Source organism: Cetorhinus maximus, chromosome 5 (assembly GCF_964194155.1).
Source record: "Cetorhinus maximus chromosome 5, sCetMax3.hap1.1, whole genome shotgun sequence".
NCBI classification, from domain to species: domain Eukaryota; kingdom Metazoa; phylum Chordata; class Chondrichthyes; order Lamniformes; family Cetorhinidae; genus Cetorhinus; species Cetorhinus maximus.
The window spans coordinates 34,302,835-34,591,192 of record NC_135883.1 but is presented as its reverse complement, the minus strand read 5'-3'; the positions used below and the strand labels follow the sequence as shown (position 1 = coordinate 34,591,192).

The following is a 288,358-nucleotide window of genomic DNA, read 5'->3' as shown; positions in this document are numbered from 1 at the left end:
CATTAACAGTGCAATTGCCTCCGATTTTCTGTGGCCAGTCCCAGTGGATGGGCGAATCGGCCAGGCGGACTTTGCATTTCTCATCAAACCTCATCCAAGGGCGGGATGAAGTCTCCGTTAGGAAATAAAATAAAAGTAAATATCTGTAGACAGCATTTTTATTAGGTATATTTTCAGGTGCTTTATTGTGATGCATGGACATTTTTGGGCAGCTTTTTAAATCTCTATTTAATCATTTGAAGGTCTGCAGCTCCCTGAGGCAGCTGTCTGCCTTCGGGGAGCTCTCTCGCAGAGCTCTCCTGCGCCCGCGGTGACATCATTGCCTGCCCTCTTCCCACCCTCACCCTGGCAGCGCTGAGCTTTTTAGCGTGTGTTTCACGCTGACTGGCTGTTTATTGGCCAGCCAGCGTGAAATTGTGGTCAGGAGCTAATCACGGTCACTGGTCCCTTTCCCGACTGGTCCCGGGCAGGCCGATCACGCCCACCTGCCAAGGATAAAATTCAGGTCCTGCAGACATTGTTAGATTGGCTCCCTGACATGTTCCCACTTCCGAATTACCTTTCCAGAGGCAGGGTCAATGCAACGGTTGACCTGCTGGCAACAGTGGATCACCAATTAGGCCACTTTATAGACCACTGCAGGAAAAATGCTGCTGCCATCAGAATCTACCTGATATCGATGTCCCCCCTGCTGAGATCGGTGAAGCTGGTACCTAAAGGTGGCCTCCTGGAGACAGGCCGGGGGTCCCCCCCAGACCTGTAAATCCCCCCATTCTGGAGCTACTGGAATGAGAAGGCCACAGCCATGGCTACAAACAATCCTCGGGAGGAACTCATCTTTTCTTGAACCTCTTTCTCCACTTTTTCCTTCTCAGATAGCTCAAAACCAACTCTCTTTTGTTTCAGGGCAGATAATGCCTGCACTCTCTTGAGGCACCCTTGCTGTCCTCTACATGCTTCAGAAGCATCCACCTCCCCCATTGGGGCTTCCCGCTGCCCACAGCTTTGGGCACTCTGATTGAACGTCCAGCCTCCAGAACCCACCCACCATGCTTAATTGAAAGGCAAACATGGAGGTGATCTCTTAATTGATCTCCTCACATAAGATCGCAACATCTCGCAGACAGTCATCATTGGGGTTGGGATCCTCTTCTGGACCCGACGACAGAAACATTTCAGAGTTGGTAAGATTCTACCCAATGAGAGCCAGGCAGCAACAAGGGTTTTGATTGAGCAAGCCATTGAAACCATAGTTTCATGTCTGGTCCATTCAGGAGTCCTTCAGTGTAGCTGAGAGTGAGCACCCAGATTCCTGATTATTTGCTGTATGCTCCACAATCTTGCTAGACAAAAGGAGTTGCTATAGAGCTGCCTGAGAAGGAAAAATTGGAGAAAGAGGGTCAAAAAAGGAGGAGAAAATGGAGGATGCACAGATATTTTCCTGAACCATTCTTCCCCTCCTGAGATTCTATCTGACCCAGTCCTGATCCCCACCGTATTAGTGCCATATCAAACGACTTCACGTGCATCCTTTCACATCACTAAAATAATGAACAACAATCGTGCTGTTAGGAAAAAAGTTCCCAGATTTTGACCAGCCACAGTGAAGGAAGAGTGATATAATTCCAGGGCAGGATGGTGTGTGACTTGGAGAGAAACTCGCAGTGATAGTTTCTCCATGCTTCCCCTACCCTTCCTCCAGGTGGTAGAGGTACAGCTGTCGAGAAAGATTACAACAGTGCAACCCCCAAATGCGTGAGGTGAGAATATTTATAAAGTCAAAGGAATGTTGAAATCAGAGGCCTTGCAGTTTCAGGTCCTGCCTTAAGATCATGGGCCTCCTGCCCATACAGAAAGTTCAACGCTGAACCTGTCCTAAATTCTACAGTCAGCAAATTTAATAATTGCTGGATGGTACAAAAACACATATGTCTTGTCAACAACTACCCCAGAAGGTTTGTGAGGAGGTCAGAATGGGACTGAGAAGTCTAATGAAAGCACAAATCTGATCTTAAAACTGCCTTGTCCTTAAAGCAGTACCTGCATGCTATTACGACCAGGCGAGGAGCAATAATCTGGCTCCCCTCTTTTCCAACCTCCCCAGTTGGTCACAACAAAGGTTTGTTTAAAATTCTTTCCCCATGGATACCTCTTCCCCATCCAAATGTTTTATACTTTAACCAGACTTTCTTGAGTCAAAGAAAGAGTATGCTTATTAGTTACTAAAACCTGAGGGAAAATAATAAAGATGCCACACACACACACATGAAGTGAGAAGTTAAGAATCCAAATAAAAGTTTTTTAAAAATGTCCAAATCAGTCCTTGGCTTGTCCCTGAGGTATAGCTGGTGGTACATTGCAGGCGTTAAATTGGGTGATTTCAGTGGAACTGGTTTCAGTGGATTTTCAGTCTGTTGGAGACTTGTTGGTTTGCCCCAGAGGGAGAGTTGGCTTGGTTATCTCTGCATGGTTAACTGAGGAGGCTGTCCTGTTTCTTTCTGCTTGCTGCCTGCAAGACAGCGGTGGTGCAGCAGGTGGTGAGGGAACCAACAAGAGGGAAAAACATACTTGACCTCATCCTCACCAATCTGCCTGCCACAGATGCATTTGTCCATGACAGCATCGGTAGGAGTGACCACCGCACAGTCATTGTGGAGACGAAGTCCCGCCTTCACATTGAGGATACCCTCCATCGTGTTGTGTGGCATTACCACCATGCTAAATGGGATGGATTTCGATCAGATCCAGAAACTCAAGACTGGGCATCCATGAGGCATTGTGGGCCATCAGCAGCAGCAGAATTGTACTCGAATACAACCTGTTACCTCATGGCCAAGCATATCCCCCACTTTACCATTACCATCAAGCCAGGGGATCAACCCCAGTTCAATGGTGAGTGAGGGAGGGCATGTCAGGAGCAGCACCAGGCACACCTAAAAAAAAATGTGGTGTCAACCTGGTGAAGTTATAATACAGCACTACTTCTGTGCCAAACAGCATAAGCAGCAAGTGATAGACAGAGCTAGGTGATCCCAAAACCAACGGATCAGATCTAAGCTCTGCAGTCCTGCCACATCCAGTCATGAATGGTGGTGGACAATTAAACAACTCACTGGAGGAGGAGGCTCCACAAATATCCCCATCCTCAATGATGGAGGAGTCCAGCACAGCAGTGCAAAAGATAAGGCTGAAGCATTTGCAACAATCTTCGGCCAGAAGTGTCGAATGGATAATCCATCTTAGCCTCCTCCGGAGATCCTCAGCATCACAGATACCAGTGTTCAGCCAATTCGATTCACTCCACGTGATATCAAGAAGCAGCTGAAGGCACTGAATACTGCAAAGGCTATGGGCTCTGACAATATTCCGGCAATAGTTCTGAAGGCTTGTGCTCCAGAACTTGCCACGCCCCTAACCAAGCTGTTCCAGTATAGCTACAGCACTGGCATCTACCTGGCTATGTGTAAAATTGCCCAAGTATGTCCTGTACACAAAAAGCAGGACAAATCCAAGCTGGCCATTTTACAGCCCCTTCAGTCTATTCTCGGTCATCAGTAAAGTAATGGAAGGGGTCATCAACAGTGCTATCAAGGCAGCACTTGCTTAGCAATAACCTGCTCACAGATGCCCAGTTTGGATTCCATCAGTGCCACTCAGCTCCTGATCTCATTACAACCTTGGTTCAAATATGGGCAAAAGAGCTGAACACCCAAGGTGAGGTGAGAGTGACTGCCCTTGACATCAAGGCAGCATTTGACCGAGTGTGGCATCAATGAGCCCTAACAAAACTGGAGTCAATGGGAATCAGGGGGAAAACTCTCCACTGGTTGGGGTCATACCTAGCAGAAAGGAAGATGGTTGTAGTTGTTGGAGGTCAGTCATCTCAGCTCCAGGACATCACTGCAGGAGTTCCTCAGGGTAGTGTCCTAAGCCCGACCATCTTCAGCTGCTTCATCAGTGACCTTCCTTCCATCATAAAGTTAGAACTGGGGATGTTCACTGATGACTGTACCATGTTCAGCACAATTCATTACTCCTCTGATACTGAAGCAGTCCATGTCCGAATGCAGCAAGACCTGTACAATACCCAGGCTTGGACTGACAAATGGCAAGTAACATTCACCCCACACAAGTGTCAGGCAAAGACTATCTCCAACAAGAGAGAATCCAACCATCGCCCCTTGATGTTCAATGGCATTGCCATCACTGAATCCTCCACTATCAATATCCTGGGGATTATCATTGACCAGAAACTGAACTGGATTAGCCATATACATACTGTGGCTACAAGAGCAGGTCAGAGGCTAGGAATTGTGCGATGAGTAACTCATCTCCTGACTCCCCAAAGCCTGTCCACCATTTACAAGGCACAAGTTAGGAGTGTTGTGGAATTCTCCCTACTTGCCTGGATGAGTGCAGCTCCCACAACACTCAAGAAGCTGGACACCATCCAGGACAAAGCAGCCCTCTTGATTGGCACCCCATCCACAAACATTCACTCCCTCCACCATCCACGCACAGTAGCAGCAGTGTGTACCACCTACAAGATGCACTGCAGGAACTCACCAAGGTTCCTTAGACAGCACCTTCCAAACTCACAACCACTACCATCTAGAAGGACAAGGGCAGCAGATAGATGGAAACACCATCACCTGGAAGTTCCCTTCCAAGTCACTCACCATCCTGAATTGGAAATATATCGTCGTTCCTTCACTGTCGCTGGGTCAAAATCCTGGAACTACCCCCCCATCAGCACTGTGGGTGTACTTATGCCACATGGACTGCAACGGTACAAGAAGGCAGCTCACAACCACCTTCTCAAGGGCAAGTAAGGATGGGCAATAAATGCTGGCCCAGCCAGCGAAGCCCACATTCCATGAATGAATTAAAAAAAAGACAGCTTGCCTCCAGCAAAAGAGAGAGAAGAGAAAGAGGGAAGCCTTTCTTGGGTCTTCGTTCTTCTGTCTCCCCACTTGCTAATCTTCAGCCAGCTTTAACCTATTTTCTCTGTATTTTCCCGGGAAAAGGAAATAGGCATGTCTTGCAACTACAGTCCATTTTGCTTTCATTTCAGAACTTATTTAAAAACACATTCTGACACTTAAATCAACAGGAGATGGGTTTTTCTTGATTTCTAATGAGATATATAGGAAATAACTGGGCAGAATTTTGCCCTTGGTGGGCGTGCAGGCCCCACCGGCTCAGCGGCAGGCAGACAGCCGACCCCCGCCACTGAAATGGGGCCCGCCGCCATTTTAAGTGGGTGGGCCAATTAAGGCCCGCCCAGCGGCATCCCCGATGGGAAGCGCTCTGCGCTTCCTGTGTGGGGGGTGGAAGGAATCCCCAGCTGTCAAAGTGCGCTCTTTCACGCATGCGCGCGAAAGAGCGCACTGCTCCCTGAGACTAAGTGCTGTCTCAGGGAGATTACTGACAGTCCAGAAAACTTTAAAAATAGAAAAATTAAAAAATTATTAACAGGTCCCCCTCATGTGACAATGTCACACAAGATGGGACATGTTAATAAATATCACATAAAATATATTACAGTTTTTAAAAGCGGACATGAAACCTCATCCTGCCAGTGGATGAGGTTTCATGGATTATCAGAAGCCCGCTGGGGCTCCTGGCCTGCCCGCCAGCCTTAAGGTCTTTAATTATCTTAATGACTCTGCCAATGGCCTCAATTGGCCATTGACAGGTCGACGGGCGGACAGCTGATTTCACTGTCCGCCCACCTTCCTAAAAATTTAAAGGGACCGGGGTGACGTCGGGGGTCAAGGAAGCTGTCATCTATTTTTTGAGACAATGCCACAATTTGAAAACATGGTTTAAAAGGAACCAGCAAGAAAGTCTGAAACTTCTCAAAGAGCAACGTATATATGATTCTGACTGAAATTAGGGCCTGAATTTTACCCTTGGCGAGCGGGCACTATCGGCGGGCCCGCAACAGGTCGAGAAATGGGCCGCCACCCGCGATCGGCCCTGACCGCGATTTCACCCAGTGTGAAACGTGTCCTCCTAATGGTGGGGAGGGGGGCGGGCGGGGACAGAGGCCTAAGGGCCGTCGGGTCCAATTGCAACCCAGCGGCTGGTTTAAAAATGGCACAGGCAGCTCCTTGAAGGCAGGCAGGGGATAACATTATTTCTACATTGTGAACATTGAAGTTATGGCCTCAAGTGTGGCTGGAGATGCCAGGCGGGAGGGCAGGCTTGGTGGGCACGCGGCCCCCCCCCCGATTCTCGGATGAATGCCTCGCGGTCCTCCTCGAGGAAGTGGCTGCCAGGAGGGACACCCGCATCCCCAGAGATGGAAGGAGGAGGCCACAGCACCTGACAAAAAGAGCTTGGGAGGAGGTGGCAGCCCAGGTCAGCAGCCACGACGTTGTGTGGTGCACATTGGGTGCTGTGTCGCAAAAGGTTTAATGACCTGCTGTGCTTGGGAAGGGTGAGTACCGTGTTGGCACGGATCAGTGTGGAGAAGTGTTAAGGTCTGGCCATCCCCCCCGTGGAGCTCAGGGCTGTTAGAGTCTGTGTGCCAACTGTCAATGACGCCGGAGTTGGCCAAGGTGGTGAGCCCTGGCTGCTTGGACTGAGTGCTTTGTGGCTCGAGGGCCACGACCCAGGTGTGCCCTGCAGGGTGTTTCTCAGCTGGGGTTGGCCAGGCTGCAATGGCGCTGCAGGTAGAGAGTGGACTAATCAATGCTCCTCTGTCCTTTCAGGAGAAGACTGACCATAACAACGTTGAAAGGTCGCGGACAAGTGGAGGTCTCCCAAAACCTCTAATCCTTACAAGATTTGAGCAGGACACCTTGGAGTTGGAGAGGCGCCATGCACCTTGATCAACTGGTCGCAGAGAGGCTGGGGTGTCAGACGAAGGTAAGAGTGCAGTGCACGAGGTGAGAGTTTTGGATGGAGCAAACATGCTTGTGTAGTCTGATCATTAATGGGAGCCTCAAAACTGGAATCCCCATTGCTCATTGAAAGATGATGGCTCCATGAAACAGATCTCCGTTGTCTCACCAGGGTGCCCGGCATGCACAGTGACAGTGTGATGACTTAAACTAATGATGTATGATTGTTCTCCCTTAGAGTCGCCAGCACGCACTCAATCGCAGGACCCCAGAGAGCCATCCCCAACGCCAGAGGACCACCAGGCTTCACAAGCACCTGCATCACACCCACTCTCTGAACCAGGCACCAGCGCAAATACCAGCACCTCGGTGGGCATTAAATCCTCGGCTAGCGTGTTACAGCACTGCGGTGGGGGCACTTCACACTCGCTTGAGGAGCAGGCGGAGGCAGAGAGTGCCCAGGTAGCTGACAGTCAGAGGACTGCTGGCGACCAGGATAACGCTGAGTCAAAGGCAGATGATAACAGGGAGGTGATGGCGTAGTGGTATTGTCACTGGACTAGTGACCCAGGGTAATGCTCTGGGAACCGGGTTCGAATCCTGCCAAGGCAGATGATGGAATTTGAATTCAATCAAAATCTGGAATTAAAAGTCTGATGTCGATTGTTGTAAAAACCATTGGGAAGGAAATCTGCCATCCTTACCTGGTATGTGACTCCAGACCCATAGCCATGTGATTGACTCTTAAATGCCCTCTAAACAAGGGCAATAAATGCTGGCATAGTCAGTGATGCTCACATCCCATGATTGAATTTAAAAAAAATGAGCCTCTTGAGTTATCCATTAGGCGGCAGATGCTGGATGTCCAGTGGGACGTGTGGGAGGATCTGGTGGAGATCCACAAGGGTTGTACGTGGTCTGTGTTGCGGATGAGTCCATGCTGAGCATGAGCACTGCGTGGACCCTCATCTATCTCCCACACTGGCACTGACCACCTGAGGTTAGTGCCGGTATGAGGGTTTGCATGTCCGAGCACAACCCCAGGAACCCCTGATTCTGTCCATGGAGCACACTGCCTCCTCCATTGAGAGAGTGGCGACTCTCATGGGGAGGCAGCTCCAGGGATTGCACTCGGACCTGCAAGCCCTCACACAGGCACTGGCCTCAGGTGGTCAGTGCCAGTGTGGGAGATGGCTGAGGCACCCAGTATCCCAGCTAGGTGTTCGTCAATGGTGAGCAGGGACTGGCATGGGGTGTCCAGAAGACCTCAGAAGTCCAGCACGAGCTGCTTGTTGTCTCTGTGGACTCCTCTCAGGGCACTCTGGATGACAGCAGCAGCTCCTCTGCTCCTCTGCCAGTGACCATGGCATCTGATGAGGCTGCGATGACTAGAGAGATGCCAACCGGGGCACTTGGCTGCTCCCTCCTAGGTGGGGCCAGCGCAGGCTCCACTGGCCAGAGGACGACCAATAAGGTCATCATGGCCAACAAGACACCAGGGTCAGTAGGCTGTCTCCAATGCCGCTGCCAGAGAGGTGGGGGGAGGGGAGGGGGTGTGGGTGGGCATCAAGATGTAGCATTCGTAAGCGTAAGTTCAAGGCACCAGGAGCACAAGGTCACAGGTGATCTTCTGTTGTGTAATGCTTTGTTTATGTTTTCTGGTCTGGGAATTAAGACCAGAGAAGGTGATGTTAATTTTTTTAGGTTGTCACAATTAGAAAAAAATTGTTTTTGTCCTAATGGCCTGAGTGCGCTTCACCTTTGTATTTTTTTGGTGCAGGGTCTGCCAGTATGTAATGCTAAACGTGAGTGGCCTTAAACTTCATTGCACAGGTACTGAGTTGACTTTGTGTTTCAGACATCCAGGATGGAGGCAGCAGCCCTGGCATGAGGTGGAAGCGGATCTTTGGCAGCTTAGCTGAAGGAGCATTTGATCAAGGCTTCCCTGGTGTCCCTGCCTCCCTGAAGGTGACAGAGGTCTGCCTCCACGCCCTCAGCGTTCCTCTCACCGTGCTCCTCATCTGACTCAATACTGGATTCATCCTCTGTGGCCTGTGCAGCTGTGTCAAGATTCTCTTCTTCCAGTGGGTCCCCCTTTGCCAGTGCCAGATTGTGGAGAGCGCAGCATGCAACCACTATCAGTGACACCCACTCTGGGAGGTATTGTAGTGCTCCCCCTGAACAGTACAGATGTCGGAAGTGCATCTTGAGAAGACCTATGGTCCTCTCTCTCACCTCCCTTTTGGAGGCATGACTCCTATTATAGCGCTGCTCTGCTTCTGTTCTTGGGTGGCGTCACAAGCCACCTTTTCAATAGGTAGCCCTTGTCAACCAGCAGCCACTCATCCAGTCGGGCTGGAGCACTGAAGAGCCTCAGCACCTGGGAGTGTCTAAGGATATAAGCATCATGGGAGCTGCCAGGGTACCTTGCACAGACTTGCAGAATCTGCATCCTGTGGTCATACACTATCTGCGCGTTCATGGAGTGGCATCCTTTCCTGTTGACGAAGGCACCCGGCTGACCCACTAGCGCCTTGATGGCCACATGTGTGCAATCGATGGCACCCTGGATGTGGGGAACCCAGCAATCACTGCAAAGCCTCTGGCTCGCTCAGCCTGGCTGGCCTCATCCATACAAAATGAATAAATGTCATTACCCACCTGAACAGAGCTTCTGTTACCAACTTGACGTAACTGTGGACAGCTGATTGGGACACTCCACACAGATTCCCCACTGAACCCTGGAAAGAACCAGAGGCATAAAAGTTCAGGACCACTGTGACCTTCAGAGCCACTGACATGGGGTGTCCACCCACATAGTTGGAGCTGATCTCAGGCCCAATCATCTGACAGATGGAGGTCACGGTCTCCCTGGAGAGGTGGAGCCTCCTTTGGCATTGCACCTCGGATATATTGAGGTAGCTGTATCACCGCCTGTAAACCCTGGCAGCAGGATAGTGGCATCTTATGCAGCCCCTTCTGCCTTGGACTACCTGCTGGCCCTGCGCCCTTGTGCCTGCGCCTCTCCTCCCACAGGTCCCTCTGCTGGAAGCTGCATAGGGACACCTGGCCTCCTCTCCCTTCTGCCCCTTTCTTCCTCCTCAGAGGAGATTTCTCCAGCAGAGGTCACAATCCCCATTACCAGGGTAACAGAAGGCTGTCTGATACCTGGAAGGGCCCACACGGTCAAAATCCTCCAGGGGCCTTGGAGACACCAATGTGTCCTGGAATGAAGCCTGGAAATGCTAAAAATGAAGCTCAGAACTGAGATGAAACTGTCAGGTTCAAATAAGCAACCAGCGGCAAACTATCTCCTAAACTCCTCACTGCTCACACTGACAATGCTGTTGATCCTTTTTACCCTGCCCTTGGATGAGGTTTGGCAAAGTGTGGGCTGCCCGCCTGCCCGCTTTGCCCATGCGACAAGAGCAAAATCACACGTGCAACATAAAATTGACTTCAATTGGGTCTTTAATAGCCTTAAGTGGCCTCTTATTTGATGGCGGGCGCAGCTCTGACTCCTGTGCGTGCCTGCCGACCTGAAGATTGCGCACGTTCAGGATGAAGCCGGGCTCGCTCGATCTCTTCTCGTGCTATTTTATGCCCGATTGGGTTGGGCGCCCCTGCCTACGAGGCATAAAATTCTGGCCTAGGTATGAGGGGGATGGAACAGCGGAAGTGGGGTGTCAAAAGATCTGTCAATACAGTGACCATGATCATGTGGAGGGAAACAGCACAAGTATAAGCTGGAATTCCCTAACCCTCAGGAGTCCTCTCCAAAGCAGAATGAGGCTCAATGACCTCAAGGCTGGCAAACTTAAGTGCTGCCATTAATGCATTGCACATTCATTTGTGACAACAAATCCATATTTTTATTAAAAGTGCATTCACGAAGCTAAGGCTATCACCTTGTTTACTGAATGATCTGTAGAAAGGCCTGCACAAGGCAGACTGCAATTAAATGGATAAAGCTTTCTGCACAGCCATGCATACATGCCCATTGATCCTCATTACTTCAGTGAGAATTCCATAACAGGAGTGAAGGGAATTTTCAAATGGTTGTCAAATTCAACATTCTGTAATGGACAATTTTTTTTTTTGTCATGCAGGAATTGATTGCACACAATTCTGTAGGGGGTGCCCCCTTTCTCCCTCAGAGACCCTCCCCACACTCAAGTTCATGACACCAGATTCATAAGTGTATGTCTTGAGCAGAATGACCGGCGAGACAAGTTTCTTCCAATAATTCACAATCGCTTTACTGACTTACCCACAGCCCTCAGAGAAGGGCTGCATTCAGCAATCACCAAAAACAATTACAATTACAATTACCTGGAACCCTATCCCATCAGAGACTAAACCCTCGTCTTGTTCCTAACTTAATACATAAATCTTTATATCCTAATTGAATATTTACCAGCACCCCTCGGTTGGTCTTTCAATGGTGTTGTAGGTCCCTCGGTGGAGTTGACCAGACTTTACCGACTTCCTTGACTGCCTGCAGAAAACACTGGTGTCCTACAATTCTGTCCCCAATTATACCATTTCTGCTGCCGACCAGGCCAACTCATTTCAATGTCCAGTAGTTAACACTCCTAGATTATTCTATGCATTGTCCAGACAAATATAATCAACTCATACTGGTTGAAACAATAATCTTTCCATGGAAATTATATCCCAGATGAATATGATCAGCTCTCACATTGTTTAAACAATTCTCCTGCTGTTTTGGAGCAATACAGTAACGGCACCTGGTTCCAAGGTCAATGAAGGTTTGAATGACCCTATTCCACTTTCTGAGAGGAACCAATCGTAGTTGCCATGCCAGATTCCAACACCATTGTTTGTGATGCAGGCCTTAGTTGCATTACAATTCCTTGATTGTATTATATTCATGGCATGTTTCTTGTGCCATTGTGTCAGGTAATCAGACTCTTAATTGTATTAGTCAGTGGCATTTCCCTTGTACCACTGTACCATGAAAGCAAACAGTCAATGCCCAGACCCTTTTGATGAGCCCCTGACTTTTACTAAATGTCTGAATTAACCTCTTTCTGCACAGTCCTGTGCTGTTGGCTGTAGCTTGGTTTCTATATTGTGTGGTACAAAACATGAAGCCAAAAGATGCCTGTGGGTTTGGGTTTTATACTCCATGAATTTCCCAGTTGGAGGGAATTCCGATCCTATAATTCCCAAAGAGGGTTGTCTTATGAGGAAAAAACAGTAGGTGTCTGAACACAAAGAAAATCCAAGAACTCCACCAACTAATGCTGCAGTTGTACAGGTGAGAAAGGGCCTACACACACTGATGGTTTGAGCTGATAAGTGTACAGGTCAATGGTCAGAAAGTGTTTCCCTTTTCTCACCCTGACATGAAGGCATACAGGAAGGAAAGAGCGGACAGCTGGAAATTCATTGTAATTCTGATTCAGTGTTTCATCCTAGAGACTAAAAGAAAAAGAAAAGCTACATCAGGACAGAAGTAACCAATACCAGAACATCAGCATCTGGCGCTGCCAGCAGAAATTGGACCACTCCATGAATAACTTCCTCCTTTAACCAAGGTTTTCCACCCACGGTGGTTGACAGGGCCCTCAACCGTCTCCGGCCCATCTCCCGCGCATCCGCCCTCACACCTTTCTCTCCCTCCCAGAACCATGATAGGGTCCCCCTTGTCCTCACTTATCACCCCACCAGCCCCCGCATTCAAAGGATCATCCATCACCATTTCCGCCAACTCCAGCATGATGCCACTACCAAACACATCTTCCCTTCACCCCCCAGGCAGCATTCCGCAGGGATCGTTCCCTCCGGAACACCCTGGTCCACTCCTCCATCACCCCCTACACCTCAACCCCGTCCCATGGCACCTTCCCGTGCAACCGCAGAAGGTGCAACATCTGCCCCTTTACTTCCCCTCTCCTCACCGTCCAAGGGCCCAAACATTCCTTTCAAGTGAAGTAGGATTTCACTTGCACTTCCCTCAATTTAGTCTATTGTATTCACTGCTCCCAATGTGGTCTCCTCTACATTGGAGAGACCAAACGCAGACTGGGTGACTGCTTTGCAGAACACCTTCAGTCTGTCTGCAAGCATGACCCAGACCTCCCTGTCGCTTGCCATTTCAACACACCACTCTGCTCTCATGCCCACATGTCTGTCCTTGGCCTGCTGCAATGTTCCAGTGAAGCTCAACGCAAACTGGAGGAACAACACCTCATCTTCCGACTAGGCACTTTACAGCCTTCCGGACTGAATATTGAGTTCAACAACTTTAGATCATGAACTCTCTCCCCCATCCCCACCCCCTTTCTGATCCCCCTTTTTTCCAATAATTTATATAGATTTTTCTTTTCCCACCTATTTCCATTATTTTTAAATGTATTTCCATCCATTGTTTTATCTCTACCTTTTAGCCTATTTTGATCCCTTCCCCCCACCCCACTCCCACTAGGGCTATCTGTACCTTGCTCGTCCTGCTTTCTACCCTTAATGTCACCGATTAGCACATTCCTTAGATAATATCACCACCGTCAACACCCCTTTGTCCTTTTGTCTATGACATCTTTTGGCAATCTCCACCCATCACTGTTCCTCTTTCCAGCTCTACTTGTCCCCCCACCCCACGCCCCCCCTCCCCCCCAACACCCCCCCCTTAAACCAGCTTATATTTCACCTCTCTCCTACTTTTCCTTAGTTCTGTTGAAGAGTCATACGGACTCGAAACGTTAACTGCGTTCCTCTCTGCTGATGCTGTTAGACCTGCTGAGTTTTTCCAGGTATTTTTATTTTCGTTTTTAATAACTTCTTCCCCTTGCTCTCATCAACCCAGATAGTACTACAGATAGGATGATTCATAGCTCACAATGAAGCCAGAGGATGAGGTACTGAAAGTAAATGGAGATGTTGTAACCTGGGCAGAAGCTCAGCAGATGTTAAACCCCAGATTTTGTATATACCGACAATGATGACAGGGGTTCTATCATAAAAGACAAATGCTCACAAAGCATTCCGGATCACAGCTTATGGTGTAAGGACATGTTTTCTTGTGTCACCTCTCACACACAATAGCACCAAAGCCACAGCAACTAGCATATTTAAATATATATTAAACCCTGCAAGCAACTGAGCAAAGAAGTCAGCCAAACAATAAGGCTGGAAATGTCAACCGCTTTGCAAACCGTGTTTTATTTATGCCATTTAACTTTAGGGAGTGAGATAATGTTTTATCTCTCGCTTCCCAGCCACTGCCACTATTAGAATTATAGGCCAGCTCTATTCCCGCATTCGTCATATTTGCTATAAAGTGCACAGCCCCGGAGGGATGTTCAGCACATTCAACTTCTGGGAGGGAAAAAAAAGATGAATGCTATAAGTTAAAGTTCAGGTAAGGTTGCAAAATACAAATGGGTAAGAATAAAACATAGATTTGCTGTATTTGGTCCAATGCCAACTACCCACCTGCCCTGCACCAATATTTACTGTTGGCTCTCCAAGCCATCCTCTCAACCATATATTGTAAATCACGTTAACCTTTGAATAGTGATTCGTCAAATGTGCAGGCTTTTCTGAATGTTTGAGGGATCAGAATGCAGATATTTCCCAAGTACTGAGACAACTCCCACACTATTTAACAGCTAAAGCTGTTTCTGTCCAGCTTTTCTCATCAATGTGGCGGCCTATACTCAATATTTTCCAGTGCAATAATCTTTTTGAAAAAGAATAAAAACTTTGGAAAGGAATGTCATCTCTATAAATAACTGGGAACATTTTCAGAAAAAGGAGACAGATGCAGGAAAGACAGGTTGCATCTAAACCAATTAGGAGCCAGGAGAGTTGCAAAGTACATTGAGGGAGCCAATAAGAATCATTTAGACTAGATAGATGGGAGGGAATTAACAGGGTTGAGAATGACTCTGAGATAGATTATGGGGGAGAAGGCAGTCAAAGATTGGGCATGGTTACAGAGACTGAAAGGAATACACGAAGCGGAGATCAGGGAATGGGGAATTTGAAAGGAGATATATCTATAATTGTTATGACCAGGTGAGAAGGGGTCAAATGGCTCCCCTCTTTTCTCACTCTGTTTTTGATTGTAACAGGGTTTTTAAAATTTAAAATGATGTACTGGCCAATTCTGTAAATATTTCCGTGCTGTGATCATAAAAGAAACTATTGGACAGGCTTTCTTGTGTTTAACAAAGAATGAGGTTAGTTCGATTGTACTTGTACCAATCGGGGCAAAATAATGGGCCTTAACTTGCGAGCTCCTCAGTGTCGGATTGAGGGGGTATCTCATAGATACACTGGGGAATTCCCTTGGGAAGTTCACAGGTGAGGTTTGCACGTCAATTGCTCAAAAGTGCAAACAATCACCAAAATTGTGATTTAAATCGCAAACTTCAGATGGCTCCAACTGGGATAAGTCAATGGTTACTCAGAAAAAGTTAGAAGAATTAAAACCACTTCTAACTTCTGAGTAACTATTGTACAGACCCAGACTAACCCCCACGAGACACTCCCACAATCCCGACCCCCCCCCCCCCCAACCCCCAGGTGACTCCCCCACCCTCTAAGTAGCTGCCGCTCCCCCCATGGGACTCAATCCGAGGCCTGATACCCCCTCCCTCGAGGCTCGACTACCCCTACCTAAAGGCCCGACACCCTCACCCCTCCACTCACCCGCAGGCCCCGACCCCACCCTGGACCCTCCCCATGCTGACAGCCTCTGCCCTCACCGCCGAAATTAAAAAGAAATTAAATCTTGAAGATGGAAGTGACAGGAATAGTCAGGGAGTGTTCGGGAATGAAAGAGTGGACAAATATGGAGGTGTTTTTGTCCTTTAGGGACACATGGGAAAAAAAACAAATTTGATCTTGTGACACGAGAAACAACGCAGAATTAACTACTCTGGATAGTCATTTCTAATTTGAAAAAACCCAAGCTATCATTAGATGTGTGCTACAGCCCCTCAGGCTGGTATAAAAGAGCAGAGGATTGCGGGAAAGGACTGAAGATACATAAACAGAACAGCGGGTGCAGAGAGCAGGGCATCACGGGACTCAAAAGCGGGCAATAAATCACACAAAAAAAATCAAGGAGTGATGTCACAGGAACAGCAGGTAGGTGATTAGTTGTTGAGCATTGCAGCTTTATTTTTTGCTCTTTAATCTAGGGAAGTGTGTTAAACTCAGAATCAGTAGTCTGTAAGTTACTATTACTTCATTAAATTAGTAAACCAGGTAAACTTTTCAATATACGTCTTTAATAAGTCTTAAACTATTTCTGTTAAAGTTTACTTAAGACAATAAATGGAGGCATCGCAGGACATTTCAGACCCATGTACAGGAAGGTTCATCAGCTGGAATATCTCAAGCTTAGGTATTTAGAACTTGAGCAACAGCTGACATCACTGCAGTGCATCCATGAGACTGCGAGTTTTGTGTATAGCATGTGGTCACCCCTCAGTGTAAGTGTGTGCAGGCAGGGAGGGAATGGGTGATGGCCAAGCAGTCAAGGAGGATCAGACAAGTAGTGCAGGAGTTCCCTGAGTGCATCTCGCTCTCTAACCAGTATTCAGCTTTGAATACTAGTCAGAGTGACGGTTCATCTCAGGAGTCAGTCAGGCCCAAGTCCACTTCACCATGCCTGGCTCAGATTGACTGTAGAGGGTTTGCAGATGGATTGAGAAAGAAATAGTGAAAGGGAATCCTATAGTTAGGGAATCAAAAAAGTGTTTCTGTGGACATAAACATGAAGGATGGTATGTTGCCTCCCTGGTGCCAGGGTCAAGGGTGTCACTGAGCAACTGCACAGCACTATGTGTGGGGAGGTTGAAAAGCCAGAGCCTGTGGTCCATATCAGTACCAGTGACATAGGTAAAAAGAGGGATGAAGTCCTGCAGGGGGTTTTATGGAGATAGAAAGGAGACTGACAAGTAGGATCTCAAAGGTAGTAATCTATGGATTACTCCTGATGCCACACACTGGTGAGTATAGACATAAAGGATAGAACAGATGAAATTGTGACTGGAGAGATGGCACAGGAGGAAGACCTTTAGATCCTGGGATCTAAAGATGAGGAGAAATTTCTTCTCAAGGGGTAGTCAATCTGTGGAATTCTTTACCGCAGAGGGCTGTGGAGGCAGGGTCATTAAGTATATTCAAGGCTGAGATAGACAGATTTTTAATCAGTAAGGGAATCAAAGGTTATGAGGAAAAGGCAGAAAAGTGGAGTTGAGGATTATCAGGTCAACCATGATCTCATTGAATGGAGCGATGGGCCGAATGGCTTATTTCTGCTCCTGTCTTATGGTCTTATGACATTGGGACTGATTCTTGGAAAATGGGACCTGTGTAGACCAGACAGGTTGCACCTGAACAGGCTGGGACCAATGTCCTCGTGGGGCAGTTTACTAGTAGATTTGGCTGTTTAACAGATGGATATTCATTTTCCGAATCAGGCAGCAGAAGACATTCTGTGAATCACAACTGTTTTATTGTTAAATTATAGTTCAGAAGAAATACCAATTTCCACTCTTCCCTTTTAGACCCTCTCCCTGTCCCAGAAGCAAACCAACTATTGGGGGAAAGCCCAACTCTTAGGTACAGGTTTCAATGAGCACCACCTGCTCTCGATTCACTCTGAAGCTTGTCCTGGTTTAGTCTTAAAGGGACCTGCATTTCTAACATTGTCATTGGGGAGGGTTTACACTAACTTGCCAGGGGGATGGGAACCAAAAGCATTAGGAAGAGTAAACAAAATGCACAAAAAATTGACAGCAACAGAAAGCATTAGAGTAAGAAATAGAAAGGTGTTAGATGGGGTAAAACCAAGAGGAGATACAGTAAGATTTAATTCAGGTTTACAGTGCATGTATGTAAATGTGTGATACATGGTAATAAGGCTGGTGAGCTGCAGCACAAATAGCCACGTGGGAACATGATGTTGTGGCAGACATAGACCTGGCTCAAAAAAGGGCAGGACTCAGTATTAATTATCCCTGGATACAAGGAGTTCAGGGAGGAAGGGAGGGGGTGGTGGCGGGGGGTGGTGCCTGTATTGATTAAGGAGAATATTACAGTGTTGGAGAGAGAGGGTGTCCTGGAACAGTCAAGGACAGAATCTATTTGAATAGAGTTAAGAAATAATAGAGGTACCATTGCACTACTGGGTGTGCTCTATAGACCAGCAACTAGTGGGAAAGGCAATGCCAGCATGTATTAGCACTGCATGGGCTGACAGAGGGCCTTTTTGAAGCTAAAAATGCCACTCCAGCAAATGCTATCAAACATGGGACAACCAATTTAATCTCCTCTATCAGCACCTTGCAATGGGTCTATCAGAATCCAGATGCTTTTCCATGGCTTGCAGGAGGACAACTCCTCTAAGCTGCTGAGATGCTGGAATCCTGCAATACCAGAGATTTTCAGCAATGCCCATCTCCCCCAGTTAATCCCCCACTATGGTGGACTCACTGGTACAGGACCCCAGTAAAAACAATAGAATTAGGCTGACCCCAGAAAATTCACCAGGGTGAGAATTCCTTCGCGTCTTGTCACTCTGATAGCAACATAACCACTGAAGAGGAAAATCCAAGCCAGTACATCCAGATTTTCCTTTATATCTACTTTGCTTCAGGTGAATCATACTGTATTAGATTTTAGGCAGAATAATTATTCATACCCAATCATTCTGATATCCACTAGGAAAAAATTCTTAAATTACTAAGCAGAAAACATAACTGTATGGGTAACTACTATAAAATTTGATGGATATATTTCACTAGAATTTTACAATTACCTTTTGGTAAAAAGCCCTATAAATTGGTTTGGCTTTAAAACTGTACAGTTTTGAGGTGATTTATATGCCGTTGTTTACAGTATTATTACTGTGCTTTTTCTAATCACTGCTTAGTAATTCTCAGATGCTACAAATATTACAATTCATGTTATATTGTTAAATATGTTGCCCTTCACAATTTGTGCATGTTCTGAGGTACATTTAACATTACAGTTTGCCTTTAGTGTTCCCACCAGCTAGAAAACAATGTTCACATTCCTGGGCCTGGCTGGAAGCTTAACTGTCCAGGGAACATAGTAACAGAAGTAGGCCATTCAGCCCAGGCAGGGTCAATGAATATCTTTAAGGCAGGTGTAAATATATTCTTGACTAACAAGAGAGTCAAAGGCTATCGGGGTAGGCAAAATGTGGAGTTGAGGCCACAATCAGATCAGACATGATCTCATTGAATGTCAGAACAGGCTCGAGGGGCTGAGTGGCCTACTCCAGCTCCTAATTCGTATGTTCATATGTCCTAACATTGAATTAGATAATTGCTGATCTGTACCTCAGCTCTATTTTCTCACCTTAGCTCCATATGCCTCAATATCCTTGCCTAACAAAAATCTATCAATGTAAGTCTTGAAAATTCAATTGACGCAGCATCTAAAGCCTTTTGCGGGGGTGAGTTCAAGATTTTTACTGCCTGCTTCCTGAATTCACTCCTAAATGGCTTAGTTCTGACTTTGGGAGGGAGCTGTGTGCATGCTTGGATACAGACATGGACAGAACTGCTTTCAAAAGTCCAAAATGTAATTATTTAGAGAACAAGGAAGGGAGAACCTCTGAAAATCAGGTTTGATTCTGAAGTGGGTTTGCATTCCATATGGTGTCAAACCAAAGGAGTGTAAGAGACCCTTTCCAAGTTGTACCTTGATTTACACTGTCAGTTCAATCTTGTGCAAAGCCAAATCGATTTGCATCAGTGCTAAACTAGCAAAGTAAAAGGACTCTGAGATCTGGAAGTCTGAGGAATTTCCAAAGTCTATTTTGATGAAATAATGTAAACAAGTAATCTCAGTAGCCATGTAAGTTCAAGCTCTGAAACCAATAGTCAAACAGCCGTCACTCATCTCTTTACCCCTCATACTCTTTCAATTCCTGGGTGTTAGCAAAATTCACATACGCAAAGGAAAACCTTTGAAAATACACAAGCACCATTTTTACTTGAAACCACTTTAGGAATCACATTCTGTACCACAAAGACTCCTGCTAGTCTTCAAGAACACCTCAGTTAAAGCAACAATGGACATCCAACTCTCATCATCATTGCCTGCGTGCATTCATATGGGCAAGTACTCTTGCCACATGTTAGGAAATAGAGACAGTTTAAGTAAGTTATATTAGTATTTGTGGGTGTTCGGAATGAGTTTTAGCTTTAAAGTTTATATTTGATTTGTATTTCTGAATTTGTGTTAAGAAAAGGTCAAGTTGAGTTTTAGTTTCACTTTAAAAGATGCCTGCATTTCTAATGAGTTTTACAGCTTTAACAGAAGTTAAGCACACAAGAGTAGAAAAAACTGTGCTGTTGCCTAGAAACAGGGGTCCAGAGAGACAAACCTCCCCCACCCACACACACACACACACAGAAAAACTAAAGAAACAGCAGTTTTGAGTTCAGTTGAGTGCAGCTGCCAAGCAGAAGCAGCCTAGGAGGGACCACTAGCCAGTCCTGAGCTAAAGATGGTTGAAAGTAGCTGCCAGAGAGAGACTGGACCAAAAGGGACAGATAGCCAGTCCACAGTTAAAGAAGAAAGAGTCCAAATCCAGAAGAATGGAACAGGAGAAAGTCCCAAGAAGACCTTTTAGTCAAATGAAGGACTCGAACCTGGAAATGGTCCTGTTAAGTGATTAAGAGTGAGGAGCAGAGAAAGGCTCCAAGCTTAGAGAATAAGGCTTGGGAAAAGCCAGAAGGTCCATTGAGACAAGTGAATGTCTGTAACTCTTTGCTATGGGTATGTGAAGCAGTGGTGTACTGTTGAAAGCTGAGTCAGAGCGAGACAGTGCATGGAGGAAAGCTTGAATGCATATGATGATCCAGGGGAGAGGAACATTGGAAGAAGAGTTCAAAATCCTGGAGATGAACCCTTGTGGAAAGGTGTCTGAGAGGAAGTGTCGGGTTGGGATAAGATTCCAAGGCGAGTTCTTGGAGAGTGGAAATTGGAAACCCCTGTGTGAAAGACGGAGTGCAGTGAGACCAGTTGGCTCATGGTGTGACAAGCATCTGGGGGGAGTTGATGAGAGATCCATAGCATTTGGTTGAGGTGGCATCTGCCGCTAGGTTTCAGAGTGCGGTGTGTCTGACCATAGGTTTATTTTGGTTTACATGGACTGTGTACTTACCGTAGACATTAGAGTATAAAATAGCTTTTGTAACTTGTGTTATCCTTACAAATTTGTATATATCTGTAAAGGTATAGCTGTGGGTGAAGGAGTATTGTAATATAGTTCATCTTTTCTTGTTTAATAAATGTTTTATTCTTTTGTTAAAAGTTCATCAGCTGACTCATGTGACTCTGTTCAGTAGCCACTCTCCATGTTTCTAAACAAGCAAATAAAAGTTAGGATCTATCAAGCCGGGTTCCACCCTGGGATCAGGCTTGTCCAGTTGTAACATCAGCTGGGATCATAACACATGCCACTCACATGCCTTGAACATTGCCTTCCCTCAGTCAAGGAAGAGCTGGCTCATAATCAGCATAATAAATGCAACTACGGAAGCACCATTACTGAAAAGTTTAAGTCCATATGAGTAGGAGACATTGTAAATTACAGATGGACAGACAAAAGAGGCTGTGCATGACGGCAAGCTTGGAGGAGAAGTGTGAACCTACTGCCTGTTTACTGAGGCACAGTAAAACAAATCCTTCACCACTGGAACTTCAGTTTTATTGGTATCCTTCTTCTTTCAGCTTTTCCCTTGTTACATGAGATGGCCACAATGCTGGTTGAGCACCCTTTGCATCAACCATTGCTTTTTTTTGATTTGGCAGGTTATTTTTTTTTTTAGCCAGATGCCCTTCCTGCTGCTAACTCTCCTCCTTTATCCAGGCTGGCAATCAGCACCAATACTTGCTGGCTTGCCTGCACCAGTGGCTGAGCTCTTCTGTGGCAAACAAGTCCTGGAGTGGGACTTGAACCCAGGCCCTTCTGGCTCAGAGACAGGAGAGCCACCCACTGTACCACTCCAGTTCCCTACTCTTATGATTGATATACTGCAATTAAAAGTGGAAAATCAATCAAAGGTAATTAGCAACAAAGTAATCAGGAATGCATCTTGAGGCTCCTGTTTTCAAATGCAGTCCATGATATTCCAGCCCTGTTTGGCAAGCTGTAGAGAAAACCCTTTATTGTAATGTTCTAAAGCAAGATAGAACAGTGGGCCAGCCTAAGGTTGTTATCTTCATGCCAGATTCTGCCCTCCTAATGTTTTTAGAAAAGCCTGGGCTGTCATTCTTTCATAAGATCATGACTGGAACACCATACAAAATTTGCTACCTTTTGCTTATGGGAGGAACATGAGAGTTGCTGCAACAGAGCTCTGATGTTCCAGTATTGATCTCAACATCTGCACAGAATACCAATTCCAAAACTTCAGACAATGTTTTTTCCTGCCTGTGGAGCTCTTCCCCATATGACCTGTCATCACCTGAAACTCCATCCCTGGTATGCACAAGTTCAAATGCATAGTTAATCATCACTTGCTGATCTAAAGCTGTTGCAGCATGTATTACACCATTGGAAACCTCAAACTGAAAACCGAGCAGCATTTATTCAACTCTTGTGCTGCCTAGGTCAAGTTTGTGGCTCATCAGTCCAGTTACAATCATGGTGCAGCTGCGCCCTCCTGCACAGAAAACAAATGTATAAACGAGGCAAACAATAGGTAAAGACATATTTTAAATGCGAAGTGTAATTTTGGTTACCTCTAGCTTGAAAATAATATTGTTGCATTGGAGAGTATTGAAGGTATAGATGCCAACAGCGGAGCTATTAAAATTGGGATTGCGCACATGGTCATAGTTCAGCGGTCCCAAAGGGTTGTAGGCCTGGAGAGCGTTACAGAAATAGGAGGGGTGAAGCTGTGGAGGAATGTGAAAATAGGAGTGAGAATGTTAAAGTTGAGCTATTGCTGGACTGGAAAACAATGTAAGTCAGAGGCCACAAGAGTGATTAATGGGTGAATGGGACTTGATGCGAGTTAGGATACAGTGAGCAGAATTTTGGACGAATTCGAGTTTCTTGGAGAGTGGAAGATGGGAGACCAGCCAGGAGAACATTGGAATAGTCCAATCTTGAGATTACATAGCCATGGATGAAGACTCCCGCAGCAGATGAACTGAAGTAGGGGCTGAGACTCATGATGTTACAGAAGCAGAATTTGGCAGTCTTGGTGATGAAGTGGATATCTGGTCCCAAGGACTTCAAAGCTGCAAGATTGAGCTCAGTCTGAGGCCAAGGAGCAGGATGGAGTCAGCAGCAGGAACTGAAGACAATATTTAGCTGGAGGAAACATGGGCATTGCTAGCATTTATTGCCCATCAATTGAATAAGTTGCTAGACCATTTCAGAGAGCAATTAAGACACAATTGCATTTTTATGTATCTGATGTCATATATGGACCAGACTGGGTAATGACAGCATGGACAGAATTTTACATTCAGTGTGCGGGCACACGCCCAAGCGTAATATGACGCGCAATGATGTCAGGTGTGTGTATTGACATCATCGCGCATTCGCACGATATTTCATTCGACGGGCGTGTACCAGAGTCGCTGCGCGTCCGCCAATAATTGAAAGACCTATTAAGGCCATTAACAAGATATTTTAAATCAAATTAACGCTGCCCGGCAAAAAGGCCAACCGGCTTTTACATTTTTTAGGAAACCTCATCCACGAGCGGGATGAGGTTTCCTAAAGCAAATAAACATTAACTAAAAACTTTATTTTTGAATTAAAAACATGTCCCAGCTCATGTGACAGAGTCACACGAGGGGACATGTTTTATTAAATTTTTATTGCCTTTATTAATTTTTTTAAAAAGCGCTTCAATCTCCCCGAGGCAGCTCTGTGCCTCAGGGAGATTGAAGCGATCTTTCTCGCCCATGCGTGAACTGCGTGCTAGGCCTGGCTTTCCCTCCTCCCCCACCCGGACAGTCAGCGCTCAGTGCTGCCACTCGCAATCCACGCAGGGCTGGCCTTAATTGGCCCCCCTGCGTGAAATCGCGGAGCCGATTGCGGGCAGTGGTCGGCTTCCTGACCGCCTCCGCCTGCTCCTGCCGAGCCTGCCTGATGAGGGAAAAATTCTGGCCTATATTTCTTTCCTTAAAGGACATTACTGATTAAGATGGGGTTACATGGTCACTATTAGCTTTTTATTCTAAATATATTTACTAACTGAATTTTAAATTCCCCAACTGCCTTGGCAGTGTTTAAACTCATGTCCATGTCCCTGGATTACTAGTCCAATAACATAGCCATAATGCCCATGTTCCTTGACTGACTGAATATTAGACAAGCAATGTGACAAATGAGCGGCAGTGCAGGAGTGCAGCAGTGTGCTGGTGATACAGAGCTGGGTGTCATCAATGTACCTGTGAAACCAGGGGCAGAATATTGCCTTCAGTGTGCGGGAGTGGGCCCAACACGCCGACGTGTAAAATGATGTGGATGACATCGAGCGTGCATCATTTCGATATTTTGTTCTGCGGACGCACGTCGGAGGCGGCTGCGCACCCGCTGAACTGTCAACGGCCTATTAAGGCCATTAAAAAAGTAACTTAACTTATTAACAATGCTGCCTGTCCAACTTTAAGGTTGGCGGGCAAGCAAAGAGCCCAAGCGGCCTTTGCGTTTTTCAGGAAACCTCGTCCACGGGCAGGTTGAGGTTTCCTGAAGGTTTTATAAAATAATTAAATAAATTTTGCACACTTCACAAACATGTCCCAGCTCGCGTGACACTGTCACACGATGGGACATGTTTAAATAATTTTTTACTTTATTTTTAAATCGCATGTGCGAAAGAGAGCAGGCCCTGACTCTCCCTCCTCCCCCCGCCTGCACTGATAGCGTCTGACGGGCGTCCCAAAGTCACCGCGCGTCATTTAGGTTGTCAGTTCGGCGGGCACGCAGCCGTGTCAGCTGCACACCCACCAAACTGTCAAAGGCCTGTTAAGGGCATTAACAAAGTAATTAAAGCTGTTAAGAATATTGCCCGTCCAAACCCAAGGTTAGCGGGCAGGGTGAAGAGCCCAGACAGCCTTCGCATTTTTCATGAAACCACATCCACAGGCGGGATGAGATTTCATGAAGGATTAATTAATTAAATAAAAAATTTTGAAAAAATTAATGGACATGTCCCAGCGCATGTGACAGTTTCACACCAGGGGACATGTCCTGAAAAATTTTTTTTAACTTTATTACAGTTTCCAAGACTTAAACTAATCTCCCTGAGGCACCTCCATGTCTCAGGGAGATTTCTGTGCTCTTACGCACACATGCGCAAAAGAGGGCAGACCCCGCCTCAGGGAATCCACCCCCGCCTGCACAGCGCTTCCAGGTGTGCATCACGCGGAGTGGGCGTTAATTGGTCCGCCCACATAAAATGGCGGCGCGCACCCAATTGGGGGCGCCGATCGGGTTCGCGCTCGCTCCTGCCCGCCCCTGCACAACCCCCCCCCCCAACGGGGGGAAAATTCAGCCCATAAGGTTTTAAGAAGGGCAGAAAGGGAAGGTGTGGTAAGTTAGAGTGATTTGCTCATGCATGACACACAGTAAAGAGAGGGGCATTTGTAGGCGCATTTAAATCACGATGTAAGAAGGAACAGTGGTTCAGGGTACTGCCTTGGACTAATGAATTAAGAAGAACCACACATAACTGCAGTCAAAGGTCAGTGAAGCAGGTAGCTATTTTGGCTGCTATGGTGTAGTCACTACATTTCTTCCTGGACTGTAGGGGAGTGCTATGGTCAATGAGGTGTCACCCATAGTCACAGCCATCTCCCTTCACATACTGTGTACCACATTCTAGTTAAATTTTCAGTTGTTAACTCTAAACAGCCCTAATGCTCAGAACCTCCATGATGAAAACATCCAAGTAAGACTCTCTCTTAAGTTTGGTGTTCTTCTCTTCAATCAGGTAGCTGTCCTTTCCACACAGGTTATTCTGACATTGCCCCTTTAAGTAGTAGCAGTTTTATATCTTCACCTCTCCTCCAACTATTTTCTTACCCTTTCCTAAACTGATAATTATTCAGGGTGCAGTTGTGGCTTAACTCCCACCACTTTATGTTTTTCCTGTCCACCTGTAACAGCACATTTGAGGCAAGTGCAGGTCAGACTTACACAGCACCTTCACCCCTCAGTATTTAAATTATCTGATCCCATAATTTACAATGGGGTCAACAGCACAACATCATTGCAGGCAAAAATTCTGCCTGGCCCACACTATGCAGCAACATCACTGGAATTTTGGACCCTTACTATTTAAATCAACTTTTTATTACTTTTACAATGTGTGACTTCAGATTGTTCTAAGTTGAGTGAGTGCAGACGGTCATCCAGTGCCTCGCCAAGTGGCTGCTCTTTGTATCTTAACTCCAACCACAGGGCTACCAGCTGGATTTCTGTGATCCCTGGAAGTTTGCTGGCTAGACTATTGGTGGCAGAACCTCAACCATCCCAGACAAGGCTGTTGATGTAGAAACTCCCAATGGTGGAAGTTCTTCAATCTCCGACTCTCTGATGCCCCCCAACCTGCAAAAAAAGTATTTAACTGCAGCACCCTACAAAGGCCCACTTAGCATTTACATAGTAAGGGGTCACTCTACAAATGTTAGTGGAGTCATTGGCAGAGGTTCTTGAGTAGCTGAATCTCAGGATTTGGCAGCACGACACAGATTTTTTTGGCTCCTGTGTCCAAAGGCAATTTGACATAGCTGTTAGCGCAGCTCAGTCTTCACCTTTTCTCACCCACCATCCATAATTTCTAGCAACCGTCAGTTGAACGGGAGCAAGAACCCTGACCAATCCCCCCCACCCCTGCCACCCGGCTAGCAACCCCACAATCACCCACTCCCACCTTCTCCTCCAAATTACAGAGGCCAGTTATAGAACCCAGCTGCCAGTTTTGTTGACATCACCTAACTCAGCACAGACTGGAAATTAAGGCTGGGACCTTTCAGATCTGTGTGGCTCAGCTATTCACCAGGCAGTCAGTTTGCCCACGGAGGCATCAGGGAGCAACCTTTACAATTAAAATAAAATTCAGCTGCAGTATTCTGCTTCTAGATTCCCCGCAGTTACAGATTCTTTAATCTGTTTCCCTGGATGAGTCAGCATCTCCTTACAAACAGTTCTAGCTGTTTGAGTAAGGCACCCGATCAATAATCTCATTCTGATCTCCGGCTCAGTATAGCTTGTATTCTTTTAACTCCTTGTTTTCTAAGTTAAAACTAGTTCATACACTATATTTTCATTTAGTAAATAAATCCTGGAGGTATAACCATCACTGGTTGGATGGTATAGAAACAAACCTGATGCATTTATACAATGAGTGAAACATATTCATCCCCTACTTCATCAATGTTAAAGTTAAGTGCAGTGGGATCCATGATTTGTATAACTGACATATCACACCTGCCAAAATTCCATTAGAAAAGCAAGTTGTGTAAAGAACTACAAAACTCCTCAAACTCCTGGTGGCTGTGAAAGATTTCTTGTTTAGTCAAACCAACTGCATTTTGTTGGACTAAACAAGCAAAATATTGTATTTTGTTACAAAAAATAAAGGTTTTATTACTTAAAGGCTTATTTAAAGGTTTTATTTTTCATTTTGTCTTGTAGTTAGCTGGAGTAATTAAAATAGATTAATGTCATTGCAATCAACATGCATGTTATATTTCTTTGGTTTGAACTGGTTGAGGTTTGTACATATATATGAAGGCCTATATCTGTAGATTTGGCATGATTTATATTTTTTTCCTGCTTGTTACTTGGTGACTGGCGTGTTCCTTATCTGTTCAGTTGTGATTTGTTGCTGTTTTATGAATATGAAAATTGAGTCAATCGGCTACAAGTATGAAGCGGAAAGACATGAGACCTGACATGTGGTATGTCTATTGTGATGAATAAAATACACATTAGAAGCAACATTTAAATATGTAACTAGTACAACTTCCATGGTGTTTCCTAAGGTAAGTCAGGGCTTATGTTGTCCAAGGCCTCTGCTGGGGAAAGGAAGTAGGAAAGAGGTCCACTTCCAGAGAAAAAGAATTTAGAAAGAAGTTTGTAAGAAATTTGTCAAGAGACAGTGAATAAGTATTTCTGATTGTTTCTTGGAAATTAAAAAAATTACTGCTTTCCTTGTCCATTTTAGGTAGGTGTATAAGGAAACAAGTATCACAATTACACAGATAAATCTCTGCATGTAACGTGTTTATTGTATGACTTTTTATAGCAAAGGCCTTCACCACCCCTTACAGGGCTAATTATGTAAAGAGTGCAGGGCAGGGAGGGAAACTATGAATGTAGGAGTTCCTGCACTATAAGCATTCTGCAGGGAGGAGAAAAGACTTGAATGTATACTGCACTGTGCATGACCTTAGGACACCCCAAAGCACTTTACAGCCATCAATGTACTTTTGAATTGTAGTCGCTTGTGATCAAGGAATTGTGGTAGCCAATTTTGCACACAGCAAACAACTATGTGGTAATGACCAGATAATAAGTTTTTTTTAGTGATGTTGGTATAAACATTGGCCAAGACACAGAGGAGATCCAGTGCATTGTTAGCTAGATAACTTCTGGTCAAACTCAGCATTCCTGCCAACCTCCTGGCAATTGTAGTGCCCAACTGGACCTCCAAAGATTTGGACATGACATTTTCTTCCCTTAGATCTTTGAAATAGCCCTTTATCCTTCCAGGGAGTGGGTGGGATCCAGCAACCCCTAGCACAGGACTCTTTAGGTGGATTTTCTAGCTTCCTTGGCAGGGGCACCCTAAATATGCCCCTATCCTGACACATCCATGCAAATTTTATGATAGCCGCCACCCCTTCCACACTGGAATCCATAAATCTATGCCGAGATGTGTCACCATGTGAATTTTCAGGACCCATATGTTTTACAAGAAATTCTTGAGAAGACATTTTAAATTCAGGGTTTTTAATCAGAATTTCCTCTGATCTTCAATAATGGTACAGTTCTTCCACAAGTTGAAAATTGTTTACCAAACAATCATTCATTTGGGTTCCCAGTGTAAACAAATAGAAGAAAGGCAGATGCTATTGGCCTTTACGACTTATTACAAAATATAAGGACAGGAATGTGATACCATGTAGTGCACTATATATTATTCTATGGCTAAGAAGGAAGAGTTTCACCTTAAAGTCACTGAGGTAGAAATTGGCTCTTGTTGTACTTGTGTTCAAAAATGGAGCAAAAATTTGAGGCACAACACCCTGTTTGCAATTTGTGTCGCTTTTGGTAAATGTATTAGCTCTTGAATACGTCAATGATAGATAAAACAGCTGTTTAAGGACCTTTCCCTGAGATTCATTGTCACTGTACTAGGTCTGCTCCACTCAGTTTTTTTTCTTGTGTGCAGCCTAATTAATTGTCCTCAAAGGGACTTTTGGAAGATGCCTCCAAAAAGATACATTTCTTTAAACTCAATATATGAACCCAGAGTGGGGAGAGCAGAAGTGATCCTTCCAGCTCCATGGTGCTCCTGCCCTTCACAATCACCATTCTCTTTCTCCTGGTCTTCCCACACTGGGAATTAAGCCTGGGGCTGACTGAAAAACATGTCCAGACCAGCCCACAAAGCCTAATTGCCGTTAAGTAAACAAAGGAGATGACATTCATTTTGAGCAGTACTGTCAAAATGGATGGTGTTGCATCTACAGCCAATTTTACTCTCTGGCCAATTTTCTTTTCCATTGGCTTTGTTTTGATTTTTTCCATTTCCTTTTCCTTGTGGAACAGGCAGAGCTGGAGAGCTCTTCTGGGCCCCACAAGGAAAGATTAGCCCTCCCCTGCTGCAAACTTTCTCTCCAATTATGATCGTAGGGGATCGTAACGGACAATCCCCCACTTACCTCCTTTTGATGGGTGCTTCCAGGATGCCCAGTTTTCCTCTGCTTCCCTCTGCACTGGATTTAAATAAAACCTGGAAGTTAAAATATACTAGGTTTCAATTTTGTAGTGACTCATCTGTCAAAAAAACCTTAATTTCTGCCTCAACCTAAACGCAGGAAATGAATTCCACTGTCTCACAACTTTTGAGTAAAACAAAATTCTCTTGCTCTCTATTCTAAATCTCATACATTTAATTTTGTATCTGTGGTCCCTCATTCTTGACTCCTCTATTACTAGACGCACTGTGCTTCTATCTATCCTGTCCTATCCTCTTTGAACTCTTTTAACATATCACCCCAAAACCTATATTTTTCTAACAAAAATAGCCCCCCTTTTTTTTCTTTTTTCATATTTGTATTTCTTTATGCCTGCAGCATCCTAATAAAGCCATATTGTAACTTCCCTAAAGTCTCCTCACGCATGTCACTCTGTCATATATCCCATCGGGTCCCGGCAGTTTGTTTTACTTTACACTAATGTATCTAAAATTTTCATTTTATCCATCGTTATACCACTTATCTCACTCTCAGCCACTTTAGGATTCACCTGTCCCTCAATATCCTTCTCTTCACCAAAGGTCAGTAAGAATTACTTATTAAATAACCCTACTATTTTTCTTCATCATCTACAAATTGACAGTCCTGTCCCCTCAAGGATCCCATCTCGCTTTTAAAATCTCTAACTTTACTGATATACTTGTAAAATATGCTTCTGTTCCTTTTGATTTTTTTTTTCTCCTCAGATTCCCTTTTAGCATTATTAATTTATAATGCCCCTCTTAATATCTTATTTTCTCAAATTCTCCTTTCACTTGTCCATTATTATTGTCCTTATATGTCTCATAGACCATCCTTCAATTTTAATTGGGTTCTGACCTCTTTATGTATCCATTACATGCTTGGGCTACTAGTAGTTTCCTCCTTCTTAGTGGAATAAAGGGCAGAAATTTTCGCCCGGCAGGTGGGCGCGTGCCCGACCCACTCGAGTGTGAAGTGACGCGCATTGACGTTGGCCGCGTGTTCCGATTCAAGGCGCAATCGCACGATAGTTCGGCCGGCAGGGGCGCGCCGGAGTCAGCAGTGCGCCCGCCAACAATTAAAAGGCCTGTTAAGGCCATTAAAATAATTAAGCTAAATTTTTCCCTGCCCATCCAATCTACCGTCCATCCACGGGCAGGATGAGGTTTCCAAAAGCAAATTAAAAAGAAAATAAAAGTTTTGCAATTGAATTGATAACATGGCCCTGCTCATGTGACAGAGTCACATTTTGTTGCATCTTTTATTTTCTTTTATTTTTTTTATATCTCTTCATTTCCCTGAGACAGCTCTGTGCCTCAGGGAGATTATGCAGCGCTCACTCGCGCCCACGTGCGAAGTTCGTGCTTGGCCCACTCGCCCTCCTCCCCCCCGCCCACACAAGTAGCGCTCATTGCTGTAGCTTGCGTTTCACGCCAGGTGAGCCTGAATTTGCCTGCCAGTGTGAAATTGCCTTCTGGCCCCGATCGCGGGCAGCGGTCAGCTTCCCGACCACCCCCACCTGCCCCCGCCCAGCCCGCCCGCCAAGGATAAAATTCTGTCCAAACTTTTTTTAACCTTTTGAATGCTTTTTATAAGCATTCTGCTGTTCTTGTACAATCCTGTATGTTTAATTTCCCCTTCCACCTAACCACCTCCTAACCGTATCAGCTCCACTAGCTTGCTCTTTATTTTCTTTCTCAAAAATAAACTTTATTCATATAATTTGTAAAAATACATTACAAAAAATTTCAAATTGAATATTACAGAAAGTGCAATAAAATTCAACTTTTCTCCATACAGCATCCTCTGGAGTGCCGAAAAACTCTTGATATTTACAATATACATCCCATGTCAGGCATACAGCTCGAGGGCAAAACATTTCATCTTGAATATTACAGAAAGTGCAATGGAATTCAACGTTTCTCTATACAGCATGTTGCTCTCTCAGATGCCTCGATACAATTTCAATACTATGATATTTGCAACAGATGTTCCATGTCAGGCATACAGCCAAAGGGTTCTACACAGTTTCTAGCCCTCAGTGTACTATGGCTGAAAGGCCTTAGACAGCAACATTTCCCCATTGCTCCTCCACGGCAGCCCAAACTTTCATGCATCCTTCAGCACGTAGTCCTTGACCTTGGAATGTGGCAGTCTACAACACTCAGTCACGGGCAATTCATTTCACTGGAAGGCCAGCAGGTTTCGGGAAGGCCAAAGAGCATTTTTCACTGAGTTGATGGTCCTCCAGCCATAGCTAATCTTGGTGTGCATCCCTGGAAACAGCCCATAGAGCACAGTGTCCTACACCATGGAGCTGCTCGGGATGAAACCTCAACAAAAAACCACTTCACCTCTCTCCAGACCTTCCTTGCAAAGGTACATTCCACAAGGGGGTGGTTAGTGGTCTCTTCCCTACCATAGCCACTTCAAGGGTAACGTATGGAGTGGGGGAGACTCCAGGCATATAGGAAGTGCCTTTCTCACCACCAGCCAAGCTTCATCTTGGTGCTTGTTTGAAAGTTCTGGCGATGAGGCATTCTGCCAAATGACTTTGACAGTCTGCTCTGGAACCATCTGACAGGATCCACCATCTCCTTCATCCACAGCGCCTCTAGGACATGATGCGCAGACCATCGTCTGATGGACTTGTGGTCAAAGGTGTTTTTCTGCACAAGGGATATGTGGTACAGCGAGGTCCAACTGCTTGGAGTTCTTCATTTTTATAAAATCTGCTCTAGCCGGAATATGCTGTTCTAATTTTAGGACTGATTGCTCCCTTTCTGGTTGGATGTTCAATCTTACTCAAATCATGGTCACTCCTGATCCCACTTATGAATCTAGTTAACCCTGCTTGCATTCCATTCAAGACAAGGATATCTTCCTTGATACTTAAGCTAGGAGCATACCACCAGTGATTTTGTTCAAAATAATTATTAATTGCTGAGACTTGTGCTACAACCCATTAGCTATTCATTTTAAAATCCTGCCTTTTCCACATTGTGCTATTGGTTTTTGTTGTACTTCACCACTTGTTTTCTTTCACTGACTTAAGGACATTTTTTGACCTGATCTTCCAGCCTGTCCGGATCCTTGTGCCATTGGCTTGTAATTAATGACCCCATATCTCTAATTTGGGCATTATCAGAACATTGTTACAATCCTTTCCTCCAAATCATTAATATACATCAGAAAGAACAATGGCCGTAAAGCTCTTCCGTGCAGCATCCCACTAGTCACCACAATTGACGTTTCTTTCTTACCAATTACATTTTACAACCTCTGACTCAATTGGTTAATCATTATAATAGCCCCAATCTATTCATGTCTTTTAACCTTCTGTATGATACTATGTTGTGTTCTCTGCTAAGGCCTAGGTACATTAAATCCATTGAGTGCCCCTCATCATTAGTTATATTATGGGGTGGAAATTAGGCTGTGCCTGTTCTTTGGCCCAGGCTCGGCGCTTCATGAGAGTAGTGTGCCCTAACATTGAAGCCTGAGGCAGTCCGGAAATTGAGCCTTGGACCTTGTCTACATCTTTGGAACAAGCTGCTGGCACCTCCTGTGCATCCATAGGCAGCTCACTCCATGATAAAAGTGAATTTTTGGTCATCGGGAATGGTCCTCTGGTGTGTTCCAGATGGCGGGGAGTGGGGTGGGGCGCTGGGGGTGTTGGACCAGCCACAGGGAGAATGTGGAGTCAAGTGGAGCATATCTGCTCCTCCGGCTCCACAACATTTTTTTTTAAGTACTTACTTCTGGAGGCGGCTGCAGGAGCTGCTGAGCAAGCCTAATGGGGACTAATTACTCAAGGGATTCTTCAACAGATGTTAGGCTCCTCATTAACATATTTAAAGAGCCCGACACCTATGAGTGGATGGTTAAAATGGTCTCCATAAATTGATGAATAGGTGCGCCAGCACCAGCACAAGTTGGATGCAAGCAGTTCCACTGCTAAATTGGTATGCTTTGCAACCATTTTACACCTGAAAAATGGACACAACAGGTACCAATTTTTACCCCAATATCACTGAAGAAATCTAAATAGGGAGAAAGACCTACCATCTGTAAAGCCATTTCATTAGTTCTTGTGCTACATTTTTACTGACGCTTCACTAATCTCTGTCATAACCAATGGGAGGAATTAAATCTATAAATATGCATTGTCCTTTTTAATAATCTGGTATCCAATTAATTACCCTCAATCCCTTAACATTCTCATTTAGGAATTCCTTTAAAATATCCAAAACACTCAGGGATCTCACTATTTCTTTTGCCCTCTGTTTCACATAAATATATGTACTAAACCTTTCTTTTTTGTACTTTCTGCCATCCTAATCACATTACTTTGTCTCTTTCAAACAACTTCTTTACCATTTTTAGTTTTTCTTACCTGTATCCCTATCCATGATCATACCTATTGTTACAGTCAGATGAGAAGGGATAGAATGGCTCCCCTCTTTTCCCACTATTCATTTGTCCATAACAGGTTTATTTTTGAAAGAGTACATTTACCAATTCAGTGAGTGTTTAACTGCATAAGTGCTGTGGCTGTAAAAGACACACACAGGCAGGTTTCCTTCTAATTTTTTAAAAGAAAAGAGAATAGTATTTATTGTACTTAACATCCGGCCTAAATAAAAATAATAAAGATGCTCTGACTCTCTCATACACATGCATTAAAGAGTTTACACATGCACACACAATTAATTTACAGTGTAGGAGGATAGGTTAAGTAACCTATAAGTCCAAAAAAAGTCAGTTATATACAGTTTCGGTAGATTGATGCCTTGGATGGTTTCAGACTGGGCTCAATGGACTTCACAAATTCTGCGACAAGACAATTTAAAGATGTTGATGGACAATTTCTATTTGGTTCCCTGGAGTCAGCAGGGTTGCCTTTTAGGTGTTGCTCACGGCATATAGCTGGTCAAACAACAGGCAGGGCTCAAGCTTGCAGGATGGATGGAGAGAGAGAGAGAGAGATAGAGTACCCACTCAGGGACCACCTTCTTCTGTTCTGACTGGCCTGGAGAAAAGCAGTTACTTGAAACACAAAAGAGGGTTAGTTAGCGCATCACATGATTTCCTCTCACCAACTGACCAGTTATCCAAATATGGCCATAGCAAGTTGATTCCAGGTCCATGGTTTAGACATGATTAGCTTATGGTTGGAAAAGTTCCCTTCTCAGCCAGGGTCCATTGTCTGAAGTGATTGTGTCTGATGGCCTTGTCTACATCCAATCGAATACAAAGGTGATTGTCTGGATGTTTAGTGAATGGTCAGGAGATGGGTTATTCACAGTCCTCTACATTGATTGTCTCTGATGGATTCTTCTAGACAGCCTGACTCCATTACAATAGCTTTGTAATTTGCAGCATATTCAGCCATCTGACAAGCTGCTGTTTAAGCCATTTCTTAAAGAAATGCTGCTATTCATGCTTTTAAAAACACAACCAGTGGTTTCAGCCCAATAAATAAACAAATAGTCATTTTCAATATAAAGCATGGATTTATAACACTGTTATATTTAATGCAAAACCTTACTTATCCATTATCCCCTTCTTCTTGTTGTCCATATCGGTTTCCAACTTCCTCTACCGAACTTTTTTCTCCCGTAGCATGTATTTGTTTTGTAATCTCCTACTTGCATCTCCGAATACAGAGAAAGGCAAAAGAAGCAAAAGCAATTTGAGAAAAAAACTTTTTCATGCAGCGAGTAGTTAAGATCTGGAATGCACTGCCTGAGAGTGTGGTGCAGGCAGGTTCAATCAAAGCATTCAAAAGGGAATTAGATTGTTTACCTGAGAGGGAAGAATGTGCAGGGTTATGGGGAGAAGGTGGGAGAATGCCACTAAGAGAATTGTTCATTCAGAGAGCTGGTGCAGGCACAATGGGCAAATGGGCGCCTGTGCACTGTAACAATTTTGTGATTCTGTGTATTTCATTTACCCACCTATGTTAATTTTAACAGCCATCAGACACAATCACCCCACCATTCTTAGCGTAGAATCTTCGGCTCGGTGAGCGGGGGCGGGGCCTGCTCGCTGAGGCGTAAAATGACGCACGGTGACGTCGGGCATGCGTCCCGACATCACCGCGCGACATTCAGATTTTCAGTTCGGCAGGCGCGCACCCGAGTCAGCTTCGCGCCCGCCGAGCTGTCAAAGGCCTATTAAGGCCAGTTAACTATCAATTAAAACAATAAACTGAGCTGCCCATCCAACCTTAAGGCTGGCGGGCAGGCAAAGAACCCAGGCGGCCTTCGCATTTTTCATGGAACCTCATCCACAGGCGGGACGAGGTTTCATTAAGGTTTTTAAAGGTTTGAAAAATTTTTAAATAAAATTCATATCAGCCCATGTGACAGTTTCACCTGAGGGGACATGTCCTAAAAAATTTTTTTCCCCTTTATTAAAATTTTTTAAACTTAAACTCTTTTGCACTCTTTCAAGCGCAGGCCCCGACTCAGGCAACCCCCTCCACACCACCCACCCCCCAACCCCCCGCCCACACAGATAGCACTCAGCGCTTTCGGGCACGCATTACACTGGGTGGGCCATAATTGGCCTGCCCACATAAAATGGCGGTGCGCAATTCACGGGCAGCGATCAGCTGCGCGCATGCCTGCGCCCACTCCTACACAACCCCACCGGATGGGGAGAAAATTCTCCCCTTAATTTTTTTTGCATTCAATTCCTCAAGTTAAAATTCTTTGTTGCATTCCTTTTCTATTGCGAGTCTTTATTTTATACTGCAGAAGATCGTGGTCATTGTTATTTTACTCTTCTTTGACTTCGACTGTATTCACCATCTTCCGGCCATTTTAAAGTAGTGCATGGGAGTTCTCCCTGTTGTCCTAATGTATGATTATCCCTCAACCAACATTACTAAAACAGATTACCTGGTTGTTATCACATTCTTGTTTATGGGATTTGCTGTGTGCTAATTGGCTGCTGTATTTCCTACAATAGTTCAACAATTTTTAAAGTACTTCATTGGCTGCAAAGCCCTTTGGGATGTCTATGGAAAGTCTAATGCACGATAGAAATGCAAGCTCTTTCTTTTATTACAAGGCAGCAAGTTTTATATGTTTGTCATTCTAGTTTCTGTGGGCATTTAAACCATGTCCAGAAATAATAATTTAATTTTTTTCTTTCTATTGCAACCAACATCACAAAAATAAATTACCTGGATATTATCGCATTGCTGCTTGTGGAGCTTGCTGTGTATAAGTTGGCTGCCATGTTGCCTACATTATAACTGTAATTCCACTTCAAAAGTCCTTGATTGCTGTAAGCGTTTTGAAATGTCCAGTGGTCATAAAAGAACTTACATAAATGCAAGTCTTTCTTATTTTTTTCTAACTAATCCCAAACAAATTGAAATCCCTCAATGCAATAGTATTACTTTCCTTAGATGTTCCCCTGATTTAAGTGTGAAGTGCCTTATATATATCCCCTGCTTTAGAATACTACCCTATATTAGACTTTTATAACAATTTATTCTACATCTTCTATACCTAAACTGGAGCTGCTCAATTTTAGTCACAACCAGGTTATCTTTGACATAATCAATCCATCTCTTATTTGTCTCTTCTATTCCACAGAATACTTCTTTCCACACTCTGAGATGGCTCAGAGACCAAGGGAAGATTTTCCCCCCGTCGGGGGCAGGAAGTGCAGGAGTGGTCACGCCTCCAATTGGCGCCCCCAATTAAGACCCGCCCAGTGTGATGTCTGCCAGGAAGCGCTATATGCTCCCTGTTGGGTCGGGGGGGGGATTCCCTCAGCCAGGACTGCGCTCTTTCGCACATGCACACGAAAGAGCGCACTGATCTCCCTGAGGCTAAGTGCAGCCTCAGGGAGATAAGCTCCGATTTGAAACTTTGAAGGTAAATGTTGAAAAAAATTCCCTGACATATCCCCTCATGTGACACTGTGACATGAGTTGGGACATGTCCATTACTTTAACTCAAATATTTATTAAATTTTTCAAAACCCTCATGAAACCTCATCTCACCGGTGGATGGGGTTTCATGCTTTTTCTGAAGCCCGTCAGGGCTCCCGGCCTGCCCGCCAACCCTAAGGTTGGATGGGCAGGTCCATTAGTTATGTTAATGACTTTTTAAATGGCCTCAATAGGCTGTTGGCAGGTCGGCGGGCGCACAGCTGACTCAGCTGCGCCCCCACCGACCTGAAAATGGAGATGACGCGGGGTGACGTTGGGAGTTCCACCTGACATCATCCTCTGTCATTTTACGCGTTGGCGAGCGGCCCCCCCACCACCCCCACTCGCCGACCTAAAGATCCTGCCCTAAGGAATTTCAAGCTAACTATATTTTTGTACTGTACTCGCTCTGCTGGTCTCTTGCAGCTCAACCAACATTTCAATTGGTTAGTCTAAATAAATCAACTTAAGCGGCACAATTAATACAATCAGCTAATATAGTACTAACTTCAATGAGTTTAAATTTTTTGAATATATTTGTATCTTTATAGTTTATTTTTACCATTGGTTTGTGTGTAGTTGCTACAGAAATGTTAAAATAAAGTTTGCATTCAACATTTGAAGGAAGTAAAATCATACAGAACACCAAGAGGTAGTTAGGCCCGATGTGTCTTTAGTAATTATGGATAATGGATGTTAACGTGTAAAGGTGGTTTACGTTATTTCTAAATGATTTTAATGGACTGGTTGGTATTGCACACATTGGACAAGATGGTCGCTCTCTCTCTCTATGGGCAGAATTCTTACCTCGTCGGGCGCCTGACCCAAACAGGAGAAACATAGTGCACGGGCGAGCGTCCCGACATCATTGCGCACTCGCGCGATATTCCGGTCAGTGGACGCTTGGAAGAGGCAGCAGCTGCCCGCCGCCAATTAAGAGGCCTATTCAGATCAATTAATAAAATTTTTCACCGCCTGTCCAACCTGGGTGCTGAGTGTTTCAGCGCGTGATTCACGCTGGCTAGCCGTTAATTGGTCAGCCGGTGTGAAATTGTGTTCGGGGCCCAATCACGGGCAGTGGTCAGCTTCACGGCCGCTCCCAGGCCCACCCACCGCACCTGCCTGACAAGGTAAAAATCCTGCCCTCTGTCTTTCCTCTTCTGCTTTAGTGCCTCTCTTTTCTTATTCTCTTTCCTTAACATGTTTCGTTTCTTTATCTTTTCTGGTTCTCTATTTTTCATATTTCACGTCAGCTGGGAAGTGATAATTGGTGTGACATTGTGTGAAATGGGAAGGCAAGGAGTCACCAGTAGCTTTAGGCAACATTCAGGATGGAAGTTGAGGGAAAATGCATCTCCTCCTCTAGCTTATGGCATCCCCTACCCTTCATATTCTCACTGTCCCCCCTGCTACCCTCTCATACAAAGTACTCGATATTTTCCTTGAATATTCAGTCAGCTGGCTGAACAGTATTGATATATCCTGACAAATGAGATCCACTGCACATACTCCAACTGCACTGTTCAAATTCAGCTCACAGAGTAAAACCATCAGGCGGTTTCTCCTCTGCGATCACACACCTACCTAATACCTCAACTTCCAAACTTTTAATTTACTCACTTTGTAGACATAAAACTGCAATGCAAGCACAAAACAAGATGTGGTGCAGTGAAAAGTCTGACTTGGTGTCTAAGATCTAGAAATCCATAGACTGATGGGCTAATAGTTTCAATAAATCCCATTTCAGGGTTATATATATTTTTGTTTATGTATTCCCTATCATAAATTGGATGTTTTTAAATATTCCAAAGCAGAAGGATGAACTCAAACCCTATCACAATGATTTTCCCACAAGCAAATGGCCAAACAAGTTTCTCAACAACAGAGGCAGACTAGAACCTACTGATCCCCCTTGAATTAGCACCAGTTCAAAGCCATTATTTTGTCTTCACCATATATTCTTTCTTGGTACAAACCTTTTTAATTTCAGTGGCTACAATCAGAAGTGACATCTTGGGGCATATTAATAACTCCAGATTTCAACCAGTCCTAACCCAACAGTTGCTGCTGGATTTCCAGAGTTGGCCAACACTCATCATTTTACCCTGATGTAAGAAGGTCCTTAATCCGACAGGGCAGTGTTTTCTTTTATTGGTAACCCTTTTGTTGTGGAAAATATTTTAATTTTTATATGGATAGCGTATGTAAAGCTGATTGAAGCAGTCATGTGACAAGGTAAAAAAAATTCCAGTATTCACAATCTAACTTAGCTTCTTGCCATGTTGAGTTTTCATGATCAAATTTCTTTCAATGAACTCAAAATATGGGAACGGGATAACATAAAATATGTTCATCATCATTCTTGTAATAACAGCCCTTGTATTTGTCAAGATTTTGCCAGCCTGAATAAGTTAGCTGCTCTCTTCTGTGTCTGTGTCCTTCTATGTGAGATCCATTCCTATCTGTTCACTGAAAGAGAGCTAGGCATTGTGAAACTTGATGTGCTAGGAAGGTCGATTAGATCAGGAGTACTGCAACCTAATTTTCATGCATCTAACATGTTACTTACAGAGATACCTTTTGTGTACATCAGAATAAGTTATGTCCATAACTTCGTGACTTTAGCATTATTATAATCTTCATACTTTCCCTTTTAATAAATGCGGTAAATTTAATTTGACTCAAGGCCATTTTGTTTTGAGATTTGCAACTGTCTGTCCTTAACCAGCAATCTAGTCCTTAAATTGACTGATTAGACCTTTTCACCTTCCAGATCAATTCGTCAATTCCCGTTGTGTCGCATTATTTTTCTTTTTTGTGTCAGTGCCTGATCGAGCAAAGGTGCTTCCTTGCAGTTTTAAATTTAATATTTTCACTCACACAATGTAAATTTGGTAAAATTGCATCTGTTCTCCGAGGCAGGGATAATGCCTTGCTCCAGGCAATTCAAACTATTGTGCAGACTCTAATACATTCCCAGAAAACGTGTGAGGTGGAAATCTGCATGATGACATCTAGTGGTGGTACAAATTACCTTTTCTTTGTGCCCTGCAAACACAAGGGAAAAAAATGGATAGCTCCTGAGAACAGATGTGAGAATCGCAGTGTGCAACTAACCTGTACCTGTTGCTTTCAATGCAGGCAGCATGAATATTGCAGCATGCAAACGTCATGCTGCCTACTCATTTAAATGATAGTAGCTTGCATCCCAGCGTTAAACATGCTGTTGAGTGGCTGCATGCCCCAAAGGGGGCATAAGATCGTGAGAGGTTAACACCACTTAAAACGAGCCTGCACCACTTTCAGGGGAGATGCAGTCTCACTGAGGCAGGTGCTGGAAATGGCTGGGGCTGAGAGCCTGACCTGCTTGAAGAGTGACTAATGGTGCAACGGGGAAGAGTGTGCTACAAGATTGTAAGACTGGAGGCCCTGATGCAGGAGGTGGAGAGGAGAATGGATGTCCTCTAGTCACAGGGGCCTTCAGACAGACATTGTGAAGGAGTGTAAGAAGCAGGAGTAGGCCATTCGGCCTCTTAAGCCTGCTCTGCCCTTCAATAAGATGATGGCTGGTCTGACCTTGGCTTCAGCTCCACTTTTCGTATGTTCCCTATAACTGGAAATTTTAAGAATCAGCCTATCTCAGCCTTGAATATATTCAATGAGTTGGCCTCCACAGCTCTCTGAGGTAGGGGATTCCAAAGATTCATGTCCCTTAATGAAGAAGAATCAGAAAACAATGGTGGTCAATGCCATAAGCCATGCCCCGAGATCTTTGATGCAGTGCTGCAAGAAACTCAATGACTTCACACAAATGGTCAAGGAGTGAATGCGTCTTCAAATGCCATATCCTATCAATAAAACCACTAGCCTCACACATTTACCACACCCCTGTTATTCATATGTCAACAATCTCTATAAATCATGATACATAACAAACATTCATAGCTTCACCTCACCTTCACAGACTTAGTACTGCTGCAAGCCTCACCCCACATCTCAAAGCTTGCACAAACTATTCAATCATGACAGTCATATCACTCAGAGGGCACCATACTCACTAACATACTGCCTCTATTTTGCAGGACAAGGTGCTGCAGAATCGGAGTCAGCGGCATCTAATTGGCTGGGGACAGACAGAACTGCATGTTCTTATCTTTCTCGAGGAGATGGCCATGAGTGAAGCTGTAACCAGACAGGGGTAAAACCATCAAAGATGACGATGCTCATACCTAATCCTCCATCTCACATCCCACTTCTCAGTCATCTCACTATCCTTTCTAATTTACAAGCAGCAGATGCTGTAAACATGAACCTCTTGCTTTCCCTCGTTTTCTCTCACCACAAGCCTGCCCTTGTGCATTTATTCTTTCAGATACCCAAGAACAGAATCTGGTCAGGCAGCGGTGGAAGAGAAAGAAGTAGAAGAATAGGAAGACAGCAAAAGTGCCGAAACACCATCACTCCCTCTCACCTTCACAGCTACGAGCTCAAATACTGGCACTGCATGTATTCTAGTGAGCAGCTTAGAGGCTGGATCAGCTCATGGTGAGACATCAACTATGTATGGGAAAAGAATCTATTCTCAGAAACCACATGTTTCAAACTCCAAATTCCCATGAAAAGGGTTCTTCAATTTTTCACTAATAGTGAGATTTCAGACCATTTGACCAAATTTCATAAAATTCAAATTGCAGGGATCTGGTGGCAGAGTGGGCCTAGGCATCCTTGAGAGCTGATTTCTAATCCAGTACAGAAAGATGCAATGGATGTCCTCTTTCTGCCGGTCACAAGGATACTAAGTGACCTGAAGTCAGCATATCTGTAATCTGTGCAGCCTCAAATTAGTCAAATTTCCTTAAAACCTTTGCACCAATTGACACTAAATTATTATATTCACAAAAGCCACAAGGGTGAACATGGAAAATCTACTGGTGTAAGTGAGATATTGTGAATTTGAAGTTAAACTACACCACTGCAACAGAAGATACTCCATCCTAAACCTGAGCCTACGCTTGATGCTGACACTGGACCCAAAATGTAAAAATGTTCTATTCTGAAGCACTGCAATCTTCATCTTGATAATGAGGATGAAAGAATTGCCAAAAGGCTACATTTTGAAAAGTAAAAGCCAGACCTTCGCCTTACAGAGCCGTAGATTTCTTGGGGCAGGATTGTTAGTTTGGCGGGTGCCTGCGATCGGCGGGAGCGGCTAGGGAACAGACCCCCATCCGCGATTTCACGCCGGCTGGCCAATTAGCAGCCACCGTGAAAGGCACGCTGAAAGGCTCAGTGCCGCCAGGGTGAGGGCGGGAGGAGGGTGAGCGCTGAAGTCAGCGCGGGCACGGGGGAGCGCGGAATGAAAGCTCCCCGAAGGCAGAGAGCTGCCTCAGGGAGCTGACAAATTTAAATGCAAAAAAATAAAGATCTTAAAAACCGGCAAAAAATGCCCACGCGTCAGAATCAGTCACCGGAACATATGGATGATGAACATTCTGTCCAAGCATTTTTTTAAAAATTAATATGGGAAACCTCATCCCGTCCGTGGATGAGGTTTCCTGAAAAATGCAAAGGCCGCCTGGCCGATTCGCCCACCCGCCAAGCATAACGTCGGACGGGCAATGAAAAATCTCAGTTAATTACCACTTTAATGGCCTTAATCGGCCTCTTAACTGTCGGCAGGCGCTCTTCCCACTTTTGCACATGCCCACCGACTGAAATATGCCGCGAGTACGTGATGGCATCTGGACGCTCGCCCGACATCATCACGCGCTATTTCACGCTCGAGGGAGTTGGGCGCAGGCCCATATGCCGAGTGAAAAATTCTGCCCTTGGAGTTTACCAGGAGCTGCTGAGTATTTTTATGACTCAGTGTTCCATCTAGCCAAGCTAAAAGGATTCTAGGGCTTTAGGTTACATAGGTGACCTATTAACGTCAATTTTCCATGCCGGCCCTGATGAAGGGGAGCTTCATTTTTCCACTGTGCTTATCAGGAAATCATGGTTGTGAATGGTTGGGGAGGCAGTGACATAGCGGTAATGTCACCGGACTAGTAATCCAGAGGCCCAGGCTAATGCTCAGGGGGGACAGGTTTGAATCTGCCACAGCAGCTGGTGGAATTTAAATTCAGTTAATAAAAAATCTGGAATTAAAAAACAGGTCCTAGTAATAGTGACCATGAAACCATTGTCAATTGTTCAGCTGGTTCACTAATGCCCTTTGGGGAAGGAAATCTGCTGCTCTTGCCCGGTCTGGCCTACGTGTGACTCCAGACCCACAGCAATGTTAATGCCCTCTGAAATGGCCTAGCAAGCCACTCAATTGTATCAAACCGCTACAAAGCCTACAAAAGGAATGAAACCGAACAGAACACCAGGCACTGGAAACGACAATAGCAACCCTGCTTACAAGCAAAGTCCTCCTTACTAACATCTGGGGCTTGTGCCAGAATTGGGAGAGTTCTCCTACAGACGAGTCAAGCAACAGTCTGACATAATCATACTCATGGAATCATACCTTACAAACAATGCCCCAGACTCCACCATCACCATACCTGGGTATGTCCTGTCCCATCGACAGGACAGACCCACCAGAGGTGGCGATACAGTGGTATGCAGCCAGGAAGGAGTTGCACTGGGAGTTCCAAATATCAACTCTGGACCCCATGAAGTCTTATGGTATCAGGTCAAACATGTGCAAAGAAACCTCCAGTTGATAACTACCAACACTCCCACCACCACCAACCCCCCCACCCTCCCACCACCCCCACCCACCAGGTTGATGAATCAGTACTCACCCATGTTGAACACCGCTTGGAGGAAGCACTGAGGGTGGCTAGGGCACATAATGTACTCTGGGTGGGGTACTTCAATCTCCATCACCAAGCGTGGCTCAGTCGCACCACTACTGACAGAGCTGGCTGAGTCCTGAAGGACATATGGTCTGCAGCAGGTGGTGAGGGAACCAACAAGAAGGAAAAACCTACTTGATCTCATCCTCACAATCTACGTGTCACAGCTGCATCTGTCCATGACAGTATTGGTAGGAGTGACCTCTGCACAGTCCTTGCAGAGACAAAGTCCCATCTTTGAGGATACCTTCTATTGTATTGTGTGGCACTAACACCGTGCTAAATGGGATAGATTTTGAAATGATTTAACAATTCAAAATTGGGCATCCTTGAGGCCCTGTGGGCCATCAGCATCAGCAGAATTGTACACAACCACAATCTGCAACCTCATGGCCCAGCATATCCCCCACTCTACCATTACTGTCAAATCGGGTAATCAACCTTGGCATACCTAAAAATGAGGTGTCAACCTGACGATGCGACAACACAGAACTAATTGCATGCCAAACAGTGAAAGCAGCTTGCGCTAGACAGAGTTAAGCAATCCCATAACCAATGGATCAGTTCTAAGCACTGCAGTCCTGCCACATCCAGTCGTGAATGGTAGTGGACAATTAAACAACTAACTGGAGGAGGAGGCTCCACAAATATCCCCATCTTTAATGAAGGGAGCCCAACACATCAGTGCAAAAGACAAGCTGAAATATTTACAACAATCTTCAGGCAGAAGTGCCACGTGGATGATCCATGTTGGCCTCCTCCTGAGGTCCCCAGCATCACAGATATCAATCATCAGCCAATTCTATTGTGTTATGATCCCAGCTGATGCTACTACTGGACAAGTCAGATCCCAGGGTTGAACCTGACTTGATAGATCCTAACTTTTATTTTTTGTTTAGAAACATGGAGAGTGGCTACTGAACAGAGTCATAGGAGTCAGCTGATGAACTTTTAACAAAAGAATAAACACTTAATAAACAAGAAAAGATTAACTATATTGCAATATACCTTCACCCACAACTATACCTTTACAGATATATAAAGATCTGTAAGGATAACACAAGTTATAAAAGCTACCTTATACTCTAATGTTCACAGTAAGTACACAGTCCATATAACCCAATAGGTGACCTGTGGTCAGACACACCGCACTCTGAAACTAAGTGACAGATGCCACACCAAACAGATGCTATGGATCCCTTATCAACTCTCCCCAGACCCTTGTCACACTGTGAGCCAACCAGTCTCACTGAACCCTGTCTTTCACTCAAGGGTTTCCAATCTCTACTCTCAAAGATCTCACTTTGGAATCTTCTACCAAACGACGCTTTCTCTTAGATGCCTTCCACAAGGGTCCACCTCCAGGCTTTAAAACTCTCCTTCCGATGTTCTTCTCCCCTGGATCGCCATGTGCGTTCAAGCTTCCTTCCAAGCACTCTCTCTCAGATACGCAGCCCTGCCAACAGAACACCACTGCATCACATGCCCATAGTAAGAAGTCACCAACCTTGACTGTCTCCTCGGATCTTCTGGCTTCTCGCAAGCTTATTTTGCTTTAAGTCTGCATCCTGCAGCTTTCTCCCTTTAAGATTGGAGCCTTCCTCTGCTCGCCACTCTTAACTTCACTTACCAGGACCTTTTCCAGATTCCTGTTCTTTTCCTTTGACTAGAAGGTCTTCTTGGGGCTTTCCTTGTTTCCTACTCCCTGGTTTCTGGGATCTTCTCCTGTTTTTATGGGAAATCTGCTTTCAGCAGTTCCCTCTCCTATCTAGCTCCTCCTGGTTCCTGGTTTCAACTGAACTGAAACTACTTTTCTGTTTTTCTCTGTCTCTGTGGGTCCCTCTCTCTAGACCCCTGTTACTAGGCAACAACAATTTTTTACATCTTGTGTTTGTTTTAGCTTCCCTTCAATAATCATAAAACCTCATTAGAATGCAGGCATATTTTAATGTGAAACCAAAACTCATGTTCCCCCTTTCTTAACACAAATTACAGAAATACAGAAGAGAGAATCCAACCATCGCCCCCTTGATGTTCAATAGCATTACCATCACTGAATCCCCCACTATCAATATCCTGGGAGTTACCATTGACCAACAAGCTGAACTGGACTAGCCATATAAATACTGTGGCTACAAGAGCAGGTCAGAGGCTAGGAATTGTGCGACGAGTAACCCACCTCCTGACTCCCCAAAGCCTGTCCACCATCTACAAGGCATAAGTCAGGAATGTGATGGAATACTCCCCAATTGCCTGGATGAGTGCAGCTCCCAAAACACTCAAGAAACTTGACACTGTCCAGGACAAAGAGCCCGCTTGATTGGCATCACGTCCACAAACATTCACTGCCTCCACCACCGACGCACAGTAGCAGCAGTGTGTACCACCTACAAGATGCACTGCAGGAATTCACCAAGGCTCCTTATACAACACCTTCCAAACCCACAACCATTACAATCTAAAAGAAGGGCAGCAGATAGATGGGAACACCAACACCTGGAAGTTCCCTTCCCAGACACTCACCATCCTGACTTGGAAATATATCACCGTTCCTTCACAGCTGCTGGGTCAAAATCCTGGAACTCCCTTCCTAACAGCACTGTGGGTGTACCTACACCACATGGACTGCAGCGGTTCAAGAAGGCAGCTCATCACCACCTTCTCAAGGGCAATTAGGGATGTGCAATAAATGCTGGCCCATGAATGAATAATAAATGAAACACATGTTAAATATAAACTTAAAGCTAAAATTCATTCCTAACACCCACAAATACAAATGTAACTTACTTAAACTATCTCTAGTTCCTAACAATTCACTGCATGTGCTATCAAGAAATGGCTGAAAGCTCTGGATACTGCAAAGGCTATGGGCCCTGACAATATTCCAGCAATAGAATCATAGAAAGTTTATGGCACTGAAAGAGGCCAGTTGGCCCATTATGTTTGTGCAGGCCAAAAATTAAGCCACCCAGCCTAATCCCACTTTCCAGCATTTGGTCCATAGCCCTGCAGGTTACACGGCACTTGGGGTGCATATCCAGACACCTTTTAAATGAGTTGAGGGTTTCTGCCTCTACTACCTTTTCAGGCAGTGAGTTCCAGACCCCCACAGCCCTCTGGGTGAAAAAAAATTTCCTCATCTCCAACCTTTCTACCAATCATTTTAAATCTATGCCCCTAGTCACTGACCTCTCTGCTAAAGTAAATAGGCCCTTCCCATCCACTTTATCCAGGGCCCTCAAAATTTTGTACATCACAATCAAATCTCCCCTCAGCCTCCTCTGTTCCAAGGAGAACAACCCCAGCCTATCCAACCTTTCCTCATAGTTGCAATTTTCCAGTCCTGGCAACATCCTCGTAAATCTCCTTCGTATCCTCTCTAATGCAATTAGATCCTTTCTGTAATAAAGTGACCAGAACTGTAAACAGTACTCAAGTTGTGGACTAACTAATATTTTACTTAGTTCCAGCATAACCCCCCTGCTGTTATATTCTATGCCTCGGCTAATAAAGGAAAGGATTCCATATGCCTTAACCACCTTGTCAACCTGTCCTGCTACCTTCAAGGATCTGTGGACATTCATTCCAAGGTCCCTCACTTCCTCTACACCTCTCAGTGCCCTCCTATTTATTGTGCAGTCCTTGCCTTGTTTAACCTCTAAATGCATAACCTCACACTTTTCTGGTCTAAATTCCATTTGCCATGTTCCTGACTAATCCATTGGTACCTTCCTGCAGTTTACCGCAATTCTCCTCAGTATCAACCGCACGGCCAATTTTTATGTCCTCTGCGAACTTCTTGATCATTCCTCCTACATTTACATCCAAATCATTAATATATACCACAAAAAGCAGGGGACCTAGTACTGAGCCCTGTGGAACCCCACTGGAAACAGCCTTCCAGTCATAAAAACATTCATCAACAATTACTCTTTGTTTCCTGTCACTGAGCCAATTTTATATCCAGCCTGCCACATTCCCCTGGATCCCATGGACTTTTATTTTTTTAACTTATCTGCCATGTGGAACCTTGTCAAAAGCTTTGGTAAAATCCATCTAGACCACATCAACTTCACTACCCTCATCAATCGTCCTTATTACTTCCTCAGAAAATTCAGTCAAATTAGTCAGACATGGCCTTCCCTTAACAAATCTATTTTGACTGTCCTAGATTAATCCATGCCTTTCTAAGTGACAGTTTATCCTGTTCCTCAGAATTGATTCCAATAATTTGCCCACTACTGAGGACAGGCCAGCTGGCCTGTAATTATTTAATCTATCGCTCACTCCCTTTTTAAACAAAGGTACAACGTTAGCAGATCTCCAATCCTCTGGCACCTCACCTGTATCCAGTGAGGATCGGAAAATGATGGTCAGACCCTCTGCAATTTCCTCCCTGGTTTCTTTTAACAGCCTGGGGTACATTTCTTCTGGCCCTGGTGATTTATCCAATTTTAAGAATGCTAAACCTCTTAATATGTCCTTTCTCCCTATGTTTATCACATCCAATAATTCACACTCCTCATCCTTAACTACAATGTTTGCATTATTCCCCCCTTTTGATGCAAAGTATTCATTAAGAACCATACCCACATCCTCGGCCTCCATAACATAGGTTACCTTTTTGGTCTTTTATGGGCCCTACTCCTTCCTGAGTTATCCTCTTACTCTTAATGTATTGTTATATAGTCCCAGCTGATGTTACTACTGTACAAGTCAGAGTGAAACCTGGCTTGATAGATCCAAAAAGTTATTGTTTTTAGAGTGGAGGTAAGTTACTGAACAAATTCACAGGGGTCTGCTGATGAACCAAGGATAAATATTTATTTAACAAGAAAAGTGAACTATATTACACCAAACAAAAAGGTTGGAAAGATCTCAATACAAACACAAGAAAATGATTCAAATATTCAATATTCCTTCACCCCAGCTCTATCTTTACAGGCATATACAAATTCAGAAAGGTAAAACAATTTACCATATCTGTCTTATACTCTAATATTCAGGGTAACTATGTGGAACCAACCAGTGAACTGTGGTCAGCCACACCACACTCCAAAGTAAATGGCAGATGTGACCAAAGCAGATTCTATAGATTTCTCAACAACCCACCCAGATGCTTGTCACACCATTTGCCAACCGGTCTCACTGAAACTCTGTCCTTCTCACAAGGGTTTCCGATTTCTACATTTGAAGATCACTTGGAGTGACTTGGAAGTCACTCTCCAAATGTCGCTCCCAAGGATCCACCTCCAGAGTTTCAATCTCACCTCCTGAGATTCCTTTCCTCTGGATCTCTGCGAACACTCAAGCTTCCCCTTCCAAGCACACTTTCAGATCTTTGGCTGTGCCAAGAACACCACTGCTCCAAAGGGGTACCTTTGCCCCTACGGCCCACAGCATGGAGTCATGAACCTTCAGCTGCCCTCTGGGATCTTCAGGCTTCTCTCGAGCCCACTTTGCTTCAGGGCTGCTCCCTGCAGATCTCTCTAATTCAAAGCCTATTGTTCAGCTCTTTTCTCTCAACTTTACTTAACAGGATCTGTTTCTGATCTCTGTCCTTGCCCCTTCCCTGGGACTGTCTTCTGAGACTTGTTTCTGCCCCACTCCCTAGATTGGGAATTTCTTTGTTTGGGACCTTCTCCCTGTCCCCCTCCCCATGTCCTGCTCCCTGGGACACCTCCTCTGCAATGGCACGACTCTTCAGGTCACCTGACCTGTAGTTTTGTGCTGTTTCACTTTACTTTTTTTTCTCCTGCACATGTGCATTGGACCGGCTCCTGGTCTAAACAGCAAAAAAAATGAACTGTGCACGTGCACAGGGCCAATGACCAGAAAAACTGCTACCTGCGCATGTGCAGCTATTCTCTGGCCAGTAGATGTGCAAAAGTCCTGAGGCCCGCCAGGAACTGTAGTTCCTGGACACCGAACTTCTTTTCCATTATTACGTTAAAACTAACTGAATTGGGATCACTACCACCAAAATGCTTGCGCACTGTCACTCCTTCCACCTGCCAATCTTCATTTCCTAAAACTAAATCCAGGGGCAGGCTTTCTCATGTGGCGGATGGGCTCAGCGGGAGCGGACACGGAGCCGATCACTGCCCGCGATTGGCTCCGCGCTGCCATTTTGCCGCCAGTGTATTACGCAGCCAGTAGCGTTTCAGTGCTACCTGTGTGGGCGGCGGTGGGGAGGAGGGAAAGTCAGGGCCAGCGCTCTTTCGCTCATGCGCGTGAAAGAGCGCTTCAATCTCTCTGGGGCACGGAGCTGCCTCAGGGAGATTGAATCGATTTTAAAATTATTAAATAAAATGTTCAAAAATTCATTTAAACTGTGTCACATGAGTTGGGACATGTTTTTATGTTTGTGAAAATTTATTTATTTATTTAATAAAAGCTTTAGGAAACCTCATCCCGCTTGTGGATGAGGTTTCCTAAAAAAACGTGAAGGCCACTTGGGCTTTTCACCTGCCCGTCAACCTTAAAGTTGGACAGGCAGCGTTCACAAATGCTTCACTTAATTTCTTAATGGCCTTAATAGGCCCTTTACATTTCAGCGAGCGCGCAGCTGACTCTGGCGCGCTCCCCCTGAATGAAATATCGCGATGGCGCGCGGTGACGTCAGGACGCTCGCCTGACGTCCCCGCATGTCATTTTACGTGTCTGCGTGTCAGGCCCGCCCTGCACGCCGACAGAAAAATCCTGCCCCAGAACTGCGCCCTGTTTTGTTGGGCTTGCTATATACTGGCCAAAATAGTTCTCCTGAATGCATCTTAAGAATTCTGTTCCCTCCATTCCTCTCACACTAAAACTATCTAGGTTATGACCTTCCTTCCATCATAACGTCAGAAGTGGGGATGTTCACTGATGATTGCACAATATTCAGCACCGTTTGCAACTCCTCAGGTGCTGAAGCAGTCCATGTCCAAATGCAGCAAGACCTGGACAATATCCAGGCTTAGGCTGACAAGTGGCAAGTAACATTTGCGCAATACAAGTGCCAGGCAATGACCAACACCAACAAGATAGAATCTAACCATTGCTCCTTGACATTCAATGGCATTACCATTACTGAATCTCCCACTATCAACATCCTGGGGGTTACCATTGACCAGAAACTGAACTGGATTAGCCATATAAATACTGTGGCTACAAGAGCACATCAGAGGCTAGGAATCCTGTGATGCATAACTCACCTCCTGACTCTGCCAAGTCTGTCAACTATCTACAAGGCACAAGTCAGGAGTGTGATGGATTACCCTCCACTTGCCTGGATGAGTACAGCTCCACCAATACTCAAGAAGGTTTACACCATCCAGGACAAAGCAGCCCTCTTGATTGGCACCCTATTCACAAATATTCACTCCTTTCACTACTGACGCACAGTAGCAGCATCTACATCTACAAGATGCACTGCAGGAACTCACCAAGCCTCATTAGACAGCATCTTCCAAACCCATGACCACTGCCATCTAGAAGGACAAGGACAGCAAACACATGGGAACATCACCATCTGCAAGTTCCCCTACAAGCCACTCACCATGCTGACTTGGAAATATATCACTATTCCTTCACTGGCACTGGGTCAAAATCCATCCCTAACAGCACTGTGGGTGTACCTACACCACATGGACTGCAGCAGTTCAAGAAGGCAGCTCACCACCACCTTCTCAAGGGCGATTAGGGATGAGCAATAAACGCTGGCCTAGCCAGCTACGCCCACTCCTGAATAAGTTTTTTAAAATATTCAGGTAGTTAAAATCCCCTGCTAATACTGCCCTACTGTTTTTGCACTTCTCAGAAATTTCCCTACATATTTGCTCTTCTATCTCCCTCTGACTGTTTGGGGGTCTATGTACACTCCCAGCACTGTGACAGCCCCTTTTTTATTCCTAATCTCAATCCATGTGGCCTCAATTGATGAGACTTCTAATATAACATCCCTCCTCACAGCTGTAATTGCTTCTCTCACTACTAAAGTTGCCACCCCCTCCCTTTTTATCTCCCTCTGTATCTCATCCAAAAATCCTATAACCAGGAATGTTGAGGTGCCAGTCCTGTCCCTCTTTAAGCCATGTTCCTGTAATAGCTATGGTTTCAAACAGCCATGTTTCTATCTGTGCCCTCAGCTTTTTTTGCTATACTCCTTGCATTGAAGTATATACCTTTGAGCATTGCCAAACTCTCTTTTTTATTTTTTATCTTTTGTTTGCTCTGTCTACCAAGCTCATTCACTGATTTTCTGCCTTCCATTAGCATTTCTGATTTTGCCCCTTCTGAGCCTACCCTCAGGTTCCCATTCCTCTGCTAAACTAGTTTAAACCCTCCCCTACGGCACCAGCAAACCTCCCAGTAAGGTTATTAGTCCTGGCCCCATTGAAATACAAGCTGTCTGGCTAGTACAGGTTCCATCTCTCGCAGAACTGGTCCCAATGACCCCAGAATCTGAATCCCTCCCTCCCACACCATCTCTCCAGCCATGCATTCATTAGCTCTAATCTCCTATTTCTATGCTCACTAACGCATGGCACTGGTAGTAATCCAGAGATTACTACCTCTGAGGTCCTGATTCTAATGTCTTAGCTAGCTCCCTAAAATCTGCTTTCAGGGCCTCATCCCTCTTTCTACCTATGTTGTTGGTGCTGCATTAAGGACCTTAATTACCCTTTCTACCTATGTTGTTGGTACTAAATACCAATAGTACTGAAGACTTGTGCTCCAGAACTAGCTGCAACCTTGGCCAAGCTGTCCCAGTACAGCTACAACTGGCATCTTCCCAGAAATGTGGAAAACTTCACAGTTATGTCCTGTCCACAAAATAGAGCAGGACAAATCCAACTCAGCTAATTAACACCCCATCATTCTACTCTCGATCATCAGCAAAATGAAGGAAGGGGTCATCAACAGTGCTATCAAGTTGCACTTACTCAGCAATAACCTGGTCACTGATGCTCAGTTTGGTTTCCACCAGAGGCAATCAGCTCCTGATCTCAGTACAGCCTTGGTTCAAACATAGACAAAAGAGATGAACTCAAGAGGTGAAGTGAGAGTGACTGCCCTTGACATCAAGGCAGCATTTGACCGAGTGTGGAATCAAGGAGCCCCAGCAAAACTGGAATCAGTTGGAATCAAGAGCAAAACTATCCGCTGGTTGGAGTCATACCTAGCACAAAGGAAGATGGTTGTGGTTATTGGAGGTCCATCATCTCAGTCCCAGGACATCACTGCAGAAGTTCCTCAGTGTACTGTCCTCAGCCCAACCATCTTCAACTGCTTCATCAATGACCTTCCCTTCATCATAAGGTCAGAAGTGGGGATGTTCGTTGATGATTGCACAATGTTCTGCACTATTCGCGACTCCTCAACTACTGAAGCAGTCCATGTCCAAATGCAGCAAGACCTGGACAATATCCAGACTTGGGCTGACAAGTGGCAAGTTACATTTGCACCACACAAGTGCCAGGCTATGACCATCTCCAACAAGAGAGAATCCAACCATCGCCCCTTGACATGCATTGACATTACCATTGCTGAATCCTCCACTATCAACATCCTGGGGATTAGCATTGACCAGAAACTGAATTGGACTAGTCATATAAATACTATGGCCATGAGAGCAGGTCAGAGGCTGGGAATTCTGTGGAGAGTGCCTCGCCTCCTGACTCCACAAAGCAGGCCCACCATCTACAAGGCAAAGTTAGCAGTGTGATTAAATATTCTCCACTTGCCAGGATGAGTGCAGCTCCAATAACACTCAAGAAGTTTGACACCATCCAGGACAAAGCAGCCTGCTTGGTTGGTTCCCCATCGACCGCCTTCAACATCCACTCCCTCCACCACCGATGCACAGTGACAGCAGTGTGTACCATCTACAAGGTGCACTGCAGGAATTCACCTTCACCTTTCAAACCCATGGACACTACCATCTAGAAGGACAAGGGCAGCAGATGCATGGGAACACCACCGCCTGGAAGTTCCCTCCAAGCTACACACCATTCTGACTTGGAACTATATCACTGTTCCTATCACTGTTTCTGGGTTAAAATCCTGGAACTCCCTCCCGAATAGCACTGTGGGTGTACCTACACCACATGGTCTGCAGTGGTGTAAGAAGGTGGCTCACCACCACTTTCTCAAGGGCAATTAGGGGTGGGAAATGCAAATGCTGGCCCGGCCAGCGACGCCCACATCGGGTGAAAGCATTAAAAAAAATGTGGCTGATGGGCAAGACTCTCCTCCAGGCAGGAAGCAAATTCAGAAAATTGACTAAACTGGACAATTTTAGAAAATACCTAATGAAACTGATGGTAGATGAGATAAGGTGAGCTACTTTATTTGTCATTCATTTCAATCAAGACATACATTTGTTTTAAGAGCTTAAGTGTATAAATTGACAACTAATTTGTTGATGATAGCTCAGAAACATTTATTCTTTGATCTTGTTTACATACTATGACAGGTAGCATGCTCATTTGGTATTCTTACTGGGGTTGGTAGGTTAGAATCAACACTTTGAATTGGGCACTTTCAGTTTGAACTTTCTGAATAATGGTGGAAGATGATGGAGAGAAATACCTCATGGTATGTGAATAGATGAGAAGAAGGGTTGGAGTGCAAATGATAAAATTAATGAATTGGGATGAATAATGAGATACTTAAGGGAGTAAAACTGATAATGTGGTAATGAGCGTAAAGAGACAATATTAAGTTCAGAGCAAGTAACAGCTGCACAATAAAGAAATGCATTGATTGTTAGGGTCTCCAATCCCCCAGCCTTGCTCTGAAGTCTTCTGGAATTAAGTATTAATTTCCAGGGCATTACAACAGCCCAAGAGAAAAATAATAGGAGATTAAATAAAATTGTCTTTTTCTCATATTGAATACTTGTTTATTAGTTCTAAAAGAAATGAAAATGGTAAAATAAGCTCCCATCAGTCCAAACAGTTAAGATTCACCTAATTAGTAACAAAGAGTCCATCATCATAGAATCATAGAATGGTTATAGTGTAGAAGGCGACTAATTGGCCCGTTGAGTCTGTGCCATCACCCTGATAGAGCAATTTAGCTAGTCCCCCGGCCCTGTCCTTTTCCTGTGGCCCTTGTGTCCTTGAGTTTATATTGCCTTTCCTCATTCTTCCTGCCAAAATGTACTTTGCAGTTCACTGCACTAAACTTCACCTGCCACATGTCTGCCCACTCCACAAGCCTCTTTGTGTCACATGCATTTTTGAATTGGCGTGGGAGAAGAATGGTGGAAGTGTGCCAGGTGCTGAGGGACAGCTGGAGGCAGGAGGTCATGTGATGAAACTGTTTAAACTGAATTGGCAACCCCAAGGAAATATATACACCTACTTTGTTATCCTTTTGTTAGTCATGTAATATTGTAAGATTGTGGTGAGTCTCTAAAATAGTTGATTTGGGCATGAGAGCCAATATTCCTGGACCCCTTCTGTCTGGGATTATAAACAAGAGCTGTGAGCCTGAAGTCCAGCCCTAGGGTTGTCCCTAGTACCTGTCGAGCTATTTAAATAACCTGGAATGCTTAGTCATACAGTCTGAAATATTGGGCGGAATTTTCCAAGCCCGCTGGCGGTGGGTGTGATAGGTGGCGTGTGTGGAAAAAATGGCGCAACCCATTTCATGATGGTGTGAAGGCAGGTCACGGTCGTGCACTCAGCCCGCCGACGGCGGCCCACATTTCCCGCCATCAGTTAGAGGGGAGCTAATTGTAACTGAGACAGGCACAGCCACAGTGCTATGATTCATGTCAGGTTCCTAGCCTGCCCGCCCATGCAAGCAACGCGGAGGCACCAAAAGGCCACCAAGCACTCCATACCTCACCCACCCACTCCCCACCTCCACACCCACCACCCCGGCACAGACTTCGAGTCCACCACCAGTTTATTGGACTGCGGAGCAGTTGGACTGCACACGTTGTACAATCTCCTCGCCAACGCTGGCCATGTAGCAGTCACTGCTGGGGGCGCTCACAGCCCCTTGCAATCTCAGCATCCTAGTTTGGACCAGTGTCCCCCATGTCGCAGGTTGACTGGGCAGCCATGCAGCGCACTCATCTCTGGCCATCCGAGGGGTGACCAGCACTCTCCAGGAAGCATTAAGGGGTGGTCACACAGGGCCAGGAAAGGTGCTAAGTACAGCCATGATAACCACCTCTCTCTCTCTGTCTCTCTTTCATGCTGCAGGAGGACCACGTCAGGATCATGGATTCTGGTGACCTAGCTGTATGCCTGATGGCCTACAGAGACTGTAGAAGATGGAGGAAAGAGCGACTGAGGCATCTAGCTGTGCAAAGGCAGGAGCAGCAACCTCATGAAGAAGGGGCAGCAGGGGCTCCCGCACACGCTGCCCAGGAGTGACAGCGAGTCATGGCTGGTCGGCGCCTGGCGACACCCAGGGTCTATAGACGCCGCCTGCCATTCCTGCAGATGACTGAGAACCAGTGTTGCCGACGACTGTGCATGTCTAGGCACCTGGATGCTCACATCTGCCACTTACTACAGGACTTGGCGCCAAGGGGACATGGAGGGCATCCACTGCCAGTGGCTGTGAAAGTGAATCCGGTACTCAATTTCTATGCCAGTGGTTCCTTTCGAGGCTCCACAGGTGACCTCTGTGAGATTTCACAATCTGCCACACACAAATGCATCCATGAGGTCACGGATGACATCTTCTTCATGGCACACAACTTTGTGCATTTTACCTGGGACCGGGACAGCCAGGATGCAAGGGCCATTGGATTTGGCCTGATCTCGGGATTCTCACAGGTGCAGGGTGTGATTGACTGCACTCATGTGATGCTCAGGTCTCCATTGCTACACTCAGTGGACTTCATCATTCGCATAGGCTTCCACTCACTGAACATGCAGCAGGTTTGTGACCACCAGAAATGCATCCTGCAGATATGCGCACGGTTTCCAGGGAGTGTGCAAGATGCCTACATCCTGAGTCACTCGCAGATCCCTGCAATCTTCCAGGATCAACAGAGGCTGCAGGGTTGGCTCTTTGGAGACAAGGGCTACCCGCAGAGGCCGTGGCTGATGACACCCGTGCGGCGGCCTCAGACGGCGGCAGAGTGGCGCTATAATGAGGCTCATGCAGCAGCTCCCTGCTTGATGGAGCAGACCATTGGGATGCTGAAGATGTGGTTCCGGTGCCTGGACCGGTCTGGTAGAGCCCTGCAATACAGTCACACATCGTGGTCATCTGCTGCGCCCTTTACAACCTGGCACTGCAACGTGAAGAGGAGCTGGCTGAGGAGGAGATGGAGGAGCTGGAGGTCTCCTCTAATGAGGAGGAGGCCTATGGGGTTGAGGGTGAGGGGGTCCTCAGTGGTGACAACGACAGGGATGAGGCTCTGGCACTGGCTAGACGAGGCAGGTGCTCTTGGGAGGCCCTCATAACTGCCAGATTTGTGGAGGATGATGACGACATGCAGTAAGGTGTCCCCATAGATCCTCATGTCGCAGTTGTGAATGTTTGACTCCAGTCTGGCTTATTGCAGCGCCAATACTCTCTGTGAGAATGCTCCTGTCATGGAAATGCAGTGAAGGCCCTAATAGTCGTTCGATCGCAGGAGGATGATGACAACTTGCAGTGAGGACACTCCATAGATCTTCACATAGTCTCTGGGAATGTTGGATTCCTGTCTGGCCGAGGGCAGCTCGCTTACGCTCCATGATCAGGGTCATATCATAGAGACGCAGCCATGAAACTTTAGATGCATCTGATGCTGTGTCCACCTTCAGCACCTCAGCCCTTCAGGAGCTGGCGCACAGCATCAGTGGTAGCAGATGCTGGTGTGATGGGGGCCAGCCCCACCTTAAAGGTGCTGAGAGCACACAGAGAGTATGAGAGAACTCTGTGGCACCTGCCCACTACATTCTGGCAGCAATGACCAGCACTGCCGAGGTGCAGGCATCAGTAATGTTTCCAGGGAGTGTGACGCTGGATCATCACTGTGGTCTGAAGGCTGCACAGAGCACAGGGAACAGGCCCTGGACTGAGACACCTGCCTTTTATCTTGTGCAGAAAGGTTTCACATCTGAGTGACACGAAAACTGCTCATCAGAACAAGGAGCCATAGGCAGGGTGACATTCTTCGGAGTTTATTGACAATAGTGAACAGTATGTACAGGTGATCAATACCCGTGGCCAGGTTGTGCAACTACTATTACCTAACTTTCCTAACCCTGCACTGGTGCTCCCCGGACATCCATAGCGGAGGTGGAGGTAGCCTGCTGACTGTGACACCCTGCATGTGATGACTTTGGTGGGTGTCCTCTGGAGGACCAAGATTGGAGGGCCCTGGCCTGCTTCTGGGGTCCTGCTGTGTGGCAGTGGCACCCTCCTCAGCCTGTGAAGCTGGATCTGCTGAGGTCACAAGAAGATAGGGTTCGGATGGGCTGGTCATTCCCAGCGTCACCCGGGTGGATGGCCCTGCGGTGTGCACCTGCTGATCCTCCTCCCTATGGGTGCCCAAGGGCCCCTGGCTGACTCCGTGGGTGGAAGAGGTAGCTGGAGTGATATCGAGCTGCCCAGCACACCTCTCGCATACACACTGTTGGAGGCCAACTATGGCATCAGTGATGGAGTTAAGCCCGCACAGCAGCGCAGGAATGACGTCCAAGACCAACGTCCCCATGACGGCCGCCATCCTGCCAGTGTTGCCCTCGGTGCGTTGCTGACGCTATCACCTCAGCCTGAAGACGACCAGACTCCTCCATTGCGCCTTGCAATCTGAGGAGTGCATCGGACATCCCTTCCTGATGTTCCCGAGCTTGCCTTTGCAGCTCCAGCAACTGTGACATGACCGAGTCCAGAGGCTCGTCATCTGACTCAGACTCAGCAACGTTCTGGTCTGAGTGCTGGGGACTTGGGAAGTCCCTGCCGCCACCTGTTGTGGATCAGAAAGTGCTATGTGTTCACCAGATTGTGATCCCGAGGCTAGTCTAAAGCAAGGTCCCACCGAGGCGTGTGTCACTGTGCTGGTGGAGGTAGTGGGTGAGCGCTGTGATGGGACTTCAGGGAGGGTGCCTTCAGATTCCTCTTAGAGGTTTCTTCGGAGCTTGATTGGAGGCCCTGGGCCATGGACTCTGTCGGCTGTTTGACAGATGTGCCTGCGAAAGCAAGGGGAGATAATTAGTGTATGGCAGTGGCCTGTGATAGAGGACACGTCACTCACAGCATGGCTGTCTAATGGATGTTGCACTGCTGGATCCCCACTTGGTAGAGCAGCACCGACCTCACCGTCAGTACAGGACTGGTCCCGGTCATTGCTGACCAGCTGGATAGCTCTTTTCGAATTCTGTCAGAACTTTGATTTCCAGCTTCCCTCCGCCTGTCTGCAACCTTTCCCTCCTGTTGTGAGCCAGTCTGCCTTGCATGGGTAGAAATGGGGAAAGTGTATCAGGACGCCTGCCGGGTCAGGTGATATGTATGCCTGGCCTGTGTGGGTGGTGAGTGATCCCATGGACGGGAGGACAATGACGGTGTGTGTGAGAGAGTGAATGGTGATGTCCCTTGTACTGGCAGTGAGTGAGGGCCCTGTGGATGTGTGGTGGGTTTGTGAGTGTGAGAGTTTGGAGTGATGAAAAGAGTGACTTACCCTGGCGGAACGGAGGAGATCATTCACCCTTTTGCCAGGCTGGGTGGCTGTCCTCTTGTGGGGCATTCACGCTGACCACCACTGCCACCTCCTCCCAAGCCAAGTTGGTGACATTGTTACCTACCCTGCAGCCAGAGTTGGGGGTAGAGAAAATCCCATCAGGCCTCCATGACAACCAGCAGTCACTCGAGGGACCCATCGCTGAAGTGGGGGCTGCAGTCTTTTTGCATTTGCGGGCCATGTCTCCCAGACAGTGGTGGTGAGCTGGTGGTGATGAGCGCTTTGCTGACAGCTGCCTTTTAAAGATGGCGGCTGGCGTGATGCAACAGCGGGGTGATAGCGAGCGGGTGAATGAGAACCCGCCCGCCATGGAAACAGCGTGTTTCACATTAGTGAATAAATAATGAGGCGGGCTTGGGACGATACAGTGTGAAAACCCGCCTCGGCGAGTAGGACTCCATTTTCCCACCCGCTTCCGCACTTAGTGCAATTCTGGGAAAATTCAGCCCATCAGCCTATTGGATCACACTGTCATCGTGGTATAATTAGATATCATTAGAAAGAATACAGCCTGTTGATACTTTCCTAACCTCTTCCTATTAAGGCTCTGTCTAGGGCATTGTAACCAATTTGTCTGGTTGTTACTCGCTTCCGGGCCCACCTGAAACGTTCCAGCTCCGTTCCACATAGGGAAGAATTTTACGTCCTGCATGCGGGTGTGTGCCCAACCCGATCGGGCGTAAAATTACGTGGCTTGACATCGGGCTAGCTTCCCAACATTATCACGCACTCGTGCGATATTTCGGTTGGTGGGCGTATGCGAGTCAGCGGCGTGCCTGCCAGCGATTAAGAGGCCTATTAAGGCCATTAAAGTATTAATTGAGAGATTTTTTGCTGCTCATCCAACCTTACGGTTGGCAGGCAGGTAAACCGGCCAGGCGGCCTTTGCGATTTTGAGGAAACCTCATCCATGGGCGGGATGAGATTTCCGACATTAATTTTTTTAAAAAGTGATTTGACATAATTTTTATTATGTATATGTTCATCTGAGTGAATCCTAAGTGGGGGCATTTTTTTCAGAATGTCCAAATCTTTATTTTTGATTTTAAAATTCTTCAGATCCCTGAGGCAGCTCTCTGCCTTCAGGGAGCTTTCATTGCGCGCTCCCCCGCGCCTGTGCAGACTTCAGTGCTCGCCCTCCTCCTGCTCCCACCCTACCCAGCAGCACTGAGCCTTTCAGCACGCGTTTCACAGCCGACCAGTGTGAAATCATGGTCAGGGGCCAATCACGGGCGGCAGACTGTTTCCTGACCACTCCCAGGCCTGCCCGCTGCACCCACCCGATGACCCGAAAATCCTGCCCATAATCTTTCTTGCCTAGCCCTCAAGCTATGTTGCCTTTTAGCCAAAGTGACCTGGCCCAAGTGCACCTTCCCTTTGCTCTGTTCTCCCCATCTCACCAAAGCCCAGCGCAGGACTACAGCTCTGGTCTCTCACTCCCCTCCTACCTTGTAACTGATTCTCTGTCATGTGCTGTGAGTGTGAATTCCTCGTCTCACAATAGTTTTGCCAGATCAGTAGTTCCTATGCCCACCAGTCTGCTTCTGGAGTGAAACAGCATCAGATACAGGCAGGGGCTGAGACGAGCAGCATAATTAATTTATGTTCTCTTTCCTCCAAAGCTTTCTGGATGAAAGCTTTACACTGGTCTCTTTCATAAATCAAGTTTAGGGCTTGCATCGATAATGAATCAACTTCATTCTACAGCACTTTCTGTTTTAGGAGTTAGAAATGCTGTGAGATTTTCAGACAATTGTTCTATTTACAACACTACATTTATTTTTAAGCATCCCGTGCCTGTCCAGTCTCATTTCTAGTCACATTACCTGCTGTGTTCCCAATGTTTTCTGCAAAATTTTGCTGTCAATTTCAATGATTATTGAAGTCACAAATGACACCCTATGAGCTGAGTTTTACCCTTGGGGTGGGGTCTACACCCTGCGGCATAAAAGTCGGAGGCAAGCCTGACCTGATTGGCTGGCTCCCCCCCCCTCCGCAGCCATTTAGGGGCCGTCGAACCGTGAATTGGCTGGAGGCAGGCCTTTCGCCCCCATCGGGGAGGAAATCCTGACTCTGGACTCCTGGCCAATCAAATGGTTGGCAGCTCTCTGGTCCCAGCAGCACCTTCAGGAGTGTTGGTCACTTCTGGAACTGCAACCGTCCAAGAGGGAAGTGTGCTCCGATGGTCAGAGGGAGCCGAAAAGGAGGCAACCCACTCCTTGCCTGGTCACCAGTCTGCCATGTTTCATCTTGCAGGCTGAACACTTGGCACCAAGCCCTCCTGCCACAGGTAAAAGTGCAGCCGTGGCTGGAGAAGGCTTGGGCAAGCCGCCCAAAGCCTCTCCCCCTGCTGCTAAAATTGCAGCTTGGGCAGGTAGGTGCTGAGAACAATGCTGCTGGCATGGCACCCAATTTTACTGCTCCCCCAACCTGCCATCCCATTCCTGGGAGGCCGTAAAATTCTGGCCCATGTGACAGTGACAAAGGTAAATTTTATTTCCTTGTCCTTCTGGATCGGACTGCGGCATCCGACACAGTTGTCCACATTATCCTCCTCCAAGGCCTCTCCACAATCATCCAATGTATTGGGACTGCTCACCTGATTCCATTTAATCAGAGCCAGAGAATCGTTTGCAATTTTCTTCCTGCTTCCACATCAGCACCTCCGATGCCCCCCAATGTTCGATCCTTGGCCCCTCCTATTTCTCATCTACATGCTGTCCCTCGGTGACATTATTCAAAGGCACAGCATTAGTTTCTACATGTGCGGAGACACCACCCGACTTCATCAGCACCTCTCTCAACTCCTCCACTGTTGCTAACTTATCAGACTGCTTATCCTACATCCAGTATTGGATGAGCAGAAATTTCCTCCAATTAACGATTGGGAAGACTGAAACTTGTTTTCGGGTCCCTGTTGCAAACTCTGTTCCTAGCTACTGACTCCATCCCTCTCCCTGGCAGCAGTTTGAAATTAAGCCAATCTGTTCACAACCTTGGTGTCACATTTGATCCCTGGATGAGTTTCCAAACTCATATTTGTGCCATCACTAAGACCGGCTATTCCCACCTGCATAGCATTGCCCAACTTCACCAGTCTTAGCTCAATTGCTGCAGAAACCCTCATTTATCATTTTGTCCCATTTAGACTCAACTATTTCAATGCACTCCTGACTGGTCTTCTACATTTTACCCTCCATAAACTTAGTCATCCAAAGCTGCTGCCCTTGTCTTAACTGACAGCAAATCGTGTTCACCCCTCTGCTCACTACATTGTTCCCGATCAAGCAATGTCTTGCATCCTTGTTTTCAAATCCATGGCCTCGTCCTTCCATATCTCTGTATTCTCCTCCAACCCCATAACCATCTGAGTTACCTGTGCTCTTCTAATTCTGGCTCTTGTGCATCTCCAATTTTAATTGCTCCATTGATGTACATGCCTTCAGTTGCCTAGGCCCCAAGCTCTTCAATTCCCTCCCTACTCATTAAAACCTGCCTCTTTGACCAAATATCTCCGTACGTGGCTCAGTCACACTTTTGTTTTCTAATGCTCCTGAGTCATGCCTTGGGACATTTCACTATATTAGAGGCACAATTATAAATACGTTGTTATTTTGTTGTATTTTAGCCCATGTTTAGTGTATAGTAAGCTTGTTGAGATGTTTTGAAGCTTGTGGCTCTGATTCAATCGAGGTCAGGAGGTTGTGCCTTTCCTTGATGTTGGTTAGCTTGTTTGATTGTTTTGATCTTTGGGTCAGGGGGGATCAAGAGTGTCTGTGAACTGGTGGAGGTGATTTAAAGGATGATGAATGCCGCTGTGAGCTATGGGCAGCTTTGAATGGTGAAGCTTACCCCTGTGAACTGGAGTGAGTTAGTGGGGAAGAGTGACTGTTTAAACTGGGAACCAGGTTGGGGGAAGAAGGGATACAACTTGCTCCAAAAAAAAAAAATCAAAATTTTTCAGAAAAGCGAGGGACTAAACCCCTAGGAACAATGTACACAAGTAAATGAGGAAGGGGGGTCTGCTGCAGGGCAGAATTTTGAAGAATTACATTTGTTTTCTGTGCTATAGCTTGATGCCAGCAATGTTCCACACCACCTGAATAAGAGGCCACCATCAAAAAACCTGGTTGCTGCCTTGCCCACTCACTGTGTAGTGTTTCCTGGATATGCCAATAGCAGTCACAAGATTTGCTTTGGGTACACTCATGTATCAGACTCCATCCACAACCCATCCCCCCATTCCACAACTTGCTCCTGGGCTAAATTACAATGAAGCTTGGGCCTTTGCAGTCCAAGCCGAGATCCCTACTTCCAATTTCTTTTAAATAAGTGCAGCACCTACTGGGTAGCTTCTCCCTGTCTAGCAAATTCTCAATTCTGGCCAGGTACATTTTGATTCTCATCTTATTGCATATTGTACATTCAACATTATTAAAGCTACAAATTCAGCAAAATCAGTAGAGGACATTGTGCAAGGTGGGTACCTGCACAGTGAGCAACATGTAGAAGATAGAATGAAGATAGAGGAGGGGATGGACTTAAAGAAATGGCAAGATCAAAAGTGTGAGGGGAAAAATAAACCAACAGAGACAATAATAACGGGAAGTGTGATGGAGCCAGTGAGATAGAGAGAGAGAGAGAGAAACTTGTTATTTGAGGATGATCTGATTGAGATACTGTTTTCTTGCCTCATTTATGCTGTGTGATAAATTGCATCAGAGTGTAGGCTGAAAAAGGGCCCACCCTCTCAATGGTGCACTGATGCAAATCTCAGAATTAGGACATGATGTCATCCATCTCAAACTCTATTACTTTCAACTTCCCATTCAATCTTCTAAATGGATGCTTGCAATAAGCAGGCACATTTGTCAGGATCAACTGATACAGGAAGAAATGTTTTATTAAAGGTAAACTACAGCTTTGATTTCATTGACAGACTCAAAACCATCTTTGAATTTCTTGCAGGGATATGTTTATTTGGAGAGGGATCCTCTGAGGGCGAATTATGGTTTAAAGTCATGGGGTTACCTATGACAATCTGAATATTTATAATTCACATGTATGATGAAGAAGAGGAGAAACAGCAGGAAACTGCACTGGAAGCTAGTAATATAATGCATCTCCAAAAAAGGAGAGCCAGTTCACCACAACAGCACCCAACCAGTAGGGGGTAATCACAAGCAGGTTTTCCAGGATCTCTCCCACAAAGCATCTTTTAGGAGGGTGCACTTTTCTTTTTCATTCGTTCATGGGATGTGAGCATCACTGGCTAGGCCAGCATTTATTGCCCACCCCTAATTGCCCATGAGAACTGAATGGCTTGCTAGGCCATTTCAGGGGCATTTAAGAGTAAACCACATTGCTTTAGGTCTGGAGGCACGTAGGCCAGACCAGACCAGGTAAGGACGGCAGATTTCTTTCCCTAAAGGACATTAGTAAACCAGATAGGTTTTTACAACAATCGACAATGGTTCAGTCATGAGGATCTAGAGGAGCTGTATTAGAACAAGATCTTCAGGGAACATCAAAAGCATGAACAGATCAGAGTGGCACAGAGGGTCATCATGGCTTTAAACTTTTACACCTCAAAGTGCCTCATTCTGAAACAAATTAAACATTTGGCAGCCTCAGATTTAACCTGCTTTGCTGTTTTAAGAGAGATTGGCTGGGTTTCCCTGGCTTCAGGAAACCCAGCAGCTGAAAGGAGGTGATAACTCTGGGGAGAAGCCAAGTGCCTTTACACACTGCTTATGGTGCAGGAGGAGTGGTTTCTCCTGGCTTGTCCAAATGCTCTCACCATCAGATAACCCCCCCCACCCATATAAAGATATAAAGACCCCCAGGATCGGGAATCAGGTGACCCCATCCACCTGCAGGGCTCAAACTTGCCTGTTTTTGTTCCTGTGACCTGCTTTACAGTCCTCCCTGCACGATTGGAAGCTAAACCTGTCAAACAGGATGTCTTCCAAGAAGGGGGACCTACTAAGGGGAAAAGACACGTGTTGTGAATCATGCAGGGAGACCCGTGCTTCTAGGCTTCCTGTCCAAAACTCCTCCCACTGCCTGCCCAACCCACCTGTGTTAATATCCAGGCCTATGTTTTAGCTCAGAACAGTAAGAGTCTTTTTTCAAGTTGAAAGAAATTGTCATAAATATAGTAAAATCAAAGAGACATATGGGTTTCTATGAGAAAAACAGATTGCCTGGCTAAATGTGAGCAACAGAAAGGACAGCTACTGTGTGTCTAGCTTTCCTTCAGGTAAAGTATAGATAACTTAGATCAGCCATAGATCATAGAAAAAAATGAAATTTGCAGATGCGGTGTATTTAGCCTCATTTGGAAACATGAAAGTCTGTCAGAAATCTCATGACAAGACAAAAAGTAAGAAAACCCTACCGATGCATGGTAGAATATTGTGCACATGCTCAGGCAGCAATGTCCCCTAAAGTTAACAAGTCTAACAGCTCTAAATCAAAATATAACATCCAAATCCAAGCTGAGGACTGCACATAAGAACTTTACCAAAGCTACACAGATGACAACCTTAAAGGTAAGTTTAATCCTATTATTGTGAAATATCAGGCCCAGAATGTTGACCAATAGCTTCCAATTAGCAATATTTATAGCTATCTATCTTACTCCAAGAATATAATGAATAAGTTTTCTGCATTTTGTTATTATATAGGAATGAGAAGCAGTAGGTGTTTAAAAAATCTACCTTATCTGATCTATTAATCAAATATGAGGTATTCAATTAAATATTCAGAAGTAATGTCCCAACTGGATGGTGCAAGTATATCTAGTTTTTAAATTATCCAATCAAGGTTCATAGTTCACATAAATGTCGAGGCGAATAGTTTATTAGAGTTCCTTATCCAAATATTGAAGTTGCATTTCCTATTAAAAAGGCCAGCAGTTGTATCATAACCACGGGTAATTAATTTAACTAAAGGTCAGATAAATAGCTTCTTCAAAATAAGATCAGTAGTTTAGAGACAGTTAAACACAGTATGGAATGCAATGCTTCCTGGACCTAGGAAGCATGCTATGGAAAGCAGACATTCAAGGTTATATGTGTGTTGTAAGTTTAGATAGATATCCTGCTATTTAACTCAATTATGTTGGGGTTAGGGAGAAAGATGTAAAACCATTCATCGGGCGATTAAGCATGTTTGGCTTATGATCGTGAAAAGTTTGCATGGTCTGTGAAAGGTGCTGAAAGTGTACCAGAAAAATTATTCAATTTATTTGACTTGTCTAAATTACTGATTTCACAAACCAAAGTTTTGGAACACATTTTCTATGGCAATTGCTGCTAATGTTCCTCAGCAATGTGGGAGATGTATTATATCTCAATGCCAATTCCTATTCCAGGTTTTATATAACAGAAAACATGAATAGTTCAAAACAAGGAAAATTTGGGGGTGGGGGGGTGGAAGAGTGGTCAAATTTTAACATGGGTGAACAGATAGGATTGAACACATTTGGGGGGTTAAATAGGTAAAAAAAATGGAAGCATGTTGGGAAGCTGGCTCCAACCCACTGATATCCAGGTTTTACTCAAGTGGGACAAGGGTGGTTAGCCATGAGTCAAGGGATGGGCAGCCAACGTATTTATTCTGTTTTGTAAGTTTAACTGTTGTCAGTCGGGTTTCCCAAGCAGCAACAGCAGCAACAGCGAGGGAAGGATAGGCTCAGGAAAAAGGCAAGTGCCTTCACAGGAGAGCTTCCTCCTGCCCCCATGTAAGCCATCCCCCCCTCTCTACCCCATGGTTAAAGGTTGGATCCTTCCTCCCAGGGTTAGGATCAGACACCTACCCACTCCATGGTCATGAATAGTATCTACCTGCCCCTCATGGTTTCCTCCGGAGTGCACCCCAGCCAAGTGGAAGCCAGGCCTGTCAATCAAGGTGGCTTCTAGGTGGGGAACAAGTCAATGAAGAATGACACAACGCTGTGGAGTTAACATTCCACATCATGCAGAGAAACCCAGACTTCTGGGTGTACCATACACTGTGGGCTTCCCCTGCTCCAACTACGTCAAAATACTAAAAATCCCCCCCAACCCCATGACTTTATTGTGCAGCAAAATTACAGCAAAATTCGGTATTTTAATGCTCGTGGTACCCGGTTTATCACCAGTCTTCCATCATAACTTAAAGATGCAAACAACCATGGATCAGCTGAGGACCATTCCACAGCATAGACACTATCTTCATGTTCTTCATATGTGGCTATTATGCTGTCCTGTAGTGGTTCTTTCCTGCAAAGAAAAATCGATAGGTAGCTAAATTATTTTAGTACTTATTAGATGTCTCCAATGCAACTTAAAACACAACTTAATGGGAAAGTTCCTTCAACCTCATCATATTTCACTACATATTGTGTAAAGGTTAACCTAGGGTACATCCATCAAGCCATAAACATGATAAAGTCGGAAAATTTACAGTTTGATATGGTAACAAGTGTACACATTCAAAGATTCAATTTTCTCCTTGACAGCCAGCACAAATTCTTCAGCCCTTTGAGTTCTCAGTATCCACCAAGGTCCATTTGGTGCAACATCTGTCACCATTGTTTCCATATGATGGAAGCATTATTTGAACAAATACTTCAATTACTGTCCTCCCTACTCCTTTATATATATCATGTTAAAAATCTTACATAAAATAAGCTCTTGTTGTCCACAATCTTTAATTCTTGCTGTTACAATTTTTGGTCACAGTTTTGTGCCAATCTTCCCAATGTAAATTTCTATACGATTCCGATTCCACTTTGCTACAGCAGTTAAAACAAAATGCAGGCTCTGTCTAAGAAGTAGCTTTATCATGCAAGTTTCTGAAATCTCTCTCCCAATTCCATCATAATTTTGTATCATTCATCTCATCTCCTGAGACTGGCTAGGGGGCAATAGTAAACAGTTGTTTTTCAGACTGGACGAAAGTATATAATGGTACCTTCCTCAGGGTTATGTATTAAGACCACCGATCTTTTTGATATATACACGTGGACTTAGGTATACAGGACACAATTTCAAAGCTTGCAGATGATATAAAACTTGCCAAAGTAGCAAAAAGTGAAGAGGATAATAACAGACTCCAGGAGAACATAGACTGGTGAAATGGGCAGAAACATGGCAATAACATTTATTGCAGAGAATTGTGAAGTGATGCATTTTGGAAAGAATAAGGAGACACAGTATAAAATTTTAAAGGGAGTGCAGGAACAGCAAGACTTAGGGTTTATGTGCAGAAATCTTTGAAGGTGGCAGGACAATTTGAGAAGACTGTTTTAAAATCATATGGGCTCTTTGGGCCTGCTTAATTGAGGCATTAGTACAAAAACAGAGAAATTATGTAAAACTTTTATAAATCACTGGTAGGTCCCTGTTTCCAATTCTGGGCACCACAATTTAGAAAAGATAAAGATCGTGGGGAAGATGCAGAGGAGATTTACTAGAATGGCACAAAGGATAAAGGACTTCAGTTACATGGAAAGACTAGGGAAGCTGGGGTGCTCTTAGATCAAAGAAGGTTAAGGGGAGATTTGATAGAGGTGTTCAAAATCAAGAGGGGTTTTGATAGAGTAAGTAAGGAGAAACTGCTTCCAGTCACAGAAAGGCAGTAAACAGATCACACAGATTTAAGTTAATTGCCAAGAGGTGAGATGAGAAGATTTTTAAAAACTGTGACATGCACACACTGCCTGAAAGGGTGGTGAAAGCTGATTCAATAATAACTTTCAAAATGGATTGGATAAATACCTGAAGGGGAGAAAATTGTAGGACTATGGGGAAAGAGCAGGGGAGCGGAAGTAATTGGTTAGACCTTTCAAAGAGCCAGCACACACAATAGGGTGAACGGTCTCCTTATGTACTGTATGATTCCGTAATAATCGATGATCATCTGATGAAGTATCCTTGAGTTTCCTTTATTTCAACAGCTGTATTTTACAGAGAATAATGGTGCCTACGTTGTTGTGGTGTTCTTCCAATAAGCATTAATATGGAGGAGGTGGTAGTGTACTGTTAATGTCACTGGACTTATAATCCTGAGTCCCAAGCTAATTTTCTGGGGACAGGGGTTCAAATGCCACCGTGGCAGTTAGTGAAATATAAACTCAATTAATAATCTAGAGTTGAAAAGCTGTTTCAGTAATGGTAACCATGAAGCCATTGTCGATTGTCATAAAAACCCATCTGGGTTCACTAATGTCCTTGAGGGAAGGAAATCTGCCATCCTAACCCGGTCTGGCCTACATGTGACTCCAGACCCACAGCAATGTGGCTGACTCTTAACTGCCCTCTGAAATGGTTGGCAAGCCACTCAGTTCAAGGGCAATTAAGGATGGGCTAGTCTTGCAAGCGATGCCCACATCGCATGAAAGAATAAATAGATTTTTTTTTTTAAAGTGTAGTGGAGGCAGATTCAATTGAGGCATTCAAGAGGGAATTAGATTATTATTTGAAAAGAAATAATTTACAGGAAAAAGGCAGGAGAATGGCAGTAAGTGAAATGTTCATTCAGAGAACTGGTACAAACATGATGGGCCAAATGGCCTCCTTCTGTGCTGTAACAATTTTGTGATAAAAATTTATAGCAGAATATAATTTATCCTTCAGTATTAAATTGTACATAGCCTTCCACATGCATTGAATTCCAAATTGATCTCGTCCATATTTAACACCATCAAAATGCTACTCTGTAAGTAGAAAGACTTGAATTTATTTAGTGCGATCACCAAACGTCTAAAATCCCTTTATAGCCAATGAAATACTTTTGAGGTACAGTCATTGTTGTAGTATAGAAAACATTTCTAATTTGCGCACAGCAACTCCCACAAACAACAATGTGATGATGATTGGATTTGTGTTTTTGTGATATTGATTGAGGGATAAACTTTGGTCTGGACACTGGAGATAACTCTCCTGCTCTTCTTTAATATAGTGTCACGGGTTCTTTTACATCCACCTGGGAGGGCAGATGAGGCTTTGGTTCACCTCCTCATCTGAAAGACAACACCTCGACAGTACAGCATTCCCTCAGTTCTGCACTGGAGTGTCAATATTGATTTTTGTGCTCAAGTTCTGGAATGGGACTTGAACCCAGAACGTTGCGCCTCAGACCCCGTGACCTTGTGTATTTAAACCAATGCAGTTTGTTGTTGGTTGTATTCACCGTCATTCACAGAAGTATTATTGAGGGAGCACATCAGTAGTGAAGGGAACATTCTCTGGTCACATATTTTATCCTGACAAGAGCTGAGTACTATAGTACATTTAATTTGTTTAAGATAAAGCTAGTGTCCTGCTGAATCGTAGGAGTCTAAAATGCATATACTAAACAACATATTAATTCAGAACAACTTACTTCACCAAATACTTCTGACTGCTGATTCACATGTATAGGGCACAACATGGATACAAAATCTGACTCTTAGTTGCATTTACACGAGTTGTCAAATTTTGGCCAATCACAGGATGAAAATATTTGCACACATGCCTTGGAGGAGAAAAAAATCGCAGGGCTGCATGGCAAAGGCAGGGGAGTGGGACTTGGCGAGTTGATTTTGCAGAGAACTGACATCGACATGGTAGGCCGAATGGCCTCCTTCTGTACTGTAACAATTCTTGATTCTATAATAAAAGAAACTCTTTAATTCCCTTCCAGTATATAAGTGTATCCTGCTTAGGGGTACAGTAGCACAGTGGTTATGTTACTGGACTAGTAATCCGGAGACCTGGATTAATGATCTAGAGTCATTAATTCAAATCCTAGCACCTGTAGCTGTGCATTCTTGTAGAGAGGAAACAACATTTCTACATGACTTCTTCCTTTTTTTATGGTTTTCTGGACGACCTGGCCTCTTTTCTCATTTTACAATTCATCCAACTTATATTGCATCATTTTAGCTCAATATATGCACCATCACGCTTTTTATTGCTCACGTATGTTGCTGTGTGGCAGAGTGCAATCCTGAAATAGCACATCACTATCAAGAGCAGAGGAGCTGTCATTTTATTCATTCAGGGCTGCGAGCATCACTGGTAAGGCCAATTGCTCACCCTTAACTGTCCTGGATAAGGTGATGGTGAGCCACCTTGAATACATCTAAGTGGCTTGCTAGACCATTTCAAAGGAAAGTTAAGAGTCACAAGATATTTGTGTGGTTCTGCATGTAAAGATCTACCAGACCAGGTAAGAATGGCAGATTTCCTTCCCGAAAGGACATTAATGAACCAGGTGGATTTTTACCATAATCCAGTAGTTACATGATCATCATTACTGATGCTAGCTTTTTCCCCCCAAAATTCCGGATTTATTTATTTTAGTTAGTTAACGGAATTTAAATTTTCCAGCTATAGGTGCTAGGATTTGAATTAATAACTCTAGATCATTAATCCAGGCCTCCGGATTACTAGTCCAGTAACATAACCACTATGCTACTGTACCCCGAAACAGGATACAGGCATGTTACAGTTCTTATATACTGGAGGGGAATTAAAGAGTTTCTTTTATTATAGAATCAAGAATGGTTACAGCAAAGAAGGAGGCCATTCAGCATATCATGATTATGTCAGCTCTTTACAAAATCAACTCACCTAGTCCCACTCCCCTGCCTTTACCACGCAGCCCTGCAAATTTTTCTCCTCAGACAACTGTCCAATTCTCTGTTGATAGCCATGATTGAATCTGCCTTTCCCACACTCTCAGGCAGTGCATTCCAGAATCTAATTTTGGGTTCAGTATGCACATGTAAAACCTTTACCATCCTTTTCTCTCTCTCCCTCTCTCCTCATCTCACTAGGCTCCCACCATATCCTGTAAAAAGATATTCATTGATTTCTACTTTTATAGTAAAATAAACATTGGTCCTACTTCTTTGCAGACAAATCAAATTTGAGGTGTTACCTTCTTTCTCCTCCTGTTAGGACACTATTGATCAGAAGCACTTTCTGCAGACAGTAACACCCAGCCTTCTCAATAACTCTTTACTGTCTCTATCTGCCCCAGAACATTTTATTAGTAAGACCTTCACTCAATAATAAAGAATTGGGGCAAGCTAATTACTTAAGTTCTTTTGCCATTTTAAAGCAGAAAGAAAAAACGAGTTATTTTTTTACAGAGGAAAGAAACATTGTGATTATACAACTGTAATAATATGATCTACAAACACATCTCCAGTAATTCACAAACAAAATCAAGGTAGGTTCAATCTAAAGACACATTAAAAACAAAGGAATTCTTGCCCTGTCAAGTCAATGAACATTTCAGCATTGGTTCAGAATCAGAAGGGCAAATTCCAAGTTCCGATCCAAAAACTGAACACATATGCCAAGGTGACATTTCAGTGTAGTACTGACTTGAGTGCCATAATGGCTTTCAGATGAGACATTATACTAAGGCCCTGTCTCCATGCTTATGTGGATGCAAAAGATCCCATGGCACTATTCAAAAAGCAGGAGAGTTGTCACAGTATTCTGAACAATGTTTATCCCGCAGACAACAAAAATAAAATAGATGGATCTAGTCATACACTCCATTGCTACAATGAGACCATGAAACCTTGCATGCCTACATCATAACAATAAGCACACTTGAAATGTATTGAGTCTGGGACACTGCATGGAAATGAAAGAGGCTAATTAAATCTATCTTTTTGGTATATTGTTGCAGTTCATAATTCTCTTTTTAAGGTTCTGAATTATCTTTAAAATATTACTTTCAAATTATAATACAAAAAGCGACTTAAAATAATTAGAAATGAATACCAGTCCTGGAAATACTTTTTAGTTAACAGCAGTTAAAAATGAGAGATTATTTTTATGGGTTTTTTTTAAAGTTGGACATATTCAATGAACATAATTGCAAATTGCTAACCAAGTTACATTTTACAATGGTATTAATGTCTTTCTTTTAAAAAAAGTAAACTGCACTGTCATTATACAGGCAATGTTCAGTTAAGTGAAATATTACTGCTAAATGATAATCAGTTTACTTAAATTTTGGTTGAAACTCTCACCTTTAAAGAGGTTATTCAGTTGTAACCACAGGTGTCACCCTCAATGATCAACAGGAATTGAACTAATTACTATGGCCAAAAAATGCCATTCATAATTTTCTCATCTATAATTACATTTTCTCATTTATAACGTATTTGACAGCCATTTAATGTACCCAGGTTGAAACCATCAAGAACTTGTTCTTCATTCTTTACTTATGACATCTGTTATCTTCCAAACATATGAAAATCAATGATTGTCTAATATAGAAGAGGCACTGGCGGTCCAATAAAAAAATAATTATCTGAGAGCAGGATCCAAATAACTGTTTATGATATTAGATGTGCCTGCTGCAAACGTTTATTCACTATGACCAAAATGCTTTCTCGTCATACTATGGGTGTAAAAGCACATTAAATGGGAACAGAAGTGAAATGGGCATAGTGTAGATTAATTCTTGATGCTGATGCCTCTTGTCCAAGTTTTACCATACTGGGAATGCTATGAGTGAAACTAATTTATCTGGTGGTAAAAAGTTTTGCCACAAAGTCCTGTGCTGTGGACTTGCATCCATTGGGAACTGGGTTGAGACTATCTCAACTTATCTCACATTCCTCTTACACATTCAGATAAAAGATGCCTTCAATGTAAGTCCTGTGGGTGAGAGATCAGCATTCTATGAACTGAACAATTCCTGGTTTTCCTATTTTAAATGTGTGAATCTGATGAGGTGTGGGTTAATTGCTGCACTATAGCATCAGAGTTCCATTTGTCTTAATTTTATTAACTAAACATTTTTGTTAATGACAATAGTAATTCAAAGGTACTCTACAGATAAGAATAATTAGTGTAAGAGTTATTACATTTTAGGTGTTTGTTTACTGAGGGTAATTTATGCTCTTCCACTCCTGGCATGAAGCCCATGAATACAGTAGCAGAGACAGAGCTACAGGACTGTTGTCCCAATTCTCCAATTTGAGCTTGTCACTAGCTAAGCTCCGCATTGGAGGTAGAGCCGAGTAAAATTACTCCATTGTTTTTAAAGCTGCATTTTCCATTTTCCCTAAACTCTAATAGAAACACACTGTATTTCAAGCATGAAAACCTGCATGCCAATTGAATTTAATAATAAATTCCTCTAACTTCTATATTAAAGTAACAGACTTAATGGCAGTTTCTCCAAAGGGTTTGCACAGGTGCACATGAGATCAAGGTTTGGTGGACTCTGAACTGAGCTTTAGGTATTTGGGGTAGGATACTGCAGCTTTAAAATTATACTTATATCCTGCTTTGAACAGTAGACCAAAAAAACAATGACAATGCGCAGCTTGTTCTTTATAGATCCGTTAGTATTTATTGCCCAGCCTTCGTCGCCCAGAGGGCGTTAGTAGTTAACTGAGAATCTGGGGAAGACAGAAGGTTTCCAGTCTGGTCCCATGGCCACTAGGTTAGTATGCCCAAATAATATTAGATCATTGATATGGAGTAGTCCGTTAACACCGCTACAGAACTTCTCACATCGTGGCTGGAATTTTCCGGCACCCCCGCGGCGGGGCCAGCGAGCCATTGAAATCTCCAATCACATCGGCCAGACAGGAAAATCCCGCCAGCATGAAGGGCTGGAAAATTCCGGCCTGTCTGTCAATTGCTGTTGTGTTTGTAAAATTAATAACTGGTTAATAATAAATAATTAATAAAAAGACTGCGACTGGTTACATACTTTTCTTCATTGTGATTGTCTTCTTGATCGCTTAAATCATCATCATCCACTAGGTGGCCGAAGGGCTCTGATGAAATAGAAACCATGTTGGAAAGAATGACTCTGCTGTCACTGCTGGCAGTCAACACCAACTGATCGTGTGAATGATTGTATCGGATACTCCATACCCTGCGTACAAATATAACAAAATATTTTCAACTCACAAATAAAATTCAAAGTACTGGCACTAAATAGTGATAAACAAAAAGGAAAGATAGTTCTCGTTCCATCCGAGTGTCCGTTTGTACTGGCCCATGATGGCGCAGCAAATTAATTATTTGGCCAAAGTTAGTTACTACGGCAAGAAATTGTTTTGCGTGATTCGGCTAGAGTGTCTGAAGTGAATAGCCTGAGACTTGCACCAAATTGGGCTTTGAGTCTGAATACCATCATTCCTGTGAGCTGTGGATGACAACTGGGCAGCTCATCAGCTTGGCCCTTCATAAGATCAGCTGGCTCAGACTCTGAGCTAGCTTGCAGCTTCTGGGAAGCTGAGGCAGATAGGAATTAGGCTGGCAGCGACCGCAGTACTGTTGCGGGGTCAGGAGGAGCACTGCAGCTTTTCCCATCTCTACATTGAGGCAAGTTTAAAAAAAAACTTGTGTTTGTGGCCATCAGCCTACTTCCTGCCAAAATTTGGAGTGGGATCCTGAAACAGATTTCAGGCAGACGCTCTGAAGTCACTAGCTTCCAATTTGGCACCTGGCACACCCTGAATCAGGTATGGGATAATACCTGCCTTCACTCATTTAGCACCCAGCAGGCTCAATTGCTCTCCCTATATCTTTCTATATCATTAAAAGTTTTGCCTTTGTGTGTAAGTAATATTTTACAATGTTGCTTATTAGTCCATGCTAACAGAACAATGCTACAGAATGCTACAGAACAAATGCTGTAAGAATTTACAAGGCAGTTATTAAAAAAAACACTTCTGCTCATACTTTCCATTATTAATTTTCATTTATTTTTCAGTACTAGTAGATCTCCCATTTCATTGCTCATCTGTCATCGGGACCTGGTGTGTGGTTTCCAATGTTTATCTAAGTCCTATTTTAACTTAAATGTGACAACCATTTGCCCATTACTCTAATACAGCAAGTTTATTGAAGCAATATATCAAATGATTGAAACACAATGAAGATATATAGTCTCTCAGATATAATTGCAATACTATTGATACTTTAAAATTCTATCTTATACAAGAGACTTTGTTCTTCCACCCCTTCCAAATGAACCTCATTTTTGTTTAAATCTTTCCAGTTGTTTACACAACTATATCAAAGTGGTTGATTTCCAATGACATAAGAATATGGTCTCTCTCTTGCCAGTCTCTGATGCCTTTGTCTACCTGATTCTCTTTATTTCTCCTCTTCTGAATCTATTTCTCTCTTTTCTTCTCTGTCATTTCTCTCCCTTAACTTTTCTTTTTACTTTTATCATTATCCTCCTACTTCTCTCTCTTTAACCAGGAGGTACAGCTTTAACTGGCAGGGAAGAACACCATGAATGCCTGCATGCTGCATTTGAGGTGATGAATCAAGAGAAAATGTGGGCCCTCAACACTTCCCTTCTCAGTCCTTCCTCCAATCACTCGTGCTTCCACCTATGCTCTTACTCCTATCAAGTTCCCCCCTATCCCTTCACCTTTGTACTACTTTCCTACTATGACCTTTAAGGCTTTCTCTTTGAAGTATCACTGTATCCTCTATCCCTATATACTCCCTTCTGATTTTCCACCATCACTTATATCATCCATAGCTGAGAGGATTCTTGAACAGCTGCACTGACTGCACTTTTCTCACCCGGCCCAAGTTGAAAGGTTGGGCAAGAAATGTGCGGCTGCATTTTAGTGTAAGTAAGTAGGAGCGGAGTGGAAATCTGACTGTATTTTCCATTCTACAGGTGTTCTGACCCCTGATTTCCTCCTAGAATCTAAATGCGTATGGCACCCACTAACCCCTCAATACCCACCCACTCCTCATAAGAGTGGGTTACGAGAGCCTGGAGGCACCCCCTCACCCTAAACTAGCTTCCCAACCCTTCACAAAATCCTTTCCATTTGTTTCCTTCAAAAAATACTTTGCTTGCTTTCAAACTTTAAGCTTTTGTTAAAAAAAATCAAATTAGAATGAAGATAAAAGTCCTCGTCTGTGGTTCTCTCTATTTGTGTCTTTGTCTCCCTCTGTTTCATTTGCTCAAATTTTTTCAGTCTCAGCTGTACATGAGTAACATGTATGTTTCTGTCAACAAAACACAGTTAAGAGAAATATTTGCTTTCAACATTCAACTGCTTTTTTTTGAAGAATATTAATATGATTAAAAAAAGACACATTCACCATCTTGGATGCAGAAAGAGAGAGGAAGTAAGGAAGGAACATAGATAGATAATTCAACCAATGGAGTGATTAGTGGTTGTATCCCAATTTTTTTTTATTCATTCAAGGGATGCAGGTTTCGCTGGTTAGGCCAGCATTTATTGCCCATCCCCAACTGCCCTTGAGAAGGTGGTGGTGAGCTGCCTTCTTGAACTGCTGCAGTCCCTGTGGTTACACTGCTGTTAGGGAGGGGTTTCCAGGATTTTGACCCAACGACAGTGAAGGAACGGCAATATATTTCCAAGTCAGGATGGTGAGTGACTTGGAGGGGAACTTCCATGTGATGGTGTTCCCATGTATCTGCTGCCCTTGTCCTTCTAGATGCTACTGGTCATGGATGGAAGGTGCTGTCTAAGGAGCTTTGGTGAGTTTCTGCAATCAGTGCCATATGCAGTTAGATTCTGGGAGGAAATCAGGGGCCAGAATGCATGTGGAACAGCAAATACAGTCAGATTGCCACTCCGCTTCTACTTACTTATACTAAAATGCAGCCGCACATTTCTTGCCCAACCTTTCGACTTGAGCCGGGTGACAAAAGTGCAGTGCAGCTGTTCAGGAATCCTCTCAGTCAAGCGCAGGAGAGTCAGGGGAAGTAAAGCTAGCTGTCGTAAAGCTGGTAAATTTATAGGCCCCAGCTACTTTGAGAAGCCAGGGAAAAGGTAAGTGCACAAGGTAAGTGAGGGCGGGGCGGGGGGGGAACGGTGATCAGTGTGGCGGTCAGATGGTCAGTGTTGTTGGGGGGGGTCGGGGAGGTGAGGCGCCTGTCAGGAGGGTAGTTGCAGTTTGGGGGGTAGTTGGGAAGTTGGGAGGGTAGTTAGCAGTGGTGGAGGTAATCGGGGGGGTGGGGAGGGGAGTCGGGAAGTTGGGGTGTCTCGTGAGGGGTCAGGTGGTTAGTTGGGGGTGGAGGTCCCAAGGGGCTCAGTACTGTAGTTAACCAGGAGTAAGAAATGGTTTTAATTCTTCTAACCTTTCATGGGTGACTATTCCGGAAAGACAGTCGGAACCATCAGAAGACTGCGATTTAAATCGGAGTTTCAGATGGTTCCCAGTGCAGAGTAATTGCCCAACAGAAAGTTGAACTTCCCGGGCAATTGTCGTGCAATCCTTACATAAGGACTTCCAGTTGGGGGTGGGGGTATTGGGTTACCACATCTTTTGGGTACCTCCCAGTTATGAAGCCCCGGAGATTGGAAGTTATGAGCCCATGTAATTCTTTTTCCTCGTCAAGGATAACACCTCCACTGCATCACCAGGCTGTGCTATCAGGTTTCATCAACACTTACCCCACCTCCCTACCCAAGAAAAAAACATTATTGCTATAAATTGTAAAACACACTTTGACTTGAAGCTTAAAAAAGGTACAGAAATCTTAATTAATTCAGCGTACTATTTTACTCGTCTAAACCTTGTACGTACCAAGGTATTTTAATGTATATCCAAAGGGAAGTCAAAAGTATTAAATGTTGAATTGCCTAAGAAGTTCTCAAAAGATTTTTTTTAACGTAAGCTTGACATTAAATATCCAAACTACATCAGATGATATTTACAGAGTAATTCTGCAATCTGGTGCTCCCAGCAGGGATCGATGCTTGCAGTGATTGCATCTCGGGAAGTAATGGATAGGAAATGATGAGCTTCAGCCCTTTGATTCTTTTCCTTCCAAATGTGATTCTCAGCTGAAAGCATGGAGTCACCCTGTAGTACGTTTCCACGTGTAGGTTTTTATGCATTTCGTAAAATATGAAAGGCAATTTATTAATTTTATTTAACCCATAATGTTTCAACAATAAAGTCTGATTGTTCACGAATGTAGCTTCAGTGCTGTAATCATGCCTAAGAACCTAACCACGTCATCATCTAAAGTGTAGCGGTGAGTATATACACTCATTCTACATGCAGTTACAAGACAGCAATTATGAATGGAAGCTCAGGCTCGCTGTTGTCCTTTGTTAGCTCACAGATGCTGAGTTCATTGTAGCAGATCTATCACTAAATTCAGCGCAAACCAGGGATCAAACCTGGAACATTCCCACACTGTGTAGTCCAGCAGGCGAGAACAAACCTATTTTAGCCACTGAGGTATCAAAGAGAACTCACTCTTCTGTGATGATATATCTCTATGTGTACATGTGTATTTGTTTGCTATTATCTTGCATTTGGACCCAAAATAGAAACAGAGACCAGAACTTTCCAGCCCCACTGCGGCAGGGCCAGCAAGCCATTGAAAATGCTGGGCTCCCAGCCATGCATCCTAAATTATAATTCTGGTCACAAATGACACTCAGATGCTTCTAATGGAAAAATGTCAGCCGTTTCTGGGAAGGAAGGAAAATTGCCTCTTACCATTTGCAATCATTTAAACATAGTTCTTGGTGGATGTGCCAAAAAGCAGTAGTGATGCGCATAAAGAAATCGCTGAATTGAACAATCCTGCCACCTTGACCAAGTGAATAGAAGAAACACTTACCAGTGGGAATGTTCTTCCAAAGTCTTGACTGGCTCATGAACATTTCTGGTATCCCAAAACTTTACTTTACAGTCATCTCCACAGCTCGCCAAGTAGTATTGCTTGTTGGGATTGAAGTCAAGGTCTCGTACCAACTGGCCATGGGCATTTTCCATACAGTAAACTTGACTACATGAAAAGAAAGTGTGTAAAGTAGCTCACTTCTGATACAGCAATTTGTCATGCTTAGTGAAAACATGGAAAATCCTTATTATTTTTGAAAAGGATAAATTACATTCTATGCAGCAACCCTTCAAACAGTAAGTAACCAATTATCAAAAAATAAGGATATCTCATGACCACTTAAAAAAACATATCTGCTGCACATTGTTTTTTAAACACAGCGTCTTCAAACAAATAAATACAAAAGGCCTAAGGCATTTTTCAAATCTTGATAAGAGCAGAAAGCATGCTATTTGAATTTGAAATTTTCTAAACCCTTTATCACCATTATATTTAAGAGAAACCTAGTTACAGGAAGCCCCAGTAAGGAACTGGATTATAATCATATACAGTAGGGATTCTGCTCAGACACACTGGATGCTTGGTAATCTGTCAGGCGTTGTGGAGGATTTTTCTCACCAGGACAAGTTTTTCTATCTACCTGATTGTCCTGAATGCAGTACCTCATACTGGGATATGGTACCGCATGTACCAGTTTCCTCAGAGTATGTGCGAGTCTGGTTAGGGAATGCTGGCAATCTATTCAACTGTGGGGACAGAGTGCTACAGGCAAATACCAACAATCCACACACACAGTTTGTAGCAGGGGTCACTGCAATTGGGAATGGGAAACTTGATTGTTCCTAGTTAATTGCAGTTCCCTGTGCTGACTAAGGTGCTATTAAAAATTGTTTGAAAACAAAACCACTTCTAGTCCTTACAAATACAATTGAAAATCAGCATGAAGCACATGAAATTGAAATGGTGTGACATCATTCCAAGTTTCCAACATCTTAAACTGGTGCAACAATTACACTATTTTGAAAGGACTGTGTTAGTTCATAAAACATAGATTAAAAATAAAACCCAGAGGGGTTGTCTTGTTTATCATTAACTTAAGTACATCACGTATAATATTCCTCAATCACCAGCTTTCATAATAAATCAAATTTTAATATTTAACACAGCTACATCCATAACTGGACACCATTGGTGTCTTCAATCATGCTTAGTGCTAAACTGGAGTGATACAATAACATGTGAGTTGACCACAATACTGACAAAGGGATTGACCATTTTTCTTGTTTGTTTCTGCTGTTGAAAATTGCTCCATTTTGTAATATTGATAACATGTCAAAAAATTTTCAAGTTTAGGTGAGGGTAGTACTGTCTATTTGATAATGCTCAATGTGTTTGAAATGTTCTCTTTTAGGGGAGGCGGAGGCGTAGTGGCATTGTCACTGGACTAGTAATCCAGGGACCCAGGGTAATACTCTGAGGTCGAGGGTTCAAATCCCACCACGGCAGATGGTGAAATTTGAATTCAATAAAAATCTGAAATTAAAAGTCTAATGATAACCATGACTGTTGTAAAAACCCTTCCGGTTCACTGATGGAAGGGAAGGAAATCTGCCATCCTTCCCTGGTCTGGCCTACTTATGACGCCAGACCCACAACAATGTAGTTGACTCTTAAATGCCCTCTGAAATGGCCTAGTGGGCCACTCAGTTGTATCAAACCACTACGAAGTTGAAAAGAAATTAAACCGGATGGACTACCCAGCATCGACCTAGGCCGGAAACGACAATGGAAAACTCGGCCCTGTCAACCCTGCAAAGTCCACCTTACTAACATCTGGGGGATGTGCCAAAATTGAGAGAGCTGTCTCATAGGTCAGGATTTTACAGCCCCTCCCACCTGGCAGGATATTACTGTCCCGCTGAGCTAAATGGAGATTTAAATGCCTTACTGCACCCACTGGGAGTAGACACGTGGGGCTGTAAAATCCTGGCCATAGGCAACAGCCTGACATAGTCATGCTCATGGAATCATACCTTACAGATAAGGTCCCAGACACCACCATCATCATTATCCCTGTCCTGTCCCACCGGCAGGACAGACTCAGAAGACGTGGTGGCACAGTGGTATACATTCGGGAGGGAGTTGCCCTGGAGAAGTCCTCAACATCGACTAGGATCCCGTGAAGTCTCATGACATCAGGTCAACATGGGCAAAGAAACCTCCTGCTGATTACCGCGTACCGTACCTCACCCCCACCTCCCTCAGCTGATGAATCAGTATTCCTCCATGTTGAACACCACTTGGAGGAAGCACTGAGGGTGGCAAGGGCGCAGAATGTGGGGGGCTTCAAAGTCCATCACCAAGAATGCTTCAGTAGCACAACTACAGACTAAGCTGGCTGAGTCCTAAAGGACATAGCTGCTAGACTGCGTCAGGTGGTGAGGGAACCAATAAGAGGGAAAAACGTACTTGATCTCATCCTCACTAACCTGCCTGCCGCAGATGCATCCATCCATGACAGTATCGCTAGGAGTGACCACCGCACATTCCTTGTGGAGATGAAATACCGTCTTCACACTGAGGATACCCTCCATCGTGTTGTGTGGCACTACCACCGTGCTAAGTGGGATAGACTCATAACAGATCTAGCAACTCAAGACTGGGCAACTGTGAGGGGCTGTGGGCCATCAGCAGCAGAATTGTACTCAATCATAATCTGTAACCTCATGGCCTGGCATATCCCCCACTCTACCATTACCATCAAGTCAGGGGATCAGCCCTGGTTCAATGAAGAGTGCAGGAGGGCATGCCAGGAGCAGCACCAGGCATACCTAAAAATGAGGTGCCAACCTGGTGAAGTTACAACACAGGACTACTTGCGTGCCAAACAGCATAGGCAGCAAGCAATAGACAGGGCTAAACAATTTCACAATGAACAGATCAGATCTAAGCTCTGCAGTCCTGCCACACCCAGTCATTAATGTTGATGGGCAATTAAACAACTCACTGGAGGAGGAGGCTCCACAAATATCCCCACCCTCAAATGATGGGGGAGCCCAGTACATCAGTGCAAAAAATAAGGCTGAAGCATTTGCAGCAATATTCAGCCAGAAGTACTGAATGGATGATCCATCTTGGCCTCCTCTGGAGGTCACCAGCATCGCAGCTGCCAGTCTTCAGCCAATTTGATTCACTCCATGTGATATCAAGAAACAGTTGAAGGCACTGGATCCGGCAAAGGCTATAGCGCCCTGACAACATTCCGGCAATAGTACTAAAGACTTGTGCTCCAGAACTTGCTGTACCCATTGACAAGCTGTTCCAGTACAGCTACAACGCAGGCATCTAACCGGCAATGTGGAAAATTGCCCAGGTATGACCTGTATGGAAAAAGCAGGACAATTACCGCCCCATCAGTCTACTCTCGATCATCAGTAAAGTAATGGAAGGGATCATCAACAGTGCTATCAAGCGGCACTTGCTTTGCAATAACCTGGTCACTGATGCTCATTTTGGGTTCCGCCAGGCCACTCAGGTCCTAACCTCATTACAGCCTTGGTTGACATCAAGGCAGCATTTGACCGAGTGTGACATCAAGGAGCTCTAGAAAAACTGGAGTCAATGGGAATCAGGGAAAAATTCTCTGCTGATTGGAGTCATACCTAGCACAAAGTAAGTGCCTGCGGTTGTTGGAGGTCTTAGTTTATTCTCTGCATCAACTTAGTTTCAGGACATCACTGCAGGAATTCCTCAGGGTAGTGTCCTCAGCCCAACCATTGCAGCTGCTTCATCAATGACCTTCCTTCCATCATAAGGTGATGGAAGTGAGGGTGTTCACTGATGATTGCACAATGTTCAGGATCATCTGTGACTCCTCAGATACTGAAGCAGTCCATGTCGAAATGCAACAAGACCTGGACAATATTGGGCTGGCAAGTGCCAAGTAACATTCATGCCACACAAATATGGCAATGACTATCTCCAACAAGAAGGAATGTAACCATCGCCCCATGATATTCAATGGCATTACCATCTCTGAATCCTCCACTATCAACATCCTGGGGGTTACAATTGATAAGAAACTGAACTGGGCTAGCCATGTAAATACTGTGGCTACAGGAGTAGGTCAGAGGCTAGGAATCCTGCAGTGAGTAACTCACCTCCTGACTTCCCAAAGGCTGTCCACCATCTACAAGCACAAGTCAGGAGTGTGATGGAATACTCTCCACTTGCTCAGATGAGTGCAGCTCCAACAACACTCAAGAAGCTTGACACCATCCAGGACAAAGCAGCCCACTTGATTGGCACCCCATCCACAAACATTCACTCCCTCCACCACCGACGCACAGTGGCAACAGTGTGCACCATCTACAAGATGGGCGGCAGGAACTCACCAAGCCTCCTTAGACAGCATCTTCCAAACCCACAACCACGACCATCTAGAAGGGCAAGTTCAGCAAATGCATGGGAACACCACCGCTTGGAAGTTCCCCACCAAGCCACTCACCATCCTGACTTGGAAATATATCACCATTCTTTCACTGTCGCTGGATCAAAATCCTGGAACTCCCTCTCTTTAACAGCACTGTGGGTGTACCGATACCACATAGACTGCAGTGGTTAAAGAAGGCAGCTCACCACCACTTTCCCAAGGGCAATTAGGGTTGGGCAATAAATGCTGGCCTAGTCAGCGACACCCACATCCCATGAATGAATAAAAAAAAACACAGAACTAGCTTTCGGCATTGCGAATGCTGACACTGAAGTAGTTTTTTTTTAAATTTGTGTTTTTTTTGATAGTTTCTACAATACTAATGGTATGAAAATCTTTGAAGGCTCTCCAATATAACACATCACCCCAAAACGATATTATGACAGTACATAGTTTCATGATTTGATTACCAATATTTTCATAGAAAATGAATAGTACAGCAATAATCTCTGAATCTGTGGCAGTGAAAACCGTTCCCTGTATATCGCAGTGAAGACCTAGGTGGAAGATGACAAATATGATGACAAATATCAAACTGGTTACAACTGTCCTTAAATAAACCTCTTCAGTAATGATAGAAAATGGACAGATATCTGGTACAAAGCTCTAACTTTTTGTTCAACTCCAATATGTGATGAGTACTTTAGGTGGATGCTAACTATCCCGTGGCACTTTCTGGAGAAGAGCAAAGCTCTCCTGAGCAACACTCATGCTCAACCAATACCACCAAAACAAATTATATTGTTACTTATTTTGTCTTGTGTGTTCTCAGGATGTAGGTGACACTGACAAGGCTCCATTTATTGCCATCCATAGCTGCTGAGAAGGTGGTGATGGAACTATGGTGCTGAGATGCAGAGAATAAACAAATCCAAATATATTCATGGTGTTAACTATTAGTAGTAGTACTGGAGAAATTCATGAGACCTAAAGTTGATAAATTCCCTGGACCTGATGATCTACATCCCAGAGTATCGAAAGAGGTGGCTGTAGAGATAATGGATGCATTGGTGGCCATCTTCCAAAATTCTACAGATTCTGGAATGGTTCCTGCAGATTGGAACGTGGTAAATGTAACCCGACTATTTAAGAAAGGAGGGGGAGAGAAAATGGGGAACTACAGACCTGTTAGCATGACATCAGTAGTAAGCAAAATGCTAGAGTCTATTGTAAAGGATATGATAACTGGACAATTAGAAAATAATGGTAGGATTGGGCAAAGTCAACATAGATTTATGAAAGAGAAATCATTTTTGACAAATTGAGTTTTTTTTGAGGGTGTAACTAGCAGAATAGATAAGGCGTCACTAAATTTGGGGGCAGCATGTTTCCTCCCTTTGGCAGCCATGACTTTGCAGCAGCTTCTGATCCCTTAGAGATAGTGCTAGTTCCGTGCAGGAGCACCCTTTAAATCTGGCGCTCGAATTACCGGCAGCCTGAGATGACGGCAGGGCGGATGAATCCTGTGATCCGGAATGTTCCTGGGAATACATTATTAATAAGGTGGGGTGCGCTGGGAATGTGACGATACGGCGCAGAAAGCCGCCATTATGGCCGGTGGGTGAAATGTCCCTTTATCCACCCGCTACCATGCTTTGTGCAAATCTAGGGCGATTCCGCACAGAGTCAGAATAAAAAGTATTCCATCTGGGACTGAGATGAGGAGGAATTTCTTCATCCAGAGGGTGGTGAATCGTTGACATTCTCTACCCAGAAGGCTGCGGAGGCTTCAAAACAGAGATCGATAAATTTCTAGATATTAAAAATATCATGGGATATGGGGACAGTGTGTAAAAATGGCAATGAGGTAGGTGAATGGTGGAGGAGGCTCAAGGGGCCTACTCCTGATCCTATTTCTTAGGATCAACAACCAACAGGGAAAAATTAGAAATTGAGCAGAGGGAACTTTGTTACTTTGGGCAGCAGCAGGTTTTCTGCCAACAAATGGAAAATCTACATGGTCATAATAGGTGAGAATCCTGAACATTTTATTACTATGCATTCGAGCTCTAAAACACAGTGTTAGGAAGATGTGGTATAGCGCTGAAACTTACAGGGTTGACAGATGCAAGTTTGGTTTATTTATTCAAGACTCCGGTGATGGTTTCATCCCAAACCACCTTCCTATCACAAGAACAGTAACTGAACTAGAGCAGCCTCTACCCAGTTGAAATGATTATTGTGTATGTGCTGAAGAGATAAAACCGCTTCTTGAAGAGGCCTGCACAGAACAGTCTCCATTTGATAAAATGTGTATAATACCTCTTAACCAGAGACAAAGAAGGATTTATTTTTTATGGTGTACGTCAAGCTCTAGGTTATGCAAACAGTTTGTACTTTAAAATAAATACGAAAATCTGTTCAGCTTTGGTATCACTAACAGAAATGGATTTAATTTTCCAAAACTGCAACTGGAAAAATTAAGAGATTGAAGTCTCTGTTGGGAGAGAGACCTCAATCCCCGCACCTCGATCCCCTGTGGGACACTCCCCACACCACCCTCTTGACTCCCCAAGGGACTGCCCCCATCATATAACCGCCACCCCAGGACCCCACCCCCACCCGCACAACTGCACGCCCCTCCACCCCGGGCCGCTCAACCCGTACGCACCCAACTCTGATTGCCACTACATGAAGTTCAGCCCAAAGTTTAAAATAATAGTTTAAAAGTTTAAAACCTCTGAATGAAAAAGGTGAATGCTTCCCATCTAAACAAAGGTATAACTTATATAATTTGACTGTAGAGCAATACCTTACATTAAGAATTTCAAATCTTTGGGTTTAAAAAATAGCAAATGAGGATGTCATCTTGGGCTGATATATGGCACAAGTAATTTATGCATTGAAGGGTAAAGTGACCAGTACCCTTCATATAGAGAAGGAAGTACAATTTCCTACCATATCTTGTTTCTTCTAATCACATATCCAACCTAGGTGACTATTCCATAGTGCAGCAAATCCTTTGAGGCCAGACTGAGGACGGAATCGTCCCAAATTTGCACAAAGTGCGGCAGCAGGTGTGAAAGAAAGATGTTTTACCCACCGGCCACAATGGCGGGTTTTCGTGCTGTATCGTCCCCTTCCCGGCGCGTGACATCTCATGAATAATACATTCACAGGAAGCACACTGGATCAGATTTGCCCGCCACACTGTGACCTCAGTGCTTCCTCGCTCCAGGCACCATATTTAAAGTGCATCAGAGCGCAGCCTACTTCATGTCTACAGACCAGGGCTGCTCCAGGCGACAGATGGCCCTGAAAACAAAGAAGGCGGCAGCCCCCATTAGTTATGCCTCTCTGGGGGCCTTCTGGATGCACTGGAAGGCCATCATTATGTCGTCTACCCCCACTCTGGCTGCAGGAGGTCCACAAGAGCCACCAATCTGGCCTGGGAATTTGCGGTCAGCATCACCCGAGCATAGAGGAGGTCAATCATCCAGTGCAGGAAGAGGATGAAGAGGTTCTCATCCATTCCACCAGGGTAAGTCAACCACCTCCTTGCTCTCAACTAACACATTCCCAAACCTATCACACATTCACAGGGATCTCACATCTCAAGAGACAACACCACTAACTCTCACACACACCCACACATCTCCATCAGGCTCATGCCCTCGAGTTCACATCCTCATCCCGTCCATGTCTCCGCTCACCGCACAAACATTCCATGCAGTGTCATGCATCCTGCTCACACTCTCTCCACCTGTTTTCATGCAGGAGAAGCTGGCTCACATCAGCAGGGAGAGGTCCCAGACCAGGGGTGGAATGGCCCACATTAAGCCCCTCACTCACTTTGAGGAGCGTGCCATCGCACTGACTGGAGGGGACGTGGATCGTGCCTGTGGCGACGATGAGGTCACTGGCGACCACCCTCATGAGGATCCTGCACCACATCATCCCTCCCTCAACGCAACTGTGAGTGCTCCCTCTCTCCTGCTTTTGACTCTGCTGCCACGCACTAATTATCTCTACTTTGGTTCACAGGGAGCTCTGCCAAGCAACCGACACCCTCAGCCAGCCAGTCCCTCAGCTCCATCCATTTCCTCACTCCAGCCAAGAGGGCACCTCCTCCATTGAAGAGCTGGAAATAGGCAGCCTGGAAGACCCATCACAGCGCTTACCCCCACCCTGCACCAGCGCAGAGACACACACCTCGGTGGGACCTAGATCTAGAGCAGTCTTGGGCTCACAACCTGGTGGTCACCGCTTGGACACGTGTCCAAGGCAGGAGGGGGCAAGTTCAGCTGAGCTCCCCAGCACTCGGGAGGACTGCTGGGGAAGAGGCATCTGTGAAGTCCGAGTCAGATGACAAGCCTCTGGATTCGGCCTTCCAACTCATCGTGGAGAGTCAGCAGAAGATGAGGGAACATCATGCAGAGCTGTTGGAAGCCATCAACAGAGTGGCACATGAGTCGGAGGACCACCTGCTCTCTGCTGAAGTGGTGCCTACATGCGTGCACATCAAGGTCTCCATGGGAAGGATGGCGAATGCCATAGAGACCTTGGTCCAGCAGAATGCGGAGGTGCACGCAGACCTGCACTCCGTCGTGGTAGCCATGGGTGAGTTCCTCCAGTGGCAACATGAGAGAGAAACGGTGCACCTTGACGTCACTCCAGGTACTCCGTCCCCTTCAAGGAGTCAGGCCGGGGTTCTCGGGCACCCGAAGGGAGGAGCAACAGCAGCTGGCTACCCCTGGGTCATCCACTCAGGAATCTCAGAAGCTGCCCGCTCACTCTGAGTCCCCTTTGCTTGTGACCACCTCAACCTCATCCTCTGTCTCCCACAGGAGGACAGCAAAAGTAAGCAGGGCCCTCAAGGCCTTGGCTCTCCAGACGACCAATGTCGAAGTCACCAGAGGTAACAGGGCCAACCATTGCACAGGCTGTCTCCACCCCTGCTGCGGATGTCAGGGCAGCACCTAGAAGAAGTGGTAGGCCTAGAAAGGTTAAGAAATTCTGATCGCAACTGGTTGCACGGGTGAACATATTTTGTCACTTTATAATCTGAAAACGTATTCGCTTTCACTGAATAATGCGTAATGTTGTCTTTCAGCTTCATTGAAAGGCTTCGCGAGCCCTCCCCCGCATCCCCCCACACTAGCCACTCAGCTGCATGCAGCCGGACCACAAGTGATTCTCGAGAGAGAGAGAAGTGTGAATGTGGCAGGACCTTTCAAAGCCTCGTGCAAGCACACTCCTGGGCACGCGGAGTCTTCATCTATCACACTCATCTCACTGTCCCAAGCGTTTTCAATGCTGCCTGTTGGGGTTCTCTTTCAGTTGTCCATCTGAGCTGACCTGCATCTCTGCCCATCCATTGATTGCACTCCCATGCAGCAGCTGTGCCCGTCCAACACAAGGCTCCGCCTACTTTCGATGTCAGTGAAATGGCAGTTGTCAAGTTTATCATTGGCTCCCCCGTCCTTTCCCCTCCCCCAGTCACTCATGTCCTCTCCCCCATCACTGTCGACTCCCCGGCATCACCTTCCACCTCCCCCCGTCATCACCTACCAACCCGAGCCCTTGTCATTCTAGGATGTCCAGGTGAACGTGCATGTTCCCTACCTTCCTGAAAATCCCACCCCATCCAGATTGATCTCCCCACCCTCCTCCTTCCCACCCCCCAGGGCCATGTCTGCCTCTGAGTCCCCACCAATCACCCTCCATCCCTTCTATCATTACTGCGCACCCTCACCCTACCGGCTCCCTCTGCCTGCTCTCACACTTACCATTCCCTCTTACCAAGCCCACCCTCAGTTCGCTCCCCAGGAGGCAGTCATTGACTCCACAGAGCCCTCCCCTACACATTCACCTGGACATCACCTCCCTTACTCCCTCCTCCACCCTTACTCCCTCCTCCCCTCCCTCCAAACTCCCTCCTCCTCCAGGACACCTTCCCCCCTCCGAACTCCCTCCCTTACTCCTTCCACCCCCCCTTACATCTACCTCCCCACTTACAGCATTCTCCCCCATTACACCCTCCTCCCCCCGGTACTCCCTCCACCTCAGATACTCCTCCTTCCCCCTTCCAAACTCACCCCATTCCCCCCGGCACCTTCGTCACCCCCCTTCCCAATCTCACCAACACCTTCTTCCCCCTCCGAACCGAACCTCCACAACACCTTTGTTCCCCCCCCAACCCCAAGCCCCACCTCCCCTTTACATCTTCCTTTCCCACTCACAGCTAGATCTCCCTCTCCTCCCCCCTTCGCCGATTATCTGTAGCAACCCATGGCTAAGACCGTGATGTTCCAAAGCAGACCTGAAGCAACAACGGAGATCTCCCACCTTCCAAGAGCTGCATCGCGGCGGAGCCATGTCCATGAGGATCCACCTAGCATGCGGTGCACATGTTCCTCTGGGGTCCAGTAGCTGTAGGGCTCCAGCATTTTCTTCTCCTCGGATGCCCGTGATCTGAGCAAGGCCCTAACGGTAAGTCCCGACTTCTGCACATCACACTTGTCCAGACGTGTTCTGGGCCGGTATGTTTTCCTGCTGGTGTAATGGTAAATCGGGCATAGGGGGACGATTCTGTTTGGGCCTTACTTTGCATCCCATTAGCAGGATGCAAATCAGGCTCATGCCGGTCTCCAGAGGGATTCACATTCTGCCATGGCTGGCACCATCGGATGATCTCCCTGTGATTTCACGCCAATGTAAAATCGATTTCTGCCCCTCACGCCAAACTGCGCTCCCCCCCGCAAACCTGCCATGACATCCGCTGCCAACGGAACTGGACAATTCCGACCTGAGCTAGCCTCTGAGGCATAGACCAACATCCTGTCACTGTTTACATTAGTCACTGATAGGCAACTTTTATTGCTGGGCTGGACTATGATGAAAATGAAGAAATAATGGTTTGTAATGGCATCAATGTGTACAGCATAAATTTAAGTAGAACAGAATTACAATTAACTCTCGGAGGACTAATCTGCAGATTGAGCTAATTTGAGGTTGTCTTATTGGCTCCAAAATTCATTCAATGGCCAAAGTCATAGGATATATCAAAAGATGATGTGAGACTAGTGACTAACAGCGCTAAATAAATTGAGTTCCGTTTCCCAAAGTAAAAGGCAAAGGCATCCACCTTTTTCAATAAACTGGCATTCACCTGCACTTTAGCAGTTCACACTTGAACCGTAACAAGCTTAGAATTCTGAATTTAATTCAGAAAATATTGCTAAATTCTGAAATTATAAGATCATAGAAATTACAGTACAGAAGAAAGCCACTTGGCCCTTTATGCTTGTGCTGATGCTCGTTCTTCAACTGCAGCTATCTAAGCCCATTTCTCTGCTCTTTGCTGTATCCATTTTTATCTCATTTTAAAATATTTATCCAATTGCCTCTTAATGGAGACATTTTTCGTAAACCATTTCATGTGCTAACAACTCAGCTTGTGGAAAACCCAATGCAATTTCTCCTTCATTCTTCCAGCATTAATTCTGGGTTTATGTCCTCTTATTGCTGATTGATCAACTAGTGGATTTTTTTCTGACTATTTCTCAGAAGTTTTCATTATTTTGAAAACCCATAAAAGGGCCCACCCAATGCTTTCTGTACAGTGAAGAAGTCCCATTTAAAAAAAAACTTTCAATATTTATTCCTGATATCATCATACTCAATCTTTGTTGCAGCCTTTTCATTACCCCTCATACCAATCCTAAAATGGGCCAAGTAGAAATGCACACAATAGTCTAACTGATATCTTGCACAAACTGAACATCACTTCCTTGTTTTTGTACCCGGTGGTCTCAATACAGTTCCATACAGTTATGATTCTTGTTACAAATGTCATTCCTGTTTTCAGAACTAAAGCTATACATTTGAAAGTCGTAAAAGTAGACAAGGAGAGAGTTGACGTACAGTATAAATCTAAAACATTACATATCCTGAGACAGAATAATTGAATGAGGGTCTATTCTTTTCATGATACAATGATTATTCCCTTTGAATATGCTTTTTTGGAGCATTTCAAATTGTCAGTGGGCTGTCTGGTTTATATTGAAAATGCTGTGAATTGTGGAATGGTGTAGAATTGCGTGTGTTTCTAAAACTGGAGTGTAAAATTTTATCATTGTGTTTTGTAAGATCTCAAATTGCATTTCAGTATTTGAAGTATTTAAATTGGGAATTCCACAAATCTTGCCATTCTGCAGGATTCTCCTAAATAGGTAACAAGGCCTTGCTAAGCATGTCTTCATCACTTTGGCCACTACTTTATCATAATAATGATGCTATGTACATTTATCATATTGAAGAACCTTACACAGTGAGCTCCTTTTAAAGTGTGGTGACTGTCGATAACAACAGTAGCCATTCATGCCATGCAAAATCCTAACAGCCGGGGGGTGAATTGCCAATTATTCTGTTCGTTGTCACATTGCAAATATCAAAAGGTGAGGAAAGATCAGTTAACTTATTATATTTCAGGACAGTATACTGCAATATTGGGGCCAGAGATAAAATGGGCTGGCATGGCTTGGAATGAGGCCTTGGTTCTCATCTTACAGGATATTTACAATACAGGCTCTTAGGGTTATTTCAAGAAGCGGATTCATTTTGTTGAAAGGGATCGAGTATTTTGTTGGAGGGGTTGAGGGTGGTGGTGGGGGAGTCCCTGTGCTAGATGGATTAATGGGGAAAAAGGGCTCTGTTACACAACTTTATATATTTCAATGACATCAGCTATGTTGCCACACCTTCTTCTTTGCTACTGCCGCTGATTCACTTGTTACTCAGGCTATATCACTGCTGAGACCCTTTGCCACTAAGCCATGGCTCACTAAGCCATGACAAATCACATTGGTGAACATCGATGGTATCGACTGCCAATGAAAAGAAAGTATTTATAAGCCCAGTATTTTGCAGTAGAAATCTAAAAGAAATTGTGCAAATTAATGAATGCACCATTGTGTTGCTCACAGTAAGTCAGAGAATAAATAATCTTTTTTGTAAGCGCAGGACCACTATACAATGTGAAACAGAATGCATTATTATTTGGTATACTTTAACTACTGGTGGAAGTGAACATTGCTTAAGTGGTTGAATGTAAGATAAATAAAATTCTATGTAGAAAATTAAGGTAATTAATTGAAATATTAGGGTACTTGGAAAAATGTTTTCATATAATTTTAGATCTTTATGAATCAAGGGAATCTCTGTTAAAAGTAAATGAATGTAAAACAGATTAAATTGTGTACTGAAGGGTATTAAATATAATTTATAGACAGCATTTTATATAATTTGCTTATAGAATATATTACTTAATTTAATTATTTTATTATTTAATTTATGCTTCCAGTGGCTATTTTTCCACCTACATTGAAGGGTTCTAATATTTTTCAATATTCTATGAGTGAATGAGACCCCGAACAGATCCTTAAATTTTGTCTGCCACACTTAGGCCTGGAGTTTCTTGGGAAATCGATCTTTCTATAGTCTTATCTTCCCCAGTGGAACAGATCCCAGCTGAGACTTGCATAGGACCCTTTGAAAAAAAAGGAACTTTCATTTATATTGCATGTATAAAATTAAGTACTTTTGAAGTGTAGTCACTGTTGTAATCTAGGAAATGAATGAGGGACCTAGCATGAGAATTTGGTGGACTGGAAGGGTACAGTTTGTTGTCCAATGAGGTGGAGGAGGAGTAAAGGCAGTGCTAGGTCAGGTTATATTTTCATAAACCTGCAGTGCAACAACTACACAAACCACTTTGGTTTCCTGAAAAATGTATAAATCACTTTTTGACTTTGTTACGTGAATAAGATTAAATACTTATGGAATCCAAAAGTTGGCAGAGACAGAGATCAAACATTGTGGGAAGAGTGAAAGTTTACAAAGGCAGCACCAAAAGTACACAAGAAGGTCGACTGAGTGTCAGTTAAGAAATTCCCTTTTAGCCTTTGCATAAAGGCATTTGTACATACTGTAAAACCAGCCTTAAAGGTCACCTGTATTTAAAGATTATTCATCTAATAGTGATCCCAATTACGATAATGATGGACAATTACAAAAGAGGCTGCTCAACTATAAAGACCAAGTAAAACATGCCTATTGGTGGTCATTTCACAGATTGGATTTTATTAAGTTTCAAATGCCAAACATTTTTCTGATTATGCATTCGATATAAAGTGACTACAAGGAGTTCTAGAAAAGGAGGTGTTTTCTGCTTACCTCATGGTTCTAGTATCCCAGCCTCGAATAACTGTGTCATTAGCTGTGGCAAGTTGTGTGCAGTTGTGGTGAGGACTCCATTGTCCAGAAGTAAACTTCAATTGACCTTTTCCTTCTAAGGTTGCAGAATTTGAGAGCTAAAATACAGTACACAAACAAATAGGAACGGAAAGATGACAGCCGACAATTCAGAAACCAGGTAGATGAACTAACTGTCGAGGAATCTATAAAGAACAATTTTACACCGTTTCTTGCCAACCAGACACTGCTAAAGTAAATGTTTAGAAATATCAACAAGAATCACTATGGTGATCCTCAAAAGCCAAAAAATTTAGTCTGAAATGTATTTGGTCCTAACAAATAACAGAAGTGAAAAAACATTGTCTGCATACTGGCCCAAGGCCTTATACTGCAAGAACATTTAAGTTATCAGGTTTTTAACAAATTTCACATCAAGCAGTTTTTTTTTTACTGTTGCTGTCCCTAATACTACTGCTATGAGCTCTCAATATGCTAAGCAAATATAATTCTATGATGGCAGAAAACAAATATAACAGTATTTCAATTAACTTCACAAACCCCACAATCATTGTTTTGTGGAGCTCCTGAATCTGATTAAGTTATTCATGACCGTCTATCCCATTCCTGATCATGCTACTGTGCTGGTTACAATTCATTAAAATGATTTGATGACGTCAGTACTGGGCTACAAAGCTCTATAACTAATGGCATGCACGAGGCACAGCCAAACTCAGCAACGTTCTCTGCTGGCTAAAATTTGTTAAAGTATGAACAACTGGGAATCATTTGCTTGTAAAATTGGTTGGAAAATGTGTAAGGGCTTCATACATACAAAATTAACCATCTTTATTGTCATACCCCTGTAATTCTTAGTAGGCTTAACAGCCTAACCTAACTCAATAAAATAAGAGGAAAAGATGAGTGATACAAGTCGAGACTCATGAAGCCGCAGGCTTAAGTTTCCTTTAAAGTATCACAGGGGAGAATTTTCGCCCCGTCAGGCAGGCCGTTCGGGGGTGGGCGTGGGACCGATCGCCACCCGCGATCGGCTCCGTGCCGCCATTTTATGTGGGCGGGCCAATTAATCCCTGCCCAGCATGAAGCGCGACTCCCGAGGATAGCGGTGGGAGTGCAATGACTGCCGGGTCCAATGGCTACCCGGCAGCCTGTTCAACCTTGCAAAAGCTATTCATCATGGCTAATAGAAGGGCTCCCTAGAGCGCTGCGGGAGAACAAGCCAGGCAGGAAGGTAGGGCAGTGGGGCAGTGTGCCCCTAGGTTTTCTGATGAGTGCCTAGCTGCCCTCCTGGAGGAGGTGGCAGCACGGCGGGAGATCCTCATTCCAAGCTACGGGAGGTGGAGGCCTCCCCCCCCCCTCCCACCTGACTAAACATGCCTGGGAGGAGGTGGCAGACATAGTCAGCTCCCGTGGTGCGATGCGCTGGGGTCCAATGCCACAAGCGATTCAACGACCTCTTGAGCTTGGGAAAGGTGAGTACCATGTTGGCAGAGGTCACTTAACACAGCAGGTAGGCTTTCCCCCCACACCCTCCCCACCACAACTCTGAGTGCAGTTACAGCATTGAATCCTTCACGGCATATGTCCCTCACTGGGTGGGCCAGCAGATATTGCCCATGTCTAGTTCACCCTGAAAGGGTAGTGCTGAGATCAGTTCTGCACCCACACATGTGTGATGCTGACAGCCAGAGTGCTGTTTTGGGGGCAGCCTCAAGGATCTGCACCTCAGCACAGTGCTGGAACTGCGAAACATGTCAAAGTCAGGGTGCTGACTGACTGGGAGGTTCCAGGTGGCGGGGTACCAATCCATCTGCTGCCCTTGGCGTTCCACGTGCTTGTGCCTCCTTGCTTTGCAAGGTTAGACCTTGTGGTGCCAAATGTGATGGAGGCAGCATGTGGGCAAAGCGGGGTCAGCCCTGGCTTCTTGGTTTGAGTATGCGGCAGCCGTGGGGTGACGAAGCACTGGAGCCCTGCAATGTCCCACTCTGGTTGGGGTGGCAGGGATGTGATGGGAATCCAGGTACAGGGTGGACTAATCAATGCTCTTCTCTCCTTTTCAGAAGAAGACTGCACACAATGCTGCCGTGCGGATGCGGACTGGCAGAGGCCAGGCCCAGTTGGCCATCATCACCAGATACGAGCAGGAGGTGATGGATCTGGAGAGGCACCATGTGTCTAGGTCCACCGGTGGCAGTGAGGCTGGCGTGCCACGGGGAGGTAAGATTGCCGAGCACTGAGGTCACCGTGTGTGTCCCAGCAGCCATGGTACTGCTGAATGCTCAGTGATTGAAACTTGTAACATGGGTTGACCATTGATTATGGAAGGATGAGCGCATACTGATCTGGGGGACAAGCATGCACATTGACATTGTCTCCACTTCAACTAATCAAATGTCCTTGTTCTTCCTTTCAGCATCACCGGAGCAGGGCTGGGAGGAGGAGGCAGAGGGGCCACCTCTTACACCTGAGGGCCCTGAACAATTGGACTCACCAGCATCAAACCATCTCTGCCAGGCAGGCACCAGCGCAGATACTAGCACCTCGGTGGGAATTAGATCAGCTAGTGACCCGGGGCACAGCGGTGAGGGCGCTTCACACTCACTTGAGGTGCGGGCAGGGTCAGAGAGTGCCTATGGCGACTGTCGTGGAAAGGCTCCTCCAGAAGAACAATCAGGGCCTCCTGGGGTTGCGCTCAGACCTGCAAGCCCTCACAGCGGCATTGACCTCAACTGGTCAGTGCTAGTGTGGGAGATGGATTGGGCACCAAGTATCCCAGCTCTGTGCCCATCCATCAATGGTGAGCAGAGAGGTCTGAAGCGACCGCATGTCAGCGCAGGAGCTGCCTGCGTCTCTGCGGGCTCATCTCAGGGCGCTCCGGATGAGGGCAGCAGCTCCTCCGCCCCACTGCCAGTTACTGTGGGATCTGATGATCAGTGCAGTGACTGGGGAGATGCCAGCTGTAGAACTGGTCGTTCCCTCCCAGGCGGGGCCATCAAAGGCTCGATGGGCCAGAGGACGCCCACCAAAGTCATTGAGGCCAACAGGACAGCACAGTGAGCAGGTTGTCTCAGATGCCAGTGCCAGCGAATGGGAGCACCTAGACGTAGCACCCACAAATGTAAACTTAAGGCACCTTGGGCACACCACGGGTTTCTCACCGGTGGTTTTATGTTGCCCCGCTATTAGTTAATGACCACTCAGTATGATGCGTAACACCTTTGTAATTTTTTTTTGTGCTTCATTTTGTTAAATCATTAAATTTTGATCTGTGAGCATGGCTCAGGGTGATTCCTTACTTCTGCAGGTGGACGGGAACCCATGATGTTATGAGTGACTTGTTTGACATTGAGCTTTATTGACAAGGCCCTTAGTTAATGTTCCTACCCAGGCAGATTTTGCACTCGGGTATCGGGTATGGAGCTTGCAGCCCTGGCTCGTGTTGAAGGTCCATCTGTGGTGGGCTAGCTGAAGGTTCATTGGATTAAAGCCTCCCAGATGTCCCTGCCTCTCTGAAGGATGCCCAGGTCAGCATCTACCCCCTCAGGGTTCTCCTATGCACGCTCATCCTCGGACTCACTACTGGACTCAACGTGTACAGCCGAAGCAAGTGCGTCTACAACTTCTTTGTCCACAGCGTCCCCCCTTTCCAGCAGCAGATTGTGGAAAGCGCAGCATGTAACCACTATCAGAGACACATGATCTAGGGTGAATTGGAGTGCACCCCCTGAGTGGTCCAGGCATTGGAAGCGCATCTTGAGAAGATCGATGGTTCTCTCTACCACAGCCCTTGTGGTGCCGTGGCTCCTATTGTACCACTGCTCAGCCTCTGTTCTTGGATGGCGGAGAGGCGTCATGAGCCACCTTTTGAGGGGATAGCCCTTGTCACCCAGCAGCCATCCATCCAGCCGGGCTGAAGCACTGAAGAGCCCCGACACCTGGGATTGTCTGAGGATGTAAGCGTCATGGGAGCTGCCTGGGTACCTCGCACAGACTTGTAGAATCTGCATCCTGTGGTCACACACTATCTGCACATTCATGGAGTGGAAGGCCTTCCGGCTGACAAAAGCACCGGGCTCACCTGCTGGCGCCTTGATGGCCACGTATGCAGTCTATTGCACCCTGGACGCGGGGGAAGCCAGCAATCGCTGCGAAGCCTCTGGCTTGCTCTGTCTGGCTGGCCTCGTCCCGGCAGTAGTGAATGAAAGTCAATGCACGCCTGAACAGAGCGTCTGTCACCTGCTTGACACAAGTGTGGACATCTGATTGGGAGATACCACAAAGATCACCCACCAACCCCTGGAAAGAGCTGGAGGCATAGAAGTTGAGGGCAGCCGTGACCTTCAGCACCACTGGTATGGGGTGCCCACCCACACAATTGGTGCAGATCTCAGGGCCTATCATCTGACAGATGGAGGTGACTGTCTCCCTTGAGAGATGAAGCCTCCTTCGGCACTGCACCTCAGACACATTGAGGTAGCTGCTTCGCTGCCTGTATACCCTGGCAGCAGGATAGTGGCGTCTTCTGCAGCCCCTTCCACCTTGGACTTCCTGTTGGCCCTGCGCCCCTTATGCCTGCGCTTCTCCTCCCAAAGGCTCCCATGGAGGCTGAATGTGGACTCCTGGCCCTCCCTTCCTCCTTAGAGGAGGTGCCTCCAGTGTATAGCACAACTCCCATTCCCAGGCTAAGGGAAGGTTTCCTGAAACCAGCAAGGCCCCAGGAATGATGTTGACTCAGCGTTCTGACCTGAAGGCTGTTATTCCTGTCCAAGCAGCTGTGAAGAGTTTTGAAGTATTCCTGGTCACACAGGTAATTATCAGTAACTGTAAGCATTAAATATCTGACCAATAACACTCGCGTCCCTACTCACCCCTCTTATCCTGTCCGTGGATGAGGTTTATACAAATGTCTCCTACCCGCCTGCCCGTTGTGCCCATGCGACGACCTGAAGATTGCACGGGCCCTGAAAAATCTCCAACAATTGCTGCCTCAAGGGCCTTAAGCGGCCTGTTAATTAATGGCAGGCGCGCATCGGAGGTCATCGTGCGCCCACCCAACGAAATATCGCGATGGCGCGCGGTGATGTTGGGACGCTCGTCCAACGTCACCGTGCGTCATTTTACGTGTCGGTGTGCAGGTCCCGCCCCCGCACGCCAACAGGAAAATTCTGGCAATAGAAATTTACATCTGGTGGGAAAATTCCACAAACGTTAATACTGATTGCACTTCTTGTATTATTTTTTCAGCTTTTCATTTTGCCACTCCCAACTTGGCAATTTTGTGGCTTTCAGTGAAGTTCAAACTCAACCCCAAATTTACTGTTAGCACTCCTAAGTAGGTTGGTCAGAATGCAGTATAGATGACTAGAAAGCTTGAGAAACTTGAAATTTAACCTTTTAGTGAGAAATCCTATTAGCATTTGACCAATTTTATTAATACATTCTGGTGTAGTGGGGATTTATTAGAATGGTACCAAGGATGAGGGATTTCAGTTATGTGGAGAGGTGAGAGAAGGTGGGAATGCTGTCCTTAGAGCAGAGAAGTTTAAGGGGAAATTCAACAGAACTGTGAAATGTTTTGATAGAGTTCTAGGGAGAAACTGTTTCCAGTGGCAGAAGGATTATTAACCAGAGGATAGAAATAAGGTAATTAGCAAAAAAAAAACCAGAGGAAAGATGAGATTTTTTTTTAATGTAGCAAGTTAGTATGATTGTGAATGCACGACTGAAAAGGTGGCCAAAGCAGATTAAGTAGCAATTTTCAAAAGGGAATTGAATAAATAGCTGAAAAGGAAAATTTTGCAGGACCATATTGGGAAATAGATGTTAGGCCCCTTGTATAAGCAAATAAAGGATCTACTATATGTTGGAGTTCCCCACTATAAGATTGGTTTGTCCATAAGGAGACAGCATTGAGAAACACAGACATTGGGGGAGCTTGTGAATATACTTACTCGAATATGAATCGAGGGGCAGGACAGCTCATCTCAGCCCCACAGTTATAGAACGTAGGCTGCTGCCTCTGGCTTCTAACCTATCCAAGTGCAAATGGGGAAGTTTGAGGATTCCAAATATAGGCCCGGAAGGTGAGGAAGTCGAATTGGTGTCATTGGGAATAACAAGAGTCAGAAAACACTGATGGGAGTAGTATATAGGCCTCCTAATAGTAGTTATACTGTTTATCACAGCATTAAGCAAGAAATAATTGGTGTTTTAATAAAGACAATGTAATAATCATAGGGTCCTTTAATCTTCATGTGGACTGGGTAAATCAAATTGGCAAAGATAGTCTGGAAGATTAGTTTGTAGAATGGTTTCACAACAGTTTCCTGGAACAATACATTGTGGAACCAACTAGGGATAAAGCTATTTTAAATCTGATATTGTGTAATGAGAGAAGTTCAGTTAATAATCTCATAGTAAAAGATCCTTTGGAAAAAATGATCATAATACAATTGAAATTTAAGATCAAGAATGGCATACTCCAGTCTTAAACAAGAATCTTAAACTTAAAGTCGATTACATAAGTAAGGGGGAGAGGTGGCTATGGTTGATTGGATAAACAGACTAAAATGTATGGTGATAAATAAACAATGGGAATAAAGAAACAATTCAAATTGTTCAACAAAAATGCATTCCATTAAAAACAAAACCTCAGTAAGAAATATCCACCTGTGGTTTACTAGGGAGGTTAAGGATAGGATTGGATTAAAAGAAGAGGCTTATAATGTTGCAAAGAATAGCAGTAAGCTTGAGGGCTGGGAGAGTTGTAGAATCCAATAAAGGTCAACAAAACATTGATAAAAAGGGAAAAACAGAATGACAGCAAATTAGCCAGGAATATAAAAAACAGATTATAAGAACTTTTACAAGTATATAAAAATGAGGAGAGTTGCTAAAATAAATGCTGGTCCCTTAGAGGCAGAGACAGGAGAAATTATCATGGGGAATGAAGAAATGGCAGAGACGTTGAACAAGTATTTTGTGTCTGTCTTCACATTAGGAAACACAAATTACATACTAGAAATAGAGGGTGACTAAGGGGCTAATGAGACTGAGGAACTTAAAATAATTAACATTAGCTGAGAACAAGAAGTATTGGAGAAATCTAATGTATTAAAAGCCGACAAATCCCCAGGACATGCTGGTCCACATTGTAGAGTTCTAAAAGAGGTAGTTGCAGAGAGAGTGGCTGCACTGGTTATAATCTTCCAAAATTCCCTACACTCTGGAATAGTCCCAGTGGATTGGAAGATACCAACTGTAACACAGCTATTCAAAAAGAGGAGGGAGGGGAAAAAATGGGAACCAGAGGCCAGTTAGCCTAACATCAGTCATCAGGGAAATATGGAACCTATTATTAAGGAAATCTTGAAAGGGCAATTGTGTTTGACAAATATGTTAGAGTTTATTTTTGTGGATATCAATAGAAGGGTGGATAAAGGAGAGCCAGTAGATGCTGTGTCCTTGGATTTCTAAAAGGCATCTGATAAGGTGCCGTACAAAGATTAGTATGCAAGAAAAGGGCTCGTGGAGTTGAGGATTGGGGGTTGGGTATGGAAGGGATCTTGAGATCAGGAGCAATTATTATAAGTACTTTGCTATTTTTCACTTTGTCAATATTTAGGGCTAATAGTTTTTTGACGACAGCCAGCAGGGACCTAAAGCAGGCATGAGACCCTTGGGCAGGATTTTTCAGATGGCATGGTTTCCCAGGCCACCACCCAAGAAAGTTGGTGGGAATGCATCCAAGCAGCATTAATTGACTTCCACTCCTCACTTGGACAGAAGTTCTGCCTCAAATTGTTACCGGCCAATCAGATTGGCCTACAAACCCCCTGGCAGGAGTGTGTAAATTCTGTTCATTTGCATATGCAAATATCCTAACAGCAGAGAACACCTCGCTTGTCTTTATCTAATATGGTGAGCTGAGCAGTTCCCAGCCGGAAGTGTGTCCATGTTCCCTGCCTGCCATTTTGTCACCTTAGAAGGATGCGTACCACCTGAAAAATGATGCCTACATTTCCCAATTTAATCTCCGTACATTCTGTCCTTATTTTTGTATTTGCGTTATATACATTCCTACGACAACATTTCCAATGAAAACTGCCAATAAAAAATTGTCACCTTATAATTACATGTCACCATTATGGTAACACTGCAGCACCATAATGGTAGAAGGATGTCATTACTGTGTGAGAAGTTTACAAAGGCTGGTTCCAGTATCATTATAGAAAATGAATTTCTACTGAGAGAAAAAAACAAAGAGACAGACATAAGATTATCATAAAACAAAACTATAAGATTACTTACCACTGCCTGACTTGAGCTTTCTTGTAAATCCCAAAGAAGAACATGATTATCAGCCAACGATGCTAACTTTTTACCATCTCCCATTGGCTCCCACAGTACACTGCAAAGCAAAATCCATCAAGAACTATCTCAACAAATTGGACTTACAAATATGATTCATCAATTCAATTTTTCAGTAATAACAACAGTTGTTCCAAAAGGCCGAAGTACAAGTTAAAATATCAATGAGCCAAAGGCTGGTGGGAGTGTAGAAAAGGGAGTTCTCCTGAGCAATTCAGTCCTGTTGTGTATTAATTAACTGTTTTACAAGGGTAGGGCATGGTGCGATTTTCCAGTTCTCCAGGCAGTGCGTCCCAAGTCTTATAATGGGCATCAGGGAAATATTGGTGCATAAAAGTCTGGCGCTCCTCAATTGCAAAGGACAAAATGAGATGGTAAATCCAACCCAGTACATTCCCATGCACTTCCTGGATGTCGATTACAGAATTTTGGTAAGGGGTTTCCACCCAAGCTTTGTGATGATTAGATGCAGTGGAAGAGGCCAAAATGACAGAGGTGAAAACATAGAAACATAGAAAATAGGGGCAGGAGTAGGCCATTCGGCCCTTCGAGCCTGCTCCGCCATTCATTATGGTCATGGCTGATCATCCAACTCAATAGCCTGCTCCCGCTTTCTCCCCATATTCTTTGCTCCCTTTCGCCCCAACAGCTATATCTAACTCCTTCTTGAAAATATACAATGTTTTGGCCTCAACTACTTTGTGGTAGCGAATCCACAAGCTCACTGCTCTCTGGGTGAAGAAATTTCTCCTCATCTCAATCCTAAATGGTCTACCCCATATCCTCAGACTGTGATCCCTGGTTCTGGACTCCCCCACCATCGGGAACATCCTTCCTGTATCTACCCTGTCTAGTCCTGTTAGAATTTTATAGGTTTCTGAGATCCCCCCTCATTCTTATGAACTCCAGCGAATATAATCCTAACCAACTCAATCTCTCCTCATATGTCAGTCCCGCTATCACAGGAATCAGTTGGGTAAACCTTCGCTGCACTCCCTCTATAGTAAGAACATCCTTCCTCAGATAAGGAGACCAAACTGCACACAATATTCCAGGTGTGGTCTCACCAAGGCCCTGTACAATTGCAGCAAGACATCCCTGTTCCTGTATGCGAATCTTCTGGCTATGGAGGCCAACATACCATTTGCCTTCTTTACCGCCTGCTGCACCTGCATGCTTACCTTCAGTGACTGGTGTACGAGGACACCCAGGTCTCGTTGCACATTCCCCTCTCTCAATTTACAGCCATTCAGATAATAATCTGCCTTCCTGTTTTTGCTACCAAAGTGGATAAGCTCGCATTTATCCACATTATACTGCGTCTGCCATGCATTTGCCCACTCACTCAGCTTGTCCAAATCACACTGAAGCATCTCTGCATCCTCCTCACAGCTCACCCTCCCACCCAGCTTTGTGTCATCTGCAAATTGGAGATATTACATTTAGTTCCCTCATCTAAATCATTAATATATATTTGTGAATAGCTGGCATCCCAGCACCGATCCCTGCGGTACCCCACTAGTCACTGCCTGCCATTCGGAAAAAGACCCGTTTATTCCTACTCTTTGTTTCCTGTCTGCCAACTAATTTTCTATCCATCTCAACACACTACCCCCAATCCCATGCACTTTAAATTTACACGCTAATCTCCTATGTGGGACTTTGTCGAAAGCCTTCTGAAATTCCAAATAAACCACATCCACTGGCTCCCCCTCGTTAACTCTACTAGTTGCAGCTTCGAAAAATTCGAGTAGATTTGTCAAGCATGATTTCCCTTTGGTAAATCCATGCTGACTCTGTCCGATTCTGCCACTGGTTTCTGAGTGCTCAGCTATTAAATCTTTTATAATGGACTCTAGGATTTTCCCCACTACTGACATCAAGCTGACTGGTTTATAATTCCCTGTTTTCTCTCTGCCTCCCTTTTTAAATAGTGGGGTTACATTAGCTACCCCCAATCTGCAGGAACTGTTCCGGAATCTATAGAATCTCAGAAGATGATCACCAATGCATCCACTATTTCTAGGGCCGCTTCCTTAAGTACTCTGGGATGTAGATTATCAGGCCCTGGGGATTTATCGGCCTTCAATCCTATCAATTTCACCAACACCATTTCCCAACTAATGTTGGTTTCTTTCAGTTCCTCCCTCTCACTAAACCCTGTGTTCCCCAACATTTCTGGTATGTTATTTGTGTCCTCCTTTGTGAAGACAGAACCAAAGTATGTATTTAGTTGGTCAGCCATTTCTTTGTTCCCCATTATAAATTCCCCTGTTTCTGACTGTAAGGGACCAATCTTTTTCTCTTCACATACCTATAGAAACTTTTAGTCAGTTTTTATGTTCCCCGCAAGCTTACTCTCGTACTCTATTTTCCCCTTCCTAATCAATCCCTTGGTGCTCCTTTGCTGAATTCTAAACTGCTCCCAATCCTCAGGTCTGTTGTTTTACCTGGCCAATTTGTTTACCTCTTCCTTGGATCTAATACTATCTCTAATTTCCCTTGTAAGCCATGGTTTGGCCACCTTTCCTGTTTTACTTTTGCACCAGGCAGGAATAAACAGTTGTTGCAGTTCACCCATACGTTCTTTGAATGTTTGCCATTGCCTATCCACCCTTGAAGTAACGTTTCCCAATCCATCATAGCCAACTCGTGCCTCATATTATCGTAGTTTCCTTTAATAAAATTCAGGACCCAAGTCTCAGAATCAACTACGTCACTCTCCATCTTGATGAAGAATTCTATCATATTATGGTCGCTCATTCCCAAGGGCCTCGCACAGCTAGATTGCCAATTATTCCTTTCTCATTACACAATACCAAGTCTAGGATGGCCTGTTCTCTAGTTGGTTCCTCAATGTATTGGTCCAGAAAACCATCCCGTATACACTCCAGGAATTCCTCCTCTACGATATTGTTACTAATCTGATTTGCCCAATCTATATGCAGATTAAAGTCACCCACAATTACAAATGTTCCTTTATTGCATGCGTCTCTAATTTCCTGTTTAATGCCATTCCCAACATCACCACAGTTTGGGGGTCTATTTACAACCCCCACTAACGTTTTTTGCCCCTTAGTGTTTCTCAGCTCTACCCATACAGATTCCACATCGTTGGAGCTAATATCTTTCCTCGCTATTGCATTAATTTCCTCTTTAATCAGCAATGCAACTCCACTGCCCTTTCCTTTTTGTATGTCCTTCCTAAATACTGATTGCCCCTGGATGTTCAGTTCTCATCCCTGGTCACCCTGCAGCCATGTCTCCGCAATGCCGACTATATCATACCTGTTTACATCTATTTGTGCGGTTAATTCATCCACTTTATTGCAAATGTTCCTCGTGTTAATGCACAAAGCCTTAAGGCTTGGCTTTTTAACATTACTTGTCCCGTTTCCATTATTTTTCACTGAGGCCCTGTTTGATCCTTACCCTTGATTTCTCTATCACTTTTCTTATTCCCCTTTCTGTCTTTTGTTCTTGTCCTTGATTTCCCCCTCCTCTGACTCCTTGCATAGGTTCCCACCCCCGTGCCATTTTAGTTTAAACCCTCCCTAACCACTCTAGCAAACATTCCCCCAGGACATCAGTCCTGGTCCTGCCCAGGTGTAACCCGTCCAGTTTGTATTGGTCCCACCTCCCCCAGAACCGGTCCCAATGTCCCAGGAATCTGAAACCCTCCCCCTCACACCATCTCTTCAGCCATGTATTCATCCAATATATCCTGCTATTTCTACTCTGACTAGTTTGTGGCACTGGTAATAATCCTGAGATCACTACCTTTGCGGTCCTGCTTTTCAACTTACTTCCTAACTCCCTATATTCTGCTTTTAGAAACTCATCCCATTTTTTACCTGTGTCATTTGTACCAATATGTACCACAACCACTGGATGTTCACCCTCCCCCTTCAGAATGTCCTCTGGCCGCTCTGAGACATCCTTGGCCCTAGCACCAGGGAGGCAACATACCATCCTGGAGTCTCGTTTGCAGCCACAGAAACGCCTATCTATTCCCCTTACAACTGAATCCCCTATAACTATTGCCTTCCCATACTTTTTACACCTCCCCTGTGCAGCAGAGCCAACCGTGGTGCAACAAATTTGGCTGTGGCTGCTTTCCCCTGAGAGGCCATTCCCCTCAACAGTATCCAAAGTGGTATATCTGTTTTGCAGGGGAATAGCCACAGGAGATTCCTGCACTGCCTGCCTAGTCCTCTTGCTCTGCCTGGTGGTCATTCCCTTCCTGCCTGTGGACTCTTAGCCTGCGGTGTGACCACCTCTCTATACGTGCTATCCACGATACTCTCCACCTTGCGGATGCTCCATAGTGTCCCCGGCTGCCGCTCCAGCTCCGAAACCCGGGCTTCCAGGAGCTGCAGCTGGAGACACTTCCCGCACACATGCTGGCCCCGGGCACTAGAAATGTTCCTGGCTTCCCACATAGAGCAGGAGGAGCACACCACGGCTTTGAGCTTTCCTGCCATGACTTACCCCATTAAATTAAACCTTTTGGAAGATACTTCCAGTGCAGACCAAAAGCGATTATAAACAACTATTCTTGTTTTACCTGGACAGAGGGCATATCAAATCATCATAACTGGTATATGTCATGGAGAGAGCAATGGAACCCGAATATTAACATGATTCAACACATTGGAAAGCTTACTTTCAAGTTAATTTCAAATAAAAGAACATTGGTAGCTACTTCTGAGTGAGCTCAAACTTGAGTATTGCTGAAAAAAAGACATTATTTGATGAAGCTTTTCGTCTTGCCCTCATCAGGACCATCGCAAGAAAATACCAATGTCAAGGGAAACAACATATTTATACTGTATGAGAAGACACTGCTGATTGGTTGGCAAGTGGACTCTGATTGGTAGAGACGTTGCCATGGAGAATGCACCAGTTAATTGCTCTATCCAGCTCTTCTTGTCCCAAACCCCCCCCCCTTTAACTAGCTTATATTTCACCTCTTTTATATTTTTCCTTAGTTCTGTTGAAGAGTCATACGGACTCGAAACATTAACTGTGTTCCTCTCCGCAGATGCTGACAGACCTGCTGAGTTTTTCCAGGTATTTTTGTTTTTGTTTTAGATTTCCAGCATCCGCAGTTTTTTGCTTTTATTTTATGCACCAGTTAATGGTGACTGACAAGTAACATTGTTTGAAATTTACACCAGGCACTTGACTCTGATTACTCAAGGGAGAAAGAGCCTCGAAAGAACATTACCAGGGGAAAGAACCAGTGAATAGCTGTCACTTAATTTCTTTAGCTGAAACAGGCGCAATGTGTAAACATTTTCTTTCTGTCTGCAAAGAACAGAGCACTCTGTACTAATATATGTAGCTTCCAGTACACACATGTCAACCACATTGCTGTGGGTCTGGAGTCACATGTAGGCCAGGCCAGATAAGGATAGATTTTCTTCCCTTAAGGCCATTAGAGAGCCAGGTGAGTTTTTATGACAATAGTTTCATGGTTATCATTAGACTTATAATTCCAGAGTTTTATTGGATTCAAATTCCACCATCTGCCGTGGTGGGATTAGAACCCAGGTGCCCAGAGCATTACCTGGAGTCTCTGGATTACTAGTTCAGTGACAATACCACTACACCACTGCCTCCCTATCAAGCCACTCAGTTGTATCAAACCGCTACAAAGTCAGCAAGGAATGAAACCAGACAGACCACTTTACATTGACTTAGGCACCGGAAACAACAGCGGCAAACTCAGCCCGGTCGACCATGCAAAGTCTTCCTTAGTAACATCTGGGGTCTTGTGCCAAAATTGGGGGAGCTGCCTCACAGGCTAGTCAAGCAACAGCCTGACATAGTCATACTTACGGAATCACACCTTACAGAAAATGTCCCAGACACCACCAGTACCATCCCTGGGTATGTTCTGTCCCACTGGCAGGACAGATCCAGAAGAGGTGGCGGCACAGCAGTATACAGTCAGGGGGGGGGAGTTGCCCTGGGAGTTCTCAACATCAACTCTGGACCCCATGAAGACTCACGGTATCAAGTAAAACATGGAACAAGGAAACCTCCTGCTGATTACCACATACTGCACCAAATCCTACCCTCAGTTGATGAATCAGTACTTCCACCTTTTGGAGCAAGCACCAAAGACAGCAAGGGTGCAGACTGTAGTCTGGGTGGGGACTGTCCATCACCAAGAGTGGCTCGGTAGCACCACTACTGACTGAGCTGGCAAAGTCCTAAAGGACATAGCTACTAGACTGGGTCTGCGGCAGGTGGTGAGGGAACCAACAAGAGGGAACATATACTTGACCTCATCCTCACCAATCTGCCTGCCACAGATGCATATGTCCATGACAGCATTAGCAGGAGTCACCACTGCACAGTCCTTGTGGAGACAAAGTCCCGTTTTCATAAATGAGGATACCCTCCACTGTGTTGCATGGTACTACCACCGTGCTAAGTGGGGTAGATTTCGAACAGGTCTGGGTAACCATGAGGCACTGTGGGCCATCAGCAGCAGCAGAATTGTACTCAACCACAATCTTTAACCTCATGGACTGGCATATCCTCCACTCTACCAATACCATCAAACTGGAAGGTCAACCCTGGTTCAATGAAGAGTGCAGGAGGGCATGCCAGGAGCAGCACCAGGCATACCTAAAAATGAGGTGTCGACCTGGTGAAGCTATAAAACAGGTCTACTTGTGTGCCAAACAGCATAAGCAGCAAGTGATAGACAGAGTTAAGTGATTTCACAACCAACATATCAGATCTAAGCTCTGCAAACCTGCCATCTCCAGTTGTGAATATGTGGACAGTTAAACAACTCACTGGAGGAGGCGGCTCCACAAATATCCCCATTTTCAATTATGAGGGAGACCAGCACATCAGCGCAAAAGGTAAGGCTGAAGCGTTTGCAACAATCTTCAGCCAGAAGTGATAAGTGGATGATCCATCTCGGCCTCCTCCAGAGGTCCCCAGCATAACAGATGCCAGTCTTCAGGCAATTCAATTCACTCCACATGACAAGAAACAGCTAGAGACATTGGATACTGCAAAGGCTATGGGCCCTGAAAACATTCCAGCGAAAGTGTTGCAGGCTTGTGTTCCAGAGCTTGTTGTGCCCCTAGCCAAGTTGTTCCAATACAGCTACAACACCAACATCTACCTGGCTATGTGGAAAATTGCCCAAGTATGCCCTGTCCACAAAAAGCAGGACAAATCTAACCTGGTCAATTACCGCCCCTCAGTCTACTCTCAGTCATCAGTAAAATGATGGGAAGGGTCATCAAAAGGGCCATCAAGCAGTACTTGCTTAGAAATAACCTATTCACTGATGCTCAGTTTGATTTCCACCAGGATAATTCAGCTCCTGACTTCATTACAGCCTTGGTTCAAACATGGTCAAAAGAGCTGAACACCAGAGGTGAGGTTAAAGTAACTGCCCTTGACATCAAGGCAGCATTTGACCGAGTGTGGCATTAAGGAGCCCTTGCAAAACTGGAGTCAATGGGAAGCAGGGGGGAAACTCTCCGCTGGTTGGAGTCATACCTATCATAAAGGAAGATGGAGGTCAGTCATCTCAGCTCCAGGACATCACTGCAGGAGTTCCTCAGGGTAGTGTCCTAGGCCGAGCCATCTCCAGCTGCTTCATCAATGACCTTCCTTCCATCATAAAGTCAGAAGTGGGGATGTTCGCTGATGACACATTTCGCTCAGCACCATTTGCTACTCCTCAGATACTGAAGCCGTCCAATTCCAAATGCAGCAAGACCTGGGCAATATCCAGGCTTGGGCTGAAAAGCGGCAAGTAACATTCGTGCCACACAAGTACCAGACAATGACCATCTGCAACAAGAGGGAATCTAACCATCTCCCCTTGACATTCAATGGCATTACCATTGCTGAATCCCCCACTATCAACATCCTGGGGTAAGCACTGACCAGAAATTGAACTGGACTAGCCACTGTGGCTGCAAGAGCATGTCAGAGGCTAGGAATCCTGTGGCAAGTAACTCACCTCCTGACTACCCAAAGCCTGCCCAAGGTCTACAAGGCATAAGTTAGGAGCGTGATGGAATACTCTCCCATTGCCTGGATAAGTGCAGTTCCAACAACATTCAAGAAGCCCGACACCATCCAGGACAAAGCAGCCCCCTTGATTGGCTCCCCATCCACAAATATTCACTCCCTCCACCACTGATGCACAGTGGCAGCAGTGTGTACTATCTACAAGATGCACTGCAGGAACGCACCAAGGCTCCTTAGACTGCACCTTCCAAACCCACGACCGCTACCATCTAGAAGGACAAGGGCAGCAGAACACCACCACGTGGACCTTCCCCTCCAAGCCACTCACCATCCTAACTTGGAAATAGATTGCCATTCCTTCACTGTCACTGGGTCAAAATCCTGGAACTCCCTCCCTAACGGCACTGTGGGTGTACCTACACCACATGGACTGCAGCGGTTCAAGAAGGCAGCTCACCACCACCTTCTCAAGGGCAATTAGGGATGGACAATAAATGCTAGCCTAGCCAGAGAAGCCCACATCCTGTGAAAGAATAAAAGAAATGTCAGAGAAGTCATTATTTTATGGTAGGGAATATTATTTCATGTAGGGGTTAACACAAGTCACCAATGATTTACAGTGGCTAAATAAGTTCAAGTCAATTTTTATTAAAACTGTATTCTCTGATTTTTAGTTATGCTTCAGGGACTGAATTTCATAATTCTGTTCATTATTTTGTGAAATGGAATAAATATTTATTTTTAATTGAGTCACGGGATGTGGTACATTGGTAGCAAGATCAGTATTTATGGCCCACCCCTAATTGCCCTTGAGAAAGGTGGTGGTGAGCCACTTTCTTCAATACAATTGAGTAGCTTGTTCATCCCCAAGGCCATATGCAGTCTGCTCAATTGAAGATCAGCTGATTTCCATCATCCATGCTACAGCAGCTGCAGAAGCATCTCATAGGAGCAGTAGAAGAGGCAAAGCCACTTGGAAGACAGACTCTAAGGGAATACACAGTGTGATTAGTTTAATTTTACATGCATTATTTAATGGTTGAACTGATAAAGTTGGATTTGAACGTGTTTTCTGGTGGTTTTTATTCTTGCGATGTTGGGAAGAGGACGATGATAGAGGAAAGTTTAAGAAAGCTTAAGAATCAACTGTTGATGAATGGAGAGGTGTGGTCAAGGTTGTTGGAATCACTCATGGTTACACCGAATCTGTAGAACCCAGGCAGAAAGGTGCTGTCTATCTTTTAGCCCCCCTTCCTCTTCCTGTTTCTTCACTTATTGTTACACTTTCTCCTGCTCCACACCCTTTTCCTACAACTCCTGTGCCTCAGCTGATTGGTGGTGGGGGGGCAAGGGCTATTCCCTTACGATGGTAAGGTTGTGCAGCATTCAGCATATTAACACAAATCTTGAAACTGGCTTAGCTGAGTGCTGCTGGGCTCCTCCGGAGCAATCCAGGCATCCTAAGTGTTGTTTGAGGACACCACTGATGTACTCTAAAATGTTCCTTATGGCTGCATGTCTCTTGTTGTATTCTTGCTGTGCAAATATGTGGGGCTCCTGACCAGAGTCGTGAGAGGATAACTCTTGTCGCCCAGTAGCCAGGATTTGACTCGTCATGCTAGTTCAAATGCATGTGGAACCAAGGGCTGTTGCAAAATGACGGAATCATGAATCCTGCCACGATGATGCTATGTTGCACTGCCCGTGGTGCACACCTGCTGCACAATGAGGGAGTGGAACTCTGTTGGTTAATGAAATGACTCGCATGAGCTCCACACTGAGAAATGTTATGGCCCATGTTCATTTGAGGAAAAAAATATATTTTATGTTAGGGTGATGCTCCCTTTAAGAACTAGGTTTCTCTGGAAGATGATTTCTTTAAAAAGCAACTCACTTCCAGTAATTGATCATGTAACCAAGCTACCTGGAAGCTAAACAATAGTAAATCAATGAGTAACCCAGAAGTTAATTACAGGGGGGGAGTAGATTCCTATGTGTGGTTCCATTTTCAATCAATTTAGTTTTAGGTTTAGAACAAGCTGGCTGCAGGGAACATCTCTTTCAAGCAGAATTCAGTTGAAATTCTGTGTATTGGCTAAAAGGGTTTAAACCTTTGATCACTGAAGGACGCTACTAACCATGAGTTGAGCTAAAGGACATTAGAACCAGTAGAGTTCTGACCCAGCTAGTGACGCTTGTGTTGAACGGGGAATCTATAACCATGCGACGGTTGGAGGAGGTTTGAACTGACAACCTTACCAGAAGTAAGCATAAGGCCCAAGGAATCTCAATCCTTGTACGAATTTTTGAAACAGTACTCAGACGATGTGGTTAATCTTCCAATTTCTGATAAGTATGTAATATAAGTTTTTTTAAGGGTATAAGTCAAATGGCTGTAGAAGGAAATTGAGTTAAGTAGTTTGGTTTAGTGTTCAATCCACTTTTGATATCTTTAATGCAACCGACTCCTTAAGACAGAGTGTCGTTGTTAGTAATCATGTCTCTGACTTTCGTGTAGTAAAATACTTTTGTTTTTAAAACAGTGAACCTTGTGGCTTCATTCTTTTAGTAAAGACCTGGGGTTTTGGATTTCCAAACAAATAATAAAAGCGTTACTGCCTGTACCATGGGGAAGCCTGCCACGCATGCTCACTCTGCTGCTTGTCTCTTGCAAGAGAGAATGAGACAAGGGTGTTTATCTGTGTATAGAAAGCTTCAATAATCTCCCTTAATGAGCAGAGCACTGCAAACTGAGATGTTGCTTATAACTCCAGCAGCAGCCTTAAAGAAGCTTGATGCATAAAAGAATCACAATCACTTTGATAGCTCCAGACAATACTGTCATTGCCATGCTTTGAAGCTGCAGCAGTTGTGAAGCAAAGACATTTTATGCTTTGGTCCCTTGAGATCGAGGTAAGAGAACTGCTCCCTGAATACTCTCAACTGATATGAACTCTGACTGAGTCCTTCTCCTCTTTCCCCTTACAGTTTGTCCTGCATTATGTAGCTGCAGTGGCTTTAAATCAGCATTGCACACTCATTCATGTCATCACCTATCTGCTCTACATGCTGCCGATGATCTTTTGGCACAAGTGCTCAAGCTCCTTAGGAAGATGGCGTCCTGTGCACTTTCCATCAGAGACCTTTCCAAATAATAATTTGAGAGATCCTCATTCTATCATCATCATACCCAAAATCTACTTATTTCGTTAATAAATCTGTAGCACTCGTAGCTATTCAATTTTTGTAATATGTAACTGATGGATATCTGCTTTGAATGCATTATACATTTTATCCTGAAGCTTTAACTGGAAAGTAAAATCAATCTAGCCCCATGTGGATGATACTCTTTTCGCAACACATCCAGGTTGCCATTTTCATGCCTTATGTGGCCACGTAACGCCTATATAATGGGCTCCGCACGGCCCAATTTAGACCCCTCTATGTGTGACAAACCTTCAATGTGGAAAATACCTATTACAGCACCATCTGTAGGGGTAATGAGTACTGCAGGTACTTATTTCGATTTTTCAATGAAACATGCACCTCATATACCGTGTGTGTATATAAAAAGAAACACACAGACAATTAATTAAAAATTTAATCATACCCACATGGCTAGACAGTTAATGTTCCTTTCCAATTAAAACCTCAAGATAAAACATATAATACAATCAAAGCAGATATCTATTGGCAGAATATTACAATCATTGAACAACTATGGTTGCTGCAGATTTATTAATGAAGTAGTAGATTTTAGGTATAATGACAAGGATCTCACAAACTATTTTGTTATTTATTTGGAAACATTTCAGTCTCATTATTTCATACCTTGGTGTCCACATTTCTAACAACAAACACCTTAATCAGCAACATGTTAGAATAAATCAAAGTTAATAACTTATTATACTGAGTAGAAAACTGATGGATAATTATCTGGAATATAATAAAAACTCTTTTTTTACTAGCGAAAGACAGACACAAATTACATCTAAAAATGGCATTTTATTCTGCTGTGAATAAATATTTCCTTTTTCCACGAGAATTTTTATTGTTTAGATGCTTCAATTAAACAGACAAATATTTCACTTATTTCCATCCTGAAGGATGCATTTGAAATCTTTTAAATCGATACTGAGCGACCTACCAGGACATGTTGCCATGGACTGTGTTGTCAAGGTGACAAAGCAGCTCTAGAGTCTGCGGGTTGCTTGATGAATCATCAGGAGATTCATGACTGCCTGATTCCAATTCCTTTGGCATACGCCACACAGCAGCACATGTCAGGACTTTACTGTCAGAAGCTAAGGAACAACAACAACAAAAATTGACTTTCAACAAATCTTTTAATAAATATAGAGAAAATATAACTCATTGTACTCTCAGATGCAAGCAGCTTGAACCTAAAGTAAGAGAACCCAGTTATTTAAAAAGAAAAATCAGCACTTTAGTTGGCATAAAACTTACAAGCACATGAAACAATTAACAACATAAAATCCAATGGCACAAATTCTGTTTTGTAATCATCATTTGGGTCAGTGGTACCTGCTTAATTCTTGACAATTTTCAATTCTATGTCCATTAATGTGTTCACATTAAGTTTAAGTGCAATTAAATATTTTAATTAAGCAATAATATAACTTGCAGTGCACTACAGCACATTTTCAAAAGCAGCACCGGGACAAATGATCAGTCTCAGTGCTGACAAACTAAAGGAGCAGTTCCCCAGTACTCTCTTTAAACATTGATATTGTTTACAGAAAAAAAATTGATCAAACAGCTTGATGGATCATACTGCATGTTTCCAGTATTTTTCGCCATCGTTTTAGGCAAGACAGTTTTAGAAGTGCTGTAGGGAGGTACTCTAATGATTTTCATATACAGAAAAATGTACCAAGAACTAAGTGATAGGAAAAGCAGACAAAGAGTTGTAAAGGAAAATAATAAAGGGAATAAACCCCAACCAACTGCACCAATGATAACAGTTGGCACGCTCAGGTACTCAGGATGCCCAGGCAAATTCGTCATAGATGTCTGATGGCCTGAGTTTAGCAATTGAGTTGGATTTTGCATAATACTGAACAAATCTAATCTTGGAATTCTGTTAATGTGAAAGTGAAAAAAAGGAAAGCTTGGCATTTGAACCTGATTACAGATTTTTAACTCACTACTGGGTATCAAACAGATAGGCAGACAGTGGTTTCAATTTGAATCATTCCAAATTCGGTTTTGGCAAATTGAGTCAGAATGCTTTATGCCCTTGATATGTGAATGTTGTTACAAAAGGCGTTCAATCAGTATCTAAAGTTGTGCTTAAATTAGGCCAATATAATTTAGTTTGTTAGTTTGAAGTTGCAGCTGAAGTTTCTGAATTGCTGAGGAATTATATGTTGGTAGAGGAATTAGTACAATGATAAACATCAAAAGTGGACCTCCTGTTTATAGTTCTATTTCTTAAGATTTGTTGTAAACATTATTTGAATTTATTGATGGACCTGCTTCTAAAATGGCCTAAATAAAAGATCACACTTTATACTGAATTTATGAATCCGTCTTGAAATTAGCAATCAAAAAACAGGATACTGCAGATTTCATTCAGAGAACCACAGGCGCTCATGCTGCAAATCCCAGACAATGGCTTATGAATACACTCCCTATTAGATGAGACAAATTTAATATTTTATGTGCTCCAGTCACCCCCTCAGTGTTTTTATAAGAACCTTGTGATAACCGTGGTGTGACTGTCAGAACATCTAAAGTCTCAGAGCTTTTGCGTTTTTCCTTCATTGACACAATTTACCTCATGTTACAAGGCAAAAAAAATCAAGCAATTCTTTATTGTGGACTGCTTAATTATAATTTAATTACCTTCACAGAAATCTTGTGTTGTGGTGGAGGTTGGTGAGTATAGTTAAACCTCTGCTTCCATAGAAACAGTCTTTCATGGACTGTCAAACCTTTCAAAAGAGAAAACTTCATTCTACTTTTAAAATTCCTACTTTGCTTCTTAGATGTCTGTTGTTTGTTTCTCTTTCCCTTCCTCAATTCTCTCTTGAAAGTGCTGATTCACAGTAGGAGCAGAATTCCTTGGGTCCTAGAAGCCCTTCTGTACTATACCCAAGTGACCACTTTCCATTTGTACTTCTTGATGGTAAGAGCCAGCAGGTTACTTAATTAAGGGCACCATCACAGCGAAGACTGATCCTGTTGTTGCTGGAACACATGCACTTTTTCCAGGTGGGGCGGGGGGAGAGGGTCACTGGAAGGTGATTAGGACAGGACCCCTAGCCATATTCCTCTCTCTGAATTAACAGGATGAAGACTAACTGTAGTGCCCAACTGGCTGATTAATTAACTCACAATTCATAACCCATTCAAACTACTTAAAGCAGAATTACAGTATAGATTATGAATTTGGAGTTGTGCTCTGCCACAGTTTGGTGCCACATCAATACAGAAAAGGCAGAAAATGGGTTCTTACGATGCCTTGCCTGAGAGTATCACAGTCTCACCTAGTCCATTTTAGTGAACCGTTTTTTTTCGAACAAGGAAGAAAATAAATAATTAGGAGTGCTAGTCAACCCACAGCACTGTCATGAGTAGCTAGCTCAAAAGCAACATTGCCAGAAGCCTGGAGTTGGGTTATTCTGTTATTCCCTTGGCTGGGTAATGGTGTGATGGGGAAATTAAGCTACAAATAAAATGCATTCCAAATGGGTTCATTTACTGATTTTTTTATTAAAACGCAAAAATAGATTCAAGTGTTAGGTTCTCCATAAACAAGCTGTAAAAACTGTAACACAGTTCCAATTTAAAAATGGTTGCAAACAGAGATGTTTGAGAGATGCTTATATTATTTAGTACAATAAAGGCACAGATGTTAGCTTGTCATTTAATTTATTTGCATGAAAGTTTTTTTTACAAAAATATTTCAGCATCTGCAATAGTAAATTCAAGTTAAACCAAGAACTAATGTTTCCAGATGATTCTTCGCAAGATTACGCCTCATCGATTTTTGGTTTGATGTGGCATATGTTATAAATATATTAATTCATCATGAATCCAGCACTTTAGCTTTTGATTTGAAGGGGTTCTAACTATTTTTGACCACTTGCCAATAAGAAAGATATGGTCATTGAAAGACAAAACTAGAGTTCAAGAGTTTCTACCGATGCCTTGGTAACATTTAAGATACTGCCTGCATTTTTTGCACAGTGCATCTGCTTTCTGTTGAATCAGATACAGCTACTGCGAAGATAATGTACTGCAGACATTTTAATTTAGCTATTAACCACACACAGGCAGTTCATTCCATTTAATTTGATACTTATAGGGTGTGATGCTCTGCCTCATTTCATTCCAAATGTTTTTGTTTTGTTTTTTTAATTCATTGCTTTGTTTGATGGCACAAATTTAAAAAAATAAATCTATTAACCTGGCTACCTGTAACCTTAACAGTTAATTTTCCAGCTATCTCCCTCATTCTTACTACCTTCCATAATATGTTCCCATCAGATTCTTTGCTTTTATTTCAAAAAATTCCCCTTTGCACTCAACTTACAGTGGGTACTCTAGCAGTAAGAATACCTGCCTTATCGTTACTAGCAGCAAGGAAAATCAATAGAGCTGATCAGAGAGAGTCCATACTACTTCAGCGATAATGAGAATTCAGTGCCACAGGAAGAAGGGTGGAGAGAAATTGGAAAGCAAGACAAAGCACAAGAATAAACCTAGGAATAACTAACACAAAATACGAATAGAAAATAGAAACTGCAAAGTAAAAAAGACAAGGGAAAAAAAGAGAAATCAAATGAGATGAAAAGAGCAGGCAAAAAGGAAGGCATTTTATGTCATTTCTATTTATTGCAGTATTACAGGCATGCAAAAGATAAAGTTAGTCTTGTTAAATTATTCAGAAAAGAAACTTGCTCTTCACCGTTAACATTTGTACATAGAATTCTGACATTTAGAGCATGTTGCTCCTTCTGGCCCCATCTGCCTGACATTCTTTCCGATAAATAATGAATGCAGAGCATAACCCCAAAGTATCCCAGTACAGCTTCTGCTAGGAATGCTTTGAGCTACCAAAATTAAAGGCAGTGACAGGATACTCAGGGCAGTAAGTGTTTATAAAATAGATTAAGATGAGTATCCCATTTTCTTATTGGTTTAATTTAGGATTTTTTCCATGCATCAATGACAATATCTTATTTATGTACACAGTGTTGCACAAAATGCACAGATAAGTTTACATCAATCAGTAAATATTTCAATATGTATTTCTTATAGATTACAAATCTTTTGATCTATCCAAGTGGGTTCTGGGTTCCTGGCACCAGCCCTCTAGGCTATGGGGAGATCTCCACTAACATTTCTCCAGTGCGGTCTGAAATAGTGCTCTTTTGAATGGGGGTTGCCTGCATCACTGGGGATCAGGATAGTTTATGTGATCCAGGTCCTCCCAAAAACACTTGTAAGGTACAGTTTTTCCAGCAATTTTGTTGAAATTTATACTTAGTTGTCTGGATCACACATGCCTATATATAAAATATGAAGCTTTTAAACTACCATTTGCAGACATAATTTTACTATCTTGGTTACCATGGCATTCAAATATAGCAAATAAAAACATCATCAAATTTATATGAAAGAAACAAAGGTGACGAGACCCAAAAGCATCCCATAGTGGCAAGACCTGCGAGCCTATAAAAAAGTCTGAACAGTACTAAAAACACCTTTGGACTTGTCAGCGCCCTGTTTGCTTTTGTGCGGTGTGGAACTCCCAGGTGGAGTTCTTTTAAAATCCTAGTCATTTCTGACGAGTAATTTTTCTTTTAAATAGAGTTTGTACATTATGATCTAAAAGTTAATTAATTCTACTGTTAACAAACTTAATAAATTTAATGCCCCCCCCCCACTGCATCCAATCCCTCTCCCCCTGTATTAGTTAAAGTTCTGCCCAATGCAAAAGTGCTTCCAATTGAGACAAGCCAACACTTGAAATGAGATACGCAAAGGCTACAACTGAGTAGAAAAAGAAATTGAATTTAATATTAAGAAATTTTCAATAAAATAAACAGAGCCAGCAAAACCATAAATAAAGTGCAAAATGAAGGGTATTGAGCACACCGTGGGCCAAATTTTGGAAGGGCTGTGGAGGCGGAAATGGGAGCAGGCAGGCCTCCAATTTTGCACTGCCAGCCGACATGCTGATTTGCTGGCACGTTTAAGTCTCAGGGCCATTTTCGATGAAGCTGGTTGAGGGGATGAGTGCGGGATTTGCCAGATTCCCACCCATAAGAGGCACACCCTGCCACATGGCCACAATTGCAAATGGGCTGCCGCTGTGGCCAAAGGCCATCTGTGGAGGAGTTCCCCTCCACAATAATGGCCTGGCAGCTGCGAATTCTTTGAACATTAAGGTTTTTTTTTTAAAGTCTGCAGATAGGTGTTCTCTCTTTTACCTACCTATATTAGCAGCTTCCACCTCTGATGGTGGGGCTATTGACCTCCCAGTGCTGGAGAGCCACCTCTTGGCCCTCCAGCATTGGGAACCTGCCCACCGTCCTTAATTGGATGGCGAGCGGGCACCCTGGTCACTAATAGGTCTGCTCGTTGACAACTGTGTCAGGTGCCAACATAATGCACAGCTGGAACCCAGAGATATTCCCAAAGTCAAGGTTCCAACCCCAAAATGTCTCTAAAACCCACCTCATTCCCCCCATTCACCCTTGATCCCATTCCCATTAAACTGCTAACGCCCAACTCCCTCTCTGGCCCCGATGCTCACCGATATTGTATATGCTTTCCTCTCCTCAAATACTGTCCCTTTTCCTATCAAACAGCTTTCACCAACTCATCAAAAAAACCCACCCTTTACTCATCTGTCTGCCTTTTGTTGGCAATACCTGGTCAATTTTCCATATTGTCAGGTAGATGCTAGTGTTGTAGTGATACTGTAACAACTTGGTTAGGAGTGGAGCCAGTTCTGGAGCAGAGGTTTTCAATACTACTGCTAGAGTTTTATCAGGGCCCATAGTATTTGCTGGTTGTCCAGTGCACTCAGCTGTTACTTAATATCGTGTGGAGTGAATCAAATTGGTGGAGACTGGCATCTGTGAAGGTGCAAGTCTCAGCAGGAGGCAGAGAGAGATCTGGCTGAAAATGGCTGTAAATACATCAGCTTCCGATTAGTTTCTCAATTGTCCATCATAATAATTGACTGGTTCTAGCAAATATGAAAAGCTTTGACCTACTTTTGGCAAGCTGCCATCCTATCCAAACTGCCTCTCAACTCCCAAATCCTTGAATAAGTTGCTGCCCCCCCAGATTCGTGTCTATCTTCCCACTACTCCGTTTGAACCTTCTCAATTAGGTTTCCATCCTGCCAAGGCACTGAAACAAATAACATTCTCTGTGACTGTGACCACGATACATTATACTCGCTCATCCCATCTGCAGCTTTTGACACAGTAGAATACAACATCTTCTTCCAACATCTCTCCTCTGCTGTCCAGTTCAGTGCCACTGCTCTTACTTTATTCCACTCTTAGCTATCCAACTGTAACCAATGCATCTCCAGCTACGGTTTCTCTTCCCATTCCCGCACCATTGCCTCAGGAGTCCTCCAAGAGTTTATCCTTGACAGCCTCCCCCTTCCTCATCAACATACTTCTCTTGGATGATATCCTCCACGGTTGTGAGTTACTTGCCAAGCTAATGACACCCAATAATACCGCTCCACAATCTCTCTTCTCCTTTCCATGTCCTCTGTGTCACTGATTGCTTGTCCAAAATCCTGACTTGCATGAGCTGCACTTTTCTCCAGTTAAACATTGGAAAGAAAAAAGTCATCATCTCTGGCCCCCACCACAAGCTTCGTGCTCTTGCCAATAACCATTTCTCTCCACAGTTGCTGTCTTAGGATGAACCAGATTATTTACTATATCAGTCCTATTCAACCGTGAATGAGCTTCGAACACCATATCCTCCAATTCAAAAGGACAATATATTTCCACCTATGTAACAACGCCTGCTTCCGCCTTGCTTCAGCTCACCTGCTGCTGAAACTCTCATCAATGATATGGCTATTCCAAGGCTATTATGGACAGCTTCTCATTCACCATTCTTTAGCTCATTCTAAATCCACTGCTGGTATTCTATCCTATATCAATTCTCACTTATCCATTATTCATGTCCTTGCTGCCATACACTGCCTCCAAGGCTGCTAATATAAAATTCTCATCTGCATATTTAAATCTCCTAAAGGCCTCCTCCACCCTACCTCTGGAGCTTTCTCCGATCCTATAACTTAATTCAATGGCAGAAAATATGAAAACCTCACATTAGCTAATAAAGTTACCAAAGCAAACTCCAATCCATCAAAATGACATCACACTGATTGTTCTACAATCAACTAAAAATGTTTCAAAACAGTGTAGCTTGCTGGTGTACCAACAATCTAACATGGAATGGCAGTCTGTAACTTTCTGTTTTGATGAATTTTCTATCTGCACCAGGCAACTGAAGAAGGACTAAACTTAATTTCAGTGAGAGATCAGAAGAGGGAAAGACATCTGGGTCACAAAGTAGATTAGCGCATGATCCTTTCACTTCTGGGCCTGGAACAAATGGCAGTTCAGACTGAAGGAACAAAAGACTTTTATTGACCCAAACTATTGGCTGTAAAGATCTGAAGTGAAACATGCTCTGGTTGTATCAAACTAATCACTAGTACCGCAGGTCCCCAGCACAGGATTTGGCATCAAGTGGCATTAAATTTGGCACTGACTGCCACTAAATTTACAATCTTGCCTATAGAAATCATAAGAATGGTCAAAGTGTAAAAGAGGATGCCTAATTCCTGGGCCTACTGCCACACAACTAGCAGACTCATATTAGGAGTAAACTGGGAAGGTCTGTAGTTTATTGGCTCTTGTTTTAGAAAAAAGGATTAAAAGAGGCAAGTTGAATATAGTTGCTGCACTCAATGAACGTCTGGTAATTAGCTATCACTCGAATGTCAATATTTGGCTACTGGACTTTTATTATTTATAAAGAGATTGGCTACAGCTTCACTTGTGCAACTCTTCTAGCTCAAACACTGCACCCATGGCTTAAACACAACAAGGTTGTAAACAGTGTTTTCACTTGCTGTAAGTTACACCCTTAACAAGACAACTCATCTATTGCATTAATTTTTAATTTATTTTCTCCTCTTGATTTGAAAATTGCTTTAAATTCAATGTTTTTTTTAAACCAATAATAGTTCCCTGAATATCCATTGTTATGATGAGATATTAGAAATGCTAATCAATTGCATTTATAGACGCACAAAAATCTAAAAGCTAGATGAGCTACATTTGTAAAATAAAGGACCCTGAGAGAAAATTACTTTAGATTGGGCACAAACAACTTACAAAATCCAAAACGGAAAACACTACATAGAGTTTCTTCAGTTTTTCTCATTTATTGAATGTCCGTGTTTGTGAAATGTAAATGTGCATAATAAATTTTGCTGTTTTAAAATCTAGCCTATTTTATCCAATAGGTCAATGGACAAATCAATCCATTACACTTACTTTTATTGTAACAAGTTGCCAGGACACCTTTATCTGCAGGGCTGGTACTCATGTGCCATATTTCTCCTACTTGATGCAGAAGGACGTTCTTGTTAATAATGTTATTTTCGTCATCAAAATCTATGATGTGAATCTAAAAACATAATCCACATTCATAAATTAGTAATGAAACACTGGCTGTCAGGCGTTTTAAAAAAAAATTACCCTCTAAATTAAGGAGTGGAACATGAGGCACTATCTTTGATCAATAGCGTCCTTGGAATGCAGGGCTGGTTTCAAGTGCACAGTCAGGAGTCTGAGGAAAAGAAGTATGGTTTCATGGGGTGGTGCACTGAAGCTAGAAGTCATTGTTCCGGTCAAGGGTAAATTCATCAATACACATCGAACTAAAGGTTTTTTCATGAACTGATACTGTCATTTTGATCAATCAATTTCATCTCTTATCTATATACGGTATACATCTTACTTTTTTAAACAAGTACTAATGATAACTACAATGCTTTTTCTAAATAAATAAACTATCCTTATTTTACCATCCTTTCCTCTCCAATATTTTTCCTCTTTTGAAGGCAATAACTCCCTTGCTAGGATAGACAGACAGTGATCTCTCCCCTCGGATGCCACACCCAAGTGGCAATTATTTATACGTGATGCAGGATCCCAGGCAGTGTGTGCTGGCAGGGTATTTACTTCTGTTCTCACACAACGCCACATACATACATAAGAAATAGGAACAGGGGTAGACCATTCGGCCCCTCGAGCCTGTTCCGCTAAATAATAAGATCATGGCTGGTCTTCTTGTGTTTTGATTTCCACATTCCCATCTAACCCCGATAACCTTTGATTCCCTTGCCTAACAAGAATCTACCTACCTTAAAAATATTCAATGACCCCACTTCCACCACCTTCTGAGGCAGAGAATTCCAAAGTCGCACAACCCTCAGAGAAAAAATTGTTCCTCATCTCTGTCCTAAAAGGGCAACCCCTAATTTTAAAATAGTGTCCCCTAGTTCTGGACTCACCCACAAGAGGAAACATCCTTTCAACGTCCACCTTGTCAAGGGCGTTCAGGATCTTGTATACTTCAATCAAATCACCCCTCACTCTTCTAAACTCCAGTGGAAACAAGCCCAGTCTGTCCAACCTTTCCTCATAAGACAACCCACTCATTCCAGGTATCAATCTAGTAATCCTTCTTTGAACCGCCTCCAATGCATTTACATCCTTCTTTAATAAGGAGACCAAAACTACACACGGTATTCGAGGTGCAGTCAACAATGCCCAGTACAACTGAAGCACAATATCCTTACTTTTATGTTCAATCCCTCTCGTAATAAAGTATAGTATTCCATTAGCCTTCTTAATTACTTGCTGTACCTGCATACTAACCTTTTGTGACTCATGTACTAGAACACCTAGATCCCTCTACACCTCAGAATTATGCAGCCATTCTCCATTTAAGTAGTACTCTGCTTTTTTGTTCTTCCTGTCAAAGTGGACAACTTCATATTTTCCCACATTAAACTCCATTTGTGATTCTCTGTCCACTCACTCAACCAATCTATATCCATCTGCAACCTCCTCATGTCCTCTTCACAATGTACTTTCCTAACTATCTTTGTGCCATCTGTAAATTTAGCTACCATGTCTTCACTCCCCTCATCTAAGTCATTGATGTAAATTGTAAAAAGTTGAGGCCCCAGTACAGACCCTGTGGGACACCACTCATCACATCCTGCCAATCAGAAAAAGACCCATTTATGCATACTCTGTTTTCTTCCAGCCAGCCAATCTTCTATCCATGCTAATATGTCACCCAATACACCATGTGCTTTTATTTTCCATAATAATCTTTGATGGGGCACCTTATCAAATGTCTTCTGGAAATCCAAGTACATCTACAGGCTCCACATTATCCACTGTGCATGTTACTCCTTCAAAAAGCTCCAATAAATTGGTTAAACATGATTTTCTTTTCACAAAACCATGCTGACTCTTCCCAATTGCCTTGAGCTCTTCTAATTGCCCACCTATAACCTCCTTAATGAACAATTCTAATAACTTCCCCATGACAAACGTCAAGCTAACTGGCCTATAGTTTCTTGTTTTCTGCCTCCCTCCCTTCTTGCATAGAGGGGTTATATTTGCTACTTTCCAATCTGATGGAATCTTTCCAGAATCTAGCGAATTTTGGAAAATTAAAACCAGCTCATCAGCTACCTCATTAGCCACCTCTTTTAAGACCCTAGGATGTAGAACATCGGGACCCGGAGACTGGCCAGCCCGCAGCTCCATCAATTTGCTCAGTACCATTTCCCTAGTGATTTCAATTTCACCAAGTTCCTTTCTCCCGTTCAGAATTGCAGCTATTACTGGAATGTTTTTTGTATCCGCTAAAGTGAACACAGAAGCAAAATACTTGTTAATTTATTTCGCCATTTCCTTACTATCTACTATTAACTCCCCACTGTCACTCTCTAGAGGACAACATTCACTTTAGGATAGCATTCTTGTAAATCCGCCTTTTATTTACCTCCTATCAAGGCTTTTTGTTTTCCCAGCCCTTCCTCATAACTTAGTTCTTTCATACTACAGGTGAGTCTTCTGACCTTTCAAGCTCTGGAAGCTATGCAAAGGATGTTCCCCTTGTGCCTCACTGACTAGATGAATGCAGTACTCAAGGTATAATTTATATAGCTCTGGCACAACTTTAATGGAGTGTCAAATTTAGATGGAGTGGCAGCACAAATTATTGGCCAAAGACTTTACTTCCCTTTAATGTTTCACTATTTGCCTTCTCTTCATAAAACTTGCAAAGGGAGATTTACCTGGGTCTGCATGCTGGATTTCTTGGACAAAGCAAATATCAGAAATTGGGCTTGTCTGAACACATGACTTTAAAGGAACCTGTTTGTTTCCTACATTTATTTAAAATGAAGGCCAATTGAGTGAGTTGCTTTACAGATTTGTACTGCAACCCACCCAGTTTTCTTAATTACTTGCTGTACCTGCATACTACCTTTTGTGACTCATGTGCTAGAACACCTAGATCCCTCTGCACCTCAGAATTATCCAATTATATTATACAATCATATGCTTCCAGCTGGGACTGTTGGATAAGTTAGGAGTAGGATCACAGGCTGGTTTGCTATTCACCAGTCCTTTGGCACCATGATCATTTGTGGTCCCACACCTGGTTCGGATGAAGTCAGTTAACTCAGCAATAAATGGAGATCAAAACTGGGCTTGCCTGAGTCTGAATGCATCAGAGACAACGGAACAAATTTTTATCATCACTATTGGAAGGGCACTAATCTGGCAATGCAGATCACGTGCCTGTTTTAGATCTTGTCTGATTTCCATTCCATTTATTGCATAACTCCACAATTTTTATTTTGCTGCCCACCTCTGTTTTTGTGATATCATTTATTAAGAACCTCAATACATTTTCAAACCTGAACAGGTTATAGAGGATATTTTCCTGGATCTGCACCTAGGCGCATGAGATCACCTCAGCACAGCAAATATCAGAAAACTGGGTGGGTTGCAGTACAAATCTGTAAAGCAACTCACTCAACTGGCCTTCATTTTAAATAAATGTAGGAAACAAACAGGTTCCTTTAAAGTCATGTGTTCAGACAAGCCCAATTTCTGATATTTGCTTTGTCCAAGAAATCCAGCATGCAGACCCAGGTAAATCTCCCTTTGCAAGTTTTATGAAGAGAAGGCAAATAGTGAAACATTAAAGGGAAGTAAAGTCTTTGGCCAATAATTTGTGCTGCCACTCCATCTAAATTTGACACTCCATTAAAGTTGTGCCAGAGCTATATAAATTATACCTTGAGTACTGCATTCATCTAGTCAGTGAGGCACAAGGGGAACATTCTTTGCATAGCTTCCAGGGCTTGAAAGGTCAGAAGACTCACCTGTAGTATGAAAGAACTAAGTTATGAGGAAGGGCTGGGAAAACAAAAAGCCTTGATAGGAGGTAAATAAAAGGCAGATTTACAGGGATATGCAAGATGTTAAGCAGAACAGAAAAGGTTAATCCTGAGCATCCCAAATTGCAGGACAAGGAAGCATACATCCAAACTGGCAAAAGGCAAATTCAGCACCAATATCAAAGAGCATTTGAGGACAGTAATTAACACCTGCAAGGGCCTCCTGGATATGAAAGTAGAGACAAAAATTGAAGAGGCAGTTAGACACTGCTGGGGAAGATGGTATGTTTCTGAGAAAATATATGCTAGATGGGCTGAGTGGTCTCCCTCATCATTCTTCATCTTATCTTTCTGAAACAAAGAGGGCTGCTTTTGGGTGGACACAGCTATTTCTAGTCATTGATGTCACAAAAATATATTTAAGACAATAAGTTTTACGAGGGGGCATGGGGAATGTGAAGGGGCCTGGGGGAATATGAGGGGGCATGTGGGTTGAGGAAGGGTAAGAGTTTGAGGGCCTGACATTCTTCATTAAAAATAGGTCAATATCCCAGTAAGTGGTGACGTGCATTCTAGACTGCCAGCCTTGCCATCTGCCTACCTCTGTTTCCGCCTCAGGGCTGCCTCTGGAGTTGGCAGGTCCTACTCTGTCTCAACCCCGCTTCCCCGGAAGAAAAATTTGGCAGGCGGGGGCCTTTTTAATGGGGACAGGTGCGCCAAATCGGGAAGTTACCTGACCCAACTTCTCCACACACAACACAAAGATCTGCCCACAATTTTTCCTCTAGTGGGGTAATTGAGAACAAGGCTGTACAATCTTAAAATTAGAGCTAGGCCTTTCAAGGGTGAAATCAGGAAGAACTTCTTCACACAAAGGTTGCTGGAATTCTTCTCCTTAGAGGGCTTTGGTGGATGCTTGATCAATTGAAGTTTTCAAACATTGTTATTGATCATTGTTTGATAGGTAAGGGTATCCAAGTCATTTAGATCAATGGAGAGTAAATAGGGTTGAGGTACTGGTCAGCCATAATGTGAATGAATGGCAGTGCAGTTCCATGTGCTAAATGGTGTATTCCTGTTCCTATGAGCATCTGAAAAAGCAGAGATCTGAATTGGCATGTTTCTGGTTGAGAAATTTGGCTTTTCTGATGAATGGTAAGGAGCGCACACATTTCTAAACACAGACTTTGTGGTGGAAGATAAGCAAATTAAATATAACACATTAACTATTTTAGTATTTAGCAGAGAGTTTAGAAGAAAAAACGATGTATTTTAAGCCCTATTAACACCCATTAAGATTTTCTATGTTTTCTCTAATTCAGTATAAATTCCTTAAAAACGAGGAATATTAAATGTTGTGAGGTGTAAGTAGATGGGGGGATTAACGGTAATGGTCTGAGTAAAACAAACCAGTGGAGACTTGATGATCTGAATGGCATGTTTCTGTCTGATGACATTCTACGTTTCTATGAGTGTATAATAGTATATTATAGAATAAAGATTTTTCTTGGCTTATCAGAAAATCAGCGAAACTGAAGTTCTTTGCCGAACTATTCTGTGAAAAACTATTTCACAGGATATGAGTCAAATTAAGACACGTTATCCTAAATAAAACAGAGTATATTAGGCAGTAGCAGGAGTGATGTGATCAAAGAATGCTTAATAGTTTTCACTCAGACTTCTCTAGTTCATTCATCTTTTTATTCTTGCTTTCAGATTAAGAATTTACAATATCAAAACAAAGCATTATTCTTGAAGCTAAACATAATTGTAAATTATGAATGCCTAATATTTTAAATTAATGGGAATCCGAGATGCATTTTGCATATCAGATTATCGCATTAATTATAAATACTTCTGTGTTCACAATTAACTGCTCTATACTGCACTTGCAGAAGGGTATTAAATTGGTGGCATGAAAGTTAAGATGCAGAGGAGGCTGCTAAAGAAAAAAGTTGTAACTCCCAATTTTTCAGTAGCTTTTCTGAAATCTCTTTCCCCCACCTCCATAAATGTTATATAAAGATACTAACATGTAGCCAAAGATCACAATTAGAAGCTATGAATCCTTGCTGATGCACAATTCCATTAGGCCCAATTACCTTTCATCACCTTATTTAAGTGTCCACTACACATGGGTGAGCCTGACAGCGAGTGTCAGCAGACTATTTGACAGCAGGGGTATAACATCGGAGCCTGATCCTTCCCCACCTAATATTCACAAATGCATACTTCCAAAAAGGATTACTCAGTAGCAAACAGGAATGGATAGCAGGTCTAATTTTCCTCTCCCAAGGTTACTGAGATCAATTGTACTTTCTCTACCGCATCCCAGCTGAATTCATAGAGCATAAATCTGGGATCTTTCTGGCCCAAATAGTTTAGCCATTTGCTGGATAAATGTGCTGAGCTTCAGGAAACCTAAGCCATGAAAGGCTTATACAAGCTCATCCTTTTCTTTCCAAAATAAAGCCTTTCCTCTGTCAGTCGTGCTTCGCCAAACAGAGCCACATGGTTTATCTTTCTTTCTACCTTCATCAAAAAAAGCCTAATGATATTCAGAAAAAATAAACCATAAAGTTGTTGAGGGGATAAAATCAAAAACTGCTAATTATTGCTGATGTTACACTGTCCTCTTTTATTTATGTATCTTGGAACAAGGAAAGCGGTAGATATAAGTGTGGGTGAGTGAAGGCAGGAAGCATTGGCTTCAAACATACATAAGTACATACAAGCATACAAATTAGGAGCAGGGGTAGGCCACTTGGCCCCTCGAACCTGCTCTGCCATTCAATAAATCATGGCTGATCTAATTTTAACGTTAACTCCACATTCCTGCCTATCCCCGATAATCTTTCACCCCCTTACTTACCTCTGAATTCAACGGAAACAATTTGCGGATTTAGGTACCCACAGACCTTAAATTTGGAAAGCCTCCGATACACATGGAGGTCCCAAACTGTTGCTAATGCATCATGTGCGACAGACAGAGAGAGAAAGACAAACATACAATTTCAGATCCATTCAATGTGTTCTGCATCTAGCACAGAAGCATCTCAATGATACTTTTAATCTCGTCTGTTTGCTTTAATTTTCATTTTCAACTATTTTGCTCGATAATGGCTAGCTAATGGATACACCACCTTCCACCTCACTATGAAGCACAGGTAAGCGTGGATTTTCATGCTGAAGGGTATAAAAGATGCAAAAAGATAAATCGGCAATTCTTCACATTGAAAATAATCATACCAACCTCAAATTGACCCATTGATAAAGGTGAAAGAAATCACCTGACAACTCATGTCAGTTCACTTAATTTAAAATTCAGAACATTTTCTACCTTCTTGTTAACTAAAATGGATGTAAAGGCTACCAAGAGTGTCTGGCCTCCTCATACTGCCACTGCACTTTATCCTAGGGTCAGTCACTTAACAGTCAATACCATGATTTTAAAAATAATGATTATATACTTGAAGTTCTGGTTCATTGGCCGAATATTTACAGGGAGTTGGGGGAGGGAGGAAGGGAGTGATCAGGAAAGAGGGGGGTGGGCAGAAACTGAGCAGGAAGTTGGTTTGGGTGGGGGGGGTGGGTGTGTGAGAGTTCCAACATCCGGGGATCCCACAAATGCAAGCAACGCAGAAGTCCGAACAAATCTGTTTTCTCTGATTTCTGGCCATCAGTAAGGGGGAGGAAGACTGCAGGTCATGGAGGAGCAAGTGCATGGCCAGCCAGGGGTGGGAGAAGGTGGGGTTTAGGGGGAGAGTGGGCAGGGGGGAATGGGGGAAGTGAGGAGGGAGCAAGGAGGGTGGGGAGGAGAGGGGGTAAGGCAGGGGGAGGAGGAGAGGGGAGGAAGGGAGGGGGAAGTGGGAAAGGGGGTGGGCGAATGGAGGGGGGGAGGGAAGGGGCAGAGAGCCAAGGGGGCAGGGAGCAAGGGCGCCAGCAGAGGGGGGAAAGGGAGTGGGGAGGAGGAAGGGTACGGGGGTAAGGAGAAAGGGGGCAGGGGGAAGAAGGGAGGGAGCAGGGTAGGGGTCAGGGCGTAAGGGAGGAGGAGGGGAAAAGGAGGGATAGGGGAGAGGGGAGGAAGGGGGGAGGGAGATGGGGAGGGAGAAGGGAGAGGAGGAGGAGGTGGGGGGAAGGGGAGAGGGGGGGAGAAGAGATGGGGGAAGGGAGGGGGAGAGCATAGGTCTGGTGGAAATCGGGTTTCAGTTCACAATTTGGGTTTTGGATGGAAGAGATTGTGGACACAGGGTTTCAGATCGAGGTGAAGTGGGGAAGCAAATTTGCTTCAGCATGCCATTGGGAAAGCACCCCTGCTCCTTCTTGCCCACAGGCAGTGCTAGGAAGGTATGTGCTTGATGGATCCAGTCATTCTCACCTCCCTTCAGTTGTTTGGTTTCCCAAGTCATGGGAAATTCACCCAGTCATTAAATCTACAAGTCTAAATGATTTCAGCATTATTCATAACAACACATACTACATTCCATAATGTGTCAATGATGTTTACCTGATTATCATACTTTAGCGACTGAGTGCCAACCAGGAACCTGATTGCATCAGTTTCTGCAGTCTGTGGTGTTAAAGCGCGTGCCTACAAAATAAAAATAACACAAATCTGTGATCTTGTAGTCTTGTCATTGCATTATCTCATGGTTTTGCTTTCTGTCAACTATAAATTTAGTAATAATACCTTCCACAAGCCAAAAATATAGTAACTTTGATCAACTCTGTATTGCACATATAACCACAAAACAACTGTCCAAAGCTGGGTACTGAAAAATACCCACTGTTTGAGAAGAGGAAATGAAGGCATGCTTCCTATATATGCTGCACCCTGTCTCAGCAAGACAGCATAAAATGGATGTACAATTGAAGAATGTCAGCATGTGGAATTCTCGTTGGAGCATTCTGCCAGGGACAGGAATTACATTCAGGAGAAAATCGCAACTACACGCAAGATTGATCAACCTTGCACTATTACTAACAAGATTGATCAACCTTGCACTAACCAGAGGTTAGTCCTGCAGGTCTCGAAGACAAGGGAAAGACCTAATGTTAAACAGAACTGTGCAAGCACAAATGAATACCACCAGCAGAAGCGATTCTTGGTGTGAGTGCTGGAGAATGGAGCAGCAACTGCAAGAGATGCACCACAGTTTTATTTATTTGATGTTGGACCTATCTGAAAAGAAAAGATCTGCATTTATATATTGTCTTTCAGGTTTTAGGAAATCCCAAAGTACTTCATATATTTTTCAATTACTTTTGAAGCATTCACTGTTGTTATGTGGGCAAACACAGAAGCCAATTTGTGCACAGTAAGATCTCACAATCTGCAATGAGAAGAATGACCAGATAAGGGTCCAGAATTTCCGATCTGTGTTGAAATCCCTATTTCTGACCTAGATCACACAAATAGTCACCTACTTACCTTCCTATAATTTTACGGGCCCGTCTTCTGATGGAGGGTCCTTCTGATCTCAGACAGTGCAGCAATCCTCACAGCGAGCAGCACAGAGAATCTTTGAAGCCACGCCCGCTTTTTATGACACTAGCTGCTGTACTTGTGTAAGTAGAAAGTTTAACAGTCTCAAAGCCACTTTGAGAAGCTATGGAGAGAAGTTAAGTATATAAGATAAGTGGGGGAGGGGGTAGGATGGCAGGTGGATGAGGGGATCGGCGGTGTCAGGGGAGTAGTCGGGTGGTTGGCAGAGTTGGTCAGGAGGTCATGGGGGTAGCTGGGTGGTCGGGGGTAGTCAGGGTGTCAGGGGGAGTGACTCAGGGAGTCCAGTGGGGAGGAGGGGTGTCAGTAGTATAGTTACCCAGGAGTTAGAAATGGTTTTAATCCATCTAACTTTTCCTGGGTAATTATTCTGGTAAGTGAATCAGAACAATCTGAAGTCTCCAACTCTAACTCAGAGTTTCGGAGAGTTTCAGAAGCAGGGTAATTACCCATTGGAAGTCCAAACTTCCTGCATAGTTGGTGGGTCGGGATCTCTGAGGGGTCCCCCAGTGCATCTTGAGGGGTACTTCTAGGGTACAACCAACTGGAGATTGGAAGTTCTGGGCTAACGTTTTCTGATAGTGATGGTTGAAGGATAAATATTGAACAGAACACCAGGACATGTCTGACTCAAGTGTCAAATCATTTAGCCCATCAGAGGGTCAATTAGACTCTGAACTTCTAGCCACCGCAAGCTAACACTGCATCTACAAATCTGAAGTAAAATATCACATAACCCTATTTTCAATTGAAAGACCATCAGACAGTATCCTTTTCTATATCTATAAGTCAATTTAATCCACTTTAACTTTTGATTCTCTCTTTTTGTTTCCTCCTTTTTCCCCCATTTACAACAACAGCTTAACAGGAGCATCATAAAACAAAATATGACGCTAAGACACATGAGATATCAGGCCAAATGATCAAAGGCTTGATCAAAGAGGCAGGTTTTAAGGATTGTCTTCAAAAATTACTAGCAGGAAATATCTATCCTGGTCTTTGCCTTACTGACATAAACTGCTTTTCCGTATCCATGTGCATGCTCATTTTGGCTACTGCTCTGGACTGTGGGAGCATAGAATGTGACAAGGCCCGAGTGCTAACTAGGAATTTGGTGTAGTGGGAATTTGGTGCAGAGGGGGAGGGCGGTGCTGCTTTTCATATCTTTTTTTCCCCATCCTCTAGAGGCAGGTGAGTATTTAAAGCTTTAATTAGGTGAGTAGGGAGGTAACTGGTGAGTTTTAAAGACTTTATCTCTCTAAACGTGGGTGGTAGTTTAAATCAGTACTGGGGAGATTCTGGAACCAACTCTGGAACAGGATATTTTAGACCTGGTAATGTGTAATGATACAGGATTAATTAATTACCTAATAATGAAGGATCCTCTAGGTAAGAGTGATTATAACATGATAGAATTTCACATTCAGTTTGAGGGTGAGGAATCTGGGTCTGAAAGCAATGTTTTAAATGTAAATAAAGGCAATTACAAGGGTATGAAGACAAGGTGGCTAGAGTGGACTGGGAGAATGGGTTAAAAGGTAAGATGGTAGAGATGCAGTGGCAGACATTTAAGGAACTATTTCCTAACTCTCAATAAAGATATATTCCATTGAGAAAGAAAGACACTTCACGAAGGATGCATTACCTGTAGCCCACCAAAGAAGTCAAGGCAAATTGAAAGAAAAGACTCACAATTAACATCCCAGAAGATTGAGAACATTTTAGAAAAAAGCAAAGGATGACTAAAAAAAAGAATAAAGAGGGAAAAATTGGAGTATGAGAGAAACCAAGCAAGAAATATTTTAAAAATAGTAAAAAAACTTCGACAAGTTTATAAAAAGGAAGAGAGTAGCTAAAGTAAGCACTGGTCACTTAGTGGGTGAAACTGGAGAAGTAATGTTAGGAAACAAGGAAATGGCAGTTTGAACAAGTATTTTGTATCTGTCTTCACAGTGGAAGACACAGAGAATGTCCCAAGAATAGTAGGAAATCAAGAGGCAACAGGAAGGGAGGAACTTGAAACAATCATGATCTCTAGACAAAAAGTACTAGGAAATTTGATGGGACTAAAAGCTGACAAGTCCCCTGGACCTGATGACCTGCATCCTAGGGTCTCAAAAATGACTGCAGGGATAGTGGATGCATTGGTTGTGTTCTTCCAAGGTTCTTTCCCTGGATTGGCCCCAGCGGACTGGAAAACTGCATATGTAACAACATTATTCAAGAAAGGAGGGAAGCAGAAAGCAGTAAACTATAGGCCAATTAGTTAACATCTGTCAATGGGAAAATGCTAGAATCAATATTAAGGAGGTAGTATCAGGACATTTAGAAAATCAAAATACAATCAGGCAAGTTTTGTGAAAGGGAAATAGTATTTGATAAATTATGAGAGTTCTTTGAGAATGTAACAAACAGGGTTAGGAAAAGGGGCAACCAGCAGTGTATTTGGGTTTCCAAAAGGCATTCGATAAGGTGTCACATAAAATGATACTCCAAAAGATAAGAGGTCATGGTACTGGGGTGATATAGTAGCATTTAGGATTGGGTAACTAACAGGAAGCAGAGAGTCGGGATAAATAAATAATTGTCAGGCTGGCAAATCGTAACAGTGCAGTACTGCAGGAATCAATGTTGGGGCCTCAACTATTTACGGTCCACATTAATGACGTGGATCAAGGGACAGACTGCACTGTTGCCAAATTTGCTGATGGTACAAATATAGTTAGGAAAGCAAATTGTGAGGACGATAGAGAGAGTCTGCAAAGGGATATTAATAGATTAAGTCATTGGGCAAATATTTGGCAGATGGAGTATAATGTAGGAAAATGTGATGTTGTCCACTTTGGAAGGAAGATTTAAAAAGCAGAATGTTATTTAAATGGAAAGAGACTGCAGAATTCTGCAGCATGGAGGAATCTGGGTGTGCTTGAACATGAATCACAAAAGTTAGTATGGAAGTACAGTAAATAATCAGGTAGACAAAGGGAATGTTGACCACTATTGCAAGGGGAATGGAGTATAAAGGTAGGGGCAGAATTTTCTGCCTGTCAGGCGGGCAGGCCCGAGCCAATCTCTGGCAGGCGGGGAGACAATCCCCGCCGGAGAAGCGGGCCCCGCCGCCATTTAATGTGACGTCTTGCGTGAAGCGCTATGCACTTCCTGTGCAGGCGGGGCGTATTCCCCAAAAGCGAGAGTGTGCTCTTTCGTGCATGCGCACGAGAGAGCGCACATCTGCCTGAGGCTAAGCGCTGCCTCAGGGAGATCGCTTACACTTTTAAAAATATTAGAAATAGAGAAAAAAAAATTCCCTAACAAGTCCCCCTCGTGTGACATGTTCATAATTAACATAATAGCTTGATTAAAAATTTTAAAACCCTGCATGAAACCTCATCCCGCCCGTGGATGAGGTTTCATGTTTTATCTGTTTGCCGCCGTGGCTCCTGGCCTGCCCACCAACCTTAAGGTTGGACAAGCTTAGTACTTTAATTGATCTGTCAATGGCCTCAATTGGCCATTGACAGGTCGGCGGGCCCGCAGCTGATTTTGCTGCGCCCCCGCCTTCCTGAAAATTTAAATGGGCCGGGATGACGTCGGGGGTTCCGCCCAACATCATCCCGTGTTGGCAAGCGGGCCCCGCCCCCTGCTCGCTGACGGCAAAATTCTGCCCTAGGGAAATTTTGCTACAGATGTACAGGGCATTGGTGAAACCACACCTGGAGTACTGTGTAGAGTTTTGGTCTCCTTACTTGAGGGAGGATATACTTGTATTGGAAGAAGAGAAGGTTCACTAGAATGATTCCAGGGATGAAGGGATTGTCTTTTGAGGAAAGATTGAGCAGGTTGGGCCTATACTCAATGGAGTTTAGAAGAATGAGAGGTGATCTTATTGAAAATCTTATTGAAATATATAAGATTCTGAGAGGGCTTCACAGGGTTGATGCTGGATGTTTCCTCTCATGGGAGATTCTAGACTAGGGGGCACATTTTGGAAAAAAAGGGGTCTCCTGTTTAAGGCAGAGATGAGGAGTAATTTCTTCTCTCAGAGGGTCAGAATTCTCTTCCACAGAGAGTGGTGGAGGCTATGTCATTGAACGTATTCAAGGCTGAGTTGGACTGATTTTTAATTGACAAAAGAGTTCAGGGTTATGGGGGACAAGCAGGAAAGTGGAATTAAGGCCACAATTAGATCAGCCATTATTTTCTCAAATGGCAGAGCAGGTTTGATGAGCTGAATGGCCTATGAATGGTTCTTCTCTCCTGTCACCTTCCTTCCCCCACCCAGCCCACATCTTTCCCCAGTTTCTCCCATATCTCCCCTCAAGCCCTCTATGAACTCCACTTGTCCATGAGATCCACCTTCTGCTCCCTTGACCTTATTTCTGCCAAATTGCTGACCACCCAAGCAACCTTCCTTCAAAACTGCGAGGCCCTGATCATCCTGAAAGCCCCCCTGCAGACCATGAATTTCTGCACCTGTGCAGCTGTGCAATGTAATTTAAAGGAGCTGTGCATTTAAAATAGATTGCCCATGCACGCGACAAAAATTAGAGGGAATGTTGCACCCATCTTCCCTTCCTGGTCCCCACGTTAGCTGATATTGTTAAAGGTTTACTCTCCACAGAGAGTAAACTGTCTCCCTCCTCTTTAAATCTGCAGTCATCGCCTCTCCCGCAGCAGAGCAACAATGTCCTTGAAAACTACCGCCCCATTTCCAACCTGCCTTTACTCTCCAAAGTACTTGAACTTGTTGTCCACCTTCACGCAACTAAATGTTTGAACTCTTCCAATCATCCCTGCCACAATTCTAAAAGGACCCCCATCAAAGTTACAAATTATAGCTTTTGTGACAGTGATAGTAATGAACCATCCCACGTTATCCTTTCTTAAAATTTGTTCATTGAATATGAGCATCACTAGCAATGCCAGCATTTACTGCCCATTCCTAACTTCCCTTGAGCTACCTTCTTGAAACGCTACAGTCCACCCACAGTGGTACATCTACAGTGCTATTAGGATTTTCATTAGGTGTTGTCAGTTGGGTTTGAAACAACTGAATGGTTTCCATTTCAGAGGCCAGTTAAGAGTCCTCCACATTGCTGTGGGTCCAGAATGAATATAGGACAGGCTGGTAAGGGCAGCAGGCTTCCGTCGCTAAAGAACGATGGTGAATCAGCTGGGTGTTATGACAATCCTGCAGTTTCATGGTCACCATTACCAATACTTTATTTCAGATTTATTTCGTTGAATTTAAATTCCCCAGCTGCCCCTTGGTGGGATTTGGATCTTTGGATTATTAGTCCAGTAACATAACCATGAAACTACCGTTCCCGACATTGTATTACAGGTGACACTATGCTAACACTCTCAACCTGCCTGCGGTTGACCGCACCATCCTTGTCCAACACCTCTCTTCCGTCATCCAGATGGGCCCTCCCTGATTCCATTCCTATCCATCTAGTTATAGCCAGAGAATCACATGCAATGCCTTCCTGCACCCTCACCATTACTTCTGGTACCCACCAATAATGTATCCTTAGTGACATTGTCCAAAAGCACAATGTCAGTTTCTACAAGTGCACTGATGACATGCACGTCAACATCACCACCACTTCTCTGTTCCCTTGCCACCAACTCCATTTGTCTCCCTAGCCATGATGAGATTGAATCTGACCATTCACAACTTTGACACTCTATTTGACCCTGACAGAGCAGTTATGAGGTTGGAAGTGCCTATCATTAAGACCTCTTACTTCTACCTCCGCAACATTGTCCATCACTGCCCCCCTACCAGGATTTTATTTGCTTTTAAAACTCTCATTCCTGCCTTTGTTACTTCTATACTTCTCTATTCCAATATGCTCCTGGCCAGCCTTTCAACTTCTACCTTCCACAAACTTGAGCTCATCCAAAACTTGTTGCCTGTATCCTAACTCATGCTGAGTCCATTCGCCCATCACCTCTATGCTCACTGACCTACATTGGCTTCCAGTCGGGCTATACATTGATATTAAAATGATCATCACTGTTTTCAAATTCCTCCACAGCCTTGCCACTCCCTGTAATTTCCTCTGTTCTTACAAACCCCGTCCCCACCACAAGATCTCTGTGCTCCTCCAAGTCTGGTCTCTAGGATATCCCTGATTACAATCGCTTTACCAGCCTTCAACTGCCTAAGCCCTAAGCTCTGGAATTCCCATCATAAACTATTCTGCCTCTCTCTCTTTCAAGACATTCCTTAAACCTATCTCTTTGACTCAGCTTTTGGTCACCTGTCAGTATCACATCTTGGTCAACAATGCTCCTGTGAAGTGCCTTGGGTTGCTTAAAGGTGCTATATAATTGTTTATTGTTGTTCAATTGGAGGTCGCAATCATAATTTATTCTAAAAGCTAAAAGTGATTGGAAATTGACAGAAAGGTTACAAAATTCTGTCTTCTCCATCAAATAAGTTTTTGCTTCTTACTTTTATTTCTTGAAGTGTGACAGGCAGGAAATTGGGAGAGGTTACTATTTTTATGATATAGCAAGGTGGATGGATGGGCAATATTTGAGTCAACCGAGAACTTTTGACAGGATATCTAGCTTGTGAAATACTTTGAGTGGCATTTTTCTACACTCCCCAGAAGCTTGCTAGACAGTATAGGTACCAGAAATATTTTTGATCCTTTAGCAGAAAAGTCCATTGTAATTACTAGAAGGAAGAGGGCTGAAGGCCTCCATGCTGTCAATAGAGCTGATGCTTTTTCTAAAGCATCAATAATATTTCTGGTATGTTTGTTACTTTCTCCCATAAAAATAGCAAATTCCTACAAGAATATCAAAGGTGTGACACTTTCAAAAACAGAATAACTTTCAGAAAGCAATTGGATGTATACTTGAAAAAGGAAACTTTGTAGGATTGCAGAACAGGGGAGTGGGACTAATTTGATAGTCCTTACAAGGAGATGGCACAGGCACAATGAGCAAAATGGCCATCTTCTGAGCAGTACAATTCAATGGAAAAGCAGGAACATGGTGGATACATATACTCCCTATACACACTCCTTTAGTTACACAGAAAGCTCCTTTGCTTAGCACCTTGCTCTAACAGCGAGTCTCTTCTTAAGGTTTCAGCTAATTACCCTCAAAGTCTGGATTAAAATATTTTGTGCACAGAAATTCATAGAAAAAAAGTATCAAAATGTAACAGGGCCAAACGTTACATTAACATTTAATGTACTTAATTCAGAAGTACACTTTCAGGTTTATCACAAATGTGTCACATCACAAGGATAACCACCAGCGAAATACACAAAACAATTTGCAAATTTTTGCAGTTGATTCTCATTTTCAGTGTTAGACTTTCTGGTGAATTTTGGGTTCATCAAGGCTGAAAGAAGTCAATGTTCCATTAATTTTGACACTCAGTATCGCTATCAAAATAGAGACATAATGCTCTCTACTCACCATCTTAAACAGTGGCTAACCCATCATATATGCTGGAGGCTACTCCAAAATGGGGACTTTGGTTTTGCGCATGCTCAAGAGAGATCTCAATTTAATGTTGATTGGAAGATATAATTGGCACTTATTGATTTATACCAGCGACTGAGGACCCTGATGAATGCTAAATTTAGCCAGCCCTCATTGAGAAGGGATAAAGAGCATTTTTGTCCCAGCATAGGTTGAGCTAGTGCTGCATAAGATGTATAGTGATATAAAGCTCTTGTAAAGCATCTTGGGACACTTTTACTATGTTAAAGGTGCAAGTTGACATACATATAAACATTTCTCCTTCATGTCTCAGAACTTCTAAGCTGGCCTACATGCAAGATCCAGGACCAATTTGCGAGGTGGATTTACGAGCAAAAAATGTAAAAGATTCCAAGGCTGGAAGGAATGGTTAAGCATACTGACTGACTGCTCAGTACCTTGGTGGGGGAATTAGCTTCATGGTAGACATGGTGGGGTGGAGTAAATATATGTTCAATATGGAGACTTTAATTAGGTGTGTTAATAAATCCAAACATTAAAAATATTATGCATTGACACTGTTAAAGAATCAACAGACAACGCTCCAGAGTTATTGAATTAACAGTAAAAAAAAGACCTGCATTTATATAGCATTTTTCACAACCACTGAATGCCTGAGTCCTTTACAGCCAATGAAGTACTTTTAGTATAGTCACGGTTGTAATGTAGGAAATGCAGCAACCAATTTGCACACAGCAAGATACCATAAACAGCAATGCATTAAAGAGCACTTAATCTGTTTTTGTGATGTTGGTTTAGGGAGAAATATTGGCCAGGACAGAGTGGGCAGCTCCCCTGCTCTTTTTCAAAATAATGCCATGGGATCAAAAGGCAGAGCAGACTTGATGGGCGGAATGGCCTACCCCTGCTCCTGATTCATATGTTCGCGTGTATGTACGTCCACCTGAGTGTGTAGACAGGGTCTCAGTTTAACGTCTGAACCTTCGACATTGCAGCATATCCTCGGTACTGCACTGGAGTATCAGCCTTGATTTGTGCGTTTAAGTCCGAGAATGGGACTCAGAGGTGAGAGCGCCAACTACCTAACCATGGTTCACAAAGTTGAACATTGTTGTAGCAGAGAATTGTTACAGAATGAGACCTACCAAGTTACCCATTGCAAGGTTTTCATCGCAACTGCCTGCAAATCTCTGGTCCTAGATTCTAAGATATTATCTAAAAGGAAGTGATGAAATTTACCCAATACTAGAACTAATATTGCAACAACATTTTCATACAGTGTTCTGAATACTAATGATTGAAGAGGCAATCCAATGTGTTTTTGGAATAGAGAAGAACTGTTGGCAAAGGTTTGGGTCAAAGGAAAAGGTTGTTGGGTCTCATGACCTTTTCATATGTTCTTGTTCTTTTCATTCCCTTAAAATTACACCTTTTTTTTGTTTTCAAGTGATCATTCTTGAAGTATTATGCATCTAACTAGTGGGTGCCCCGATCCTGCTGAAGAGCACATTCACCTCCACAGCAGCCCCGATATCAGCTCCTGAATCACTGGCCCTGCCTGGAGACAGTCTGATCTCGGAAGACACAGATTGTCTCCTAAACACCAGTCCTCAGACCGACAGTCCACCTTTACTTTTTTTTAATTCATTTACGGGACATGAATGTTGCTGGCTAGGGCATATTTATTGCCCATCTCTAATTGCCCTTGAGAAGGTGGTGGTGGGCTGCCTTCTTGAACCGCTACAGTCCATGTGGTGTAGCTACACCCACAGTGCTATTAAGGAGGGAGTTCCAGGATTTTGACCGAGCGACAGTGAAGGAATGATGATATATTTCCAAGTCAGGATGGTGGGTGGCATGGAGGAAACTTACAGATGGTGATGTTCCCATCTATCTGTTGCCCTTGTCTTTCTAGATGGTAGTGGTCGTGGGTTTGGAAGATGCTGCCGAAGGAGCTTTGGTGAATTCCTGCAGTGTATCTTGTAGATGGTACACACTGCTGCTACTGTGCGACGGTGGTGGGGTGAATATTTGTGGATCTGGTGCCAATCAAGCAGGCTGCTTTGTCCTGGACTATGTCAAATTTCTTGTGTGTTGTGGGAGCTGCACTCATCCAGGCAAGTGGAGAGTATTCCATCACACTCCTGACCTGTGCTTTGTAGATGGTGGACAGGCTTTGGGGAGTCAGGAGGTGGGTTACTCTCTGCAGGATTCCTAGCCTCTGACCTGCTCTTGTAGCCACAGTATTTATGTGGCTAGTCCAGTTCAGTTTCTGGTCAATGATAACCCCCCAGGATGTTGATATTGGGGGATTCAGTGATGATAATGCCATTGAATGTCAAGGGGAGATGGTTAGATTCTCTCTTGTTGGAGACGGTCATTGCCTGGTACTTGTGTGGCTCGAATGTTACTCACCATAAAAAAAATGCCTACCTGAAACTCAAGCCCATAAATGACGGGGGCGTCGTCTTCCATCTTCTCTAGTTTCTCAACAAACAGTGGACCGGTTTTAAAAAAAAAACAAACTAGACGAGGCGGGGGGGGGGGGGGGGGGAACAACAATAACAAACCGCCCGACCCTCCCGGGTGAAAGATTTCGAGTCTCGCGGAACGGAGCCACGCGGCTTTCCGTCCGTGCGCTTCCGGTCTGGACAGCGCAGGCGCAGAGCTCGGCAGTGACGGAACAATCGGGGCGACGTCAGGTGAGGAACGCAAGGCGAGGGTGCCGGACCCATATCCCCTCCCACTCCCCAAACCCCAACTATTCCCATCCCCCACATACTGCCCACCCCGTATCGTGAACTCCTCCCCCCCCCCCCCATATACCGCTAGTCTCCATCACATGAGGAGGAGGAGGAGGAGCGGGCACCACTTCAAAGTAACCAAAGGTAAACCAGGGCTGGAAGATGTGGGTTTAAACCGGGGGTCGCGTGGGGGGGTGTGGTCAATGGAAGAGAAAGCCCTGGTCTGTCTGCTGCTTCCTATGGTGGGAGGTGGGTGGTCCTTGGGCATCTGTCTGGAAAATGGGATGATGATGATGATGGGGGAGGGGAGAGGGGAGTGAGGCTGACCTTAAATCCATGTGTTGATCGATCCCTTTCCAGTGAGAGATTGACTTGATGTACAATTTTCCGTTTTCACTTCACGCTCTGATTCCATGATCTTGCCTTAAAACAGCCCCGGGGGTTCTTCAAACCTCAGCTCTCACCCTTAGGGGCTGGTGTGGTGGACTGCCACTCTCCCCATGGACCCACTGTGTATAGCACTGAAGATACCCATGCTGGCTAGGTAAGCAGCCCCCCAGGTGTGAGGAGGAGGAGGAGGTGCTGGGCAGGACTCACTGAAGCAAGACAGAGTCCGAGAGATGACCTTTGAATTCATGATTTCACAAACAGATGACATTTAAAACCATAGTCCAAATTTGAGCAAATAATTTTAGTCTATGTAACCTTCCTTGGGGAAAAAAATCTTACCTTGGTATGACAGTTAAGCTGTGACATGAAGTTTCCAGTTGTGCCACTTTGAAATGCTTCCTATGTGCGTTGTCTGATTATAAATCAATAAGTTATGTTATGTAAAGTGTATTTGACTTCTCATGGATGTTGCTGATTATGCATTGGGTAATCTGTTAAATGTACTTATTTATATTCCCCTCCCCACTCTCCGTTTTGTTTTTAGTTTTCTTAATTTCTCTGTACCGAGCAACATTATCTGACAAGAGAGTAATAGGTGCTCTGCCACTACTTAGGAAGTATGTTGTTACCGGTCATAAGGAATAGGAGCAGGAGTAGGCCGTTCGGCCTATCGTGCCTGCTCCACCATTCAATAAGCTCCTGACTGATCTGATCGTGGCCTTCACTCTACTTTTCTTAATGTCTCCTATAATTCAATTCAATTGACTCCCTTGTCGATCAAAAATCTTTCTAACTCAGCCTTGAATACATTCAATGACCCAGCCTCCACTGCTCTTTGTGGAAGAGAATTCCACAGACTAACGATCTTTTGAAAGTAGAAATTCCCCCTCATCTCCATCTCCCCTTTTTAAACTGTTCTAGATTCCCCCATGAGAAGAAATATTCTCCTGGCATCCCTGTCAAGGGCCCTCCAGAATCTTATATGTTTCAGTAAGATCACCTCTCATTATTCTAAACTCCAATGGGTATAGACCCAACATGCTCAACCTTTCCTCATAAGACAACCCCTTCATCCCAGGAATCAGCCTAGTGAACTTTTTCTGAATTGCCTCCAACGCAAGTACATTCCTCCTCAAGCAAGTCATTTGGTGAAAAGTGACTTTCACCTTTGGTTTCATCAACTCTATAGCATTTCTTTAATCTGCATTCAATGGTATATTCTGATTGCCCAAAGATCAGGAGCTCTGTGTGTTGTGAATTATTTATGTGGCCTTTTAGTGTCACCACCTTGCTCTGTTTCAGAATTGAATTTGATTTAAATTGTAGACTCAAATGCAATTATACAAAAGAAATAAATTGTGTGGATTGAAATGTATCTGGGGAAATTAAGAGGTTACAAATTGAAAATTGAATTGCCTGATAAATTAATATTTGTAAAAGTCATAGCCTGGGTACAGTAGTCTAGTGGTTAAGGTACTGGACTAGTAACCCAGAGGTTGAGAGTTCAAATCCCACATTGCCAGGTTGTAAAATTTAATTCAATAAGTCTGGTAATTAGTGGCCTGGTACCAGAAGGAGTGCTGATGAAAACTGCTGGGTTGGTGTTAAAAACCCAGCGGGTTCACTGCTTATTGTCCTTCAGGTTCTAGGGACCCTTTACCTAAGTCTGGCCTACAAGCAAGCCACTCGATTGTCAGCATCACCTACACCTAAGAATGAAATACCAAAAGTTTACATATTAACTGGCGTCTTAGGACACTTATTTTTGTATCTTATCTGAAAGTTTTGATTGGAGCAGTTCAGAAAGAAATTCACTGCCATTTTTAGTGAAGGTTGCTGCCCATATCATTAAAGAAGAATTTCATGACCTCACCTTAAGGGAAATGCTACTCAAAATGCCTCCATTCTTTAGTGTGCCTGACAAGAGACTTGAAGTACATAAAGGGTGAGATGCAAGGACTGTAACTAGGTGAAGCTATGGAGGGATTTGAACATAAAGATGAGATTTGTAAAACTCAGGCATTACTGGACCAGGACTCAGTATCAGTCAGCAAGCATGGGGTAATGGGTGAGTGCATTAAGTATGTAGATAATCCTTTCTAAAGCACACACCATTATTTAGAAATTCATATGATTCTTTAGTTGCTTGTATTGTTTATACCAGGTAAAGTACGAGTAGGAAGTGAAGTGTAACTCGAGATAAAGATTGAAATTTAAATTAGGTGAAATTACAGTGCAGACTTTTAAAAGTGTAAGTGAAATAATTGGGTTAAGAGCTTAAGGTTATTGATTCTGGAGCTATTGGTAAATTCAAAAATCTTTCCTGACAAGCGGAAGTAATTGCTAGGTACCCTGCTACGCTTCGGCCTATAAGCGTTACAGATTTTATTATTACTATACCCTGAAATTGATAGCAGAAATTATGTAAAGCCTATTTCCTGATCATTGAGGTCTTTTTACCCCTTCAAAAAAGCTTGTAAATTCATTTTGTTACAAGATTTTTTTTTGATGGAATTAGAATTGCCTTGTCAGCAGAATAAAGATAATATGCCTAGGCTTTGGTTGGGCTCCTCAGGGACTTGGGGGAGATGTATGAAGGGTCTTGTATATGTTAACTGGGAGTTGGTGTCTCAAGCCTTGCTTGGATTCCTGCAGGGCACTGCAATCTGCTCATAGTTCCCTCTTCCTTGGGATCTGCTTTCTACCCTGCAGCTTGTAACAGAAACATTAAGAGTGACAAATTGCTCAAAGTATGCTAATTAAAAGTACCCAAGCCTCTCCCCTCCTTCCCAAAAAATGCAGTGACAATTGTTTTGAGAGACGAGAACAACAAAATTGAGATTAATCCTAACAGAACAGTAAGTATTACAATGGTATATTAGGAAAACCCCAAAATACTTTCCTAAATCGGGAGTTCAGAGCTTGGGAACTACAGTTCCTAGCGGGCCTCGGGCTTCCTGCCCATGCATCGGCCGGAGAATGGCTGCACGTGTGCAGTTCATTGATTTCACCCATGCGCCAGCCGGGAAAGGGGCCACACGTGCAGTTAGTAGTCTTTCTCGTCTTCAGGCCAGAAGCCAGCCCTGCGCACACGCGCAGAAGAATAGTGAAATAGCACGAAACTGAAGGTTTGATGGCCTGAAGAGATTCAAGAGAAGGTGTTCCAGGGAGCAGGATGTGGGGAAGGTCCCAAACAAAAAAGATCCCAGGCCAGGGAGTGGGGCAGAAACAGGCATGGCTGAAGATCTGCTTGGAAGGTGAAGCTCGATTGTACGCGAGATCCAGGTGAAAAGAATCTTAGACAGCGAGATTGAAACCTTGGAGGTGAATCCTGGTTGAAGCCGTCCGAATGAGAGTGATATTTGGAAGAGAATTCCCAGGTAAGTTTTGAACATGGAAATTGGAAACCCTCGTGAGCAGGACACCGTTTCAGTGAGAGCAGTTGGCTCATGGTGTAACAAATGTCTGGGTGGGTTGTTGAGAAATCCATAGAATCTGTTTTGGTCACATCTGTCATTTATTTTGGAGTGTGGTGTGGCTAACCACAGCGTGCTGGTTGGTTCACAGACCACATAGTTACCTGAATATTAGAATATAAGACAGATATGGTAAATTGTTTTACCTTTCCGAATTTGTATGTGTCAGGAAAGATATAGCTGGGGAAAAGGAATAGTGAATACTAGAATCATTTTCTTGCATTTCTTTGGGATCTTTCCAACCTTTTTGTTTAGTGTAATCTGGTTCATTTTTCTTGTTTCATAAATGTTTTACTCTTTGTGTTAAAAATTCATAAGCAGATTCCTGTGAATTTGTTCAGTAACTTACTCCCACCGTTTGTAAAATAAATTGAAGTTAGGATCTATCAAACCAGGTTTCGCTCTGGGATCTGACTTGTCAGCTGGGATCGTAACAATGAATTTACTCCTATAATTTCCCCACATGTTTAGTGTGACAAAAAAATAACATTATCATGGCATGTAAATGTTTAGAAACTTGTTCATTTACTGAACGTGATCCAGCTTGATATATTGCACAACAGCTGAGGAAACGGATGTAGGCGGAAAGGATCAATTCATAATGTAGTTACCTGTGTTGCCAATTCTGTTTACTTGTGAATATCCATTGTCTTCAAGACATAGTTACTAATGGGCATTAATTAGATTGTCCCCACAGCTATTAGATGGACAGTATGCTTGCTAGAACAGCTTAACCTGGTCCCAGAAAGAAGCCAAGCCATTCAAATCAAATTCAAACATCTTTGTCAGCTCTACTTGGGAAAGTATATCTTGGGTTGGCTTGCTCCAAATTGACAGCCTTTCTGAAGCCATCAGAGATAGAGGTAAGTCAACAGTGAACCACCATTTAAGATGGATTAGAGAAAATGCCTGAGATAAATGGAAGTCTGTTCACTCTTAGCATTGTGCGGTATATCTTTAATTTTTATACTATGTGATTGTATCATCAAGAGAGGCTATTAATATCTTAAAGATTTGAAGATCGAATAATATAATTCTTTTTTCTAGTGAATAACTAGGTTTTAAGGTTTGTGAGAAATGAAGGTTATTCTTTTTAATATTTTGGGTGAATATTGTGTTATTCTGTAAATAATGCTATATGTGTGTGTAAATGATTTAATTAAGCTGGGGGAAGATTATTAGAAGACATTGGGGGGCTTAAAACATGAAAGGATAGAGCTGTTAGGTTTGAGGTATAAGCGAAGAGATTGGATCTAACATTTGCATTTTTAGACAAGTTGAGAGTTTGTTTGAATATCAAAAGGGAGTCAGAGGTTCAAAGGAACATGTTTGCATCTTGCAGGAGTTCCATAGATAAATAGAAAAGAGTATATTACACTTTATTGACCTGAAAGCAAAGACAAGGTAGAAACATGAAAGATTTTATATTTGGAAGGAATTACGTTTCAAAGAGGTGTGAGAACATTGGAACCTGAGATGAAAGTGGGAGGGAAGATATTTTAGAGTTACTATGGAAAGTTTAAGGTAGCTGGAGCTGAAAGTTGTTAGCTGTTTTGTAAGACTAATTTTTAACTGTGCAACTGTAATCATGTGTGCTTAAGTTTCCTTTTATTCTTGTTAATAAAATGTTTACTTTTAATTTTTAAAATCCCAAAAGTGTTACGGGACTGCTTGCTGCTGAGATCAGTATGTCATCATCTTGTTTTCAGAAGACCAAAAAAAGGGAATGGCCCATAAGCCAAGTTTTCCTCTGGGATTTTGTTTGCATAGCAATTAACATCGGCTGTGGTCATAACAGGTTCATAAATCTTTAAAAATTCTACGTAGTCAAATGAGAGAACTTTGATGCTCTATTTAACACTGGGCAATGGATGATGCATGACAATTATTTTAACATTGTTACTTATTGAGTTGGAATTACCTAAAACTCAAGCAAAATATGTAGGGAACTACTGATTGAGGTTGTTGGGTATATAAATAATTTTCATAATGTTAAAATGGATTTGTTTCCAGTATTCCACGACACTCCATCATGCCAAATATTTAAGTGGAACTGTGATTGACTATTTTATAATTTTTTAAAAATGCTAGTGACCATCTTGCTAATTCTAAGTTATAGAATAACCAACATGTCATAGAGTCATTACAGCACAGAAGGAGGCCATTCGGCCCCTCGAGGTCATGCCGGTCCACTAGAGCAATCCAGTTAGCCTTGTTCCCTTGCTGCATCCCCGTTCCCCTGCAAGTTTATTCCTATTGTTATGACCGGTCCCCAGAAAAGGTTCCCCCAATTTGTTGTGATCCAGATGAGGTACCCCAAATTGTTATGCTCCAGTGAGGAGAGATGAACTGGCTCCCCTTCTTTATTCAACCCTATTGGTTGGTTGCAACAAGGTTAATTTGAAAAGAATCCCTTCCCTCGTGTATATGTTTTCCAGTCCAATGGTATATATGTTTAAAAAGAGCCAATTTAACCAGGCTTTCTTGAATCAAAGCGTGAGAAAAAAATAATAAAAATGCAACGCATATACACACAGATTAGAAGTGAGTCCAGAAATAAAAGTTTAAAAAGATGTATATGCATCAGCCTTTTGGCTTGCCCTTGAGGAGTAGATGGCGAAGTTAAGTTGGATGATTCCAGTAGAGCTGACTTTGGCAGTTGAGCAGTGGGTTTGGAAATTCTTGGTTCTACAGGTTTGCTGAAAGGATTTGTCCTGTTTCCTTTTTAACTGTGGCTTAGCTGACTTGTGACTTGCCTCCAGGAATCGGAGAGAGAGGATTTCTTTGACCTGCGAATGCAGGGATCCCTAGTTGATGTTCTTCAGCTGTGACCTTCACAGTACACCAGATCTGGAACACCAAAACTAGCATACACATACCAGGGTTGTAGTTGGCTTTTAGCTCTTTTTTTGTGTATGCATGGAATGGAAAAACAAACATGCCTTTCGCCCAGAAATTGCTTTCTTTCAACTCACGTTATGTCCACAGTCTGGGATATAACTCAACAGGAGATGGTTTCTGCCGAGATGGTAATTGGCCTCCATTATCTCCGCAACCCCAGAAGATTACAGTTCAGTTTTTGCACTGCATCTCTTCCTTTGAATTGTCTCTGTCTGAAGTTGGGCTTGACACCATTTTAGGTGCGACATTCTGTTATCTCTGGATTAGCTGGCCAAGTGTAATCCACATAGGAATTTCACAGCAAGCGGTTACTTTACAGTCTCAGCCAGCTTTTGTTTGTAGGTCCTTCTTAAAAAAACACGTCTTCCTTAAAAGTTCAGTATGTCCGTAAGTAATTTGGGACTATGATCCGTGGCCCTGACACCATCCACTTCCCTTCTGAAATCATTCATCATACCATAAGCTAATGGGAACAGCATTTCTTTGACTACTTTATCTAAACCTGCTGTAATCTTGTACATCCCTATCGAATCTTCTGTCAATCTCCTCTGTTCCAAGGAGAACAGCCCAGTATCACCAACCTAACTTTGTCGCTAAAATCATTTATCCTTGGAACCATTCTGGTAAATCCCTGCACTCTCGCAACCTTCCTTAAGAGTGGTAGCCAGAACTAGTGCTATTAGCTAGGCTGTGGTCTAACCAGAGCTTTATAAAGGTTTGGCATAACTTCGCTGCTCTTGTACTCAATAGCTCTATTTATGAAGCCCAAAAGCCCATATCATATAACCACCTGCCTCATGAGTAGATTAAGAAAAGTATAAAACGAATGATCTATGCTTGCTTCCTGTACAGCAAGTTTTTTTTTCCCTACGACAGGATCTGCAAGGCTGTGTGCAGCTGCAACTTGTGTAAACTTTCAAAGCCCAATGTGTTTGCATACTGACTGTACTAACTGTATTGTTCAGCCAAATCAGTGGTGTAAACACTTTAGTATCTGGAATTTTTAGACAGTTAACAAATTTCTAGTTGTCAAGTAACAAAACTGATGGGGCAAAAATGTTTTGGAAAGAGCCAGATCCAGTTGCAATGAATTTGTAGCTGAGGAGCATTAAACATTAAACTGACTGTGCCGAGGTATTTGTTATGTCAGCCATTTTGAATGCATGTAGATTGGTATATCTAAATGTCAGGTCAGCTGATGTGCAATATTCTGGTAACAATATTCAGCAGTTCTTTGGAGGTGTAATACACCAGTTAGCACCTACAAAATCTGCCAGTGGTGCCTATAGTCTTTTCATGGATGTAAAAGGAAAGCACCCAGGAAGGTGATTAGGTATTTGTTCCTCTTAATGACTTTCCTTCCCCCATTTTCCCCTTCTCTCTCCCCACACAGCGCCACCACACCCCAAAGGAAGGAAATTAGAAGGCATATCAACATAGGACATTGTTGCATGTTGAGCAGCAAGTAATATGGCATTGTAGTCACCTTGTGTCATTCCCTGGTTGAAAACCCAAGTCATGAAAGGGAAGATTTTTTGTTTAACAAGGCAAATTTAGAGGAATTGTTGTAATCCAATTAGACTTACAGGTGTACAGCATGACATTTGTAATGGGCAAAAAGTAATATTTCCAGTAAAATGTTACCAAGAAAAACAATTTCAAATATGTTAGTCAGTCTCAAGATACCACATATTGGACTCAGCTCATGATACAAATGTTAATTGCCTGGATTTTATGGTTGTAATGACAGCAAAACTGTCAGTGTTTACTGTCAATACAATAGTGAAACTGACAGTAATTTCTGGCATCCACAGTTAAATGTAGAAATCCGGAAGTTGCTGTCGGAGATTCCCCCAGTCCTCCACAGGGTGTGTTATTCAACTCCTGCGGATGGCAATTTTTAGAGTCACTTGAGTTGACATGAGCATCCCCGTTTTACACTTACTTGGTTGTAACTCCCTTTACCCTGCCCCCACGAAGCAAGGTCTGTCTTGTTCAATATGCTGTAATTGGGTTTATAATGGTATATTAAGTCATCATTACTGTTGAACCAACTATCTGACCTTGAAAAACTAATTTCATATTTGTGGAATGTCAAATTTCTCAATTGTGATGAAAATAATTCATAGGTTTTTAATTTTGTTTTCCATATTTCAGTTTCTACCTTAATTCCATACGTAATTCTCAATCTTTGATTTGCTGTCTGTAAAACAATTAAAAACAAAGGATAATCAGTGCATTTTACTTCCTGGTTTGCTGTCTGTGCACACTCTTGAGTGTGATTGGCTGTTGTTAGTGGATGCCAGTGATCTCCTACAGTTGGCATCAGAATCAAATTTAATGTCAGGAAAGGTGAAATCCAAAGCACAGAGATTATCTGTCTTCGGGGGCAGTTTTCATCAAGGTCAGTGGCGAGTGTCGTTACTTTGCCGCTGACCACAAAACCTGGGCCTTTGTATTTGTTTGCAGAATGTGTTGAATGTAACTTGCTCATAATGTTGCAGCTGAATTTTATGGACAGTTACTAAATTTATGAATTTTGGTTGCAGGAAAAGATGGAAAATCTTCAACTGGACTCTGAGGTTACTGATACCATAACATTCAACATTGGTGAGGAGATTAATAAAGAAGAGAATGTGAACACAGTGCTGCAAGAATCTCAAACTCAGCAGCAGCAATTGCTTTTTGGAACAGAAAACATTGACCTAGGTGCAGATGAATTCATTTCTGAGCCTACAGATAAAATATCTGATACATGTCCAATGAATCTCATGGATAAACTTAATGATCAGATGATGGAGAGTGTAATAATATCTGATTCACCTAGTAATAGTGAGGGTGATGCAGGAGATCTAGCAATCCTGCATGACTGTGAAGAGGCTTTAGAGATTGGGTGTGGTGATGTCCAGGCAGTTGATTCAGAGAATAAGGATTATAAAGAGACTTCTTCTGAAGACAGTGAACCTACAGATTCTGTAGTACACGATAATGATGAGAGGACTCTAACACAAGATGTAATGTCTGTCCCACAAAATCTGGAACTAGCAGTCGGGTCAGAAGAAGAGCATCAAGTAACAAATGAGAGTCTTGAAAATGGGTCAAAAGGCCAGGTTGATTCAGAATTTCAGGAAAAGCAGACCCTGATACCAGTTATCACTCAATTATCCAAGGATGAACATCTGCCCATGTGCACCATTTTCAGCCAGGACAATCAGTCTAAGGCCCAGGTTCTTGCACCTTTGAAAGCAGATGGTTATGAACCTCAGATGGTGAAATCTCCTAGCTTTGGGACAATTATTGACACTCCTAGTAAGCCTGCATTATTTGGGGTTCACCCTAGTCCTAGTCTAAGCAAATTTTTCACAGATGATGCCAGTTCAAGCTCATCAGCAGCAGAATTTTTTGACTCCTTTACATCAACCTCTTTCATTTCTGTTAGTAATCCAAATGCTAGTGCTTCAGTGCCTGATAGATTGTCATCACTTTCTTCCACTGGGATAGCCAGACCACATAATGGCACAAACCAATCTTTTATCGTAGGAAATGATGTCACACCTTCATCAGCATCATCTACTGAAATATCTTTATCACCTAAGCCCTTTTCCCAGCTCCAAGCAGCATTTGCAGGAAGCGATGATCCCTTTGCAACAGCATTGAACATGAGCGAGATAGACAGGCGGTATGATGCTTGGCTTCCGTCTGAGGAGACTAGGAAGATTCTCATTTCTGTAGCTACTCAGCAGTACAGCGCAGTATTTATAGAAAAGGAGAAGTTGACCATGCCAGGCCTGAAGTTCGACAATGTGCAAGTAAGTCAGTTTTTGTTTGTGTTAAAAATTAATTTTACCACATTTGTGACATCAGAATCTGTTCCAGACACATTTCACTGGGCAAAAAATTTATGTTTCTTTGAAGGGAGATGCTATGGTGTGCGTATGAAAAATTCTAAAAGGAAGCCAACCTGCTGTTTTGTTTTTTTCCACTTAAGCTTGATAATGTCTTTGTTATTTTCAGATTGGGTTAGTTACTTAAATCTTCATACGTATTATTGTCTTTGTCTCCTTCCAATTAACTGCAACTTGGGTAGCATAAAGTAAACTGTGAGGCTTTATTGCATTTCTGATAATAAATTATCTCTCCATAGGTGCATTGAGCCCTGCCAGGCCCTGAGCAGAGGATGCAAATCACCTTTGTAAAACACTTAAAATTAGGACTTTGTTCATTAGGGCAGAGGTGGTTGAGGAGTAAATTGATAGTTTAAAATTGTGAAGGGACGGGACAAAGTTGATAGAAGTTCTGAAGATGAGTCATACTCGACTCAAAGCATTAACTCTGTTTCTCTATCCACAGGCACTGCCAAACCTGCTGAGTTTTTCCAGCACTTTCTATTTTTTATTTGTAGATAGAAAAAGATTGTTACCAGTGATCGAGGGATCTAGAAAAAGGGAACATAAATGTAAGATTAAATGTAGGAGATTTAGGCTAGAGAACAGAAGAAGCTTTTTTTTAAACACAAGGGGATGTAAGGTTGTGGAATGAAATACCAGAGTTAGTGATTGAAGCAGAGACCATGTCAACATTTAAGATTGATTAGAGGTGGTTGAAAGACAAGGGATAAAGGTATATGGGAACAGAATGGCATATGATATTAGGACTACTGCTCATTTTGTTTTGTTTTGACTGAAGAGCTGATTTTCTTCCTGTAATTCTGTGTAATTAGTTCTTTCTTGAGATATGTAAGCTGTTTCTTTTTTTTTAGTGTTCAGCTCACTGTAACTTGGAACAAAGATTTGGAAGTATGCTTAAGTTCTTAGTTAGTAAGATCTGTGATGTGGACAAGAGTGCAGGTAAAAGAGGGCAATTAACAGCAGTGAAATGAGGAATTCCTTATTGAGAAAAGAATGATACCACCACACCTAGTGGAGGAAATTACATAATTAGGGAAAAGCATCTTGATTTGAGCCATAGCTCAAGTGGTGCATTGTACTTCAGGGTTTGGGACATAAGTTGTGGAAGGAGAGAATGATGACACTGGCAAACTATTAACTTAAAGCTGCTTTGGATCATGAATGCAAGGTGAGCAGAAAGATGGAGAGCTTGAAGTATTGTAATATACTGTTAATGAGAAATGTTAACACCCAATGGTTGAATGAGCAGATGAGGGACAACTGAAAGGCGGGAATGGAAATATTAATTTGCAGGTGGTCAGCGAATGTTTGCCTTATGCAATGGCTACAGTGGTGCATTGGATTTGCTGTTCAGTAATCTACCAGAGCTGATGAATAGTCTGAAGCTTTATGAATATGTTGGATATAACAGTTGTTATATTGTTAGACTGAATTTGATATTAGCTGAGGCCAGAAATAACATGTACTGCTATAATACTTTGGGACTTTAGAACTGCAGATTTTGCACCTAGAAGAGGCTTGAGAGGTAAAGAACAACAACTTGAATTTATATAGCATCCTTAATATAGATAATGTCCCAAGATGCGTTTGGGGGTGGGAGGGCAGATTACCTGATAAAAGAATGGATGCCAAAGGGAAGTTAGGAGACTGAATTGAATGCTCAGATAAAAATATATGTTTTGAGGAGGTTTTTTTATAATGGTGGAGAAAGAAGAGTTTAGAGTGGAAGTACCCTAGAGGTGTCAGGACAAGTAGCTACGGGTTTCTATCAACAGTGGAGCAAAGGGAGAGCAGGGTGCACAAAAGGCAAAAGTCAGAGGACTGAAGGTTGTGGAAGAGGAGGCTGTTTTGATAGGAGGGTAGGATGGGACCAAAGAGGTATTTAAATTCAGAGCAACAAGAGGAACCCCCCAAAAAAACAACTAAATTAAGAGCAGAAGGGAGACAACAAACAGGCGTTTCTATTTAAGGATAAATTGGATTTAAAAACTATTGCAGATGACCAGGATAGGGCAGTAGCATTGAATAGATTCTTCATCAGTTTTTTGTACAGAAGACAATTCCCAGCCTGTTTAAGTGGGGTTAAGCGATTCAGAACACACAAAGAAGTTATGAAAGAATGTGTTACAGAGAACTTGCAAAAGTTTAAATGTGGAGCCCATAAATTGGGGGGCGGAGTTGGGGGTGGTGGAGCACAAGCTTAATAATTGCAGTTTAACTGCCCTAATCCATATAGAAAACAACTGGAGCACATAATGTGGAAAGCTATGAATATATAAAGGGTAGATGCTTATAGTGAGTAGTCTGCATGGTGTTAGAAAGTAATAATTCAATCCTGCTGAAATTGTTTTTTGAGGTAAATATGCCAGTGGATGAGAGTAATCCGGAAAATGCAGTTTCCTTGGATTTTTGAGGGTTTTTATGAGGTTTCTTGTGAAAGTAAGGAAGGTTACAGCACTTGGAATATAGGATTGAGAACGATGTAAAACACAAGGATGGTAACAAATGGAAATTACTCTGAGGAGGAAATAGCCAGCGATTTACCAAAGGAAAATTATAAGGCCCCAGTCTTCACAGCCAAGTGATAGAAGGTGCCATTGTCAGTGCTTTCAAATGGCACTTCCTCAGCAGTAGCCCGATTGCCAATGCTCAATTTGAGTTCTGCCAGGGCCACACTGCTCCAGACCTCATCACAGCCTTGATCCGAACACGGACAAAAGAACTGAATCCCAGAGATGAGATGAGATGACTGCATTGACATCAAGACAATGTTTGACTGAATGTGACCTTAAGGAGCCCTAGCAGAATTGAAGTCAGTGGGAATCAGGAAAAAAACTGTCTACTGGTTTGGTCATACTTAAAACAAAGGAAGATGGTTGTAGTTGTTATAGGCCAATCAACTCAGCCCCAGGACATCGCTGCCTGAGTTCCTCTGGTTGTGTCCTAGGCCCTAACCACCTTCCTCCAACTAAAGATAGAAGTGGGAATGTTTGCTGATGATTGCATAATGCTCAAACCCTTTGCAACTACTCAGATACTGAAGCAGCCCCTGCACATAGCAAGGCTTGGGCTGATAAGCAGCAAGGGGACATTCGCGCCACGCAAGTGTCAGGCAATGACCATCTCCAACAAGAGAAATTCTAATCATCTCCCCTTGACATTCAACATTACTATTGTCCACTATCAACATCCTGGGGTTTACCCTGAACTGGATTACCCTGAACTGGACCAGCTACAAGAGCAGTTCAGAGGTTGACAATTCAGGGACAAGTAACTCACCACCTAACTCCCCAAAGCCTGTCCACCATTTACAAGGTACACGCCAGGAGCGAAATGGAATACTCTCTTCTTGGCTGGATGAGTGTAGCTCCAACAACACTGAAGAAGCTCAACACCATCCAGGACAAAGCAGTCCGCTGGATGGGCACCCCATTCATCACCTTAGACATTCACTCCATCCAACACAGATGCACAGTGGCAGCAGTGTGTACCATTTACAAGAACCACTGCAGCAACTCACCAAGAATCCTTCGACAGCACCTTCCAAACCCGTAACCTCTACCACCTAGAAGGACAAGGGCAACAGATGCATGGGAACACCACCACCTGCAAGCTCCCCGCCAAGCGATGCACCTTCCTAACTTGGAACCATATCACAATTCCTTCACTGTTGCTGGTCAAGATGCAAAAACGTGCTTCCTAACAGCACTGTTGGTGTATCTGCACCAGTTAGAGCATAGCAGTTCAAGAAAGTGGCTCACAACCTCGAGTGCAATCTGCTCACGTCCCATGAGTGAATAAAAAGGAATATTACAGAGAATCACACATTAGTTTTCAGAAACAATATAGTTTATTGGGGAGGGATAATTGAATTAACATACGGATGCAATTTGTTATCCATTTTGAAGTCATATATTCTGTCCTTATCTGTATACATTACTTTGGCTTTATATTTAAATAGCAAAGCATATGGCAATTTGGGAACCGGAGAGTGTTTTCCAACAGTTGAGGCTTAGGAGATGCAAATCTGAAATACTGTGCCACCACTGGCAGGCGGATACGTTTACATGGATAGTTTGTCTTAGAAATATGGGCATGCAATTTATAACGAAGTTGACAAGAAATGGAGGCAGTATTAGATTTTTTTCTAATATAGCTGTTCTTACAGTTTGTATGAGGATCATTCTTATACATTTCCTACATTAACTGTAACTGCTCGATTTTCAACATGGATAGAAATTATTCAAAATCAAATTTTAAAAAGTTAATTTGCTACATTTGCAACATTATGTGCAATTTAAAGCTTCAGGACGGAATGGAAGATAGCTTTTCAAAAGCAGCTTCATCTGGCATAAATGACTCATTAATCAAACTGTGTGGATGTGCTCTGATCCTTTCAGGGTGATGCCGTCAGGGAAGTAATGCTGCGGTTTTTGGGCGAGCAGGCTGCAATGAAGAGACAAGCTTTGACTGCAAATGCTGTGGAGCAGTCCTTTGTGGGACTCAAGCAATTAATAGTAAGTAAAGGGTCCTCCATTTACAGTTTTATCTTATGGATGTAAGGAAACAGTCTTTCCTTTAAATATTCTAAATTGACATTGCCATGAATGTTTTGTTACCTGTGTGTAGTGGGGGAGTTCTCATTAACAAGCAACAATGTTTGTTTGTCCTTTTTGGCTTATCTGTTCAGTAAATTGAAGGGACTTTTGTGTTAAGAGAACATATCATTGAATGCTGTTTGATTTGTCCTCCACATTTACCAGAAAATTAAACTGCTGACATCAAGCTATTCTTGACCCCAGCACCTATAACACTCAAATCACCAATATTCACCAATAGAATACCAAGACTTAAAGAATTAAATTATGAGCTTAGGTTACATAAACGTGGCTTATATTCTGTTGAGTTCAGATCTAATTGATGTTTTTAAAATGATAAAGGGACTGCATTGGGTAGATTCAGAGAAACAATTTCCTTTGGCGACGGAATCCAGAAAAGGGGGGCACATTTTTAAAATTAGAATTGGATACTACAGAATGTGGCTACTTGATGCATCGTGCCTGTGCGTGGTCTTTGAAAGAGCTGTCTAATTATCTCACTTCTCTGCTCTTTCCCTGAAGCCATGCAAACATTTCCTTTTCAAGTGTATATATTTATACATATCTAATTCCCTTTTGAAAGTTGCTATTGAATCTGCTTCTGCCACACTTTTTCTGTTTTAGTTTAATCTCAATTGCTTTAGTCACCCAGGCATCTGTAGCTTCGGATATCTTTCCTTTCTCCCTCATCGCACTGTGTTTAGTTTAACTATTGCCCCTTTCATGACCTTTCATTTACCTTTCAATCCTAGTTTGCAATTGACCTGAGCCAGATCCCTTTTTAACTTGCTAAAATCAATTTTCCTCCATTTGAGCGCCTTTACCTTGTCCTTTTTCAAAACCACGCTAAACATAATGTTGTTGTGATCCTTGTTTCCCCAGATGCTCTCCCGCTGAAACAAAGTTTTCTTGCCCCATTCCATTCTCCAGGACTAGATTCAGCACTGCTTCCATTCTTGTTGGGCTGGAAGCATACTAATCAAGAAAGTTCTCTGCAACACGTTTAAAGAATTCCTACCCTCCCTCCTTGCCTTTGCACTTTTTAATCTTGGTCTGTGTTAGGTCAGTTGATGGCCCCCATTATCACTACCCTATTGTTCTTGCAGCCTTCTGAAATTTGCATGCAAAAAGCATTAGGGTTTATTTCTAGAGGGATAGAATTAAAAAGAGGGTAGTTAGGCTAAACTTGGTTAAGCCACACTTGTAGTGTACAGTTCTGGTCACATAAAAAGCATATGGAGGTGCTGAGAGGGTGCAAAAGAGATTTACAAGCATGATACCAGAAATGTCATTTCATACTTGGCAGGAATGGTTGAACATGCTGTGCCTCTTTTGAAAAGGGAAGGCTGAGGGGTGGCCTTATAGAGGTCTTTAAAATTATGAAAGGTTTCGTTAGATTGGACCCTGGCATTGCGTTTCTAAGCAAACATCAATATAAATAGTCACCGAGAAATCAAATAGGGAATTTGGAAGTAACTCCTTTACTCAGAGCATGGTGAAAATGCAGAACATGCTACCACAGAGAGTGGTTTAGGCAAAAAGTATGGATGCATTTAAGGGGAAGCAAGATAAATATGAGAGAGAAAGGCCAGGGTTAAGCTGATAGTTAGATGAGGAAGTAGGGGAGGCTCGAGTGGAGAACAAATCGACATAGGCTCGTTAGGCCCAATGATCTGTTTCAGGGCTGTGTATTCTATGTAATTCATGGTAAATAGTTTGATATACAGATGATCCATGATCTAATGGAGTGGCAGAAAAGATGCAAGGAGCTATATTACCTACTCCTGTTCCTATTTTCCTGCTTGACTGCATGCATTTTAATACTTTTGTTGCTTTTATCCATAGTTGATGTATATTCAAGATAAAGTAATAAATGTAATTACGTTATATTACAGGAACCCTCAATATCTAGCAACTGCTGTAGAACCATTTTAAACTATCGATGGTGATTTTCTTCCTGTAGGTGTTTATTGTTATAGCTGTTCTGCCAGTGAAACATTGTTTAGACATTTCAACAAAGGTTACAGCTGAAGTTTCCGGAATTAGAAACTAATTAAAATTAACAATCAAATGTTGCACCATGGAAGTGCAGGTTTGGCCCTGATCTTAATGAGGTTGTTGGGGTAGAAGTGGCAATTGGAAATAAAATTTCCCTGCAAGAAGAAAATTCAGCTTTGTATTATGCTTTTTGGTAGAAAGAATACACCTTGGAATAAGAGTCTAAAAGGGATTTAGGTGCTAAGAAATCGAGGGGTACAGATATCGTCATCGTTGGTTATTGAAGATGGCCATTTCTCGATATGTAGAGTCATCTGTTGTGTGTCCTAACCTGGCTGTGGAGCTCAATTACAGACCGTCATGGCTTTCCACAGTGCAGGGAAGGATGAATTGACTGATTTTGTTAGGACTGCCTGGCCTAGCTTATCTATTGTCCTTTGCTGCTGCTTTTCTGTCCGAAGGAAGCAACTACTTGAGATCACTCCCCAGGTAGTTTTTTCTTATGTGTTTTTCTCCAAGTCCATGGTAGACTTGCAACATTTCTTCAGGTTCACTTTCAAGGAACCCTTGAACCTTAATCTTGGCCTACCTCACAGGCAGTATCCAAGTTTAAGTTGTGAATACTGTACGTGACCACCTTAGGGATTTTAGCATCAGTTAAATGTACTACATGTCCACTCTATCTGAGCTGTCGCTGACTCATTCTTCAGGGCAATGCCTTAACCAATCAGGGTCAAGCTACCTGGTTTAAATATCAAACAATGCTTGGCAGTGAACTGTCAGTCACCATCAGTGGTGCATTCTCCATGACAATGCCACTTGCCAACCAATCAGCACTGTCTTCACACACAGTAAAAATTGTTTTTCCCCCTTACATTGGTATTCTTGCACGTATCCTGCTGAGTGCAAGACGAAAAGCTAAGACATGTCTCTTCTTTTCAGCAATACTCATGTTCTGTACTACCAAACAACTAAAAGTAGTGAGGGGTTTAATAAGGTCATTTAAAAATAACAAACAAGGTACTGAGGTTCATTTCTAGCAGGAAAGAATTGAAAAGCAGTTAAGTTATGTGAGACTTGTTTAGAACCTTACTAAGATAGCTATTGATAAATCCAATAGCGATTTGAGGAGAAATTTCTTTACCTAACGAGTACTTAGAATGTGGCACTTGCTACCACATAGAGTGGTTGAAGCCAATTGTATAGATGCGCTTCAGCGGTAATGGATAAACACATGAAGTAGGAAGGGTTGGAAGGTTACGCTGTTCGGGTTAGATGAGAGAAGACTTGTTTGAAGCATAAACTCTGGCATAGACCAGTTAGACCGAACGGCCTGTTTCATGTTCTATAAGCTCTATTTATATCTCCTTATGCTCAGAAGGGCTTATTCAGTGATGACTGAGTCGTTTTTGTTGGTGTATTCATTGAAGATAAACTTCAATTCACAATATTTCTTTCTGTGAATCTAATAATGGGGTGATCTTGGGCCATAACATCATAGCCTCTGAGATGGAATGAAAAGACAAGACAAGATAAACCAAGTGGTTTGATCAGCAATCTGCTAGAAAGACAGCTAAAGATAGTCCATTGTACTTAACTTGATAACTTCTGCAGCAACTTTTACTTAAGATTTACAAGATTTGTGAGCTGTACAGGTGGCGTCTTGAGAAACTAAGAGATACTGAAGAAGTTACCAAGAAACTGGTGACTTCAATGTGTTTTCTTCCCCCAGAAGTGCCATTGCTCCCTGTACTTGGGAGGGAAAAGAAGAGTCTCCGAACTAAATGTATTACTTTGAACTGTCCTGGTTCAAGCATGTTATTGAATCGATTTGACAGTGATCCTCAGTATAAGTCACTTTTTTGGTTTTTCTTTTGAAATGGGTTTTCAATTTTGCACATTTGGCCTGGTGAGCTGGGGTATTTTTGGATTTGCTACATAGGTAGATTAGTTGGACTTTCCTTTATAGGTACCCTATTGATGAACTCCAGCTAGATAACTAGGGCATCATAAATATGTTAGATTCAGCCTGTTTCCTCTTGGAAGGTATTTTGGATCATTCTGCATGTAGGCATAGGTAAGATGCGGATATTAATGCACGAAGAACAATCTGAAAACACAGTTGCAGAAGAAAATTGTTCTAATTTAGAGTTATTACAATTAGGCCTTCATTAGCTGACATTATTATAGATTGTGTAACATTTTGTTTTGTAAGCAGCCAAATCATAAACTGTTTAAAAAGTTAATATTGCAGTTTTCATGTGAAAATACCTCCTTTTTTTCCATGTTATTTTTGCTAAGCATTGATTGTGTGGATAGTTGAAAAAGGGTGTGCTTAATATAGGATACAAAATGTATCTGGAATTGTTTTTATGCAGGTAAACCTCTGTGCTCCTCAGTGTGTGAAGGGGTGTGAGCTGCAGTGAAAAAATGCAGCATGATGCCATAGAGACCTAGAAAGTCTCAACTGTTAAGCCATGTTCTATTTCACATTCACTGATCTCCAGTTAACATGACTGTAGGGTGCTATAATTGACCTCTTTGTCATTGAAAACATAGAAAAATAGAAGGAGTAGGTCATTCAGCCCCTCGCGCCTGCTCCGCCATTCAATATGACCATGGCTATCCGTTCTCTCAATGCCATACTCCCACGCTCTCCCCATATCCCTTGATGCCTTTAGAGTCTAGAAAACTATTTCCTCCTTAAATATATTCAGTGTTTTGGCCTCCAAGACCCTCTGTGGTAGAGAATTCCACAGGTTCATCACCCACTGAGTGAAGAAGTTTCTCCTCATCTCAGTCCTAAATGACCTACCCCATATCATGAGATTGTGACCCCTTGTTCTAGACCCCAAGCCAGAGGAAACATCAACCCTGCATCCAGTCTGTCCATGTGTTAAAGGGAGAATAAAATCAGCCAGTGTATTTACTCACACTAACTGCAGCAGTTCATGCCAGCAATGCTGATGAGCATGTTTCTTCAACTGTGCCTCCCAAACCAGTGACATCTACCACCAGTGACATCTCCAGGAGCATGGAACACCATCATCTCCATGTTCTTAGTCAAGTCACACCCCTTCCTGACTTAGACATAATTTGCCATTCCTTCATTACTGGATCAAAATTCTGGAACTGCCAAATAGCACAGTGGGAATACCTTCACCACATGGACTACAGTGGTTCAGGAAAAAGACTCCGTACCACCTTCTCAAGCGCAACTAAGGATAAGTGCTAGATGTTGGCATTGCTAGTGACAGCCATATCCTGAGAATGAATTAAAAAAGCATTGAGTGAGGACAGGTTTATTGCATTAAAGCGTTGATTGCCATTCTGATCAAATGCCTGCTGATGCCATTCAGGCTCATCCGTTAAGAATAATCACGTGGACAAAAACTATCACTCTCTGAGTCACCTTTAAGTGAGAGGGATAGTTAGAGAATTGAAAGAAACAATAAAAGAATCTTAATGTTAAGAAATAGAACCCATTTTTACTTTTGATTCCAAAAAGAGTGGGGTGAGTGTAAAGAATTCATTTTAAACAAAGAGCGGGGAGATCTCATTTAAAAAGAGCGGGGAGAGCAGCTGATTGGTGAGTTGGATTGGTGAATATTTCTAGCCTTTAAAGTAAAATTAAGATCTATAGTTTGTGTTTAGGTCTCTAGTCTTTATTTTCTCTTAAAAATAACTTGTTAAGTATCGGGTCGATACTGGTGTAAAAAATATAATTACGAAAAATGTAAACAACGGGACACTAGAGTAATTAATAAATTAAATTAAATAAGTTAACGATGGCAGCACAGATGATGTGTTCCTGCTGCAGCATGTGGGATCTGCTGGACACCAAGATGATCCAGAGCGAACATATCTGTAGTAAGTGTTTGCGGTTCGAGGAACCTGCAGATCTGAGTTGAGGAGCTGGAGTCCGAGCTGCAGAAATTGTGCCACATCAGGGAGGGGGATGTTACCTGGGCACTTTGCTCCAGGAGGCAATCACAACCCTCAGATTAGGTCATTCAAATTTGGTCTGTGATCAGGGACAGGAGGGTGTGACTGCAGGTAAGGAAGGTATGGGGACCCAGGGGTAGCCCCTGTAAGTGTCCAACAATTAGGAGGTTCTTGCAAGCTGTGTAGATGAGAACAAGAGCTGAAGGGAGGATGAGCGAACTGACCACGTCCCCGTAGTACAGGGAGCCGTTCAAGGAATAGGAGGAAATAGGAATGTGGTAGTGGTAGGAGACAGAATAATTAGTGGGATAGATACTGTTCTCTGCAGCTGTGAGCATGAGTCCCAAAGGCTGTGTTGCCTGCCCGGTGTCTGGGTTAAGGATATGTCCTCAGGGCTGGAGAGGAACTTGGAGTGGGAGGGGAGAGATCCAGTTGTTGTCGTCCACATCGGTACCAGCGACATTGATACCAGTGACATTGATAGGACTAGAAAGGAGATTCTGCAGAAAGAATTTGAACAGTTAGGAACTAAATTAAAAAACAGAATCTCCAAGGTAATAATCTCGAGATTACTATCTGAGCCACGGGCAAACTGACATAGGGTAAATAAAGTCAAGGAGTTAAATGGGTGGCTCAGGGATTGGTGTGGGAGTAATGGGTTTCAGTTCATGACACCAATACTGGGATAGAAGGGAGTTGTTCCAGTGGGACAGGCTTCACTTGAGCTGTGAATCAAAAACCTAGGGCTGTAAGTGGGTTTTAAACTAACTAGAGAGGGGGTTGTTCTGGAGAGAGGATACAAAGGCTTATAAAGCAAAAGGATATAACAGCATTGCCGGGCAACTATTTAGGCAATGATACCCAGAATGTCCAAACGAAAAAAAAAACAGCAGATAGGGTCAAAGGGGAAAACAATGTTAAAAAGACAAAATTAATGGCTCTTTACTTAAATGCACATAGTATTCGGAACAAAATAAATGAATTAACGGCACAAATAGACGTTAATGGGTATGATCTTATAGCCATTACGGAGACATGGTTACAAGGAGATCAAAGCTGGGAACTAAATATTCAGGGGTATGTGACTTTTCGAAAGGTTAGGCAGGAAGGAAAGGGTGTTGTGGTAGCCTTGTGAGTACAAGATGGAATAAGTACGATAGCAAGAAATGATCTTGGATCGGAATATGTAGAACCCATATAGATGGAGGTAAGAAATAACAAGGGGAAGAAGACACTGATGGGAGTAGTCTATAGGCCCCCTAACAGTAGCTATGTTGTAGGACAGAGAATAAATCAGGAGATAATGAGGGCATGTAAAAAAGGCAGCACGTTAATCATGGGTGACTTTAATCTTCATGTAGATCGGGAAAATCAAATTGGCAGAGGTAGCCATGAGCAAGAATTCATAAAGTGTATTCGGGATAGTTTCCTAGAACAATATGTTGTGGATCCAACTAGGGATCAGGCTATTTTGGATCTGGTAATGTGTAATGAGGCAGGTTTAATAAATGATCTCAGAGTGAAAGCTACCCTAGAAAACAGCATAACATGGTAGAATTTAGCATTCAGTTTGAGAATGAGAAACTTGGGTCGGAAACAACTGTGCTAAACTTAAATAAGGGTAATTACAAAGGAATGAAGGCAGAGTTGGCTGGAGTGGACTGGGAAAGGAGTTTAGCAGAAAAGACAGTTGATGAACAATGGCAGACGCTTAAGGAAATAGTTCATGACTCACAACAAAGATATCTCCCAGTGAGGAAGAAGGATTCTAGGAAGGGGATAAACCAACCAAGGAAGTTAAGGAGTGTGTCAAATTGAAAGAAAAAACATACAATGTGGCAAAGATTAGTGGTAAGCCAGAGGATTGGGAAGGTTTTAAAAACCAACAGATGATGACCAAAAAAAAATAAAGAGGGAGAAAATAAACTTTGAGGGTAAACTAGCAAGTAATATAAAAACAGATAATAAGAGTTTCTTTAAATATATAAAAAGGAAGAGAGAGGCCAAAGTGAACATGGGCCCCTTATGGAATGAGGCTGGGGAAATAATAATGGGGAACCAGGAAATGGCAGAGTTGAATAAATACTTTGCATCAGTCTTCACGGTAGAAGACGCAAATAGCATTCCAAAAGTACTAAAATAACCAAGGGGAAAAGGAGGGGGAGAAAACAAATACAATAACTATCACTAGAGGATAAGTACTAGGGAAACTGATGGGGCTAAAGGCCGATAAGTCCCCTGGACCTGATGGGTTGCAACCTAGGATATTAAAGGAAGTAGCTGCAGAGATAGTGGATGCACTGGTCGTAATCTCCCAAGAATCCTTAGATTCTGGAAAAATCCCAGAGGATTGGAAAACTGCCAACGTAACACCCTTATTCAAAAAGGAAGGGAGACAAAAAACAAATAACTATAGGCCAGTTAGCTTAACATCTGTCATTGGGAAAATGTTGGAGTGTATTATAAAGGATGTAACAGCAGAGCATTTAGAAGTGCATAATATAATCAAGCAGAGTCAGCACGGCTTCATGAAGGGGAAATCATGCCTGACAAATTTATTATAATTCTTTGAGGAGTTAACAAGCAGGATAGATAAAGGGGAACCAGTAGATGTAATATATTTGGATTTCCAAAAGGTGTTCAATAAGGTACTGTACATAAGGCTACTTAATAAGATAAGAGCCCATGGTACTGGTGGTAGTATATTAGCATGGATAGAGGATTAGCTAACTAATAGAGAAGACAGAGAGTTGGGATAAGGGTGGGGGGGGTGGCAACCTGTAACTAGTGGAGTGCCACAGGGATCAGTGCTGGAGCCACAATTATTTACAATATATATTAATGACTTAAATGAGGAAAATGGATGTACTATAACCAAGTTTGCAGATGACACAAAAGTAGGTGGGTAGACAAGTGGTGAGACAAGTTCAGCAGGTATTAAGGAAAGCAAATGGAATGTTGGCCTTAGGCACTAGTTAGACCACACCTAGAATACTGTGAACAGTTTTGGTCCCCTCATCTAAAGAAAGATGCACTGGCATTGGAGGCAGTCCAGAGAAGGTTCACTAGGTTGATCCTGGGTATGAAGGGATTTTCTTATGAGGAGAGGTTAAATAGGTTGGGCCTGTACTCATTGGAGTTTAGAAGAATGAGAGGCGACCTTATTGAAACATATAAGATCCTTAGGCGGTTTGTGAGGGCAGATACTGAGAGGTTGTTTTCCTTTGTAGGAGAGCCTAGGACCAGAGGGCATAATCTCAGAGTAAGGTGTCGCCCATTTAAGACAGAGATGAGAAGCAATTTCTCCTCTGAGGGTAGTTAATCTGTGGAATTCTTTACCACAGAGGGCTGTAGAGACTGGGTCATTGATTATATTGAAGGCTGAGATAGACAGATTTTTAATCAGTAAAGAAATCAAAGGTTATGGGGAAAAAGCAGGAAAGTGGAGTTGAGGACTATCAGATCAGCCATGATCTCATTGAATGGAAAAGCAGACTCGATTGGCCGAATGGCCTACTCTGCTCCTACGTCTCATGGTTTTATTGGATGCTTCTTGTTCAAGTACAGTATCTGCGAAGTAAAGCTGTATGTGTTGATGGCAATATTGGTGGAAGGTTGAGATTCCTTTGAAATGGAGAAAGAAGAAAAGCAAACATCAACTGTTCTTGTAGTGAGTTTGAATTCTGGAATACGAACACTTTTGTAGCTACTAGAAACAGTGCCAATTTCATAGATCTCACTTCATTTCATAGATCTCTTGGAAGAACTGTTCATCCCATTGTTCTTGGCTAAGTTAAGACCAAGATTTTCCCTCAACCGGGGCTCTGTATTTTTTGGTTGATTGATGTTGAAGTTATTTTGTATTTTGATGTTCCCTATTGGATAATTTTTATGCTTAGCCTGAACAAAAATCCTATGGCCGTTGTTTCCTAAAAGCAGCCTTTCTTAAGGTAACATTCACTGCTACGATATATGCACCTGCTTGAAATATCCTGAGCTATTGATGAATTAGTGATACGTTTCTTTCCATGCTAACAGAATACTAAGAACTGGAGAGCTGCTGTTGATCTCTGTGGAAGACTACTCACAGCACATGGTCAAGGCTATGGAAAAAGTGGTCAGCCAACTAACCACACTACAGATTCTGTGCAGGTAGATTGGCCAGTTTGTGAATTTGATCAGGGGTTTTGAACGTTTTTGTTTCTGAGACCCTCTTCTGTTTAAAAAAAAGGCTCCCTGCATTCCTGGAACACAATGCAAGTATTGTATATATGTTTTATGCATAATATTTTATATATAATATATGTATACATATGTACAAATTATACAAATAAAAATGTGTTATAGATCTGTTTTAGTTACAAATTGACTGCTATACTCCAATCTTGTCCCTTTGGCTGAGATTCTCACATTTTTCCACGGTCCAACCAACCAAAGATATCTCATGATTATCAATTTACAAGTTCATTCTGAAGCATTTTTAAAAAATGCATGTAATGTACAAATATGGCACTGAACACAATACATTGGAGGAAGGGGGAAGAGTGAAATCACAAGCACATGGGATGAAACTAAGGTGAAATCAAAAGCATAAAGAAAACATGAATACAGAAAATTTTATCAACTGATTCAGTGCACTTAATCATGTCACTGGGGAAGTGAGAGACTATAAGCTGCAGCCTTTCACTCTTCCTCGCACCAGTTCCCAATGCTGGAATGCAGCATCCTATCCCTTAACCCTGTCTCCCTTCAGAGTCTCCCTACACGCAACACACCCAAACACCAAGTGCCGCTACTGTGGACTGGCTCTCTCTCTGGTGCTCTCTGTCGTCTCTCCCCCCCTCCATCTCCACCATGCCTCTCTCTGGCATGAGTGGGGGCGGTAGTGTTTTGGGAGCCACTCCCCACCCCCACCCCCTCTGACAGGGATTGGCGCTTCTCCTGCTCCCCTCTGCCGTCCCCCTCTGGTGGGGGGTGTGGTGTGCTGCCCACCCCGCTCCCCAGCTACCCTCCACACTTCACCAAAAACCTGTGCAACCACACAGATAGCCCTGCTCTAATTCACTCTCATTTGATGTTATCTCTTGATTGGCAAGGTATCTCAACTAGCAGGTGTTCCGTCTCTGATTCTGGCCTATTCTCATCTCACTTTTCTACCTCTTCTCTGATTATTTTTGGCAGAGCACTGCATTAAATAACAGTGGTCTTTCTGAAGAGCAGAACGTGCATCATGTATTGACCACCACTGTTGTCCATTTTGTCATTGGTTAACTCCACTTAGATATAAATACAGAATACTAAGACCCATATGAAATCCTCTATCGGCATCATTGATGGTTTCAGCATAAAAATAAATCAATGCAATGGATTTTATAAGTAAGGCAGTGGACTATTTTTAAATTTGGAAACCTTAAAAACTTGGGATGGTCCAACTTGTTTTTACTATAAACAAAATTTACCTCCGGTTACAATTTGGAACTGAGCCAGCTGGATTGAGAAAGAGTCTTGTGTTTTATTTGTGGTGCTGCTGGTTATAAGCATATGTAGAACAGAAGAATTCTGACAATTCAACATGGAAAGACAGGGTTTGTACAAGATTTTGTGTCATGTACTTCCGTTGGCCTATCTTTAACTAACCAAGTAAATAACAAGAAAAATTGTCCTAACGCCAAAATATCCATTTCAAAATGACATAACAGGCAGGTAAAAAGGAATATATCTGGGATGACTGATAGTCACCCTTTTCCACCCCCTTGTTCTTGCCAGTTTCTTGATAAATTAACAACTTTGGTTGTCCCATCTGTTCAAGGTTCATTGCAGCCATTAGACCATTCTCTCAGGTTCACCACACCATGATGCTTAAAGATTGCAGAGAAAGACTGATGCTGAGGCCCTGTGCCCAAGTTAGGTCAGAATCTGGAAGAGAAAAGGTGAACCAATGTGCTAGTATTGGCTTCTCATGACAGCCCTGTTGGCTGATTCAGAATGGAGGAAATTTGTGTTTCCTTCGCAACCCCTTTTCCATGAAAGAGTTGGAAAAGTTTCCTATATGGAGCATTAATAGTAAATGTTGATGGTTCTTTAATTGCCCATTGCTGAAAGTTGGGCATGCATTGTGGACGTCTTTATTTTCAGTAGCTGAAAACATTTAAGTACATTTTTCACCCCTGTTTCCTTGCCAGTTTTCTCTCTTATCCACATCTTTAGCTGAAGGCATTTGCTGTTTCTAGGCAACAGTTCTATGGGTGCTGATCACTTTCCAGTACCTCACCCAAATGGTTGTTACTTTTGTTTGCCAGCAACACACCACCAAGGGGCAATGCCAAGGTCATCACAGCCAAGCCTCATGCCACATAATTCCAGGACAGTTGTTCAACAGCAGTCAGGATTGGAAATCCTGGTGAAATCCAGAAACACTGAGACCAATTATTTTGACCCTACTGTTATCCCAGCTGAGGTCAGCTGACTGACAGACTTGAGTCAACTACAGAATTTCTTCCGTGTATGGCTCAACAGTTCATCAGATTAAACGTGAGCCATGATGAAGTAATAAACACTTTTTAAAGTGGTACTGTGTGTGTATGTAAATATATACATTATATATTTTAAATTTTTAAGACGTTACCTTATTACAGTCCAGACTTAATGACAATAATATGTTCATTATTACAGCTGTGGTTTGTGCGACTAGCCTTGTTGATGAAGCTGAGTTTGTTTCAAAATGCCGAAATGGAATTTGAGCCTTTCGGGAGTCTCGACCAGCCAGACCTGTACTACGAGTACTATCCTCATGTGTACCCAGGACGCAGAGGTTACTTTTTATTACATTCAAAGTTAATGCATTGTGTTCTGTTTATTGACACTGCAGTGGAGAAGATTGTTCATCACATCGCGAATTTTGTTTTTCCCCTAATGAAACAAAAAAGCTAATGTCAACTTTTCTTATTTCCGTAGATGATATTTTTAAATATATTACATGTTTACTGTGTACTCTGGTAAACTTGGGAAGGAAATAAAAGAGGGTATATAGCAGTCTTGATTTAGGATGCTGTTACACACTGGAAAAAGAGATTACACACTTGAGAGTTAAAAGCCAGGATCTATTTGGGAAAAGTTAAGAATAGATGGAGCTATTGGCTACTACATTGTGGATGTATATCATAGACCTTAAAATAGTGGAAAGAAGATGGAGGAGCAAACTTGTAGGCAATTTTCATAAAAGGTGCAAGAACAATAAAGTAGTGATGATGGGGTGGATCTAGTTCTGGGGCATGAAGTTGGCAAAGTGGAAGATATTTTGGTGGGACAGCATTTGAGAATCAGTGATCACAATATAATTAGGTTTAGAATAGTTATTAGAAAATGTAAGGAAAAATCATATGAAAATACTCAACTGATCGGGAGCTAATTTCAGTGAGTTGAAAAGGAATCAGGTCCTGGTGGATTGGAATCAAAGATTGGTGCATAAAAACAATAAATGAGTCATGGGGAGGCCTAGAAGGGGGAGAGAGCGTTCAGCTATACAGTCTCATGTGGAGGAAAGGGAAATGGAAAAACATAGGTTACCAATGGGTTTGTTAAAGGATTTCGTAAAGGTAAATCATGTTTGACCAACTTTTTTGTGTTCTATGATGAAGACAGCAAAGTGGAGTTGAGGTAGAAGATCAGCCATGATCTTATTGCTTGGCAGAGCAGGCTTGAGGGGCCATATGCTTATCTTTGTTCCTATTTCTTAGGAAGTAACGGAGACAGTCAGTGAGGGTACTGTGGTTGATGTGCAGATGGGCTTTCAAAAAGCATTTGACAAAGTACCACATTGTTAGACTTGTTAGCAGTATTAAAGCCCATGGAATTAAAGGGGCAGTAGCAGCATGGACACAAAATTGGCTAAGGAACTGAAAACAAAGAGTATTGGTGAACATTTGTATTTCAGACTGGAGGAAGTATACAGCAATGTCTCCCATGGGTCGCTGTAAGGATCACTACTCCTTTTGACGCATACTAACGACCTGGACAAATTAATCTGAGAAGTAGCAGGCTGTAAGGAGAATGTTAGCAGATTTGAAGATGACATAAACTGGTGAAATGGACAGGGGTTGGAGGCTAGAGTGAGCACTAGGGGAGCAGCAGCATGAGGGGACCAAAGCATGTCTCTCACTTGCTTATTTTTGACCATAGCACCCCTTGGCAGTTACCATCCATAAGGCCAAAAAATGAGGTGCTGTTCCTCAAGCTTCCATTGCACTCCATTAAAAAAAGTAGGAGACTTAAAGTTAGAGCAGGAGTGGAGCAGAGAATTAAAATGTCAAGGCCATTTGTTCAGACTTGCGGTGTTCAGTAAAGCAATCACCTAACCTACATTTGCAATCCCCAGTATAGGGGAGAGCACATTGTAAGTAGTATACTAAACTGAAAGTACGATTGATCACTGTTTTATTTGGAAGGAGTGTTTGAGTGCCCTGGGCATTGGAGGTGAAAGGGCAGTTGTTGTATATTCTGCATTTGCACAGAAAGGTGTCGTGGGAAGAGGAGCGGGTGCTGGGAACGATGGAAGCATGGAGCAGGGTGTTAAAGAGAGAATGACCCTTTTGGAATGCTGGTGGGAAGGGGAAGTTGTTTGGTGGAGAAATCATGCTGGAGGATAATTTGTTGAATGTAAAGGCTGGTGTGGTGGAAGGTAAGAATGTGGGAAACCCTGGGAGACTTCTTGGAGGGAATCAAAAGAGTGAGAGCAGAGGTGCAGGAAATGCGACTGACTTGGCCATGGGCCTTATCGACTCTAGTTTCTTAGCACAGCATGTTCTGGAACCAACCAGAGAGCAGGCTGTACTAGATCTGGTATTAAATAACGAGATAGGATTAATTGATAACCTCCTGGTGAAGGCACCCCTAAGTAGCGATCATCATATGGTTGAACTTTACATTCATTTTGAAGGTGAAATGAGTATGTTCAAGGCTAGTATTTTAAACTCAAATAAGGGCAATTAGGAGGGCATGAAAGCAGAGCTAGCTAAAGTGAACTGGCAAATGAGGTTAAGGGATATGTCATTAGAAGTTCACTGGCAGACATTTAAAGGGATATTTCAGAATACACAGAATATATACATTCCAATGAGAAAGAAAAATTCCAAGGGGAGGGCCCATCATCCACGGTTAACTAAAAAAGTTAAGACAGTATCAAACTTAAAGAAAAAGCATATAATTATGCAAAGACAGGTGGCAAGTCAGAAGGTTGGAAAGAATATAAAGAACAGCAAAGAATGACAAAAAGATTAATAAGGAGGGAAAAAAAGAATATGAGAGAAAGCTAGCTAGTAATATGAAGACGGATAGCAAGAGATTCTATAAAATTAAATAAAGGTAATTAAATAAGAAAAGAGTTAACAAAATGAGCGTTGGCCCTATAGAGAATGTGTCTGGGGAATTGATAATGGAAAGTAGGGAGATGGGGGATGAATTAAACGGGTATTTTGCTTTGGTCTTCACTATAGGGGACATAAGTAACATCCCGGAAATAGCTGTAAATCAGGAAATGGAAGGAGGGAGGAACTCAAGAAAATTACAATCACCAGGGAAGTGGTATTGAGCAAATTGTTGGGGCTGTGGGCTGACAAATCTCCAGGTCCAGATGGACTTCACCCTAAGGTCTTGAAAGAAATGGCTAGTGAGATACTTGATGCACTGATTTTAATTTTCTAAAATTCCCTAGATTCAGGAAGGTTCCATTAGATTGGAAAATAGCAAATATAACTCCTTTATTCAAAAAGGGAGGGAGACAGAAAGCAGGAAACTATAGGCCAGTTAGCTTAACATCTGTCATAGGGAAAATGTTAGAAGCTATTATTGAAGATGTTACAGCAGGGCACCAAATTAAAGGCAATCAGGCACAGTCAACATGGTTTTATAAATGGGAAATCATGTTAACCAATTTATTGGAGTTCTTTGGAGGAGTCACATGTGCTATGGATAAAGGGAAACCGGTGGATGTACTATACTTAGATTTCCAGAAGGCATTTGATAAAGTGCCACATCTAAGGTTATTGCAGAAAATAAAAGCTCATGGTGTAAGGGGTGACATATTGGTACAGATAGAAGATTGGTTAGCTAACAGGAAGCAGAAAGTTAGCATAAATGGGTCTTTTTCTGGTTGGCAGGATGTGACGAGTGGTGTGCCACAGGGATCAGTGCTGGGGCCTCAACTTTTTACAATTTATATAAATGTCTTGGATGAAGGGACTGAAGGAATGGTGGCTAAATTTGTTAACGACGCAAAGGTAGGTAGGAAAGTAAATTGTGAAGAGGACATGAGGCTACAAAATGACACAGGTTAAGTGAGTGGGCAAAGATCTAGCAAATGGAGTATAATGTGGTCAGATGTGAAATCGTCCATTTTGGCAGGATGAATAAAAAGATTATTATTTAAATGGTGAGAGATTGCAAAGTTCTGAGATGCAGAAGAATCTGCATGTCCTAGTGCATGAATCACAAAAGGTTAGTATGCAGGTACAGTAGGTAATTAGGAAAGCTAATAGAATGTTATCATTTATTGTGAGGGGAATTGATTACAAAAGTAGGGAGGCTATGTTTCAGTTGTACAGGGTATTGGTGAGACCACATCTGGAGTATTGTGTACAGTTCTGGTCTACTTATTTAAAGAAAGATGTAAACGTGTTAGAAGCAGTTCAGAAAAGGTTTACTGGACTAATACCAGGAATGGACGGGTTGTCTTATGAGGAAGGTTGGACAGGTTAGGCTTGTATCCATTGGAATTTAGAAGAGTAAGAGGTAACGTAATTGAAACCTTTAAGATCCTGAGGGGTCTTGACAGGGTGGATGTGGAGAGGAGTTTTCCTCTTGTGGGAGAACTGTTTAAAATTAAGAGGTCACTCAGTTAAGACGGATGAGGAGAAATTTTTTCTGAGGGTTGAGTCTTTGGAACTCCCTTCCTCAAAAGGCGGTGGAAGCAGAGTCTTTGAATATTTTTAAGTAGAGCTAGATAGATTCTTGATTAACAAGGGGGTGAAGGGTTATCGGGGGTAGGATTGTAGGGTTGAGGTTACATTCAGATCAACCATGATCTTATTGAATGGCAAAGTAGGCTTGAGAGGCCAAGTGGCCTACTCCTCCTCCTAATTCGTATGTTCATAGTAAAGAAGAATTGTTGATGGAGGAAAAAGGAAGACATGTTGTGAGGCCTGGTATGGAAGGTGGCATCACTGGAACAGATGTGTTGGAGACTAAGAAACTAGGAGAATGCAATCCTTGAATGGAGCTGGGTGGGAGGAAGTGTAATCAAGGTCACTGTCAAGAAGGGCAGTGCACTTAGAATAGATATTGATTGGCAGCCTGCCCCAGAAAAGAAGGTGAAGAAGTTGAGGAAGAGAAGAGTCAGAATTGGACCATGTGAAGGCAAGGGAGGGGTAGAAATTGGAGGCAAAATTTCAATGTTTCAATTTGGGCCCCAGAGCAGGAAGTGGCATGGAAGCGTACTGGAAAAGTGGGATATGGGAATGAACCTGAATAGGACTGGATGAAAGAATGTTCTATGTATCCAACACAAAGGCAGACATAGCTGGGATCTATCCAGGCTCCTATAGCAACACCTCTTAATTGCAGGAAGTGAGTGGAGTCAAAGAATAAGTTCAACCAATCAGAGGGGGTTGCTGGTGGAAAATTGTTTGAGCCTGTATTCCAGGAAGAGGGGGAGGCCCTGCAGGTGGATCATGGAGGTACAGAGTGACTGAATGTCCATGGTGAAAAGGAGACAGTTGGGAAACGGGAAACAATTGGTGGTGGAGGACGTTAAAAAGGTTGCGGATATAGGTGGGAAGAGACCAGACGGGGAGAAAACCTAATCCAGATGGGAAGGAATCAGTTCCAAAGGGGAAAAGCAGGCTGAAACATGGGTCTCACAGTGTGGTCTTGTTTGGGATCTTGGGAAGCGTGTAGAAGTAGAAGGGGACTCTGTGGGTTTGCAGGGGACAATGAGGTTGGAGAATGTAGGAAGGTGGGGATTAGGGAGGGAAGAGCTACAGAGGAGCTAAAGTCAGTGATGGTCTGGGAAATTATGGCATGATGTTTGTGATGGAATCATGCTCCAGGTGGAGGTGAATATTTTAAAGAGAGTTAACATTCAGCCTCTGTTCATAAAACAACAACAATACCATCCTTGTCAGAAGGCTTAATGATCATGTCAGGGTTGGACCTGAGAGAACGGAGCACTGAAAGTTCAGAGGGAGATAGGTTAGAGTGAATGAGGGGAGCAACGGAATTGAGATGTCACTGCATCGGTCCCAATGAAAAGATCGGGAAATGGTAAGAGTTCAGGTGGAATGAGACTTTTGAACGTGGAAAAATAGGCCCAGTGTCTGAAAGGAAGACTCCTGGCCAAAGAAGTGGGTGCGGAAGCAAAGATGTTGGAAGGAGATCCCAGCAACATGCTGCTCTTGGTAGGAACTAGAGATAGTTTATGTAAGTTATATTTGTATTTGTGGGTGTTAGGAATTAATTTTAGCTTTAAGTTTTGAGTTTGATTTGTGTTTCTGTATTGATGCGTTGAGAAAGAAAAAGAAGAAAAAACTTCAGTTTTCGTTTCACTTTAAAAAAAATGCCTGCATGTTAATGAGGCTTTACAGCTCTTGAAGAGAAGTTAAATCAAACACAAGGTAGAAAAAAACTGTGCTGTTGCCTAGCAACGCCCCCACAAGAAGAAACCAAACAGCAGTTTTTTAGTTCAGTTGGAAGCAGGTACCAGGAAAAGCTGGACATAGGAGAGAGAACTGCAGGAAGCAGGTTCCAAAGAATGAAAAGAAAAGTCCCAAAACCAGGTAGTGGAACAGGAGAATGGTCCCAGGAAGAAACTGAAGTCAAGGGAGAAGAATAGGAATCTGAACAAGATCCTGTTCAGGAAGTGCAAATAAAGAGCAGAGAGGAAGGCTCCAAGCTTAAAGGGAGAAAGCCAGAAGATTCGAGGAGACAGCCAAAGGTTGGTGACGCCTTAATATAGGCATGTGAAGCAATGATGTTCAGGAGCCACCACACAAATGTGGTAGATATCCATCTCCGAGAAATCATAAGGATTATTTTTGAAACTTTGAGACCAACACATCTCAAATGGCTTCTGCGCTAGCACTGAACCTCCTAATGTCCACAGGGGAACATCCCCCTCAAAGAACACCACTGGCTGATAGCTAACAAAGCATTCCTATTGACACAGGACCTCAAAAAAAAAACTCTCTTGTCTGAAATCTCGTAGCCCCCAGTGGAGCACACTCCAAACCCCACAAACTGATAACAGCCCCACCTCTTGCAAGCGCATCTCCTGGTTGACCACAAACATCACCAATCACAACCTGGGAACTGACCCAGATGATGATGTCCCAGGTTCCAATCATCGACGGATAATCTGGACAGTCCTCAACCACTTGAGGACAGGCCAGGGAGGATGTGGCCACTTGCTCCAAAAGTCGAATATCAGGAACAGCTCAAATAGTGACTCTGGCCATCCAAATGAGACCATTGTCTATAGGCTCAACCTCTGACCTGAGATATCCATTTTTGGGAGCATCACAACCATTTACACTGCATTAGCTGAAGCCATTGAATGGATTGTTGACCTCAACATCAAACTAAAATTGCTTCCCCAGCCATGAAAATAAAAAAAAATGTAAAAAAAAATTTTAAGCACCTAACAACATGTGCTAAGTTTACTTACATGGCACCACAATCTGTTGTTTAAATATTAAGGGTTTTAATGATTTTTAAACAAAAGATGGTTCCTGTATCTGATGTAATATCCTTTTTTGGGTGGAAACATTGTGATAGAACTTCACACAGAGTTAATTTAAAGGGCCTTTTCTTCGTAGAGACTTTATTTTTAGTTATTCAAGTCTTGGATTAGAGGAGAAAGTGATTTCATTTAAAATCATTTTGAGGGTCTCTGCTAAATATTGTTTCATGTTTTAAATAGTATTTTGACAGTAATCTACATTTCTTCTTCAATATTTCATAAACCATGCGGTGTATGTTTTTGTCATGCAACAAAGAAAATTCAAGGTCCCTGTCTCTTTAGCCAGAATATACTGCATCTTCCTTAATCATGTGAGGATTATTGTTTGGCCATCCTGAATTATTTTATTTGTTCTTAAGCATTGGTCACATGGTGCTGCTTTACCATGAAAGGCAATAACCTCTGGAAAAATATCACTTTGGCACAAAAATACCAAGTGAGTGTTAAGATGCTTAATCAGCAGTCTTCAGCATCTGCTAGGAATAATGAGCTGTGACTATTTAATAGCTCTTTGCCAATTCCTGTCTGATCGGTTTATCCCATTACAGTGCCTTCTAAGAAGAATGTCAGTGACTGTTCCAAAGCTGCAGGCCTTCTAAAATGCACGTGACATGACTACTCAATCAGAAAGGAATTGCATTTATATAGTGCCTTTCATGACCTCGGGACATCACAAAGTGCTTTGCAGCCAATTAAGTACTTTTGAAGTGTAGTCAACTGTTATAATGTTATCCCATAAGGGATTTGAATTGTGTTAAAATGCCCTTCATAGAATTTTGCAACAACACTGATATCAAAATGATGTAAATGACATCTTTCAAATAAGAGCTCCCTTGTGAAAAAGATGTCCCTCAAAAATTTTCATTTAATTGTGCTAGCCGGTGATGTCAGGAATACTTTCTCTTCTTGCCTGGATGACCGCAGCTGCAACAGCACTCAAGAAGCTTGATCTCATCCTGGACAAAGCGGTTTGCTTGACTGGCGCTCCACCACCACCGGTGCACAGTGGCAGCAGTGTGTACTATCTATAAGATGAAATGCAGCACGAGGCTTTTTCAGCTGCACCTCAAACCTGTGACCCATGCCATCTAGAAATATAAGGACAGCCGGGACATGGCAACGCTACCATCTTCAAGTTCCCTTCCTTCGAGCGTACCTTCCTGACTTGAACATATTTCGCTATTCTTTCTCGGTTACTGGGCCCAAATCTGGGATTTGCTACCTAACAGTTCTGTGGAAGGTACCCAAATAGGACGTAAGAGGCAAGTGAGCAATAATTCAGCATTTAAGCAAAGCTCTTAAAGTGCCATTCTGCCGTTTCATATTTATGAAGATGGTTGATGTGAAAAACAGAAAATTCATAGCAGTATAGGTTTTTGTGACATTGGGATCAAGGCACGTGATTAAAACTAAAAAAGGGAGATTGATGCTAGTCAATGCTATGTTATCTCTGTTCAGTACTGGTGATAGATCATTTGACTTGAACACACAAAAAATACTTCCACAATCAGCACAAACACGTGTATAACATAAAAGTAGAGACTGTGTGATTGCTCTTTCATTGACACTGTCCTTAATGATTAGAATTGATTCGATCTGCTGCAATCTTCCATGCAAAGCAGGTAGACATATTGGCTTTTAGTGTTTGCAATGGTCAGTCATGAAAATAAATTACACTCTGCCCCAGCAAGTTTACGCAGTTGATTATTGTGAGGAGCAATTGGCCTCTGAACTATCACTGTTCTCCAACCGCCCCCCCCCACACCCCCCCCCCCTATCAAACTCCGGCCAACCCACGCCACCACACCACCCCCTCCCAAAAAAAAAAGAAAACCTGTTGTGCAAACAGTGATAGAAATGAAATGTAGAATTAGAGTGCATGACCAGCAGTGTATGGGATTCACAAGCTGCCCTATTTACATGACCTGTTGTATGTAAGAAATTTATTTCATACATTGATGAGCATACGTTGATGGGGAAAATGTCATCATCTTGAGTCCATGAAAGAAATTTTGAAAATCAACCTCTTTGTTTCAAATCGAGCCACTTTGCAGCAGACTGCAGAAATAATTTAAAGATTGGCTTAAGTAGACTTCAAAGGCTGTAACACCCTTACTCAACACAGTAAATTTGATACCTCATATCAAGTGTACTCTCCTTTCTCACCTTCCATGTACCAGGATGCTGATGTAATGAATTTTTATGGTTGCAGCATTTGCACGTTTAATTAGATAATTGGTTCTTCAAACTGCCTTCTTGAGCCATAAGAATTACAATCCGTTGATTCTGTTTGTTACAGAGCCTCAGATTTGTCCCAAATTTTGACCATTCTAAGTTGGTTTTAACGCAACTGTCAAGTTTGTGAGACACCTGAGGTATCTCTACATGTTCGACAGAGGATGGGGGGTTGGGGAGAGAAGAAACATCAAGAGGGAGGTAAATCAAAGGATAAGCTCTTTAGAACATGTAATTTTTTTGTGTTGCTGTTCCTCATTCTCACCATGTACTGGCTCTCTTTCTTTCTGTCAGTTCTCTCCTTTCAACTCCACACTCTACCCTTTGTCCTCGCTCTATCTCTCTTTCCTTCCCTTCAGCCCTCTTTCCCATTCTCCCTCCAATTCCCCCTCTCTACCTCCCCCTTCTCCCCCCTCTCTTCCCTCCCCTTCTCCCCCCTCTCCTCCCTCCCCTCTTCCCTCCTCTCCTCCCCCCTCCCCTCCCCTGCCACACTATAAAGCACTGCTATGGGTAGAGCTGTAACCCCTCAAACCACAAGCTTTAATTTTTGTACATAAATGTAGCTTGATGTCAATCAGTGTTTGATATGTTGTGTTGAGTGTAAAATTTTATCTTTATGTACCACTCCTATTCAGTACCCAAAGCGAAGTGCACCAATTTGGGAGCTTCTGCTAAGTGTTTGAAAATTGCTTTCTTTTTCTGGGAATTTTTAACAGCATTCTGCAAAAATTAGGCATTGCATCTTCAAGTTCAACAGTTATACCTAACAAACCTGTTAAAACTTTTGAATATGTGTTCTCCGTTTATTGCCACAAAGATCCTATACATAGAACTGGTTTGACTGAGGATTAGAAAGAAGAGCCAAAGGTCCATTCACCTGAATATCATTGATCTTTTATAGATGATTCAAATTGAAGCGACTGCAAGGATTTTTTAAATTGGAAATTGCATGAGATTGAGATATGCTGCCAGGGTTTATCTTGAGTGAATATTCTTCAATGTTACAAATTATCAATAAAGAAGTCAACAATCAATTCAAAAAGTATATTTAACAGTATGAGATAAAAATTTCTTGCTGTTGTGTAATTAGTCTTTTCAATTCCATCATTAGGGTCCATGATACCATTTTCTATGAGGGTCCTTCACGCAGAACTTCCACAGTATTTGGGGAAACCACAAGAATCATTGGACAGGCTGCATTCCATGAAAGTAACTTGTCTAAAGGTAGGAACTTATGATTTAAAAATGTACTCTGCTCATTGAGGTTTGCCATTGTAGAAAAGTCTGAGGAGGATCCTGTTGCAAGGTCATTGAATGGTATGGTGAAAAATCTTGTTGGAGTCGTTTATTTTTCTGGTTTTGTAGCCACACATGAATTAGTCATATATGAAAATGTATTTAGAGGTGGAAACAATTTACATGTTTAGATGACTGTTGTCAGGGGAATTCCCAAGTGGAACTCCCGGTTTGCTGTTACATCATTACAAATTGATTGCATCTCCACATGCACCCACAAAATTTGATATTATTTTGGTTTGTGCTTTTCTCTCTTTAGTCGTTGCTGTTTTTGACAGTGAATAGACAATTTGTTGCAGTGCTACTTTTAAGCTAATGTTTAGGCTGTGAGGGTAGACCAAGAAGATTTGCTGTCCCTCGCTGACCCGACGCCCCTCCGCCCCCCCAACCCATGCACAATTCCATTTGGGGAGATGCTTTGTCTACCTTAGTATCTTTCCAGGGCTTAGTTAAGGAAAATAATCTTGTAGGGAAATCACAGCTATGACTGTCCCACCACTCCATAGTATATTGCATTTGTAAAGTTCCTCACATGGTTTCTCTACTGTAGCTATCATGTAACATGATCACCATTTCATTGACCAGAGTATTTTAAATGTCATTGCTCTGTATGAGGAAAGATGGTTTGGAAGCTCAAATACCAGTTTGGTGGGGGGCTGTCTTCATAGAGTGGTCTTACAATATCTAGTGAATTGTGAAAAGTCTTTTATTCGTCTAAATATTACAGACATATGGTGGTGGAGCAATCTGTTGACCATTCTGTAATTTTTCCCAAACTTGTTAAGGTTGCATTGTGCAGGCAGACAAGGTGTAGTTTTTTTTTAAAGCTCTAAGACACTTAACATAGAACTTGTAAGTTATTCACGTCTGTGTTTATTAGCCGCTTAAGTGATCAAACTACGTGACTGAAGTAATAAACATTCATTGTATTTGTTAAACTACTGAAGTTTTGATACCATTCAACATTTAAGACAGATATGAAGTCAAACAGAAGGACCAGAGTGATTTGGTGAGTAAGTAGGATGGTGGTAATTTGTGATGTCAGACAGATCTGAAAACTGGTTCAAATAGCCCAATGTTGTAGTTGATTTATTTTCATAGAAATGACCACTACTTGGTACTTTTTTAATGTTTATTGTGTGTTCAGTTTCAATTTGAAATGTGCATAAATATTTATATAGCAAGGATTCTGGAACTCATAAAATTCTGTTGTCTAATGAACAAGTTTCACGGTGGCCTATATTTCATCATGGCGGCTAAGGAATAAGGTTTGAATGTGGCAGTTGGGGATGGTGGTGACAGACACCTTACAATCTTTGTGAAATTGAGAGCACTGGTATCTCTCTCTTTGGTTTCCATCTTCCTTTGCCAATTCACCTCAACTGCACAGCTGAGCTCAGGTGCTTGCTCCGTAGGGAATTGTTAGACCTCTAATCTGTAATGGTGAATTAGAATTTCATTGTACTATTTGTCACGACCGGTCCCTGGACGAGGTTCCCCCAATTTGTTATGATCCCAGACGACGTATCCCAAATTGTTATGCTCCCAGTGAGGAAGGATGAACTGGCTCCCCTTTTTTATTCAACCCCCTTGGTTGTTCGCAACAAGGTTAATTTGAAAAGGATCCCTTCCCTCATGGGGACCCAGTCCAAATATCTTTCTGTTTTCAAAGGAGCCAATTTAACCAGACTTTCTTGAGTCAAAAAAAGAGTGAGTTTATTAGTTACTAAACATAAGAAAAAAAAATATAAACTTAACACGCATACACACAAATTAGAAAAGAGAAATTGAGCCCAAAAACACAAGTTTAGAAGATCTACAAATCAGTCTTTGGTTTGTCCGTGAGGAGTAGATGGTGAAACATTGTGGCCATTAAGTTGGATGATTCCGGTAAAGCTGACTTTGGCAGTTGAGCAGTTGGTTTGGAAATTCTTGGCCCTGCAGGTTAGCTGAAAGGAGTTGTCCTGTTTCCTTTCGACTGTGGCTTTGCTGACTTGTGACTTGCTTCCAGCAATCAGAAAGAGGACTTTTTGACCTGTAAGCGCAGGGGTGCCTAGCTAATGTTGTTCAGCTGTGACTTTCACATTACATCCAGGCCTGGAACACCAAAGCTAGAATACAAAGGCCGGGGTTGCAGTTGGCTTTTAACCCCTTTTCTTGTGTATTCCTGGAAGGGAAAAAACAAACGTGTCTTTCGCCCAGATCTGCTTTCTTTTCAACTCGCATCTTGTCCACAGTCTGGGATGTAACTCTCAGGAGATGGTAATTGGCCTTCATTATCTCCAACCACAGGAGATTACAGTTCAGTTTTTGCATTGCATCTTTTCCTTTGAAGCGCCTCTGTCTGAAGGAAGCCTTGATACCTGTTTAGGTTCGATATTCCATTCCCTGGACTAGTTGGTCAAGTGTAATCCACATAGGACTTTTCCAGCAAGTGGTAACTTTACAGTGTCAGCCATCTTTTGTATGTATGTCCTTTCTTTTAAAAACACATCTTTCTTAAAAGTTCAATAAGTCTGTAAGTAATTCGGGCTATGACCCGCTGTCATGACATGTGCCATTGTTCTTTCCACAAACAGAAATGCTGTCCATTTGTTGGCTTTTGTGTGCTAGCAGTTTTTCCTGAAAATTAAATTCAACCATTGAGTAATTATGCTTCTAAAATAACTAATTTTTATCATGGTCAGTCCCCACCACTATGTATATCTAGTACAAGAAATTGTATGACAAATAACTCTTAATTTAGAACTGTTTTGTTCAAATGATCTGATATTTTAAATATTAAAATACTTAAACAACACAGCTGTGTGATTTCATGTTTGTTAATTTAATGGATAATTCAAATTGTTTAGCATAGAAACAACTGAATTATCCCAGGTAGATTGTATGTTGTTGGATGAAGATGCTCACCATGATTGGCTGAAAAGGACATTGCGACATGTTGTTTATAAACCTATGAGATGTCTTCTGCAGATTTGATCATAGTCGGCCATTGAGTATTGCCTGTTGAAGTTGTGAAACACGAATTACAGCTTGAGTGCTCTTGTTTCCCACTTTTTAAAAATTAATTAAACCAGTGGTATGACAAAAGTAATATTGACTGCAATTCTCAGGTTCTAATTTGTAAATTGTTGCCCCTTAGGTGACATACATTACTTCAAGCATTCAGATAATGTGTTCAAACATTCTTTTTGGTTATTATAATACAATCTGGCTTGCTACTATAGCCACAAATTTAACATTCTCATTTGATGACGCAGAAATAAACAGTGACAAGCTTTAAATGAAGGTTTATGCTACTCTGGGTGCATTTTTGTAACAGTAAGGTGATTAAACTTGATAAAAATATTTTTCTTTTATTTTATTTCTCAATACTTCGAAGGAAATGAGCATTGTCTAAAGTCTCTGAACGTCAATTATTTTATCTTAACTTCATTTGGTTGCTTATTTTCCTTCCTATGAATACTTACCATGTTTTTTTACTTTCATGGTTTATAATTTAGTAAAACAGGCTTGAAAATGTATTTTTAAAAATTTAAATAACCGGTAAAATAATAATGTGCGTGTGAACATTAATGCTTTTATCTGGCTGACGTCTTTTGATGTATAGTTAACTACACAATATAATTTTTCATTTGTACCATGCTGGGATATATATCAAAATTTGTTTTGAGAGAAACGACTAGGAATCCTTTAGTTGCTTTGAATATTTTAATGAATATGTAATTTTGCACCACCTAGCTTTTAAAAATTACGTACCTTTCACGCAGGTTATTGATAACCTGGAAAATGGACTAGCTGAAGATGGAAGTATGATCAGCGTAGCCCCTGAGAACAGACAAGGTATGGATTTTCATAACAATATTTCTTTTATTAAAGGGTAATGTCAGTTTTCTTAGGTAAGATTAACGTTACACAAATAAGACAGCTTGAGAGCAGTTGAAATAGGGGAACAGCCAGACAGTAACCTAAATATTTTCGGAGGTGTTTACTGTTCAGCTTAGTTTCAACTTGTAATTGTGTTGTAAATTCAGGGAATGTTTAAAAAGGTGTTCATTTTTAAGACAATTAACGTATATAGAAGCAATGTTAAAAAAACTACATTTAGTGAAATAAGTATACTGAAAATTGAGAAACCCTAATGAAACACTACATTTTTGAAGGCTTTCCTATCGCCTGTCAATAAAGTCTGTAATTGTACATCAATCTTTCGCTTACCTTACAAACATTTCACAGCTGCATGGTGCAGATAACTTAGACCCACTGAAAATTGACAGTCGTGTGCATATCTTTGAAGCACTGGATGCACACAGTTTAGCCAATTATGCAGCTAGGGAAACTGGCAGAACAGAGAAGCATGACTGTAGGTCTGAACACTGTTGATCTGACTTCATGGCACACCTGATAATTGTTTATCCGCATCATTTGCATATGATTTTCGTTGCTTGAGTTATAAAATTTCAATTTCATTAACATGCTAATATTGGGCATGTTTTTCCTATTTCACCATATTAAGGGAGTAGCATTCCCCTGGTGGAACTTGTTAGTGGTAGAATTGTTAATATTCTACTCATTGCAGCCACTGGAATTAAACTCTATTCTAAGAATATGGAGATTCATTTAAAGCAGAATCATGCGTGCTGCTAATAATCTGAACCAAGTCGATGGGGAAGGTGCTGAGCCGAAGGCTCAATAATTGAGGTGTAGGTTGATGACTGGTTACAGGCATAACTTGCACCACTAATTGAGCAAGGTGGGAGTCCACCTTTTTGATTAAAGAAGTTACATGCAAGTAACTAAATAAAAACATTTCCAAAAAGGGAAATAAAATCCTTTTTCTTCTCACTCCCTCCAAAAACAATTAATATGATGTTATAATGGGCCAGACATTATTGATTTGGGTGAGTCCACATTTGCTTATTTAAAAAAAATGCTTACCAAATCTGAAACACCCCATGGATTACAAACAGCCTACCCTACCCTTACAAGAATACGCAGCCTATGCCCAAATGCAGCAAGACCTGGATAATATCCAGGCTTGATCTGACAAGTGGCAAGTAACATTCACGCCACACAAGTGTCAGGCAATGACCATCTCCAACAAGAGAGAATCCAACCATCGCCTCTTGATGTTCAATGGCATTACCATCACTGAATTCCCCACAATCAACATCCTGGGGTGTTACCATTGACCAGAAATTGAACTAGACTAGCCATATAAATACTGTGGCTACAAGAGCAGTCAGAGGCTAGGAATCGTGTGACGAGTAACTCACCTCCTGACTCCCCAAAGCCTGTCCGCCATCTACAAGACACAAATCAGGAGTGTGATGGAATACTCCCCACTTGCCTGGGTGAATGCAGCTCCCACAACACTCAAGAAGCTTGAGATCGCCTAGGTCAAAGCTGCCGCTTGATTGGCACCATGTCCACAAACATTCACTCCCTCCACCACCAACGCACAGTAGCAGCAGTGTGTCCCATCTACAAGCAGTGCAGGAATTTACCAAGGCTCCTTCGACAGCACCTTCCAAACCCACAACCACTACCATCTAGAAGGACAAGGGCAGCAGATAGATGGGAACACCACCACCTAGACGTTCCCCTTCCAAGTCACTCGCCATCCTGACTTGGAAATATATCACTGTTTCTTCACCGTTGCTGGGTCAAAATCCTGGAACTCCCTCCCTAACAGCAATGTGAGTGTACCTACACCACAGGAACTGCAGCAGTTCAAGAAGATAGCTTACCACCACCTTCTCAAGGGCAACTAGGGATGGGCAATAAATGCTGGTCCAGCCAGCGACGCCCGCATCATGTGAATGAATGAATATAAAAGTGAAAAAAACCTTTGATCACATATTTGAATGCTGTCAATAACTGGCAGCATCTGTCAACCACATCACTGATTTGGCCAATAAAATCTAATCAAATGGCAGACTGTAAAAACAAGATATCTTACAACTTTGTGAATTCTTCCTTTCACTTTCATTTTCCATTGTTATTCCTTTGTCTCCCTCCTTTTTATTTCTGTATTGCGAATCAGGCAGGTGAGCAGAGTCAAGGTATCAGAATTTGGGCAGGAGAGAGAGAGCATTATAACTAGGGTCAGATGGAGAATAGCAGAATATTGGGACACGAAGTGCCAGCAAAATATGGACTTGGGCAGATGTGCAGAGGCAACAACATCTGAACTTGGTGAATAAGGTAGGGGAACCTGAGTTATCTCAAAAGTGTCACTGCCTTTAAAACTCTACATTTCTGAAACAAAATCTGTTTTGTTCTGTCACAAACTAATTAGTACAAAAGCTTCAATCATAGACTCATTTCAGCATGCAAAACTCTTTCCCAAGTTTAGTCTATGATTAGAAGCACAGTAGTTATTCTGAGCAAGTTCAGCTGGACACTCCTAATCGTTGTTTGTGAAAGCAATCATACAAATACATGCAGGTTTTGATTTTGTCAGTTGATAGAGTAATCATTACAAATGGTTATCATTAAGTTCCAATATGAGATTTCTACTCCCAATGATTTTATCCAGTGCATAGCTCAATCCAAGAAAATACCATTGTTCAATCCTCTGTCTGTGTTGGCTTAGCTGAACTTTAGCTGAACTGGCTTCAGTGGTGATAAAGTGCTATAATTGACTTTAGGAAGAAGAGGATACGGTCAGAATTTTAGAATTTCTGCTTTGATCAGTGAAAAAACACCACTAGGAGTTTGCAGGATTAAGCTGGGCTGCGATGTCCACTCAAATAACCTAATACCATCTAATGTCATGTTTAATACAATAGCAGCACCATTTCTGTAATGTTACGGACAGGAGGGGATTTAATTTAAACAGCCCTGATTTCTCTCTCCACCCATCTATAAATAGAAAGATGTTTTGATTTTGAGCTTCCCCCTTTATAAGCAGAGGCATATTCCCCAAACCCCCTCAGTTTTGGTGTGATCTAATTTTCTATTAACCCCATAGCAAACGTGAGGTAGGATAAACTTAGAGGGTTAGTTCATTTTTCTCTCACACAAAATGAGAGAAGAGGGTTCACAGTGTCCCCCCCCTCCCCCTTTTTGCATTCATACAATAAAAGAGGGATGCAGAAAAGAAAGAGGTACAGGGCAAAGACCACAGAAAATAAGAACTATTGTTTCACGTGAGTTCAGAAGTCTAGTGGTGTATACCTTCACAGAAGTCAGCAGGTTGAAACTGATGCTGGATAATCCACTTATCCAGGAGAGATGACTTCCACAATGAGGTGCGCACACGCAGGCGAATTAGTTTTATAGGCGATGGCACAGAAGTTCAGAGGTTCCAGTGAAAACAATGTAGATGGGGCCAAGCGTTCAAATCTGGACAGAACTCTGATTCTGAGCTGCTGTTTGATTGATGAAAGATAGCAGACTGAGCTTTGCAGCTCCCTAAGGCAATATTACAGTTTTCACCAGCTTGGGGTGGGAGGCGTCATGTGACTCCCAAATTTCCACTTTGGCTTTGACAAAAGATGCATATTCCTTAGTCTGGATTCTTGAGATTGTTCATGTTTCAACTATTAAGAATTCCAAGAGGTTTCAGGGTCCTTTGACCTAGCAGGCTGGCAGTCTCTGTTGGCCAGGCCTGTCTTAAGAAATGTAAATGGCCTTTGTATTATTCCCTTGGAAGTTGGTCTTCTGCAGCTCACTGAGTCGTTAGTGTTGCTTCAGAGATAATGAGATGGCAGCTTCCTTGAATGCCAGAAAGTTCCTTTTATTTGAGTCATAGCCAGCCATGGCTTCAGTCATTTTAAGTCTTTGTCCAGTTTTTAAAATTTTATAAATTAGCCATGATGGTGTATATATTTCATAAAAATATAGAGTGAGTTCTTAGCCCCGACATCAATAAAATACCTAATATACTAAAATGTCCAAAGTTTTTCCCAACAGCATTATCAAACAAAATTCAACACCAAGGACAGGTGACCCAAAGTTTGGTCAAAGGGTTAAGTTTTAAGGAACATGAAGAGAGAAAGGCAAAGGGGTTTAGAGAGGGAATACCAGAGCTTAGGGCCTAGGCAGCTGAAAGCATACCTGCTAATGGCGAGAGGCCAGAATTGGAAGAGCGCATTGATCTCAAAGGTTTTTGGGGCTGGCAGAGATTACAGAGATAGGGAGGGCAAAGCTATGGAGAGAAATGATCATAAGAATTTTCAAATTGAGGCACTGCTCAACTGGAAACCAGTGTAGGCAAGCAAGTATGAATAGAGGTGATTTTGGTGAGGTATCGAAGAGCGTGAGGTTTTTAGTGCCTGTCGAACTTTTGGAAGTTGAGAGGAAGAAATTAAATTTCTATTTAATAAAATAAAGGATGATGAGAGTCCTTCCTTTGTCAAAACAACCGCATTTTATTTGGCTGGCTGGGCCGTTACCATTGTGACTGCATATTACTAGCCCACGACATCTCGTCTCCAAGCCATGGACCGACAGATCGTGATTACACTGTGGAGGCTGTAGGTTTGTGATTTCAAATGAATTCCTCTGGAAATACAATGTTATATAATATTTCCTATAAATGTTAATTAAACCAGTAAGCCCTGTTAAATAGTTTCCCAATGTTTGTAAATGCAGTGCTGTGCCTTGTACATGATATTTCACAAAAAATAACTCTTATTTATCTTTGGATGCAATGTTGCATAATCTAACTTGCGAAGGACTTACCAGTATAAATTTCGAGCATGGAGTGTTACATAATTTCAGCACTAGAGTAGTAGTAAATGCTTGTTGTGATGCACCTTTAAGAGGTGTGGTTATGTTTCAAATGTACAACAGTGTAAGGGATGTGATGTTAAACACCATGTGACTTCTGTATGTGGGCAGTCTGAAGAAGGTACCTGAAAAACAAAGACCTGTGTGTACTTGCAGAACCATCCTTGAATAAAGAACCCACGTTATTTTGTTAGTGCCTTGCCTGTGCCTTGTGCATAGTAGTAGTTATCACAGAGGTTAAGAAAACACAACAATGTCCAATTCTTAAATTTTCCATCTTTATTTATCAAATAATGTGTGTTTTACACAGGTAAGCAGCCTGTACACTAATGCTTTTATGAAAAGGAAGACTTAGATTTTATTTGTGCCTTATATATCCCAAAAATCTGAGCCTCATGTACGATGAGTTATGTTGAAGTGCTGTAGTTATCATATAGGCAAATATAGCAACTATTTTATACATCGATTTGTTTCTGTAAAACGTATACTTTGCACTAAACTGCTGAAATAAATTTTGATATAGCAGCAAATTTATTTGGTATTAGTAGTAGAAAATTTAGAATTTTTCATTCTGCAGGTTTATACAATGTAAAAATTATTGCTTGCAATTTATTTATATAAAACCAAGTTTAAACATTCAGACTTTCATATTAAAATTTACCCAAATTTTGATGTATTGTAGAGGTGCTGAAGTTTGTATTCGCAGTTTAAATAACAGCAGAATAATTTCATTTCTTTTGTAATTTGAGATTATACACCTTAAATGCACATTTCATTATTAACACTTAAAAAATTAAATGTCAGATTTTGCATAATACTTTGAGGTTTGCTTATTTCTGCTTGAGTGACTTGCAGTAAGCTGCGCCAGACCTAAAATATACTGCAAAAATGTAGCTACAGTTTAGACATTGATTCATAGGGTTACCTGCAAAAATGGAAATGTGGCAAAAAGGCAGGTTGTGAATTGTACTCTGCAGCAGGTAATTTTGAAATAATTAATCTTTAAAACAATTCTCAGAATATTTATATGGCTACAGTTCTAGTTCAGCTATACATTGGTTTACTTTCAATACATTGAGCCTCTATTTTTCTACAACCACGATTCTTAGAACGCATGACTTCAGTTCATATTGATATAAACAGGGAGAATTGTTAACTTATAGCAGTGAATTGTACGATTTGCTAAATTATTGGTAACTGCTTGTTTTGCTTATTTTGATCTGTAGATACCTGTACTATTAAATCTGGTTCTTACTATTTAATGTGTGACATTGAGAATTATTCAACTTGATGCATAATTGTTGTCTTCAGATTGTCCTTTTAATTGTTGTCTTTTTTTTCTTTCTTCCCATTGTCACATTCTTATTTGGAATATATGGTGCAAGACAGGATATAATTTCATAGAAGAATATGCTGTTTTGACTTGTGTATGAATTTCACGTTTTATGTCTTCGAATGTTGATATATTGAGACAAGGCCAAGAATTCTGCTTTTGAAGATGAATGTTGGAGGATTGGTTCCTGACAAGATTGCTTCTTAGCAAAGCCAAGTGATGAAGATGGCAGTGTAGAATGAGATCAAAAGTGAATACAAACGAAACAAGGTGGCAGCACCTAGAAGGAATTAAATTAGGTGGACCATTGAATCCAAGTTAATCCCAGAATGTGTCTGGCCTGGTTTGGCATATGCTGCGATTGCTGAAAAATCTGAAAAAAAAACAGAAAAGGGTTGCAATACTTAGCAGGTCAGACAACATCTGCAGAGAGGAAAACATCACTTCAACCTGAAATATTAACTTTGGGCTGAATTTTATGCTGATCGGCCCCCGACCGCAATTTCACGCTGGCTGGCCAATTAGCGGCCAGCCAGCGCGAAACGTGCGCTGAAAAGCTCAATGCTGCCAGGGTGGGGGCAGGAAGAGGGCGGGTAATGACATCAACACTGGCACAGGCCAGCGCTGACAGACAACCCCCTGAAGCTTTATGCCCCGGGCTTTCTGTTTGAAGCCCGACGCGATCGGGCATGAAATCATGCGAGATGACGTCGGGCAAGTGTCCTGATGTCATGCCTGCACGATATTTCGGTCGGCAGGCACACACAAAAGTCAGAAGCGCACCCGCCAACAGTTAAGAGGGCAATTAAGCCCATTAACGGCGCAATTGCCTGTCATTTTATGTAGCCCATCCAACCTTACAGTTGGCGGACGGGCGAATCGGCCTGGCGGCCTTTGTATTTTTCATCAAACCTCATTCGTGGGCAGGTGAGATTTCCATGATGAAATGAAACATACATAAGTTTCTGTGGACAGCATTTTCATTGGCTAAATTTTCATGTGACTGATTATGATGCATGGACACTTTTTTCAGCTTTTGAAACCTTAACTTTTGCTGTGTCAGAACTTTAGCTCCCTGAGGCAGCTCTCTGCCTTCTGGGAGCTTTCTGTCAGCGCTGTCGTTATCACCCGCCCTCTCTCCCACCCCCCGACCCACACCGGCAGCGCTGAGCTTTTCAGCGCACGTTTCGCAATGGCTGGTCATTAATTGGCCAGCCAGCATGAAATTGCAGTCGGGAGCCAATCGCGGTCGGTGGTCAGTTTCCCAGCTGATCCCAGGCCCGCCAATTTGCGCGTGTCCGCCAAGCTGAAAATTCAGGCCATTGTTTCTTTCTCCACAGAAGCTGCCTGACTTGCTCAGTACTTCCAGCATTGTCTGTCTGTACATGCTTATCCTTTATTGTTTCTCTTTCTAGCCTTTGCAACTACCCATGTAGCTCTCAAAATTTATTTACTGAATAGCTGAGCAGTATACATCAGTTTGTGCAGAGTTAACTGATTTCAGTGGGCTGGTGATGGTGGTAGCAATCAAGGGGCTACAACTGCCCTTGGCATCCCTGAATCAGATAGTACTCCCATTACTTATGGTGAGTCCTGTTTTAAATGCTTGTATGAACATTGGGACAGAATGAGTTTGGCTGTGACTATGATTGTCCTCAGAAACAAATACTCTACAGGCACTTGCACTCAGGGCTATTGCATCAGTAGTTATCACTTGGGTACAGTAGGGTGACAGGTACCCCAGTAGGGAGTCAACATTTTGTGGAGCCACTAATGAGATTCGATGAGAAGAATAGATCAGCTCTGATTGTGATGGCCCCATGTTTGAATAGCTCCTTAATGCTTGCTGTCTATTGCTCCCACATGAAGAATGGCCACTTGGGCTTCATTGCTTCCCTAACATGAGTCAATGCTGCTTAAAGATTACTGGGAAAAATTTCAGAAAAGAAACTGGAGGGTTTTATGATTCAATATATAAATAGGCACCTATACACAGCAAGTAGGTAATTCTTGTAGGTAGTTCATTACAGCAGCTATCCTTGAGGCTACAGTTATATTAGTATGACATAGGTAAGCTGTGAAAGTTTAATTATTCATCAGGGCCACTCATGTCAACGTTAACAGTGTGACCGAAGGATGTGAATTGGTGCTGCATATTGGTCTGATACAGATTTACGTTGTTTATTTTTACTTTGCTTTTATAATATATTCCAAAATGTAGTACGTTACAATAGAATTTTTTTTTTAAACTTGCATGATTTTCGTAACATTATTTGTGGTAGAGGATTGGCACAGTTTCGATCACTTGTATTCTCTTGGCTCAGCAGATATCCTGAGAGTAACCAGTTTTTTAAAGAAAATTTCATGCAGGCTACAAAATGCCACATGACCAAGTCCAAACATTATCTTTTATAAATCTGTTTGTAGACATATTGCCTTGCAGAGGAAAAAAATTGGACATTCTTTGGAAGTAATAATGATAAAATATTTGTAAATTAATATAATTCATAGGCAGAGACAAGGGGTAGTTAAAGCAATGAAGCCAGTGACAAAAAGCAATTATTTGTGTGCTGTATCTTCATGCGATGTTCCCGTGTCTTGCAGCTTCTATGCAGTTGTGGAGGTCACGTCTGGGGCGTGTGATGTACTCCATGGCAAACTGCCTGCTGATGATGAAGGTACGTGGGCGGCTGTGAGCTGCAGAATTACCGTATATATCTTATAATCTGAGCACTACTGTGGACAGTGCAGCAGTTTCAATTCCCCTCAATGTGTAATGTAGGAGGTAGAAGAAACTGGGGGTGTGCATTGGATTTAAAGCATATGCACCGGATAAGGTCAAGATCTTTGATTTTAACGCAAGAATAACTTGTTTGCAGACATATGTAACGTGTTCTGAAATCCAAAAAAATATCCAGTTCCAGAAAGACACGTTTATTGTTTCTAATAAAGCATTTATTAAAGAACCAGTACACAGTACTGTATTGACACTCAAAAATGAATAAACCAGTGTCAATGTGAAAATTACCTTGCTTGACTGGATGCCTACTTGTTCAATTGATCATTGCAATTCTTTTAACAAATATTTACAAGAGAAATTAAATATTGGGATGGGGGGGGAAACCATATGCATATGGTAATACTCTTACAGTTCAGACAACTTTTAAAGCCTTGACTGAACTTTGTAATTTTACCAAGCTAGTTAAAATATCGCCACTCCAATAAATCCCATTATGTTTCAGTCTCATTTAAAATTCTTCTTCACTCTTAGCTATACAGTAAGACCTGGATGTTTATGAGCTACTGTTTACTATTTAAAATAACCAGAGAACGAGAATTGAAGGCAGACATTATTAAAGCAGATAAGCAAACAGCACCAACTAATTAGATAAGGGAACTCCTCTGTCAAGGGAACTAAAATCATTCTAATTTACCACAGCAACAGACTTTGAAATTTTAGGAATGGTATCTGAGAACCCAGCCAGTCCAATTAATGGGTCAAAAGGGCAAGTTATCTAAAATGCTTCTTTGCCAGATGTCAGATTTTCCTATTAGAAATGCTACAAATGTGTGCCAGGGCACCAGCTGTGGTATTCTGCATGGAAAATCAGTAGCAATTTATATAGGTCAATTTATTATGATGCAGAACATCGCCCTCTGCAGTTTTATAGCCATACAACCATCACCATATCAACTATGAATTCAAGTGGATCATTTTTAAATCCTAATTCACTTCAGATCCTAAAATCTCAGAGTTCCATTCTAAATTATTTAATTTGGAACAATTCAAGATATTAAAATGCTCTCTCATGCATAAAATTTGTTAAAACACCACAACTAGCTTTACTGACTCCTCTGCATGGAATGCATCTAAACCTTTTCATGTTTCAACTCTGTGTGAATGGAATTGAATTATTCCTATTAGTCCATTGGCATGTGAATAGCTTTGACTATTCAATAAACCCCATTAATCACTCTTTTTTTTTAATAGTATTTTGGACCAATTTATGTACCTTGGCCAATTTAGAAGTGGAATCCTGGTCCTGCCTCATTTATCATCACCATTTTTCGGTACCTGCTCATCTCTTCTGATAGTGAGGAACATTGCCATGGGTGCTAGTTGCCCTCCTGGATGCTTTCTCGAGTAGCCATTCTTGTGTAAATTGAAACAGTATTTATACCCTATTGAACTCCAGGAGCATTTGCTCTGGCCTAATTTTCACCTGTTTCCCCATGAAACCACACCACCCATTTGGAGGTCAGCTAATTCAGCATAGGTAGAGATCAGTCCTGAGATCTTTCTGCTCTTGATTGAGTTCCATGAAGCAGAATACATTTACCTGTGAAGGCACAGGAGAATCTTTACCCATATGTTTTTGGAAGCCTCTGCATTTGCCTAACTTGCTGTTTTTAGAAGAGTGACTTTGGACCAAGCATATAAATGCAGTGGAACAAAGGAATAGCTTTGGGATCATGTGCACACATGAACAGTATGATTGCAGCGCACTGCCAGTATCAGAAAAATTTTAATTTTAAAATTTGAAGAATGTTGGGAGGCTGAAAAGCAGCAGTTTTAAGTCTTGCTTTGTCTTGATAAACTAACAAGTGTAAGTGCCCTCATTAAGTTGGACCAGTTTCTGGAGTTTTGTAGGTAACCAATATCTTACACTTAAAGAAGATACTGTACCTTCTATTCATTATGTAGCCTTGTTCAAGGGCGGTTTTGGGTCACAATGACAGGCAATATTTGTCGTTGAAGCGGACTTGATATCTATGGAGAGGTTGTAACACAATGTGAAGGTGAGTTATTTCAGCACTCCTCATGGTTCAGATTGTTATGTAAGTAGCTGAACAATAATCAGTCAGAAAGCCGTAGGTTTGACTTTCGTTTGTGGTGGCATCCAATCTTAGATAGGGATGGGGCAGATTAGGATAGGACAGTGATAGCGTTGCCACAGTTGTCCTCTGCAGTTGTGAGAAAGTGAGGAAAAACTGTCCCACATTTGAATAGCTTACCAAAACTTACAATGTAGGTTCATGTGAAAAGAGTGCCTACCTCATTGAGATACTGGCCTTGTGACTATAGAATCGTGCACTAGCACGATGTCGATGCTTTCAGATGAGGGCTAATGTGAAAAGTGGCAGAAAATGAAGGATAGCTTCTCAACTGAATCCAATCCTGTCCTGTTCACAAAGGAGCACTTCCAGAAATTGGTAGTTTAGGATTTTTGAGATGAATTATAGCATCCCTATGCTACCTTGTCTTAGATTAGCTCACTCTCTAAAGAACCATCAGGAAGAATGGACTTGATATTTCCAATTATCTCAGGCCATGTTGATGTTCTGCACACATGACAATGTAGTGTGGTACAATTTATCTAAACCATGGCAAATACATGGTGTGATCAATCCTGGAAATGAGAATATTGCATCCATTAACTGTGAGTCTGCCAAAAGCATTTCAAATTGGTTTCCACGAGCAGAAATTTCTCCCTGTCGGGAGGGTTGTACGTGGGCGAACCTGATCGGTGCCCCCGATCGGAGCCGGGCCACCATTTTATGTGGGCTGGCCAATTAAGGCCCGCCCAGCGTGACATATGCCCGGAAGCGCTGAGTGCTCCCTATGCGGGCGGGGGGGGGGGGGGGGGATCCCCTGGGTCGGGGCCTGTGTTCTTTTACGCGCATGCGCGCAAAAGAGCGCAGAAATCTCTCTGAGGCACAGAGCTGCCTCGGAGATTAAATCCGGAATGCAAGTTTTTATTAAAGTCAGAAAAAAATGATTTAGACATGTCCCCTCATGTGAAAGCGTCACGTGAGCTGGGACATGTTTATCAAATGTTTGAAAACTTTTTATTTAATTAATAAACCCCTTCATGAAACCTCATCCTGCCCGTGGATGAGGTTTCATGAAAAATGTGAAGGCCGCCTGGGCTCTTCGCCTGCCCCCCAACCTTAAGGTTGGACGGGCAGCTTAGGTTATTGTTTTAATTGATATTTAAATGGCCTTAATAGCCCTTTGACAGGTTGGCGGGCACGCAGCCAACTCGGCTGAAATTAAACTGAAAATCTAAATGACGCGCGGTGACGTTGGGACGCCTGCCTGATGTCACCGCGCGTCATTTTATGCGTTGGCGAGCGGGCTCTGCCCCCGCTCGCCGCCCCGAAAATTCTTCCCCGCCAGTATGATTATAAATAAGTGTGCAGTTTGCAAGCAAAATTAACATTATCACCCTACTCTTTACTCCAGATTTGAGGGTATTGTATGCTCCAATACTTGTACTGTTGTTGATGCCATGATGGCTCTTAATACTGTTGCATTTATGTTATAAATCACTAGATCAGTAGTAATATAGTCATTAAAATAAAAGCAAAATACTGCGGATGCTGGAAATCTGAAACAAAAACAAAAATAGCTGGAAAAACTCATCAGGTCTGACAGCATCTGCGGAGAGGAATACAGTTAAGGTTCTGAGTCTGTATGACTCTTCATCAGAACTGGTTCTCCACAGCTGCTGTCAGACCTGCTGAGTTTTTCCAGCTATTTTTGTTTTGGTTGTGTAATATGGTCATTGTTGTGTTTTTTGAGATGGCCATGTATTTCATACTTCCTCCATTATGAAGTATATAATACATCAGGACAAATGCATCTTGTGAATTTTCTTTTGCACATTCTTTGTTAGTAGTCATTTTGGGAGATTCTTGGGGTTGTTAACGTTCCCCTATTGTGTAGAATGACGGAACCTAGAGGGAGGCCATTTGGCACATGGTGCTTGTGCTTGTTTTTGAAAGGCTATCGAATTAGTCAAACTCACCTACCCTTTTTTTACCCGTATCTCTGCAATTTTTTTTCTCCTTCAAGTATTTGTCCACTATCTTTTCAGACAGTACATTCCACATCATAACTTGCTGAATTTTAAAAAAAACTCATCTCATCTCTAGTCCTTGCCTTCAATTTGTGTCCCCCAGCTATCAACCCTTCTGCCACTGGAAGCAGTTTCTCCTTAATTGCCCTTCATGAATTTGAGCCCCTATATTAAATCCCCTAACTTTTTCTGTTCTAAGAGCAACTCTAGCTTATCTAGTCTCTGCATGTAACTGAAATCCTGCATCCATGGTAATAAATCTAATAAACCTCATCTGCTACCTCTCTAAGGCCTTGCCATCCTTCCTAAAGTGTGGTACCCAGAATTGTATATAATACTCCAGCTCTATCCTAGTAGTAGTTTATTAAAATTAGCATAACTTCCTTGAGTTTGTAATCTCTGCCTCTTTTTTTATAACGTGTAGGATACCATTTGCTTTTTTATCAGCCTTCTCAACTTGTCTCGCCACCTTCAAAGATATGTGTACATACACTCTCAGGTCTCTGTTCCAGCATCCCCATTAAAATTGTACCATTTAGTTTATTTTGCTTCTCCCTATTCATATCTACATACTTCTTTGCATTGAAATGCATCTCCCATGTAACTGCCCATTTCACTGTTCTGCCTCTGCCCTCCTGAATCTGTTTCTATGCCCCTCACTGCTTACTATATTTCTGAGATTTTTGTCATCTGCAAACTTTGAAATTATGCCCAAGTCCAGGTCATTTTTTTTTTGCAAAAGAACAGTGGTCCTGTTACTGGGGGAAACCACTGTATACTTCCCTCCAATCTGAAAAACAACCATTTGCCATTGCTTTTTGTTTTTTGTCTCTTAAGACAATTTTGTATCCATGCTGCTACTGCCCCTTAAGTAGGTGGCATTTAATTTTGCTGAAAGTAGTTCTGACAGTGCCTTGGATGATGTGGTGTTGATATACACTACAGGAGTGGTTGCAGAGATATGACTTCCTGTGAGTAAGAAAATTGCTGGCGTGGCTCTTAACTGTTCAGTAGTTATGACCAGGGAACATGTGTGTAGCTTTAGACTGTCCTATGTTGGATGCGATGGGTAATCAACTGTCTGCCATATTTCCTATTTCCAGACCAGTAGGAGCTTTCCTTCCCAAATTTTTCATAGCATTGTATTAGCCTTGGTTCAGTGGTAGCCCTTTTGCCTGTGAGTCAGAACATCATGGATGCAAGCCCTGCTCCAGAAACTTTGGCACATAAAGCAGGCTGATACTTCAGTTCAGTAGTGAGAGTTCTGCACTGTCAGAGACTCCACCTTTCAAATCAGAAGTTAAATTGAGACACTGTCTGCCCCTCTTGGTGGACCAAAAAAAAACCCATTGGCACTTTTCAAAGAAGGGCTGGGGAGTTTTCCCTGTCGCTTGGCCAATGTTTATCACTAACTCAAATTATCTGGATTTTCTCATTGTTGTTTGTGTGACCTTGCTGTGTGCAAATTGGCTGCCATGTTTCCCTACATTACACAGTGACTACATTTCAGAAATACTGCATTGGCTGTGAGCTGATGATAAAACCGCTATTTTTAGTTCGTTGCTGTTTACATCTGTCATTTATGCATTCTCGCAATTTATTCAATTATCAAGGATATGATCAGATAAGATAGTTATGGGTGATTTCAAATAACACAGTACAAATTAGGAATGTTTAATGGGGGTATCTTAAAGGTAATGGTGGAGCCTGTTTGTTTCCTGCGTAATGCATACCTGATTGCTGCATGGCCACATAGCTTAGAGGGAACATTGATCACAAATAATCCATAATATAGAATTTCTGGGCATAATAACTTATAGCATGATTAAATTTGAGAATAGCTAATAATCAGGGTCAGTGAGGACCAGAACAGGATATATAGCTTCAGGAAGGTAAGTTTCAGTAGAATAAGAAATTAATTGTGGCATACTGCTGAACAAGCTCAGCTGAGGCAAAAATTGAAACCTTTTATAATATATTTGTAAAACAGGTATGTACCCAAGAATATTAAGTTGAAGTTGGACAAGTCGTCTCTGAAATGGCTGGGTTGAGCAATTAAAATAAAAATAAGAAAGTAAATAACATAGTGCAAGCTAAACAGGATTAGGGGGAATAGAACTTTTAGGTGGAATATATAGGCTGAAAGGGATGTTTGTGCAAAGAGGACACGAGGGAACAAAACAAAGGATCATGGAACTTCACGGAAGGAAAAGAATGATCCATCATGCTTTTGCCCGTCTAAATCTTCAACTGGAGCTGTACACTCTAATCTTATTTCCTGTCCTTTCTCCATATTTTCCTTTATTTTTTATTTCCATGCGCTTAAACCAGTTCCCTTTTTAAATGATGTCATAGTGTCTGCCTCTAAACATTCACCTTAAATCATCCCATGTTCTAATAACCTGTGTCCATAAAAACTTTTGACTTCCAACATCATTCTTCTGATGATCATACCCAGTTTATGATAACCAGTAGAAACAATCTTGCACTACGTTCTCTGAGTAGCTTCCATTCTTTAAGGTTTTAATGGAAGCTACTATTCGATTTCCCCATAAACTTATCTCCTCGGTGCAAAAAGCCTCAATTTTTCACTATTTTCTTCATTACCTTTCATTCCTGGATCATTTAAGTGAATCTTCATAGCACCGTTTTCATGAGTCTAATGTCCTTTTTATAAGTTGCTTAGACTGCATGCAGGATCCACCTGTGATGTAGCCAAAGTATTATACAAATTCAGCATCATGGCAGAAAATATTTTCAGTATCATAAATAGTAAGAGTGACCAGGAATGAAGTTAGATATATAACGGGTGAAAGTGGTAGAGTAAGACAAAAGGGAAATAGAATTAGTTCATGTTTTCTTGAAGTTTTCACTGGGGAGAAAATACTACTCCACTATCTGTTATCGTAACCAATATCTTGTAAGATTTAGAAATCTTTGCCGAGTGAGTACTTGCTAGGCTAAAGAGATTGAAGAAGAACAAAAAATTTGAGATGCTGGCTATAGTTTTTTCCTCAAAGTAATTTTGTGGAATTCCTATGAGCTACTTTCAGGAAATCTTTGTCATGGTCTCAAGGAACCTAATGACTTCAGTGCACAAAACAGTAACAGTGAGGTTAGTAACAAAAATTAATTGTCCAAGACGGCTACTCCAGGTGAGTTTCCGTGCCACTTGCTGCCACATTGTCTTTGTCTCTTCAGGTTGATCTATATTAAAAACTGGATATTTCATTAGATGTATTTTCTCCTAGTACTTTTCAGTCTTATGCTGTTTTGTGTTCTTCTTCAAATATGTGTGTTTCAGTTCTGTTTCTGCCTCATGTTTCTAATTGCCTTTCCTTTTATCCCCTATGTTCCTGAAGATGCTCACTACTGCTGTGCATGATTCTATGGTCACCCTCTAGTATCTTGGTACCTTGGGCAATTGGCCATTTGTCTCATGTTAATAATGTGTGCGCGCGCGCAACTTTGAGCAAACTAAAGCTGGTCCCATTTTTTGTTTCCAAAAAGACATTGCAGCCGTCAAAGGATTGAAGTTTACGATGTAGAACTGAACAAGCTGTTTCCTTTTTTTTCCCCTCTTTATCAGGACTACGTACTTGCGATTAACATGTACCACTCAGTCATCCAATACCAACCGGAACAAGAGCCTCAGCTTCTAAGTGGCATAGGAAGACTACTTTTGCAGGTATGAACAATGGAAGAGGTCACAAGCAGAGACTATCCAATGTTTTATCCTTTAACCTTGATCATTAAAGCATTTTTTTTTAGTGAATACTCTAAGTCAATCTCCTGTGGCTTCTACGTGGAGAGTTAAGAGCTGTAACTTCTGGGAACGTTTTATATAATGTTCCCAAACAACGTAATATGACAGTAAGCCCCAAAACAGTTGAGAAAAGAAAAGAAGCTGGCAGTAAAACAACATGAAGGTTAAAGCATAAATGGAATAAAATGGAGAAGTTGAATTATAACTTTTGTTTGAACTATGCCATTGTAGAAGGAAAAATCAAATTTGCCCCAAAAATACAAACAAAATTCATGACAACTCATTGATAATGTAAGGTTAATGATGGGCATTGCTGCAAAGGTAGGCACGAATGAATTAATAATTAACAGTGCACTTGCCACCACTGACTTAACAAATTCATGCAGCAGCAGGCAGCAGCAAGTCAATAAATTAATACAGAAGCATGTAAACTTTACGACTCCCATCTGTGCTCTTGTTAACTTACAAATTTGTTTTGATCCTGGCTTGTGGGCAGAGCAGAGAGGAGTGAAATGAGGTGGGTAGCAGGAGGAGGTGGAATGTGCAGGCAGAGGTGATGCAATTGGAATCTGAGGTAAACTTGATGAGAGCTATTTTTGGATGGCAGATTGGGGTCAGTAAACTGAAGATTTTTGAGCAGGGTTAGGGTGCAATATTCAGTAGTATAGTAAATGGACTTTCTTAAGATAAATTTTTGTTCAGTTCTTTGTAGAAGGGCTGGGCAGAAAAGGAACAGAGCAAGAGGGGGAAAGGCGTGCAATTCAAAAATATATAAATATTTGAAGTAGAAGATGAAGATTGGTGAAGGAAAAGATAGAGGGATGAATTGGAATGATGAAGGGAAGGGGAGCAGGCCAGAGCAGGAAAATAGAAGACCCAGACTTTGCATTAACATTCTAAGATTTTACGGAGCCATCTCTATCTCCCACTAGTGTCTTTTGTTCTGTTTGTATTTGATCTCTCAGTCCACACATATCTCTATAATAGTGTAATTCCCAAATCCCTCTCTGTTTATTATTTCCCCCTATTTCAATCTCCCACAATTTATTCCAACTGAAATAAAAACGAAAAATGATGGAAATATGCAACAGGTCAGGCAGCATCTGTGAAGAGCAACAGTGTTAATGTTTCAGATCAGTGATGACCTTTCATCAGAACTATTCCAACTGTCTGTATCCCTTGACCTGCATCCATTTCTTTCTTCCTAAAAATGTGGGCAAAGCAGCGTGATCTGCTTCTACCCCTGATGTTAACCCCTTTCCCATCCCTTATGTCTTTTGTAGTGATGTCCTGCCTCATTTCTTTGCTGTGTTTTCTTCTATTTCTATTATTTTTCCTTCCATTTCTGTGCACCTCGCTTCCCTCACCTCTGCAGTAATGTGTTAACCCTTCTCTCTCTCACTTGCAGGTTATTATTATTCTTCATTTACACCACTCCCCACCCCCCAACCCGGTCCACTGCCATCCTTTGTCTCTTTCTTCTCAATCAGTCCCACCTCTAGAGCAGTGTTCACCTTCATCTCACTTTCAGGGCCTGGTCGTGATGATGAACAGGCCTGGTAGGAAGGCTTAGGTTCCTGGCAAGGGATGATGCCAGGAACACAGCTCCACTCTTTTAATTGGGTCAGGAATGGGACTCTGTCTCTGAGGCAGACCAAAACTTGAAAGAAAGGATCAGGAAGGGTGTAAAGGCTGTGGCCTAATTGTAGGCAATGGGGCCTAAGTAGTCAAAGATTGAGAACCCTGGAGAGGGAAGCAAGGGATGACACATAGTAGAAAAGTTAAAAGAAATACATTGAAAGTAAAATTAAACATAAATTTAAAGAAATTGACCGTTAAAATTTTACTAACTACTTCCTAAATGCATCTTGTGCTTTTTCAACCAATGTCCACATAAATGGTAGAGAGACCAGGAATTGAATAGGAAACCATTATTAGTGTAGGCCATTTTACAAAACGTACCATCATCACATCTCCCCTCTCTTTAATCGATTGTTAGGCTGGGGCTTGTGTTATAAACCTTCAGACAATTTATTTCACAATAAATTGTCAAATTGGGTAATCTGAGCAATATTCAGCACAATGGTCCAGAATTTCCTCAAGAGGCACAATCTGCAATTTATGCCATAAATTGCACCATTTCGGATTGAACCAAACTGGGATGCACAACATTTTATTTCATGTTGCTTAGGTATGAAATAGGGCTATTTCTTGAGCCTCAGGGGTCTCTGCAATACATCTGATGCCAAATTGGCTCGGACAGTATTTGGGAACTTTTGGTGACTGCTTTAAACAAGCATTTAGGTTCCTTACGTATGCTTATGAGGAAGTTAATACCTGTCTAAGATCCCCTCACTGTAGTTGGTCAGAAACTGAGCAGCACATATCGCTTTTAGCTTTTCTGATTCATTCAGCATGATTTCCTGGAACTTTTATGCTGTAAAACAAACCCAATGCCATATATGCTTCACTATAACAGTGCAAATCTCCCAGAAATTCTCAGCTGATGTTGGTACATAATTTACAAACCTCACCTATTCATGATGAATATAAGATCAGGTAAGGCTACTTACTCCCTGTTCTTTCTGTCAATATGCATTAAATGTTGAAAACAGATTTGCACTTATGTACCAAGCCTGTGCCATGAAGTTGAACTAGACTTTCTGCTGGCTTTGGCTGATGAGCTGTGCACAGGTAGGCCAACATAAGTCTATAATTGGAAACCCCTGACCACAAAATTATCAGAAAAACCTACAGACAATCATTGATTTTTTTTTTTTCAGTCCTTACAATGCCAAGACATAGCTGTCAATCACAAATCAACCTTGATCTGTAATAATTCAATTGTCAACAGATTTATGCTGAAATTTGTTCAGTCAGCATATTGAAACCAAGGGCAGAATTTTCAGGTCGGCAAGCGGGGGCGGGGCCTGCTCGCCGACGCGTAAAATGACGCGCGGTGACGCCAGGCGGGTGTCCCGATGTCACCGCGCGTCATTTAGATTCTCAGTTCGGCAGACGCGCAGCCAAGTCAGCTGCGCGCCTGCCGAACTGTCAGAGGTCTGTTAATGCCATTAAAAAATTAATTTAACCAATAAACTGAGCTGACCGTCCAACCTTAAGGTTGGCGGGCAGGCGAAGAGCCCAGGCGGCCTTCGCATTTTTCATGGAACCTCGTCTGCGAGTGGGATGAGGTTTCATGAAGTGTTTATAAATTGAATAAAAATTTTTTTTTTAATTCATTGACATGTCACAGCTCATGTGACATGAGGGGACATGTCTTAATTTTTTTTCTTTTCTTTATTCAGCTTTTTAAAACTTAAACTAATCGCCCTGAGGCACTTCCGTGCCTCGGAGAGATTTCTGCGCGTATGCGCGAAAGAGCACAGGCCCCGACTCAGGGAATCCTCCCCCGCCCGCACAGGGAGCACTCAGCGCTTCCAGGCATGCATCACGCTGGACGGGCCTTAATTGGCCCGCCCATGTAAAATGGCGACACAGACCCGATTGGAGGCACCGATCAGGTTCGCGTCCGCCCCCACATAACCACCACCACCACCCCCGGACGGAGGAAAAATTCTCCCCCAACTTTTATTCCAATAGGAACCAAGTGCAAACTTTTGTTAATACATATAGATTTCTCCCGTCAGTACCCATTAAGGCAACATGTCTAGATTCCAAACTGAGTACGCATTGAGCAGGCTAGTCAGTTGCTTTGTGAACCATGGTATTTCACTCTTCATGCTGATACTAGTTACAAGCAGTTAGTATGGAATTTTGTTTTTCAACCACAGTTGAAGCACCACACAGTGGAACCCTTCCTTGGAGGAAAGCAATCTGTTTTTCAACAAATGGGGCTAGCTAGTCATAGATGTTATAGCAAGGAGGTCGTTGATGCTGCTTCTGCAATGATAGTGTAACATGTTAAATTGAACGCTGGGAGGAGGGGTTTGCATGCCTTTCCCTTTTTCTTCCAAGAGATGGCTGATTGACAAGACGAGAATGAAGGAGCCCTCTGCCATTCTTGAGTGCTTATTGATGAAAGAGGACTTGGTTGTTTATACCTGCTGCTGCTGTTATTGATTGGCCCATTTGGATCCAATACAGATCAGACTAGCTGCCTCACGTGATGAGATGCTGCAAATCGGCCTCTGAACATTTGATTGATTTCATGACTCTCGATGTTAGCTTGGAAAACATTTTCACCAGCCATGCAATGTCTGGCATTAAAGAAAACCTGCACTAATTCATAATGGCCCAGCTTTGTGGTTGTAATGACAGCGAAACTGTCAGTGTTCACCCTCAATACTCGTGAAACTGACATCAACTCCTGGTGTCTGCACATGCCTGGTTAATCACAAATCTAGAAGCTGTTGTAAGTGATTCTTGCCCCTTCGCAGGGTGTAATGTTGAAGTCCTTGCAGATGGAAATCAATTAGAAATCACTGATTTGACATGTGTCCACTTTTTAATGTTAGTCTTGCTGTAAAAACTCATGAAAAAGTTACACCTTGTTGAATAAAGTGTAACTGGGCTTTTAAAAGCATACTAAGTTATAATTGCTATTCAAAAACTTTTCTGGCCCTGGAAAGCTAATTTTATATTTATGGAATGTCAAATTTCTCCATTCAATGCTAAAATTCCCTTTTAGTTTTCAAAGTGATTTTTTTAAAAATTAAAATTAGTTTGATATTTCTACCTTAATTCCATGTGTATGTCGCAATATTTATTCCCCTTTCCATAAAAAAAATAGTTTTTAAAAATGAACGATAAAACCATCTTGTTACTTCCTAGTTTGAGGTCTGAGAATTCTTCAGTGTGATTGGCTGCTTAGCCTGCTTGGTGATATCACTGTTGTTGGGTTCCAGAAATCCCTAGAGCCAGAATGAAATTGGTGTCACAACAGGTGAAATCCATGCCACAGAGATCACTAAATCTTGATGGGAAGGCTTCTTCGAGGTCAGTGAAGAGCATTGTTGGTTTGCCACTGACTACAAAATCTGAGCTAACATTTTAGGCCAGAGTTCAGTTCTGAAGCACATTAATGTTCTTAAACTTATAGGGCAGAATCTTCGGCTCGGCGAGCAGGGGCGGGACCCACTCGCCGAGGTGTAAAATGACGTGCGGTGATGCTGGGTGTGTGTCCTGACATCACCATGCGTCGTTCAGATTTTCAGTTCAAATTCAATAAAAATCTGGAATTAAAGTCTGATGATGACTGTGAAATCATTGCCAATTGTTGTAAAAACCCATCTGGTTCACTAATGTCCTTTAGGGAAGGAAATCTGTTGTCCTTACCTGATCTGGCCTACATGTGACTCCAGACCCACAGCAATGCCCTCTGAACAAGGGCAATTAGAGAAGGGCAATAAATGCTGGCCTAGCCAGTGACGCCCACATCCCATGAATGAATGGGATAAAAATTGCATCTGCATTCTATTGCTTATTAGTTGAACTTTCTTTAAGTTGTATGTCTTTTCGAAAAAAGAACAATTAAAAAAGACACCTGCACATAGCCTGAGTCTAGTCTGCCACTGAAGTGACCACATTTAACCTAATGGAAACTAGTTGGAAACATAAAATATTACTGAGAAAAGGCTGCTTGACCAATTATACTTGTCCCCTTCATGGACTTCTGTGTCATTCAACTTTGTTATCAAAGGCTGTTGTGTTCATCTATCAGATTATAGATTTCTCTTCACCCATCAGGCTTGCTCCTGTGTAAAACTGATTTTTTTTTATTTCCCTACCTTATTTGTAATGTTCTGAAGTTATCTGACCTTTTATTAAGCAATATTAAATTGAATTGTATGTGTCAAATTGATGGCAGGTTAACAAAGTACAGTAGTGTAGAGGTTCATGAATTAGCAATTCTGAGGCCTGAAGTAATAATCCAATTCCCGTCTGGCAATTTGAGTGTTTGAATTCAGTTTTAAATAATCTGGAAAATAAAAGATAACTGATATCAGTGAAAGTGACTATGAAGCTGTTGGATTGTCTTAACCCAACTGGTTCACTAAAGTCCTTTAGGAAAGGAATTCTGCCATCCTTATCCAGCCTGACCTGCAAAAGACTCCAGTCTGATACCAACATGGCTGACTCCTAAATGTCCATTCAAGCCACTCCGTTGTATCAAATCAGAAGTGTTTAAGGAAGGCAGCCTATCACTATTTCTGAGTAAACAGGGATGGGCAAAAAATACCAGCTTTGCCAGTGACATCCTTGCCTTAAAGATGAATTTAAAGAAATATATTTTATGGGTCTTGTTTTGTGCAACACACCAGTGTAAGCAATAGATAGCACCATATCCAAATTAACTGTTGTCTGTTATGGCACAGCTGATGGTAAATGCTGAGTTCAAATCCCAAAGGGAAACTTGAGACAACTGCCAAAACTTGTTTTGCACTTTGTATAAATTTCAAGATGTGTGCCTTGAATTCAGTAGTAAGACGACCACCAAGCCTTATAGGTTTTTGCAAAACTAGATTAAACATTTATTAATAAGAGAAATTATTTTAAACACATACATAGATCTACAAATTGCTACTATGATAACTTCTAAATCCCCTACTTAATCTGACTCCCAGTTACACTTTTGTTAAGGCAACAGTAAGACACACCGATTTTAAAAGACCCAGGCAAGGTGACACACAATACCCTGAACCAGTCGAATTCAGAGTGAGTTTTCTTAACTTCAGTTCTTTGAAAACAGTAGCTTGAGGCATAGATGCCAAAGGCTTTTCACACTTGTTAGATCTTAAAAATGCCTACCCTTATACAGAGCCTTCTCCTTTATACATATGTTCCCCTTTGAATGCAAATTCCCATTGTTTCACTATGTTTTTGGACTTTATCTTTCTGATAATAAAAATCTCTCATAGCACTAAGTTTTACCAGTAATCTTTGGGAAAAATAAACACACTGGGCAGAATTTTCTGCTTGTCGGGCAAGAGGGCCTGACCCAATCTCCGGCGGGTGGGGAGCCGATCCCCGCCGGAGAAGCAGGCCGCGCTGCTGTTTGACGTGGGCGGGCCAATTAAGGCCCATCCAGCGTGACGTCCGGCGGGAAGCGCTATGCGCTTCCTGTGCGGGCGAGGGGGGATTCCACAAAAGCGAGAGTGCACTCTTTCGTGCATGCGCACAAAAGAGCACACGTCTCCCTGAGGCGAAGTGCTGCCTCAGGGAGATCGCTTACATTTTTAAAAAGATTAAAAATAGAAAAAAAAAATTCCCTAACATGTCCCCCTCATGTGACAATGTCACATGAGATGGGACATGTTCATAATTACAGTAAAACTTTATTAAACTTTTTAGAACACTGCATGAAACCTCAACCCGCCGGTGGATGAGGTTTCATGTTTTTTCTAGTTGCCGCCGGGGCTCCTGGCCTGCCCACCAACCTTAAGATTGGACGGGTAGGTCCTTTAATTGTTAAAATGATCCTGTCAATTACCTCAATTGGCCATTGACAGGTCAGCCAGCGCACAGCTGATTTTACTGTGCCCCCACCTTCCTGAAAATTTAAATGGGGCGGGATGATGTCGGGGGTTCCGCCCGACATCATCCCGCGTCATTTTATGTGTTGGCGAGCAGGCCCCGCCCCCTGCTCGCCAACAGCAAAATTCTGCCCACTGTTTCTAAACTTCACCTTCACCCAGATGACACATTTCACCCCTCCTTTGAAAACAATCTAGCCTGGTTTATTTAAAAATGCAAATGTCCTTTTACACCTTACATTCTAAGCTTTTCCCATGTTTACATCAAAGCCTTCAGATCAGCTGCCTTTAATCCAATTAAGTCTCCCTCACACGCACTCGGACGGGCACGCACACACACAGTAAGTTCCAATAACATTATGAGAATTATTATATCTTCCTGACATGTCGGTCTGCACTTTTGTAGCTTCTGTATCAGATGCAGATGCCAGCACAGATTTGGGCTTGTTTTAAAAATTATGCATTGTGCCACTGTCCCACAAATTAACCAGCAATCAAGCATCTTATAGGGCCCAGATTATAACATCAGCTGCATTATAAATATTATGAACACAAGTAGACTGCTATCCTGTCCCATGACAGATATTCCTATAGTGTTTAGCTGCTGATATAGATGATCATTACACATGTTTGGTGCCCTCACAGTATTCCAACAGGGTCATTGCAGATGTTGTAGTGCTCCTAGTACAGTTTTTCTTTTTATCAGTACTGCATTAGGATTTACATTTGTAGATATTACTTTTGTAATCCCTTTATATAAATGTAAATTTCTAGTTTTCCTTGCAGCATTATAGGAAATTATTTTACAGCTGGGATCAGTTGATAACTTTATTTTTAAACCAAGGTTATTCGGGTTATTTCCAGGAGCCATTTTTTATGAGGTTTTTTTAAAATTATGTACTCTGGATGTGAACCTTCATGAACTATGTTGTAATAAAGCACCTGTTACTCTAAATGAAACCAGCCAAGTGTGTACTTTCCATATTTGGTACGTGTAAGAATATCTGTAGTAAGTGTATTTTAGTTTAAAATAAGTCTGTAACGTTAAAATAAAAACAATTAAGATAAGTTTACACTATAGAAAGATGAATGCATATGTTTTCATGCAGATGTTGCTTAAAACTAAAAGTAACTTATACCTAGAAGCATTTCTCTCACTAACACGTTTCATGTTTGCAAGCATCCTGTATACAGGGTGCAGCTGTGAGTGTGAGGTATTGATCTCCATGCAGCAAGCTGTAACTAAATAATTTAATATTATTGCTCCTATACGAAGCTAGGCTGCAGACTTATGAGATCAAAACAAAATTAAAAACCCCAAAACATTTCTACAATGCATCAGTGAAGTAAACACTGGTAAAAACACAATTATGCCAGTATTTTTTGTGGCGCAGTGAGTTGGAACGTTGTTGATTCACCTCTGAGATCTGGCTTTGAATTTAGCCCTGGATGATGAAAATGATCTCTCTGACAGCTGTAAAGTTTCCGAGCAGAAATGTTTTGGGAAGTTTAAGTCCAGTTCCACAGCACCAAATTGCCTATAATTCTGCACTAAACAGGCAGTTGAACTTCGCGCAGTCATACAAATGGCTGATATGGGAAATGAAGAGATCATGCTAGCAAGCATTCTTACAATATTGGGCCATGGTGCCTTTTTGGAATGGATTCCATTGATTCCTTCTCTCCCCAACTCTTCTTGCATTATTTCTTGACTCTTAATTTGTTGCAAGACATTTTCAGTTCCTTTCGAGCATATGGCCTACAAGGAAGAGAAGCTATGATTTTCATTACCCTTTTACACTAATATCCACTGTTTAATGCATGGGTTTGGAGGGGGTTTGCCCTCATGATGGCTTTCTGAAGGTTTTTTTTTAACGTGTGTACATTGTTATTAAAGCAACTGAAAAAAATTTATGAATTTCAAAATTATGATTCAATAATGTCTACAGTTAGTCTCCATGTTGAGTATTAGAAAGAACATTGGCCCAGAATTACCTGCGGTTTTCGCAGTGCTCCAGTGATGGCCTCACTAAAGTTGTGGAAAATTATCATTGTTCAACCCCACCAATTAAGTTAGCCCTGATTTTAAATTTCCCTGATTTACTTCAGTTTTCTCACCAAGCCACTTGATGAGTAACTGTGGAATGTACTTAAATTCATCAGTTTAAAAGAAAATCTCTGCCCTCCTTGAGTGAAACCTAATAAAATATTTGTTTGTCATTATTCATTAGGTTTAGTACACATTGTGTGTGGGATGTAGGGCATTGAAGTGCAAGCACCTGCCCTTGATGAAAGTGAGACTGAAAGAAAAATTAGTTAAGGCACGTTTTCTGGCTTAAAATGGTTGTTACACTTGCGGCATGCATCAGAAGCCCAAGACCTATTTAAATTGGACCTCAGGCCTTATCTGAATAGTTTTGGCGAATTGCAGGTGCCTGTTGGTCCTTTTGAGGCAGCACAGTGGTTTTTGCTAGACTAGTTTGGGCCAGGTGAACGGTGTGAGGGGAAACAGTAAATGGCAGAGGCCGGCAATGGTGCTGTGAAGTTAGAATGAGCACTCATGCTCCTACTGGCTTCACCTTATGGGAAGTTTAAAAAGTTACCATTACATTGGCAGTCTCCCACAGTCCCTTTAAGGGATACTTGTTATGCCGCACAGAAAGCAGATAAACTGAATGGCGCTCAGATTCTAACCATTTTCTAAGACGGGAATCCTTAAAAAGATATCAGACCTCTCGTTAGTACGTACATATGTTTGAGGAAGCCGGCAGATTTTCCTGAATATCATAAATCATTCTGCTGTGGGACATATTTCAGTCATCTCTGGGGTGTGAAACATAGCTCCCAAAATTGGACATTTTTGCCCTGTTTGCACTTGAAAAACTGGTGAACAAGGTCCAACTTCAACATTAACCTTTCCCCCCACTTCCATTTTAATCAGCTTAAATTGCTAATGCCATCTCTTAAATAACTGGTTAAAAAAATGAAATCTGTAACCTAGAATATTCTAGAACCTAGAAAACTGAATATGGCAACTAGTATGTCCAAAGTTTAAACAATTTTCTGCAAGTGATCAAGTTCAGTATAGTGAAAACAAATCAGAATCCTATGTATTTCATCAATGTAATATTTATCTGATTGATTGATGCAGATGAGGTAGATGTGTTGTTTCTGAGGTCCCTGATTCATCATTTATGTTCACTGTGGCATATTCAAATTACTGCAGAATTTCCTGGAAAAAGTAAATTTTCACGAAAAGATCATGGCACGAAATAGTGTAATTTACAGCATAAGTCGCAGATCATGCCATTGAGTAATTATGCATCTGTTGTATTCGTACTTGTCAAACAATTGTTAAAAGTACATTAACCTTGTTTCTAAGATGTTAATGCAACACAGGCAGTAGATGAAAACATAGATCACATGCAGAGGAGTATATATGTTCTTCAATTTATGTTGCCTTCTGGATACTAAGTAGATGTCAGAAAGATATGGATTCACAACTACATTTCAAATTTTAGGTTTCTATTTAGTCATCTAGGCTTGTCTATTGCAAAACTAAGTTGGTCATGATTCACAGAATGAGAAAAGTGCATGCCATGCAAATTTGAGCTTGAACCAAATTGTTCATTTTTTTGGTAATTGCTCATTGGTAAAGATTAAATTATTGGAGTTTGAAATTAGAATGGAAATTGTATTAGTTTTCCTGTGGTGCAGGCACAAAGCAGCAGACTGTAGTAACAAGGCACACAGTTACTGTGGTTGGTAAGTATTCCATGCAATTGAACTCAGGGAAGAGGGTGATCCGAGAGATAGCAGGGGCTTTTTTCAACTATTACCTGATAAATGGCCAGCCAGAGGACTATCTGTGAGGATATTTAAGGCTCACTTAATGCATGTACACGTTTGCCTGTTTTGGATAGGAAGCTGATTACATACATAGACCAGGCTTGGAATTTTAAAGTGGAAGTGGGCAGCCCACTTGTACTGGACAGTGAATAGCCTAACCAGTGGGCTTGGGACTGCTCTACAAACCCTTCTCTTTAGTTTGTGGGTTCAGGAGGAAAAGCATTCCCATTGACACTAACTTTGAGTGACCATTGGGGCTGTTCCACCAACTTCATGCCCATTTTTGTTGGAAGTTGAAATCTTCTACCCCTCCTCTCAACCCCCTCCTCTCCATCAACCATTGCAAGAGTGAAGCTTATTAGAGATGTAGTGTTGTTAGTAGTCCACTGTGATTAAGTAATATTTCATTTTGCATTACCAATTCCACGTCACTCAATCCCCTAACCTACCCAAGCTTAAATGGTAAATCTTGCACTTTTTCCACCTTGGGGCCGTTACAGGGCAGATTTCTACTCGAGCAACCTGATGTAAACAGAACTATCATGGCCTGAAAATGGAAACCAGGGATTTTCTGATCTATGGCTCAGTTACACATCCTGTTTATCAGATGAACCATTGGGATCCAGGAAAAAATAACCTCTTATCATTCTGTGTAAAAAGCTATTGCATGTTCCATTTATGTAGAACAGGAGGTGAGATTTGGGTATTTGGCATTTTCAAAGCATTGCGCTGCAATTGGATTTGCCCATTTATTCCACTTACTGAGCATACAATCTATCTATTGCCAGAGTTTTCTTCTTCGTTTGTGTATTCAGTTTTATATAATAAAAACTCAATTCATTTTCTTTTCGTCTGTGACATCAATTCCGGAGAGAAACCTTATACTGTTTCTTTTGCACCTCTCTCATACAATAGGTTACCGGGAACAGCCGTTGAAGTTGATAATATGAGTTGTTTGGAATGGCTTGTGGATAGTGTGGGGATTGGCGGATATAGTGTTTTAAATCACATTTGTTAACGAATGTTGAGAGAGGATTTTTATGCCAAGTTACCTTTCCTTTTAACTAAAAAAAATCAAAATTGTTCTGCCTAGATTATGACACTGGCGTGTGTGCCTTGTGATTTAAATTGGGTACCTCAATATTGTACTTCTTCTGTATTTAGATTGGTGACATCAAAACAGCTGAGAAATATTTTCAAGAAGTTGAGAAAGTATCTCCAAGGTTAGGAAATGAATTGCAGCAGAATATAATCATTCAAATGAACAGGTAAGTCATACAAGATATATTTTCAAGTGTGTAGATTCCAGTTCATTGTCTGGGTCCCATCATTTCATATGGTGTTCAAAACCCCTGTGTTAATATTGGAGAATATGGTGAAGTATTGCAAGCTATTTCACAGTTTCACAAGAGATGCTGATAACACAGCTCACATGGGGCACTATCTGCCACAAGTGGAAGATGTATTGCATGGATTTTGCAGTCAGTGGTGAGTAAGCGGCTTGTGTCATTCTTACAGCTGCATATGGACTTTTCATGGGCTTTTGCGTAGCAACTTATGGTTAATTAGGTAATTAGGAGTACAACACGCGATCTGGGGCTGTGTAAGCAGGGCAAGCAACAAGTCTCCTCAACCAATTGGACTGAAGAACCCTTACTGAGACAGTCTAAACCGGAAAATGTAAGGTAGAATATTTAATTCCATGTAAAATTATGCATAGAAAACACAAAAAGAGAGGGAAAAGAAGATGGTGTTGAGAGAGAAAGACAAAAGAATATATATTTTAATATTTTTAGATATGAAGGAATGAGAGCCCATACTTATCAGAGTTAATTTTCAGTGCCAGAGAGACTGTTTGACTGTAAATAACACTTAGTAAGCCATTAAAAATACACTTGAACTTGAATGGACAAGCTCTAACTTTTTCTAGTGTGTTTTACTGGGTAACTGGTGGGCAAGTACTGCAATTTCATACCCTTCATTTGTTTGAATTGCAAGACCGAGTCTTTCAGTGAGGCATTGTTGCAGCAAAGCTTATAGAGGAGCAGAGCAAATCGACAGGAGCTCCCTGACTTCCATGTTTAACTGCACACATGCAGATACCGGAAGTTGCTATCCAACTTAGTCCTTCATTTGACAACCTCACTGTTATTCCTATCGCAAAATTCAAGGCATTAATTTGCTGGCCATTTGAAAACCTGTCCATATAATACATGGGTAAAAGATTATAGAACAGCTTGATGTTTCAGCAGAGGGCAATTTATTTTTATAATACACATCCTGCTGTCCTTATTAGAGTTTAATAATTTGTCAACTGAGGCTGTATCATAACCTTGAAATAGAGATGATCATGGCTAATGCTTGTGTATTTATGCTTTCAATTATTGCCTTTCACCTGTCTCTTATTACTTTATCAAATTTGCGCTCCCCGATTTCTGTTTCAGTCACTTTATATGTTTTTGACTCCAGTCCTTTGCTGCAAGAGCAGTGAATTTTGTTATCTTTATCTTGACTGTTTTATTCTGTTTTGATTCTTCTTCTTTAGTTATCTTTTAATGTTAATGTATTTCAGCTTTAGTGCCTTATAGTTATTCCATCACTTGCTAACCCATACTTGCAACCAAACTGGTTTTTTGCCTTTCGCAACAGATACTCAAAGTCGAAACACATATTTAATTAGAACTGCTGATGCTAGTGTTTTTTTAAAAATAACTCACTAAAAGCTGCACCACAAAGGCAACACAGAGGGCAGCTTGCTGATGTATTTCAAATGCAATTCACTACAGAGTGGTTAAAAATTAAATCTGTAACCACAGTCTCCTGACAGAACAATACAATCTCATCAGAGTTGGGGCTAGCAAAGCCCAAGCTGCTTTAACGTGTCTTCAATCAGCTTTTTTAATGAACAACATCGGTAGCGGTCTAGCAGCAGGCTTTCTGTAGTATGGCATAAAGGAAGCGTAGCTGGAAATTAGTGCATAATTACAGCAATGCACTCCCATAAACTGGAACCTTGTACAGGTTCTTAGAAGTTAGCTCCAACAGGCATTTGTGTGCATGTATGCATGTGGTAGAAGTTTCTCTTCAGGATTTTTGGGGAGGGGGGGGTAAACTTGCGAAAGATATTTTGGTGGTTTGGTCGTCAAATTGTTGAATTAAACGCGTTCTGGCTACCTACCAATATGTATCTTCCAATCTCAGGAATTCAGCTTCCCCTAAACTACATTTTTGCTCTCTGTTTGAAACATTCTCCACAACCTTTAACTCACTATGGTGTATTTTCTATTTTTATACTGAAGTAAATTTAAAATGTGGCAGCAGCTAAGGGATGATAGTGTACAACAGGGCACAGCTAGTGAAAACCATATAACTCGGGGCAGTACAATCCTTTCTGGTGCTGAGTATTGGTGTGTTTCAAGCCCCAAAGGATGCTTAATTTTTAATGCATCTTAGTGCTACATTCTGCTGTGCTATATAACATACCTTGCACACGCACTCAAAAGAATGTTTTGACTGAGGAGTTGCTGAAGATTTCTAACACAGTGATGATTTGCTTTGTATAACAAGAAGCAAAACCATGAAGTAGATCCACCTCCTCTCCGTCACACCCCTGTGAGGATCTGGCCTAAATTCTGAGCATAACCTGTTGAAGTACTTCATATTAGTCTGATTTCATTTGTTGTGATTTTGTTGCTTTTAATTCAGTAATATAATAATAACAAAGAGTTGGTGCTGAAATGTTTTATTTCTTGCATTAGAGCATTCCTCCATCTTGGTCAGAATAACTTTGCTGAAGCCCATAAATTCTTCACTGAAGTTACCAAATTAGACCCAAGCAATCCAGTGGTAAGTGAGAGCCTATGGTGTGTTGTTTAATATTTTTACACACGTGGTGACCTAGTTCAGTAGTACTGTTATGATGTGGCAGGCGATATATGCCCGGTGGACCAAATCCAAAAGGGAAACTTAACCACGCTATCACAACGGTTTTACAATTTGTATTTGTTACCAGAAGGCTAATGCACTGAATTCAGAAGAATTGAGCCCACTCACATCTTTAGAGATTTTAAAATGAAATTAAAACATTTATTAACAAAAGGAAAAAAAACAAAACACACACACAGGATTACAGTTACACAGTTATTTAGTCTTAACAGTTCCCAAAATTCTTAATTAAACAGGCTCCCAACTACACATCCCCTTTAAGGCAACAGTCCAAAATAGATTTGAAATTATAAAATTAACCCAGCAAGGTTACCACAGCACAAACACTACAATGGAATTCCAAAGGCTTGTAACACAACTTTAATTACTGGACACAGCAGACTTCTGCTAAAGTGGCTGGAGGCTGTTCCCCAAGGACTGTTTCACACACTGTACCTTTCGTCTCACACGGTCACACAACATCACCTTCCATCCTTTCTATATGTTTCTCTCTCCTTAATCTGTAAATTCCATTGTTCTATAAGTCATTAGAAATTTACTTTTCCCATAATATAAAAATCTCTCATATTGCCAATATGGTCAGTACCTTTGGAAAAAATAAACATACATGCTTGGCCTTGCTTATCTTGTTAGTTATAAACATCCTATCATCCCTTTGAAACCTAAACAACCCCTTCACATCTAAAAATGCAAATTTTCTTCACATCCTACACGCTAAGCCCTCATCCATGTTCACTCATTAGCATTTCAAATGGCCTTTTCTCCTAACTACTTTTGATAATTTCAAGCTTGCAGTCTATCTAGCTCTAATTCAATTAAATCACAGACAGAAGCACCTACACTCATGCCCATAAACCTACTTTACAATAAATCACAATAATATGAAAAATTGTTAGCTTCGTGACAGTATTCAGTTGTAATTTTCACAGTATTTGAAGTATTTTTACACTTTCTGAAAATATCCTGTTTTAGAAACTCAGCTGCAAGTCCGCCGTGTTTATGGGACAGGAAATGCTGCATCTTCCGTGTTGTGTGCTTTGAGCTGTTCTTCTTTTGTCATCTTCTTCGTTATTTTACTTTGAGAATATATTTTTTAATGAAAAATTCCTTCTAGAGATACTGTATAATTGTGGTTTTTGACGATCATGTTAAAATTACCCCCCAAAAGATTGTCATCATCTAGCTCCTTGATATTCGACTACACATTTATCCCAGTACTACTCAACAAACATGCCTTTTGTCAGCTTAGGAAGTACTTTATTGCTTTGCTTATTGTCAAGTATTTTTCCTCTTCTTTGGGTAAAGCAAAGTGCCCCCCTCTTAAAAAGCTGTTTCCCATTTTATGTACTATTGACCTGTGTGCTTATCTTCTGGTCTTCTAGTGCCTTAGGCATGTTTGCCTTCTCAGTGCTGGACAAATTGCCTCTCCAAAATTATTTTGAAACCTCTGTTGTTCCCCTTAAACTCTCCCTCCATTTGTACTCCTTTCACACCCAGACTCCACAAACTTCTTTTGTGTGTTTGCTAAGAAATGTCATCAGCCCGTAAACCATCTATGCTACATTGTACATTTTAGTCATCTTCAGAATCTACTTTCCGATGCATTTATAATTTTAATCGCGTAGGACAGCACGAATATTTAGGATTCATTTAGAAACATAAATAGGTTACAAGATCTTTTCCCCCATGGTTATTAGAACATGATATTCATTACAGTAAGTGGCTATTGAAGCCAAGAAAATTATTACATTTAAGGGGAATTAAACACTTGAAAAATATTAAAGGGAATGTGGAAAGAGCAGCAGAATGGGATGAGCTCGCACAGATGTATTGGGTTGAAAGACTTCATTCTGTGATGAAATAGTTATGAAAATAAAATAATAGAGCATTTTAACAAAACACCTTTCAGACTAACATAGAGGAGCTAAGTCTATTTGATAGCTGTGGCACACAGCTGCAGGTGTGCTCATTAATTAAATCAATCATTTGGCATGTTTCTGCCATTTTTACATGTTCTTCCTCACAGGCGAATAATAATGCAGCCGTATGTTTGCTGTACTTGGGAAAACTGAAGGACTCCCTCAGGCAGCTGGAAGGACTTGTACAGCAGGATCCCAAACACTACCTGCATGAAAGTGTTCTTTTTAATCTGACCACTATGTATGAGCTTGAATCATCTCGTAGTATGCAGAAAAAGCAGAGTTTGCTGGAGTCAGTGGCCTGTCGTGAAGGAGACAGCTTTAATGTTCAGTGTCTAAAGCTACTGTGAAACTGCTCATTTTGTCCAGTTTGTAATTAGCCATTGTAACTTTAAAGATGTAAATGTGTAAATATTTTAATATTTTAGCTACAACTGATACTGTCTGTATTCCAAGTAAATGATCTGCAAGTGGAGTATCTTGCAACAACAGCTTCTGTTTTGGTAGCGATAAGAGAACAGATTCAGATTTCAATTCCTCGCTCAATTTTGTATTATTTTTTGCTCCTTCTGCTGGTCCTTTCACCATACATCCTGACCAGGGCTGCTCTGAATTGGTTGTTAGAAGAATGAGAAGATTGCTATGTAATTTTAAATAAACACAAATATGAAAATCACATTTATACTTGGCATTTATTCACATTGTCTTTCTCTCCCACTCTTCACCATGCTTTACCTTGCTTGCTGAGAGAGGGATTTTAAAAAAGATGACTGAGAGAGATTGACCTTTAAGAGGTACATTTTTATGTTATACCAGAAACATGGGCACAAGTCCAGGACCAATGTTAAAACTACAGGCCACCCCTTGCTTGGTGGACAGGTATAGCACAGCTTCATCCTTCCTAAAAGGGAGCTACAAACCTTCAGGTCTGTTTCTGTCTATTCAATACTTCTACTCCACAGCACATGTTATAGAAAATTTAATCCATTGTCAAGGACAAAAACAGGATACCAGATGAATTCTATTATGAAATATTTGGAGCTTCTGGAATCGAGAAACAAAAATGCATCATCAATGCAGAGACATTTATAGATTTTAGTTTGTGCATATTCTTTTGTGTATGCTGCTAATAGCTCCACGAACAACACAATATGACAAAGGTTAACAGTCAACTCCACATCCAAGGAATTTGCCATTGGCATGTTGTTGCATGTCTTCCACATTACGTATAGCTGCCAAAAGTAACTTTTAAAAAATAAATTCTATAGTTGCTTAGGTTTTGGACTGCAATTTAGCTATATAAAACACCATATTCAAACTCTAAGATCAGGATTTACAAAGGGGAGGAGAGGATACCGGATTGAACGCTTGCAAACATGTAACAACATTGCCAAGGAAAGACTTGACCATCAATTGTTAGTGCATGCTTTAATTTCTAAGTGGAGTAAATAGTACCCTCCAGGGCATTAAAAAATGACACTGACATGTACAATTTTTAATCTGCAAGAAGGCTTGATACAAATTATATTTGGGTTTGATCAGTAAGTACCAACATTTGAGGGAAGAAATGTTTTTCTCAGTGTCTAGGATGTGAAGAAATATTTCCCGCAGCTAAATTTGAAATGTAGTATATTGTAGCCTGTAATGAGCTTCCCCAGTGTCAATCCAAATGTTTCTCATTAAGTAAATACCACCTCTGGATCCATTTCCAAGTTTTGAGAGTTATTTAGTCAGAATGAAAACAGGTAACAAGTGGTGAATTGCTAATAAGACTAGCTTGTTTGAAAGTCCAAATGTAGCACTCACTTTTGAACCGAATTGCTGATGATCATAATTTGAACTTTCCTGTAGGTACTAAACAGACACCACTACAGGTTTTAGCACTCAAATGCTGATTGGAAGTAATTTTCATGGAGCAATATAGGTGGGGTCCTCTCGTGCACTTCCACTGAAGGTGTGGAGTTGGCTGGCTGCCTGCAGCAGGTTCCAGGATGGCTCACACACTGAGGGGGTGGGGGTGCACGGGTTCTTGGATGTGGCATTGGAGATCTAGAGAAAGAGATGACCCGCAGTGAGGAAAGACATCACCTTGCCCTCCTCACCTTCCTGTCTCTCCTGCTGCAACTGGTGCTGTTCTGTCTGGCCTCAAGACGACCTATTCCTTGATGAGCAGTACCTCTAGCAAGCAGCCCATGACCAAGCACTCCCTTCTGATGATTTTTCCAAGAGGTGCAGCACGACATTTACTCTTTATAAATGAAGTCCTCAAGAGAATTACTGGAATAAATCTACCTCAAGTGCTGAAGCCTTGACATAATGTCCTAGGAAACCTCCTGGTGTTTCAGAGGACTTCCTCCCAGCTCCAGCAGCAATGATCATTAAATGATAAGTATCCCTTAAAGTAGTAATAAAAACAAAGTGCTGGAAAAACTCAGCAGGTCTGGCAGTATCTGTGGAGAGAGAATCAAGGTTACATTTCAGGTCCAATGACTTATTCAGAACTGAGTAAGTAGTGCTTGAAATCCACATCAACGTGTGTTCAATCCCAACAGCTGGTCATTGTTAGACGACATCATTAGTTGAAGTGCTGGTGACCAAAATGCTGTACAGCCTCCTTAATGAATGCTAGCGTTAAGTGGCAATCAGCTGTTTTAAGATCCTCAGGGCAGCTGTTCCTGACACTGGATTCAGCTCCTTTACCAGGATGGTGCACTAAATGTGAGCTAAACTGATGCTTCAGCTTAAAACCTTGTCATGACCGCCCCTTAAGTGTCTAAAGCGTTCAGCAAAAACTGACCCCACGTTTTTTAATGCAAAAAAAGGTTTATTTTCCCTTTCTTCTTTGGACGATGGCTGCTCATGGTGTACAATTTCATAGGCAGCTGTGGACCTGCTAGTATCTTGGTTGGCTATTCTGAGAGTTTGAGCCTGAACAACAAGCTAGTCAATCTTACACAATCCCCATCCAAACTGTAGATCAACCTGACTTAGATGTAGATGTACTGAAGGGTAAGGAGTTTGGGATTTTGACTCAGTGACGATAAAGAAATGTCAATATATTTCCAAGTCAGGATGGTCTGTGGCATGAAGGAGAACTTGGACGTGCTGGTGTTCCTATACGTCTGCTGCACTTGTCCATCTAGGTAGAGGTCACTGGTTTAGGACGTGCTGTTGAAGAAACCTTGGTGAGTTGTGGCAGTGCATCTAGTATATGGTAGACATTGCAGCCACTGTGTGGCAGCGTTAATTGGAGTGGATGTTTAAGGTGGTGGATGAAGTGCTGATCAGGTAGGCTGCTTTGTCCTGGATGTTGTTAAGCTTGAGTGTTTTTGGAACTGCATTCTTCTAGGCAGGTGAAGATTATTCCATCACACTCCTGACTGCTACCTTGTAGACGATAGAAAGGCTTTGGGGTATCGAAAGGTATCACTCGCTGTACAATACTTAGTCTCTGACCTGCTGTTGTATTCACAGCATTAATGTGTCCAGTCCAGTCAAGTTTCTGGTCAATGGTAATGCCAAGGTGATGTTGGTGATGGGTATTTGATGATGGTAATGCCATTGAATGACAGGTGGAGATGGTTAGACTCTCTTGTTGGAGATCATCATTGGCATTTAAGTGGCAAAAAACATTTGTGCCACACACAACCAAGCTTGGATGTTGTCCAGGTCTTGGTGCATGCAGGAATAGTTCATTATCTGAGGAATTATGAATGATACTGAACACTGTGCAATAATCAGTATTGATATTATGTTGGAAGGAAGGTCATTAATGAAGCAGCCACTGCCCTATGGAACTCCTACAGCGATGTCCTAGGGCTGGATGATTGGTCTCCAATGACCACTACCATCTTTGTGCTAGGTATGTATGACTCCAACCAGCGGAACGGTTTCTCCTGATCCCCACTGACTTCAATTTTACAAGGGCTGCTTGGTGTCACACTCAGGTAAATGTTGCCTTGATGTCAAGGATAGTCAGTCTCACCTCACCTCTGAAACTGAGCTCTTTTGTTGAGTTTTGGACTAAGGCTGTAATGGTTTAGGACATGCTGTTGGAGAAGCCTTGGTGAGTTGTGGCAGTGCATTTAGTATATGGTAGACATTGCAGCCACTGTGTGGCAGTGTTAACTGGAGCAGATGTTTAAGGGGTGGATGACGTGCTGACCGGGTAGGCTGCTTTGTCCTGGATGTTGTTAAGCTTGAGTGTTTTTGGAACTGCACTCTTCTAGGCAGGTGAGTGGTCCTCACAAAACCCAAACTGAGAATAGGTAAGTGCAACTTGATAACACTACCAATGACATCTACCACTTCTGATGATTGAAAATATGTTAATGAGATGGTAATTGGATTTGTCCTGCTTTTTGTGGACAAAACATACCTGAGCAATTCTTCACATTGTCAGGTATTTTAGCTGTCCTGGGACAGCTTGGCTGGGGGGCACAAGCCTTCAGCACAAAAAGCCAGGAAGTTGTTGGGGCTCAAAGCGTTTGCTGCATCCAATGTCCTCGACCATTTCTTGATATCACATGGAGTGAATCAAATTGGCTGAAGACTGGTTCTGTGATGGTGGGACCTCAGGAGGCCGCTGAGATAGATCATCCACTCATCCCCACTGACTGATTAATATTGCAAATACTTCAGCCTCATCCTTTGCACTTAAACTTCCAGGCTCCAACATTGAGGATGGGGATATTCGTGGAGCCTCCTCCTCCTCCCGGTAATTTATAATTGTCCACCAACATTCATGACGTGTCAGGACTGCAGAGCTTCAATCTGATAGGTTGATTGTGTGATTGTTTAGCTCTGTCTATAGCATGATGTTTCCACAGTTTAGCATGTAATCCTGAGTTCAAGCTTCATCAGGTTGGCTCCTCAATTTCAGATATTCTTGATGGTAATGGACAGACAGGTTACAGATTATGGAGGGATACCACACCTCTCAGATACGCAGTTGTGAGCTGTCAGATTCAGAATCTCTCATAGGGCACAGTGATAGTGTCACACAACACAATGAAGAGTGTCCTCAGTGGAAAGAGGGGACTTCTGTCTCCTCAAGGAGTATGGGGCAGTCACTCCTAAGAATACTGTCATTGACAGATGCATCTGTGCCAGGTTGATGGTAAGGATAAGGTCAAGTAGGTTATTCCCTCTAGGTCCACTCACCCCCTGCCAGTCTGGCAGTTATATCCCTCAGGACTCAGCCAGTGCAGTCTCTGGTGGTGCAACCAAGCAACTTTTGCAGTGAAATTGGAGTCCACCACGCAGAATATGTTGAAATTCACCTTGTTATCTTCAGTGCTTCCTCCCAAGTGTTTAGCATGCAGAAGTACTGATTCATTAACCTGATACCACAAGACTTCATGTCAATGTTGAGGACACCCAGGGCAACTACCTCCTGACTGTATTCCACTCTGCCATCACCTCTTGTGGGATTATTCTGCCAGTGGAACAGGACATACCCAGGGATACAGGGATAGTGATGGAGGACTCGCTAATTAGGACTATGTCAGGCTGTTACTTGCCTAGCCTGTAGGACAGCTCTCCCAATTTTGGTGCACATTCCCAGATGTAAGTGAGGAACACTTTGGAGGGGCAACTGGGCTATTTGTGCCTCTGTCAAGTCAGAATCTGATGCTTAAGGTAATGCTGGGTGGTCTGTCAATTTTATTATTACCTTTTTGCAGTGATTTGATACAACTGAATGGCTTGCTGGGCCATTTCAGAGGACAGTTTCGAGTCAACCATATTGCTGTGCATCTGGAATCATATACAGGGCAACATGGGTACCGACGGCAGTTTTTCATTGGTGGATTGGGCAGATAGGTGGCAGATGAAGTTCAACGCAAAGAAGTGTGAGGTGATGAATTTTGGTAGGAAGAACATGGCCAGGCAATATAAAGTAAATGGTGAAATTTTGAAGGGGTTGCAGGAGCAGAGAGATCTGGGTGTATATGTGCATAGATCATTGAAGGTGGCAGGATAGGTGGAGAGGGCAGTTAATAAAGCATATCATTTCCTGGGCTTTATTAATAGGGGCATAGACTACAAGAGCAAGGAAGTTATGCTGAATTTATGTAAGATACTCATTAGGCCGCAGCTGGTATATTGTGTACAGTTCTGGGTGCCACATTATAGGAAGGATGTGTACACATTGGAGAAAGTGCAGAAGAGGTTTACAAGAATGATTCCAGGGATGAGAAACTTCAGATATGAGGAAAGATTGGAGAGGTTGGGACTGTTCTCTTCGGAGAGGAGGCGGCTAAGGGGAGATTTGATAGAGATGTTCAAAATGATGAGGTGGGCTGGACAGAGTAGATAGGGAGAAGCTGTTCCTGCTTGTAAAGCAGGAGGCATGCACTGCAGGAATTCACCAAGGCTCCTTCGACAGCACCTTCCAAACCCATGACCACTACCATCTAGATGGTCACGGGCAGCAGATGGGAACACCTGTCATGAAGCTATTAATGTATATATTTTGAAAATATTTTTCGATTAAGATAGAGGTTTAGCCTGCTGGTGTGTCTTAACTGGATTAAAATCAATTAGGCTGGGTGCTTTGATATGTGCTAGTTTGAGATATGTAAGAGAGAGAGCATGCATTTACATTTTTTGAATAGAGCATTCAAGAGGACTTGACACCTATCTGGCAGATACCAAGTCATATGTTTATATTACTAATAAAAGTGGTACTATGAAAGGGGTTTCACTGTTAAAAGGTGAAGTTCAAAGTGGCTGGTGAAACAATGAGAATTTGAATTCAATCAGTGACAGTAGGTATAACTTCAGCAGTTTTCGGGTGTGCAGAGCAGAGGCAATGTGAGATCAAAAGGCAACTGTAAGCCTCCAACTGGCTCCACAGTGAAAAGAACCTCATTTTGAAATCGTAAGGTAAAAATGCTTTGCCTGGTGTTTGGTTAAGTCTATGGGTTGCTGTTGCCTTAACGGAGATTAGTTTGGGAATTTGTTAAAAGTTATGATAATAGTAATTTGTAGCCATGTGCTTATATATTTTAACCTGTGTAAAATTAATAAAATGTTTCAATTAATGTAAAACCTGGAGAACTGGTGGTCTGATTCCTGAATTTAGAGTCGCATCTCAAACGTAACATTTAAAATGATAGGTTATGACAATTGTTTAAAGTTTCCCTTTAGGAATTTTAAATAACTCCGTTTTACCAACTGCATCGATCATAACAACACCACCATCTGCAAGTTCCCCTCCAAGCCACTCACCATCCTGACTTGGAAATATATCGCCGTTCCTTCAGTGTTGCTGGGTCAAAATCCTGGAACACCCTCCCTAACAGCACTGTGGGTGCATCTACGCCACATGGACTGCAGTGGTTCAAGAAGGCAGCTCACCACCACCTTCTCAAGAGCAACTAGGGATGGGCAATAAATGCTGGCCCAGCCAGCGAAGCCCACATCCCGTGAATATTAAAAAAAAGGATCAAGAACGAGAGGGCACAGATTTAAAGTGATTTGCAAAAGAAGCAAATGTGACATGAGAAAAAACAAATGGTTCGGGCCTGAAATGCACTGACTGGAAGTGCAGTGGAGGCTGGTTCAATCGAGGCTTTCAAGAGGGCATTCGACGATTATTTGAATTGAAATGATGTGCAGGGGTACGGGGGAAAAGGCAGGGAAATGGCACTAGGTCATAATGCTCATTTGGAGAGCTGGTGCAGACACGATGGGCCGAATGGCCTCCTTCTGTGCTGTTAAAATACTGTGATTCTTCCCTAAAGCACATTAGTGAACCAGTTATGAGAATCTGGGAGCTTCATGGTCATCGTTGCTGATCCTAGCTTTTTATTCTAGATTTATTTTATTGACCGAATTCAAACTCACAAACAGTATGTTGGGATTTGAGCTCATGTCCTAGATTACTAGTGCCATACCACCATACCCATTATTACATGTATATGTTTGATGCTCTTATTAGGTCAATACATTGATAAATTTGAATGACGTCTTTTCCTGTGTAGATGTTTCCAGTGTAGTACAGCAAAATAAGGTCAAAGCACATATGAATTACATTAAACATGCAAAGCAATCTTATGGTAGGATGCCATTATGCAGATTATTTTCCACAGTTAAAGTTTATTTGCTCTGGCATGGTTTAAGTTTCTAAACTCATTAGTGTTCAGAACTTATCAGTGATGAATGAAAAATTGCAAAATAAAAAGTAAAAATAAAATGTTCCTCAGTTATTTCTTGTTGAATTGCACGAATTAAAACATAGATGACAAACATTTGCTGAAATTTACGTAGAATTTAAACTTCTTGGTTAAGAAATTGAAGGTATTTCTTGCGAGCTTCAAATTCATCAGCTGGGCGATAGTACGGTGTCCAAACTGGTTCTCCAACGAACAGCCTCATCGTTTTCACATAATTCTGCAACATAAAAATTATAGTTACCACATAACATGCTGCTGTAGGCTACAGATCTGCTTTCAACTACATGGCTAGGATCTTATTTAGTTTGATAACTTTCCTTTGCTACACAAAGGTGGGGTCCCTATAGTAGTACTCAGAGGACACGATTCTGGGTGCTCACAGAGGCGTCAACCCTGGTCAGGCCAACACAAAAACACTGAAGTACAATATCGGAGAAAAGACAACTTGACTAACTTCATAATCCCTGGTCAAGTTAAAGAGAAAAAAAGCACTTAATTTAATAAGTCCACAGACAGTTTCATTTGGAAGAAAAAAAGTAATATTACCATTTCTGCCTAAAATACATTTTAACATCTTGTGTATCTGTTGCTTTTTGGAAAAAGAAAACATCAAATTCATCAATTTTATGAAAAAAACAACAGGAATAGAAAGTTTTAAAAAGAACTTGGGAAGGAAGCAGCTAAACACTATTCATTTCAGACTACATGAACAATGATCTGACGAGATGCTGAACACCAGAGGGACACAGCAGTTTGTACAAAGCCAGCAATACACATGGCATGTGGAGGAACTTGTGTTTTCATTCAGTAATCACTGTACACAAACAGGCACAGAATCTACAGCTACACAGAAACAGAACCCTGGAAACAGCTTCAAAAGGAAAATGCTTGAACTCTAAAATTAGAAACAGAAAATGCTGGAAATACGTAGCAGATCAGGCAGCATCTGTGGGGAGAATCGGAGTTAATGGGCAGCATTTTCTCATTGGTGAGCGGGGGCGGGGCCCGCTTGCCAACACACAAAATGACCCGTGGTGACGTCGGGCGTGCGCCCCAACGTCACAGCGCATCATTTAGATTGTCAGTTCGGCGGGCGCGCAGCGGAATCAGCTGCCCGCCCACTGAACTGTCAAAGGCCTATTAAGGCCTGTTAAAAACTAATTAAAACAATTAACTGAGCTGCCTGTCCAACCTTAAGGTTGGGGGGCAGGCGAAGAGCCCAGGCAGCCTTTGCATATTTCATGGAACCTCATCCACGGGCAGGATGAGGTATCATGAAGTGCTTAAAAAAATCAGCAAAATTTTTTCCAAAATTTCATTAACATGTTCCAGCTCCTGTGACGCTGCCGCATGAGGGGACATGTTTCAAAAGATTAAAAATCCTTTAGTTAAAAGTTTAACACTGAAACAAATCTCCCTGGCAGGGAGATCTCTGCGCTCTTTCGCGTGCATGCCCGAAAGAACGCAGGGAACCAATCTGGGAAAACCCCCCGCCTGCACAGGGAGCACACAGCGCTTCCATGTGAGTGTCAGGATGGGGAGGCCTTAATTGGCCTGCCCACGTAAAATGGCGGCGTGGACCCAATCGGGGGTGCCGATCAGGTTCGCGCCCACTCCTGCCGGCCCCCGCACAACCCCCGCCCCCGATGGGCGGAAATTTCTGGCCAATGTTTCAGAACTGGCAAATGTTAGATGTAAACGGATTTTAAGAAAGTAGAGAAAAGGGGCAGGGAGGAGGGGAGGAAAGAACAAAGGGGAAAGTCTGTGAGAGAAGGCAGGGCATGTTAAATGGCAAAATGGATGATGGTGCAAGGCAAAATGGGGTGATAATGGGGCAAGTGCCAAAAGATGGATCTAGAGGAGGTGTAAATGAGAACAGCAGAAGCATTACAATCAGCTGCCATCCAAAATGGTGGGCAATAGTTATGATCTGAAACTGTTAAACCCAGAAGGTTGTAAAGTGCCTAATTGAAAGATGAGATGCTGTTCCTTGGACTTCCATTGAGCTTCACTGTCACAACGTAGGAGGTCAAAGACAGAGTGTGGCAGAGAATTAAAGTGACAGGCAACTGGAAATTTGGAGCCATGCTTGCGGACTGTACGAAGGTGTCCTGCAAAGTAGTCAGCCAATCTGCATTTGGTCTCCGCAATTTAAAGGAGACTACATACAACATGAACAACAACTTGTATTTATATAGCGTAATGAATTGACCCAAAGTGCTTCACAAGAGACATAATAAAACAAAATATGACACCAAGCCATGTAAGGAGCTATTAGATCAAAAACTTGGTCAAAGAGGTGGTTTTAATGCGAATCTTAAAGGAAGAAAGCGAGGTAGAAAGGCAAAGAGGATTAGGAGGGAGCAATTAAAATTGGTGATACGCAAGAGGGCAGAATTGGAGGAGTGCAGATATCTCAGAGAGTTGTGTGGCTGAAGGGGATTACAAATATAGAGAAGGGACAAGACCATGGAGTGATTTGAAGACAACAATGAGAATTTTAAAATCAAGCCAGTGCCCAAGGTCAGAAAGTGGAGGGGCAATGGATGAATGGGACATGGTGCGAGTTAGGACATGGCCAGCAGAGTTTTAGGTTACATCAAGGTTATGGAGCAGCAAATATTAAATTGAAAGTATAACAAATAAATCACCTTTCACCTGGAAGGAGTGTTTGGGACCCTATATGGTGGGAAGGCAGGAGGTAAAAGGGCAAGTATTGAAAATGATTTGCTATTCCCATTTAGACCTCTTCTAGACTCATCCCTTTTCTTTACATGTCCCATTCCCCTTCCTTTTTGCCTTGCACCATCATCCCCTGTGCCATTCACTCTCTCCTGCTTTCCGGGATGGAAGGATGGGATACCCCGCAAATCCCATTTTCTCGGTTTCTGTACTTGCTTAAGACCCGTTTCATCCAAACTGAAAAAGACAGAGATGAAAACTCATCAACCTAAAACGATAACTTTTTTCTCTCTTCACAGTTCCTGTCTGACCTGTTGCGTATTTCTAGCATTTTGTTCCTATTTCAAAGCAGCTTAATACTTTTAACCTTTTAAAGCGAGAGCTCACTACTTGCCAACACGACAAACATTTACCAGTTATTGTGCAAGACAAAAACTCAATCAGAATACACAAGATATTTTGAATTATTTGCCTAACCAGAACAAGACTTTATTTCCTACATACACACTAGGGGATGGAGATTTAAGGTTTTTGACAAGAGACGCAGGTTGGGGCTGGAATGTGAAGAAGGACTTTTCTTACGCAGCAAGTAGTAATGATCTGGAACTTACTTCCTACGAGGGTGGTGGAGGCAGAGATGATCAGTGATTTTGAAAGGAAATTGGGTGGGCACTTTAGGGAGATAAAATTGCACGGCTACGGGGATAGAGAGTGGGAATACGACTGGGCTACTTTATAGAGAGCTGCCATGGACTTGATGGGCTGAATGGCCTCTTTCTCTGCCATAATGACTCTATGACATAGCCTAGTAACAGTCAAAAGCTGTCTAATGGACCTGCAACAAACCATAAAAAATACAAAGTGCAATAAGGCATTCTCTTGAGTGCACACAGATACTAACTTGCTATGTTAAAAAAAAAACACATTTCCCATCTCCCCACCTACAATGGCTGTAGCTATTAGAAGATGCAGAGGACCAGTGCTATCACCCAGTGCGCTTAACAGTCTTACATAGTGACATGAGTCAATTCAAGGTCCATCATCAATCTGCAGGCATGGAAATTGTTTGGAGAATACTGAGATGTGTGTTCAATTTGCCCTTTGCCCCCCAAATATTTTTCTTTAAATCCTCTGTATCTCAAACAATTTACAGGGTTACGCAAGTCTTCATTTCTGCCACTGACGCCTACTTAAAAGAATCTTTTTGTAGCTACATTATTCTAGTCTCAATTAAAGTAGATTGTGCTTCAGATCCAGATAGAGTAGTATAGTCTCGATGCAATATTCAGCTACAACATTGCATGCCCACAATATTCAGCCTGCACCTAGAGCGCAATTAGGTTAAATTTAGCTGCTGAAATATTGAAGTTTTTCACAAAAATCTGAGGATTTTGCCTCAAATTTCTTAACTTCTTCAAATATTATAACATTCTATCAGGCTGTCAGTATGGTTTCCATTGGGTTATTCATTTATTCCTAAATTCAATAAAAATGTCAGACAATAACTATGTTAAGTATGAACAATTTTCCAAAAATAGCATGTCTGGTACTTTTTTAATATATAAAACGAGAGAGATAATAATTGCTTCTTTGATAAGTTGTCCTAACTGCATCTCCTGTGACTGGCAGCTTTAATTTACCCTAATTCCCCTTTCAAAGAGGGAGTACGGGTGCAGTTGTGGGACTAGTCTCTGGATGATACCAAGAACGACAAACTAGAGTCACAAAGAGGCATTCAAGGTATTGTGACTATTTCCACTGCATCAATGTTTTGGTTAGGCATTGAAAAAAAATTTTGAAGGCTTTTGAACAGAGTGATTTGGCAAAGTGGAAATTTTTTATAAAGAGAGTTATTAGAACATGTAATGCTCTGCCGTAGCAATTAACTGTAGCCGACATTATTTCACCTTTGAAGGGAAGAATAAACATTTGAAGTAGAGATGGACTAAGAGATATGGGCGAGAGAGCAAGGCAGCAAGATTAGGTTTGAACTGTTCTAAAAAACCAGCACCAACATGATGGAACGAATGATCTCTTTCTATGGTACAAGAGCTCAATGGTTCATTGTCAGCATTTACATTATGAATCTACGCCCAGGGTTTTCTTCATTATACTCAAACAGGATTAATCAAACACCATGAAAGTAACAAGATCTACAGGTGGCAATTGAAATGGCCCAAGAGATTCTACTTGGGGTAATCAGCAATCCGAGCCCAAATTGCACCCCAAATTGTGCTCGTTTCAAAAAGTGATTTTGCCTCCTTCAATTTTCCACTCAAACTCAGTCGTGTAATCGGCAAATGCAAAATTTGCTGTGAAAGAGTGCAACACTTGAGTCAGCTTTTTAAAACATAATATTTTTTTTTAATTACTTCAAAAAAATTTGCTATATATCTAAGAGCAATAATTTGGTGCAATTTAATCAAGACAGCAGAAAATGGGTTTAACACAGAAAATAACTATTTTTAACAACAGTGTCAAGCCACCTCCTGTGTGTGACCCGTTTTAAATTAGTGAAGATGACTAAACAAAATAAACAGAATCGTTCCTCAGTTATATTGAAGCATAGTAGTCAATCTTCGTGCATTTTCAAAAAAACAATAAATTCAGAAACTTTTTACATGTTCCTATTAGTGTCTTTAGGCAAACAGCGTAATTAGCAGAAACTCCCAGTGGTAATTAATTCATTTGGGAGGATGGGCTGTGGCAGGGAGCAGGTGGCCAGTTTTGTGCACCAGGCCTGCTCCCAATGCTATTCTTTTTAAACTAAAGCAAAAGATCCACAGAAACTTTATTTACACTGCATAGCTTGTGCTAAACATTCCTCAGTCTTATGTGCCAGTTACACCGGTTTCAGGTGAATTATGCCAAAGTAAGCAGTACAATCAAGCAGAAATTCTACCCAGGGTATGAAACAGTCCCTAATAATAGGTTATTTTATAAGAACATGAAAAATAGAAGTAGATCCTCGAGCCTGCTCCAACATTTAAGATCATGGCAGATCCTTGAACTCAACTCCACTTGCTGCCCAATCCCCATACCTCTTGATTCCCCTAAAGTCCAAACATTTATTGATCTCAGCCTTGAATGTACTCAGTGATTGAGTATCCACAACTTTCTAGGGTGGAGAATCGAATGATTCACAATTTTTTCCTCATCTCAGTCCTAAATGGCTAACTCCTTATCCTGAAACTATTTCGAGACTCTCCAGCCAGGGAAACAGCCTTGCAACATTTACACTGTCAAGCTCTCTAAGAACTGTGCCATTCAGATCACCTGTTATTATTCTAATCACCTCTTCTTCATCTCAGTATCCACTTTTCTCCTTAAATATTGATGAAGCACATTAGGAGAATTTTCTATATTAATGGTATTATATAATGCAACAACCTTTGATCCGGAAGCAGTAGAGTAAGGAAAATGTGCAATTTCTTTAAATATTGTTTTTAAGAATGTTTGAAAATGACTTTTAAGAGTTTGTATCAATCGTAAAGGGACCAATTGTAATTTTCTCAAATAAGAAGAAATACTGGTCATCATGTGACCTGACAACCCTTGGCCTGGGAGCAGTACCAATGGGAAGGAAGTCAAGAAAGAAATTGTGTAGATTGCAGGCGCAAAAGGGTACACAGGCAAAGGAACTGGAGGTTGAAGACAATCAGTACACAGATGCAGACACAAAAAAAAAGCAGGAAGAGGAACACAGAGAATTCTCATGAGGAGAAGAAGCAAATCACTCTCAAGAAGAGGTCAGCTTTTGTGTTTGGCAGAAAAGGAGACAGATGCTCTTGGAGGTACTGTCCAAGCTGGCTAAACAGGTTTTCTTTTATTCATTCAAGGGATGTAGGCTTCGCTGACTAGGCCAGCATTTTGCCCATCCCTAATTGTCCTTGAGAAGCTAGTGGTGAGCTGCCTTCTTGAACCACTGCAATCCATGTGATGTAAGTACACCCACTGCTTTTAGGGAGGGAGTTACAGGATTGTGACCCAGCAACAGTAAAGGAATGGTGACATATTTCCAGGTCAGGATGGTGAGTGACTTGGAGGTGAACTTCCAGGTGTTGTTATTCCCATGTATCGCTGCCCTTGTCCTTCTCGGTGGTAGTGGTCGTGGGTTTGGAAAGTGCTGTCTAAGGAGCCTTGGTGAGTTTCTGCAGTGCTTCTTGTAGATGGTACATACTGCTGCTACTGTGCATCGATGGTGGAGGGAGTGAATGTTTGTTGAAGGGGTGCCTCAAGAGGGCTGCTTTTTCCTGGATGGTATCAAACTTCTTGAGTGTTGTAGGAGCTGCACTCATCTAGGCAAATGGGAAGTATCACACTCCTGGCTTGTGTCTTGTAGATTGTGGACAAGCTTTGCGGAGTCAGGAGGTGAGTTACTCACCGCAGGATTCCTAGCCTCTGACCTGATCTTGCAGTGACAGTATTTATATGGCTAGTCCAGTTCAGTTTCTGGTCAGGATGTTGATAGTGGGGGATTCAGCAATGGTAATGCCATTGAATATCAAGGGGCGATGGTTAGATTCTCTCTTGTTGGAGATGGTCATTGCCTGACACTTGTGTGGCGTGAGTGTTACTTGCCACTTGTCTGCCCAAGTCTGGATATTGTCCAGGTCTTGCTGCTTTTAGACATGGACTGCTTCAGTATCTGAGGAGTCGTGAATTGTGCTGAACATTGTGCAATCATCAGCGAACATCCCCACTTCTGACCTTATGATGGAGGGAAGGTCATTGATGAAGCAGCTGAAGATGGTTGAGCCTAGGACACCACCCTGGGCAAATCCTGCAGTGATGTCCTAGCGCTGAGATGATTGACCTCCAACAACCACAACCATCTTTTCTTTGTGCTAGGTATGACTCCAACCAGCAGAGAGTTTTCCCCCGATTCCCATTGACTTCAGTTTTGATAGGGCCCCTTGATGCCACACTCAGTCAAATGTAGCCTTGATGTCAAGGGCAATCCACTTTCACCTTAGCTCTGGAGTTCAGCTCTTTTGTCCATGTTTGAACCAATGCTGTAATGAGGTCAGGAGCTAAGTGCCCCTGGAGGAACCCAAACTGAGCATCAGTGAGCAGGTTATAGCTAAGCAAGTGTCTAAATCCTGGAGAGGTGTATGAACAGCTCAGAGATACTAAAGAACTGGGTGTTTTCCCAGAAGTGGCTCAACTGTGAACTGGGTTGTTATTGACTGGTTGGTCGAAAAGGAACTCTGGAAAGCTACACCATCAGGACTGTCATAACCAAAAGGAGAGAGGATTTGTAGAAGTGTGCCTTGCTGATGATAATTGTACCTGAGAAACTTGAGAGTGAAAGCTGTTGTCGGATAGGATTCTTGACCTACCCTGCGTGAATAAAGAACAACATATCATGGAACTGCGTAGCTATGTAATGCCATATTTGTATGGCATGTGATGTGGTTGTGTAAGACATATCTTTTTGTCATATCAGCTATTTAAAGTAAAATTTACCTTTCTCTTTGAGGTATCCTTTGCCTGATAATTAATATATAATTTGCATTGATGCCAATTCACGTTAGTGCGACAAAAAGTGGAATCTTGTTGGTAATCTCTTCATTTACTGGTCATTCGGAAAATCTAATTCTTTTTCTTTACAACTCCCCCATGGGGATTGTAACAAAATATGGAAAGCGTTGTCTTTGTAAAATGAGTTACTCTCCCATTCCTACTCCTCCTCACCTCAGTGAGCTTGAGGGCAGCTAAGCTATACAGACCAGAAATATCAAATGTAATCTCTGATCTAGACAGATGGCTGATCTCACCATGCACAGTGATGCGGTCTTTTACAATGCACATTAGCACCCCGTAACTGGAGATGTAGCTTAGGAAGATGAGGAATTTAACTGAAGACTCCCATCTCTTATCATTTCTGGTGACCCATGCTGAAGATGTGTTTAAGGACGTTGGGGGAGATTGGCCTGTCTCAATCAAATAGTCTACTGACATTCAGTCAAGGATTACACACGAAGACTGACCAAAGTGAGGTATCAGCGGGGTACCAGCCCTTACGTAGCCCATACTGCAACAAGGAGAAACCACCTTCAGGCATGGAAAAGAGAAAACTGGTGAGCAGGAGAAAGAAAAAAAAACGAAAGCAATCTATCTGACACTCTATTCAACTATGTTCCGTTCAATCAGTGAGTTCTTAAGAGCAAAGAGTACCATTTAACAACAGAGTAATATCTGGATCAACTTGCAATCATCAATGGAAAGGAGTCTGAGCAGCCAGTCATTGTCTGAATGGCTGATGTCTGAGAACACCTTAACTCTCCTACCATTTATCTTGTTGGTGCAAACAATGTAGGAGAGAGACCTGAATGCATAATACAGGACAACAGAGATTCCATGTCCTTTTTTAATGCCTGCCAGCCAGTAGTCATGCATACTGTGAAATGAACATTTCTCAATTGCATTACTGACCTGCAGCTCCTTCCTACATACTAAATAACACATGCAGATATTGGTGTTAGTAGCAAATATCTAAATAAAAACTTTGAAGACTGATATGGAGAAAGGCCAGCCCTCCATGCTATGTATTCCAAAGCTCGTCAAGTTGGTTTTTGTGCTTTCGAGCAACTGCCACCGTCAACAGCATCAACGTTACCAATTTGAACTCTGCAGCGATGGATAAACTCAATTGGCGCTGTCTATCAGAACTTACATTCTCATCCAGCGTGAATCGATGATAGATGCCTGCAGGAAGTGTTATCATGTCCCCTTTCTTCATGGCAATTCGGATCCATTTGTCATCTTTATCTCGCACATCGAAGTATCCACTCCCGTCGAGGATGTAGCGAATCTCTTCGTCCAAGTGAATGTGCTCCTGGAAAAACGACCTAATCTGAAAAGAAAGTTCGCAGTTTATGTCAAAAATGATACTGTGCGACGATTTAAGGGTTACAATTTTTTAATTCACTTTATTCATTTATGAGTGTTTTAAAAACTCCCACGATTAGTGTCTGCTCAGCAAGGAGAACGAGACAATCTGAATCGGTACTATTCTACAATCGGCTGGAAGGAGGCAGCCTGCTGTGCAGTAGGACAGTGGCCCAGGGGAGTGGTCCATGTTCTTCCTCCCCTACAAGATGGTTGGTTTGCTGCACAGCAGTGGAGAAGTCAACCTAACGAACCGTTCAGGATTCACTGAGAAGAGGTCAGCTCAAATGTCAGTGAGCCTGTGATTCAAGCTATAATTATATTTTCGCCATGTTTTGTGAGGCGCATTGACGTGCAGACAGCAGTTGCCAGGCTGAAACATCTGACTTCTCTATGCTAGGCAGGGCCATCATTTTGTTTTAATTATTTTCTTTCAAAATGCAGACACCACATTTTGATGTGCTAAAATACTCTTTTCGATTTAGTACAGCAATAACTCATTCTGGAGGGAGAACATCTTTTTACTTCAAGGATAGAGCACAGTACTGAAAGGTTTAACCAATCAATCAATCACCAACAGCAGCAACTAACTGCTGCAACATTCAGATCATACAGCACCATGCTGCCTCCTGCTGACCACCCTATCAAACAGCAATCTTTACTTCCACGATAGTCTCAATTTCCAAAATTAGGGTATTTTACAAAATAGGACTTTCATTTTTATAACATTTTACTGGTAATTGGCATACAATCAGTTACTCTGGTGTGGTATCTATTACACAGGCACTGTGGCACCACTTTTCTGCACAACAAGAGCCCATTAAGCACCGATGAGATGAATGGTCCACTATTCTATTTTAGATACTAGCATTTGAGGGGCAAATACTGGCCGGGTCATCAAGAAAGCACCCTGTGCTTCTTCCAATAATACTCTTTTACGTCCACTTGAGCAGATGGACGTGATTCAACATTATCACCCTAAAGATTTGTGCAACACTCTCTCAGCACTGCATTGCAGTGTCAGTCTAGAAGATTGTGTGTTCAATTCTGTAGCAGGGCTAAACCCCTGTGCTTCTAATTTAAAGATTAAAGCACTATCAATTGAGCTAATCTGACATGTAAAGAAAGACTAACATTTACATAACGCCTTTTGCAACCTCAGAACATCCCAAAGTGCTTCATAGCCAATGAAGTACTTTTGAACTATATTCGCAGCAGACAATCTGTGCACAGCAAGCTCCCACAAACAGTGTGGTAATGACCAGATAATGTTTTGTTTTAAGGTGGTTGAAGGATAATGATTGGCAGGGGCACTGGGGAGAGGTCTCCTGCTCCTCTTTGAAACAGTGTCATAGGATCCATATGTCAAGCTGAGATGGCAGACGGGTTTTTGGTTTAACAACTCATCTGAAAGACTACACCTCCGACACTGCAGCACTCTCTCGATACTGCACTGGAATATCAGCCCACGGTCTGTGTTCAAGTCTCGCAAGTGAGACTTCAACCCATAACCTTCTGACTCGGGGATGAGAGCGCAACCACTGAGCCACAGCAAACATATACCCTTCAGAAATGGGCTAACAACTTATTTATACAAAAAAAGACTGTCATGCAAACCATAAAGTAAATAGTTACTTTTTCCTCATAATTCGGCATTGTATCTTTGTGTATATTTACTATATCCATCCAGGAATAATTCCTCTCTTTGCGAATCTTCTGCAGCTCCGGATCGTTCTCATATTTATCAGCATCCAACTGCACAGCAAGAACACAGAATGTGTCATACAATGACAAACTACAGCAGGGCAATCAGTATTTTTAAAAATACTCAAAATTCATTGGAACAACAACAGGAATAATAAATGATGGCCAAATTCTATTTGATGAAACCTTTTTGACCTGGGGAGATTTTAAGATTTTCTTTGATGCGCTGAAATATCAATGATACTACAAACTTTGCAGATTATTAACCAAACTACAAGCACGAGGTCTAGAAGAATATGATATAGAGTCTCGCTAATAATGCTAATCGATACAAGTTATCCACATGATTAGTCAGCATAAACTAACTACATCCTGATTCATTCCAAAGACAGAATCCTTCTTAAATATACTCTACCCAGATCTCCTGTCATTTTTTAATCCAAGTTTCTTCTTTCACTTTTTTTATCTTCCTTTTTCAATTATTTTAGCCTTCTTTACTTTTTAAAGTGCGCTTGCTTTTGATCGCCAAGCAGGAAGTCATGCAGAAATGCTACACAACTTGCGCTGGCCTTTTAAAATGACATTAATTGGCTAGGGAGTGTTTATATAGATGGAGAAAGTTCTGCGACCGAAGCATATTGTAGTGTCGTAGTTGGCAGGGGAACAAAGATAATCTTCTTGAGATTACATCCTTAGAACTAAACAGTTTTTAATACGTTTCTCCAGGGTTGCTTTTCCGATTTTGCTTACACTGCTTATGTTTTCAGCTGTGCAATTGTGGTATAACCTATTACAGCCTGGTTTGACACATTTGCTTTCCAGGAAATTTTTGCCACTTTTAAAAAAAATGTTTAATCTTTTTGTGTCTGTAGTAATGTCTGTTTCTTGTGTGTTGCAACTCTGCTATTACCAGTCATTGGCATGTTGGTTGGAATAGGGACTATGTTGAATGTAGGAGGTCAGCGTACATGATTCTTTCCGCCAGAGTTTATTCGTCTTAACAGTTCATTGTTTCTTATTCTTTCACGGGATGTGGGAGTCAGTGGCAAGGCCAGCATTTGTTTCCCATTCCTAAATTGCCCTGGTAAGCAATTAAGAGTCAGCCAAATTGATGTGAGCATGTAGGCCAGACCAGGTAAGGATGGCAAATTTCGTCCTAAAGGGCATTATTAGTGACCCAGATGAGTTTTTACGACAACTGATGATTGCTTCATTGTCACCATTGCTGAGAATAGCTTTGAATTCCAGGTTTTATTAATTTAATTTAAATTTTACCAGCTGTCGTGGTAGGATTTGAATCCATGGCATTAGCCTGGGCCTCTGGATTACCAGTTCAGTGATATTACCACTACGCCATCGTCTTCTCAGTTCCCTGCAGCCACATTGTGAATTTTGTGCTCACAAGAACGAAGGAACTGGAGCATGATGATAGTAGATTGCTACCCAAGAGGAGATCCTCTAATTTATTTACAGGGTCTACAGACTAACAAGTCCTGAGGAAGTGCCTCTTCTGTAGAAGTCACTCATTTTTAGGACTTCGTGAAGTCTCATGGTATCACATCAAATATGGGCAAGGAAGCCTCCTGCTGATTACCACCTCCCACATTCCATTAGATTAATGAATCAGTACTGATTAATGCTGAACGTCACTTGGAGGAAACACTTGAGGGTAGCAAGGACACAGAATGTACTCTGTGTGGGGGACTTCAATATCCATCACCAAGAGTGGCTCAGTAGCACCACAACTGACCAAGCTCTGAAGCACACAACTGCCACACTGGGACACCAGCAGGTGGTGAGAGAACCAACACAAGGGAACAATCTATTTGAATTTATCCTCATCAATCTATCTGAGGTAGAAGCATCTGTCCATGATGATACTGGTACAAGTGGCCACTGCACAGTCCTTACGGAAATAAAGTCTCATCTTCACACCAAGGACACCCTCCATTGTGGCATGTGGTACTATCATCATGTCATATGGGGTAGATGCAGAACAGATCTAGCATCTTAAAACTGGACATCCATGAGGCACTGTGGGCCATCAGCAGCTACATAGCTAAATAGCACAATCTGTACCCTCATGACCCAGCATATCCCTCTCTCCTCCATGAAGCCAGATGACCAGCCCTGGTTCGATGAGGTGTGTAGCAGGGAAGACCTGAAGCAATCCCAGATTTAATTGAAAATTAGGTGTCAACCTGGCGAAACATTAGGCATGCTGAACAGTGGACGAAGTATGCTATACTCAGAGCTAAGGCATCCCACAACTGATGGCACGAAGATAGACAGCACTGTAAACAGTTTAAATGAAAGCACAAAAGTATAAAGAGATATTAATAAGTTAAGTGAATGGGCAAAACTGTTGACTTCAATGCAGGCAAATGTGAGCTCATCCACTTCGGACGTAGAAAGGGCAGGAATAAAAGGAACTGAAGGCAAATGACAGGCCTGGTTAGATATGATTTTTTTCTATGATTTGTTTTTGAAATTGGCTAAGCAGCAGAAGACAGGAGACTAAAGATAATGGGCAGTTACTCTAACTGACAGGGTGTGATTAGTGGCCGTGTTGAGGCCTCAACTATTCAATATGCATTAGCGACTTAGATGATGGGATAGAATGGCACACATTCAAATTTGCCAATGACAGTGTAGATGGAGGCATAACAATACAAAGATATATTAATATATGATGTGAACGGGCAAAACTGTGGCAAATGGATTTCAATGTAGGCAATCGTCAGGTCATCCAATTTGGACCCAAATGGTGAAAAACTAGAAACCGTGGAAGTCCCAAAGAAACTTTGGGGTTCAGGTACAGAGATCATTAAAATGTCATGAACAGATACAAAAAAAGAATTAATAAACTAATAGAATGCCTGCCTTTCTATCTAGAGTGGGGATGTACAAGCTTTTTGTGCGAGGGGCCAAATTTCAATTTTTTTCTCAATCACGATGCCAGTGACACTTTGACTGGCGGGCAGAGGGTGTGTGGTTGTGGGGGGTGCTGCTGAAAGACGGGTTGGGAGGGGTGGGGGAGAGAATAGGTCCTCTCTCTAACCCCCTCTCCCTCACCACTTTTTTCACGGTGGTGGCCATTTTCCGGATTGTTCCATCCCTGGTTCCCAATCCCTGTCCCAGTCATTAAACTGGTCCCAGCAGCACAGACACAGTCCCCGTGCCCACTCTCCACTTTTAAATATTGGTGTTGGGAAAAGCTGGTGGGAAAATCCATGAATCCTCAGAGGAATTCAAACTTTAAGGTAAAAGCATGGTACCTTCCATTTCTCAACGGGATTACCATGGCAGTTGGCAGGCCGGATACAAACCTTAGGCAGGCTGGAGTATGGCCCATATGTTGGATAACCCTGGAATAGAATACATAGGAATACATAGGGGTTGAAGTGAGAAATTGTTCCCACTCAAGAGAACTACAAGGACTAGAGGGCACAGATTCAAAGTAATTGGCAAAAGGAGTAAATGTGATGTGAGGAAAGCATTTTTCACCCAGAAGATGGTTGGAGTCTGGAACAAACTTCCTGAAAGGGTAGTGGAGGCAGGTTCGATCGAGGTATTCAAAAGGGAATTGGGTTGCTACCTGAAAGGTTATAGGGATAAGGCAGGAGAGTGGGACTAAGTGGAAAGCTCTTTCAGAGAGCCAGTGCATACTTGATGGGCCGAATGGCCTCCTTCTGTACTGTAAAGATGCTGTGATACTGTGAAGTCATGCTTCAGACATACAAATCCCTGCTTAGACCATACCTGGAGCAGTTCTGAGCACCACACCTTAGGAAAGATAAGCCTTGGAGAGAGGTGCAGAGCAGATTTAGTAGAATGATTCTTGGAATCCAAGGGTTAAATTACAAGAAGAGCTTGTACGAAAATCGGGTTGTATAGCCTGGAATTTAGAAAGGTAAGGACTGCTTTGATCAAAGTTTACAAAATATTAAGGGGAACGGGTAGGGTAGATTGAGAGAAACTCTTTCTGCTGGTCAGGAAGTCTAGGATTAGGTGGTTATACATTACTGGAGCTATACTACAGATCCCCTAATTGTGGGAGGAAAACTATAGACAGATTTATGAAATGAAGAATGAAGTTGTTGTTCTAGGAGATTTTAATTACCTGCTCTTTGATTGGGAGAGGGAGTGAATAAACAAAGTAATGGAATTCTAACAAATGCGAAGGACTCCTTCCTCAAGAAGAACTTTTATACACTTACAACAGGATAGACATTGCTAGATCTAGTTATGAGAATTAAATAGATCAGGTAGATGAGTTAATTGTGGGTGAGCACCTTGGGTATAGTGACCATAATATGACAACGTTTAAGATCCAACCACATAGGCAAAAAGTTAATGCAAAAACAAGGGCACCAGATTGGAATGGGGAAGATTTTAGAAAGATCAAGAGTGAGTGGGCTGGAATGAGGTGAAGAGAGGAATTGGTACATGGAGATTAACAATGGGATTTTTTTTGTGTGTACAAAGGGAGATTGCAAAGGCACAGAATAATAAATTGTTACCATTTAATAAAAAAATTTCAGACTGCCATGGATAGAGATTGAAAACAAACTAAAATTGAAGAGGAGGGGACATGTAATATCTGTGTTTGATTGAAAAATAAAGAGAACAAGGAAATAGGAAACAGTAAGAGAATGGGACAGAATAGATAGAAGTAGACTGTTTCCAGTGATTGATGGATCTCCCAAAAAGGGGCCATGGATATATTAAATACAAGACATCTAGGACTCAGTAGGATAATATCTCCAGGAGATACATTCTGCAATCTGAACCTCCAGTGTATTATCAGAAAGTGAAGCAGAGACCATGTCAACATTTAAGAACAGACTTGAATGTGCATTTGAAGGAAAAGGGAATAAAAAATATGAGAACAAAACATACACATAGAATTAGGACCAAAGTTTGTGTGAAGGATAAATACCTAAAATACCTGTATACTTTGGCTGGGTCAAACTCAGGAGATCAACCAAAGATATGACAACAGGTTCCAAATTTAAGCTGTGAAACCCAGCACTCCCTCATCATGACCTCTCTCAATCCTTCCATGTTGTCAACTTGCTTGTACACCTCCAGCCAAGGGTGAACTGAAATTTCCTCCATTAAAATGTTAGGGATAAAAATCTCATTGTCTTATGCCCCTGTCACAAACTCCTTTCTCCAACCATGGACTGCAGCTCCCACCCTAAACTTCATCTCAGGCAGAACAAAACTGTTCTGAGTTGAGCTCCCGAACCCATAGCCTCCCATTACAAGGATCCACTGTCCACTGTCTCCGTCATTTCCACAGTCCATCTGCTAATGCAACCCTCATATATGCTTTATTACTTGCAGAAATAGCTATTCACCTGGATGCTATCCCATCTTCGATCCTCCATAAATTTGAGCTCAGCCAAAACTCTGCTGCCTGTACCGCACAAAGTGCCAATTCCTCATGTGCTTGCTGATCTACTTTGGCTCTTGGTCTAACAGTACCTCGATCCTAAAACTCTCATTCTCATGTTCAAAATCGTAGAATGTTACAGTACAGAAGGAGGCCAATCAGCCCATCATGTCTAAACGAGCTCTCTGCAAAAGCTGCTCCGCTAGTCTCAATCCCCTGCCCCTTCCCTGTAGCCATGCAAATCTTTTCTCTTCAGATAATTATCCAATTATTTTTTGAAAGTCACAAGTGAATCTGCTTTCACCACACTCTCAGACAGTGCATGCCAGATCCTAACCACACTCTGCACAATTTCCACATGTCACCTTTGGTTCTTTTGCTATTAAATTTAAATACCTGTCCTCCGGTTCTCGATCCTTCCACCAATGAAACAGCTTCTTTCAATCTACTCCAGATCCCTCATGATTTTAAACATCTCTTTCAAATCTTCTCTCAACCTTCTCTTCTCTAAGGAGAACAGTTCAGCTTCTCCAATCTATATACGTAATTGAAGCCCCTGATTCCTGGAATTATTCTTGTAAATATTTTTTGCACCCTCTGTTCTATTATCTGAAATGAGTTAGGAACTATATTGTTATGCACATGTATGTATATGTATACATGTATTTATTATGTGTATGCATGCATAATGCACAAGTAAGCATATATGTAGTACACTGAGGGGCTGGAAACTGGATTAAACCCCTTGGGCTATACTGTCAACATGTAATGAATTTTTAAAATATTAACTGTAATTACAAATGTAGTGAATAACAGTATTGGAGCAAACTAATTTGGTTTGTACCTTATGCAATGTCAACTTTTAATGGTCATGAAATGTACTGTTATAAATTTTATGAAGAAAGTATATGTTTGGGAATAAAAAATCAGTATACAGTATAGCAGTTTGCACTGCTGTTTTATATTGGTGTTTGGAAATAATAGGCATTTATCCCGGGAACCTTCAGCACTTTTGTTAATCCCCGGGACCGCATGGCTTCCAGATTGTAGAAGTTTATTGAGAGGGGCAAAAAAGGTGCAATCACTCAACCTCCAGACATGCAGAAAGTTCAGTGGAGTTGAGGTGTGATATGTTAATGACAGTCTACCTACCGTTTGGTAATTTTTGTACCCCTGCTGGCTAACTTGCTGAAAAACTTGGGAGCAACGACTGGCTAAAAAGCATAATTATATATATATATAAAAAAAAACACATGACCCCATTTATGGCAGCCGGGAGTGCAATTCCAGATTTGGAGTCAAGTAAGATTGCACCGAAAGACAGAAAGAAGGAAGCTGAGGAGTGAGAACATTTGAGCAGCGAACAGCCCGCCCTGGGCTGAAGTTGCTGGCCTCACCTTCCAGTATAAGATGCCGAATTGCTCCAGCTCCTTCCGAGTCACCGCTTGGTTGGGCTGCCGCTGGTGAGGCTGCCGCTGGTCACCAGCCGACCCGTCCATGTACCAGGCTTCCATGCCGAAGGCTGGCACTTCACCGGCCTCTCTGTTTCGACAAGAATAGTTTGTAAATAGTGTCCCCCCGGCTGCAATGAATTAGACAGATCACAAACTCTGCAAAGTGACTAGTGGAAGGGAGGGAGGGCTTGGAAATTTGAACCTGTAGTGAAACGTCTTCTTGTGAAATTTGACTGTAGTTCATTGTGGGTTAATGAAAAACCCCATTGATGTTTGTTTGTTTCAACTCACGCAGTTATTTTTTTTCCAAAAAGTACTCGGGCTTCCTGTCCTTGGAGAAATACTTTATTACAATTGCTCGCCAGATAAAACTTTTTAAAGTTAACGATTGTTTGCTGTCTGGTTAATGAGTACTCGGAGTTAGTTTTATTTTAAAGAAGTGTGTACATTAGTGCTTCCCAAACCTTTTCCAGGTATGAACACATGGACAGTGTGAGACCCCCCCCTCCCCGGGGGCTGGTTAGCTTCAGCTCCCGAGCAGGGGAGGGGAGGAGAGTTCCGAGTGGTGGCAATGCTTCAAACTGCAGTTAACTTTGGGGTATTTTTTTTAAATTAAACAAGCCCTTACCTTTTTCACAGGCTTTCTTTTTGCAGCAAGAATCAGGCCTCAAAAGATCTGTTAGGCCGCGCCCACCGAATCTGAGGATTTAAAGGGACCTCGAAGCTGCTAGTATTCGCTCCACGGCAGCTGTTGCTACGTCGCAGCTCAGGACCCCCCCCCGCCCACCCAAACCTCCTGCGGGCAGGGCGGGGCGGGGTCACCACCACCACCCACAGTTTTGGGAAGCCCTGTGTGAGCTGTTAGTGAAAACAGCGATTCTGTGATGATAAAAACAAAAAGCTAAAAGCTACTGCGGATGCTGGAAATCCAAAACAAAATAAAAACAGAATTACCTGGAAAAACTCAGCAAGTCTGGCAGCATTCTGTGATGAACTGGAAAACTCTTGATGGTTTTGCAGGGCTTCTAACTACTATAGAAAGAAAGACCTGTATTTGTATAGCGCCTTTCACAACCACTGGACGTCCCTAAATGCTTTATGGTCAACTAAGTACTTTTGGAGCATAGTCACTGTTGTAATGTAGAAAATGCAGCAGACAATTCGTACACAGCAAGCTCCCACAAACAGCAATGTGATCAAAACCAGATAATGACCCAAATCTTCCAATGTCCAGAGCAGCAAAATCAGGACTTAAGTGTGTGTGGTGCGTCGGGGCCCTGTAGAAGCTCCGGTGCATGCACATGTGCTGAAATTGCCCAGGAAGTTTAAACTTCTGATGGGCTGATTTGAACTGCCCAGGACCCTCTGTGAAAATCTCCGACATTGAACTCAGGGTCAGAGGCTGGGGCCAGATACCCTAGATTTACCTGGATACTTACCCTGGAAATATTATGCTGGTTAATATTTGGTCTAACTCTGTGATTAGCCGGCATAACTGAACTGAACACTACAATCAGTGTCCCCCCACTCACTCATCCACCCATCCATTCACTAACCCACATTCATTCATTAAAAGACTTGAGACCTTTAAAAACATACCTGAGTACAGCAGTTAGTGATATAAAAAGGGGCACGTCCTCTCCTTCAATTAACACTCCTACACTCACTGGATTTACCCTGGAGAGGCTGTGCTGATGTATTTCGACTTCACCTGGGATCGGATATCCTGGCTGAAAATGGGCAGTTCTGTTGAGGTGCAGAATATTTTGTGGGCAGCAATGATGACTTCAGTATTCCCACTGAGCTGAAGACATTGGTCATTCTGATTTTGTAATGTTGCTTGAGGGATAAATATTGGCTAGGACACCAAGGATAACTCCTCTGATCTCCTTCAAAATGGTGCCTTGGGATCTTTTACATCTCCCTGAGAGGACAGACAGGGTCTTAGGTTAGCGTCTCATCCAAAAAACAGTGCAGTGCTTCCTCAACTCCTGGACTGGAACTTAAACCCACAACCATCTAACTGAAAGATAGGAATGCTACCAACTGAACCACAATGGACACTCATACAATCTTTCAAATAAATCATTCTGTTGTATCAAGACATTGAACTATGTTTGGAGCATGTTCCTCTTACCATTAAAGGTTGTCAGCTTTGGTGGGAGGCATTCTGGAGGCTTGATTGTGATCACATAACCACTACAATTGTTATGGAGTTTACCATGGCTGGGTCCTCTGTAGTCGAGTATTTTTGCTCCCAGCATATTCCAAGACCCAGGAGGCCACCAGAGAGCAGGGGAAGATGGACAACCATGGGCAGCAGGGGAGAGCAGAAACCAAGGTCAAAGGCTCCTCTGAACATCATGGAGCAGGTGGAGAACACACTGCAGTGGAAAATTTTAAAGAACTAATCTCCTGGGCTGTTGGATGTTCCACTTAGAGGGGGAACCTCTCCCAAATGTGGGAAACTCTCTCTGAAAGCAGGTGTGGGATCACAACTTAGAATTCTCCCATTTATATGATGGAAGGTGCTGTATAATATGCTATGTTCCAAATTCATCTGAATTATGCTGTGGAATAGGGTTTGAGATCATTAGCAACACCAAAGTAGCTATGCAGGTTCTCTAAAGACACGAGTGCATTCAGTACATCTCCTTTAATGGCTTTTCTATGTGCCTCATACAGGTAGCGCAGTTTCCCAAAAAGATATGTAGAGGTTCCCTCTTTCCCTCAGCGACCCTCCCCACACTCAAGTTCGCAACACCAGATTCACAAGTTATGTCTTGAACAGAATGACCAGCGAGACAAGTTTCATCTGATAATTCATGATTGCTTTATTGAATTGCCTATAACCCCACAGTACAAAACCCAAAATTTAAACAACCTATTCCCAGTCCCCAACACAAAGTCAACACGACTTGGTTAAAACTTACAAAAACATAGGCAAAACACCACGTCCTGTCCTGAAACCTTAAGTGAAAAAACCCTTAGACCAATATCACCAAGATACGGCTGAAACAAGTTACAAGGTACTGGCAAAAACACTCCCAAGTTTTCGCCCCAAACCTTCACAAAACCCTCAGACCAATATCACTTTGATTTGGCTGAAACTTACAAACCCCAACACGGCTAGTCTGTCGGTGTTGACTGTTGGCCTGAGTAAGGTGACCAAACTCAACTCTTCTTCCGACTGCAGCCCAACACCTTCAGGCCAGCAGCACCACGATATGGCTGAAAACACTTACAATCCCCAACACGGCTGTTCTGTCTGGTGTTGACTATAGGCCTGAGTCAAGGTGACCAAGCTTGACCCTTCTTCCAACTATAGCCCAAAACCTCAAATCTGCTCTTCTTTTATAATAATTTAACTCAGACTTGTCAAAACATATCTCCTGTTGTTCCAATGGCCATTTAGTTGATTCCATGCAAAGTCCAGACAAATGTTATCAGCTCCTACTGGTTGAAAACAATACAGGGTTTTCGAGGGAAGATGTATCCAGATGAATATTATCAGTTCATTGTACAAGCAATTCTCCTGCTGTTTGAGGTGGTACAGTAACAGCACAGTTAGAGCACCTGGCTCCAAAGTTAATGATGGTTTGAATGACCCTAATCCATTACTATTGTCTGTAGTGGTTGAATAATTCCTTGAGTGTATTGTATTGATGATAAAAAAATCTGCTCCTATCACTGCTTGCTTGTCCCTACAACCACACCCCCCACTCCCAACTTCTCTCCCCTACCCCCCCCCCCCCACCACCCCCCCCCCCCCACTTTAAACCAGCTTATATTTCACCCCTCCCCTAACTTTACTCAGTTCTGCTGAAGGGTCATGAGGACTCGAAACGTCAACTCTTTTCTTCTCCGCCGATGCTGCCAGACCTGCTGAGTTTTTCCAGGTAATTCTGTTTTTGTTTTGGATTTCCAGCATCCGCAGTAGTTTTTTGTTTTTATATTTGTATTGATGATATGTCCTTTGTGCCATTGTATTGCGTAATCAGACATCTTGATCGTGTTAGTCAATGTCCAAACTCTTTTGATGAGTCACTAGTGTTTTCACTAAATGTCCGAATTAACCCCTTGCTGCCCAGCCTTGTACTGCTGACTGCAGCTTATCTTTTTGGAATTTATAGTTCCAATCATGAGGTCAAAACATCTCCATGGGTTTGAAATTATGTTCCATAAATTTCCCAGCTTGGAGAGGATTCTGATGCTAGAGGTATCCTTGGCCTTCTTCTCTTCCTCTTCCCTCAGTGACATCATTCAATGCACAAGATCAACTTAGATATTTATACGAATGCCACTTATCCCTAATTTTCCACAATTCCCCATTGATCCCTCATTTTCAAATTCTCGACTTTCCCTGTCCTCAATCTTCCCTCTTCTCTCACTCATGGGTGGTCGCCTGGCTCTTGGAACTTTCCATGCAACAGAGGCTGGCTGAAACCATGGGCAAAAGTACTCAATGACAGTAAACCTATCCAAATGCAATGGCATTTGTAGATATCACAGAGAAATATAGAAATATTTAGAGCACAGGAGGCCATTCAGCCTACCACGTTGGTGCTGGACCTATGGGCAGAACATCATATGATTGAACCTTCGGTAATACCTCTGGCCATCGTTGATTATTTCCACCTCCACATGATTCAGCAGCATCACTGCTAAAAAATTTTAGTCAACTACAACTTGCATTTATATAGTGCTTTTAAATAGAAAAACATTCCAAGTTATACTTTTGTCCTCCTTTCCTCCCAATCTGCACTTTCCATGGTGGTGAGGGAACCAACTTGAGGGAAAATCTGACTTGACCTCGTCTTCATCAATCAATCTTTCAAAGATGCATATGTCCATGAAAGTATTGGTAGGAGTGACCACCCCACAGTCCTTGTGGGGAAGAAATCTCGTTTTCACATTGAGGATACCCTCCATCATATTGTGTGGTGGTAACACTGTGCTAAATGGGATAGATTCAGAACAGATCAAGCAGTTCATCAAGTGAGGCGCTGTGGGCCATCAGCAGCAGCAGAATTGTATTCAACCACAACCTGTAACCTCATTGCCTGGCATATCTCCACTCCACCATTACCATCAAGCCAGGGGATTAATCCTGGTTCAATGTAGAGTGTAGGACAGCATGCCAGGTGCAGCACCAGGCATACCTAAAAATGAAACGCCAGCCTGGTGAAGCTGCAACACAGCACTACTTGCATACTAAGTAGTGGAAGCAGCATGTGATAGACAGAGCTAAGTGATCCCACACCATGTGGATCAGATCAAAGCTCTGCAATCCTGCCATATCCAATCATGAATAGTGGTGGACAATTAAATAACTGACTGAAGGAAGAGGCACCATCATTAATGATGGTGGAGCTCAGCACATCAGTAAAAAGACAAGGCTGAAGCATTTGCAACTGTCATCAGTCAGAACTGCCGAGTGGATGATACCTCTCAGCCTTCTTCTGATGTCCCCAGCATCACAGATGCCAGACTTCTGACAATTCAATTCACCCCACGTGATATTAAGAAACAGCTGAAGTCACTATAAAGGCTATGTGCCCTGACAACATCCTGGCAGTAGTAGTGAAGACTTGTCCTCCAGAACTAGCTGTGCCTCTAAGCAAGCTGATCCAGTAATAGCTACAACACTGGTATCTACACAACAATGTGGAAAATTGCCCTTCTTCTTCTTAGCCAGTCCATCAGGATTCAGGATGACTTACTTCCACCTCGGTTCCATGGGCTTGATGAGATGGCTGATAAGTACAATACATGATCTATAGACTAGGCTCCATGTGGGGCAGGTGGTGCTCGAAGGGTTTGTAGAGGGGTTGTTTGGATGTTCATGGCACTCCCTCCGATGTCTCGATTTCACCTCTGCATATTTCCGATTAAGTCTCTCAATGTGTTCGGTGCCTTCCCAGATGAGCCTTCTCCATTTTGGTCGGTCACAAGCTAGGGTCTCCCATGAGTTGATGGGTATGTTTGACCTCTTCATGATGCTTTGATGACATCCCTAAAGCATTTCCCCTGTTCCCCCTAGGTGTCTCCTTCTGCAATGAAGTTCTGAGTAGACTAATTGCTCAGGGAGTCTGGTTTCAGGCATAAAAATGAAATGCCCTGCCAGTGGAGCTAGTGTTGAGTGATTAGCACCTCAGTGCTGGGTAGATTGGCTTGGGAGAGGATGTTGCTTTTGAACCACCTTTCTTACCATTGGATTTGGAGGATCTTCCAAAGGCGCCGCTCGTAGTACTTCACCAGTGGTGTGAGGTGTCTGCTGTAGGTTGTCCAATTAAGCCTTTGAGGCACAGGGATCACTGCTGCCCAGTAAATCCTGACCTTAGTCTCAGGTTTGAGATCTTGGTCCTCAAATATGCTTTTCCTCAGTCATTTGAAGTCTGACCTGGCACATTGAAGGCAAGGAAGAATTTCGCTGTCTATGTCTGCTTTCGTCCAGAGGAGGCTTCCAAGATACAGAAAATGTTCCACATTTTTCAGAATCTCACCGTTGATTTTAATCAATGGGGGGAGGTGTTTCGCAATGAGAGCAGGTTGGAAGAGGACCTGAGTTTTCTGGGTGTTTAGTGAAAGGCCCATTTTGTCAAATGCTTTGGAGAAGGAGTTGACAACTACCTGGCGCTCAGTTTCTGAGTGAGCATGCACACAACCGTTATCTGCATACTGAAACTCTATGACTGAGATTGGAGCGGTTTTGGTTTTGGATTGAAGGCAGTGTAGGCTGCATTTACACAGCAATAACCTGCTCACCTGTGCTCAGTTTGGGTTCCGTCAGGGCCACTCAGCTTCTGACCTCATTATAGTCTTGGTCCAAATATGGACAAAAGGGCTGAACTCAAGAGGTTAGATGACAACGACTGCCCTTGACATCAAGGCAGCATTTGACCCAGTGTGGCATCAAGGACTCCTGGAAAAATTGAAGCCAATGGAAATTGGGCGGAACAGCTCTCCACTGGTTGGAGTCATATGTAGCAAAATGGAAGGTGGTTATGGTTGGTGTCCAAACCCTCAGCCCTAGGCCATCACAAGAGTTCCTCAGGGTAGTTCAGCTGTTTTATCAATGACCATTTTTCCATCATAAGGTTAGGAGTGGGGCTGTTTCCCATGATTGCACATTATTCAGTACCACTTGTGACTCCTCAGATACTGAAGTAGTATGCGTCCATGTGCAGCAAGACTTGGACAACATTCAGGTTTGGGCTGAAAAGTGGCAAGTGACACTCGTACTACACAAATGCCAGGCAATTATCATCTCCATTAAGAAAGAATCTAACCATCTCTCCTTGACATTCAACTACATTACCATTGCTGAATCCTCCACCATCAACATCCTGGGGTTATTATTGACCAGAAATTTAACTGGATCAACCATATAAATATTGTGGCTATAAGACCAGGTCAGAGGTTGACCTCTTGACTCCCCAAAGCCTGATCACCATCCATAAGGCACAATACAGGAGGGTGAAGGAACACTCTCCACTTGCCTGGATGAGTGCATCTCCAACAACACTAAAGAAGCTCAACACCAACCAGGACAAAGCAGACTGCTTGACCGGCACCTCATCCACCACCTTAAAAATTCACTTCCTCCACCACCAGTGCACAGTGGCAGTAGTGTACTGGAGGCTGAACTGGAAAGGCTGTGAGATTGCACATGATGCCACATTAGTGCAGAAATGATATGAACGCTTGTAGCTACATGAGGTATATCTTTATTGTATCGACTATTGTAGCATCTATTCTGCAAGATGCACTGCAGCAACTCAACGGCACCTTCCAAACCTGTTACCTATACCGCTTAGATGGACAGATGCAGCAGACAGCAGGGAACAGTTCCCCTCCAAGTCACATATCATCCTGACTTGAAACTATATCGTCATTCTTTCACTGTCACTGGGACAAAAACCTGGAATTCCACTCCTAAAAGCACTGTGGGTTACTACACCAGATGAACTGCAGCGGTTCAAGAAAGTAGCTCACTAGCACCTTCTCATGGGTAGTTAGGTATGAAAAACAAATGTTGGCCTAGCCAGCATCTTTCACATCTGAAGAAAGAATTTTTTAAAAAGCCCATTGTGCCTGTGTCATTTATTTGAAAGATCTATTAGTCCCACACCACTGGTCTTTCCCCATAGCTCAGGAAATGTTACCATTTCATGCATTTATGTTATGACCCCTGTTGAGCCCGATAACTTGTAAAATAAAGGAATCCTCATGGCTCTAACAGAAAGAAACCAATGGACAAGATTTCACTTTTTAAAACTTTTACTGCAACAATTAAACCAAAATCAACATACATCAAACATTAATTAACAGGAAAATGATACTTCAAATAAAAAGGTATTTTTCACTTTAAATTGTCAATACAACAAACTTATACCTCATGTAGCTTCAAGTGCTCACATCATTTCCGCACAAATGCAGCACTATGTGCAATCTCACAGTCTTTCCAGTTCAGCCTCCAGTACCTAGGTTCTCTCGGTTTTTGCACTCAATGGATGGGGCCCTCAAGTCACTATCACTGGCAGCCATATTTGGTCCTTGGTCCTCGGATATGGACAGGCGCATGTCTATGAACTCTCTCTCAGTTGGATTTCAAATGTCCTGGTGGCACAGCTTTCCAGAGCTCCTTTGCAACCAACCAACCAACACACTTGGTTCTCACACGATCTGGTCCTCTGGTACAAACACTCAGCTCTTTAGCATGCCTGAGCAACTCACACCGCCTTCAGGATTCAGTCCCTTTTAGCTTGCTCGCACATTGCTTCATTAAGAGTGTTTTCTTCTAACTGCCAAACAGGAAGCTGATCTATTTGTAGAGAGCTTTGCTTGCTTCCCCTCACACGAATTCTGAGTTCAAAACTGTGCCTACTCAGGCCAGCTGCTGTATAAACTGGCTCGACACCACTACAATTAGCTTACATCTCCATAGCAACCTTGGCAAAAGTTTAACCTTTTTTTGAAATGATGTGATACCCAAGATGTTCAATTGACCAATTAACCCCCCTTTCCAAAAATATCTTAGTTTCACTTTGGTCTTAAAGGGACATCTCACAAAAAGAATATACAGGTTTTTCCAAAGCAAAGGGTCATCACGTTATTCAATACTCTAAAGTTATTATTGCTTCTGCTTCTACCACCTTTCATGCAGTGCATTCCAGGTTATAATGAAAAGTAGAAATTAAATCTCATCTCCTCTCTGGTTCTTTTGTCAATTATCAGCACTGTGTCCTCTGTTAATGACCCTCCTTCCTGCTGATGGAAACAGAAATGTAATAACAACCATCTTTGTTATCCCCTTCTTAAAATTTTGAATAGCTAGGTCTCTTTGTTATTTTATGCTATTTTACAGAGTGAATTAACAGAACATTCATTTATTCTCTTATAATATTTAAAACTCTCTCTGCCAATTCAAGGACACATCAGTACTTATCTCATTTTCCTCTGCCTTCTAATGGCACTCTTTTTTTTTAAACACTTTCTCATGTTGGCTCTGTGACCGTAGATGCCATTGCTCCTTTGCAATCTCCCATACAAGCACTTCTAAATAATATACATGGATCTAATTCTGCCTTTCCTGCTCCCACTAATCCTGATGTTGTTTTGACTTCCAGTTTCACCACTATGGAATCAGCATCTGAACTTGTGCCCAAAATAACTGTTGTTTGCTTCTGGTAATTTATTTAAGCAGCAACTTGTACCATCCTAAGAACTGCCCACACAGTGCCAAAAGAGGCTCAATGACATCAAGTAGAATGAAAGACTTTCCTCTTCCTAAAATTGAGGAAGTTGTAACTTGGGCCTTGGATATCACATGAGCTCTATCACCCCTGGGAAATCTACCAGTCCGTAGCACTGGATGGCTTTAGTTTGTCTGCTTCCATTGGTAAGCATATGAATTGCACAGCCCTCCTAAATAAGGCATCACTGATTATCTGGATACGATAATGAGCAGCTGGCCTTTATAAATAGAGGCATTGAGTACAAAAGCAAGGAAGTTATGATGAACCTTTAGAAAATACTGTTTCAGCCTCAAATGGCATACTGTATTGTATCCAATTCTAGGCACTGCAATTTAGGAAGGATATGAAGGCTTTAGAGAGGGTGCAGAAAAGATTTGGGGAAGCTGGGGTTGTTGAGAAGCTTGAAAGGAGATTTGATAGCCGTGTTAAAAATAATGAGGTGTCTAGACGGAATAGATAGAAACTATTCTCATTGTTGGAAGAGTCAAGATCCAATAGACACAGACCTAAAGCAGTAGGTGGTTACAATCTGGACTGCATTGCCTGAGGGGATAGTGGAGGCAGATTTAATCATGATTTTGAAAAGGGAATTGGATGAGTGCCTGAAGGCAAAATATTTGCAGGGCGATAGGGAAAGGGCAGTGGAATGGGACTAGCTAAATTTCTCTTGCAGAGAGTTGGCATAGGCTCAACAGGCTCATTCTGTCATGTAACCATTCTATGACCTGATGCTACCTAGAAAGATCCAGTCAGAAAGAAATTTATAGTAAAAGTGACTTTGACTGGTACAATTTTTTTTATATTCATTCTTGGGATGAACACAAGATAAAACTAGAATCTATTGCACAGTCCTAATTGCCCTTGAAAAGGCTATGGTGAACTGCCTTCTTGAATACAAATTAGTAACTTCCTGAGCTATTTCAGAGGGCAGTTAGAGTCAACCAGATTGCAGGCCAGACCAGATAGGGACAAGAGATACTTTCCCTAATGGATGAGTGAACTAGATGGGTTTTTACAGCAATCTGGTAGTTTCATCATCAACATACTGATACTATTTTTTTATTCATGATTTACTGAAATAATTGAATTCAAATTCCCCATCTGCCATGGTCAGATTTGAACCCATATCTTCAGATCATTAGCCTTGGACACTGGATTACTAGTCTAGTAACATAACCACTATGATACTGTGTCTCTAATATTTCCCATGGTGGAAATGGCTTGCAGATCTTCATGGTCAAAAAAGTCTAAGCAAGACCACTTTTCTGTAGATCTTGGTGAGCATGCAGCCAAGAGACAATTTCCATGATACCTCACTAAGAGTCTCCAATCTATTTTCATTCTCTTCTTCATGACATTATAGGGATGCCCACTGGAAAATCCACATCCCAACATAATGTATTATTTTGATCAGAGCTGACAGCTAACGTCCCGACTGAACCTTCAAACTACTGAAGAGATTGATTTGGAGGCAAAAGTAACATCAACCTTTGGTAGCAGCACACAAATTGGTAATTTATCAGCCTCCGGCATTAACTTTCTGTAGCTCCTGACATCATTTATAGTAACAGTTAAGTTATCTGGGATGGAGAGTGGGGAAAATTAATCAGAGCTATGCCACCATAATCATTTACACAAGCCAGAACAAGCTTCCAGCTTACTCCAGTGGGGACTGGCACTTTCATCGTATGCTAATTCTGGTGCAGTTTTAAGCAGAGGATTTGAAGTAGTAACTTCCAGAACCCGTTAAACTTCATTTATCACTAAATTCCAGCCGAAACTAGAACAGAATAACCACATTGTAATTTTATGCCCAAGGGAGTTTAAGTTACAATTGGGACCTTTAAAAATGCTGTTGGCATCTTTTGAAGTGGGTTATTGGTACATTGGTAATTTTCCTGCAAACATCTGGTTCATAAAGTAATTTAATTCAACTATTACAAAAACTGTTAACTCGCAAGCATTATGTCCATCAAGCAACTTTTGACATATATTGAGCATAATTGTCAGCATTGAATTAAATGCATTGCGATACTCAATATGTAGCAGGTATGTTTATTGGTCATCAGCGCTACAGAAATAGTGGACTTAGCTTAGAGATCCAACTGCCTGCTCTAGATTTTAAAATGTTTACCCTGTCTACCTAATATAATTAAATAAAATACAGAAACCTTCCCATTTTGTTATACTGGAATTTAAAAAAAAAATTCTTCCCTGGGATGTGGGTATCACTGGCAAGGTTAACATTTGGTGCCCATTCCCAATTGCCATTGAGGTGGTGGTGGTGAGCTGCCTTCTTGAACCACTGCTGTCCATGTAGTGCAAGTACAACCACAGTGCTGTTAGGGAGTTCCAGGATTTTGATGCAGCGAAGGTGAAAGAACGGCAAGAGTTCCAAGTCAGGATGGTGTGTAGCTTGGAGGGGAACTTGCAGGTGGTGGTGTCTCCATGCATCTGCTGGCCTTGTCCTTCTAGGTAGTAGAGGTTGTAGGTTTGAAGGGTACTGTCAAAGGAGCAATGGGGAGTTGCTGCAGTACACCCTAGATATAATACGCTGCTGCCAGTGTGCCAGTGGTGGAGTGAGTGAATATTTAAGTTGGTGGTAGGGGTGCCAATCAAGCAGATTGCTTTGTCCTGTATGGTGTTGAGTTTCTTAAATGTTGTTGGATCCGCAATCATCCAGGCAAATGGGGAATATTCCATCATACTCCTGAATTGTGCCTTATGGATGGTGGACAGGCTCTGGGGAGTCAGGAGGTTAAGTTACATGCCTCAGAATTCCCAGTCTCTGACCTGCTCTTGTAGCCACAGTATTTATATGGCTGGTCCAGTTCAGTTTCTGTTCAGTGGTAACCGTCAGGATGAAGGATTCAATGATAGTAATGCTATTGAGTGTCTAGGTGAGATGGTTAGACTCTATTATTGGAAATGGTCATTATCTGGCACTTGTGTTGCACAAATATTAAATGCCACCTTTCAACCCAAGACTGAATGTTGCCCAGACCTTTTAGCACATGGACACAAACTGCTTCAGGATGAGGAGTCACACATTGCACTGAACATTGTGCAATCTTCACTGAAAATTCATCAGTGAAAATCCCTATTTCTGAACTTATGATGGAAGGTCATTGACAAAGCAGCTGAAGATGGTTGGACTTAGGACACTATCCTGAGGAACTCCTGCACAGATGTCCTGGAACGGAGATAACTGACCTCCAACAACCACAGCCATATTCCTTTGTGCTAGGTATGACTCCAACTAGTGGAGAGTTTTCCCCAATTCCCATTGACTCCAGTTTTGCTAGGGCTCCTTGGTGCCACATTTGGTGCTACCTTGATGTCAGGGGAGGTGAGAGTTACTGCCCTTTAGTTCAGCTGTTTTTTCCATGTTTGGAAGACTGTAGTGAGGTCAGGAGCTGAGTGGCTCTGATAGAACACAAACTGAGCATCAGAGAGCAGGTTATTGCTGTACAAGTGCCACCTGATGGAAGGTATCAACACCACCTTCCATCACATTGCTGATGATTTACAAGAGACTGATGGAGCATTAATTGGCTGGATTGGATTTGTCCTGGTTTTTGTGGAGAGGACGTACCTGAACAATTTTCCACACTGTTGCACAGATGCCAGTGCTGTAGCTGTACTGAGTATTCTGATGCAAGCATTATAGATTAATGAGTTAGTCTAGAATCTCAGCCAAGCAATTTCAGAGTACTTTCATAAGTGTTCTGGTGTGGCAAAGAAATTAGAATTATTGTGCAAATTATTTCATTGTTATGAGGTTCTTGAATAAGGAAAGCAAAAAGACAAATCTACAAAAATAAAATAAATTTTATTTCACATGATTTTAGCTTTAGTCTGAATACCAACCCATGTACAAAGGTCAACTCTAAAAAGTGGCTTCTCTATCCTAGTTGAATCCTGTATCATATTATAATGTAAAAGCAAAAGTCAACTCATCAACCCTGTTTGCGACTGGGTTCATGTGCTAGTGCCTTACGTGACAAAACAGCTTACAAAAATAAAACTTAAATGATTAGCGAAAAGAAAACTCAAAACAGGAGCCAATAATGTGTATTATTTGAACATTTAAGAAACCATCTAAATTTAGATTGGAACCTCTTGCACACCAACCCAAATCAAAAACAAGTTTATATTTCAACACAATGTACAACCAAAATACTGTTAAAAAATTAATGCAAATGATTCATATGCCCATGTATGAAAACCCACAATTATAATGTACACTTATTTGCAGGACTGTAACAGAGTTGCAAATAGCAACATGCTGCATTGTGCTAATGAGGGAGCGAGAGAGAGAGAGATACAAGCTCATGTTCACAATGCTGCAAAGTTGGAAAGCTCTGCCATTCTGATTGGAGCCTGGTCATCTTCCCAAGGGGAAAAGTGAACACACGAGGAATTAGAAAGAGGCGAGAACAAATTCCCCAAATATTTTCTATTCTGCAACTGTAGCAACCAGCTCAAATGAGTAGTGCAAGCTTCAGAAAAAATTGATGAAATACTTCTCGGTTGCAGATTATTTGCAGCTCAGTAAGAAAAATAAGTTAGCCACTGTTATTTAAAATAAAACACACTTCCAACTTTTGCATTATTGGCAAGACTCACCCACAACCAGTACTGTGCTTTGGAATTTCAGGTATTTGGTAACTACAATAAATTCCCAATATACATTATTAGCAATGGGAGAAGCTGTCCACCAGTATAAACTGAAATTGGAAGATTACCCCTAATAAAAAGCACTGCGAGTCCCCGAAAGGAAGCTTTACAATAACCAGATGATTAAATAAAATTTGCTTTGCATCAGTTTGATGTACACATTTCAGATTTGCAACCATGCATAAATGTGAACTGCAAAGTACATTTGTCAGTGCTAGTTAACATGGTGGCTTGGAGGCTCCCTCCTTAGCAAGACTATCTGCCGCTTCATTTCCTGTGAAACCAGCATGGCCAGGCACATGCATCTGCAAAGCAAGTAGAAACATGTATTACATCGAGACACTCAGCGTTGCAAACATTTAGTTACATAATTCAGAAGTCTTAGGAAATAACTTAGTTTGGGAATTGGGTTTTTTTTAATAAATGAAGAAAATTGGAAACAATAGCTGATTGAAAACTGGTGACAACCCTAATGTAAAAGCAAATCAAAAGGCTTGGGTTAGTAACAGTTTTGAGGTAATCGGTGTTTATCTTACAAGGTCAGAGTTAGAAGTATGAAAACACCGAACAATGGATGTCACATCTCTGGACCTCTTGGAAAGCCTGGAGGTCTACACTTAAATAATTGAAATCTTTCACTGAGATATGTTGTTCCTAGATGAAAGGGCAGCAAACCCAGTTTGTAAACATAGGGGTTGCTTGATGGACCCAGCAATCCTGGAGACTGCGCAATCATATCCATTAGAGATATAAATTATTCATGTGGGTCACAGAATCAAATAGTTGTGTTGAGGGCAAAACATAATTAATTTGCATTTCTGTTTTGGGAGCATCCAAAGGCAAGCCACGTTGCCATAGAGATAGGAACTGTCCTAACTCCCATCCCAGCCTTTGTTTTCATTTAGCTGGGTGCCTCTTCCAGAAAGTAGGCAGTTTGTAGTTAGTTTGGAAGTTGTCAACTTGGAACACAGACAGAGAGAAAGCAACTTCCAGAAGCTCTGAGACCAGCAGCTGTACTGGTGAGGGCACTGGTTCTTCAGAGGCATGCAGTCAAAGCCAAGTTTGTGGCACCATTCAGCTGTACAGGAGGGGAGGAAGAAAAAACAAAGGAAGCGCAATAGTGATAGGAGATTCATTGGTATGGGGAACAGACAGGCGTTTCTGTGGCCATAGACATGACTTCAGGATGGTATGCTGCCTCCCTGGTGCCAGGGTCAAGGATGTCACAGAGTGGCTGCAGGACATTCTTCTGGGGAGGGTGAACAGCCAGGGGTTGTGGTCCAAATTGGTACCAATGACTTAGGTAGGAAGAGGGATGTGGTCCTGCAATCAGAATTTAGGGAGCTAGGTAGAAAATTAGCAAGAGGACTTCTAAAGTAGTAATCTCCAGATTACTCCAGTGCCACATGCCAGGTGAGAACAGAAATAGGAGGATAAGGCAGATAAATGTGGCTGGAAAGATGATGCAAGAGGGAAGGCTTTAGATTCCTGGGACAGGCTCTGGGGATGATGGCACCTGTACAAGCAAGATGGGTTGCACCTGAACAGAGTTCCTTGCAGGGCGTTTTGCTAGTGCTGTTGGGGGATTTAAACTAAATCGGCAGGGGTTTAGGAACCAGGAGAAAATAGGAGGGGGGAGTACCAGGGTGCACAAAATACTGGGAGAGACAGATAACACTAGAATAGAGAATAGTAGGTTAATAGGTGGAGTCGGGGTGAGGGAGAAAGTAACAAAATCTAAATCAGGGTTACTCTGCATGTATGTGAATGCATGGAGTATAATAAATAAGATTGGGGAATTACAGGCACAGATGGCCACATGGGAATATGATGTTATGGCGATAACAGAGACCTGGCAGTTAAATATTCCTGAGTTCAGAAAAGATAGGAAAGGAAGGAAAGAAGGGGGAGGGGTGGCAGTATCGGTTAAGGAGAACATTGTAGTGCTAGAGAAAGAGGATGTCCCAGAGGTTTCAAGGACAGAATCAATTTGGCTAGGGCTAAGAAACAAAAAGGATGCAAATAAAATTGCTCAGCGTAGTCTACAGATCGCCAATTAGGGAAATGGATGTAGAAAAACAAATCTGCAGGGAAGTTGCAGAGAGATGCAAGCATTATAGAGTAGTTATAATGGGGGACTTTAATTACCCGAATGTAGATTGGGACGGTGGTAGTGTAAAGGGCGGAGAGGGGCAAAAGTTCCTATATTGTGTTCAGGTAAATTTTGTACAGCAGTGTGTGTCCAATCTAACAAGAAAAGATGCACTGTTGGACCTGGTTCTTGGAAATGAGGTGGGCCAAGTAGATCAAGTGTCAGCAGGGGAGCATTTAGGAGACAGTGATCATTGTATTGTACATTTTAGGATGATGATAGAAAAGGACAATAGGCAATCCAGAGTAAGAATAACTAACTGGACGAGAGGCAACTTCGATGGGGCAAGAACGGAGTTGGGCCACATAGACTGGAACAAAAGATTGACGGAAAAAACTGCAGCTGAACAATGGGCTACCTTCAAAAAAGAATTGGTTCGGGCACAGTCAAGGTATATTCCATCAAAAGGGAAAGGTAAGGCAAACAAATCCAGAGCTCCCTGGATGAAAAAGGAGATTGAAATTAAGATAAAGTAATAAGTGTGCTTATGACAGGTGTCAGGTAGAAAACACAACTGAAAACCAAGAGGAATACAGAAGTTCAGAAGGGAGTTGAAAAAGCATATTAGAGAAACAAAGGGGGATTATGAGAAAAGACTGGCAGCCAACATAAAGGGGAATCCCAAAGTCTTCCTTCCATAGGCAAATAAACAGTAAAAGGGTGGTAAAAGGAGGAGTAGGGCCAATTAGGGACCTAAAAGGGAATTTACACATGGACGAAGGGGCCATGGCTGAGGTAGTAAATGAATACTTTGCATCAGTCTTTACCAAGGAGGTAGATGCTACCCAGGCCATGGTGACAGACGAGGAAACTGTCACTAGAAGGGTTCAAAATTGATAAGGAAGAAGTATTGAATAGACTGTTGGTACTTCAAGTTGACAAGGCACCGGAACCGGACAAAATGCATCCAAGGGTATAGAAGGAAGTGAGAGTAGGAGTTGCGGGGCACTGTCCATAATTTTTCAGTCTTCCCTAGACTCATGGGACGTGAGGGCTGGAGAATTGCAAACATTATGCCTTTGTTCAAAAAAGGTTGTAGGGGTAAGCCCAGCAATTACAGACCAGTCAGTAACTGTCAGTGGTGGGCAAGATTCTAGGAACAATTATTCGGGGTAGTCACATGGAAAAATATGGGTTGATAAGGAAGAGCCAGCAAAGATTTCTAAAGGGGAAATCATGTATAACTAACCTGGGAGTTTTTTTGAAGAGGCAACAGAAAAGGTTGATGAGGGTAATGCTATTGATGTGGTACACATGGACTTTCGAAAGGCATTTGATACAGTGCCACACAACAGACTTGAGAAAAGTTATTGCTCATGGAATAAAAGGGACAGTAGCAACATGGATACAAAATTGGCTGAAAAATAGAAAGCAGAGAGTAATGGTCAATGGATATTTTTCAGGCTGGACGAAGGTTTGTAATGGAATTCCCCAGGAGTCGGTATTGGGACCCTAGCTTTTCCCGATATCTATTTACAGTCTAGATCTTGGTGTGCACGGTACAATTTCAACTTCAAAGTTTACAGATAATAGGAAGATTGGGAGTGTTATAAACTGTGAGGACGACAGTGTAGAACTTCAAAAGGACGTAGACAAGTTGGTGGAGTGGGCAGAGATTGCAGCTGAAGTTCAATGCAGAGAAGTGTGAGGTGATGCATTTTGGTAGGAAGAACATAGACAAACAATATAAAATAAGGGGTGAAATTTTGAAGGGGTGCAGGAGCAGAAAGACCTGGTGTATAGGTGCATAGATCATTGAAGGTGGTAGGAAAGATGGAGAGCAGTTAAAGCATATAGTATCCTGGGCTTTATTAATAGGGGCAGAGAGTACAAGAGCAAGGAGGTTATGCTGAATTTATAGAAGATATTCATTAGACCTCAGCTACAGTATTGTGTACAGTTCTGGGCGCCACATTATAGGAAGGATGTGAACACATTGAAGAACATGCAGAAGAGATTTACAAGAATGGTTTCAGGGATGAGGAACTTCAGTTATGAAGATAGATTGGAGAGTTTGGGACTGTTCTCCTTGGAGAGAAGGTGGCTAAGGGGAGATTTGATAGAGATGTTCAAAATCATGAGTGGGCTGGACATATGGGGAAGCTGTTCTCATTCACAAAAGGATCAAGAATGAGAGGGCACATATTTAAAGTGATTTGCAAAAGTAGCAAATGTGACGTGAGAAAATAACTTTTTCATACGAGTGTTTTGGGTCTAGAATGCACTGCTTGGAAGTGTGATGGAGGCAGGTTCAATAGAGGAATTCAAGTGAACATTAGATGATTATTTGAATTGAAAATGTGCAGAGATAGGGGAAAAGACAGGGCAATGGCACTAGGTCATAATGCTCATTTGGAGAGCTGGTGCAGACATGATGGGCCTCCTGTGGCAATAAAATTCGCGGTTCTGTGACTTCTTCAAAACTGAGAGCTTACAGAAGCTGTGGGAGCACACTGGGAAAAGCAGTCTGGGTCTGTTCAAGGTCAGAATAAGGAGCCTAGTTCCTAATTTTGAATCACTAAGCAAGAATGCGAGAGAAACCCATGCTGAGCTGTCCACATTCCTTTCTTAAAGGAAAGTTGGCTGCTTTGTTAGAAGCTGATGGAAGGATCCCCATAAAATCTTGCATCTTGGAGAACAGTTGGAATGTTCAGGAGAATTAAAGTGAATTTGAGAGCTGTGGCATACCTGTAGGTTGGTCTCAGGAGAAGTGAATGAACCCTCAAGATTCTTGGGGGGTGGGGTTGGGGAAATAAATTATAAATCCAGTTCTACTTTTTTTAAGTCTGTAAAAACTATATGTTAAGGTATTTGTGCCGGCTTTGTTTAAGTTATGTACAGTAAACTTTATTTTTGTTTAAAAATGTGAAATCTCACATCATAGTTCTTTCAGTTAACCACTAGGTATTTGAATTTCTCTAAATGAAAATGGTGTCTAATGGGATAATATCATTTTTAAACATCAAACAGTTGTTTGTCCAGTCTGATATTTTGTATGCTATAATAATGTGACATTTATCACATGCGGCCCATGGATCAAGCACCTCACCGCTTTGTATGGCCAACTTGTTGCCTCACAAAGCTGCTTATTCACTCAGACTGGAAGGAATACAGGCAGATTGTCATTGTTGGGAAGGTTGGAAGACTTAACAGTAATTGAGAGGGAGAGGACTGAGGCTTGGGACACAAAACTTGACAAATCATCTTTCATTGCTCCAATTTCTCCAACTGGAGGGCTAGAACCTTACATGATCTGTTTTCACGGAAGGTGAAAAGGGGAGACAAAGAACAAAAAAATGAAAAAGGAAAAGCCGAGAAGCAGTGAGGAAAATTGAGAAAAGACAGCAAACAAGAAGGTCTTACAGAAAGGGAAGGCAGTGAACAAATGTGAGACACATATGAACAAGCAGGAAAAAGGCAGCTAAGAGATAGGGAGACAAAAGATCAGAGTATGATGACAAACAAAGAGACAGCTGCAAGGAAAGAGGGACAATTATTTTACTTTTGTTGCTGAGCAATATAGGTAAGCAACTAGCAGTTATGTGAACAAGTTTTGATAAATTGTGCATAATATTTGTAACTGAAATTTCCACTGGTGGCTCACTGCTTTCCACTGGTTGGTTTACAAGAGTTTTAGGCAGGCACAATTATTAAATTATTGTTGGAATACAATAGTACAGAAAATGGTCATAGCTCTAAGCTTCTGGAAAATAAGAGCAAATATCCAAAGATTCTGAGGGGCAAAACTTTAAACTCCTCTCATCCATTCCATTAACACTGGTTATCTGGATTAGAGAGCTCATCAAGGTCACATAGAAAGTGTAAAGAATTTAAGCAAGTAATTATTTTAGTATTTTTCCCTTGTAAGTTAACATAATATAAAAAATTGTAGATCATCGAGCAACTATGTATTGTTAGGTAGGCTATGGTCAGTTTGGGGATTTCTATTTACCCCTAACCCCACAACAGAGAATAATAGGAACACAGGATCAATTCTGAATACTTTTTTCTTGGAATTTGGCCATGAAAAAAAAAATGCATACCCATTCAATATTTATACCAGAGGTCAATTTGTCAAGTCTTTCAAAGTCCTCTTTGTTGATTACTGATCCTCCAGAACTAAGCTTCCAGCCATTACTCTTCCAAGATTTTATCCACTTTGTGATACCTATTGGAAAAAAAGGATTTCTTGGCACCTTTCATAAGCTCAGGACGTTTGAAAATACTTTACAGTTAACAAAGTACTTTGAAGTGTAGTTACTGCTGTAATTGTGATGTAGGTAAAACAGTAGCCAATTTGGAAACTAATCATTTACACAAGTTCAGTCTAAAGTGCACAGCCTCACATTATGCTTTCCAACCATTTCAGCAAATCAAAAAAATGTAAGGAAACACAGTAAGCATCAGCACACTATTCAACAGCATGAGGGGAGAGCATGAGCCTGATCTACTGAAGTGCATTTCCTGGCAGAATTCACCAAATAGTAATCAGAAGCAGAAACTGACTTTATTTTGAAGTAGTTCTCATGGTGTGGGCACTTGCAGCAACTTATTGGTCACCCTAAGGTGGTGATGAGTCTCTTTCTTGTATGACTCCAGTCCATGTAGTGAAGGTACTCTGTTGTATGGCAGGTGGTAATTACCAGGCTGAGCAAATCCCAATGGGAAATTTGGCCAAGCTATCACAATGATTTTGCAATTTGTATTTATTACAAGAAGGTATGTGCACTGAAGTCAGAAGAGTCCACTACCACCTTTGGAGATTTTATATGTTAAATTAAAACATTTATCAACAAAAAAGAAAACTTAAACACACAAGATTACAGTTACACAGTTTTAAAAAATTTAGTCTCAAGTAGTTTCTACTTAACTAGACTCCGAAAATAAACACCCTTTTCCAGACAACTGTCCAAATAGATTCTTAAATCTATAAAACATTCAGTAATACTACAAGGTATTCACTGTTGCTATAAAGGAAGTATTTCATAGCTTCTTTCTCCCTCAACACGGGAAATCCCAAGCTTTTAACAGAACCTTACTTTCTGGAACAAGCCAACACTTCTCTGGGGTGGCGAGAGGCTGCTTCTTCACAAGTCTGTCTTCACACAATCCACCTTTCAAGATCTCACGTGGCCACTCACACCATACAGCTTTCAATCTTTCCTTAAATATGTTTTCTCCCTTTTAATCTAAGTCCATTGTTGTAACCTTGTTTTGGAAGTTACTTTTCCCAGAATATAAAAATCTTTCATATTGTCCTTATGGCCAACACTTTCGGGAACAATAAACTTAATCATTTTGCTTTATTTATCTACGATTTTTCCAGTTGTAAAATATCTGGTCATGTCCCTATGAAATTCAAACAACTAACAATTCACTAATGCAAATTCCCATTCATACTGTATCTACTGGGGCCTCATCTTAGCTCACCTACCTCCATTTCAAAATGCCTGTTCTTATGCCTAACCCCTTTGATGATTCAAACCTTGCAGTATCCCACAGTAATATTAGGAAAAAAATATTTCCTTTACAACTCCTAGCAATGCTGTTAAGTAGAAAGATCTAGAATTTTGACCCAGCAATGGTGAAGGAACAGAAATGCATGTCCAAGTCAGAATTGAGTGCCACTTAGAGATGGATGATGGTGTTACCATGTACCTACTATCCTTATTCTTCAAGGTGGTGGAAGTTGTTGGTTTAGAAGGTTCTACCAAGGATCACTTGGCAATTTACTGCAGTGCATCTTGTAGATAGTGCATACTGCAGCCACACTACTCCAGTGGTGACAGGGTTGAAGATTTCATCTTGTGGATGTGGTGCTGAGTAAGTGGACTGTCGAGCCAAGTTAAATTCATGCAATAACAAAAACTAAACGTAGTCTGTGATAAAATAGGGTGGTGCAGATCCAAAGCACCAATACCTTGCTAATTTTTTAAAATTGCAGCGTATTCCTCAGCATCTATATGTGCACAGAAGTATGCAGACCAGACAGATCTTGCATTTGAGCCATTGTCTGTGCTGAGTAGCTGCTTTAGATCAGGGCAACAGTAGGCGAACAACTAACCTCAGTCACCTGTATTAGTGAAAAGAAAATATGTCACATATTCCTACTGTCACCATCCAACTATTCACCTCATGTGCTTAGCACATGATGTTCCTCACCTGTGGAAAGCTGACACTCTACGTAGACTCACACATGAAGAATGGCTGAGGTAACGTAGAGGTGACCACAAGTCAGTGCTTTCAGATTTATAAATGCAAAAAAAAAATTGAAAGTTCATGGCTTGACTTTACGGTAACCCTATGTATCCCACATACATACTTGTAGCACATAATAAAGCTCTGTCCATCGCTTTATAGATTCCAACTACTTACCATTAATTGTAAACATGCTGTCTGTGAAAATAACCAGTTTTTCAACATTGAGTTCCTTGGCCTGCTCGATTGCACGACAAGCTGCCTAAACATGAAGAAAAAAAATAACCATAACAAACAATGCTCGACAGCATTGCAAGTCTTACAAATCCAGATTGCATGTCGTAGTTGTGACAGTAGTCCAATAATTGTTTAGACAACATAAATTCTTATTAAAATAACAAAACAGATGCAATCACTTAATAAAACTTGTGTGTATTTCTTCGTGCACAGATAAGACATGCCAAAATTTTAGATATATTTTCCCATATAAAATACTTACAATTATTTCTGCTCTTTGGTTGGTCTGTCTTCCTGGAAGTCTTTCACTAAGGTTTCTGAGAAAAAAGTTAAGAAAAATTAACAGTAGAAAACAGCACTGTATACAAAAATTCCCCAAGAGTGCCACATTCCTGACCTCTTACATTCACAGGCGGGCATGCACGGGTTGCAGGAAAATACCTAGCTATCACAGGACTTTGGAAAAGAGAAATGGATGACATGAGATTTTACAGATTATTAGTTAGCTTTGTATTCAGAAGACACAAGAACACTTACTAAATTTTGAGCACAGCAAACCTCTGGTATGTTTTAGGGAGGATAATGCTTTTTAGGTTGTTTTGTCCTGCTTTCCTCATCTATCTTACATTTGTAAGGCATCATCCATGCCACAAAAGCTCCCGGGAGGTTCTCAAAAGAACCCCACTCAATGTTGCATCTCAAAAAGATAGCTCTTGGCAGCCTTCCATCTCTTGAGACAATGATTTGCACCATGGTAGTCAAGTGTGTTAATCACCACCTGGTGTAATTTAGGAGACCCACTCTGGAATAATAATCTCTGCCACGTTTGCTGCAGAGGAAGATAGTGGGCTGAGAAGGTGCACGATTCACTGGCCTCTGGGCCCTCTTCTCAGCCAGCTAAGCTTTTCATTTTTGCTCACCTCTTCCAATGCCCTTCCAGTCAGCCTCCAGAGGTCAGAGCCATAAGCGACTGTCTCTCATTTGCCATCTTCATCTCTCACTTACAGGTGCTCTTGTAGCAAAGTTATGGGCACTCAGTAGGTTGTGACTGAGTGGCTAGTTCACTGTACAGGTCTTTGGGTATACAGCCATTATCCATCTGATAGCCACCCATTCAAGATGGCTGCATCAGTGCATACATTGTTGGCTTAGCAATGAGTGTATGCTGATGAAATTAATATGCTCCAGTACCTCTGCATTGGTGTCCTTGCTCCCCCAAGAGATGCCAAGGATATGTCTGAGACAATGAAGGTGGAAAGGTGTTCAGTCTTTACTCTTGCCTAGCACGGTACATTGTCCAGGTCTCACTACTGTAGGAGAGGGGGCTGTGGGCACAGGCTTGCAGTTTGGGGTTCTCAGTCAAGTTGCTGTTGTTCCACACACAATTGCTTAGCTTGGACATAACAGCTGCAGCTTTTGCAATGTGCATGTTGATTTCAGCATCAAGTGACATATTTCTGGTGATTATGGAGTCTAGATGTGTGAAGTTAACAACCACTTCCACTGTCACATTGTCAATGCTGATGGATAGCAGTCTGGCAACATCCTGGACCATGACATTTGTCTTCCTGATGCTGATTTCCAAACTCTTTACCAGTGGTAGAGAGGCTGTACATTTGCCGATTAAAGTAGTCCTCAGTATGGTATGCTAGTGTGGCATCATCAGCATAGAGCAATTCTCTGATAAGGACTTAGCACACCTCTGCCTTGAATCTCAGGCAGGCTAGGCTGAGTAGCTTTCCGTCAGTTCTGGTATGTAAGTAGATGGTCTCTGTAGATGAACTGAAAGCATATGACAGCAACAATGTTATCTTCAAATAATGGAAGCAACTGCAGAAACTGTATACTTGTATATTCCCAGCTTCTGATATAGCCTTTGTCTTCAGGCCTGCCTGTTTTGCACCACCAGGACCCTCATCTGAGCTCTGATGACTTTGTCCCTTTACATAGTATCGACTAGTTCCAGAGTAGCCAGAAGTTTTGGGTTCCAATCTCAGTTTGTCTTAGTTTCCTTAGAAACTGGAAGGGTCAATTCCTCTTCTCAGCTTCCTTTCTCAATTAGTGTCTGTCCCAAAATATGCAACTTTGAAACCACTGATTCCACTACACAGGGTTAGTACCTTATAGTGACTAAGACAAATTCTATTTTTATTACACGGCACTTCAGAAATTCCACATGTGCTTTAGGATTGAATTTCATGATTTGGCTGATTTCACTGAAAATCCTCAAGTCAGTGGTCTTTTTTCTCATTTAAAAAAAAACAGTTAAGGTAACAGATTACATTAGAGTTAGTTACATAAGGTTCATCAGCAGTGGGAAGTGGGGGTTGGTGGGTGTCATGAAGCTATTAGTGTATATATTATTGGAAAATATTTTTCTTTTAAAACAGAGGTTTTGTCTGTGGGTGTGTCTTAATTGGATTAAAACCAGCTAGTCTGGGTGCTCTGATGTGTACCAGTTTTGATATGTAAGAGAGATAGCATGCATTTGCATTTTTTGAATAGAGCATTCAAGAAGTAGGGTGAAAACTGACACCTATCTAGCAGCTACCAAGCAATATGTTTATATTACTAATAAAATTTGGTACTATGAAAGGGGTTTCATTGTTAAAAGGCAAAGTTCAAAGAAGCTGGTGAGACAAAGAGAATTTGAATGCAATCAGCGGTGGTAGGTATAACTTCAGCAGTTTTCGGATGTGTAAGGCAGAGGCAATGAGAGATCAAAAGACAGCTGTAAGCCTCCAACTGGCTCCACAGCAGCCAAAGTGATAAGAACCTCATTTTGAATTTGTAAGGTGCTTTGCCTGGTGTCTGGTTAAGTCTATGGGTTGCTGTTGCCTTAATGGAGTTCAGTTTGGAAATTTGTTGAAAGTTATCACAGTAGTAATTTGTAGCCACATTTGTGTAAATTAATAAAATGTTTCATTTAGTTTAATCTAAAACCTCAAGAACTGATGGTCCAATTCTTGAATTTAGAGTCGCATCTCAAACATAACACTTCAAATTATGGGTTATGGCAGTTGTTTAAAGTTTCCCTCTGGGATTTTTAAATAGCTCCGCTTTACCAACTGCATCGGTCATAACAGTGGGGTTTAACAACAGTTACAAAGGTTGCCTCTGCAGTATGGGGTGGGGGGGCGGCGGCGGTAAACTCATTCTCGCATCAATGTAGGGTTAGAATATGGAACTTAATTTACTGAATGATTCCTGGGCTCTAGCAGTGGCAGGGGATGGGGGACGGTGCTGTGGGGAGAGAACGAGGACCCCTAGTTTTGGTAGTTCTCCTTTCTCCCTTCAGGAGAAGGGAAGGAGAGCAGTCATTGGCTGGATAAACACGGAGGAAAGTGCATATCAGGTTTTAACATCACTGTTGTAGGAATCCCCAAGGTGTATCAGCATCGGGGCAGAGTCTAACAATTAAAAAGTCGGCCATCATAGCTAAACCATATAATAAATATTATCCTAGCAGATCAAACACTCTTAAAACTGGCTGATTATGGCAGAGAACATATAGAATGGAAAAAATAAGCACAGTAACAAAACAGTAACAAGCATAGTTAAAAAAAAAGCTCATTTACAAATTATTACAATGTCAATTGATGATGGTTTCTGAAGTCCGTTTGATACTTTTTTCAAATGGAAAGTAAATTCTATTACTTACAGGGAATGACCAGGTCCCCAGTACACGCCGATTCCAGCCTGAGCTCGTTTCCGCCCGTTACCTGAACAGCAGCCATCTGTATAAACTGCAACAGCATCTCCTGATCAAAAGAAGCAGAAACACTTGGATTTTGTTCATCACAATGACACCCAAGGAACAGTTATAAAAAGGAGTAAGCCCTTGAACAAATGTTTACAGCCAAAGCACAGCTGAACTCTGAAAACAGTTTATATTTCAACCCAAGGGAGTCACAATTATTCAGCTGCACCCTTGGTATGTTTCCTGCTTTGTTATGAATGTGAGATTTTATAAGACAGATATACGTTAAACTGTCTCCTTTAATTCAAGGTAAAATTGAGTACTTTGGAGAGGGGGATGTGATCTCATACTAAATCTGCCCAGAGACAAATCCATGTGACATTGTTATGGAGGCAAACTCCAATTGAATCCCATTGAAAGTAAGGTTTAAATTTTAACACCTGGACGCAAAGGAGGAAGCAGCTGATCCTGCTGCGTACAGAGTTAGTCAGTCAGAGAGATCTGGAGAAGACCTGAAAATAGGCGCTGCTATTCCAGAGGAAAAGGCCTTGCTATTTGGCAGTCTATTTGGTTATGCTCAGAATATCGAGTGATGGGACTTTCTTTTAAAAAAGGACTGCAGCGGTTCAAGAAGGCAGCTCACCACCAGCTTCTCAAGGGCAATTAGGGATGGGTAATAAATACTGGCCTAACCAGGGATACCCACATCCCATGAATAAATAAAAAAAGGAAGCATCACCCTGATGGGCAAGGAGAAGAAATTCATCCCTGGTAGGAATGTGGTGTAATGTATAAATGTGGCGTGGGGTTTTGAATTGTATTTAGTTAATGGAGAGTACCTTTTCTATTGCCTAGCATATTAGTTGCCTACTATGTTTAGGCACGGTTGAGATTTGTTACAGTAAAAGTCTTAAAACGTGAAATCTTGTCACGTGTTCCTTTGGGTCAGTCACTGAGAAATTAATCTCAAAGTTATGGTCTCAACAGGTATTGTAACAACTTGTTCTTGAAAGGAAGATCAACATACAACGAATTCATACAACTTGAAATTGGACTGTTGACACAGAAAACTTCTCAAAGCATATTTAAAAATGCTGAGACAAAGAAAGAAGTACTTGGAGGGATGCCCAAAAGCTTAACTGAAATGGTGGATTGTAATAAGTGTCTTAAAGGAGGTGAAAGGGCTTTGAGCAGGAATTCCACATCATGAGGCCCAGTTGGTTGAAAGCACAGCCACCAATGGTACTAAAGAGCTGTAGAGTTGAGGTGTTTAGAGAAAAAGAGCTGAGGCAATGAAGAGCTTTAAACACATTTTAATTTTGAGGTATTGGGTGACTAGAAGTCAATGTAGGCGAGTAAGGACAAGGTTGGTGGGCGAGTGAGATTACACTCAATGGTGTGTTTAATGCAGATTATAATTTGAGTGCTTAATACACTCTATAATTTAACTTCCACACAGGTGTTGAACACCAGATGGTTGAGGGTTGAACTAGCCTCACAATAGAGAACATTTATATTAAATTTAGCTATAAATATTTCATGTAGTTGAAAGTGGCCATAGCAGTTGTTGCAATTAACATGCTCGTCCAATTACTGCAAATAAATCCTCAAGTTGTATCAATAAGCCACAAGTTAACACCTGTGCACCAATGCAAAATGCATTTGTAAGAAGAAAACAAAATACTTAACTCTTTGTATGTTACCTAGGAATGCAAAATTCTTCAAAGTTAAGAATCACTCAAGATGACAATAAAGCTACAGATAAGTCAAAGTTACAAGGTTATTTCTATTCTTTTCCTCCCTTCGCCATTTACTACTTTATTTTATAATATTCTTCAATGGGCATCCGCTTAACATCTTTCCATCGGCTCACAACCCACCAACCATTTTCGATGCCAGCTTCCTTCTGCTTCACAGACAATTCATCTGACTGAATATTCTTTTCCCAGGCAATGAAGGGGAAATTACTGAGGGTTAAAATAATTCAACCGGTAAAGCAAAAGGTTCAGTGTTTGTCACATTTTTCAGCTAACACTTGAAAGCAAGGAGCACTGGTGAAAATAATTCATTGGCAACCTAAGCAGGAAATATTGAAACAAGCTCTAATTACTGGAATCCAAGGAGGGGGGAGGAGGAAAAAGATCAGTGCATTAACAAAGTAGTACGTAATTTCCATGTCCATATGGTTAAATAGAAATTGAAAATTAATTTGTGCCCTGTGTTTTATCTTAGCATATTTTAGCTGAAAACCAACTAAAAATACGGCTCCCATATAATCTAATGCAATAAACCAGAACATTAAATTAATCCAAACTTAAAATATTGAATCTTATTTAAGTCCTTTTATGTTGCATATTAGGAACAATAAGGCAATACTTTCACCTACCCATGTAAGTAAACTTCTGTTCTGAATCACTGAATGATTTTGCACTTTTGAAATGTTTTACGCATGGCTTGTCATCAGCATCAGGTGACAGTGAATGCTTTTCCCCACTACTGTTCTCTGGTTTCAACTCCTTATCAGCAGACTTGCTTTGGTCACTACATTCTAAAGAAAAGTTTTAAATGATTAGTTCTATTGCAATTTAATTAAAATATGCAGATTTACAGACTGATTCTCCAGCAATATGATGTGCTTGAAAAATGGAAACAAGTTTCAAGAAAGTAACAATAGATGGCAAAAAAATACTATTTGCAAGTTTCAGAAATCAATCACATCTGATGAAAGTACTCTGATAGTTGTCATTTTCGAGGAAGCTGACAAGAGTCAGCAGGGTCCAGCACATTTGGCTATTCCTTAACTTCTACTTTATCATCACTAAATAGGCACATTGAACTGGATCATCAAATCATTTTGTGGACCAAATCAGAGTGGTCCCAAGGTCAAGTTAGCAGAATTCAACTATAGGAGTGGAAGTAAGATTTACCTCACTGACTCTGCATTGGGAGGCAGGAGAAGGAAAAAAAAAATCAGTAGGGTTTGTATTTCTGGCTGCTATTTGCTACTGTCCTCTGTGCATGTATAGACATTGAACTTGGCTTTGATGTCCCCATGACTAAACAGGTTGTTATTGTCCATTGTCAAAGTTCAATTCTTCTTTCATTCGTTCATGGGATGTGGACATCGCTGCTGAGGCCAGAATTTATTACCCATCCTTAAGTTTCTTTGAGAGACGGTGGTGAGCCACCTTTTTGAACTGTTGCAGTCCCTGTGAATAGTAGTCAGTTGTGTAAAGCATTGAAGGTCACCAATGGAAATGTACCTTAGAGTCGAGGGAGGGAGGAAGGAAGAAAGGAGAATAATTGATTTTAAAAATCTGTAGTTTTAATCTAAAATAAAAACTAGACCATGTTATTCATTCTTCATGAGTTTCAAGCACATACTAACTGGGTTAATTCCATGCCCAAACAAAATAATTCTACTATTATTGAAGTTCATAGAATTGTAATGAAAATAATTGATTAAAATTTGCATATTTTGATGGGGTCAGTATTGAAGTTCGGACAGGTGCTCACACTGTATCTACTGAGTCTTCCTCCCTTTCTCTATGGTTATTAAAGATCTCCTCAAGTTGTCTTTCAATTCAACTATTAGATCTCTATACACCAACCACACTGCCCAAGCTATTACAAATGATCCATCAATTTAATCAGCTGAGGTTTGTAACAAACATCTCTGAAAACCAGTGTTTTACTTACTGCATGCGACAGAAAACAGCATTGGATATAAGCTCCAAGACCTACTTTCCAAGTCATTTATAGATGCTCATGCATTTCAGACAGTGATGCAACTGGAAAATTTCAATATTAAATAAATGTCACTATTTACTTAAATCACTGCAAATATCTCAGCTAATTGATTTTGTGCTGGTAGCTTGGATGTGTGAAATAGTTTTAAGTTCTTTTGCAATTTAGCCTACAATTTTCCAAAGCTCCCTCAGTTCAGAAAGTGTTCCATGAGATTGGAAATTGTATGTCACTCATCTATTTAATAAACATCAAGAGGGGAAATCAGGGAACTATAGATCCATTAGCACGACATCTGTGGTCAGGAAATTATGACTGCCTATAACTAAGGATAGAGTGACTGAACTCCTCAAAACCTTCAGCTCATCAAAGAGAATCAACAGGTTTTGTGGTGCGACTTGACTAACCTGATATTTTTTGTTTCTGAAGAGGTGGCTACAGTAGTGAATGACTGAATGTTACTTACATGGATTTCCAAAAAGCATTTGATAAAATCCCTCATAAGAGACTGTTAGCTAAAGTTGAAACTCGGAGTCGAGGGGAAATTATTGACCTGGTTCGGAAGTTAGCTGAGTAATAGAAGATAGAGAGGAGGATAATGGGGAGTTACAGATTGGCAGGATGTGACTAGTGGTATTCCACAGGGATCTGTAATGGGGCTTCAAGTATTCCCTATAATTTTTAACAACTTAGATAATAGAATAGAGAGCCACATATCCAAAGCTGCTGATGCCACAAAGAGAGGGAGTGCAGGTTGAAGCATAAAATTACAAAGGCATATTGATAGATTGAAATCCATTTGCCACAGTTTTGCCAATGTTGACAAATGTGAGGTCATTCATTTTAGACATAAAAAGGAAAGATCAGGATACTTTCCAAATGGTCAAAAACTGGAAAACAGTGGCGGTCCAGAGACTATGGGGTCCATGTACATAAGTCATTAAAATGTCCTGGACAGGTACAGAAAATATTTAAAGGCTAACGGGCTTTATATCTAAAAAGTGGTAAATGTAATGGGGTTACGAATTATGCTACAGCTATGCAAAGCTTTGGTTAGCTCATAACTGAAGTACTGTGTTCATTTTTGGGTGCCACATCTTAGGAAGGACATATTGGCCTTGGAAGGATGGCAGCATTGAGTGGTCAGCATGATATTTGCACTCCAAGGGTTAATTTACAAGGAAAAATTATACAAATTAGGGTTATATTCCCTGGAATTTAGAAGGTTAAGGAGTGATTTAATTGAAATTTTAAAATAATATGGGAACAGATAGGATAAGATAGAAATTATTTGTGCTGGTTGGAGAGTCTAGGACTAGAGGACATAGCCTAAAAATAATAAATTCATTCTAGAGTGAAGTCAGGAAACACCTCTTCACATAATGGGTGACAGAAGTCTGAAACTCTCTTTTGCAAATGGCATTTGATGCTAGGTCAATCGTTAATTTTAAATCTGAGCTTGATAAACTTTGGTTAACCAAAATTGTAAGGGATTATGGGTAGAGGAATGTACATGAAGTTAGACCCCAGATCAACCATGATATCACTGAATGGCAGAATAGGCTCAAGGAGCTAAATGGCCTACGGTATATTTTATTACAACCTACCAAAAAAATACCCAACTACGTATTTTGGTGAAACATGACTATTTGAAGGAAGGATCAGAGACCATTTCGGTGTTGTCCACTGGGAAGAATTTCTTTTCTATTCTCTCCCAAATGCACCATTTTGGTTGGGGTAGGATTCCAAAAGTAACACTCATTCCAGTGCACCCCAGCAATATAGGGTTGGAAACTTTTCTTGCCAATGGTAATTTGTTATGCCAAATAACATTTTTTTCTTTAATCCGTTTTTGCATTTATATACACAAATGCTAATAGGCCAATTTCTAGCTTGCTACTGCAGAGAAGGCAGCTAAAGGGAATTTAATAAGTTTTGGGCTGCTCGCTACAGGATTTCCAATATGTGCATTTGTCATGACACACTGAACTTTGCAATATGCTTATGTTTTAAAGTGTCCCTTTAAATCCAAAGTGAGAGAATTCTGGAAAGGGTGTAATTGAAATTTATAACAAACATCTAAGTTTGGAAAAATGCCCATGTGATCTCAGGTTGTCATGAGGATGAGAACTGAAAAAGAGTTCAACAGACAAGTAATTGGTGATGAAGTTACAGCCTGTCAGTACAGAGAAAAGACAGCTCATAGAACAGAATCTGAGGAGCAGGGCAAAATGCTTGTGTAAAGGCCAAGCAGAATACTTTTGAGGGTTCAGCTTCTGTTCAAATGAAAGGGAAGAGATGGAGCTCGAGGATTCAGGGAAAGGAGAACAGATAAGTTGGAAACAGGGTTGGAAACCAGGTTAGAATAGGGTTTTGAATGAAAAGTTCCACGGCTACTGTCTTAGCTTTAGAAGAGTTGATTAGACCATCTGACAGAGTTTATTAAAGGGATCGGATAAAGGATTCTCTGGGAACCAGTGCCATCAGGACTGTCATGACCTTAGGAAAAAGAGTTAAGTGAAGCTTGCCTTACAGGACAATTTAGTTGGAGCGCAGCAGGCACTGGAAGATCCAACTCCATGTGGCAAGGAGCGACTCAGCTCAGCTGGAGAGCTGGGAGGAGCTTTGAAATTGCTCTTTAATATTACATGCATGCCCGAGGTGTGGCTTGACATGAAATTTGCTTTTTTTTTTAAGATGTACTATTTGCCTGTTAATTAATATTTGAATTACGTTGCTTTTAGTTTATTAGTTACAGAAAAAGTTTTAAAAAGAGAAATATCCTTCAGTTTGTTCCGTTGGATCGTTTTGGAAATCCAAGTCTTAAAAAGTTGTCAGTCTCCATGGGGAGCATAATATTAAGAAAGTGGCACCATTGAGGTTTAAAAAAATTTAGAACACCAATCCCTAGTGTCCTTATATAAACTAGGAGGCAAAATTCCTTTAACAGGTAGTTTCAAACAGAATTCCAATTGCAGTGAAATTATACATTTATCTGAAAGTTTCCTGCTGAAATCTTACCATGCTTGATGCAGAATATAAGCAGAATGTGTTTTTTAAAAAAATCTGCTATGAAGTTAAGTGGTGTGGCACATAGAAAATTGGGTTTACTGTCACTGCAAAACAGAATCATGTCTACGACATTCAGAATCTTTAGCAGAATGCCAAAATATTTCTTACAAAAACAAATCACATCAGCTAACTGACTGTCCTCGAATTTAAAGCAATGTTAAAAATCATGTATTGCTCCCCACTTCCTCAGTTGCATCCTCCACCTTGTTACCGCACGTTGCTTAGTTAAATAGAGATCACAGAACAGTGAAAAGTTAAGTATCTCATTATTCATCCCAGTTCCTCACTACATTACAACTTTTCCCCCTTCAAAGCCTCTCCTCTTCTACATACTTTAGTTATTTTAAATTTAAGTCTCCATGCTTTATCCAAAGAAAGATTGATGTAGGTTTCCAACCTTTTTCAGCAATATTTAATATTACTTATGCTGAAGGTTCGCCCGCCATACTTTTTGTTTTATGTTCAAATATATAAATATTCTTTACCTGTTGAGGCAGCTTGTGAATTTGAAGGCACAGTACCTACAAAAGACCATGCATCTTCTTCAGTAGCAAACTTCTTGAAACTGGCACAAGGAAATTTGTCAACTTGTTCTTTACATTCATCCCTAAGAGGGAAAAAGTGCACCATGAGAGAAACAATGTCCCAATTCTTTACTGTTGTTTTATAAAATTAATTGATGGTTAAAAATCTGGCATAAAACTAAGGCAACAATAAAAACACACTGGGCTGGATAATGCAGTGGATTAGAAAGCAATCCACTCACCTCTGGGATTTTGAATATCAACCCACATCAAAGTTACGATGGACCTTCTTCCTTATAGCTCAGATTTTACACTACAATCCACAAACTACACCCATATACAATATGCTGAAATATAATGTATATAAATATAAATTTATATAAAATAAATGTCCTAATAGACTGAAAAATGTATTCACTTCTGCACACACTGTCAACCTTTTTCCTGCCTTTGCTAATTTTATGGCCACCTGTATAATGGAAATTGCCTATGTAAACTTTATATGCAGTAATTACACAATCCTGAGAGGGTAGGTGCTACACTGCAGCCAGTGACAGGAGGATGTAATTGCAGCATGGCAAGTGGAAATTGTTATAAGTATGAGATTTGAAAGAGTGTTTTGGGACTCTCTTTAATTTGGGGTAAAATGAAGGGTCATGTGACCTGTTCTGCAGTGTGCCTGACAACAGGCCTGGGTGATGTGGCTGTTAAGAGATTTCGCTGGAAAGAACATGTAAGGTTTTCACACTGGGAGACAATGGCAGCAATATCCATGTTTACAGTGGTTAGACTACTAGTCTCCAAAGTCCCAGGAAGTTGAGTGTGTCAGATTGTAAGCAGTTATACTTTAAACTGTCCATTTACTTCCAAGATAGAATAAAGTTGAGGTCTAGACAACAGCCAATTAGCATTACTACTTGGATACAAAGCCCATATGATTTATGTTTTGAGGCAGGGGGGTGGGAATAAGAACCTTAGGAAAGCCTGCAACTCTATCTTTCAATTGTTTTCTAAAATATTACTGAAACCATCAAACAAGCCAGTCTGACAGGATCCGGGCGAGAGAAAGAGAGAAAAAACAGCTAGAGACACAAAGTCTTTATGATTCACCACACAGGAATGCAGGTGAGTGTGTGTGATTGGATTGAAAAGACAAGTTTGCTACAAGGTTAGAAAATTCACCTAATTTGAACTCGAGGAAGAAACGCCAACGAAAACCCTCTGTGTAACAAATTCTGGGGTTAAAAAGTTACCAGGTTGGGAAAGGAAAAGGACGGAAGTAAACTCTCACAAGCAAGCATCATTTGGACTGGGTTTGGGAGAATTAAATCTCTACCCAACGGACAGTGTAAAGTATAAATTGTCAAGTGGTGATTTTGGTTGTGTTAAAAGTAAAAGGGGAAAGTTCTGCTTGGTAGCTTAAAGTATAAATTGCCTACACGAATTTTGATTATTTCATGTTGCTCCTAGTTTGCTTTTATGCTATTTTGATAAAACCCAATAAGTTTATTACAGTAAAAGCCTTAAAACATGAAATCTTGTGACATCCTTGAGCTTTTAACCAGGAGTTGGAATTTCTTTTTAAAAGTTATTGGTCTGAGGGGATCGTAACAAAATGTTAAACAAAGATTGAATTATATCTGCACACTTCGTCAAACTGTCTTCCATCTTCGAACCCAGGGGTGAGGAACCTTTACCTTATCAAGGGCCACTCAGCCAAAATCAGTCACACACACACAAAAACCAAATTATTTTTTTTTCAAAGAGAGAATACAGAAATGTTCAACTCATGCACTGCTTATTGCGATGGCTAAGCTTGTTTTTCCTTAATGAGCAGGGCAGCTTGTGTCTCAATCACGCACTCCTGAAATTCAGCTTAACATTTTGCTCGATTTCCTTTCTCATTCTTTCTCTCTCTCCCTTCTTTCCCACTTAGGCCATGTGTCTCTCTCTCTCTCTCTCCGTCCATCCATCTCCTTGCCACTCTCACCCCCAGGGCGACCCAAGGCTCTGGCCAACTGATCCGAGGCTGCATCTGGGCCTGCACCTCTTCCTCAGTCTGCAGCGGCATCAATGAGCTTGGGGGGGGAAAGAGAGATGAGATGAGCCACCCTCGCCCTAGGTTACTCACACCACCACCCGATTGGCAGCCGGCAGTTTCCTGTCCCTCCCCTGCGCTCCTGGGTCTCTGGCCTCACTCTCCCCACAGCCTGGGCCTCTGGTGACTGCGTCCAACACTCAGGCAACAGAACATGGCGGTTGCTAGCCCAGAGTGCAGCATACGGTGGTGGTGGTTGGGTGGGGCGGGGAGCTGGATTTTGAAATCTCCCTAATGGCTAGTTGAAAAATTGCAACGGACCAGGGGTTCCCCACCCTGTTCTAACCCATCCCATCTGAAGACCACACTTAAATAGCCACTGTCTGATGAATAGCCAGACAGTGGCTATTCGTCTCAAAGATCAACCGTCCTCTGAAGAGAGTATTAAACACCACCAAGATGGAAAATTCTAACCTCAATCGCCTCCGTGCCAAACTAAACTGACCACCATAGACATAAATGATCTAGTTTGCAGATGACTGCAGCGTTGTTGCCCACTCTGCACCAGACCTGTAAGCCACCCTTGATCTCTTCAATTCTGCACACAAGAAACTCAATCTGTCCTTGAATGTTGCTAAAACAAAACAATCAACCAACCCTAGACCTGGTCAGCTAAATATTTCACCTCTTAAATATGTTGAAGGGGACACTCTGGAATATGTAGAGCACTTTCCATACCTTAGCAGCCACCATTGACGAGGAGATCCAACAGCAGATCAGCTGTGCTGGCTCAGCCTTCCACAAACTACAGCAGCGAGTGTTTGACAAAAAAGAGCTCCACAAGTCAACAAAAGTTGAGTTGTTGTCACCACACTCCTGTACTGTAGTGAGACCCAGACACTATCAGCAACACCCAAGAGCTCTAGAGAAATTCCATCAGCAATGCCTCCACCACATCATCTGGATTCAATGCAAGGACTGAACGAACGTTAGTGTTCTTCTTGAAGCCACCTCCAAAAGCATTCAAGCAAAACTCCCACAAAATCAACTTTGACGGACTGGACACTGTGTCTGATGCCGAAAAGCATCTCGCTCCCCAACTTGTTTTTTACAATTGTCAAATGGCCAACATCCCAGGGAAGACAAAGAAAACGCTTCAAAGACATTCTGAAGCTCTCCTTGAAGCATGACAACATTGACATTAATGACTGGGAGGAGCTTGCTACTACCTATCATTTAAAATTGGGACAACTTGTCCATCAAGCTGCATCATGTTTTGAGTTACAATGTCTTAATGATGAGGCAGAATGGCAGCAAGGGAGGAGAGAAAAAGCAAATCCTGCACTTCAGATCCCACTACCTCATGGAACATCTTGGCCCATGTGGCCAAAGATCTCTGGATCAAGAATCAGTCTGTTCAGCCACATAAAGACCCATAACGGAAACTTGTAATCTTGAGAAGGCATCACCCTCAAATCGAGGGACAGCTGATGGTGATAGTAACCAAGTATATGTATTGCAAAAATATGTGGAACATTCCTTGTTCCAGTCCTGCTTAGGCCCCCTTCCACAACTCTTTCTCCGGTACATCGATGACTGTTTCGGTGCCGCTTCATGCTCTCGTCTGGACCTGGAAAAATTTATTAATTTTGCTTCCAATTTCCACCCCTCCATCATTTTCACATGGTCCATCACTGACACTCCCCTTCCCTTCCTTGACCTCTCTGTCTCAATTTCTGGTGATAGACTGTCCACCAACATTCATTAAAAGCCTACCGACTCCCACAGCTACCTTAACTACAGCTCCTCACACCCCGCTTCCTGTAAGGACTCCATCCCATTCTGTCAGTCCCTTCACCTCCGTCGCATCTGTTCAGATGATGCCACTTTCAAAAACAGTTCCTCTGACATGTCTTCCTTCTTCCTTAACCGAGGTTTTCCACCCACGGTGGTTGACAGGGCCCTCAACTGTGTCCGGCCCATCTCCCGCGCATCCGCCCTCACACCTTCCTCTCCCTCAGAGCCATGATAGGGTCCCCCTTGTCTTCACTTATCGCCCCGCCAGCCTCCGTATTCAAAGGATCATCCTCCGCCATTTCCGCCAACTCCAGCATGATGCTACCATCAAACACATCTTCCCTCACCCCTCCGGCGGCATTCCGCAGGGATCATTCCCTCCGGGTCACCCTGGTCCACTCCTCCATCACCCCCTACACCTCAACCCCCTCCCACAGCACCTTCCCATGCAACTGCAGAAGGTGCAACACCTGCCCCTTTACCTACCCCCTCCTCACCGTCCAAGGGCCCAAACACTCCTTTCAAGTGAAGCAGCATTTCACTTGCACTTCCCTCAATTTAGTCTACTGCATTCGCTGCTCCCAATACAGTTTCCTCTACGTTGGAGAGATCAAACGCAAACTGGGTGACCGCTTTGCAGAACACCTTTGGCCTGTCCACAAGCATGACCCAGACCTCCCTGTCGCTTGCCATTTCAACACACCACCCTGCTCTCTTGCCCACATGTCCGTCCTTGACCTGCAGCAACGTTCCAGTGAAGCTCAACGCAAACTGGAGGAACAGCACCTCATCTTCCGACTAGGCACTTTACAGCCTGCCGGACTTAACGTTGAGTTCAACAACTTCAGATCATGAACACTCTCCTCCATCCCCACCACCTTTCCGATCCCACTTTTTCCATTAATTTATCTTTTTTAATATTTTTATTTTCCCACCCATTTCCATTATTTTAAAATGTATTTCCATCCATTGTTTCATCTCCACCTTTTAGCCTATTTCGATCCCTTCCCCCCACCCACCCGGGCTGTCACTTGCTCATCCTGCTTTCTACCCTTAATATATCCGTTAGCACATTCCTTAGCTAATATCACCATCGTCAACACCCCTTTGTCCTTTTGTCTATGACATCTTTGGCAATCTCTTCTTTGCCTCCACCTATCACTGGCCCTCTATCCAGCTCGACCTGTCCCACCTCCCTTAACCAGCTTATATTTCACCTCATTTCTGTTTTTCCTTAGTTCTGATGAAGAGTCATACGGACTTGAAACGTTAACTGTATTCCTCTCTGCAGATACTGTCAGACCTGCTGAGTTTTTCCAGCTATTTTTATTTTTGTTTCAGATTTCCAGCATCTGCAGTATTTTGCTTTTATCTATATGTATTGCAAACTCATGTTAAAAACATTGACGAGCAACAATATTAAGCCTCTTTAAAAAAAAGTCTTCCCGTCTCCCAAAGAAACCAAATAATGCTGGTGACTCTTTCCTCAGATGCCCTCCATAACTTCATCCAAGAGGCCATTTTACATGCAGTAGTCATTAAACTGATGTACAGCAGGGACTCGAGCAGAGCCAATCGCTCTTCTCACCTGATATCACAAAAATTTCCAGCATAAATGGCTGTATGGCCATGACAGGGTTGGTTTGCATTGGTTTTGACTAATAATCCAGAGAATTCAAGTTCAAATCCTACTATGACAATTCGAGAACCTGAAATACAAAGCCTGTATGAATTGTAACCATGAAGCTGCCAGATTTTTGTTAAAATCCAACTGGGTTCACTAATGTCTTTAGTAAGTATTCAGGCTGCCACTATTACAGGGTTGACACACAATACTGTAGCCATACAAGTCAGTCATGTATCTAGCACAATTTGAACGGGCATTAAATGACAGCCAATGAAAACAAAGCAACCAGGAATCAATCTATAATCGAGGGGCAGAGGTCAACTCAGTGGAGACTCGTGGGACAGGGTACAGAGGAGATATATAAGGGCATTGCAGGAATGGAGAATTTTAGCTATGAAGACTGGATAAAGCGGAGGTTGTTTTCTTGGGAACAGAGGAAGCTGATAGGGGATTTAACTTATGAGGGGCCTACTAGATAGAGTGGATAGGAAAGACCTATTTCCCTTAGCAAAGAGATCAATAACCACAGGGCATAGATTTAAAGTAATTGGCAGAAGGATTAGAGGAGCGTTGAGTATTTTTTTCACCCAGCGGGTGGAGGAGGTCTGGAACTCACTGAAAGGGTGGTAGAGAGAAACCTTCATATTTAAAAAAAACACTTGGATATACACTGAAAGCGCTAGAAACCAGCGGTTCTCAAAGATTGGACCCTAGAACACTATTGGTCCATAAGAGGTGATATGGGGGGGGGGGGGGCGTCCTCCAGCTGATCCCTGGGCTGGGTCAAAACCCAAGTCACTGAAGCTGGCATTCAGCAAGAAAACTTCGCCAAACTTTTGGCTCCACGTACAGACCAAGTACCCTGAACTGGCCAAAGTAGCTCTGAAGCGGCCTACAACAACAACAACAACAACAAGCTGCAAAATCAGATGTTCAACACTTGTGGGGCTGAAAACAAAAACAGAGAGAAACTGGTTGAGCGTGGAACCCGAACCTGAGACTGAAGCCCTCCAGTTTCTCACTGGAGTCTCAGCGAAAGCAGCGCCATCCTCCCCACTAACTCTAATGAAGTCATTTTGCAGTGGCAAGTGAAAGCTGGTGGCATTGGGACCGGCAGGGGGGCGGGGGGGATCTTTTAACCGCCTTACGTGCAGCACCTTACGGGCGAAAAGGGTTTGAGAGCCATCGAGGGGCGAGGGACCCCGAGCTGCAAAGTGGGATCAGGCTGGAGGGGTTTTCAGGGCCGAATGGTCTCCTTCTGTGACCCCCGTAATCCCCGGCGGAAGGACAGCTCAGGACCAAGGGTCCAACAGGCAGGCAGACCTTCACTCACCAGTTTGCGTACACTCCGGGCTTCCTGCCAGCCCTCACCGCATAATAAAACCTTTTCTTCATGCCGAGAGTCATAATCAGCCCGCTCAACCTCCACATCCGCTAACGATCCAGGCCCCAACCGTTTGTTGAGACCGCGCCTCCTGATTGGCTGGGGGGAGGAACGCGTCTAACCGAGAAGAGGAAGGGGGGGGGGGTGGGGGGTGCAGGTCAATGGGACCCACCTGTTGCTGTATGGACAATGCCAATCAGATGACGTCAGACACCTTCCCCGCCCAGTAAGCTCCCATTTGTTTTTCAACCGACGCTTCCAGACTTGAGACCCATCCCGTCCCATAGTGACACCCGGAGGCGTGGAGGAGGAAACGCAGCGCTTGTTTTTTTTTCTCTCTCCACTTCGGCTTTGCGCTCATAAACTTGGGTTGCCTGCGATAACTGCCTGGTATCAGCG

The 288,358-nt window shown here is 42.3% G+C and overlaps 4 protein-coding genes across 7 annotated transcripts; 1 reads left to right on the top strand and 3 right to left on the bottom strand.

Annotated features, from left to right (window-relative positions):
- Positions 1-67,165: 67,165 nt before the first annotated feature.
- On the bottom strand, positions 67,166-144,163 carry eipr1 (EARP complex and GARP complex interacting protein 1). 2 transcript variants are annotated; one of them, XM_078541692.1, is made up of 9 exons: positions 143,971-144,163; positions 133,069-133,152; positions 124,621-124,753; positions 116,187-116,343; positions 103,964-104,063; positions 95,615-95,751; positions 80,944-81,111; positions 76,063-76,230; positions 67,166-68,603 (listed from the first exon to the last, which is right to left on the bottom strand). In XM_078541692.1, the coding sequence occupies exons 1-9, from the start codon at positions 144,010-144,012 to the stop codon at positions 68,432-68,434; spliced, it is 1,161 nt and encodes a 386-aa protein (XP_078397818.1). In that variant the 5' UTR covers positions 144,013-144,163; the 3' UTR covers positions 67,166-68,431. The 2 variants fall into 2 exon arrangements, with proteins under 2 accessions (XP_078397818.1, XP_078397820.1); XM_078541694.1 differs by lacking the exons at positions 116,187-116,343; positions 124,621-124,753 and having other exon boundaries at positions 143,971-144,039.
- A 120-nt stretch (positions 144,164-144,283) lies between these two features.
- On the top strand, positions 144,284-221,403 carry trappc12 (trafficking protein particle complex subunit 12). Of its 2 annotated transcripts, none has more exons than XM_078541680.1 (12): positions 144,284-144,425; positions 153,598-154,857; positions 159,357-159,473; positions 169,536-169,649; positions 172,170-172,308; positions 182,633-182,745; positions 186,588-186,660; positions 195,494-195,567; positions 203,342-203,440; positions 216,028-216,131; positions 218,622-218,709; positions 220,835-221,403. In XM_078541680.1, the coding sequence occupies exons 2-12, from the start codon at positions 153,604-153,606 to the stop codon at positions 221,075-221,077; spliced, it is 2,418 nt and encodes an 805-aa protein (XP_078397806.1). In that variant the 5' UTR covers positions 144,284-144,425; positions 153,598-153,603; the 3' UTR covers positions 221,078-221,403. The 2 variants fall into 2 exon arrangements, with proteins under 2 accessions (XP_078397806.1, XP_078397805.1); XM_078541679.1 differs by lacking the exon at positions 144,284-144,425 and adding an exon at positions 148,884-149,010.
- A 7,113-nt stretch (positions 221,404-228,516) lies between these two features.
- Positions 228,517-247,335, bottom strand: adi1 (acireductone dioxygenase 1). The gene is made up of 5 exons (XM_078541696.1): positions 246,986-247,335; positions 240,119-240,238; positions 238,269-238,448; positions 228,998-229,124; positions 228,517-228,573 (listed from the first exon to the last, which is right to left on the bottom strand). The coding sequence occupies exons 1-4, from the start codon at positions 247,100-247,102 to the stop codon at positions 229,005-229,007; spliced, it is 537 nt and encodes a 178-aa protein (XP_078397822.1). The 5' UTR covers positions 247,103-247,335; the 3' UTR covers positions 228,517-228,573; positions 228,998-229,004.
- A 13,281-nt stretch (positions 247,336-260,616) lies between these two features.
- rnaseh1 (ribonuclease H1) lies at positions 260,617-288,060 on the bottom strand. Of its 2 annotated transcripts, XM_078541676.1 has the most exons (8): positions 287,909-288,060; positions 281,075-281,196; positions 276,157-276,318; positions 273,732-273,831; positions 270,333-270,387; positions 270,011-270,095; positions 267,679-267,803; positions 260,617-261,788 (listed from the first exon to the last, which is right to left on the bottom strand). In XM_078541676.1, the coding sequence occupies exons 1-8, from the start codon at positions 288,004-288,006 to the stop codon at positions 261,702-261,704; spliced, it is 834 nt and encodes a 277-aa protein (XP_078397802.1). In that variant the 5' UTR covers positions 288,007-288,060; the 3' UTR covers positions 260,617-261,701. The 2 variants fall into 2 exon arrangements, with proteins under 2 accessions (XP_078397802.1, XP_078397803.1); XM_078541677.1 differs by lacking the exon at positions 276,157-276,318.
- Positions 288,061-288,358: the final 298 nt, after the last annotated feature.

Bases quoted from the DNA above. Each gene is read 5' to 3' on its own strand.
- eipr1 (XM_078541692.1), bottom strand. From the start codon at position 144,012: ATGGAAGACGACGCCCCCGTCATTTATGGGCTTGAGTTTCAG. The intron at 104,064-116,186 runs GTAGGTCGCTCA...TTTGCTTTGCAG, and splicing joins GTCCATGGCAACATGTCCTG to TGTACTGTGGGAGCCAATGG. The intron at 81,112-95,614 runs GTAAGCAGAAAA...CTTTTCATGTAG, and splicing joins TGGGATACTAGAACCATGAG to TCAAGTTTACTGTATGGAAA.
- trappc12 (XM_078541680.1), top strand. From the start codon at position 153,604: ATGGAAAATCTTCAACTGGACTCTGAGGTTACTGATACCATAACATTC. The intron at 203,441-216,027 runs GTATGAACAATG...TTCTGTATTTAG, and splicing joins TAGGAAGACTACTTTTGCAG to ATTGGTGACATCAAAACAGC. The intron at 216,132-218,621 runs GTAAGTCATACA...TTCTTGCATTAG, and splicing joins ATAATCATTCAAATGAACAG to AGCATTCCTCCATCTTGGTC.
- adi1 (XM_078541696.1), bottom strand. From the start codon at position 247,102: ATGGAAGCCTGGTACATGGACGGGTCGGCTGGTGACCAGCGGCAGCCT. The intron at 240,239-246,985 runs GTGAGGCCAGCA...CTTGCTGTGCAG, and splicing joins TCGGCATCTTATACTGGAAG to TTGGATGCTGATAAATATGA. The intron at 229,125-238,268 runs GTAAGTTCTGAT...TTTATGTTGCAG, and splicing joins GATTCACGCTGGATGAGAAT to AATTATGTGAAAACGATGAG.
- rnaseh1 (XM_078541676.1), bottom strand. From the start codon at position 288,006: ATGTGGAGGTTGAGCGGGCTGATTATGACTCTCGGCATGAAGAAAAGG. The intron at 281,197-287,908 runs GTGAGTGAAGGT...TTTCCCTCTTAG, and splicing joins CCCGGAGTGTACGCAAACTG to GGATGAATGTAAAGAACAAG. The intron at 261,789-267,678 runs GTATGCATTTTT...CTTGCTTTGCAG, and splicing joins CTGGTATAAATATTGAATGG to ATGCATGTGCCTGGCCATGC.